At 43.1% G+C, this 243712-nt stretch overlaps 1 protein-coding gene across 3 annotated transcripts; it reads left to right on the forward strand.

Moving 5' to 3' along the window:
* Window positions 1-29074: 29074 nt before the first annotated feature.
* Window positions 29075-237335, forward strand: Rtn1 (reticulon 1). 3 transcript variants are annotated; one of them, XM_038337286.1, is made up of 9 exons: window positions 29075-29309; window positions 134293-135066; window positions 142473-143231; window positions 224324-224531; window positions 227717-227855; window positions 229445-229514; window positions 230151-230197; window positions 230283-230341; window positions 236569-237335. In XM_038337286.1, the coding sequence occupies exons 1-9, from the start codon at window positions 29075-29077 to the stop codon at window positions 236609-236611; spliced, it is 2334 nt and encodes a 777-aa protein (XP_038193214.1). In that variant the 3' UTR covers window positions 236612-237335. The 3 variants fall into 3 exon arrangements, with proteins under 3 accessions (XP_038193214.1, XP_038193215.1, XP_038193216.1); XM_038337287.1 differs by lacking the exons at window positions 134293-135066; window positions 142473-143231; XM_038337288.1 differs by lacking the exons at window positions 29075-29309; window positions 134293-135066; window positions 142473-143231 and adding an exon at window positions 208808-208868.
* The last annotated feature ends 6377 nt before the right edge of the window (window positions 237336-243712 follow it).

A 243712-nucleotide genomic window follows, 5' to 3' on the forward strand; every position in this document is an offset into this window, starting at 1 on the left:
TGGTATTAGTTCTTCTTTGAGAATATTGTAGAATTGTGAGCTAGAACCATCTAGTCCTGGGCTTTTTGTTTTTTGGTTGGGAGACTTTTGATGACTGTTTCTATTTTTTTTAACTCTTATATGTGTTTTTAATTTGATAATCTGGTCTTGATTTAATTTTGGTAAGTTATATTTATCCAGAAAATTTTCCATTTCCTTTAAGTTTTCCAATTTTGTGGAGTATAGGTTTTTGAAATATGACCTGATGGTTCTCTGGATTTCCTCCGAGTCTGTTATTATGACCCTCTTTTCATTTCTGATTTTGTTAATTTGGATATTCTTTCTCTACCTTTTGCTTAGTTTGGATAAAGGTTTGTCTATTTTGTTGATTTTCTAGAAAAACCAACTCTTTTTCTCATTGATTCTTTGTATTGTTTTTTTTTGGTTTCTATTTTGTTGATTTCAGCTATCAATTTTATTATTTCCGGCCTTTTAGTCCTCCTGGGTGAGTTTGCTTCTTTTTGTTCCAGAGTTTTTTAGGTGTTATGTTAACTCACTGGTGTGGGATTTTTTTCAGCTTCTTTATATAAGCATTTTTGCTAGGAACTTTCCTCTTAACACTGCTTTCATTGTGTCATAAATTTGGGTATGTTGTGTGGTCATTTTAATTAAATTTTAGAAAGTCTTTAATTTCTTTATTTATTCCTAGACTCATTGATGATTCAGGTGAGCATTGTTTAATTTCCATGTGTTTGTGGGCTTTCTGAAATTGGTGTTGCTGTTGAATCCTAATTTTAAACCGTGGTGATCTGATAAGATACATGAGTTTATTCCAATATTTTTGTGTCTGTTGAGGTTTGTTTTGTTTCCTAGTATGTGGTCATTTTTTGAGAAGATACCATGAGGTTCTGAGAAGAAATTATATTCTTTTCTGTTTGGGTGGAATGTTCTATAGATGTCTGTTAAGTCCATTTGAGTCATAAAATCATTTAGTTCCCTTATTTCTCTGTTAATTTTCTGTCTGGCAGACCTGCCCACTGGTAAGAAGAGGTTGTTGAAGTACTGTAAGGGATTTTCTTACCTAATTATTTGAAGGAGGAAGAACCATGCTAAATGTGAGCAGCACCTTCTGGTGGCAACCAAGACAAAAGGAAGAAGGCTGCTTTGTGCCTGCTTGTCTTCACTTTTTAAAAATACTTTTTAAAACATAATTTCTTTATTGGCTCTCTGGGCATTTCATATCCTGCTCTCTAATTCTGCTCACCCGCTCTCCTCTCAGTCCCTCTATATTCTCTCCTCACCTCTACAGCACCCCCTAAAGAAAATTTTAAAAAATCAAAACAAAACAAAGCAAGCAAGCAAACAAAAATAAGAAAGCAAAATAAAAACAAACAAACAACCCCCTTTTCTTTCCATTTTTCAGCCTCTCCAATCAACTTACTAGCAAATGTTCATTGCAATGAGTCATTGGTCTGGTTCAAGGTCTCAGGTTTCTGGTACACCATCTTCTCTGGATCCTCACTGGAACTTCTCTGGGATATCCCATGGCTGCCCCCAGTCATGGAGATCCTGCTTGGTTCATCTTCACTCATGCTGGCAATTTTATCCCTTTGCTGTGCCATTCCTCCACCAATATTAGAAGCAACATCTCTGAACTTCCAACAAGGATTGAAGACCAGAAGCTCTCCTGGAACCCTCTAGTCTAATGGTTCTCAACCTGTGGGTCTCGACTCCTTTGGGGGGGGTTGCCTATCAGATATCCTGCAAATCAGATACTTACATTGTGATTGATAAAAGAAGTCAAATTACAGTTATGAAGTAGCAATGTGTAGTAGGAGGCTGTTTGTTCACTTCTGGCTTCCCAGACTCCCAAAATAACCGCACAGAAATTTTATTAAATCACGGATGGGCCTATTAGCTTTAGCTTTTTATTGGCTAGCTCTTACATCTTAATATAACCCATTTCTATTAATCTGTGTATTGCCACGTGGCTGTAGTTTACCAGCAAGGTTCTGTCTAGCGTCTGTCTGTCATGGCAGGGCTACATGACTTCTTACAACTCAGCCTCCTTTCTCCCAGCAGTCAGTTTAGTTTTCTCCGCCTAGCTCTCCTCTGCCCTATCACAGGCCACGGCAGCTTCTTTATTCATTAACCAATAAAAGCAACACACACACAGAAAGACTTTACATACCAGCAATGGAATAATTTTATGGTGGAGGGGGGTCACCACAACATGAGGAACTGTATTAAAGGGTCATAGCACTAGGAAGCTTGAGAATCTTCAGTACCAAGTTGGCACTGCTGAGCCAATCAGCTCTGGGGACTGAACAACTACCAGGCTCTTGGCCTGTCCAGCATGGGGCAACCATTGTTCGACTACCCAGACCACACCGTGCAAGCGAATCTACTAAATAGGGTATTCCGTCAGTTCTGTTCCTTTAGAAAACCCTGACTAAAATGCTGGTTGGGAAAGAAAGACCTAGTGGCATGACTGTAGCAGGGGAAGATGATAACGGCAGGGTGGCAATGGCTTCCTAAGGGTCATTGTTCTCTGTTTTGGGTTAAATAGCGTCTCCTCCAAAATTCAAAATGAAACCTCAGAATATAACCTTACATTGGTTTTTTTTTTTTTTTTTTTTTTAAGACAAATTCTTCCTATGTAAACCTAGCTGGTTTAAGACTTACTATGAAGACCAATCTGGCCTTGAACTTGTGGCAGTCTTCCCGTCTCTGCTCCCCAAGTTCCAGGCATGCACCACCATGGAAATAAAATGATTAAACATGAACTAGCTGGTAACAAGATAATATCACATTAGGGTGAGCCCTACCTAAACCCAATGACTGGCATCTAGAAGAAGGCCTGGAGTGATCAGACATGACCGAAGGAAGAAAGGTCACGAGAAGACAAATCAGGGATTGGAGATGCAGTCACATGCATCACCAGATGGCCTTCTTCCTCCAGAAGGCAGGGAAAAGTGAATAAAGTCACCAAGAGCCACTAGAGGGAGCATGATACTGCTAACACTTTGATGTGGGACTTCTGGATTCTAGAAGAGGAGAAAATAAACTTCTGCTGTTAGTAATGGTTTGTTGCAGCAACCCTAGAGGATTATTGCAGGGACTCTCAGGAGGGGGACCTTGTCCACAGTAATCATAGAGATCCTTTTTGAGAACAGAAAAGGCTATCCTTCTGGGAAGACACAATTTAGGGCTAGCACCTCTGAACAAAGAAAAAGAAGGCCCTTCTTTCTGGAAAAGGTCATGGTGCATGGAATGCAGCTCCGACTGCGGTCCCTCTGCCAGCACCCCTGTGTGCCCTCTGCCAGTACCCCTGCGTGCAGTCTGCCAGCACCTCTGCATGCCCTCTACTGGCACTCCTGTATGCCCTCTGCCAGCACCCCTGCATGGTAGTTAGACTGCCTCCCATGGGCCACGTCCCTGTCCAAAGTAAATAGGAGGTACCTACTGCTAACCTCACTGTCAACTTGACTGGGTTTCAAATCACTATGGAAACACTTCTGGGCATGTCTATGTAATGGTGTCCAAAAAGGTTTAGCTGGGGAGGGAAAACACTCCCTGAATATGAAAAATATCATTTCTTAGACTGAGGGGTCCCAGACTAAATTAGATGGAGAAAGCTTTCTGTTTGACTGTGGATGTAATTTGACCAACTAGCTTATCCTAATAAACAGTTTTTTTCCTCTCCTCTCCTCTCCTCTCCTCTCCTCTCCTCTCCTCTCCTCTCCTCTCCTCTCCTCTCCTCCCCTCCCCTCCCCTCCCCTCCCCTCTCCTCCCCTCCCCTCCCTTCTCTTCTTTTCTTCTCTTCTCTTTCCAAGACAGGGTTTCTCTGTGTAGCACTGGCTGTCCCAGAATTCACTTTGTAAACCAGACTGGTCTCAAAGTTTTAGAGATCATCTGCCTCTGCCTTCTGAGTGCTGGGATTAAAGGCATGCACCACAATCACCCAGTTAAATGTCTTCTTTTCTAATGGCTTCTTGTTCTGTATGTTGAAAAATAACTAATAAAGGGCCCATCTGGGTTCCTACCAACCTAAGATCTTACATGGAAGAGGCTTGGAGCGATACAGTTGAGGCCAGAGCTAAGCCCAGAAATCACAAGGTTTACCACACTAGGCTCTTTGGATGGGATTTAAGAATGAAAGAGGCAGTGAAGTTCTAGAAGGCCAGCATCCATGGCAACAAAACAGATGGCTGATAGACTCTCATGTGGGCTCCAACTGTGTCTTTCACAGTTTCTCTTTCCACAAATCCAATATTTTCATTAAGTATTTGTATATATATGTGCTTTGATATGTGTGCTGTTCTTAACCGAAATAGGCAAAGGGAATTAGAACTTCCTTTTACGTTAGTCTAGACTGATTTTATCTAACTTTCCATGTCTGACAATTAAATGTCTCCCACTATATCACAGTTGTGATCAGCAGTAGAAGGGTGAGTTTTCCACAACTGCAGTCAGAACAGCTAAGAGGACAGCTTAAAGGGGGGGGGGTTACTTATTTTGGTTTTAGAGGTTCAGAGGTTTCCATCCATAGTCCTTGGTTCTGTTGATACCAAGCCACTCGTGAAGCAGAAGAGCATCATGCAGTAGGAGGATGTGGCCTGTGCTACTCACTTTAAGTAGACAGGAAAGGATGGTGCTAATAATTTAGCAGTAATATGTTCTAATGGACAATATGGTATTTCTAGTGGAAGATTCCTCTTATGGTATAATTGTAGGCTATGTGGCAAATATCTGTTATTTGTTTTGTTGTTGTTGTTGTTGTTTTGTATGTGTGTCAGAAAGTTTTTAAATAAAGAATCACTTTGATGTTGAATAAACAAAATTGTTCAAAAGACTTTAAAGAAAATTCTAAAGGGATTTCATAAGCACTAGGTGGACGCCCAGGCCAGTGGCTGACACTAAGCCAATCGTACACACATCAACTCAAACAAAGCACAAGCACGCAGAATGTCTCAGTGACACTCATCTGTTTTCACAGCCTCTGGGTCTGAAGAGGGCCGTCTCCAGGGTGCTCAGCCTGGCATCTGTCAGCTGATGGACCCCAAGAGCGGAAAAGCCCTTTCTCTAGTCCTTTTTTAAAAATTTATTTATTATGTATACAAGATTCTGTCTGTGTGTATGCCTGATGGCCAGAAGAGGGCACCAGACCCCATTACAGATGGCTGTGAGCCACCATGTGTTTGCTGGGAACTGAACTCAGGACCTTTGGAAGAGCAGGCAACCTCTTAACCTCTGTGCCATCTCTCCAGCCCCCTTCTCTAGTCCTTTTAACACAGGTTCTGGAACTTGGTGATGTAACAGGGGTTCAGGCTCAGCAGGAAGCTCTGACTGGCCTGGGTGGAGCTCAGATTTCAGGATCACTCGTACCACACAAGGAGGGGAGATCCCCAAGGGAAACCTGAGGGGTTCTTGCTAAGAATGCTGAATACTGGGAAAGCAGACAGACCCCCCCACACACCACATTGACGTTAATGTCACATGTATGTCACACTAGCCTTCAGGTCCCCAAAACCTCTGCTCTGTACTATCCTTTGTCATTTATCCCCCATCTTAACACCGTACAATAAATAACGGAAAACCAAACTGCTAAACTGGATCCCATTTCTTCAGTTGGTGAATGTCATTTACTACAGAACCCCACATGCTGGAGCTTTGTTTTTATCAGGGTACCAGACTTGTGGGAGGCGGTGACCCTGTTTGGGTGAATCTGAATCTCTGATGTGGACCTAGACTTTCCCTCCTGTGGGCTGCTACAAGGCCCAGCAGGAGCGATGCCTACTGGAGCCATTTCTTCCCAGATTTATTCTCATATTTTCCCAGTGAAATTTTTACGTTAGGACCAATAGCTAAACTTCTTTATAAAAATTTCTATGTCTCCGTCCTGGTTGTCTCCAAAAGTGGAAGCTAAGAAAAGGTTTATTATTTGCTTTTGAAAACCTGATGATATAGTTTGGGTTAAGTGTAATTTTATATAAGCCAGATGTTAAAATTTAAAAATCACTTTGGCAATCAGAAGTTCACAATATTCCATCAACCAGAATAAGGAACTCTCCATTTTCAGAAAGTAAAATTTTCTGGACTGTTAAAACATTCCTTCCTCTTAGTCAAACCAAGATGACAGTATCTGTACAAATTAGAGCCAGCCTACATAGACTCACATGATTTACATGCCATGAGTAATGTGAATATCTGTGCACTTGATAAGATGCCGTAGGATGTAGTGAGAGGCGAGCGGGCAGGCCTGCTTTTCGTCCCGCCCAGCTCCTGCATGGTTAGCTTTACACCCGAAATAACAACACACAAACTGTATTCATTTAAATACTGCCTGGGCCATTAGTTTCAGCCTCTTACTCTATCTTGACTAACTCATATCTAATAATGTATGTAACACCACGAATGGTGTCTTACCCGGAAAGATTCAGCACGTCTGACCTGGTGGCTGGCTTCATCACATCTCTCTCTCTGAGGAGAGGCACGGCAGTCTGGCTCAGAGAGCAGAGGCATGGCCATTTATTAACTTCCCTTCCCAGCATTCTGTTCTGTCTACTCCGCCCACCTAAGGGCTGGCCAATCAAATGAGCCAGGCCATTTCTGTATTAACCAATGAAATCAACTCAAACAGAAGACCCTCCCACATCAGTAGGTAATATATTTAGAATTATTACTAAACACAGGGAGTGCAGAGACAAAAATCAAGTTCACCCCCATGCGCTAGCTTTCCTGAGTGATCACCTCGTGAGCCAACCTGCTAACCTAGCAAGACAGAAGTAGCAGAGATGAACATGTGCAAATACAGGACAAAGGTCAGCACTAGACTGTAACCAACTTTAGACCCAAGACATCAAACATAAGAAAACCACTTACGTCCCTGAAAACATCAGCACCATGCGATAAATATGTACTGTGTGTGTGTAATGTAAAGTGGATGCTTCATGTATGTTTGCATTTGTATATGCACTCAGAGAGGATTTTAGTTAAATCTGTGTGTTTTCTTTCATAGGGATGCTTTAAAATTATTATGCTTCAGAGACTCTGACTTTTTGTCTTAAATCATTACAACATTTAAACTCATCAGAGATTCTTTGTAAGGCACAGTCACAATCTCCCACTCTTATGTAGAAAATCTGTCCTGGCAGGACAGTCACCCTTTGGCTGACCTACATTTGAGATGATAATGTCTTTGCTTTCTTTATTTTTTTTAACTGTCAATGAGGATATTTATTGGTCTCCTTGTTCTAGATCACTGTTGTTCAATAGATACACAATGTGAGCCATGCATATAACTTTAAGTGTGATGTTCATGCAAAGGAAAAAGAAACAAGTAAAATTGATTTGAATATTTTTACCCAACACTACAGTGCATAATCAAAACAAAGGGTTCTCTTTTTAAAAACATTTGCTTATGATTTATTTATTTATTTTTGATTCTGTGGATGTGTTTTTCCCGCCTATATCTCTGTGCATAGCCTTCATGCCTGGTGCTCTCAGAGTTCAGAAGAGGGAGTCAGGTCCTCTGGAACTGGAGTTATACAGCTGTGTGCCATCATATGGGTGCTGGAAATTGAACCTGAGTCATTTGGAAGAATGGCCAGTGCTCTTAACCACTGAGCCATCTCTCCAGTACCAAATAAAGGGCTCTTAACGACCTTGTTTACTTGTTGTTTTGAGACAAGGGCTCTTTGTAGCCGCCAATGGTCTTGAACACACACTTTTCTTACAGTGGCAGGCAGGTGGCAGCCCCTCAGATCTTGGTATAACAGGAATCATTGTTAAAATTAATTATTTTATTGTCTTAGTTTTGTGAGTGAAAGGATCTGTGACTGGGCTCTTTCATTTGGTCAAGGAAGGGGAGGAGATATAAAGTGGATGTATTATATCCTCAGATGCTCTTCTGTGGGAGTGTTGTCCCTGCTGCTCGTCCCATTGGCAGATGAGTGTGCTAAGCTCAAATGAATCATAGCCGAATGAACTACTAGGAAATGGGACTCAAGTTGAGGAGAGGATACTGGGAGTTCACCTTTGAAGGGCACGTCTTGGGGAGCCTCTTGCGTTATGCTCCTTGGCTTCCATGTGCTAAGTGGCTTCCTTGGTCTTGTGCTACAATTATCAAGGTTCTGCCTCTGCTCAAGCCAATCTTGGACTGAAGCTTCTGGAATCATGAGAAGTCTTTCTTCTTGTAAGTTGATTTTCTCATTCACCCCTCCCCACATCAGTGGAAACCTGCCATATAGAACCAGTGAGGGGAACTAATATATCATGTAATCAAGTCAGTGGGGAAGTCACCATGTATACTTGAACCTCAAGTCATTGTCCTCTCTGGTGAGCAGAACAACTCCTGGTGACACACAACCTCTCAGTCTGCCCTCAGGTCTCAAGAATGTTCATGGTTATGAAGCAGCAAGTGTACGTATGGCAAAATGACAGTAGTTATGAGTCTTCTTCATGAGACAGATCCAGGAATAACCTGGAGGTACTCGCTGTTTCTGTCTATGAACAAAAGACAATTAAATTAAGATGATACCTGAATAGAAATTATTTTAAAGAAATTACTATCGTCCATCCCATCTCCAGCTCTTTTAAAGGGTTTAAATATAATTGTGGCTTTGGTTAGCCCCACTGCTGCCATCCATTGATTGGGTTCAAAGTGGAAAGAGAATAGAAAAAAGCAGAGATACCAGATGATTGTACATCACATTCTTTATTTTTAGACGGTTCCTTCCTTGGATACTTTCTTTCCCTAATTCTCACTACTTTTTCTTTTTCTTAAATCAGGAATAATGGTCATTTAACTTGTCTTCAGTCTTTGTTTTGAATGCTTCTGTGTTCTAGATTGGCACCAGGAATGCACATGATGCAATTCATATATGTAAGCAAAAATTCAATAACTATAAAAATGCCCTTAACAAATTTTTCTTTGTTTAAGTAGAGATTAATTTTTAAAATTTTGAAAAGAACCTTTGTATATGTTTGATCTTACTAAGTGCTAGTAACAAAGGTAATCTTTGGAACTTGTCAGTTGGAAGTTTACTGTGATCCCAAAACACTATTAGTTGATAGAATCAGCAACGTTTAGTAGGAAGAGCTCGCCATTTTGAGTTCTATTCAATTTTAGAATTGACTCATTTTGTAAGTCTGGGGAAATTACTTCACCCCTCTGAGCTGCCCCTCTGTGTGTGAGTGTACTAATAGTGATGACTAGGCATTGGGCCCCGCTCACATTCTGCTCCAATACCGAAGGCTAGTTAATTCCACCTGGGAACAGGTGGGGGCAGTGGTGAGCTGAGTGAGAGGGTTCTCATGTCTGCTTTAGGAGGCTGCTCTGAAGACCAGGAAACGTGAAATCAGAGGCCTGGAAGACTGGGGCAAACAAAGGATTAGGAGACAAAAAAAAGCAGAACCCAGGGTGAACACGGAAATGAAAGCCAAACAGTGAGGTGGCAGATGACAGAAAGGAGTCAGGCTAAGGCCTGCATAGTGTGTAGAAGATCCTGTTTCTCTAAACCCAGGCTCTCTGGTTGAACTCAATGAGATTGAAACACTCAAAAGCGATGGCATGAGTTTTAGTAATATGGGTTTAGCCTTAAAACACAATCAGCACAGTGAGATGGGGATTTCATTAATGTTGTGTGCATCCCCCTCCTTCAGCTCCTTCTTACTGCTCCATCTATGGCAGAAGTGTTTCTTGTTTGTTGGTTTGCTTGCTTGCTTGTTTTTTTTTTTTGTTTTTCTGCTGTTAATCTCACCGGTGGTGACCAACTTCCTTGTCTTTTCTGGAACTTGGGGCTTGGGTGGGGGATTCCCCGGCACTTGGCACTCTGTTTTAAAGCTGAACAAATTCCATGCGAACTAGAACAAGCTGGTCACTCTGCCCCACGTGAAGATGGTTCTAAGCTGGACCGAGTCAGTGGGATGGATGTTGTGAGCAGCCAATGGCCGTTGTCTTACTGTAGTTGTATCTGAAGACAGAGTGAATCCCAAACCCCACTGCACACCTCCATCCAGCTGTGCCCCAGGTAAGCACACTGCACACCTCCATCCAGCTGTGCCCCAGGTAAGCACACTGCACACCTCCATCCAGCTGTGCCCCAGGCAAGCACACTGCACACCTCCATCCAGCTGTGCCCCACGCAAGCACATTGAACACCTCCATCCAGCTGTGCCCCAGGCAAGCACATTGAACAAAACCAGCTATGTTCCAGGCAAGCACTACAGGACACTTACTGTGGCGTGAGTTAAAAATCCCATTTTCTTCATAAGTTAGGGTTTAGTGGTCCCAATTGGAAAGGAGTAGGGAAAAAAAAAAAACTAATCTTGGTTGATGCTGAGGTCCCTGGAGATGGATGAGCATGAGCAGTGAGGACCTACTCTAATATAAGACTAGTTTTGAAGTTACCTGAGTCTGTCATCCCATAAAGCTGTGACAATCCAAAAAGCGAGGGAACTATGAGCTTGAGCAGGTGACATGTAATCACTTCTCTTTCTGCGTGTTTCACTCAGTGTTTGCCCAAGGGAAAAAAATATTCCATGCCCACCCTGTTCTGTGTGAACATCTCTGCAGGTCAAAGACTTCAGCAAATGAGGCTCCCTCACTGACATGGAAAGCACTGTGGTCATCTTTAAAACTAACTAGGGCCGTAAATACTTTCACTGAATTCTGTCTTCCTGGGGACAGCATGTATTCTTTTTTTTTTTTTTTTTTTTTTGAGACAGGGTTTCTCTGTAGCTTTTTTAGAGCCTGTCCTGGAACTAGCTCTTGTAGACCAGGCTGGCCTCGAACTCACAGAGATCCGCCTGCCTCTGCCTCCCAAGTGCTGGGATTAAAGGCGTGCGCCACCACCGCCCAGCTGACAGCATGTATTCTATAATTTATTCCACACTATATTTCTCAGAGTTTAGAGTCTGCCTCACATTTGACATTTATTCCTCTAGAAAGGCTTGTAGGTTTCCTAGATGCTGTCTAGAATCTAACCACCAAGGTTTCCAGTGCTTGGGTTCTGTGGGTGTTACAGTGGATGAGCTCATCCTACCTGGACAGATCCAGCTATCTGCAACTTCCTGCTTCTAATCTGTGACAGTGTCATGACCGAAGATGATTAGTGTTAATTGTCAATCTGACAAATCTAGATTCACCTCTGGGCATGTCTGTAGGAGGGGGTTATCTTGATTGCATTAAGAGATGAGAAGGTCTGCCCACTGCTGGCATCTGCGTTCCCTGGCTGGGATCCTGGATTATCTGCTATAAGTGGAGAAAAGGAGCTGAGCCACGGTGATCAACCATCCTTCTCTGCTTCCTGATGTGTATGCCGTACGACCAGCCGCTTCAAACTCCTGATGTCTGGGTTTCTCTGCCATGATAGACTGTACCCACAGACTGTCGGCTGGAAGAAATCTTTTGTCTTCTAAGTTGCTTTTGTTAAGTTTGTTTTTTTTTAAATCACAGAAACAAGGGCTAGTAAGATACTGAGTAACACTGCCTTTTGGTGGCCAGCATGCCTGACTGACAACACGGATCAGTGAGGCCTGTCTCAGAGACTCTAGGTACCACCCTGTGTAAGAGCTCCTGTCTCGTGGAGATGGACATAAAGAGACAGCGGCCAGAATGGGGTTAAAAAGTGGCTCAGCTATCTGAGAAGTGTGAGGAAGGCTTACAGGCACAAGGAGACTGAACTGGAACAGGGCATGATCACGACATAAGCAATGATACCACATTTGAGAAAGAAACAGGGTGAGGGGGGCTGGAGAGATGGCTCAGAGGTTAAGAACACTGACTGTTCTTCCAGAGGTTCCTGAGTTCAATTCCCAGCAACCACATAGTGGCTTACAGCTAGCTATAATGAGGTCTGATGCCCTCTTCTGGCATGTAGGCAGACATGGAAACTAACACTGCATGCTATATATATATATATATATATATATATATATATATATATATATATATATATGAGAGAAACAGGGTGAGGGAGGACAGAAAGCTGCATCCGAGCTACTTTATAGGAGAAAAAAAATATGGTTCTAACCAGGACCAAAAATGTCATAAAACTCAGAGGTTTCTGGAGAAACCCTGACTTGATGTTTCAGAACACCCTTTGAAGGAGGTAGGCTGAGGATTCTGATTGACAGCTTAGTCTAAAGTATCTTCTTCTGGCAGGGGTGGTGGTAGGAGGGGCCTCCTCATACTTCATTCATTATTTCAGTTTTCATATATTAAGTATCTGCTGTATACCAGCCACCTCTGTAAAATATGCATGTTATAATTAATGAGACAAAAAGTGTGATTTGAACCCGAGTTTGAATCCCCAGGATACATGTGGTGTGTTCCCTATAAGCTCTTGTGTTTGAACACTCAGTTCCAGCTGGTGGCACTGCTCTGGAAGGTTGTGAGACCTTCAGGAGGCTGAACTTTGATGGAAGAAGTGGGTCACTGGGCATGGTATTTTATGTCCCTCCCACCCTCCCATTTCCTTCATTTCCAGACCACAGGTACAATGTGACCAGCCAGCCTTGTGCCTCCCAAGCCACGATGGAAAACGTCCCTCTTCAACTGTAAGCCAGAGCAAACCCTTTCTTCCAGGAGCTGCTTCTTGTTAGGTGTTTTGTCAGCAGTGAAAGAAGCAGCTACTTCAAAAGACAGGTCAATGTCAGAGCTAACGTGCACCAGTCTGCACGGTATTCTTTGCGTAGCAATGCTCTTTACATCAGGGCCTGCTCCTCTCCCTAATGCTATGTTCTTAGCAAGTTGTAAGCCACTCAGGGCATTCACTCTCTGTGGGTCCACGTGCATTGGTTAGTTTGGCATTTGTTTAGCTTGCAGTTATTTTGCGTTTTTGCTCATGTCAGAGTTCCTCACGGAATCTTACAGCTGTCCATCTTTGTCTGTCTGTCCTACTCAGTTGCATTCACTCCTAAGATGATGTAGCCCATGGTGGATCAGCTTTCCACAACTGAATGAAAATGCCTTCCATCAACAGTAGTTGGAATTGCCAATTCAAACTTAAATAAGCAAATAAGTAAATTTTGTGTGTGTGTGAGAGCATGTGTATGTATGCCTGCACACATTTGTATATGTGTGCGCAAACTCGTGATGTGTGTGCATGCTGTGTGTATGTGTGAGTATGTATTCATATGTATGCGTGTGGCTGTCCATATGCCACGGTAGATAAACGGAGGCCAAGGTGTGAGCCCTCACCTTTCACCCCTGTGGAGGTAGGATCTCTTTCTTTGTCATTTGCCAGTGTGAACAATCGTTACCCAGTCTGTAAGCCTTCAGAGATTCTCTAGTCTCCCTTTCCATTTTGCCCTAGGACTTCTGGGATTACAGATGCATGCTGCACATCTGGCTTTACATGAGTCCTGGGGATTCAAACTCAGGTCCTCACGCTTGTGTGGCAAGAGTTTTATCCGCTATGCCACCTGCCCAACTTTAAACCAACATTTAATACTGGATTAAAATAATTGTGAAGAGATACTGTTAATTTTACCCTTAGAATGTAGACTGTTTGACAGGCATTGGGTTAATACTTTACATAATGTCAGTAATATTTGCTTGTAATTGATTTTTTTTAACTCTTTGGGGGTCTGCCACCCAGCTATCTTCTCTAGATACCTCTTCCTATTTATTCTTTCTGCATGCCAGTCCCACCCATTTCTCTCCCCTGCCTATCTATTGGCCATTCATCTCTTTATTAGACCAATTAGGTGTTTTAAACAGACAAACTAACACAGCTTCACAGAGTTAAGCAATGTAACATAAAAGAATGAACCACATATTTGCATCATTAAACTAATTTTCCACAATATTTTCCCCATTTTGTCTAAATAAAAATGAAAGGTTTTAACTTTAACATAGTAAAACTATATACAGCAAAACAGATACCAAGTAAGAATTATAATTACAATATTCAGCCAATTTGTATTTAGCAAATTCAGAGAAAATGCTCCATTATCTATCTTATCTTAGTGATTCCAAAGTTTTATACCTAATTTACTTTCTATCTTAACTAAGGAAAACTATAACTCTAACTATTTAGTCTTTAACACCATCAAAGACCCCAGAAGGATGTAATATTACCTAACAACAAAGACATCTGGCTGCCTAGAGGAACCCAAAGTTCCTCTACAATGTTGGGGCATCCATCTTTGGCCTACAGGCCTAGAATATTTGGCAGACTTTTCAGTGAAGCAGGAAATTTGAAGGACTTTCCTGCATTGTAATGGCAAAGTTCATCAGTTGCTTGCTTCTATGTCCTGCAGAATGTCTGACAGAGTCTTCTGTGAAGCAGGAATCTCAAAGGACTTTCCTGCTTTGTTTTGGCAAAGTTCAAGGGTCTTTTTCCTGTGTCCTTACTTGTCCAGTCTGAACAGCAAACTGTCATCAGTCACGGGAAGAGCAGTTTCTTGCCCAAATGTAGCCACATGAAAGCAAACTCCATATGGAGTTTTTTTGATGCCCATCATCCTTTTAGAAGTTAGATTGGTGCTGTCAGGAGCAGATGTGTCTCATGGTCATAAAAAGCCTTAGGTTATTAAATGTTTTAGATGCAATATTCTATAGGTCTTTGGCATGTTTGAAAATTATCTACCTGTCTAAAATATACCTGTTTTACCCTGAAAACATGCATAATGTGACTACAAGCTTGATTATTATAGATTAACTGCTAACCTCATTTCTAAATTATACATTGACTTTTTAAATAAGCTGCATAAGGACAATACCCCAAACAAAAGTAGAAACATATATAAAGTATAGTAAAATAACTTTAAATTTGTATCAATATACCAAAACCTATGCCAATGCAAAATATCTCAGATTAATAGTTGTCTTTTCATCATATATTCTTATATTCCCATAAATGATAACAAATATCTATAACCCACCAAATATCCAACAACCATCCAACCCACCTCTAGCTTGGTTTTGTTCTCTATACTGCTTCCTGTTGTCTGTGGGTGAAGGCATCTTTAGGGGTCCCTGAAAGAATGAGATAATGGCCAAGTCCTAGGATGACCAGCTGTGACCTTTGTTGATAGATAGCACCTGTCAAGATTCAGGAGCTCCAGCCATATTAACCCTGAAGGAATCAATCCACAGCCTCCTGCTTCCTGTGGAAGCAGAAACAAAACCTCTTCCCCAAAGCATTTTTGACTTCCAGTTTGTAAACACATTTTTTTACTTCTTTTTTAAAGTTAAGATAGCCCAAAGTGTCTAGGTTGGTTCAGTTTAGCAGTCCTGTTCACAGTCTCGTGTCTCTTAGCAACTGTCGTTTGCTTCTCAGCAATCAAAATTCAAAATCAACAATACTTCACAGGATCCAGACTCCCTGGGTATTTTCCATCATTATGTGTTTTCTCTTTTATATTACCTTTACTCTCTCTTTATAAAGACTTTACTATCTTTAAACGATTCTTTCTATGCCTATCTATATTATATATATATATATATATATATATATATATATATATATATATATATTAAGCCTATGCACGTTTTAAACATGCTGGTACCTGTTTAGAGGATTTTCCCAGTGGACCTCTTTTGCTGTGTATCTCTAGTCTTTTTTGACCATACAAGCCTTTAAACCACTCAGTGGCACAACTAGGACCTCCACCATGGCTTCGGTGGATGAATACATCCACTTCTCAGGTCTTTGAGAGCAAAGCCTAAGCTCTCAGCCCTGTGGGAGGTAGGAGACCTAGAACTGCATTCAACCTTCCCAGCTGTAGAAAGATGGTGGTGCACTGCCACAAGCCTTGTTTTTTTCTTAGCTTGATGTTTCCATTTAGGGCTCCCACCTGAACAGCAGTGCCTATTTTAGGAGCTGTGTCCTTTTCCTTTTCCTTTCTTCTCCCTCTTTTTCCTTCCTTTCTGTTCCTTTCCTTTCCTTTCCTTTCCTTTCCTTTCCTTTCCTTTCCTTTCAGCTTTTTCAGGCCCTATATGCTAATTCAAGTCTCAGATTGGTACATCAAAATATACATTGTTTTTTTACACTTTAGGGGCCCACCACCCAGCTCCCAAATAAATACACAGAGACTTATTCTTACTTATGAATGCCAGGCCATAGCTTGGCTTGTTTCCAGATTGTCTAACTTCACCAAAATTATCCTGCTTCCCTTTAAGTACACTTTTCCTCTGGGATTTTTATCTCTCTTTATTTGATATATCTCACTTTTTTTCTTACTCCATGGCTGGCTGTGTGGCTGGGTGACTGGTCCCTGGTGTCCTTCTCACCTCCTTTTTTCACCCCTCACTCTGTTCTCTAGATTTCTCCTATTCGTTCTGTCTGTACGCTACACTTATTTCTCTCTCCTGCCTAGCTATTGGCCATTCATCTCTTTATTAGACCAATCAGATGTTTTAGACAGGCAAAATAACACAGTTTCACAGAGATAAACAAATGCAACATAAAAGAATGCAACACGTCTTTGCATCATTAAACTAATATTCCACAACATTTGCTAAATACTGTTAGACACTAGATCATAGACTTTGTCTTTTTACCTGATTCAATCCTCACAACAGTCCTGTAAAGAATATATTATTCTGATTTTGAAATGAGACATTGAGGCACAAACATAGCTAGTGCCTAAATTCAGAGTTAGCACCTCAATTCAAGCATCCTTATGACTCACCTTGTGTGACCATCATATTAGTCCTAAGAGGTCTACATTACAATCTTTAACAGATTGCTATTATTGTAGATAGTATTAAAATCTAAGACTTTGAGAGAGCTGTCACTGACTTTTACCTATAACCAGATAAGGCCACTCCAAGATATATGTTTATGCTAGTTTCTTTTCTATCACTATATAAACAGAATGACCAAAAGCAACTTGAGAAATAAAGGGTTTGGTTCATCTTATAGCTATAGTGCATCATGAAGGGAAGCCACAGTAGGGACTCAAGGTAGGAATTTGGAGGCAGAAACTGAAGTAGAGGTCAGAGAAGAATACAACATTCTGACTTGCTGCTCATAATTGACTTGTGAAGATTGTAGAATCTTATTTTCTTCTATGATAAAGGTTCACCTACCCAGGTGTGACACCACCTGCAGTGTTCAGGGTCCTACCACATCACTCGGTAATAACGAAAATGCCTGACACACTTGCCTATAGGCCAATATGATGGAGGCATTTTCTCAGCTGAGTTTCCCTCTTCCCAGTAACTTTAGCTTATGTCAGGATAAAAAAACAAAACAAAATAGCAGCAACAACAAAACAAACTAACCAACCAGCATGACAGACAACTTCTTATTGAAGTTTGTGACGTCTGCAGTTCACAGGTTTTTGTGTGGTCCTATGTTACCTCTTAGACCAGTCATCAACTTTAATACATTCCATTTTTGTTATGAGGCATATGAAATTATAAACACAGCCTACCTCCGAGCCCTATATCAGCATGCTCACCAACTCCCATTGACACCGTGTTTTTAGGCTTCCTCTTAGGCATCATGTCAGTCCCTGGTTTACAGTCCAGCTGTGCCTACTGGCTAAATTCAGATGGAAAGAGGAGAAAGGAAGAAATTCCTTTTTAGATTAGCCTGCTTCCAAAAAGCTCCAGGAACACAGAATTTCCTAACATACTTGAAAAACAAACTGAAAAACAAACCCTATAACTTAAAGAATACAGGCTCTTGGAAGATGGTATGCTATGCTTTCCTAGGGGAGGTTGGGTTCATATGAAAGAAAAAACACAGGTGTTCTTTTCATTGATATTCATCCTACGAAGTCCAAGGTTTTAACCAGGCATCTACATCTTCGGTAATCAGTTTGAAGCTAAAAGGAAAGGCGTACTCTGGGGACTGGGAGCTGTCCAGCGTTCTGACCTCCACACTGTAGTCTTTCCTCTCCTTGGTCTTCAGGGTAACCTATTGCACTAGATGCTAAATTCTTTGGATATAGTTTATGACTACTGATCCCGGAAGACATTTGTAGCTGACATTCATCTTTATTGAGCTATGCTACTGTCAATGGTATTTTACAGAAAATTAATTCTACGGTTTCAAGACTTACATTGGGGCTCATAAAGCATAGAGTCAGGTAGATGACTTAGCCCTTGGTAACACCTGCCTTAGGCAAGTGACTTTGAAGAAGCCTTTGAATTTTTCAGAACTTTGGTTTTTCTCACCCACCTTGGGCAATAAGATATGAAAATGATGGAAACAGAACACAAAGAAGATTTTGAAATATATAAAGGAAAATGCCCAATTTAAAAAGTAAGTACAGAACGCAAAGGCAATCAGAACAAGAAAGAAAAATTCTGTACATCACATATGCAAATAGACTAAAATAGGGTAAAATACCTAAGTGTGAGATCTTAAACTGTGAAAATATTATAAAGAAATGTAAGTGCATATCTTTGTGTCCTAGAATTATGCAGCAATTGCTTAGATATGGCTCCAAACCATTTAAGCAAAAGGGAAAAGGGAATGGAACATTTATCTCCAAAACAGTAACCACTTTTGTGCTACAAAGTACACCATTGAGAAAGTTTTTAAAATCCAGAAAATAGGAGATAAAATGGCAAATCATGAGACTTATATTAAAAATGTACAAGGGACTTACATAAAAAATACATATAATTTCTTATAATTCAATAATAAAAAAGACCAACCAGTTTAACAATAGGCAGAGAATCTGCACAGTCATTTTGCCAAAGAAAATATGCAAATGGCTAATGAACATACAAAAAGATGCTGAACATCAGCTGCCAGGGAGAGACAAGTCAGCATCACAATACGATACAACCCTGTGTTCATTATTTGTCTCATCCCTGTGCCAAGACGTCTGATGCAAGCAAGTCAAGACAGGAGATTTGCTCTTACTTATAATTCTAGGGGTTACTGTCCATCATGGAAGGGAAGGTGTGACAGCAGGGCAAGGGGTCACACTGTGTCCAGAGTGGGAGGCAGAGAGAGATGAATGCATGCCTAGCCTTCCTCCTCCTTCTTACACAGTCCAAGATCTCAGCATGGGGAAATGCATCACCCACAGTCATGCCCAGAGATGTGTTTCCCTGATAATTCTAAATACCATGAAGTTGACAATCAAGAAGATTTTTTCTTTGTTTATACAGTGGCTTACATGTATCAATTTACATATGTTGAACCATCCTTTTATCTCTGGGATGAACCTTGATCATGGTGGATGATCTTCTTGATGGGTTCTTAGATTTGGTTTGCAAGAATTTTATTATTGAGAATTTTTGCATCTATGTTCATAAGGGAAATTGGTCTATAGTTCTCTTTCTTTTTTGGGGTCTTTATATCATTTGAGTATCAGGATAACTGTGGCCTCCTGAAATGAACTGATCAAGGAATTTCCTTCTGCTTCTATTTTGTGCAATAATTTGATAAATGTTAATATTGATTCCTCTTTGAAAGTTTGGCAGAATTTTGTGCACTTAAACCATCTGGCCTTGCAGGTTTTTTGTTTGTTTGTTTGTTTGTTTGTTTGTTTTATTCAGTCTTTTGAGGGGAGGTTGTGAGACTTCTTAATAACTGTTTCTATTTCACTAAGGGTTATAAGTTTGTTTACATTTAATATCTGATCTTGAGTTAACTTTGAAAGTGGTATGTATTGAGAAAATTATCTATTTCTTTTAGATTTTCCAATAGAGGGAGTACAGGTTTTCAAGGTATGTCATTATTCTTTCTGTATTTCCTCTGTGTCTTTTATTTCCTTCTTTTTGTTTCTAATTTTGTTAATCTTGATACTTTTTCTGACTTTCCATTAATTTGGATAAGGGTTTGTCAATCTTAATGACTTTCTTCAAAGAACCAACTCCTTGTTTCACTGATTCTTTGTATTGTATTGTTCTCTTTGTTTATGTTTTATTGATTTCAGCCCAGATTCTGATTATTTCTTGTTGTCTAATTCGGGGTGTGATTTTTTTTCTTTTTGTTCCAGAATTTTCAAATGTGTTGTTAAGTTAATGGTATGAGCTCTTTCTACTTTTTCCCTCTTCTTCCTCCTCCTCCTTCTTTTTAAATATAGGCATTGAGTGCTATGAGGGTGCCTCTGAGAAGCACCCTCTTTGTGTCCCATAAGTTTGAGTATGTTGATTTTTCACTTCCATTCAATGATGAAAAGTTTTAAATTTCCTTCTTGTCTTCATTTTGCATTCAGTAGTGAGCTGCTAGTATCCATGAATTTGTAAGCTTTCAGTTGCTGTTGATATCCAGTTTTAATCTGTGGCTGCTAGAAAGGATGCAGGGTGTTATTTCAATCTTCTTGGCATTTGTTGAAACCTGCTTTGTTTCCAAGTATGTGGTCAGTTCTGGAGAGCATTCTGTGAAGTGCTGAGAAGAAGAAGTGCTGAGTATTTGGGGGAAATGTTCTATAGATATCTGTTAGGTCCATTGGGTTACAATGTCTGTTAGCTCCAGCGTTTTTCTGTTTAGCTTTTGTCTGGATGATCTGTCTATTGGTGAGAGTGGGGTACTGAAGTGTCCCACTGTCGATGTATGAGGGTCAATATGTATCTTAAGCTGTGTTTGAACTTGAGTGACCTTGTGCTTGGTGTATAGATGGTGGACTTTTTTCTTTGATGAATAAGTAGTGCCCTTGTCAATCTCTTCTGATTTGATTTGAAGTCTGTTTTATCAGATATTAAAATGGCTGCACTAGTTTGCTTCTTCAGTTCGTTTGCTTGAAATACCTTCTTCATCTTTTTTACCCAGAAGTGATGTCTATCATTGATGCTAAGGTATGTTCCTTGTATGCAACAGAAAAATGGACTCTGTTTTCAAATATGTTGTGTTAGTCTGTGTCTTTTTATTGAGACTCTTGGTATTGAGAGATATCAAAGAGCACTGTTGATTCCTGCTATTTTTTGTTGTAGAAGTGTGTGTGGTTTCTCATCTTATTCCTTGTGTTTTCTGTGGGTGTGTCTAACCTTTCTGTGTTGGAGTTTTCCTTCTAGAGCCTTCTGTAGGGCTGGGTCTTTAGATAGATATTGCTAAAATTTGGTTTGTTATGGAATATCTTAATTTTTCCATCTATTGTGATTGAAAGTGTTGCTGGGTTTAGTAGTCTGGGCTGGCATCTGTGGTCTTTTAAAGTCTACAGAACATTTGTCCAAGCCCTTCTGGCTTTTAAAGTCTCCACTGAGAAGTTAGGTGTTGCAATAGGTCTGCCTTTATATGTTACTTTGTCTTTTTCCATTGAAGTTTTTCATAGTCTTAATTTATTCTGTATGGTTATTGTGTGCAAAGGAAAATGTTTTTTCTAGTCCAGTCTATTTGGTGTTCTCTATGCTTCTTGTGCTTTGACAACACATGATTTCAGTTTGGGAAATTTTCTTCTATGATTTTGTTAAAAATATTTTCTGTGCCTTTGTCCCAGTTTCTTCTTCTTCTATTCTAATCTGGATTCAAATCATTCTTAGATTTGGTCTTTCCATGGTGTCCCAGATTTCCTGGATGCTTTGTGCCAGGACTTCTAAAAACTTTAACATTTTCTATGACATTTTCTTAGATTTCTTAGACAAGATATCTAAGTCTTCTACCATGCCTTCAAGGCCTAAGATTCTCCCTTTTATCTCTTATATTTGTTGGTATGGCTTGCCTCTGAGGTTCCTATTTGAAGTCCAAAATTTTCATTTCTAGATTTCCCTTTATTTGGATTGTTATGATTCTATTTCCACTTTCAGGTCTTGAACTGTTTTCTTCATTTCCTTTTTCCCTGTTTGTTTGTGTTTTCATTGGCTCCTTTAAGGGATTTATTCATTTCCTCTTTAAGGACCTCTATCATATTCACAAAGGCTCCTTAAGATCTTTTTCTTGTGCTTCAGCTATGGTCCAATAACCAGGGCCCACTGTGGTAGGATTGCTGGGCTCTAGTGCAGACATATCGTCCTGCCTGTTATTGATTGGATTTTCACACCGGCATCTAGGCATCAGGGTTTGGGAAGATTGTAATTATAGATGCTGCTATCTGCCCCTGTCTTTGTTGGGCAGTTGTTTTGTTCTTTGCTTTCTATTGCTCTTTCTGATGCTGAGGAGAGTGTGGTGGCTGTGTGTTGTCTGCTAGGAAATTCTTTAGGGATCTTGACAGGTGTGACCATTGGGGGTTCCAGGTAAAATGTGTTTTCTAGGTATTGGGTGATGACTCTTAGGAATGCAGATGGGCTAGGAAGGGGCTCTGAGGGGGCCCATAGGAAGGAAGAAAACAGAATGTTCCACCGCGATCTGTTCAGTCCCCTGGGAATGGAGCAGAGATGAGGAAAGGCCATGGCAGGTGGTCTGCTACAGAGCTGGGGATGACAGGGAGACTTTGGGTTGGAGAAGAGCAGGGAGAATGAAGATCTGAAGCCTGCCTACCTGCTTTGCTGGCTGACTTGCTTGGCTGGCAGGCTTGGCGGATGGATTCCCAGATAAAACCCTTAGTGCTGGCGGCTGTGCTGACAGCATGAGTAGGGAGGAAGGTTGGAGGAGACCTGTGTGATCCGTGGGAGGTGGGGGCAGGAGGAACAGGAGGCCAAAGTTGTGGTCTGCTACAGGTGTGGGGCCGCGATTGAGGGACTGGGTTTGGGGCAGTGGAGGGAGAGGTGAAGATCTGCATAGCCTCCCTACCTCCCTGGCCAGAGTGGCCTCCAGCACTGGTTTTTTTTAAAATGGTACTGTTGGCTCAGAAAATAGTCTGGCAGTTTTCCCATAAGATTAAACACAGAGTCACTTTCTGTCTCAACCATTCTAATCACTATTCTGCGTCCAAAGGAAATTAAAATATGTAGACAAACCTTTGCACACAAACCTTTCTAAAGAAATGTTATTTGCAATGCTCCAAAGTGGAAACAATCTAAGCTATGTGAGCAATGGTTGAGAAAACAGAGGAACAGCCACACTCAGGACTGTACTCATCAATAAAAAGGGATTAAAATGTGGACATGACACAACATAAGTAAACACTGAAAATGCTATGAAAAGCAGAAAAAAATCAGATGCAAAATCCCACAAGTTGTCTGATTCCATTTATTTTCTCAGAATAAGTGAATTTACAAAACGGAGAACATAACTGACAGTTTCCTGGGATTGATCCTGGTGTTGGGTGGGGTGGGGAATGACAGCTAATGCATATGGAACTTCTAGATGGCCTGATGAAATGTTCTGAATTCCTTGTCATGGTGGCTGTAAAATTCTAGAAATCACTGAACTATTATATACTAAAGTGTTTGTTTTAGTGAGTTAAATCTCCATATAACTAAACATAGTTACCAAGAGACTCATAGAAAACCTAATTCACAAGTCATCAAAGAAGTTAAGAAGTAAAACCAGTGTGGGAAACTATGTATTTTTCACCAAACTAGAAATAGAAAGCATGTGTGTAAGTAATAAGTGAGATTATATGAGCACATATGTCATAAAGAGCAAAGACTCGGTCAAAGGCCATTTACCTCTGTCAGGTGCACTCTGACTGCTTCTCAAGCACAGAATGTCTTCAGAATCCTTTTATTCTCTCCAGGGCATGGGAAATTCAGGTGATTCTTTCTCAAAAGTCTGTTTTACAACAAAGATAAATGAAAAGAGAGCAAAAATGTGTACACAAGTATTCTTAGAAGCATTATTTGTAATAAGTCAAAACTAAGCCGGGCGGTGGTGGCGCAAGCCTTTAATCCCAGCACTCGGGAGGCAGAGGCAGGCGGATCTCTGTGAGTTCGAGACCAGCCTGGTCTACAAGAGCTAGTTCCAGGACAGGCTCCAAAGTTACAGGGAAACCCTGTCTCGAAAAACCAAAAAAAAAAAAAAAAAAAAAAAGTCAAAACTAGAAAGAGCCTGGGTCTATATCATCTGATGAGCGGGTGGGTAAGTTAAGGTATATCCATATAATGAACTAATAGTCACCAATAAAAATGGCCATCTAACTAATAGAAATGGAATATTGATGCCATACTTCGAAAAAGGCCCCTGAACATGTTATAAGTGAAAGAAACTTTGTTTTGCTTACGTGTGCAAATTAAGAGAAAAATCTGGAATTGACGGAAAGCAGTAAGTTCCTCTCCTCCTTTCCTTCTGAGGTCATGAGAACATTCTCCATCTCACCCCTTTGGGTGTCAGATGGAATCCTAGTGGCCACTCTCCAATGACAGGAGAGCCTGGTGTGTTTGTTACATACTGAGAGTGGGGTGTCTCTTGGGCGCCTTTATAGTGTCAGCCTAAATATGGTTTCTCTACAGCAAAACATGGAGCGTATTTTCCACGTCAAGTTCAGGAGCTTCCACACATTATCTAAAAGGAGAAAGTAGGCTGCAGATTAATCTGGGGTTACCTAGAGAACTTATGTCCCAAATCAACACGATAAATAACGATTCTGGAGATGTGAGGCAGTGGACTGTCTTCTTGTGCGACTTCTGCCTCGCTGCACCGGTGACAGTGACTCTGCCATTACACTCTTCTCTAAGAGGTCTTTAAAGAGGGTCTGCGGCTTAGGTGATGCTGAGCTGAAATATAAACAGAGAAGGAAACAAGGCCTTCCCTCTTCCTTGCCTAGCTGCACCTATTGCTCATTCTTCCTCATTCTTCTAGAACCTCTCTCCTATAGAATATGATTATGGCCCATAATACTTTCTCTACACAGCACTCCAAACATTTATCACCCATCAGCCAGTGGATCCTGCTGTCCACTTCTGAAACAAGCTATTCCATGTTGAAGTGTGTTTGTCTGTTTGACCTAACTCCTTTTTAAAATTTTTAACTATTTTTTAAGAAATTATTTTTCTTCCAACATAATATTTTTATTAATTATTTGAGAATTCCATACAATGCACCCCAATCATACTTGCTTCCCATTCCTCCCAGGTCCACACTATTACTCTTGTCCCCCTCAAAAAAATACACCAAGTCCAAATTGTGTTGCCCATGTACTCATTGGTGCATGTTGCTCTAACTCCTTAAAGAACCTGTGAGAATATGTTTAGAATACAAGAATTATTATTGGGATGTGTCTTCTCGGCAGAATGCTTATCTACCATGCGAAAAGTTGTAGGTTCAATTCCATGCTAAAAACAGAAAACAAAACAGAACAAAAACCACCAACCAACCAAACAACAAATTCAAAAACAAAATGAAAACAGATCCACAGGTTACAAGTAGCCAACAACATATTCCCTCACTATCTTGACTTCAACAGTCACTGAACAAGCTTCACCTGATTTGCTAAAAATACCTAAAATTATGACCAGCTTTAGTCTTGGAAGTCATTCCTCAGAAATAATTTAGTATGTACTATTATTATTCTGAAAATATACAATTGCTAAGTTGACCCTAAACCCTACACAGAGGCATTACAGGATATTTGATCATACTGTGAACCCCAGGATGGCATTATTTACTAGAAAAACCTGTTTTTAGCAGTGGTGTGGCTCAGCCCTAGGGCACACCTTTAACCAATTGTAAAGAGGATTAAATAAAATTAATCACAGGTTAAAAGGTCAAGCAAGCAACCAGTTGACAGGAAAAAAACCATAGAGTGTTAAGAGAGAGTCAGGAGGGTGAGTAGAAAGACTCACAGGAAGTAGAAGGGAGGGACATTCAGTCTGAAGAGTTTCGTTTGAGATAGTAGGAGAAAGCTCTCTTTCTTGGATGTCAATGGAGGAGGAAGGTCAGCTGGCGCTTCCTCTGCCTCTCTCAGCTATCAGGCTTGTACCCCAGCATCTGACTCCTGGGTCTTTATTGGTGAAACTGAATGACTGAGACTTAGTCAAAAAACATCACAGAGGCACTTCTAGAATCTCCAGTCTTTGGCCAAGCAAACTGGGATGCAGGGAGAGCAGACATGGAAAAGGTTTCACATTGGTTAAGGTTGTGACATTTTCTCCATATGCCCCCATATCCTCCACAGTATGAGGTTTGGCTGAAGTTAAGAAGTAAAGCTAAATGTTCTTCACCTTATTCCTTTTTTGGAGACCCAAAACAAACCACATGACAGGAAGAAGAAGAAGGAGAAGGAGAAGGAAGAAGGAGAAAAGGAGAAGGAGAAGGCGAAAGAAAAAGAAGGAGAAAAGAAGGAGAAGGAAGAAGGAGAAAGAAAAAGGAGAAAAGAAGAAGGAGAAGGAGGAGGAGGAGGAAAAGGAGGAAGAGGAGGAGGAGGAGGAGGAGGAGGAGGAGGAGGAGGAGGAGAAGAAGAAGAAGAAGAAGAAGAAGAAGAAGAAGAAGAAGAAGAAAAAGAAGAAGAAGAAGAAGAAGAAGCAAAGACTCAACTCTTCCAAGTTGTCTTAAAATGCTGAGAAAGCCTTAAAAGTTCTAGCCCTATTTTCTTTGCCTCAAAAGCATTTCAGAGCAATTTGTAACTTGCAGTGGCTATATGAGTCCTGGAATTCTGTCACTCACTGCATTATGTCCACAAATCTTCAAATCAATGAAGTTTCATCAGCTCCAAGGCAAGCACATGTGATGTGATAGCAATATGCATCTTCTTAGATCACAACAGAAACCTGAATATTTCTCTCCCCATAGATAACCTGTGTCAGTTCACCTGTTGAGCCTCCTAAGTAAAGATATTTGGGAAGACTGCGCAGTTGAAGCATGATGCATACCTTTTTAAATACTCCGTTTCTCTCTGTCTGTGTCTCCCTGCCTCACCTTGCAGGGCACCAAACCCAGAGTCCCACACATCCTAGACAAGTGTTATGCTACTGAGACACACCGTCAGCAAACCATGTATTCTTTTTTCAGAATAATCTACCGAAATGGAATTATCCGGTTCCTATAATGAATAAAGCATAATAGGTTAATTGTCTATTTTCCTCCATATATCCTCAGACAAGAATGGCGATTAATGGCTGACGAAATGTGGAAAATAATTACAATTATATATCTATTTAATCATAAGGATACAAAGAGGTTTATGCAGTTTGTCAAGTTTCTGATTGGTGCCTTTCTTCACTGTTTCTCAGAGAACCAAAATTATCTGTCTCCCTCACCACATTGCCACAATTCAGTACTCCTTAATAGCCACGTAAATGTGTCGTTTGAGCTTTCCATGCTCTCGACATGTTAATAATGAGACTGCGAAGAAATTCCTACCTGTAATTCTTGATACTTGAAGGCAATCTAAGCAAGAGATTGGAACGACACATCCAAGTGCCTCCCCAGTTGTGGGACTACATTAAATTCCCTGGAACACAGCAGTAAAACAAGCCTTTTCAACGTAATATCTTGAGAAGGTGCTGATTTCTCACAGATTAAAGAAAACTGTGATGATTCTGGATAAGCAAGAGTTGGTTATTGTAGGAAGGGATAATGTTTATAGCTTTATTAGGATAACTGACTAATATACATTGAGTCACACATAGACACATGACAACGTGGTTTTTAACCAACACAAATGCCATGAAGCCACCATCACAATAAAGATAATGGACATATTCCATAGAACCTAATTTTTTCAAAGATTGTGTGTGTGTGTGTGTGTGTGTGAGAGAGACAGAGAGAGAGAGAGAGAGAGAGAGAGAGAGAGAGAGAGAGAGAGAGAGAGAGAGAGAGAGAGAGAGAGAGGAGAGAGGAGTGATGGTGAGCTGTCAGATGTGGTTGCTGGGAACCAAACTCTGGTCCTCTGGAAAAGCAGCAAGACTCTTGACCATCGAGTCATCTCTCCAGGCTCAATAATTAATCTCCAATATATCAATAATGTAAAATTTTGGCGACTGCCAGACACCCACCACATTTTCTCTAATTTATTGCTGTCCTTCGAACATTGCTGTACCTAGTACCACGAAAGATTAGTCTGCATTAGAAATCTATATCTCCATCATTTTTAGGAGCACCCAAAGGTGCTGACTCTGCCCTTTAAACCCACAGACAGGTGTGAAGAGAATGGTAGCTAAGAATCCTGCACAACCTCGGTGCATGCTGCAGCACAGGGGCCGACCGTTTTTAGAGCGGGGCGGCAGATAACTGTACCCCTTTATTCTGATGCTGAACTTAGCCGAAGACTTAAAAGGCACGCAGCACGTTATCGTTTAGAAACCAGTAAAACATGTCAAGTTTGAAAAGACAGGTCTAAACATGGGAATGACACACGTGGGCGAGTCACCTCCCCCTTCATTAAGTGTCTCCCATTGTGTCAGAGAGTAGTAACGGGGGAAAGAGCAGCAGTTTCTAGGAATGTCCATGTCTTCGGTAAAGTAGACTGCCTGAGACAGTCTGACGTTTGTACAGCTTTCAGCTGAACGCTTCCAAAGGGAAGCACAGCCGCTTCTGTATGCCTTTCTGTGGCGTCCTGTTTGCTTTTGGTGCAACTCTTGGGGCAGGTCTGCGAAGTTGGGTTTTTTGTTTGTTTGTTTGTTTTGTTTTGTTTTGTTTTTTGTAGTGTGTCTCCTGATGGTTCATTCCTGAACTCTGTTTTGTTATTGTTATTGTTTGTTTGTGTGTTTGGATCTGCTCTGGGAACTGCCAAGGATGAAGGATTTAACTTCCAGGTTGCAGATGCCTGTCTTCACTTGCCACGAACACCTGTCTTTACCAGGTCACCACTCAGATCAGTGTCCCTTCTGCACCAGGCTCTGGTCACCCTCAGAACGGTGGTCCTGAGATTCCCCAGCCTTCCTTGCTCTCCTAGAGTCCCAGGACTCCAGTCTGGCTTTAACTTCTTGCCTAATCAGTCAACCTGCAGTCAGTACCTGCTGGTCCTCTCCTTGTATTTTTCCCCAGATGAAAGGCAGAGTCAAGTGGGTTTGGCACATCCCTTAATCAGAGCCTGCCATTAGCAGGCCTGGGGCTGACGTGCACTGGGGAGGTCTCGGACCGAGCAGGCCATTTTCACCTGCGTAATAACAGGCTTGGGAGTAGCGAAGCGGCGCTGGCACAGCAAGCAGCCTCTGGAGCAGGGGAGGAGCGCAGGCGGGCGGCCGCCCCGGGGCCCCGGAGGAAGAGGAGGGGGAGAAGGAGGAGCCGAAGCGCCCAGAGCAGCAGCCGCGGCTCGGCCCGAGTTGCAGCAGAGGCAGCGACGGCGGCGCGGAGACTCTGCAGCCTCCCTGAGCCCGGAGTCCCGGTAGGGACAGCAGCAGGGAGCTCCCGCGCCCCTAGCCACCGCATCCCAGCCTTGACAAGCCTCCGTTGTCCAGTCGGGGGCACCGCCAGCCATGGCTGCACCTCCGGATCTGCAAGATGAGCCTTTGGCTAGCCCCGGGTCCCAGTGGTTCGGGGGCCGGGGGGAGGGGGAGGACGAAGCAGCGCCGCCGAAAGGGGCCAGGCCAGCGCGGCAGGATGGGGAGCCTGCCTGGGGGTCGGAAGCCGGAACCGGGGTAGTGCCGCCTGGGGAACTGTGCTCCGGCCCCGCCCGGTCGCCGCCCGTCGCCATGGAAACTGCATCCACAGGTAAGCCCGGAGGGCACCACGACCCTGCAAATGGAGGCCGGGCCCCTGGTTTCTTGAGGGTCCTCTAGTCCACAGATCTCCTCTGCGTATTTCTGGTTTCCCTGCCTGGGGCACTAACCCCAGCAGGGTTCCGCCTGCTGCGGCCGTAAATGTTAGCGGACTGGTAGAAAACAGCAGTGTGCTGCTAGCGGGTAGGAGGAAGAAGGCTGTCAGTCCTGTTATTTCATTATTACTCTTGTTTCAGCCTCAGATATTGTTCCTTTTGGCAAGCTTGGCTACTGCTGCGCCCCGGAACAAGTTTCTCCTTCTTGTCAGAGGCCTCCGGGCATCAGGGCGGGCGTGACAGGTTGTGATGGTTTTCTGGGGCGTGTTTGCGCGCAGCGTGCTTCGAGGGGCGACCGCAGTCGTTGACAACCAAGCAGCAGGCGGGCCTACTACTTCAGGACCCTCCCGCTGGGTTTAGGGCAGCGAAGTGCTTCAGTGGCTTTAAGTCTCCCTTTCTCTTCCCTCAAGGAATCACCACACCCTACTCCTTTCCAGTTCCTACTCCAGCTCTGCTCCCCTTCTCCCGCGCAGAAAACAAACCCCAAGGAGTCCTGCCCTCAATTCCGGAGGGACAGCACTGTGGGAGGTTTGGAAGCCTTCCTTCTTTATTTGCTAGTTGCTCTTTATCTGAATCTATCAGCGAGAATTAAAACTTGGAACCCCCAAATGTGAAGGTCTTTGGCTGCGGATTGGAGTGCTGGGGTTGTGGCCAGAGGTCCAGGCACAGTTTACCAAGCAGAAGGAACTGGCCTTCTACATTTGAGAAAAAAAAAAAAAAAAAAAAAAAAAAAAAAAAAAAAAAAAAAAAAAAAAAAAAAAAAAAAACAGCCAGGGGCAAAAACTCTTCCCCTGACTCATCCTTCGCAGTCAGACAAAATCCTTGCCTGGTGGGACCAACCTGAGGGCCACGGCTTGTCCTTAGAGGCTAGAGAAGCTAGGCGCGTCGTGGGGAGGGGTGGCTGCCTGGTTAGCGCTGTTTCCAGAAGAAATTCTGTAGGGGGTGGTGTGTTGTGCTGTAGTCTGCGAGGCTCTGCTGTTCTGAAGTGGGAGTTGTGTAGTTTTGGTAATGTAGCGTGAGGCCTGGGTGGTGGGTGTTCCCGGAGGAGGGGACGTGGGTTGGACTGGCATATGTGCTCCTGGCAGCTGATTTAGGGAAAACCCCTTTCTTAAGCCACCCCCTCTCGAGGGTTATGTGGAGTGTCTTAGGTTGTCTTAACTCTGCTCTAGAGCAAGCAAGATCTCAGCCAGGAAAGGAGATTTGGAGAATGCGTTGAATAATGGAAAGGAAAAGGTTAGGGCCCAGGAGATTTTAAAAAAAAAAGAGAAGGAAGTGAAAGAAGGTAAGGGAAGGTGGAAGGAGTGGGGGAAAGAGGAGACAGGGAGGTGGTGGGGATGGGATGGGGGAGGGGAAAGGAGGACCGATGTGAAAAGCCCCAGCAGTTGACAACCTCGTTTGTCACATATTAATTACTATGGGATCTAAATCTAAGAACAGTTTCCCGGTCTCTTGCAAGTTCTTGTCTTCAAATGAAGAGAAATGAAAACGCGTATCGAACTGAAAGAACAAAAGGCAAACGATAACAACCTAGAGCCGCTCCTGCCTGTAGTCTTCTTGCTGAGGGCGGCTTACCGTTCAGAAGCTTTGTCTACTATATTCCAAGTAAATTCTTTGTTTCTAAGCTTTACCTGGCTCCCATTAGTGTCTCTAAGGGCAAGTGAGTAAGAAAGAAAAAGTCTTGGATTAGGTGACAAGCACAAAAATGCTTCAAATGGATGTACGTATATGGATACACACATGTATATAATACAATAGAATGTTTTGATATAGTATACATTGTGGAATTATTAAACAAGCTGGTTGACACAACGGTGATCAGTTTTAATGATGAAAACACTTAAAATCTACCTAGGAATTAAACATCTAGATGAGACAGTCACCATCTTCCACAGTTAGCATCTTCAGGATGAAGATGTTTTGTTTTGTCAGGTAATTTAGGGGTTTCCTCTCCTAAGCAGCAAATCAAGTAAGGTTCTAAGTTTGGGTACGAGGAAGTTAAAGGCTGTAGACATGCTATTTGTATAGAAATGTTTGGGCTGATTGTTACTGCATGAAGGGATGTCTCATAAGATTGTTGTCTGGTTAATGTTTTAAATCTTCAAGCTCCCTACTTCATAGGCAGGATATGATGCTGGAAATGGCAGCCAAATAAGTAGCCATATGTTGAAAACTCCAAATAAAAGCAGGGCCAGCCTCCTTATGTGCGATATTTGCAGGTAGTTGTTGTTGTTTTCCTTTTGCAGTGTAAGGAAAAAAAATCAGCGAAACACCGACAAGCCTAGGGGACACCATGGCGCACCTTGCTTGACTTTGCAGTTCTGTATTTTGCTTTATAAATAGAAACCAGCTATTGTGAGGTTCTGAAGACTAGGAAGCCAGAGCTCAAGGTGCCCAGAAGTCTGTGTCTGCTGTGGTTCTGCCTCCTGGCCCCAGGGGTTCTGTCGTTGTGCCCTCCAGGGGAAGAAGGCAACGTTTTTCCCCCCCCTTTGAAAGAATGCTTTCGGCTCAGTGTCAGTGGAGATGGAATTACTTAAAGTGTGAGGCACTGTAAACAGACATCTTCGTTTTTCACACGCAGTATTCCCATGTAAGACAGATACGGGGTGTTTTCGAAACGGCTTTTCTGAAAAAGAACCACCAATCATGCCATCTGGCCAGAAATTCTGTTATTTATTTTTATACATTGATGGTAATTAAAGTCCCCCAAGAAATAGTCCCAAAAACTACTTCTGTGTAAACTCCCAGGATAAGTGTGTCTATAGCTCGACACCGGCAAAGCGGGCTATAAAGGCCCAGTACACTGGATGAATTTCCAGATATCCTCACTCTGCTTCTGTCACTTCTCAAGCACGGAAAAATTCCCAGCAATAACAAGAAAATAACACTTTCTTGCTGCGCTTTAATTTTTCACATCTGAAATGCTTGTGGGCACGTGCAATGATGTATTTGGCCAAGGAGCATTCCAAGTGCCATGTGGAGGCTACCGTGCTAGGGTCTCTAACTGTGGAACATTGCCAGTCTCTTAGAGTTTTATACAAAAGGTGCTGAGAGCAACTGAGATACACACACACACACACACACACACACACACACACATTCCTGGGAACTAAGAGCACACAAAAAAGGAGGGAAGAATGGCCTTTTGTTTACAGAAAGATTTTTTTTTTTTTTAAAAAAAAAAAAGAGCATTTGAACAAATTGGAATGGTAAGAAGTGGACCTATCGACTGCTTTGGGAATGAACTTGTTGGCCACATGGAAATCGATGTGGAGGACAGGTTAGAGAATGGTCAGGAGAAGCCAGTTCCACGTGGCTTGCCTCAGCTGTACCATTCTGTGGATAAATCTGACATAATTCTGTGGATAATTGTAAGAAGAAAAGGAAGAGTACTTTTTCAACACACGTTACTGGGGCCGTGAAGTTCATAGGTAAATTTTTAAAAAACCAGATGTGATACTCTGTTTTCCATCTACCGTGATTTACATTATGGCGAGCATATTTTATACATCCCATCCAGAAAACTACAATGTTTTACCAGCCGTTGCTTCTGGAAGCTGGGGACTGTATTCACTTTCATATGTGTTTGGTGTTTGGTAGGCGTGTTTTTTTGTTTTTAATTTGGAATACTTTCTGGCCATCCCCTTTAGACGGTATAAATACTAGTCTTTTCTCTTTCATATTTTGAGAAAGCTCAGCAACACTGAAGCAAGAAGCAAGTCTCCATCTTGCTTTTACAGTCTATAGAAAGTAAAACGGTCTGGAAACATAGTGCAATTTATTTCTCTAGATGCAGCCTTTGGACAGGTAACTTTTTTGAGTATGGTACACATTGCTGAACATAGAGATGCAAGGGTTAACATCTAGAAGTACTTCCACACTTTCCAAATGCATCGAAATGGGTAGCATCAGGACATTAAGACTCCCTTGATGTGTTTGAAGTCACCATTCTGTAAACTCTGCCTATCCCTCCACAGAGACCTGTTTCTGTTACTTTCTAGATTGACTATGAACTTCTAACACTGAGGTTTGGGAGGCGAGTTATGGACCAGCGTCCATTTAACTGTCCATCCTAGGAAGCATGGATTAATTGTAAAGCGAGAAATTGCTGGGGTTCAGTTCACCCTGGTAAATGGGCAGTTACCGAACGTCTCGGCTGAACACAGGCCAAGGGTTCCTAGAACACGGGCCGCTTTCTTTTTACATCCATGTTTAGTTTAGCCAAACACTTCCTTTTGTGTCAACTTTCATTTTCCTCATTCTCAAATCTTTGCTGGGAGCTTGACTGGCAGGTCTTGCCATTGTCCCACTTCACAGGGACGTGAGCCTGAGCTAGTTTTCTGAGGTCAACACAAGATACACAAATGCGAGTACCGCTTGCTCTGACTATATATATATATAAAAATCTATTCCTCTTTCTTTCTCTTTGTCTTATTTTGCTTTTCTTCAAAGAAATAACTATGTTAAGTATTACTCCAAGATCTTCAACTTTATTCATTTTGATTTAAGCATACATATTATCTATACACATATAATATATATATACACATAAATTATATATATATTGAGATTATAATTTAATTGGAACATTTATCCCTTCCCTCTCCTCCTCCCAAGCCTTCTCATATATCCTTCCCCACTCTCCTTCAAATTTGTGGCCACCTTTTCCACTATTTGTTACTTCATGTAAATGCACACATATGTGTTTGTGAAAATATATATTTATTTCAAATACAACCTTTTCAGGCCATATAATTATACTTGTATGTATGTTTTTCAGGGCTGACCATTTGGCACTGGACAACCTATTGATGTGTTCTTTCTGGAGAATGATACTTCTCCTGTTCCCAGCTTTCCTTAGTGGCCTATAATTCTTTGTTAATAGATAAGGCCCTATGGGCTTTTTTTCTATTCAGTTTGGCATGTTCATTGGGGTCATCATTGTTCATCTCACATTTGAGTGGTCATGTTGATGATAATTTATGTGTGTAGTCTCTGATATTGCTAGGACACAATCTTATGGGAAACTCTCTGGTCCTCTAGCCCTTGCAACCTTTCCACTCCGTCTGCAGTGTTCGCTGAGCCCTAGGTATGGGAGTGCTTTGTGAGTGTATCCATTGGGCCTGGGCTCCACGGCTCTGCATTTTGATTAGTTGTGGTTTTCTGTAGTGGTCTCTGACTGTTGCAAAGAGAAATTTCCTTGATGGAGTGTGAAGGCGATACATACCTGTGAACATAAGGATAAATGTTTATAGATAGATTCTTGTTAAGGATAACGATGTTGAAGCCCATGTTGCTCCAACACAGATAATTATCTTCCCTAACTGAACTGGTACGGAGACGCAAGAAATAATCAGACACAACTTACACGGTCATCATTGCAGGGCATCTCAGGGTCTTTTCTCCTGACGATTTCCTCGCGTTTATTCTCCAAACAACTTCTATACCAACACATAAACTGAGCGGGGTGGGGGGGTGGACACATTAGGCTGTCTCCTAGGTAACCAGGTGAATGGTCTTTTGTCACGAGAGTAGGCTAGCTGTCCCGTAGGCCTAAATTAGCATCTCTATAAGATATCCTTCAAATTACAAAGGAAGGAGCACCAAACATTTTGACCATTGTTAGGCAGAGACAGCTGGTCTGCAGAGCTATGTGACCACCTCAGATCGGGTGGGCCTATGGCTTTTGTGCCTGGTAGCCACACCATACAGAAATATGGGCCTACAGTGGTGGTCCATTCTCCAGCAACCATGACTTCACGCGCACTGAGTAGTTAGGTAGGTTTCCAGGACTGGGCATGGTCTCCCTCTTGTTGAGTGGGTTTTAAGTCCGATTAAAGAGTCGTTGGGTACTGCTAAGACAGCTGTGCCACTACTGCAGCCCTAACCCTAACACACCTGCTGCCTGATGTGGCTCACAGGCGGTATAGCTGGGTAGGGCTGTTTGGTGCCTCCCTTCTCTGTAAGCTTGCACAGTTCCTAATGGTTTGATAATGAAATTATTTCCATAGTGAACTTTGGAAAATGTACTGGAGAACTTAGAGGGGAAAGAAAACAGAAGGTGTATTTTCAAGATACCAATATATCAACACATGAACGCTTGGCACTGAAGTCATCAAAAAGAACATAGTTTTTTAAAAAAGAGGAAAACAAACTGGGTTTTTGTTTCTTTAAATACTGTTTGAGATCAAAGAGAGCACTGAGAAGATCATGAAGTACAGAGCCTACTGTTTGTGGGGGATGCTGTGGTAATAATGTGTGAGAAAATGGGAAAGAGCTTCCCACTTCATGTTTGCCATGTGTGATATAAATGGACAAACAGGAAAAGCTCAAACACTCAGGCTGCTTGGACAGGCATAATAAGTAAAAGTCTTTGTAGTTGCTGTGATGGGACCAGTTCCTTGGGTGCAACCACTTTATATCTCACGACACTGAGTGGGCAGCTTTAACATTCCAAGTGTCTTTTGAGACGACAGCTAAGGCCTGAAAGTTAAAATAGATACTTTCTCAAAGACATAAAAACAATTGATTCTTAAAATCTGTAAAGCAAAAATCTTTAAGTCTGGTCACGAGTATAAGCTAATAATGTGTTTTATAGAAAACACAAATTCTTTTGAAAGAAGGAGTATATTAATCTCCAGAAATTTGTGGTTCACTAAACTATAGCCCATGCAACATAGTTGTTTTCTTTTCAGATTCAGAATTACCATCATATACACAACACTGATTGCGGCTAAGAACTCAGCTTGTAAATGGTGTAGAAAGTTTGTTCTTTAATTGCACAAATATTATTATATTTCAAAGGATGGCTGATATGCCACAGGGTAGCATTAATAGGAAAAAAACTATTGTTTGCCCAGAAATGTAAGATGAACTCTTCTCAAAAATATCTTTGGTCTTAATTTAAAATTTTGTTTTTGGAGAAGGAAGAGTATGTCAGATAGTCTTATAATTTAAAAAGCACAAAAGAATATATAGATAAACAGAAATTGTCTTCATAGTTTAGTTTTGAATAAGATAGTATTTGTTTCAGTCATAATTCTATTATTGTTTTGTGAACCCCTGGTATATACCAGATGTTGTTGTAAGCACTGGGAAAAAAAAATCTGTTTCCCCAAAAGTGTATTTTTGGGGTTGGTGTTGGGGAGAGGACAGACAAGACAGCAATCAAAGAGGACATCTGAAGGGATATAAGGCACCATGGACAGAGTCCAAGCAGAGATGTGGGAGCTGAGGGCTAGTCAGAAAGACTCCTTTGATAAGGTGGTGCCGAATCGAATGTTTTAGTAACACTCACAGTAGACTTGTGCCAATGTCCCATTCAAGAAGGAAAGAAAGGGCAATGAAATGAGCTTGAGAAGAGTGGTAGGTGAGTAAAAGCTGAAAGGTAAGACCGCCCATTAGGCCCTTGCCACCACTTCGGCTATTAGACCGAGTGAAAATGTAAGCGGTCTTTATCCCTAGCAGGCGGCCTATTTTAAGCAGCTGACTTTGCTCATCATGTCAAGAATCTAAGATGGTAGAAGGTGGTAGATTTGGAGGAGGAATTATCAGTCAGTAGATCACACTGGACTGAACTAGAATGGTAACATTAGAGGAGATGAAAAGTGGCCGGATTCCACATACAGAATATATGTACATATATTCTGAAACTAACACTACATTTCAGTGGACTGTGGATGGGATATGAGAGGGAAAAAAAAACTCATTCAGATCGTGCAATGAGCAAATATAAAAATAGAGTTGCTACTAACTCTGCTTAGGAAGGTTTTAAAGAGGGCAGGATTTAAGAAGCAAACAAGAGATTGGGTTTCAGAATTGTTGATTTTGAGATATCAGATACCCAGGTGTCAAGTTTTCGTTGTTCAGTGGGGTTGGAACACGGCATGGAAGAGGAAATACACATTTGGTAGTTGTTGATAGAGCGGTAAGATCACAAAAGAAGTCAGTTTTCACAGCGAATGGGTCAAGGGTTTCTGAGACACTTGAGTATCCAGATGTCTTCGCTGAAATTTAAGGGACCATTTCAACAGCTGCCGGAATATTGAGAGGGGAGTGAGGATATTATGGTCTAGGTGAATTCTGATAGGCTTTTGGGATTCCCTTGGAATTTGTGGTCATGAGTATATGTGAGAAAAACCATCCCATATACTATAACTCTCTCCTCCTCCTCCGCTTTCTCTTCCTCCTCTTTTTTTTTAATCTTTCTCCAGGCACATTCAGCCCAAGTTTGGTTTAGAGTAGTAAGCGAATGTTTATGTGAATTCTGTTTTTATTTCATAGTAATCCCTACTGCAGATTTGCGGCCAATGCAAATTAGTGAGTACACAATGCATCATGGGATCTGGTGGGAAGCATGAAGGGCAAAGGTGATAAACAAGGCATTGTGCTCTGCTGGAGAGAGGGTTCCAGAGTGAGAGCCGAAAGAACAAGTGGCGTCAAGTGGAGAGTTAAGGTGTCTGAGATAGAGATTAGGAGGGGAGTGGGGATTCTAGAGGAGCAGAAGACAAGCTTATTGAGGAGCTGAGTCCAGGATGGGGAGGATGGCAGTGAAGTGAGCACCTAGATGCTTTCTGACAAAACAGAACCATGACAGATGCAGGAGAATGGCAGTGAATGACACACTAGTTGATATGGTTAGGAAAGAATATAGTATCCTGGGAGCCAATCTATGGCATTTGAAAGGGAGATACGAGTGGTGATCCATGAAACCATAAATATAAAACCCCAAGTATAGGTTCAGGAAAATCTGTTTAATATGTGCAGAATGTAGGAAGGAAAACTTAAAATAGTTCATGATTGGGTTTGGGAACATTGAGGGCTGTAATATGAACTAGTGGTATGGGAAAGTTATGGAAATATTCTCTGCAATCCCAAGTAGTATTACTAGAAAGTCTCTGATGCACACAGTATGCGGTAATGGCTCCCTGCCTGTTGTAGGTGCCATCTTCTGAGGCATTGGTGAGCTATGTAAGGTAAGGAAGGACAGCTGTGGATGAATAAGAAACAGACCATCTAGGAAATCGCTGGAAGACGGCAAACATTGGTAACAAGAAGAAAAGCATTCCACGAGATGCTTGAAGTCAATTTTATGAAGCAGAAGGAGACAAGAGGCAGCTGGCTTCCCAGGGCAGAACAGAGATGAGGGATTTGGAGACATAGATTCCTGCGGAGTGAAGAAGAGTGATGTCTGGTAGTTAGACAAGGCCGGGCAGAGACTGTCTCCCAGCGTTCAAGCAAAAAATGAGGCTGTTGACTTGGTAGGGAATTTTGGGAAGGAAGATATGCTTAATGCTCAGATTTCATGCTTTCCCGGAAGAGGGTTGCCTCCTATCCTCAACATTGGGTTTTTACATAGATCTCAAAAGCAAACTCAGAAGTCACCTAGTAAAACTTAGAATAGTATCCGTCATTAAAAACCACAGTTAACCTCAAAATAATAACCTATCACACACTCTTCATAAAAGTGTAGCTTTTTAGAACCCGTCTTGATTTCTCTACTGTTAAGAAATTTCCCTAGCACAACACTTAAGAACTTTGACATTGTGTCCAATCTTGGGTCAGCAGCCTACATATGAAACTTGTGATCTGCAAACATTTTCAATTTTATTTTTGAGCTCTCTTCCCTCTTTTTCTTTTGCTACCAGATCTAGCTCCATAAATACTCAAAATAAAATTCCTAAAGTATTTTGGGAATTCATTAACCAGTTCTGTTATGCTAAAAGCCCCATATGATTTGTTCTTCATCCTCCTGCCTCACTATCTCTATTTATTCACATAAGGCTATGTTTGTGCATTGCCTTCTGATGTATGTTTTCATCTAGAACAGTCTATCTAACTTCCTGACATGAATTTTCTAATTCATTTACTGAATCAGATTATTACAAAATCAGTTAAAGACCAAAATCGTTATCATCAGCGTAGGGAATTTTTGAATATTGTATATATTGGAACTTTGTTTTGCTCATTCATTAAAGATCGATTCTTACACAAGAGGAAGTTGTATTTGGTTATTGTCTATCTAGTTCATAAAAATAAAAAAAAAAACAGAAGCCAAGGTTGCTTTGGTCTGTGACCTGGACTTTTCAACTCTGAAAAGTTAGTACTTCACAAGATGAGGTCTGTAGACTTCTTGCTCACATGTAGCTACACACGGACCTTCAAACAGGGAAGCAAGCTCACCAAGTGCAAGGTAAAGCTATAAGAAGCACCAGTTCTCTTAGCTGCTGTCCTGTTGCCGTGATGAAACATCATGACCAAAGCAGCTTAGAAAAGGAAACACTCAATCGAGGGCTTGTTTGCAGTTTCAGGGGTTCGTCAATGATCATTATAACGAGGAGCATGGCAGCAGGGAGGCAGGCATGGCTCTGGAGCAGTAGCTAAGAACTTACATCCTGATCTGCAGGCAGCAGGCAAAGAGAGAGTGAGCCTGTGCTTGGCATGGGTTTTTTTGAAATCTCAAAACCCATTCCCAGTAACACATCTCCTCTACCAAGACCACACTTCCGAATCCTTCCTAAACAGTTCCACTTATTGGGGGCCAAGCATTCAAACATATGAACCATTCTCATTCAAACTCACACCAGCTTACAGAGCTACTCCATTATTCTTGGTATTGTGCTAGAATCTGGGGGAAGAGAGGGCCATGGATTATACTTTTACCCACATTTCCTCCAGAATGTGTTATACTCATTGGGAAGAATGACCAACGCATACAAAAGGGAAAGCTCAGGGCAGGGTACAGCAGGTACTTAAATGAATGGTACAAACTTTATGTCTGTCAGTTATTGTTTGACCTGTCCCATGAAAGTGTGGAGTGTCACAGCCAAAGGACAGAAAGGACAGGAACAGACAGAAGCAGTCTCAGGGATGTACAGGGGTTGGTTGGAAGAGGCCACTTGTGCAATAGGGGATGTGCAATGAAGCCCACAATTGGTCAACCCATGACCTTATGGGATCTGCCACTTGGATTTGGGTCTCATCAGGATAAAGTCTTGTATAACTAATATTCTGGAAAGATGGAGAGCCCAGACTTCCCTTATCCTTCCTACTTAAAGGAAAACTAAGAAGCCCCATGTGTTATATATGAAATAGATATAAACAGACTGAAATATGGAGAGAAGTCAGGCTTTCTCAGAACCTTGTGATGTGATGTTGGACATAGCAATGAACTCTGTAGGTTTCCTTCTTCTTAATAGATCTCAGACTAGATCCCGGGGAAGCTAGCCACAGGACGACACCAAAGGCCATAAGCAAAAACATCCACCCAAAGCCAGCTCTTCCCCTCAGTAAAGAAGTGCTTGACATTTCCAGGCAATAAACCGTTCTGTCTGGAGATCAGCACAAAATAAATTGAGACCCAATTCCCACTGAGAAACTCAACCTTTTGCCCCTTAAGCTGTTGAGAGGCTCCTAAGGGAACAAGCTTAACCCAATGACTAGCCAGTGCCATATTATAGGAAGCCAAGGGAGAATGAGGGGTCTCATCACTGCTCAGGAGCAAGGATACTAAGTAGTGAAGCTTACCCCACCTCTGTCTTTCAGCCTGAAGGCAGAAATCTTTTTCATCCCGGCTGTCAGAGCATTTCAGGATGACCTCATTGGTCCAGGTTACAATCGGAAACAATTGTTATGGAGCAAGAAAGACATAAGCATATGGTGGCTTATAACTCTCAGTAGTTCCAGTTCCAGGGTTCTAATGTCCTCTTCTGGCCTCATTACACACCAGACATATTCATACACTCATGAACATAAAAATGACCATATCTCTGAAAAAGCAACCCAACTCTTATTCCAAGAACCAACATAAACCAGAATGACAAATGGTATTCCAACATTAAAATTAGAAATTACCTGTCAATGATTTTAAAGGAACTGTCACAAAAATAATTTAATAAGTAATTACAAATACGTGTAGAGCAATAGAATAGAAATAGAAAAACTCAAAAGAAGTAACAGCCATAATGACCCAGACATGGCAGCACAAACCTGTCATGGTAGCCCTGGGGATGTGGAGACAGTGGAATTAGCTTGGTGTACACAAGACGACCCTGTTTCAATCAAATCAAATGAAGGGAAACACAACAACAACCCTGTAAGGAAGAGCAAGTTTCATCTGACAAGTGCAGTATCTGAAAGAACTGACCGGCACATCGCAGTGGGTGGGCTCATCGAGAAAGTAGTCAGACTAGAGTAAAGGTAAGTGGTGCGCTTGAAGATGAACGGCCCAGCTTGGGCCGGAGAGAGAAAACGGACTGAAAACAGAAGTGGGTAAATCACAAAAGCCAATGACCCGCATCACAGGACTTGCTTTCCTGGCAGTTCTCGCTTCAGCCGTGGTCTTCAGACGGAAGTGGCCAGTTACCCTTAGGCCTTGAGATGTTTCTCACGAGCATAAGACTCCCAGTTCCAGCCTTGTGTGGACACTAAACAGGAGCACCTGCAAGCCAAGTTCTTCATACAGAATTTGCACTTAATACAGAATTTACTGGGCTTTGCCAGACTCTCTGCGTTTAATTCTTATCACCAAAATGCAGAAGGTAGAGTTAGTTCTGCATCCAAGGAAACTGAAGTTAGAGATTATGCAACATGTCTGAAGTCACACAGCTAGCAAGTGGAAGCTCCAGGCCTCAGACCTTAGACTGTGGCTCCTTCTCAACGACTTGACTCCTCCCCCTGTGCCTCTACTGGGCTTTTCTTGTGTAACATACATTTTATAATCCTGACAGTAAAAGTTGCACATTAAGTACAGTGTTAATCTGTATGAAATCTAAACTAGAGCCATCATGAAATGTTAGGGAGGAGGGGAGTGGCTAAAAGCCAGGTAGATAGAACCTAGCGGTCCTTACCCATGAGGCCCAGCCAAAAGCAATGATTAGCTGCATCTTAAAAGGAGTTAGAATGCTCAGACTAACTGTTGAGTAATGTCAGAGGACTGTGGGTACAGAACTGAGTCACTTATCCAGACAAAAAGCAAGGATTTTTGTTAACTGCTGATTCTAAGTCAGTGGGACAACATAGCCATCCCTAAAACAGTGAACATTTAGATTCAGCTCACCCCAAACATAGATATGCAGGGCCCAGCAGAGTACTTGATGAATTGTCAGGGCAAGAATAGAAGGAGAAACCTTGACTGCAGAGGAAAGAGCTGAAGATGGACAGCCTGAATATACGGAGATAGAATAAGTTATGACAGCTGTCAGAAAACACACAAAGTATGGCCAGGTGGCTTAGGAACTCACTCAGAGGCCAAGGACTTGGGCTTCAGTGTCAACAGAGCTATAAAATGTGGGGGTAGTCCACACTACGCTGCATGGGAAGCAGACACCTGTCACGGGAGGCGTGTAATCACAGTGGTGCTGGTTGGTTCTATGACAAAGGACTTAGGAGAGGGGAGATATGTTAGATCAGTAATTTTTAAAAAGTCTTTCCAGGATTGTGGATGCTCGTTGAGAGTCTGATGAAGCTTTGCAATCTTTTCCCAGGGAACTATACTAACACCATCTTGTACACAGATTTGTGCCCCCCCCTTCCAGGCCTTCCCAGGTTATAAATGTCTTTAACTCTTTAGAATTCAATGACCCAGAGACTTTCAAATAGATCACTGTTTCCTTAGCAGCTGCAGTTTCAGAGTTCAGTGAAACTTTACTGAACCACACATTTGTTTGCCCAATGAATATTTAGCTAAGCACTTACTACAGACACACAGGGTATGAAGATGAACGGATGATGTAAAGATAGGGTCAGCAAAGCAGGAATATGGACAGGCTATAAGGGAGAGCCGAGGGGGGGAGATCTCAGCTGCGTGAGTGATGTCATATCCCTTGGAAAGCTATATTTTAACTGTAGCATGAGATGCTTCCTGTGCCCATCCTGCTTGAGAGTAAGTTAACTAACCTTGCCTCCAGCCAGACAGTACCTTCTAAGTACTCTTTTTAGAGACAATTAATGGTGCGTATCACACACCATTAATATGTTTAACAAAGCTTTTTATTCTACACAATTGAAGAAAAAATTGCAACTCAGCATGTTTGAATTATCAGGATTGAATTTACATGAGTTTATTTTTTATTTTTTAAATACATTTTTATTTTTTTAAAAAATAATTTATTTTTAAATTGGATTCATGGTGCTAGAATAGTGATTCTATTTCATTTTACCAGAAATGGGAAAAAGAACTGATGTGGGATTTCCCTCGGTATGCTGTGATTACTATTGATTAATAAAGAAACTGCTTTGGCCCTATAGCAAGGCAAAACTTAGCTAGGTGGGAAAAACTAAACTGAATGCTGGGAGGAAGAAGGCAGAGTCAGGAGAAGCCATGGAGCCACCACCAGAGACAGACATGCTAGAACCTTGCCAGTAGGCCACGAGCCTCATAGTAATAATAAAATACTGGAAATGGGTTAATTCTAGATGTGAGAGCTAGCTAGCAATACGCTTAAGTGATTGGCCAAGCAGTGATCTAAATAATACAGTTTTCTGTGTGGTTACTTTGGGAGTCTGGGCAGGTGGGAAACGAACAAGCTGCCTTCTTACAACAAAGAACAAACCCTCATTATTGTACTATGTTTTGTTTCTATTTTGTTCATGTCCATTTTGCTTTCTCTGCCATGCTCTGACGTATCTAGGGAGTGCTCACCTGAGGAGCACCATACTGTTTGGGCTTCCCATTCACCAGGCTTGTGAGCCAAATGATATCTTTCCTCTTTATATCTTACCCAGTCTCAACTATCTTACTAGGCTATCATAAATTGGATGAAGATATATTTCCTAGAAACTATACAGTTTTAAGCCAAGCATGTCTTGTTGGAAATTGGATGTTTGCATATCCAGAGTCTTAAAAAGAAGAGTTGATTTATGTATTTCTGTAAGTAATGGGAAGGAATTAAAATGTGTTTTAAGAGGGGAGATATTATACTTTTAAAATAAATAAGCCCCAGAAGTAATCCATCTTGAATGTGTTATGCATTAGGTGTAGGGCCACAAGGCCATTTGTGTTAGTCATTTATTGTTTTAAGGACAGTGATTCACTCTGCTCAGTTTTTAATTAAATCACAACAATGCCCAGGAACATTGATTCCTGTCTTAGTTAGGGTTTCTATTGCTGTGAAGAGACATGATCACCACAGCAACTCTTATAAAAGAAAACATTTAATTGGGGCTGACTTAACAGTTCACAGGTTTAGTCCATTATTGTCATGGTGGGAAGCGTGGTGGCCCACAGGCAGACATGGTGCTGGAGAAGTAACTGAGAGTTCTACATCCGGATCAGCAGACAGCAGGAAGAAGGAGTGATGTCGGGGCCTGGCTTAAGCATTTGAAACCTCAAAGCTCACACCCAGCAACACATCCTCCAACAAGGTTACACCTCCTAATAGTGTCACTTCCTATGAGCTTATGGGGGTCATTTTCATTCAAATCACCACAATTTCTAAAAGGAATTTCATTATATTTTATTGAAAATGAAAGACTCCATTCTTCTTCTCAACAGGGGAACCTAACTCAGCTTCCAAGGGCCTGTAGACTGAGTAAGGGCAAAGACACATCTTTAGTTCCCAAGTCTTGGGCATGCTCCATTGCACCTGCTACCCTTCCACCTTTGAAACACGGCCTAAGAGCAAACAAAGCTGTGTCTGAGGACAGCAAAGCCAGGTTATGGGGTTCAACTTCATTTTGCAAAGAAAGAAAGAAGCCATGGGAGTAGTCTCGGAGGTAGAGTTGCTAGGAAAGAAAGGGAAGAATGGGAAACCCAGGCAGAGCTGGGGCAACTGAAGCAGGGGAGGGTGCGTTGGTTTAATCCTCAGATGGACTTAGACAGAAAGGGAGAGGGGGTGGAAGGAAAAAAGAAAGTTCCAGAGGAGAGGTGTGCATTGTGGGAGGGAAGGTGGTTGAGGATGCACATTATTAGGGGGAGTGGGATTCTAAAGGGAAGGGAGAGAGAGGTAGGAAGAATGTTCTAGGATCCAGATTGAAAGGGAGCTTTTTCCTTTAATTTTTTCAGAAATTAGACTTCACTTTTAAAGCCACTTAGGTCCTTAAACTATCCTAATTGGGGTGACCCTAGCAGCCTCGGGGTTACCTGGGAAGAAGATGCTGGGGTTCCAGAGAGGGCTGCTCCGAGCTTCCTCAGCCCCAGGCTCAATGAAATCAAGCAGGGAGCTGAGTCAGGTCTGTGGGCTGAAATGTTCTTTCTTGGCCCTGGGGATTTTCCAGAGAATTCACTTTAACTTTATCTAAATGAAGAAGAATTTAACTCAGGATTTTCCCTCAGATATGCAGGACTATTTATATACTTCCCCCTTCTGCATAACCAGTCCCAAGAATTGCAATGCAGTGTTTGGGTAGTAAAAGCAAGGACTTAATTGGATATTTTCTTTTATCATGCTTAAATTAAAAAAAAAAAAGTCTTCTTTACTTTGAGAAAACAAAGAGCAGCCAAGGAAAAGAGAAGAGAAAGAAGGCAGTGGAAGGAACGAGAATTTATTTGGTACCTGATGCTAGGCGGGTGGTAATGAGGAATGCTTCACAAACCTTCATATGTTAGCCCTCTGGGTTGGTGGTCCACAGAGATTCATAGAGGCTGGAGTACCATCTGGTTCATCTGACTAAGAGTCACAGTGATTTGTACAACTTGCCTTGCTTCCAGCCAGATGTGCTCATGCTCCCTGGGGCCCAGACCTTCATAATCTGATGACTTCTTTTGTCTTTTTCTTTGGCTACATTAAATGGTGCTAATACTATATTTGGATCATATTGCATTTTAAAAAGCCTTCAGAGGTCCATAGGATCCATGACTGTTGACAGAGCTTGGGAGATGAATTTCCTTCCTTTCCATAAAATTCATGTGACAAGTCTTAAATCAAGCACAATGTAAGTTTATACTCGCATTTATAATATAACAACAATGAGCAGGTATTTCCACGCATCAGACCACTTTGCATTTCTTTAAGAACGGCAGACTGCCAGGCAACATGATCTTGGCAGCTACAGGGTAAGCCACTTGATAACAAACGAGTTTTTGCTGTTAGTTTTAAAACTAATTGGATGGATCCTTGATCGTAGCACTTTTTTTTTTTTAACTGAGATGACCTCGATGTTGTTGCCGTTAACAGCCCCTCCTCCACAGCACCTGCCATTCACCTGGCAGCTCTGCCCTCAGAACGGTGAGGGGCCCATACAAGTTAGGCTGCCTTTAATATCAATTCTAGAACTAATACTGGGAGTTAACAGTTTAAGAAGGACGGAAAGGGAGCTCTTACCCATCGCTGCACAGGTCTAAAGCTTTCCCCCCATCCCCAAGAGAACACAGGGTTGCCTAGCAGGAGCCTTTCAAAGCAGGCTCATTTGTAAAGTGGGAGGTTGAACTTCTGACCTCAAATCGGTTTTGTCTTGAGATTGCAGTTTCACGTAGCCCAGGCTGCCCTTGAATTGGTTTTGTGGCTGAGGGTGACTTTGAACTCCTCATCCTCCTGCTATTACCTCCCATCCCAAAGGATGAAATTACAGGCACAAGCTACCATGCCCAGATCAGATAGCCTTTGCATTCCCTTGTTGGATCTCATGGTTTTAAGTCATGGGATTTCTGCTCACTCTGTCCTAGCCACTGCCTTTGAGATCCTTTTCCACGCTGGTCAAGGGTCTCTTCTCCAAAACACTTAGGAACAGGAGTGCTCTGGACTTGGGTTTTGTTTTTTTTTTTTGTTTTTTTTGTTTTTTTTTTTTTGTGACTTGGAAAATTGGCATACACATGGGATACTTGGGGGATGGCATCCCAGTATAAGCACAAAATTAACTTACGTTTCACAGACATCCTAGGCACAAAGCCTGAAGTAATTTTATGCGGTACTGTAAAGATTTTGAGTGTGAAATGAAGGCTCATGACGAGGGATTTTCCACTTGGGGGTATGTCCTGTTGATAGTGTTTCAGACTTGGGATTTTTTTTTCGGAAGCTGAACCTACACTGAGGTTTAATATCTCTAGCTGTAAAACCATAGGATCCATACGACCAAAATAGCAACAGTCTGAATTAATAAGTAATTCAAACACTTGTAATCACTTTTTTTTTCTCTTTGCTATATTTATGGACATGCTACCATAAAACATGTTTGATTAATAACATGAACATGTAATGAATAATTATACATTTTAGATTGATATTTAGAAACAAAATAGTTCATAAAGTAGGCTAACAGGAGGTAGTAAAGGCAGGGGCAAGTTATTATTAACGTGAAGAAATCTAATAGATATTTCCATGGGGTGTTCTGACAGAAGGAGAAGTGAGAGCAGCTTTGACAGGAAGGGGTTGCTGAGCTGAGTTTGGGGGATGAGAATTAGCACAACAAGGCCTGGAGCCTACTTGAGATAGAGCCACTGTGCGGAGAACCATGATTTCCCATCTTACCAGCTTTTCCTGGTTTGTTTGCTGGTTGCTTTTGCCTTTGTTTGACTCCCAAGCTCCTTTGGTTTCTAGAATGGCGATGATGGAACTCAGAGCTCTCTTTGTTCCGTTTGTCTTTGGGCTTCTAAACTATTCCTGTGTGGGAAAGTCAGTCTCCTCTAAGTGGCTGCTTCCCTGGCAGTCAATATGACTTGAGAACTGGGCAGATTGTATACCTCAAACAGGTTTGCCGACACCGGGCCAAGAGCCAAGGGCACCAGAACCAGGCAAGAAAAAAGGCAATTATCTCCAGCAGTGAGCTGTTCAAAACTCTATTTTTAGGACAAGTAGATGAATTAAGGAATGAAGTCATGTGCGGTTTTTAAATGTAAGATGTTAATAAACTCCCTGCTTCATGGGCCCTGGTTACCTTCCTATAGCTCTTGAAATGCCTATCTCTTCTTTGTCCTTTATGTGACAAACTGCTAAAAAACCCTGGATAGAAGAGTGTCTAGGCACTCCGGGCTGAGTTCTCAGGAACAAATCGATTGATGAATGTGCATGCACGTGTGTGTGTGTGTGTGTGTGTGCGCGCATGTGTGTGTAGCACAAAGCACAAAGGTGTGTTTGTACATACACATCCATACACCAACTCCGAACTGTGGATATAACCACAGAAAGGCATTCTGGGATGACAAGAATGCTTAGAACAGAGTTCTGGAGCCTGTGACAGAAATCTATTGTGAGAGAGAAATGAGGATAAGCTGTTCTTGGTCTGGAACTTTCCTGAAAAAGCAACGAAACAGTAACCAACCAACCAAACAGCCAACCAAAGAACCAACCAAACAAACAACCCCAAAAGCAGAAGTGCCCGTGATCTTGTAGCAAGCAGTCAGCAAGGACGACGCCTTCATTGTGAGCAGTGGTCTCTTCTGACATCATCCTTACCTTGTAAAATCATTGACCTCAGACATCCTAACCTTGTTCATATCTCACAATGCCTCACTCTTGTGTGGCTGCTTATAGACATCGGGGTGGTAGCTATAGAAAATTCTGTTTTTCTGTAATTATTTCAAGTTCATAATCTTAAAATATGGAACCTTGGTCAATTGTGTTCATAGTTCCAGCCACCTCTAGTCCCCTCTACTCTAGTACAGGTGTGTGTGTGTGTGATATTGGAGTTGGAGAGGTTTCCCTTTGCCATCTGGCATGTCCCCTGGGGAACTGTCTGTAGCAGTGGCCTGAAATAGCTTCCCCCTCCTCCAGGCCTTGAATCCTCCCCCAATTCCTGCACTGTAAAATTGTGGTAGTAGTGAGAACTTATTTTATTTTTATGAAGATGACCTTGAGCTTCCGATCTTCCTGCCTCTACCTCCCCCATGCTGGGATTATAGTGTGCCACCAGCTGCTAGTTTTATATATTCTGGACTTCATGCTTGCTTGGCCACCCCTCTTCCCTTTGAGCTCTGTCCTCAGTCTGCAGTGGTGGGACCTTACGGGGAGGAGCACTTAGGAATATACATGAGCAGAGCTATTGTTGAGAAGGAATTCTACATGTACCCAGATCCTCTGAGAGAAGGGGATGGGAAGGAGATGAAAGGCCTCCTGTCCTGAGAACCCTAGAGTTTTTCTTTGTTTACAGTAAAGAGTCATTTGAGATGTTCTCCACTCAGGAGCCTTCTTGAAATCTCCTTGAAGTGTGGAGGCAGGATGGCTCATGGCGCTGTCTAGTACCTTCCTGGCAGTCCAAACAAGAGAGTGAGAACAAACAAGAGGGGTCGAGACTGTTATGAAATATAGTTTCTAGAACATAGAGATGAAGAGAAGAATTATTTAAGTTTCTGGCTCAGCCTTGTGGGCGGATGCTGCTGCTGTTAAGTGAGATGCGGATATAGGAAGAGAAAAAAATCGATGGAAAAACACTCTCAAAGATGATAGCACTCTACTGCAAACACAATCTATTAATATTGAACCCATGTCTCGCTGCACCTTAAGATAATGGCCATCAATAGTGTTGGCATATATAGATGCAGAGAAACTATTAGAAGTGCAAAGCCATGCTTTCTACAGCATCCTTGTACTAAAGATGCTGAATGAGAATCTCTTCAGCTTTAAAGTTTTAAATGATGCAGAGAATGTATCATGCCAAATTCACTTGCAAGGTGGTGGATGATATAACTTTAATCTTAGATTTTCTTTTCACTTTACTATTGCTTTCTGATATAGGGAAATCTTGATGAATTCTGCCAGTTTATTTAAGTAGGTTCCATCCTGAGAATCCATTAAAGATCACAAGTATTAAGTGAAAATTTTCTCTTCAGTAGAGAGAAAAGTAAGGCTTGTCAGGACAAGAGGATGTATCAGAAAGAGTCCTGATTGTGTATGTATTCATTTGATAACTTACTGACTAAAACAACAGGGAGACTTTCCCAGCCAGTCATCTTCTTAAAATACGTTTTATAATTATGGCAAAATACACTTAATATTTCCCATCTCGACTGTGAGTAGGTAGTCTAGAGTTCATGTGCAGCGTTGTGCAAACATTGCCCTTATCCGTCCTCAGAAACCCACCCTGCACCATCTGACATCCACTGCCTATTTCCTTTTCCCGTGGCAAGCTAACCACCATTCTGCTTCTTGTTTCTCTGAACTTGACTACTCCAGAAGAGCTCATTATTTTTTTTCAATTGAAAAAGAGAAAGCGTTATAGAAAATGAAAAGGAAACCTTTATGGCTCTCCACGTTGGCTGATGGGTAGCCCATCACATTGTTAGGATACCTATCCAGAGGTTTTTATCACACTGGATGTGATGAGAAGGCAGCACACTGGTGCCTTGGGCTAGCCCCTCTCATGCTGTCCTCCCTGTTCAGAGCTGGAGATGCATCCGCTGTTTCCAGACAGGTGACGAGGAGCGGCAAAGGCAGGGTTAGTTAGTGTGACATCTGGAGCAGCCCTGTTCAAATCTGAATTCTAGCCCTGCTTCCTTCCTAGCTGTGTAAGCTTGGGCAGGCAGGGGAGTCTGAGTTCCCGCATCTGTAAATCAGTAGGAGCCACCCGACAGCAGAGCTGCAAAGGTCCCCTGAGTCCCTAAATGGAAAAGCACTTACACTGGAGCCTGGTCTGCCCTCTCTGCTTGGACATTAGCTGTTGTTATTTCTCAGGTGTGTTGTGGGTCCTGAGACCTCATCCTGCCAGTCTGAAGTGATCAGCGCATGCTCGGATCTTGATTATGGAGTACTTTAAGACCCTCCATGGTGGTTTTAAAAATTAGGTGAAACCAGGATGTAAAATGTACTCGTGGTTCTACTCTGGGCCCAATGTGCTTCCTTTGTTTGATGATAAAAATACTAAATGTGAACATGTCTGTGGCTTCAGCAGGGTGTCTCACAACCCTGAACACACTTGGGCCGTGTAAGGGAGCATGAGGCACGCCTCTATACACATTGTCCAGCTTCTTCCCTAGAACCACAGAATCTGGGGATGCAGTAGACTGGGATTCCCTAAGAGGATCCCCTCTTTCCATTAGGCAGAGTCCTGCAGCCCTTATCCTCTTCAGAAACTGGCAGCTCTTCTTAAAATGGTCCGCCCAGTCCTGTCACACTCTGTTGCAATCCCGTCTTGTTGAATGTTCTCAGACTAGATTTTGAGGGTTTTTTTCCCTCTCTCTGAGGACAGGAGTTTTACCTTCACTACTTCTGGTCTTTTCTGATTGATATAGTAAGGTAAGGAGGAATAATAGAAGCAACTCTAGATTCAGAAACCTGAGCCAACAGCTCATCTATGAAGAACTGATCCTTTTTCTCTAATGTTTAGAGTTATGTTTATGGGTCTCACTCTTGGTACCACTAGTGCCAGAGAACGACTCCTGGCATAAAAGGGTGCTCAGAACACACTACTGAGCGAGTGGATGGGTGAATAAATGCCTAGTTTTCTTTAACAGAATACTGGGGAGATGTCAAGGAAACATTTAACACAGAAAAGTCTGGGCTCAGGGAGTTATGCAAGCCTGACTACCCCGTGTTCGATTCTCAGAACCCATATAAAAAGCAGTCTGTGGTGGTCCATACTTGTGATCCCCGTATTCCTACAGAGGGATTGGGGGAAGGGGTGAAGACAGAATCGCCTTGAAGCTGCTGGGCTGACTAGGTAAAGCATGCAAGCATAAACAAGAGGTTTTGCCTCAACAAGGTGGAAGGTGAGAACCGATTGCCAAAGTTGTCCTCTGGTGCCAGAGAATTGTCTGTATTCTGTCAATCATGTTTTAAGTAAATGATGATTGGCCGATAACCAGGCAGGAAGTATAGGTGGGAAAACCAGACAGGAAGTAGAGGTAGGGCAATGAGAACAGAGGTATTCTGGGAAGAAGGAAGCTCTTCCCAGTCCTGTCCAGACCATGGAGGAAGCAGGATGTGACCTGCCCTGCTGAAAAAGGTATAGAGCCATGTGGCTAATATAGATAAGAATAATGGGTTAATATAAGTTATAAGAGCTAATACATATCCTGAGCTAATGGGCCAATTAGTTTATATCTAATATAGACTCTGTGTGGTTTTCTTTGGGGCTTACCGGCTGTGGGAACTGGGCAGGACATAAACTCCAACAAGTAGGCCCTCATGTTACAGTCCTCTGACCTCCAGATTTGGGTTGTGGTGTGCATGTACCCACATGTACATGTGTACACACACACACACAAAGTTTTCAGATCTTAAAAATGTGCTCTTTCCTGGGTCCTCTTCAGTTTTGTTATTTTCTATTTCAAAACTGTTCTTGCATAATTACCATGTATAGTCGTCTCCTTCATGAACCCTAAGGCAATGGTGACAATCTTGTTTGGTCATCTTGCCTCCCAAAGTTTGTTTATAAGACTGTATACCTGCCTGCACCAGCACCCACTAGTTTCCCTTCTTTAACCCAGGCCTGGCTCTACGGCTCAGGCAGCCTGTCTTCGTGTGGAGAGCCAGCAAGGCCCCAGGAGGGTACTGAGATTCTCAAAGCAGCCTTCTTCTTGGAGCAAATTAAGGACAAACAAATCATTTTGGGATTTTTGACCTAAATCTTAACCCATTTATTTTCTTAAAATAAGTCTCTTTTTTTCCCCAATGCCTTTCTAAGTGTTTATACAAAAGCGGAGTGGTGTAATCATTGCTTCCTGAGGTGAAAGGCTGCCTGTGGAGGATCCTAGTGACGGGGCTCCAGCTCTCTGTGATCTGTGGTCGCTTGTGCATCTAGCCATGTGTGCCACACAGACTCAGTCTGTTTCTCCAGGGTCTCTGCACTTTCTCCTCCACTCGCTTTGCAGTCAGGTGACTTTGCCAATCACACGCATCCTGCCTGGGTTGCTATGTTTGTAGAAGTCGTTTAATATGTGTAGCTGTGACAGTTTTAATCACTCAAAATTCATCTACCTGTCAGGCAAATTCTGTGATTTGACTTACAGATATACAGCTTAATCCTTTTCTGTTGCTGTTTATTTTTGCAATTATAATTTAATTTCAATATTCACCCCTTCTCTTTCCTCCCTTGGACCCCTCCCATGTGCCCCTCCCGCTCTCCTTCAAATTCTTGGTCTCTCTTCACTATTTGCTATCGAATGTATCTATGTATTTGTATATACACATATATTCCTAAGCATAACCTGTTCGGTCTGTATAATGCTGCCTGTATATGTGTTTTAGGAGCTGACAGTTTGGCGCTGGACAGGCAGTTGGTGTGCTCTTCCCTGGGGAGGAAACAAAGAGGAAAGGTTAAGTTTACAAGGCTCTTAGTGAGCCCTGACCATCAACTCAAAAGATGGCGTCTCGTGTCTGGTACTGGGGCTTTTGTTAGTTGGTCTTTGGCTCTTGGAGAGACTCTTATATTTTAGTTTTTTTTCTTTTTCCTATTTGGCATGGGTATCCACTGTTGTGATCATTCACCTCTGTTAGCTTTTCTTTTCCCCTCCCCACTCCTGATGATCCCCCTTCTGCAACTATCCCCCCCCCCCCCCTGTTTTCATGCCTCTCTCTGTGTACAGGCCTCGGGCAAATGCTGGGCACTCATGATTGCAGAGGCCTCTGCACACCTAGAAACCTCCCTCCACCACCTTGTCTTCATCCTCCAGTTCTTCCGGTCTCTCTGCTCATTATTCTGTATTCTCTGGGCCTTGGAGGGGATGACAGAGATGTCTCCTCTGTGGCTGGTTACTCAACAGATTTGTTATGACAGGAGAGTGGGGACAGTGGTTAGTTAAGTTCACGTGCTTCCAGGGCTGCTGCCAGTAAAAGCCCTCAGATCTCCTGTTCCCTCCAGTGAGTGGAAGAGGCCCATCCTGGAGTGGAACAGAACCAAACGAGGTACAAGGAATAAGTGCAGGGCAGATACTGAGGTGCAAAGGCTGAGCATAGAAGAGTTCGGAATATTTCTGGAAACCTATTAGACATTTAGAACCAGAAAGAAAGTAGGCAACATTAGAAAAAAATTATTGTAGTACATCAAGAATGTCAATAATCTTAAAGAGAAAAGGTTAAGTTTACAAGGCAGAAAAGAGACAATACAAATGTCTTTCATTTTACAGTTTATTGCCAAAACCAGATTCTTAATTACTTATTATATGAATGATAATTACACAAAGGATTTCATTGCCAAGATTGAATTAAATATGAGGAAAGATAGATAGATAGATAGATAGATAGATAGATAGATAGATAGAGAATCATGTTTCCCCTTGTATCTTTTGAGTTTGCTTATTTTTTATCTTAATTTTTAGAAAGATTTCTATTTCTGAATTGGGGTCAGAAGGCAACTTGCAGGAGTTGGTTCTCTCACCTGGGTATCAAACTTAGCTAGCCCAGCTTTGTCTATATAACGAGTGCTGGGATAACCAGGGCTACATAAGAAGATTCTGTCTCAAAAAAAAAAAAAATCAGTCAGTGCTTTCTCTCCTCTTACTCCCACCAATAAAAACCAAACAAAACTAATTAACCAATCAAACAACAAATAAGGTAGAGAGGGATTTAGGAAGATAACCCAATGTAGACCTCTGGTCTCGACACATATGAACATGTATGTATATATCACCACCCCAACCTTAAAACAAACACGCAACAACAACAACCAAAATCTCGTAGAGCAGTGGTTTTGAACCTGTGGCTTTGATCCCTTTGGGAACTGAACAATTCTTTCATAGGGGTCTCCTAAGACTATCCATAAAAAAACATGGATATTTAGATTATGATTCATTACATCATAAAATTATAGTTATGAAGTATCAATGAAAATAATTTTATGGTTGGGGTCACCACAATGTGCAGGATGGTACTAAAGGGTTGCAGCATTAGGAAGGTTGAGAACCACTGCCGTAGAGGATGGGGAAATGACCAACTCTGTCCCAGGCACCAGATCCCAAATGGATGTGTTCCTGTACTCAGCTCTGCTCAGGAAGTATAGTTTCTGGGATACCTGGATGCTGTGACTCTGAGGCTACCAGCTGCTGTGGCACAATGCTCTTGTACACTATAAAGATTTATCACATGTATTAGTTTAATAAAATGATGACTGGCCAGCAGCCAGGCAGGAAGTATAGATGGGGCAACCAGAATAAGAGAATTCTGGGAAGAAGAAAGGCAGAGACGAAGTCACCAGCCAGATGCAGAAGAAGCAAAATGAGAATGCCTCACTGAAAAAAGGTACCAAACCACATGGCTAAACATAGACAAGAATTATGAGTTAATTTATATAGCAAGAGCTAGTTAATAATAAACCTGAGCTATTATTTTGTAATACATATAATAATATGCTATATTATTATAATAAATAGGCCAAACAGTTTATAATTAATATAAGCGTTTGTGTGTTTCTTTGGGACAAAACAGCTGCAGGACCAGGTGAGATGGAAGCTTCTGTCTACAACCAGCTACCTTCACCTCAGTATTTTCACGTATCCCTTCAGCACACTCATGATGGGTCGGCCTGGAAAATCCAGTTTCTTAGCCCCTGTTTGGAAAGCCTGGGTCTGAGTTTGGTCACTTTCATGTACCAGGTGTTCCCTATGGGACTTTATTTCTCCTCTTGCCTTATGTGTCCTTCAATAGAGACGGACCCGTTTTTGACACTATCATTTCCGATTGTTTTGTTCTGGTTTTAAGCAAGTGGCTTTATATGTTAAAACGGACACAGTGCTTTTATTTGGAGGAGACTACAGAAGAAGCTTTGTCTGGCTTGGTCATTGTTGGATCCTAGAGCCATAATGGTGCCTGGATGGAGTACATGCTCTATAAAGTTTTGTTGAATAAATTAATAAAATGATAATTTTAATGAATACTTTTCATTAAGGCATACTTGGCATACAAAGAAACACACATATTTGCAGTGCAGTGATCTTTGTCCTGTGTAGAATTGTGAGATCACTGCTATAGTTAAAGAATAAACTTATCTATCAGTAAGTGAAGTTTTTCATAAGGACCATGTTGAAATTTGTTCCATGTTGAAATTTGACCAATTCCCAAATAACCACTCAGTGACTTAATATTAATTATAAATGCTCAGCCAATAGCTCAGGCATATTAATAACTAGCTCTTATAACTTAACTATTTAAATTAAATCATATAAATTAACCCATTTATATTAATCTACATTCTGCCATGTGGCATTAGGTGGCATTACCTCTCTTTCATCTTGTACCTCCTGTTTCCTCTCTGTACCTACCTTTCTATCTCTGATTTTATCCTTCTTCCCAGTGTCTTTAGGTTCTCCCACCTAACCTTATCCTGTCCAGCTATTGGACAGTCAGCTTCTTTATTAAACCAATCACAGTGACATATATTTTTGCAGTGTAAAGGAATGTTTCACACCCACCACTCCCACAGCTTCTTGACCCATCCTGGTCCTGTTCCTCTCTATCCTGTCACTATTCATTAGTTCCTATTTCCTCAACTTTTAAATGAATGGAGTCATAGAATATGTGCACTTTTTTTTTGGTCTAGCTTCTATTACTCCATATTATTATTATTTTCTTAGCTATCCATGTTGTTATTGTATACCACACTTTCACTACTGTTTATTAGTGATGAGTACTCCATTGTGTGGATACATCACCCCACATTTATCCCCTCTTGCGATAACTGTTACGCCCATCACTTTGTGGACATATGCATTTGTTTTTTTTTTTTCTTGGATTCACACTTGAGAAAAGAATAGCTGGTGCATGACAGAGTTGTACATTTAGCCTTTTAAGAAACTGCCTGTTTTCCGAAGGGATGGTGCTATTTTACATCCACATCTGTACAGGAGGGTGTAATTCTTCCATGCCCTAAGTGCTGCTGTTGTCAGTCTTTGTAGCTTCAGCCTCTCTAAAAGGTAGATATTGATGTCTCATCGGAGAGCTTTGCTTTATTCTGCTGCTTATTTTTCTGTGCTGGGATCAAACACAAATCCGTTTGCATGCTAGGCAAGCACTCTCTCCCAGGGAGCTGTATCCTCAAGTCCCACTGTGGAGTCCCTGAAGGGCTCATGACGTTGAGTTGCTTCTGTGCTTATGCGTGGGTCAGATACTTTCTTTCATGAAGTATGTGCTCAAGCGTGTTGCCTCTGTCATGTGCAGGTCTTACGTATTCTTCCCACTGAATTTTGAGAGCACTTTACATAATATCCAAATCGGCCTTCATTAGATTCATCTTTTCTAGTCTATGGCTCATGTATTTGTTCCCCTTTAAAGAGCAATGGTTTTTAATTTTGATTGAGTCTGATTCATTTGCAGATGGTGCCTGGGGTGTCATATCTAAGAAATCTTCACCTAACCCAAGTCAACAAGAGTTTCTTCTTTTACTTTTAGAAATTTTATGGTTTCTGATATTATAAAAATCTGTTTTCAGTTAATTTTAGTATGTGATTTAAAATATTGGATAGAAATTTGTCTCTCTCTCTTTTTTTTTTTTTTTTGCTAGTCAATCCACTTCAGCACAGTATGAGGAAAAGACTATGTTTTCTTCACTTGAGTTACCTTGGCTAAAAATCAGTCATCCACTTGTATGTGAATTCCATTGTGGACTCTCTCTGACCCATTGATCTGCCCGGACATCTCTATGCTCGACAACTGCAATCTTGTACACTTTGAAATCTGATAGTGAGGTTCTCCAATAGGGTTCTTCACAAAGAAAGGAGTTTCATGTCAACAGGAAATTCTGAATTGCTGATTATTTTTTAAGACTTTCAAAGTATGTCAGAGAGATCACTAGTAACACATCTATCTCTGGAAACTTCCTTATTTGTGAGCTGAATAAATAAAAATTTTCATATTATATACTAAAAGATGCATATTCTCCAAAATTTGTATATAAGTCATTAACATCTTAAGTATCACTTAATGTTTTCCTATAATTGAATATTTTTACATTAGTACTTTGGCTATTTGTCAGTTACCAGGAGACAGTTATTGACTGTATTGTTTTTCATTCTTTCTAGCCTTCTTAGACTTATATCACCCACATGACTCTATAAATGTAAGTGTCTCATTCTCAGGTAAATCTGAGCTATGCTCAATTCAGTGCTCAGTTTCTTTAGGTCTTGGGAAATATTTCTTCAGGCTTTGTTTGGAAAGTTATCTAGATGTGCTTTTTCATTTTTTTTCCTGAGGCCCCTTGTCACATTCTCTTATGCAAACATGCTGAAAACCAAAATTATAAAGATGTTTGCTGGTTTATTCTGCATGGTGCTTTCTCTAACCTCCTGCAGGGCAAGGGAATCAGATGTGTGGCTGTGAAATCAATGGCCAGTTATTGGCTGGGAATTTATAAATAACGTGCACAGTTATACTCAGACACGCACATTTGTGTGCGTAGGGAAAGAGGGGGCAGGGAGAAGCGGGTATTTGTTTCACAGTGTTGGATTGCATCAAGTCCCACAATTTTCAGAGAAAGATAGCTGGCAACCCAGGGCAGTGGATGATTTGAGTCCAGTCTCAAGCCTGGTAGGCCAGAGACCCTAGAGGAACTTCTGTTCCAGCTGAAGTCTACAGTCCAGAAAAAAAATTAGTGTCCTGGACCAAAAGAAGTTTGGCAAGTAGAATTCTTTCTTCTCTAAGGAACAGATGACTTTTTGGTTTTGTTCAAGCCATCAATCAAGTAGACAAGCCATATGCATTAAAGATGGCAATCTGTTTAATTTTTGGTCTCTGGGACCCCAAAACAACTGTACAGAAACACCTAGGACAATGTTTGAGCAAACACCTGGGCACCCTGGACTAGAAGCCCAGTCAAGTTAGGTATTATGGCTCCCTTCAAACGGAGACAAAGGGAGTGGTTTTTGATGCCCAGAGGCAGAGTAGTAGTTTAGTAATTGTGCTTTTGATTTGTAATGGGCAACTTTAACATTTACCTTTAAATTTATACTTGGGAAATTGATCTAAAACAGACCTATATTTTTTTGTGAACTGCTATAGGATTTAGGACTAAGAATCCTGAGCTTGTTTCTGTGCCTCCTAATATGATAGCAGCAAAAGCAAAATTAATTGTCAATAATTATGTAGCCTTTACCATGTTCCAGCGTTGCTCTAAGAGGTATATGTATGTTACATATGTTACCTCCTTTATTCATCGTCATTACTGCATCAGCTAGGCTACTGCTACTCTCATCATAGAGATTAGGAAATGGAGGCATGGTGATGTTAAGTACTTCTTGCTGAAGGTCATATTGCTTCCTGAGAAGAGAATTGCTGTCCAACATATAACTGTAATATGAACTTATTAGGAAGGGGTGCAGAGATAATCCGGCGGTGTTCTCTGCTCTTGAAAACAGAACAAAGGAGAGTAGGGAGGGGTGAGCCCTCTAGAAGGCAGAGCTAGGATTTGTTCTCGGGTACCTGCCACCTATCAGGGCTTCTTCCCTCTACAGCTGTCCTGGCTTACTTACCTCTTCCTGGGACCCTAGGTCCTCCTTTAGTTACTTTCCTTTGTTGCATTTCGGGCTGGAAAACTCCCTAAGCTTCCTGCCTCCCATGAAAGGATGCTAATGCGACAGACATGGTGAGGTCCGTGCAGAGCGGGTCCATTGTGGCTCGCTCTGATAATCCTGTCGCAGTGTGTGCTTGAAGAGTCAGCACAGACCATCTTCCGCGGTGGCACAAAAGGTATGTGGCCACTTTAAAAATTCAGACTCACATCCGATGTAGCTGGGGTGTCCTCACACTCAGAGTTATTCACAGTGAGCCTGTGTGTAGCATCCCAGGTAATACTTTCCTGAAAGCGTTGTAGCTGCGCTCTGATGTGGGTGGGCAGAGCGCTAAGCAATGCAGAGAAGGCCCTGCAGTTACAGCTCACCTGTGTGACTGGGCTCTAGGCAACATCTTTTCAGAGTCGTTACTGATAGCACAAGGAAATCCCACAAGATGAAAGCTATGCCAAGAGTACCTGGAATTACCTCTTCGTGGCAAAATTTTCAAAAACCACTAGTCGCGAATGTGTTTAATGCCCTTGGGCAAAGTAGTCGTTTGTGGATGCCAGGCCTCTGAAAAGGAACTGTGGCGTATGATTCGGATTGGCTACTAAAACGTAAAGGTGAATTTCACAGTGGAAGAGGGAGCTTCAGCATGGGTCTCTCTTGCTCTGTGGAGCCAGGGGAGGGCCTTCCTGTGTGAGATAGGATGGAGCTCCTCAGCCATAGGCGCTGGACAAGAAGCATGAGCAAGAAATGCAGTGTATTTGGTCCCTCCTCTTCTGTCCACCAACCTATTACTTAGACTTTTCACATTGCAAGTAACTACCAGTTACTACCTGCCATCAATCCATCTTCCACACTTTTTAATGTTAATATAACTATTGACTTATAAGACATCTCAAAAGTAACAACAATCTTAAGTATTCCCTTTCAATATTTTCCCCATGGGTAGAACTTATAAAAACATAACGTTTCCTGAAGTCATTGACATTTTGAGTTACCTTAACATTAACTATTTGATTTTGGTTAATAAGGGAAGGTTTTCTTTTTAAATTTACCTTCTTAATTATAGAGACATAAAACCCATCACATTTGAATTGCCACCTCCCTTTTGGCCAATAGAATACCATGTCCTGTATTTTACCTTTTGGGATGTGTATTTATTTTCCCTCTACCAGGCCCCAAGCTCACTGGGAGAGGTTAATAGTGATCTCTAACTCTCCCCCAACATGTTGTTGTAGAAGACACTCTGGACAATGCACCAAGGGAATGAGTGTTAGAAAGCTGTGTTAGCCACTGGCCTTAGGTAAGGAAACAAAGCACACATTTAGGGGTCGTGTGTCTTGCAATTTGTCTTTATCCAACTGTTCCAGTGCTGAGCTCTGAAACCGCTGGGGACGCGGTGAAAGCTCGGGAGGCTGAACAATAAAATAATTGGCAGAAACGAAGCAGATATCAGACATCGAGTTTTACTCCTTCAGGCATAAAATCTCACATTGCTCCTTGTGCCATGGAACACCTTGCTTCCCAATTTGCCACTTAGAAGTATAGATGTTTAGTGTCTTAAGAAAAGTGACCGGAGGGTAAGTGTCCGCAGCATCAATACATTCATTCTGAAACCATAACACACCCCAGTCCCCATTAGCCTTATAAAGAGATACCTTTATGTTCCAGGGGAGAAAAAGCACACTGTAAGCCGTACTCTGCAGGGCATTTCCCCCGTGACCTAGCAGTGAGATGCTGGCTAGATGGTTTACAATGGAGACCTTTGTGTAGCTGCATCAATAGTGAGCTATTGCCCGAGAAAGAACTGGAAAGTCGCTGGACTGCAGCATCTGGTTTTAAGGCTACTTGCTATTCCTGTGGGGCTGATAGGCAACATTTTATACTACTCCTTCCAGCCTACAGAACACCAGGCCCTGCTCATAGGTCTTTACAGGGTACTGCCATTGTCCTTCCTCTATGCTCTTGCCGGTGTCTGCCACAGTCCTTTTAAGGTAGACGTTGCCAGGCTAGAAGTAAGCATAGCACTCTTGGGAGAGACGGAGGAGTCTAAGCACGTTTCCCAGCTTCTGCCCAAGGCACTATGGCCAGTCTTCATCTCTGTCCTCCATCCATTCTAATAACATACTTAACCCGGCACTTGAGCAGTAGAAGGATGATTAGATTACGGGGCAAGAGTGGTCGTATCTATTTCATTCTCTAGCTCTCCTTTGAGAGTAGAGACACAAGACAAATATTGGAAGGCCTTCAGGAAACTATGTTAAAGATACACAGACTCTCCATGGAGAGAGAGGTGATTCTGAATCTCTCTTTAAGATGTGAGGTGGTATCTCTTAAGTTAGGTGAGCAAAAGTAAGTGAGCCGCCCCGAACTCATTTACCAGGCGGTAAATAAAGTGACAAGTTATTTCGAAATCAAAGGATGTGCCCCAAAGATAGATGCGTTCATCACGCAAACAGAACAGCTAGACTAGAGGGAGAGAGGACATGAGGTCTCAGGCAGGGTTGTGACGGATCACTTTGGTTAGCTGCCCGGTGCCTTTTGTTGAAAGCAAAATGGGAAGGGCCTTGCGAAGACCGAGCTGCTATCTGTGAAGGGCAGAGGGTACCTGTTGTTCCCTCCTGGGGCAGGGCTGCCTGATTGGTTTTCATTTATAGCTCGGTAGTCCTTGGATGCTGCAAAGACTCCAGCAGCCTATTGTTTTCTGGTGAGGTTCCCATGACTGGTTGCTAGGGTTGGGAGCATGCTGAGTGTGGGCTGATGAGTGACTGGGTGGACAAAATAAAATGGTCTACCCAGGTTGCTATGGCAGCCAGCAGGAGGGCAAGTCCAGTGAGCAGCTGAAACAGAGTATATTAGTCATGGTTCTCTAGAGGAACAGAAATTATATATATAATGTATATATATATATACATTCACACATATGTATATGCTCTATGAGATGGCATTTATTAAGCTAGGTAAATATGTGTGTTTCTCTCGTGTATGTTTGTGTATGTGCACATATGTATGTAGATAAAGGGGAATTTTTAGCTTGGCTTATATGCTGTGTCTGGCCTATCCAACAATGATTGTCTACCAATGGCAGGTCCAAAAATTGCCCAGGCTGGATGTCTCAGCTGGTCTTCAGTCTACACCAGAATGAGGCTCTAATGCCAGTGGAGGAGCCAGGGAGAGTGAGGGCAAGCAGGCAGAGAGAGCATGCTTCCTTCTTCCGTGTTTCTAGTTAGGCTATCAGCAGAAGGAGTGACCCAGGTTAAAGGTGGATCTTTCCACTCAAAAGATCGGGGTTAAAAGTGGGTCTGCCCACTTCAAACGGTTTAATTAAAACAAAAAAAATCCCTCACAGTTGTGCCCAGCTGCTTGGGTTTCAATTAATTTCAGATGTAGTCAAGTTGTCAACCAAGAAGAGCTATCATACCCAGTGATGCAAAGAAGTCGATTGCCGGGAATGGGGTATCCAGACAGCTGTTAGTGATAGACTCAGCTGGCGTCACCGCGGCTTCCTCTGCTCAGCATGGCTTCTTATCCATACAAGGCTGATGTCCCCTCTTCAGAACGACTCTCCTTAACTACCCACTCCAGATGCCTCGCTCCTGTTCCCGTCTCCCTTTATCAGTCACTATTTTCTTTGTCCTCACTGCTCGTGCTTCCGTGTTGTAGTTTACACTTTTTATTTCCTTTCCTCCTAGGATATAGTCATCATGGAGACAGAAGCCTGTTTCCTTCTCCCATGGTGCACCTGGTGCCTGGTATAGAACCTAGCACAAAATGGGTGCCCACTAAACACGGGCTGGGTGAAACTTGGATACTGCTGGGTTGAACATCATTATTTATTGATCTTGGAATTTTGAATTTCTGGCTTAAAAACACTTATTGACTGCAAGTGTGGGGGTGGAGTGGGACAGAGATAAAGCAGGGAGGCTGTCCCTGCAAACCGTCTTTCTCACAGCCGGTCTGTTCACAGAAGCACACAATTATGGTAGGGAAGTTTGGTACCTGCAGCCCAATGCCCCTAGAGGATGCTCATAGCCAGGCTGGGGTTGGAAATACGGCGGCCGGGGCAGGGAGGGGAAATAGCTGCAGATGACCAGATTCAAGGGCAGTGTCGCTGTGAGTTACGAAGAGCTTTCTAGGTTGAGGACGTCTATGTTCTGTGCCTTTAACGCCCTCAGCGACATTATCATGGAAGTCCTGTTGTAGCTGTCATTTCACATGGTGAAACTGAGGCACGAAGCAAGTAAGACTCTCACTATCGGTTGCCTTCATGGTGGAAACAATATGCCGGTGCTCTTAATAGGGCATTTGAGAACTGAGCCAATTAACAGCATTTGGTTTGTGTTTAGTAAGTTTCCTCTTATTTCTATCTCCCCCCTCCCTCTCCCTCCCCCCCCCCCGTCTCCTCCTCTTCCTCTCCCTCCCTCCCTCCCCCTCTCTCTCTCTCTCCCTCCCTCCCTCCCTCCCTCCCTCCTTCCCTCCCTCTCTCCTTCTCTCTTCCTCCCTTCTTTCCTCCCCACCAGCTCCCTCCTTGTTCTGGCTGATGTTTTTCTGGGGTTTTGGCATTTTTATTTCCTGTTTTCTCATGTACTGTTCCTTTTTCAAAGGTTACCTGTTGAGAAAATACAAATAATCTATGGTATAGTTAGAAATACCAAACTCAGAAGTACAAAGAAACAAGAGACAATGCTAAGACCAGAAGCATGAGAACTAGTGAACCAGGCTCCTGGGGATAGTAACCCTGGACCTCTAGGCTCTTGTTTTCAGCTTGCCTGGCCTGGAACTAGTGGCCTGTGATGAGGTTAATACATCTTTTAAAAAGTCAGGAGACCCATCCATTGGCCTGCAAAGTTCAAGGTGCCATTTTTTTTTCTGCTGTGTAGTACTCCATTGTGTAAATGTACCACATTTTCCTTATCCATTCTTCAGTCGAGGGGCATTTAGGTTGTTTCCAGGTTCTGGCTATGACAAACAAATCTGCTATGAACATTGTTGAGCACATGTCCTTGTGGCACAATTGAGCATCCTTTGGATATATACCCCAAAGTGGTATTACTGGGTTTTGAGGAAGGTTGTTTCCCAATTTTCTGAAAAATTGCCATACAGATTTCCATAGCAGCTATACCAGCTTGCACTCCCACCAGCAATAGAGGAATGTTCCCTTTACCCAACATCCTCTCCAGCATAAGCTGTCACCACTGTTTTTGATCTTGGCCATTCTGACAGATGTAAGATGGAATTTCAGAGTTGTCTTGATTTGCATTTCTCTGATAGCTAAGGATGTTGAGCATTTCCTTAAGTGTCTTTCAGCCATTTTAGATTTGTCTGCTGAGAATTCTCTGTTTAGGTCTATAGCCCATTTTTTTTTTTTTTTTTTTTTTTTTGGTTTTTCGAGACAGGGTTTCTCTGTAGCTTTGAAGCCTATCCTGGAACTAGCTCTTGTAGACCAGGCTGGTCTCGAACTCACAGAGATCCGCCTGCCTCTGCCTCCCGAGTGCTGGGATTAAAGGCGTGCGCCACCACCGCCCGGCTTATAGCCCATTTTTTAAATTGGATTATTGCAGGCAAATGGATGGATTTAGGAAACATAACATTGAGTGAGGTAATCCAGACCCAGAAAGACAAATATAATATGTATTCACTCATAAGTGGCTTTTGGACATAAAGCAAAGGAAAACCAGCCTACAATTCACAACCCTGGAGAACCTAGACTACAAAGAGAACCCTAAGAGAAACATACATGGATCTAATCCACATAAGAAGTAGAAAAAGACAAGATCTCTGGAGTAGATTGTGAGCATCGGGATCATAGAAGAGGGTAGAAGGGGAGGGGAAAGGAAGGAAGGGAAGTGGATAAAAACATATAGCTAAAAAAAATTAAAAAATTAGGAGACATACCTGACTATGTGTTACTTTTCTAGCAACTTCTCTGAGTGAGAGTATTGTCTCATGCACTTCACCTTTGAGCAGTAACACTATAATCTGGACTCCAAGCAAGGTCCATAGTTCCAGATAGCTCAGAAATCAGATTTAAGGACTAGCCAAGGTTCTCAGCTGGGAATGTGGGGGCACTTTGTCTCCCAGGAAATACTTGATAGTGTCTAGAGACAGTTTTGATTGAGAGGACCCAGGCACTAAGGCATCCAGAAAGTTGAGTCTACATCCCTTACAATACACACGATGCCCCTCAACAACAAACTGCCTTCTCCAAACACTGATGATGCCAAGACTGAGACACTCTGTGGCAGAGGAAAGCAACAAGCAGAGCAAGCTGGAGAGCAGCTATGAGGTGCTGGAGGTGCAAGTGTGCTCAGCAATCAAGGAGTTCCCTGGAGGAAAGGCAGACTACCGACTATCAACCTGCAGGAAGTCAAAGCATAGGATTTAGGCCAGCCATTTGGACACAGTCCTGATGTACCATCTGCTTTCTGAGATGGAAGCCTCTGTGAATCTCCAAAAAAGCATCCTTGGGCTGGCTTTTTGGTTGGGTTCAAGCTGAAATGAAGAAATGAGGTGAGTGTTTGAGATGGGGAGTAAAGGTCTTTGCCTTGTAAGCCTTATGACCTGAGCTTGATACCCAGAACCCATGCTGGGAAGGGAGCATTGACTCCTGAAAGTTGTTCTGTGACTTCCATATGTAAACTGTGGCAAATGCATGCTTTCACACACACACACACACACACACACACACACACACACACACACACCACGACATGATAATATTGATAATAATAAAATAAAATAGTTTAAAAAGAAATTGGCTTATTTCTAGCAGCTGATCCTGACTACCGCTGGTTGAAATGAGCATAGCTAATGTTATTTCTTCCATCTTGTAGCTGGGACCTCTGCAGGATGCCAAGCATTTTAGTGACGGTTACTCTTGCTTTGATGAAACACCATGACCATGAAACCTGTGGAGGAAAGGACTTATTTGGCTTAAGCTCCCACATTACAGTTTACCATCAAAAGAAGTCAGGACAGGAACTCAAACAGGGAAGGATCCTGGAAGTAGGAGCTGATGCAGAGGCCATGGAAGAGTGCTGCTTACTGGCTTGCTCCCCATGACTTTCTCAGTTTGCTTTCTTAAAAAACTCAGGACCACCTGCCCAGGGTGAGCCCAGTCACAATGGGCTGGGCCTTCCCACATCAATTACTAATTAAGAAAATTCCCTAATTGTCTTTCAGTAATTTGAGCTTCTTCTGTTGAGAAGTCTCTGTTTAATCAAAAGAAAGACATTTAAGGAATTGCTCAACATCCTTAATCATCAGGGAAATGCAAATTAAAACAACCCTGAGATGCCAGAACCTGGAAACAACCTAGATGCCCCTCACCTGAAGAATGGATTTTAAAAAAGTGGTATATTTACACAATGGAGTATTACTCAGCTGTAAAAAAACAAGGGCAAAGCCGGGCGGTGGTGGCGCATGCCTTTAATCCCAGCACTCGGGAGGCAGAGGCAGGCAGATCTCTGTGAGTTCGAGGCCAGCCTGGTCTACAAGAGCTAGTTCCAGGACAGGCTTTAAAAAAGCTACAGAGAAACCCTGTCTCGAAAACCCAAAAAAAAAAAAAAAAAAAAAAAAAAAAAAAAAAAAAAAAAAAAAAAAAACCAAGGGCAAACGGATGGAACTTGAAAAAATCATCCTGAGTGAGGTAACCCAGACTCAGAATGACAAACACAGGTATGTACTCATAAGTGGATAGAAGATATAAAGCAAAGCAAAGGATAACCAGGCTACAATTCACAGCTCCAGAGAATTGGGAGCTTGAGAGGGCACAGGGGGGTAAGTGGAGGAGGAGAAGGGAGGAAGGAAGGGGAGTGGAAAAAATATATAGCTCAAAAACATATTGTTTTTATTAAACAATAAAAAAAGGAGGGATGCATGGGAGAGATACACACGGGAAAGCATGGGGAGGCCTGTGGTGTTGGTAAGACTTTTCCTCCAAGGGCAAGTCTTGAGCATTCTGGAACAGGGCGACCGGGACCGAGAAAAAACAAAACAAAACAAAACAACAACAACAAAAAAACCTGTCTCCCGAGAGCCAGGCCTCTCTAGTACTTGCTGGTTGGCAAGGGTCAGGCGCCTTAACAGACTACCTTTAAGATAAAAAGCAAAAGCTGCTGCACCTGATCGACACCACCCAATGCACAGAGCCTATGGGAGAAGGCAGTGTGCATGGTGGGCACTCACCCAAAGCAAAGCGGCGCTGCCTCACAGCCTCTTTTACCACTTCGCTCTACTCCGCTTCAGAAAAAGTTCTACAAGCCTGCTTACAGCCTGATCTTATTGAGACTTTTTTTTTTGTCCCAGCTGAGGCTCTAATAACCCAGCTTGTATCAAGCTGACATAAAACTAGCAAGCACATGAAAGGTTAAACGGTGCCACATATACAGAAAACAGCCATAGTCTCATAGTCTTCAGACTCTAGCACCCGTGCTCTGACTAAGGGAGTCAGAGTCCAGTCACGTGGCCTGAGCATTACAGGGAGGTAGGCCCCCAGTTCCCCATCCTCCCCAGCAAGGTCAGAAGAATTCGTCAGGCACATAGTATGGTTTGTGCTTAGAGTTCATCATGTAGGGATTTGGAAGAATTTTGCCAACTTTTATGGAACAAACCTCATCAACAAAAAACAGAAATTTCATGCACTATGAGGATAACAGCTCATTTTTAATGACACATTTTATTTTCCCAGATATAGGTTTGCTACACTGGTATATGGCTAAATAATCACCCAGTCAGGTCAGTGAGCATATCTGCCATTTGCATAGCTGCCACTTGCATTTATTTGATTGCAGTGTGGTGAGAACCTCTAAGATTTAGCTGCTCAGAAAAATTCAAGTGTATATTATTATTAACCACGGTCACTACAGTATATCATTATAGTATAGTTTATATCAAATAAGTTCATATAATATATAGTCTATACCATAATATAGTATATTAAATCTTCAGAACTTATTTATCACAGCTGAAGATTTGCGTTCTTTCATCAACATCTCCCCTCCCCTCCCATCCTGGTAACCAGACTCAGAACCCAGCTTTGGAGTCCAGCTTTTCTAGACTCTACATCTAAGTGAAATCACTCTCAGGAGAGGGCTTTCACCTCTAAAAGAATACTAACCTGGGGAAGGATTAGTGGACACAGTGGTCCAGTCCGTAGGTAGGATGAAACAGAATGAAACAAAAGCCAATCTAGGAGGCTAAACGTGTTTTGCCATTCAGCATCACATTGGTTGTCTCCTCCTGAAGACAGCCTTGTGCCCCGTGATGCTTCTTCAGTGCATTTCTCAGAGCTCTCCACTCTCCCCACTAGTACTTAAGGTCTTCTCTTCAGCACTGAACTCCGAGAGGCCCTGTGAGAACGGGGACCAGCACCCTTCTAGCTTCCATGCTTAGCCCACTGTCCTCGCATTGGGGCACTTAGTGGAAATTTCCTGAGGAAGTGGGTGCATTTATCTCAGCACTTGAGGTCTATGCTTGACTGCTGCTCACAAAACAGACGTATCTCTTAGATGCCTGGTCCTGTCCTCTTAAGTTCCCCATGGACTCTTCCTCAAGCCAAGGGTTGCATTTAGACGCATATAAAGCAGCTCATTTGCATACTGGGTGTTTTATACTTCGATCTTATCCCTGCTTTTTTTTTTTTTTTTTTTTTTAGTTCTGTTAATTATATTCTATTAATTATAGCCTGGTTTATTGGATTGGGTCCCCCATCTCAAAACAAATTTCCAAGAGAAAGAAATTGATTAAGGTCTCTATGCCTGGTACCACGTGAGTTGCTGGAGACAGAGAGGAAAGCTTGGTTCCTTTATTATTTTCCAGGAGCTCCCTGGAGACTGGAGAGGCAGACAGTGAAGCTGTACTACCATGAGGTCAGATCTATTGCATCCAAGAACGGAACAAGGCGCTAGTGGCATGGATGAGTGCAGACAGTGGTTGTCCAGGAAGGGGTTATTTTGTTCACTATAAAGAAAGGTCCACACTGGCAGTGATTAACCCCTGTGTGTGGTGGGGGGCGGTGTTTGCACACCTTTCCCCTCCACTTGGGCACAGAGCATGAGAAGAAATCATTAAGGAAAGGAGAGACAAGAATCCTGACACTGGGGGTGTCAGGTAGAAATCGCCTCTGTGTTCTTCAGGATGCTGGGATGCTGAGCACCCTAAATGGAGTGTGAATTAATCAGGGAAGACTGCAGAGAAGTACATCTGAGTGAGTGGTACAGCGGTAGGGACAGGAGGTGCCTCTAACAGGAGTGGTGTGCTGAGCAACGGCAGGAAGGATGGAGACGGCAAAGTACACGTGAAATAATAGGTTCCAGGACCTAGGTCTTCTTCAAGTGCTGGGATTTGGTGCCGTGGGAATGATGAGGAAAGGGGGACTCTAGGAAGGGAGAAAGGGTGTTCAGAAGGCTGAGCACAAGCTGAACTGGAGAGTCGAGCAGTGTGAACTCTGTAAGGGACGAGAGGAAAGCAAAAGACAGAGGACTGCAATGAGAAAGGATCTTCTATGGGCCAGCTTCATGCATCTTCTAGGCCTCAGGGGAGGCAGGTTTCCATGGAGACCATCTGCAGATATGCCTGCCATCAGGTGATGGGCAGGGAGCAGTTGAGGAGGTGACAGTGTAAACAAACTTCCATCTAAGAATCTTGGCAGGGAGAGAAGGTGATGCTGAGAGCGCAGCATTAAAACGGAAAAGATGCATGATGGGAGTATCTCTCCAAGGAAGAGACAGTGGCAGGGTCTCTCACAGCTGTAAGGAGATTCGAACTCTGAACCGTGCGCTTCGAATACTAGATCTTCTGGGACTACCACCTCCAAAGTGTTAAATCCAAAAGAGGATTTTGTGTTTGAAGTTGCAGAACCAAGTTGTCCTCAGTGCCATGTGCAGGAAGGTAGAAGATAAACATGGAGGGCCGCTAGGGCCCAAGATAGTGGCCTTAAAGAGAAAGTTCTCAGAATAAATGGCTTTTTAGAGTAAATAAGAGCTGTCTCCTTCCAAGAGATTGCATCTCAGCAGTGATTTATTACAGGCCCTGCTTGGAGTCCATGAATAATGCACAAGGCAGAGTCTTGAGCAATATAAAGTAGCTTGAACGCACACGCTGCTGCGAGGAATACATAATCTTAGAGTCTAGTTTTGCTATTTTCACCAAGTTGCTGATTCTTATAATCACAGAGCTGAAGCCCCGAAATACCATGTCTGAGGAAATCAGACTGAGCATAAACAGGGCTAGCTTTTCCTTATCAGAGTAAAATTACCCGAGAGGGAACCCGGCAGTTCTTCGAGCTGTGAACATTCTCTTTCTTTGTTTGGCTTGCCTATAGTAGCCTAAAATCATTCAAGCTGGTTTACTCTCAGGGTGAATGAGATCATTTGGAGATTAATTTTCAGCTTTCTTAATCAGGGTTTACCCAATGGATAGTGTGGAGTCGTCACCACACTGGCCTGTTAAAACTGCGGATGGTCAGACCCACCGGCATTTGCAAGAATGAGTAAAGGGATTGAAATAGGTGAGGGCCAATTGAGATTTTCCTCCTCCTTAGCTTCCTGCTGGGGAAGGCTCTGACTTCTTCAGAGCCTGTGTTCCCAGCTGTAGAGCAGTATTCGGTCACAGAATGGGACCCTGGGACTTGTCCTGACATCTGTGTGGGCCCTTCACTGGCAACATGCAGCTACCTAGATCCAGTTCTCTGGGTATTTCACAACAGTAACTTTTTTTTAAAAAGTTTTATTTATTTATTTTATGTATATGAGTGCTCTGTCTTCCATGCACACCGGAAGAGGCAGTATTACAGAGGGTTATGAGCCACCATGTGGTTGCTGGGAATTGAACTCAGGACTCTGGAGGAGCAGCCAGTGTTCTTAACTGCTGAGCCATCTCTCCAGTCCCATAACAGCAACTCTTAATGTCCACTATGGAGCTTGGCCTTTGTTTTCTACCTTGATATATCAAGGGTTTTATTTATCTCCCTGAATGTGCCTGGATGCCTAGCACGAGGATAGCTGTGCAACCCTTTAAGTAATGTTTGTGCTGGAGATGATGTCTAAGGTGCAGCAGGCATCCTGTGTGCATGAGGATGATTGAAGGGGGAAACATGAACAGAGCTGGACCACGTACAAGTCCCAGCACATCTAGGTCTTTTCTTTTGGTTTGCAGGTGTTCTAGTTTGCTTTTGTAAAAATTCTTTTCTCATGCAATACTTCCTGACCACAGCATCCTCTTCCTCCACTCCTCCCAGTTCCTCCCAATCTTCCCTCTCTCCCAGATCCACTACTTTTCCATTTCCCTTCAGAAAAGTGCAGGCCTCCTAGGGATACTAATGGAACACAGCATAATAAGATACAATAAGACTAGGTGTAAACCCTCATATTAAGCCTGGATGAGGCAACCCAGTAGGAGGAAAAGAGTCCTGAGAGCAGGCAAAAGAGTCCTAGACTCCTCCACTCCTACTGTTAGGAGTCCCACAGAAACCTGAAGCTAAACAACCACAGCATATATGCAGAGGACCTAGTGCAGGCTCCATGACTACAGCTTCAGTCTCTGTGATCTGGGACTGGGACACCAACCTAACCACAAAGCCTTCAGCCCACAACCTGTTCTGCCTTCAAGATGAGCTGGGGAAATGGTGGCTCAGAACTTGTGGGAGTGGCCAACCAATGACTGTTTTTGTTTTTTCTCGCTGTGATAAACACCATGACCAAAAGCAGCTTGGGGTGGGACAGGTTTATTTGGCTTATACATCCAGATCATGGTTCATCATTGAGTGAAGCCAGGGCAGGAGCTCCAGGCAGGAACAAAGAGATAAGAGCTGAAGCAGAAACAGGAGGAATGTGACTTGTGGATTTCTTGCCCTGAAGTACTCAGTTTGCTTTCTCACATTACCCATGGCCACCTGTCCAGAGGCAGCACTGCTCACAGTCAGCTGGGCCCTACTACATCAATCGAAAATCAAGAAGATGCCCCTCAGATTTGCCTACACGTCAATCTGATGAAGGCGTTTTTCTCAATTGAGGCTCCCTCTTCTCAGATGACTGCAGCTTGTGTTGACCAAAACACCATCACCAACAAAGCCCAGAACACTTTAGAACACTTGCTTTTGCTTATTTGTAACGGAGTCTCACTCTGCAGTCCTTGCTGGCCTCAAACTTGGGAGTCTCCTGCCTCAGTCTACTGTGTGTTGGGATTGCAAGCATGTGCCACCGCATCTGGCCAGGTTTATTTTCAAGGAGAAAAATGAAACCCTCTGTGCAATTTTAAATATAAGGGACACTAAACGAGTCTGAGTATGGAAAATCTGAACCAAATTTAACACGCACATACACACACATGCACACACACACAAACACACACACAAACACACACATGCACGCACACATGCATGCATGCACACACTCACACGCCCCTCAAACATCCACCAGCTACTCCAGTTCACCACATTATCCTTGTGTGCCACTCTTGTTCACACCGGCTGAACGTTCCATTGAATTTCAGGTAACATTTCCTTCCTACTCTATATCCATTTACAAACCAGCACCCTCTCAACACCCATCTCTTTAACCCTTCAGGATGCTTCCTGGGTACATTGCGACAGCATCACATATTGTATATGATAAATCATTTAGCACATGAAAAGTTGTGTTTGGTTCCATTCTAGCTATCATTTAAAAAAAAATCTGTCCCCCTTTTTTTGAATGTTGTTATTCTTAAGCCTTGTCTTTTGCCACAATTTTAACCTAGTTCAGTGTGGAAACGTTTAGGAATGGGTGCGACACATTATAACAGCACAGGCTGCCCATGGCTGAGCTGTGGGAGCAGTTTGCTCTCGGGGGCTAACTTTGCAGTGGTCATTTCCCAGTGTGTCATGGCCACAGTGCTGCTGTCCCCTCCTTCCCATTTCTCCTGTCTACTAGAAGTAACATTTATACTAGTCCTAGCTGGACTAGTCTGGGAAGGAACCCATGGCAAGCCTTGACTAAATCTACTCTGTTGATTCTACTGAGCAGCCAAGGTTCAGGATCACAGCCTCCCTCACTCACCAAAAGCAGCTTTTTGCATATTAATTGCTGGAACAATTGCTGGCAAATAGCACCAGCTGAGACATGTTGAAACTCAAACCTGGCGTGTAACTGGCAACCAAGGCCAGCCTTTGCAGAGGGCACAGTGACATCCTTAACTCCCAGAAGTGCTGGCTGTCCCCATGCACACACAACTTTAAACAACACTGAAAAACTGTAGTGGCTGACTCGTTTCTGATATTCAACTTTTAAAAAAGATTTTATTTTTATTTTTAATTATGTGTCTCTGTGTGGGAATGTGCATGTGAGTACAGTGCCCATGGAGGCTGGAAGAGGGCATTGGATCCCACTGGAGCCAGGTTTACAGCCTGACATGGGAGCTAGGGATTCCAGCAACAGTAGCACATGATGCTGACCACTGGGCCATCTCTCCAGCCTTGATGTTCAGTTTTTAACTGTCTTACCGATCATGAATACTCCACACCAAAATCAACGAATCATTCATCTTTATCAATGGTAGGTATAGATTCATGTTTTAATAGACAAAAGAAACTACCCTAATTCTTGTGATCATATCTGATGAAATTACTTGCCTTTAGCTTTAGTTTAGCTCACGAAGAGATCAGATGTAAAGTGTCAACCCATTTCCCCACAATTTGCTTGTGTTTGTCTTACAATAACTATTGTCCATCTGTGGTTTCTTTCCCGTAAACTTTTAAAGCCGTATGCCTACAGCGTGAGCGTTAGATAAATAAATCTGGATAATTTGTCTGCCCATACCTTAACCACACACACACACACAGAGAGAGAGAGACAGAGAGAGAGAGAGAGAGAGAGAGAGAGAGAGAGAGAGAGAGAGAGAGAGAGAGAGACTGCGATGCCATACTGAAGGCTCACAGTAACTAAGGAGCTTCATTCTGCTTCCCCACAAACACCCCTACATTGTATGACAGATAACCACCAAAAATATTGACCAAATGAGGCAGTTGGGGCCAAGCCACATATCAGATCTTGTTGTCCTCTGAGACTTAGAGCCATCACTATCTTCATCAAGCAGCTGTGGCTGCCTGTGAGCGACCCTCAAGACTGAGCTTCCCTCATAGAAGAAGGCATAGGGAGGTTCATTAGTCTCACTGGGTAGTGCGGCCACTCCTTTTCACAGCTGCTTCCCAGCTGTATGTAATTCTGCCCATGTTGCATGTGTGTGTTCTCCTGATCTAGAAGTGTATGAAGAGGATAAGATAAAGTAGAATATAGGAGGCTGACTAAAGGGGGTGGGGTCCCCATCTATGCAGCTATGCTCGGAGGAGACATGGTGGTGTGGATGACTTGGGATCATCCACGCTTTCGTAACTCACACTCTGTGGGTAAACTCAATTAACTCATTGGTCAGCTAGGTTAGACTTGGGTGGAATCATACTTTAGTCTGTCGTTGGTGTCCTGTCTTGGGCAAGTAGGCATTCGTTGGTGGCTCCCCACAAATTAACAAAACAGATGTTAATAAAGTTCATTTATTTTTCAACAAAGTCTCGCCATGCCATTCTATGGTGCTTCCTCCAGCACTGTGGTGATTGTCTTGTGCGTTCTTTCTGGAGGAGGCTGGGCTACAGCTGAAATCCCAGGCTCCTGTTGTGAGAGAAGGGTTTGGATTTGGACTCCACCTGATCTTTCAGCCATACTTGGGGTCAGTCTGCGAGCGCACCACCCGTGACCCACCCATTTCCCTACACTATCACATTTCTCTGCTGTCACGACTGCATGTGCTTGCCCTATTCTTCACCTGACTGACAGAAGATTCTTCTCTGTATCTATCACTCTTGTTTGGGAATCTTTCTTGAGTGTCCCTCCTCAGTTATCGCACGATGCTCCTGTATACCTTAAGCATATTTTTATTGTTTCGGATGCCACATCTTTTTATATTTGTGTTTGTTTTGACTTCCCTAAAGGACGATGAAAAGGAATGCCAAGTGTTGGGAAGTCTGAGATTTTTTTTCCTGCTTGCCAGCTAACACATTAACCTGCGTGCAGGCAGAAGACAGGAGACTTCTGGGCCAGAGGCAGAGATTCACAGAACTGGCAGCATGAACTTGCTCTTCTATGGGTTCCCTGTGTATATATCTAGTGTTATAATCTAAGCTGAGTGGAGGATGTGCCATGCAGCTCAGGTGGATGCTGTACTCAGGATGGTTTTGAATCACAGCTAGGGAACAATAAGCTTCGGAAACCTCCCATCCTGTAAAGGGCTCCTAGCAGACCTGACCAGACTTTGCCGCAGAGGGACACATTATCCCTATCACCATCGGGAAGCAAACCTGCCTTTTGCCTGTTTGCTATATGAATATTCTTGCAAACAAAGGCATCAGTGGCTCAGAAGACCTGGGAAAATGCAGGAGGCACATGGGGAATCTTTTCCTGCTTTGGCAACCAACTCAAGGAATGCAGTGGGTATTCTGTATTTCTTGAAAAGTGATCGAAAACGGCTGGGAATATTTTAAAACTAATCTTTGAGAGGAAATTTAAGTGTGCTTATTTCAGAAATTTTCCCTTCAAAGTAATCAAGCGGAGACTACTTTCTCTTAATATATATTAAAAAAACAACCAAACCAAAAAAAAAAAAAAAAACAAAAAAGCAAAAAAAAAAAACTGCATCCCCTTGAAATGTGGTTACAACCCTATTGGCCCACAATTGAAGGCACTGACTCCTTCCCCAGAATCCACCTGCCATAAAATAGTCTGACAAAAATGGGTAAGGCCCCATGAGCCCCTCTCCCATAGGCAGCTGTGATTGGCTATTGACAAGTCCAGTCTTGTGCAGGCCCAGTGTCAGCGACAGCTGCAGGAAGTCCTGTTTGTAATGACTGTCAGGCCCCGGAGACAGCATTTCTGCCCCTTCTCCTACCTTACAGATTTCATGCTAAACACTGAAAACGAGTCTTTACCAGGAAGGACAATTAACAGATTCGCTAATTAAGTGTCTGTTTATCCCTACATCCCCGCAAGCCATTCATTTGTATAATTATGGCCTGTGCTTTGGCACAGCATACAACTTTAAGACATTTTTTTTTTTTTTTTAGTTTTCCCTGAACCTAACTCCCTGGTGTAAAATGCTTAGAAATTCCAGCATATATCTAGTGATGGAAACTCTTTTGTATTACAAATAAACCTAACCAATGTACCTTAGACTAAACCCCCCAGTTCAGGCAGAAACCCTTTAATTGTAATCCCCACTCCCTACCCCTCACCTGCCTCATGGGACCCGGTCCTCATTCTCTATGGACAAACGGCAGAGTGGCTGCTCCACTTGTCTCGGGAAACAACACATCCTTTTGTAACTGTAGCGATACACAGTTACAGCTCACAGGTCAAATGTCCCGCGCCCTCTAAACTCCATCCGGTCTCATCTAATGTCAAAGCTGGCCCACAAATCAGGGCTACTCCGCAAGACAGTGACGTGGAGAGAAGAGACCAGGTGGCTTTCATGTTGGCTCTGCTGTGGTGGCTTGTGTCTTTCCAAGAATTAAGGAGGGGGCGTGAGCAGGCAGAGGGCCCCAGTGGTTCTCTTAGGTGAGGGCATTAGATGTGAAAGCCTGTGGCTTTCCTGCAGGGCAGTGGTTGAAAGCTTTACAGCCGTGTTGGGACTTGTTGTCTGCCCCTCTCTCCAGGCCTCCAGTCAGGGGTTCGTCTGCTTCTCTAGAAGACATCACATCCACACCCTGCAGATCAACATTCCTTTAATGTTACTAAAATCTCCAGGCTCTTTAGGGCGACCTTCACCTTCAGGGCTGGATCCAAGGGGACCCTGGGTCCACTTTTCCCTGGCTATAAGAGAAGGTACTTCCCCCAAAACTTAGCTCTCCATTTGGTAGACACAAGTCACCGCACTGGCCACCTGCCCACATGCTGCCATACAATAGAATTTATACCTAGCTTGCCCAAGCTCTCCCAGAAGGCCCTCTGGTTGCCGTGACGTCATCCTGGCACCTTCCTGCACTGTTCAAGCCTCTTCAGCTTGAACACTTCTCTCACACTGAATGAGTGAGGGACAGAATGACAAACTCTTTTGCTTCGTTTTTGCCATTTCCTTTGGAATTTGGAATTATTCTATATTCTTTCGTTTTCAGCCTTTTGGAACCTCAGCCAGATCTGAAATAAAGAATCTCATTTTAAAAAAAAAAAATCAGCACCAAAAGGTAAAATGAAAAATATATCCCAATCTGTGATTCACATTTTCTTCCTGCTAGCTTATGATCATCAAACAATGATATCTTCCCTGATCAAGGCTAAGGAGAAAGATGCATAGGAATGAGAAGAGAAAGAAATATAATTTTATGGCCCATGTTTTACAACGTTATTAAACCAAATGTGTAATTATCTATGTCTATAATCCTTATCACCCATTGTGCACACTTCTGGCCCTACCTATGAAACCCCCACAAGTAGCACTGAATTCAATAGACAAAATGAAAGCCATTGTTCACCGTTCTCTTTCCTTTCTGAGTCTCCTTTGATTTAATTTGGGAAAGTCCCTAATTTTGTGGAAGCCGCAGTGTCTCCCTCAACGATAAAAAACTGGGAGCTTTCTGTCCTAGAAAATGTAATCAGTGATGAATAAAGACTTTTGTGGAAGAAAAAAAAATGAGAAGGCTCTTTGGTCTAATCTCTGTGGAGCAGTCGGGGGTTATGAGATGATGTAGATCTCCCCAGGAAGGTGGCACTGAGGTTCAACGTTAGTGAGCTCACTGCTGGTTTCAGTTCTAAGCTTGACTGTCCCTAATGCCTCCCTCTTAGGGCCTTGCGGGAGAGAGGTGGGCTGCAGGACCCATGTTGAGACCCAATGGGATGTTCAGAGGAAGGGACCTAGCCATACTGAACCAGGATCTCACCTGCTCTCTGGCTGGGAAGACTTTCACTTCCCCAATGTGCTTATTCCTAGGAACCCCATTTCTCTGGTAAAATCCACCAGGGAATGGATGTAAAGAAGAGAGAAGGCGGGAAGGTCTGTGGTTCTAGAGGTTTCACTGCGGAGATGAGGGGTACCATAAACAGACAGGGAGTCCAAGCGTCCCAGAGAAAAGTGACCCGCACGAGATGACAGCAGAGATGGTTTAGCAAGATCTTCCTGTGGAAGGGCCCTTGAAAGATATTTAACTATATCATCAGGTTGTTAAAGAACATCCCAGACACGGCAGAACAGCACAGAGCTTGTAAGATAAAACTGTGTTTAGCATATTTGAAAATCACCCCACAGAGATACTTCCTGTGGCCTCCCTGTTGCTTAGGATCTGGACCTGTTTGGGGCACGGATGTGTCCACAGTGCCAGCTGCAGCAGTCTGAGAAATCCACTCAGAAAACCCAGGCTTCGATGGCTTCGCCGCAGAAAAGAAGTGGAGCGGAGTTTTATCGAAAGGCGTCTTAAAATATACATTTCGAGCACTAAGGCTCCGAGAAAGAGAGATGCTCAGGAAAAAAGAATACTGGCTGGAGCGCACAGGCTCGGGCTCCTCTGAGAGAACAGTTCTTCGCTTTCATCATGCCACGAGGTTTAGGTAAAACATCTGGCTTTTATCTTCAAAGAATTGCTGAGAATCCTAAATGAGATGACAGGGTGGTTCTGAGAGGCACCTGGCAGAATGGTAATTAATATAAATCAGTAAATCATAAGGATTCAGGAAGGAAGTGTTAATTCCACCAACTGAGAAAAAGACCACAATCAGCGTTTAAAGCCAAATTTGAAGGAAGCTTTAATTAAATGCTGGCCAGGTGGATGAGCTCTGACAAGGTCTATACCCAGGTACCCAGGAAATGGCCCAGAACCAAGCATGGCAAGGGTTTAAGAAGGAAAATCCATAATTCATTGCATTTCCCACCAGGTCTAATCAGGGGCAAGTATACATCCTGACGTAGTTCCTGCCCACATAACTACTGCCCATGCGTGAACAAGAACATCCGGTGCAGACTGGTCAGACAAGCTTAGTTAGGGAAGTGAAAACACGTGACTTGTTATCTCCCATAAACAACAGCCTCCAGCACTTCAGAACCTCTCTGTTCTTAGGCTAGGGGCTAGCAAGCAGAGGCATTTTTGTTTCACGGATATCTTAGGCACAGAAATTAAAACTTAAAATGCCACTTTGGCTCTCACGGAAGGAGACCTCCACTGTGAACCAAGGTAACAGCTCTGTCTTTGAGTCCCAGGAAATGTCCACGGGAGGAATGGGGGCCAACTGCTACATTAACACAAAATATGTTAGGTGAGAGGAATATTGTCTTTATCTTGGCAACCTTCATAACAATTGCTCTTAATTGTGTGTGAATTCTTACATCTCAGCTTCTGAGAGACTTGAGCTGAACTCTATATTTGTTAACTGAACTCTTGCCGTTAATGGTCTCAGGCTCTAGATCTGAATTGTGGGCATTTCATCCTTGGGATCAGGTGTGCCTAGTAAATCTAACTTTCCTGTTCTTGGCATAATTAGAAGGGTACAGTGGGATTCCTGGTTCCATAGTGGTGGGGATTTTTTTCCAATGAATTATTTTATTCAAAGAGGCTATCATTGTACACATTTTTAATTTTTACCAAAACCCCTACAAAATTTCCCAAAGGGAAAGATATTAGTATTGGGAATAATTAAAAATGAAAGTAAAAAGTGTTTGGTTGAAAGCATCCCCTCAGTTCCCTAACACCCCTTTATACAAAAAGTCTGGATTGTTTGCCTGGGGGCTTCACCTCAACTCCTGGCATAAGCCCCCTCCCCTGAGAAGTTGCCTTAGTCAAAACTCCACCTCTGAGAAAGTCCGCCCAAATGGTGACCCCTCCCCAGGAAGGATCAAGACCACTCCCACAGGCTATTTAAACTGCCCCCCATAGAATGAACATGTGGTCTCCGGATTTTGTGTGGTTTCCCTTTCTCTCTCTTTTCCTCTTCATATTTTCCTGGGGTCTCCCAGGAGTATTGCATTAAACATGGGCATCTTTAATTCAGTTTGATTCGGTCTGATTGGAATTATTTGCATCAGCAGGGAGGTTTGGCACCTAAGAGAAAATACCTAGCATTTGGAGGTCCCAAGTGCTGGAGAAGTGTGGTCCACAATGTCAAAATGCTAGAACTTTATCGAGGAGCAGTGACCACCATGTGATCCACGCTAATTAAACTTTACATAGATTACATTGGTGGCTAGAAATTTGAATCTAGATCCATCAATATGGCCTTAAGGATTTCTACCAGTGTCTTTGCATTGGAAGGATCTAGGCAACCTTGCCTCCGATGGTAACCCATGGCAGTATTGTGATTCTGAGAAGGACTATGAGCATGGCATTGACTCCATGGCATCCATCCCACATCTGTAACCCCAGGCCAATCAAGAGAGAGACATGAGACAGACACTAATTGAGGGACATTGTCCATTGACTGGGGTATCATGAAACTGTGAAGCTTTTAAGAATAAAGAGAGTCTGAAGAAGCTATCATAGCCGATAGTTTGGACCTCCAGAACTCCCATGAAAATGCCAAGCGCGGTTGCAGTTGTGTGAGTCTGTAAAGGAGGGGGAGGCTGAGATGCAGGATTCCTGGAGCCCACTGGCCGAGTCTAGTCATTTGGTGAGACCAGGTTCAGTGGAAGAGTCTGCCTCAAAGGACAAGACAGAAAGTGACTGAGGAAGACATTGGACATCAATCTCTGAGCTCTACACGTACAGACACACGGGTGTGCACATATACCCCCCCCACACACATACATACACACACACCACTAAGTAAATGAAAAGTTATGGGTGTTAGTTCATAATATCGTGTCAATATTGATTCATTAATTGTAGAAAATTTGGCATAATGCAAGCTGTTAACATCAGGAAAAACCAGTCAGTTGTGTAGCTGTTTGATTGTTTTTTACAACTCAACAAACCAAAAACTGTTCTAAAGAGTTTGGGTAGAAGTTTATAAATAAAGCCCCTCGATTTAAAAGAAGAGCCTTAATCATACACAGACAGTTAAGCCTCGGACACCAGGGCCTCAGATTTCTGAATCTACAAGTAACAGGTAAAACTCCCCACTGCTCCTGACCTGGCTTCCTTAAGTGACAGGTAAGGCAGCTTAGGAAGAACAGAGCTAGTCAGAACCTAAAGCAATGGCTAAGGAATCCAAGCAGAAAGGATGTAAGTAGGTCATATTAATTCTTTTTTCTTAAATTTTAAAATTCACTTTACATGCCAACCACAATTCTCCCTCCCTCCCTTCCTCTCACTCCCCCACCTGCCTCCTCCCAACCCCCCCCCTGCCCCCATGCACTCCTCAGAAAGGGTAAGGCCTCCCATGGGAAGTCAACAAAGCCTGGTATTCACTGCTTGGTTTGTCTGAGTTTGTACTGAGTCCCAAGTTAGGGAGTGCCAGGTACCTCAGCCCCACTGAAGCATACAGGGATCAGACTCTCCAAAAAATGTTTCTTCTTAACTCGAATAATTCAGGCCATTGTGGATTTTGGTGGCCTGAATTATCTGTATCATTGCCCTAATTCTTCTCTTTGACTGTGAGAAACTGGCTTTTGAGGGAAGTAGGCCATTCATTCCCTGAGATACTAGCTCCCTTCTCAAGGGATGAAAATTTCCTTAACACTTTGGGAACCCTTTTACATGTGGATTGGATTATTGGCTAGAAAAGGCGTCTTCACGGAGCCCTCCCGGGGATAACTGCAAGGCACACAGCCCACTGTCTTGTGCAGGAGAGACAACCACTGTCTCTTTAACAGACAGCTCAGAGAGCTGGCCCAGCAGCTCCAGGGACTCTGGTTACAGGTGTTCCGGCTCCAACTGTGTTTAGTCACAGGGGAGGAAGCGACATCCTGTCTTCCTGATTTCATTTAGATAGCTGGCTATTTTCTGCTGGGTTTGTGCTTTTCTCTGAGAGCAAATGACATGTTTTGTTCATTGTTTTCACCGGGGGCATGGGGGATGGTTGCCTGGGCTCTTTTTGTTGAACAGTGAAAGCTGAGAAGTAAATGTCTCCTGTAAGTTACTACCCATTTCCCCTCTGTGTGTGAACTCGTTCTTTGTTAATGAGCTATTTATTACTTTTAGACAGGCAAAAAAGTGGTACCCAACCTGCCTCTGGCTTCGTAAGATTATCATGGAATTTTGGTTAGGGAGAAACAAAAACTTGTTACGGTAATCAGATTTTCTGCTACTACTAGCAGGCTTGATTTTGCTTTGGTTTTAAAGCAGGTACTGGGAAGTTAAGGCCCAAGAATCTCCCCTGGAAGTAGAATTCTTGCCCAACACAGAGGATTTCTCTGTAACTGTAGCCACTAGGGTGTTGAGAACTAAGGAAAATCTTTAACATGACATCTATGAGTATTAAATGCATCACTAGATACTCAATGCTGATCTACATCCAATAAAATATAAGCATCAGGTCCAAATAGAGCGTGTTAACAGCCAAAGCTTGGCTTAAAGTTTTTCATCAATCACGGAAACCAATGCAAATCCAGATAATCTCATAGCTGAGATCAGATCAAGGTGCAGATTTAGAGAAATCAAAATCACCTCCGAACAAAACCAAAGTTGTGTTCCTCTCTGCCAAAGCCTCATACAGTGGAGCGAAGGTTTGGGAGTGTTCAACATCAAACAAGGTTCTAGGTAATATAGCTGCTACTGACTATGCACCCTCTGCCCCCGCCAACAGCAGTGTCCTAGGTTCTGCCTCTGAAAAAGCCATACTTCTGTTCATAAAACCCATCTCAAAGTTTTGTTCCTTTACTTTGACCAATAAGTAACTGGAGTTGAAGGGGAAAAGTGAGCTCATTTTATAGGATAGCTGCGCCGGTTGCTTCACCAACTTCAAGTTGTCTGTAGCGTGTCCAGGCATCAGTGTGCAGACTGGAATGTGGGAACCTGGGTGGGTTGTGAGATCGTCCCTTGCAGAAGTACACTTGGGAAGTGGCTGTCAATGGGTCCGAGGGGTTTGCTAAGTTCTGTTTGACCACTAGTGCATTTGGTTTGGGAAGGCTTCCATTCATACATTCCCCACCAATTGCTATTTTCTCATGGAACAATATGAGAAAGACTGAAAACTATGTCACTTTCTCTAATATCAGCACAGACAATTTAATTTCATCATAGCCTACCCTGTAATAACATTGGATCTCTTCAGACCTAATATGTCATAAACTGGTTAAGATTATATTTCTAGGGAGGTGGCACAAACAAAAGAGTACTTGCCAGGCAAGCACAAGAACCCAGGCTTGGCTCTTCAGCTCCCACCCATGGCATGGGAGAATCCCAAGACCTCACTGTAGCCAACCTTGCTGATCTGGTAAGCTCAGGTTCAGTGAGAGACCCTGCCTCAAAAAATAAAGCAAGGAGTGATGGAGGAAGACATCTGTCATCGCCCTCCGGCCTCCACATACAAATGCACAGGCTCCTGCAGCAACAAGCACCACCCCTTGAAACATTCACATGCATGAATACATATGATGTTCCACTCCCACGCAAAATAAAGTATTCCCACTGCTCTGATACATCTATTGTGCCTTTGAAGGGTAAGAGCCCCATTCTTCTTCCTATTTGAGATAATTATTCTTTAGAATTCCTATTTGAGATAATTCTTATTTGAGATATTCTTTAGAATCTCTAAATCCCTTTAGATCTCTCTATCTCTCTCTCTATCATCTATCTATCTATCTATCTATCTATCTATCTATCTATCTATCTATCTATCTATCTATCTATCTATCTAAGTTGTTTTTTCGAGACAGGGTTTCTCTGTGTAGCTTTGGAGCCTGTACTGGAACTTACTCTGTAGACCAAGCTGGCCTCAAACTCACAGAGTGGCCTCTGCCTCTGGAGTGCTGGGATTAAAGGCCACCACCTGGCTTAAGATCTTTTATAATTAACCTCATTTTTGGCCATTTCTAGTGATCTTTCTTGGGTATATATGAATTTGTATTCTGAATTTCCATACTTTATCCGCCTCCTGGAAAACTCTGTAACTTCCATTACTCATAGGTGTAGGTTGCCACGGCCAGGATGGGCAGACAGGAGGCTTCTTTTGCCTCTATTTGTGCTGGATTTATACGTTTGGATTTTTTTTTTTTTTTTTTTTTTTTTTTTGGTTTTTCGAGACAGGGTTTCGTTTGGATTTTTTTTTTTTTTTACTTCTTTTTGGACTGAAAGATGGTGTTCCCTTGTCTGCTATGTAAGCCACCATGCTTCTTAGTTTTGCTCATGGAATTCAGTGACTCATTATCTGTTCTAAAGATGTTAGCCTTATCTTAATTCTCAACAATTTGATTGACGTATGGCTGAGTGAGTTCTTTGCTTTGTGTTTTTATTTGCTTTGGATACTTTCAAGCTACTGTCTTTTAAAGCACACTTCTTCTTTATTCTTGCTTTCTATTCTGTGTATCCACGTTGTTACGCTGTCCCATAGGATGGGATGTCATATTTGTTTGTCCCACCAGTGTTTGTCAGCATGGACAACTTCTGCTTCATTCACTGAATTCAATGAAGTTCACTGCTTCATTTTTCCATTGTGTCTCATAAGCTGATGAACTTGTTGAAGGGTTTTTGTTTTTAGTTATATGTATATGTGGATATATGTGTTAGGTATTTGGGTTCCCCAAGAAGGTTTGTCTGATCCTTGGGAGCTGGAGTTACAGGAGGTGGTAATCCACCTACTCCAGGGTTAGAAACTAAACTCAGGTCCTCTGCAAGAACAATACCTGCTCTTAGCTGCCTGGCTAGCTCTGCAGCCTTTTAAGCATCTTTGATTCCCATCATCTCCACTGAAGTGCCCTTAATGTTTTTCATCCTTCCGCTTAAACTTCCTGCTCAGCCTTTCCCACTAGATCGTTTGTCATGTTAATCATGATTCTTTTACTCTGACATCCCTGTTGCACTGAGTCTGTTTCTAACGGGAGCTTTAATCTCTTCTGCTTTATTTGCAACTACTTACAGTTGTGTTTTTCTTTTCTTTAAGTTTTAAATTAAGGTCAAACCTCATCTAGAGAAGAAATACAGAGAAAGAAGGAAATAGGAGTTCTGCCCAGAAATGAGTATGCTTCTTCTTCCAGTGTGAAGGGTTGAGCCAATCTTAGAGCTTGGGCTAAGTTTGGGTTCTGTTGTTTCTATGGTTACTGATTCACAAGCTGGCTTCGTGTTCTAAGAGTGGGTTGTTGTTGCCCTCTGACCTGTCGTCTTCTACCGGATAAAAGGTTTTTCTATCATTCCTGCCTTACTGTCAGCCTCCAGCAGGCTTTGCGTGTCTGTCCCATATCCCTCAGCTCTCTCTACCAGCAGAATTTCTCTTGCTTTTTACTTGGTACCGATTTGTGGGGGTGGATGTAAGATTCTTCTGTTCCAGCTTTAGCTGTAGTCAAGTCCTCCGTGCTTAGAATCTGAAGGGAACTCCTTTTTAATGTTCCTTCCTCTCTACCAAACTCTGCCTGGTGTTTCTGGCAGCCTAGGAGAAGTTAAGGACCCTCTCCTGCGAGCCCTCGGCACTGCCCTAGAGAGCAGAGCTGTGTTTGGATGCAGGATACTGATCCGGAATGCGCTTCCTCTCCCTGATTTCTGTATTTCCCACTCTATAGATTTTTCCTCTGACCAGGGGGAAGGAAGTGGGCTGCATTTCACACTGGTCACTCCCCATGCACCCCGGGAGTTCATTACTGGGCCACGAAAAGGCTTCCTCCACTCTTCTGTCTTTTTTCTAGGTCTTCCTTGTGAGCTCCCAGTAGGGGATCAGAATGTGAGCTTCCAGGATGCGAGCCAGCTTGTATTCACATTTGTTAAACCTCCAGACTTACCTGTTTGTGGTGGCTATCTCTTCCCCCATGCTCCGTCACAGATGAGCAGGCTCTTGTATATCTCACTCTCTTTGTGGGCTTTGGCTTTGAAATTCAATTTCCTTGGTTGCCTTATAACCTGGACTATCTCATGGTCTTGAGGAAATTTATGATTTTGTAGATGACCCAAATCTGTTTCGCTTAAATAGAAGCCATGTTCTCTCGATGATTCCACACCTTAAGAATTTTTCCTAGCAGGATTATTATGTATGAGTGAAATTTGATGAGTGTGGCTCATTTCAGAAAACGTGGTTTAATTCAGAATAACCATACCATGCTTGGCTTCTTTTCTAAATTCATTTGGAAAGAGTTTTATATTCTTTGCTTTCATCTGAAAGCCATGAAAAGATACTCGACTGTCTATTGAAAACACTCGCACGGTTAGGGTTGCATATGCATGCAGTCAAGACATAATTCACTTGCTTATAGTAGAGAGAAATTAATTCATACATTTTTAGAAAATCAAGTGTCCAATTGCTTGACAAATTTGAGAACTGTGAATGAGCTCAGCAGATATCTATCACCGGGGATAGAGGAGTAGTTCTATGGCATTATACCACAGCATTTTAATAGCTTCCCAGACTTTTCAAGTCCTCAGTAATTGAAATGTTTTCTCTGTGAATTTATCAACTTCACCGTTGTGGTAGATGGCACAGTACCATCCCCCAAAGAAATTTAAATCCTAATCCACGAAATCCATGAAACACATGGCAAAAAAGACTGTAGTTAGTATTAAATTAAAGCCACTAAAATATGGAGATCACCTGGGAAGGTCCAACATAATCACAAGAGTTCTTAAGAGAGGGAGGTAGGAGGATCAGTAGGGAAAGAGATGTGAGGACAGGGGAAAGAGATGGAAACAGAGACCTTGGTTAGAGAGATTAGAAAAGTCTGTAGTGTTAGCTTTGAAGACAGTGTATGAGATCAGGAGTAGGCAACCAGCTTCAGAGGCAGAAAAGAGGGAAACTGAGTCTGTCTCCACACTGCTAGGAAGATGCCATTCTTGCCTACACCTTGATTTTAGGGCTTCTGAGTTTATGTCAATTAAGCTACCAAATTTTTGCTTTTTTGTCACAAAGGCAATATGAAATTCATATAAGCCCTGAAGAGCTGAAACCCCCATGTGCCCACGTAGCGTAAGAAAGGTTGTTTCCCACCAAATGCGGCCACTGGAAAGCCTTTCATTCATGTGAGCTTCAGCTGTGGTCCTGACACTGGTCCTCTAGGATCTGAGCTGCCTAGTGGATGTCATGCTGTGATTTATTTTTGGTTTTGTTTTTATCAGCATCGTATACATTTAGTAGGAGAAAACATCATGATTCTTGGCCTTGGGTTAGGCAAATAGATGTAGCACCCTTTATCCTAGAGGTATGTTATAGTGTGTTGTTTTATCATAAATAATATGATAACATCTAATCCTTATGTGAGGAATGTATTTCCTGTTTTTATGGCTTAGTGTTTAGTGTCTTTATTATAGGTCATAGCACAGACATGAGTGCCTTTCTCAAAGTTAAGCCCTTATTTAGTCATAACAATAATATCTATAACCAGTCATTTTCCACTTACTATGAGCCATGTATGTTAAAGGCTTATGTTTATCTTATATAATCCTTATAATTTTAGAAGCCTTCTTCTTACTCCTATTTCACAGGGAATGGAAGCTCAGAAACCCAGCTGCCCAAATCCACGCAGCTGGTCAGTGAGGTTTCCTCTGAACTCAAGGACACATGCCTCCAAGTCTTTGTTCCTTGTTGCTCTGAGCACATCTCCTCACTCACAACAAAGGATGGCCTTGAGCAAAATAAGTAAACTGGAAGAGTTTTATTTTTGATACCATTTTATACTTCTACTTCTCTCTGAAGAACGAATAAACACAATGTCTCCAGCCAGATAAATGATTCTAATAATAAGCTTTCAGCGCCAGAGTCAGGAACTGAGTCAGGCCAGGTAATTACTGCATTCAGACATTCTGGTATCTCGCCAGTGTCCTGCCACATCGGTATCTGCCCCTTTGCCCATGCCGAGGAGCACCCCTGAGTACTAAAGCCAGTCCTGGTTACTGGACTTTTGCACTCCCTACAGAGAAAGGACTCTCCCTCGCTTCCCAAGACAGAAGTTTCTCAGATTCATGCTGCTTTTTCTCAGTCAGAATCCACAGGTTCCCCATTTGGGAATCAGTGTTGCTTTTCAAATGACACAGAAAGGTTATGTTGCCAATGCAATCGGGAGCCCACGATGGTTGCTAAGGGATTTTCTCTGTCTGTTATGGTCTAGAAGCCGCTCATAAAACAGTGGCAAAGAGCAGTGAAGAAGATTTGTTTTGTATACTGCGGTCATTTGTTACACGGAATAAGAAGTTCAGACAGTTTCATGGACAGTAAATCATAAAGATTTCAAGAGAATCCTCAGTGGAAGTTAAAACTGCACATTAATTCAACACCGGGGAAATGGTTCACAGAATCCGAGATGTTATTCTTTGGTGATAGCATCTACACCAAGTTCATGGATAAACTTAAGACAACTGATCACTCATTAATTCAACAAACCTTTATTGAGCTAATTTGTTCAAAGCACTATGCTAGACACTAGCCAGTCGGACAAAATAAAATGCCAGCCTTCAGGGTCCCAAAGCCCAGTGGGCTCTAAGGGTAGAGATTGGGCAATAAATGCAACCAGGCAAGTTGTTGTGGGGAGAACTGTAAGAGATATTTAACCCTGTTCACAGAGGTGGGGAAAACGCTCTTTACAAAGGATATGAAAACTGAGCTGAATGTTGAAGCATGAATATGAGTTTATTAGACCAGGAGACAATTTCAGGCCAAGATAGGATTTTATGAAATGGCATGAAGGTGTGAGACAACATAGAAGGCCCCTGTAAGGAGTGTGATAGGGTGTGATATGTTATAGGAAAAGCCAATAAGAGCTTGTATAGAACTGAAGTAAATGCTATATATCCTGCTAAGAAGTAGGGCACTTTCTTGTTCACAAGGGGGGCACTGAATGTTTTGAATAAACCAAAATGCTATGGACGAGGCTGGAGAGATGTCTTGGTTAAGAGTACTTGCCTCTCTTCCCGAGGACCAGAGTTTGGTTTTGATCACTCAGGTTAGGTAGCTCACCCTACCTATAGTACCAGCTTTAGGGGATCTGATGCCCTCTTCTGGCCTTGTGAGCACCTGCACTCATGCGGCACACACACACACATGCACGCACAAATAAAAATAAAATGCTGTGGAAGATGCCACGCTGTCTATAGTATCAGATTGCCTAGCATGGGGGGAGGGACCTTATCTCATCACACTTATCTGCCTCTGCACTTAGAATATATATATTTAATACAGTTATTGGATTCCTATATTATTTAGTGGCTTGTTGTTAACCCAACTCTGATATCTTTCTCATCCCTAAAATGTATTGCATTCATGAGCAGATCCCATATTGGGAACAGAGACTAGAACAGCTTGGTTCTTTGGTATTCATCAGCAATAGTTACTACCGTGTGCATGGACATCTGTCAGCCCAGATGCTTGTAAGTTATCCACAACAAGTGTCAGTGCCAAGGTTGACCCATTATCTTTAACTGAACATCGTCGTTGGTTGTCCATACAGTTAATATTAGCTTAGTTCTCTGAAATGGCCAAACACCAAAGCACCTGCTGTATGTAGCCTTGGGAGAGGGGATGCCCTATGGGTTATATTACTATTCTTTCTCGGCATTTGATCTTTATCGTAGATGCACACCAGCATATACACAACGTGGAATTATATGTACGTAGAACTCAGCAGGTGGAACTGAGATTCTGCTCAGTTGAGGCAGGTATTAAGTAGTTTAAAGGAACACACAAACAATTTGGTAGGACATAAGAGGTGGCTTACTTATTGCCCTAGGATGGAGCACTCTGAATAAGAGACTCCCAACAACCCTTCTTCTTTCACAGAAGAATTTTGAAGCTGGACACACATGGCTGCCCAGACAATGACAGTATATCGTAATGAAGTCGAGTAAGGTAGACAAGACCATTCGATGAGATATTAGATGCTGACTTAGTGACTTGTTTAGTGAGTTCCTCACAGCACTGCCTGTACTTCCTGTTTGCCAAGGACGACTTCACTTGCTACCTGGAACAGAATGACCTGGAGAGATAAACAGCTGAAGCAGGGGGCCGTTGCCTTTAACAACCTGCTGACTGCCACTTAAGCTTCTGTAAAACTCTCATTTGCTTGCCTGCCCCACCTTGTGGTTTCAGAGAATACAAACTGGCCCTGGCCTTGAAGTCTTTTGGGAGCTGTCCTGGCTTTGGTCCATGGGTGGCATCTCTTCTTTTCCACTCTGATGGGTGTCAGGGTGCTTAGTCCGGAAATATCTACAACAGGAGCTTTCCTGGCAGCTAAATGTAGTCAAGCAACAATCCACTGGCCAACAGAACATGACTCTGGGTGACCTCTGAAGGTGCCTTTAAAAAAAATGGGATGCCCTCCTTTTTTCCTTTCTTTATCCTTTGGCAAGAACAAAGCCTTAATCATTAGCTACCTCAGTTATCTAGATGACAACGCATGCTACCTTAGGTGTAAGGACATACTAGAAAAACCTGGTCCTAACACCATGAAACTGACACACTAACCCTGAAAGAAGTCATTGTTGTTTTGGATCTTTGTTACAGGGACTAAAGCTCTACTCTAGTACAACTGGGAGGCAGAAGGAAGACGTGCCAATCAAGCGTCTTTGTGTTGCAAACAACAGAAACTCAATCCAGAATGGTCAAACCAAAAAGGAAGCTTATGACTGCTGAAACTAGGAAGTCTAGATTGGGCAGGCTGCAGGGGGGACAATGTCTGTGGCGCAGGCTGTCTTCGGAACTGCTGTGACCCCTGTCTTAATTCCTTCATCTGTCTAGTCAGCAAATAAAAGAACAGAAGGAATAATTATTGTGTTTGCCTAGTCAGTAAGACACTGCTATCAGCTCCTGACGAGTCTTTCTTAGCACCGGGGGAGACAGAAAACTTGTTCATTGACTATTGAGCAAGGAAATTGAGTTCCTCTTTGACTGGAACAATCTTAGATCAGGCTCATTTGTACCTGAATTAATTATCGGTACTCAAAGCACACACTGTACTTATCACCTTGCCATTGTGAAAGGGATGACGTCACCCTGAGTAGCTTTAGCCAATCAACATCTGTGGGACTAGTGGCAATAATTGGGCTAGCTCAAGGCTAGCTCAAGGCTAGCTCAAGGTTCCTGGCTGTCCTCAGTGGGCAAAAAGTGCTAGGAAGCATCAAGACTATGTCCTCTACTAAAGCGAGCAGCCCTGAGAAAATGGGAGCTTCCCAGGCTCAGGGGCGTGGCACAAGCTTTGTACTTTGGCAAGTGTGTGCACAGCGTTGAAAGGATCTATTACTAGGGTAATAATTGGAAAGTCATGGTTAAGACTTTGCACATACGATCTGGGAATTTGGGCTGAGCAAGCAGGCTTTGTGAAGTAGAACTATTGGCTGGGGTAAAACAGCAGGAATAAGTTAGCATCATGATCTTGGAAGAATCCAAATGAACACATTGTCTGGGTAAATTTTCTTCTCATTATTCTTTGTGTGTGTCCTAAGACAGTAACAGAATTCTAGTAAGTGGTCTAGTAAAAAAGCTTTGGGTGCAGGAGCTGAAAAACCATGTAATTAAAGCCATCTGCTTCCCTGAAATACCTACAGTGGTTAGCCATTACTAGTAGGTTTCTGCATTGTGTTCTTTGTTGCCTTTGTTGTTGTTGCTTGGATTTTGCCTTGGGTTGAACCTGAACATCAGAAAATGCTTTGCATTGAATCTGGCCCCACCTTTCATTGCAAGGACTGTGAGAACCCTGGTGGAAACTGTATTTACTTATGCTGTGCCTGGCTGAGGACAGAAGGCGAATGCTGTGTACTTTCTTCGCGGACGAAATGAACACTGAGCTTCCGACACTGTGCTCTCGGTCATTCAGGAAAAGCTGCTATGTTACCACTGTGGTCTTTTCTCAGGATGCCTGCAGGGTCTGTTCTTTATATTTTACTAGTTTCAGTCATTTGTTCCTTGCATTGTTATAGTTTGACCTCAAGGCTAAGATAGGTCAGTTGTTTAAAAGTGGTATTTTCATTGCCTTAAAAATCATCAGGCTAAGTTTGTTAGATAGTTTCAGGAAGTTCTCATCATTTTATCACTTTGCTGTCGACACATCCTTCCACCCAGCAATATTCAGAATGAAAAATAACCTGTGTTCTTTCTAGGGACTGCAGAAGCGAGTCCCCTTTTAAAGGTTTCTTGAGGTGATAAAAAACCATTTCTTGGAACTCCCAGGAAATCTGGAAAGGAAGCATTTCCTGCTTCCCACTGGGGTTTTCTGGGAAGCTTCTGAAGAAGCATTTTGCCTCTAAAGTTTGCTTTTAAAGTTTTGAGAATGTGACAGTTGCCATTACTTGTGATTGTGTTAAAAACATATTGATAGCCGAGCATGGCGGTGCACACCTTTGATTCCGGCACTCAGGAGGAACTCGGTGTTCAAGGCCAGCCTGGTCTGGAGAGTGAGTTCCAAGACAGCCAAGCCTGGTACAAAGGGGAACCCTGTCTCAAAAAGCAAATGTGTGTATGTGTGTGGTGTGTGCTTGTGTGCATGCATGTGTGCATGTGTGCATGTGTAGGCATGTGCACATGTGCGTGCATGTGTGCAGACTAGTTTTTCTGATGGAACCAGATAGGAAATACAAAGGAAGGTCAGTATGGAGGATTTTGAAAACATTTTAGGATTGAGCTGGATGGAGACAGGAGACAAACAAAGGTGAGCGCCTGATGAAAGGGCTCCATGGGTGGTCCATATGTTAGATCACATTAGGGGGTTAATGAGGCTAGGCTATCATCTTATTGTACCAGATTACATTTGGCCTCCTGGGAGGAAGAGAGTGGGACAGACTCTGGTAGACAAGAAGGCAAAATATTAAAAGATAAAATTTAAAAAAGCAATACTTGGAATCTTCTTAATGATGTTTTCTTGATTCTGTCCAGAATTGGCATAATGAGCCTAAAGCCCCTTGGCACAAATAACTTAGATGGTGTACACTCCAATGCACAATCTGTATTTTTCAGGAACCCACACGGGAATGTAGGGGACAGTTCCAGTCGCTGTGACTGCCCACACTGTTAGCTGAACTGTCCCAAGATAGATTCTGAAAGTCTCAGCCCTCAGGCTGGAAATAAAACCACAACCCTGGCCTTAAAGGCGGAGGCAAGAAGAGTCCTGGGAATCAGAAGCCAGACTATGCTACACAGTATCAGATTAACTGAAGTTATAGTGAGACCCTGCTTCAAATAAACCAACATAACAGAAAACAAGCAAAAATAAACAGAAGACGAGGAGAACCAAGACAATTCCTGTCTTGGAAGATCTGTGCAGGCAGAAGAAAGCACATGGCAACTAGGAAGGTTTTAAAAATCAAGAGAAGCAGAAGGATGCCAAGGAGAGATGCAGACTGCATGCTTTGAAGGTAGAGAACTGGTTCTTCAGGTCTCTGTCATGCAGAGATCACCTACACCCACCGCAGCATTTTCCAAGGCATCGATTAAAACCAAAAGTCAGTCACGACATGAAAGTGTATTACCTCGATGGTTGCTTTTAGCTATACATAACTTTAAAAGAACATGGAAAATGGGAAGCATACATAAATCTACGTATTAGGGAGGAAATAAGAAATTGCAATGGGAAGACTTGGGGTCTCTGATGAAGCTCTGGAGGTAAAGAGTGAGACCCTCGGGCATCATTTACAGGACAAGTTTCCTGCACAGAAGGAAAAAAATCTACCTTACCACATCAGAACTATCCAAGTCATCAGTTAAAGGCAGAGATGAATAGAACAGAGTATTTTTTTTTTTAAAAAAAGCCTAAGAAAAAAACTGAAAAAGCCAAAAAGAACATAACCGTTTGTTGATCTCACTGTTGGGGCTGGAGTGAATGGCTTAACATTCAAGAGAACTGGCTGTTCTTCTGGAGGACCTGAATTTGATTCCCAGTACTCACGCGTTGGCTCACAGCCATCTGTAACCGCACTTCCAGGAGATCTGATATCCTCTCCTAGCCTCCAGGGACACCAGGCAAGCAAGTTGCGCACAGAAAGATATGCAGGCAAAGAACCGATGAACATAAAAGAGCAAAAAAAAAAATACTATTAATGTCTTACCACATTTTCCAGGGCCTTTTTTTCTAGGTACGTGTTTTAGTTTGATTGTGAAATATCTCGCACAGGTCTGTGAATTGAATACATGATCCCTAACTGGGGGCATTGTTTTGTAGGGGTGAAGAGCATTGAGAAGGTATGTCCTGGATGGTAGAAGTTGGGCACTAAGTTCGGGCTGTTGAGGGCTCTAACCTGACCTTAGTTCCTATCACTCTCTCAGTCCCCCGTCCATCACAATGTAAACAGCTACCACATCATACTTCTGTCACCGCATACTGACCCACTCCTCCATGTCTTCCCCATTATGATCAACAGCAACCTGTCAGAGCCAAAATAACAAAAAATGAATATTATCTACTATGAGTTATTTCTGTTGAGTCATGATGAAGAAGTAATGGGTATGGAAAATGGGTGTCAGCGTGACAGGGCTGTTGCTGTGATAAACACGACTTGGTTCTCAAACATTTGAGCTGGTTGACAGGAGGAATGTGGAACAGTTTGGAGGTCCGGGCTAGAGCATTGTAATCCCTAGGTAGCAGAGGAATCTTGTGGGACTTTGGAAGAGTAGTAGGTGGTAGAAATGTGGACAGTAAAGATTATGCATAATGGCGTTTTAAGAACACGGGGGTCTATTGAGAATCGGACCAGGACTATCTATCTGCATTATATTTTGGCAAAGAGCTTGTCTACGTTTTGCCCGTGTTCTGGAATTCCAAGTGAGAGTGAATTCGGTGTAATAATTTATTCAAGCACAGGAAATGAAAGTCACGACAATACAGCGCTCAGGCTGCAGCATGGTCATTGCTGATTGTTCTCGGTCAGGTTTACGGTAAGAACTAAGAGCAAATATGACACAGAAGGATTGGCATCATACAGCTTGGCGAGGAAACAGCACAAACTAGCTGGAATTGTTAAAACAGACTGGCACTGTGAAAGAGAAACCACACACTCTCTACTAGAACCATAGACACACCGAGGGTAGGCCAAGGCTCTTCTCATTGAAAGGCTCCAGCGTGTCAAGACGCAAGCTCATTTGAGTTTTCTTTGAAGAAGGACGGCCCGAGAGAGCGTCTCAGGAACATTACCAAAAAAGGCCTGCTTGGAAGAGTGTTTTCCCACATTTCCCTGGGCAGGCACTCAGAGGCTGCTACAGGCTTGGTCTGGGGGGGGGGGGGGGGGGCTGGCTGTACCCTAAGTAGGCAACAGAACTCAGCATCATCCATGGTCTTGGTTTTGCTGTCATACAGAATGGAGGAGTTACACGGAGGCTGAACCAAAGCTTCAGACGAAAGCCCAGGGATGTGTAGCAGTGCCAGGATCTTTACAAAGCGTCTGTGAGTCGGGTTTGAATGAAGCTATGAGAGGGAAGCTTATTTCTCGATGAGGACCCTAAGATGTAGGAAATTCTAGAAACAGGAGGTGTCTGCCTAGGAAAGCTGTAGGCATGAAAGTCAGTCAACTCAAGAGAAAGGCAGAATGTGCTTCTGAGGCCATAGAGCCAGGGTGCCCAAGCCCTTTGGAGTTTACGTCATGTCATCACGGTCAGCAGATGCCAAATGTTGAGGTATAGTTAAATTTTACTTTGGTGAGTTTTGATCTTGCGTTGGCCCAGTGTTTCCTTCCTGTCCTCCTCTATCTCCCTTTTGGATTGGGGATGTTCAGTCAGTGTTGTGGTTTTCCCTTTTATTAAATAGCAACTTACGGTTAAGAGATTGCTTTGACTATAAGTCCGGTGACTTTTGAGTATTGTTGGGACCATAAGCCTATGAAGATTCTTGACATTATACTGAGTGTTATGAAATGACCAAGAGCCTTTGGGGACCAGGAGTGAAACAGTATGGTTTGAATCTGGAACATTTCTTTTAGGCTTATGTCCTGGATACTTCTTCTCTGATGGGTGGAAATATTTTCAAAACTATAGAATACTTAAGAGGCCTGTCCAAGTAGGTGGAATTAGGTCACTAGGATAAGTCAAGTTACTAACATGAATTTGGGACCTGGACTCTCTCTGCTTCCTGCTCTACTGCTACATGAGTAAGCCCTTGTGCTCCTACCCCATGTAGACCACTACCATGCTTTCCATACCATGATTCACTGAGGTCTTCTGAAATAATGGCCCAAATGAACTTTTTCTCCTTTAATTTGGTCCATCTTATATTATTGCCTACAGTGATATGACAGAAGCTAGTGCAGTATACATGGAGAGAACAATTAGGGCTCATACATACTTAGGGACAGGGGTGAGAGGAGGTAGAAACACTTCTTCTATGCTTTGGTCTTACTCTCGTTTTAAATCTTGCACAAGTGCAAGGATTAACAAATCATTCAGTCTATAGAAACCCCAGGCTCTCACCAGCCTGCCACTGGTTCCTTCCTTGTCTCCCAATACTGTAGTTCTGGCTGCCTATCCCACAAAGTCTCCACCTATTTCCCTTCATCCAGAGAGGACAATTATACCACACCCATGGCCTTTTCTTCAGTTCTTACTTCACACTGACGGGAAAAACTGCTAGTAGCTGTTTTTGTTGCAGAATATTTAACTATACAACGGTGTGTTGCATTTGTTTAACTATGCAAAGATATGCTACATTTGTTTAATTATGTAAAGATGTGTGCTGGTTTTACCTTGTCTTCCTAAGGCTCCTGATTGGTCTAAAAAACATGAACAGCCAATAGCAAAGGAGGAGGTACAAGTAGAATTTCTAGGCAGGGAGAGTAAGCAGGAGGAGGAAATTAGGCTGAAGAAAGAAGAAAGACCCCACAATTTGTCCCAGCCACACAACTGTTACTCACAGTCAGAGAGCCTAGTTTGATCCTGTGCTGGTTCCCTCACTGTCTGGCTGGAGTTGGTGGGCTCCCCTTAGCTCAGGTAAACTGTTTCAATGGGTAGCCCCATCATGATCTTGACTTCTTTGCTCATATTTTCACTCCTCTCACTCTTCAACTGGACTTTGGGGGCTCAGACCAGTGCCTTGCTGTGGATCTCTGCCTCTGCTTCCATCAGTTGCTGGATGAAGGTTCTATGGTGACATCTAAGATAGTCATCAATATGACTATAGGGCAAGGCCAGTTCAGTTTCCCTTTTCCCCTCCTCCTCCCCTTCTGCTCTCTCTTCTTACCCCACTCCCATGCTTCCAATTTTCTCAGGAGATCTTGTCTATTTCCCCATTCTAGGGGCATCTATATATGTTTCTTAAGTCTCTAAGTGCTAGGAATCTACCTTTTAAGCGGTAAGGTGGGAAGCTATTTACTACACCATCTTGCTTGATAATTGGATGGCATTGAGGAGTTCTCTGTGTCTTTCTGATCAAAAAGGTGGCAAGTACAAAAGGCTTTTTAGAAGCAAATATGCTGTGCCTGTGGGTAGCTGATTGTCTCCCTTGCCAAGGGAGTATGGGGGCTGTCAAATTAGTCGGAGATATGTCACCTAGTACAGAACACCAAGGGCCCTGATCCTGGGATCAGAGTCAAGTAGCAGTATCATTTTGACCTTTATGGGCGAATGGAAGGGGAAGTGGTGCTTTGGAAAGAGCAGGGATAGACAACTAGACAAACAGCATGCCTGCCTTGCCTCTGGGGAAATGTAACTAACTCTAGCCACATCACAGATGAGCTAAATGCATGGTTTTAAGCAAGTTAACTCTGTCTTCTGAGCGGCTTCTTTATTTTTAAAATAAATTTTATTATAAAAATATCTGCAAATAAATAGAAGGTACTTTATCTACATGCTGGGAATAACAATGGTTTTGGCATAGAGGTGCAAGTCACAAAGAAGACAAAGTTTCTTCAAATAAAAATATTTGCCATTTGATATGCAAGCCGGATTAATCCTAAGAGAAATGTTAATTTGCTTAAATAAGTTTCCAAACAGATGGGAAAGAAACAAATGTATTTAGGTAGAGACAGAATACCAGATGACAACATTTATCTTGGCATCCAGATCTGAAGAGTTTCTCTTTTGTTATAATTTTTCTTATGGGTGTTAGCAATGAGCTTCTATGATTAGGCACTAAAATTAACTCACATAATGCAAAATGAAACGGGAGAAAGAACTGAAAGCCAGTGTTGCTGGAAGAAACCAAATGAAGCAGTTTAAGAGTGGTGGTCTTCATGGACTAGGTTAAGATAATAGGATAGACAATACATCATTTTGTGAATGACAAAAGCTGCAGATGGTGTGAGCTGTGGCCACTTGGAACATAAATCACAGAATCTTTGCCTGAAGCCTTTGCTGTAGGTTTCATCCAGTGAGTTGAACCTCTGTAATAGTGTATCATCTGCAACAACGTATCCTCTGCAACAATGTATTCTCTGAAACAATGTATCCTCTGCAGCAGTGTGTCCTCTGCAACATTGTATCCTCTGAACCCTCTGCAACAGTTTGTCCTCTGCAACAATGTATCCTCTGCAACAATGTATCCTCTGAACCCTCTGCGACAATGTATCCTCTGCTACTGTTTATCCTCTGCTACAATGTATTCTCTGAACCCTCGGCAGCAGTGTACCCTCTGCAATAGTATAGCCTCTGCAACGGATGTATCCTTTGCAACAATGTATCTTCTAAACCCTTTGCAATAGTTTACCTTCTGCAATAGTATAGTCTTTGCAACAATGTATCCTCTGCTACTGTCTATTTTCTGCTACAATGTACACTGTGCTGAACAGCAATGAAAACCCATCACATTGGAAATGTAAAGCTGATGCACAGAAATAGATCTAGAACAACAGAGATTCAGGGAGCCTTCCTGTTAGCAATATCAATTCTAAAGTGGAACTATGTGGCTTGACAAATATGTCTAAGAAATTCACTAGTTTCTACTTTTGTTTTTCCACTAATCATCTTTGTTGCAGATGTCCTGGTGACTTCAGGACAGAATTGCTGCTAATTACTCCTTGGTCTCCAGGAATCGCAGAAACAAATACAGATTCATATGAGGCATACAGTTTTCTTCCACTCAAATCTTCAAATGAAGAGAGAATAACATGTTCATAGAGTTAATCTTTAATCCAAAAAGAAATACCATTTAATTGCTCTCCCACACTGCTGAGTACTATTTTCCCCATAATGCCCCAGCCCCCAAACAACCATCAGAGATCTAGTGATTTCATCACATATAACTCAAAATTCTAAACTATAGCTCAAGAAACTACAACTAAAGTTGAAAAAGTAGCAATGGAGAAGAATTCAAAAGTATAAAAAGATAAAACTAAAAATCATAATGTATAATGAGTTCTAACAGAATAGCCTAAAAAACTGAACCTACAGAAAATGGCTAGTTGATAGAGCGAGTCAATGCAGAGTAGAAGTGACAGATAGCCGATGAGGTTTGTGAGGATTTGTGATCCTGTATTGAATGCTGCAAGACACAGTCAATCCATGACTCCCCACTCCCAGATGGGATGTGATTTTATTACCCTTTATTCCTTGTCTGTCTCATACAGTCTCTCTTTAGAGCATTTTATGGGGTTGGTGAGGAATATCCACCTCCACATTTCTACATGTGTGCAGTTTTTAAAGATAGGAATAGTGCCCTCAATGCCCTTTGGATGACCACATATACACTATTGTTCAAACCTCCCAGTCCCCCTCATCCCTTTTTCTATAGGGAAGGAAAATGATTTCATCTCACTGGCTCTATTCACCTCTGATGTCTGGATTCCGACATCCAAATCTCAGGAAAACCCTAGCACTTTCTACAAGAATCTTACACAGAGTGCCATGAATTCAGTCTCAAGAATCAGAGGGACCATGGGGGAGGCAATCACATCCCACATCACAACTTTGACCACCTCTTCCCTCCTTCCCACATTCCCAACCATTCCATCCTGCACCCCTTCCAAACCCAGGTGATGATATCCTTCATGCATCCATCTTCCTGGATGGTATAATCCATACCCCATTTCAGCCATGTCTATGGAGCATGCCCCAGTAGGGTAGCTTTCTTTTCTAATATTTTCTCTGTTCCTCACCTTGCCTCAAATGTTGCTGTGTACAGTTTTCTCCATCTGTACACACATAGTGGAAATTTAAAGATATTAATGATTGACAGAAAATCCATAGCCATAATTTGGAGGGTGAGGGCACAGCACAGGGATAAGAACTATAACTGGGCTGGAGAAGCAATTCAGCTACTATGAGTCCCTGGTCAACTTTCTCACCTCTCTTTTTGCCTTGCTTTAGCTATGAAATCAGATTGATGGGGCTTTTCTGAGGCATTTATAAGGCATGAGTAGGTTAAATGCATAAATTGTACTCAGAGCAGCCAGGGCTCCCAAAGTCCTCCAGGGAGCAGTCATTTCACAAAGGTGACATGCAGATTGCACACTCCTCTGCCCCATGGTTCAAGTGATACATCACTTTAAACAGTTATTCTTCCCAAGACAGAATTAACACACTCCTGGGACAGGAAAAAAAAGTTAGACCGGCGTGGAACTGATACTACTGGGGCACCCTTCTACAGCAGCTTCCTGAAGGTATGTGTCTTTTCCTTCAGGAAGCAGCAATTAGAATTCAGAACCGAGAAAATCCAAGTATATAGTGTTGTAGAAAATCATCCTTCCATATTCTACTTAAGCCTTTTGACTATGTTTGGGTTCTTTTCTTTTTTTTTTTTTGGACTCTCAATAATTTAAGAAAGAGATATAAAATTAAAAAGCTGACATCTTCCTATCCTTGAAACCATGTGCACTTCTGAGGAAAAATAAGAAAATAAAATATTTTTTAAAAACCCCAAAACTAATACCTTAGAATTGGACAAAACGAATGAATGAAAGGAAAAGAGCCCAAGAGAAGGCACAAGAAACAGAGACCTACTCATTCCCACACTCTAGAATCCTACAAAAACACTAAACTGGAAGCAATAATATACATGCAAAGGACCTGCTGCATACCTGTGCAGACACTGAGCATGCTGCAGTAGTCTCTATGAGGTCACGGGAGCATTGGTCATGTTGACTGAGAGGACCCAGTTTTGTTGGTGTCCTCCATCCCCCTCTGACTCTTACACTCTTTCTGCTTCTTCTTCCCTGAACCCTAAGGGTAGGGATTTGATGGAGGTATCCCATGTAGAACTGAGTGTTTAAAGGTCTCTCATTCTCTGAATTTCTGGCTGTGGGTCTCTGTGGTTGTTCCCATCTGTCGCAGAAGGGAGCTTCTCTCATGATGGCTGAGCAAGGCACTGATCTATGCGTAGAGCAGAATGTCACTAGAAGTCATTTTATTGTTACCTTTTTTTCTTAGAATAGTAGCATAGTGATTTCAATAGAATGACTCCCATAGACTCACGTGTTTGAATGCTTGACCCATAGGGAGTTGCACTGTTGGGAGATGTGGCCTTGTTGGGGGAAGCATGTTACCGTGGAGACAGACTTTGAGGTCTTATATGCTCAAGCTAGACCTAGTGACACAGTCTCCTTCTGCTGCCTCCCAATCAAGATGTCAAACTTCCATGCCCTTCTCTAGCATCCTGTCTCCCTGAATGCCACCATGTTTTCTACTATGACAATAACAGACTAAACATCTGAAACTATAAGCTAGCCCAATTAAATGTTTTCCTTTATAAGGGTTGTTGTGGTCATGGTTTCTCTTCACACAATAAAACCCTAACAAAGACAAGCAGCATTTGGTTTTATCCTATGTTCCAGAGATATCCTGTCTCAGGTTCTAAGTCACCTAAGCAGTGTTAGTTATAGGTTTCATCTTGTCTCCTAACTGGCTGCCAGTCTAGCCTCCCACAAGCTAGAACAAGGGTCATGTCTTCCATCTTTTATACTCAGGCCAACGCAGTGACTGTCATGGAGTAGTGAATGAAAGACTAAGGCCAGAATGGACATGAGATACCAATTAGGAAAGAGCTATAGCTCGATGTTTTTTAAGTCCTAGAGGAGCTTAAGAGTAGGAAAGGCAATTTAATGAGTCTGCTATGCTATTGACTCATGATGTAATCTTTGCTAAATCATTTAGTATCTGTGCCTTAATGTTCTCCCATGGTACTGCAGATGGAGGTAAGTGGAGGAAGGAAGGCAGCGGGGAAGTCATGAGCAGTCGTGGAAGAGCATAGCAACTTGCGGACAATTTATGTCCTATGTATGGAATCAAAGTCAGTTCTCTTAAGAGATCAGGAGAAGTCTCATAATCATTGATTGGGCTACCTTCTTATGATGTGAAAAATGCCATGAACATCACAAAAAAATGTAATTTACTGGGAGCGGGGTGAATTTCCTTTCAGGTTAGACATTGTGTTCCATGCCTTACTGCTTACAAGAAAAATCCTGGGAAACCCTGTCTCCTTGGCTGGCTCTTGCTTCTCAGTCTAACACGTGCTTTACCTAAAATGTAGGTTTGGCTCCTTGGGGATTCCTTCTCCACCCCCTCCTGCTGTGTCTCCTCTTGATCTGATTTACCACTTGAGCCCCACCCACAAACACTTGACTAGCCCAATGGGCAACTCCACTGTTAGGATTCTCAAGCACTCTGAACCCTATGAATCCCCAGCGCAGTGTCTCTTCTGTCTTCCCCAAACTTTCTGCCCTTCAATGAGAGTCAGCTGCATTGCCGTTTTCCTAGTTGGCCATGCTAGGAACTTGGAGGTCACCCAGAGTCTTTGCTTGCTGGCAGCTTTACCACCTAATTGCTGTGAATTCCATTAATTTCTCTTCCTCTTGCAACATCAGTGTTCACTCCTCCCTATCCCCATACCTGAGGCCCTCCTTCTAGTTCTCATTGTTGCTCTTCTGGGACCACTGCTATGCCTGCTGTTCTTGCTGTTGGTCTACTTTGTAGACTGTCCATAATCTGTTTGCTGCTTTCTAGTTCCAGAGTAACTGTTCTGAAATCTAGACAGACCTTGAGTAAGCCCTTTTGGTGAGTCCCATAATGTCTGTGTTTCTTATGTGGTACGTGAGGGCCTCTGCTCTCTGACCCAGCTCACTTCCTCCCCATCTCTTTACCTCTGTTCTCATGCTTCTGAGCTGTCTGCGCTATCACAGGGACCCCATTTCCCTGCCCTTCAGGCCTTTCCTTTGCAGGCTCCTTAATCACTGTTTGATGAGTTCATGCTTATTATCAGGATCCACTGCCCTTTAGTAGAAATGGCCGCCTTCTTCTCCATACATCTGTTGAATGCTAGACAAACATCCTAACCTGTGAAATAGTCAGCTCAACATATTTGTTTACCCATCTCTCCACTGGAAGGTTCCAGAAGGAACTGTGTCTTATTTCTGTGCAGTTTTATTCTCATATCTTGCATAGGATAAAAGTGTGTTCTATGCTCAGTAAATACCAAAGGAATGCAGGATAAATATGCTCTCAGGCTCTATCACTTACCATGTGTTTTAATCACTTTCCTCCTTGCTATGGGACAATAAAACCCGACAGGAGATACTTAAGGGAGGGATGGGCTTGTTTTGGTTCATGGACGGAAGGTCCAGTGCATCACAGCTAGGAGTGGGTACATGGCAACGGAAGTAGCTGCCAGCTGTGGAAGCAGGAACATGGGGCTGCTCACTCACATCTGGGCACATCAGGAAGGAATGCTGACATGCAGTTTGTATTTTCCTTCTCCACAGGAGTGCTTCATTAATGCCCTTCTTGTTAATTAGTCTAGTTAAATAGCTTAGACGAATCATTTATCACACCATAACATGTAGTGCCACATCTTTAAAAAACTGAGCTTAAAAAAAAAAAAAAAACCTAGACCATGGGACTTTCTGGAAATTAAAGAATGTTATTTGTTAGCATAAAATATCTTGGAGTAACCCTAACCAAACAATTGGAAGACTTGTATGATAAGAACTTTAAATCTTTAAAGAAAGAAATTGAAGAAGACACCAGAAAATGGAAAGATATCCCATGCTCTTGGGTAGGTAGAATTAACATAGTAAAAATGGCAATCTTACCAAAAGCAAACTACAGATTCAATGCAATGCCCATCAAAATCTCAGCAAAATCTTCACAGACCTCAAAAGAATGATACTCAACTTCATATGGAAAAAAATACTCAGGATAGTCAAAATAATCCTGTACAATAAAAGAACTTCTGGAGGCACCACAATCCCTGACTTCAAACTCTGCTACAGAGCTACAGTATTGAAAACAGCCTGGTATTGGCATACGAACAGACAGGAGGACCGATGGAATCAAATCAAGGACCTGGGTATTAATTTACACACCTTTGAACACACGATTTTTGACCAAGAAGCAAAAATATCAAATGGAAAAAAGAAGGCATATTTAACAAATGGTGCCGGCATAACTGTATGTCAATGTGTAGAAAAATGAAAATAGACCCATATCTATCACCATGCAAAAAATTCAAGTCCAAATGGATCAAAAATCTCAACATAAACCAGCCACACAAAACTCACAGAAGAGAAAGTGGGAAGTACACTTGAATGCATTGGCACAGGAGACCTCTTCCTAAATATAACCCCAGCAGCACAGACACTGAGAGAAACAATTAATAAATGGGACCTCCTGAAACTGAAAAGCTTCTGTAAAGCAAAGGACACGGTCAACAAGACAAAACGACAGCCTACAGAATGGGAAAAGTTCTTCACCAACCCCACATCAGATAGAGGTCTGATCTCCAAAATATACAAAGAACTCAAAAGAACTTGATCATCAAAACAACAAATAATCCAATAAAAAAAATGGAGTACAGAGCTCAGCAGAGAACTCTCAACAGTGGAATCTAAAATGGCCGCAAGACACTTAGGGAAATGCTCAACATCCTTAGTCATCAGAGAAATGCAAATCAAAACAACTCTGAGATTCCATCTTACACCTGTAAGAATGGCCAAGATCAAAAACAACGATGATAACTTATGCTGGAGAGGTTGTGGGGTAAAGGGAACACTCCTGCATTGCTGGTGGGAGTGCAAGCTGGTACAGCCAGCCCCTTTGGATATCAGAATGGCAATTTTTCAAAAAATTAAGGAACAACCTTCTGCAAGACCCAGCAATACCACTTTTGGGTATATACCCAAAGGATGCTCAATCATGCCACAAGGACATGTGCTCAACTATGTTCATAGCAGATTTGTTTGTCATAGCCAGAACCTAGAAACAATCTAAATGCCCCTCTACTTAAGAATGGATAAGGAAAATGTGGTACATTTACACAATGGAGTACTACACAGCAGATAAAAATGACATTTTGAAATTTGCAGGCAAATGGAGGGATCTAGAAAACATCATATTGAGTGAGGTAACTAGACCCATATAGACAATTATAATATGTACTCACTCATAAGTTTTTTTAAAACATAAAGCAAAGAAAACCAGCCTATAATCCACAATCCCAGAGAACTTAGACAACAATGAGGACACTAAGAGAGACTTACACAGATCTAATCTACATGGGAAGTAGAAAAAGACAAGATCTCCTGAGTAAATTGGGAGCATGGGGACCATGGGAGAGGGTTGAAAGGGAAGGGAGAGGCAAAGAGGGGAGCAGAGAAAAAAATGTAGAGTCAATAAAATCAATTTAAAAAAAAAGAAAAAAAATGTTATTTGTGAATTCAACACATGGTTTACAAATGCCATGGTGAGCACAACCATACATGATTTGATATCAGGTACTATGCAGTCTACTTAAAGAAAGTGGAAATACTCACCAAACAATAGAATGACAGCTGTGGTTACTTCAAAGCAGAGCCTCAAGGAGGCTAGGGAATCTTCATTAGAAACACTGACTCAGCCTGAGAGATGGCTCAGTGGTTAAGAGCACTGGCTGCACTTCCAGAGGCACTGAGTTCAATTCCCAGCACCCATTTATGATGGGATCTGAAGCCCTCTTCTGGCATGCAGGTGTACATGCAAATAGAGCCCTCATACATAAAAATATACAAATAAAATACTTTGTATATTTTTTATATAAAATTTTATAAAAAATATACAAATAAAATACTTTGGGGGCTGGAGAGATGGCTCAGTGGTTAAGAGCACTGATTGCTCTTCCAGAGGACCTGGGTTCAATTCCCAGCACCCACATGGCAGCTCACAACTGTCTGAAGATCCAGTTCCAGGGGATCTGACACCTTCACACCAATACACATTCCTGGGACTCCCATGCCTAAAGACTCTATGTGATGGTGTTGACATGTCCGGTCTTCCTAGATGGGGAGCATGCCACCTCATGATAAACATTCACTTACTAAATATAGCCTGTCAACAATGGCAGCTGTACTGCCTGTAGTGTAGGGGCTATAACTCTATTGAGTTATTAACGCTATTGAGTTGGCCCACCTCTTCTGGGTAAGTGGAAAGGAGACTGCAGAAGGAATTTGCTCCCCAGTCCTCCAGGAGACAGAGTGGTTTTATTTTATTTATGGACCTTGTCAAAACTGAGGAAGCAAGAAAATGTTTGCTTGCAACATCCTGACCTGCCTTACCATGTGGAAGGGTGTGAGGAGGTGGACCGCTAGCCATCTCTCTTGCCTCAAGGGAGGGTTTTCATTTACTTTTGTAGCATGTTACCTTTGAGATGTACAGTCTAAGCAATGTAGAAGTTGAATGCCGTCTTTGCCCTTTCGCTAAGTAAGAAAAAGATGGTGCTTTGATTAGCAAGAAATGTTTTCAGGGGCGGCTTCCACTCATGCAGTCTACGTGTGGCGAGGTCTGTGCACATCTCGTGAGCTGCTCTTGGCTGATGTTGCCATGGTGCTCTCCTCAGGTCTCAAAATGGTGATAGTGAGCTGTGGTGACCAGATTTATCCAGCCTGATCAGTTTATTCTGAAGAGAGCATTAAAAGCTCACATATAAAGTTCTGAGTAGAAGACAATTTGTGTTTCATTGTGTTACTTGTTTTGATTTGAGGCCTTTAGGGAGAAAAAAACAGTAACAACGCCAACAAAAGAACTGGGCAATGATGAGCTGGAGTTAATAGTGTAGAGTAAAGCCAAATGGCTTCTTTCTCAGTCATACTCTTTTGGCTTGAATTATTTTCTTAATTACTTGGACTCTCAATTTTGCCCGTGTCGACACAGCTAAAACAGCAGGGCAGGAACGAAAACTGCAGAGGTTGAAAGAAACCAGCTCTTCGGAGCCAACTATAATAATCTATGTGTCATCGTATGTACTTTTTTAAATTCAAAATTCATTCCACGTTCTTTAAAGGGAGACACAGACGGAATTTTGCTTTGAGGTGGGGGAATCCAGCAGTTTTAAAAGTCCCCTCACTAAGAAACACACTTCAAAAAATAGCAAAATAGATCCCTGTCTCCACTAACTCGGCAGTCTCTTTCTGTTTTAACTCTCCTGTCTAGGGCATCCACCGCTTATGTAAGTGGAACTTTACCAGAGTATGTCTGCTTACCCCCAGAGTTGGACATGGGGCTCGTTGTGTAGCAAGCACTATGCAGGTTTGTCTTAATCATGCAGTCGTGGGGGAGGGGGTTAGCAGTAACTCTTCATCGCCACAAAGAGGAGGAAGAAAGGCAGATCCGAACACAGCACTCAGACCACCTGAAATCACTCCGTTCCTGCGCCCATCGAGCCGCATTGTATTTTTCTGAAAACGAGCGCCAGAGGGTGGGCAGAATGTTTCTTCCCTTGTATCCTTTTCTCCCATTTCCTCTTGGGTAAGACAGTTACTAAGGATGTTGGACGCAGGCTAGAGTGAAGAAGCCAGGAGAAAATGCCCTTAAATAACCGAGAAGCAGCCGTGTTTGCCAAGGCTCTGTGCCTTGTCGTCTCAGCCCTCCTTGGGTCTGAGACACAGAAAGAGGAGCTGGTTACTCAGGTGGACTACTGTCTTCTAGGGAGTCTCAACGGATGGAAAAGCAACATCTGCTGTTGTTGTTGGAAAAACGAGATTTTTGCGTGACAGTGGAAGGCCTAATTATATATTTGTCATCTGTAGACGAACGTTGCTACGGCTTTCAGACGAAGCCTCTCTTTCATGTGCTGGCTGATTGATTATCGGACAATAGCTCTTAAAAGTAGAGGGCACACAACAGACGGGCAACACTTGCTCTTAGCTGTGGAGCCGTAACCAGGGACTACATGACATGAGACCATCTTTAGTTTTTGCCTTTAATAGTCTTGATAAGATAGTGTTTTCACAACAAAAGAAATAGATGGGAAGTTGCTTTTCTCTGCAGCCAACTAGAAATGGCCATAGTTCAGCGGTCATAAGAGTACTCTGGCCATGTCTCAGAGATTTGGAAGCTTGTATGGGTGGCTTCTTTAAACAAAACACTCGAGGAACTGATAATATAGCCAAGGACCGGTTTATAGATGATTTTAAGGGAAAGAATGGTATCCTTAGGTAAAAATTTCACCATCGTATTTATTAATTTACAGTAAATTCCTGAAAATCCTTGGCTCTGCTGTTTTGTAGCCGTGTTATTCACTTGACAGATGCTGTATAAAATGGGCACATCTCGTGCCTTGTCTAAAGAAAGGCTATAGAAAAGCACTTCAAGGACAGCTTGGGCCTGTTCTGTTCACCTGTGTTCACACAGAAGTCCCAGGAGAATAGTTTCCAGGTCTTGTAAGTGTTACATCATTGCCTTCTTTGAGAACTTCAATTTTTCCACCTCTAAAATGGCAAAGCAGGGTCCTTTGTTGACTGAGAAGGTTGTTAATGTGGCCCACCAGTCTGAGAACCGGAGATGCTAAATAACACCACCTACTTTTCTTCTATCTCCCTGTCACTCTCAGTCCCTCAATGAGGCACCAGGCACATTAAAGGCAGTCACATGTTTATGAGGATAAGCTGATCAATGGAATTGGCAAGCCGTATGTAAAAATAACTAAAGGGTCAAAATTCCGGAGAGATGACATAACTCATTCATATTTAAATCAGCCCAGGATCTTCCTTCCAAAAAAATTGACTCACACAGTTAATCTTTTATAAGTGAGCTGCACAGCCTAAACCCAACAGATTTTTCTGCTGTGCTGTAGACAAAACACCGGTTGATGGAGGAACGATTTTATTTCTCGCCCATGCGTACTTTCAGCCTCTAGCTATAAAAAGTAATTTCGGGGCTATTGTTTTCAAATGTTCAGTTTGTTCAGCCTTTATGAATTCTTTTAGTGCCCGTATCCTCACAGGTAATTATAAAATGCAGTAGCAATAAATATTTAATAGTGTGGTAGAGTCTAAAATGAAGCGGTGCATTGATAACGGACAGGGAGAGGTTGTTTCTGATGCTGTGACTAATTGTCTCATAATTTTCAAAAGCACAGCCTAAAATGCCATGGATCAGCACATGGGTGCTTCTTCTGGGAATGTCTTGTCATATCCAGGAGAAGCATAGCCGGAATTATATATAAGCCTTTTATTTACCGATACGAGCAACTGAACATGGAGTACTTTAGCACAGACTTCACCATATGGAGGATGCTGCTCCCTGCCATGGCTTGCTGGAAACTTATGGGGGTTATATTTACAGTGAAGATGATCTTCATGCCCTCCAGCAGCTGCTTGGTATTTTATTATGAAGTAGTTCTGCAGCTGATGACTCTGTCTTCTGCTGCTCCCGCACCTCGCACACTGCCATGTATATGCGGAACGTGGGTGTTTAATAAATACTACTTGATAAGACTTAATTTAGGCATGACATTTTCTCAATGCTTATGATTCACATATCTCAAGTGGTGCTCAGAGACGCGTTTGGGTTTCGGTTTTGTAGAAGGTAAGGAGCCAGCTTGGCACCTTACAAAGCAATGTTGAATTCCTTCCACAAAGTTCAGCTCCGGCTTCTTTTTTTTTTTCTCATTTTTTTTATTAAAAATTTCCATCTCCTCCCCTCTTCCTCCCCCTTCCCTCCCCTCCCTTCCACCCATACCCCCATTCCCTCCCTCTCCAAGCCAAAGAGCCATCAGGGTTCCCTTCACTATGTTAAGTCCAAGGTCCTCCCAACTTCCCCTAAGTCCAGGAAGGTGAGCAACCAAACTGACAAGGCTCACAGTGAGCCCGTCCATGCTGTAGAGTTCAAGCTCATCGCCGTTGTCCTTGGTTTCTCAGTCCTCCTCCACCGTCAGCCACATTCAGAGAATCCGGTTTGGTCCCCTGTTCCATCAGTCCCATTCCAACTGGACTTGGTGGTCTCCCGTTAGATCTGTCCCACCGTCTCAATGGGTAAACGCACCCCTCACGGTCCTAACCTGTTCAGAGCTGCGGGTGGCTCCCTGCTCTTACCCAACCACTTGGTGAGTATAGAACCAGAGTGTGCCAGCTGTGGGGTGAGATGTGCATAAGTCATCACACAGCCAGCAGAGCCATGAGGGAGATAATTAAAAATACACATCAGGCTGATGATGGATAATAGCTAGGAAAGAGAGTTCGATTACTACCATACTTTTAAACACCCAAAGTTGGAAAGTCCTCAAGAAAATGAACCTGGCTGGAAAATATAATTTCCTTTGTAAATACTACATTGAATGCATTGCTCTGATCAATATTAATTTTAATGAGCTCCTGAGTTACAAAAGCAAGCCACACAGAGATACATATTCACAGAAGAGCTTACCATATATTAAGATTCTCCATGATATGTGCAAATTCTGAACCATGGAAATAAGAGAGATCAAGAATATTGAATTAACCTATTGCAAATAAAATAACTTTCCAAAGCCTAAACTTCTAAAATGGACTCGCCCATAAATCTTGGGTATTTGGTTTGTTATTTTGGGGGTGTGGGGTTCCTTCATGTAATGTCAAATTCTTTGGCCAAACTTCTTAAGACACGGAATTTCCTGTGGCTTCGCTGATACCTGACTCTCTGCCTGGGGAAGGTGGGGCTTAATCTGCTCTGGCTTTCTAGGCATACATTGAAGTCCCAACTCTGGGAAACCACTCACAATCAGGCACTCCCTCCCTACCTCTTGTTCCCACTGAGCTCAGCTCTCTCCATCCTGCGCCTCCCTTCGTTGCCTTTCGCAGCAGCTGGTACCAGTGAGCTGCGCATGCTTGGAGGCCCGGAGGACTGCCTGGCTCCCTTAGTCACTGTGGAGTCATGACAAGTGCTGGCCTAGCCGGTGTCCACACATGGGCTCTCGGTGACCTTGTAAGGAATCTAAGCAGCTTTGTCCCCTGAATCGCCTGACAAGTACCTGTGCTGTTTGGATGTTGTCAAGGAAGGTAGATGTTTGCCCAATGAAAGGAACAAGAAAAGTGACCCTCGCACCTTTATTCTGTACCCTGTTAATGCTAAGCAAAAATCTTCCAGGCATCTTACGAGAATGTGTGTCAGTATTGTAACTTTCTGTCTGTCCCTTGTCTCATGGGAGGATCCTGCAAGGGATAGGAGGTGCCTCTTGGAGAATCCAGCAGGTTTGTTTTTTTTTTTTTCTTTTAAAAAAATCAACTGTGTTTTCAGAGGCCAAGCAATACATTGCTGAGGTTAGCACCCATAAAAAAGTCTTTCATTTTTAACAAGGCTTAGTGGATTTCTCCATATTCATCTTCCTGTTATACAGCCAGTGTTTTAGAGCCTCAGAAATGCTTGCTGTGCATCAATCTTGGCTTCATCCAGACAGCACAGCAAAAAGCATTTCTCAATGTGCATCTGCTGATAGTGTTTCTCAAAACACTCCAAAAGACTGCAGTGTGCAGTGGGCATGGCCTCACGTTAAAAGACTTTCTGGCTGGTACTATTTTCATTTAATACCCAAGAGAGGAGACTTTCTTTCTTTTACTAATAAAAGTGTAGGGGGGGGGAAACTCAAGTCATATAACAGAATGTAGTTATACACACAATAGTTGGGAACAAGTGTTTAAAAACCCAACAGCTCTCAAATTCTTACTTAGCTGCTTACAGGGTGATTAACTCATTCCCATGTACCCACAAGCTCCCACTTTTAACTCAGAAAATCCCACATCCTGGGAATTCCTTCATCACATGCAATCCCACACTCCCGTCACTGTCTAGCTCACACAGGTGTCTCAGAACGTAAGTGGATTACTGCATGTAGGGCTCTTGAAAGAGTTCTTGACACATAGAAAAACAAGTCTAGTAACACCAAAACTATTATTGGATAATATTTTTTAAATGCCTGTGCACAAGCATGTTCATGTGTGTATGTGTGCATAGGATGTGTGGACAGCCACATGGACAGTTTAGGTGTCATCTTCAGGAACACTGTCTCTTCTCTAAAGCAGGATCTCTCTCTGGCTTGGAGCTCACCACCTAGACTGGTTGGTTGGCCAGCAATTCACAACGGTTCTCTTTTGTCTCTACACTTTCTTACAAGAACACACCACCACACTTAGCTTGTTTGAATGAGACTGTCTCCTAGAAGCTCAGTCACTTGACCTAAAGTTGGTGGTGGTTTAGGAGGTGTGGCTTGCTGGAGGAAGTACGTCACTGAAGGAGGTTTTTGAGGGCTTTAAAACTCACACCATTCCAGTTTGCTCTCTTTGCTTGATGGTCATGGTTCAGTTATGAGCTCACAGCCTTACCTGCCACTCGCCGCCATGATTCTCTGCCACAGTGGACTCTTACCCCACTGGTCACTGTGTTTTATCCTAGCAACAGAACAGTCACTGATATGTCTGGAACCAGACAGAGGTCGTCCCCATGCTTGTCAGGCAAATACTTTGAGGATGTGAGGACTCAGCCATCTATCTCCAGGCCATAACTATTTTGGTTTTTTTTTTAAACAATAAGACACATAGAATGAAATAAAAGAAATGGAGCCACAATTTTCTTAAAACTCTCCTAATTACCACACAGCTAAAACCCTCTCTTCTGCCCCTAAATCACTGATGGGGGACAAGATAGGTAGCAAAGGATTCAGGCTAGCCCTCTCACAGCTCTGGGGTAGCAAGAAACAAAATCCAAAGCTATGACACATCCAACATTTCTGTAGTGAGGGGAGCTGCGGGCCGGCTTCCCGCCGCCCTGCTCCCAGCCACCGGCTAGCTTTATCCAAAATAATTACATGGAAACTGTATTCTTTTAAATACTGCCTGGCCCATTAATTCCAGCCTCTTACTCACGTCTTGACTAACCCATATCTAATAATCTGTGTAGCACCACAAAGTGGTGCCTTACCAGGAAGTTTCTAGCGTACATCCATCTTGGGCTGGAGCTTCATTGCGTCTGGCCTCTCTCTCAGGAGAGGCACAGTGGTCTGTCTCACTTAGGAGAGGTGTGGCATCTTACTGATCCTTCTACCTCACTTCCTCTTCCTGTTCTGTCTACTCCACCCACCTAAGGGGCGGTCTATCAAATGGGCCAGGCAGTTTCTTTATTAGCCAATGAAATCAACTCAAACAGAAGACTCTCCCACATCATTTCCCCTTTTTCTGTTTAAACAATAAAAGAAAAGCTTTAACTTTAACATAGTAAAATTACATATAACAAAATAGTTATCAAGTAAGAATTAGTTACAATACTTATATCCATTTTATCTTTATCATAACAAAGGAAAACTTTAACTATCTATCCATTCTTCAACTCCATCAAAGACTCCATAAGGATATAATATTACCTAAGTAAATAAGAAGTAAGCAACTTACAAAACTCTAGAAATGACAGAGACATCTCGCTGCCTGGACAGTCACCCAAAGTTCCTCTGTACCGTTGGAGCATCCATCTTCAGCCTTCAGGCCCATAGTTTCCAGCAGACATTTCCATAAAGCAAGAAATTTCAAAGACAGTTCAGTCACTTTCTGCTGTGTCCTGCAGAATGTCTTGCAGACTCTTTCATGAATCAGGAATCCCGAAAGATCATCTCACTTTTAGACAAGTTCAGCAGTCCTCTCTCTGAGGGTTCTCTATGTCCAGTTTATGCAATAGTCCAGGCAAAAGCAGTTTCTTGCCCAAATGGCTATCAAACTCAATAAGGATCCTCTTCGATGCCCATCATCTTCTTGAAGTAGATTGGTGCTGCCAGGAGCAGACATGTCTCATTGTCATGAACAGTCCTAAGTTATTAAAACATCTAAAATGCGATATTCTGTAGTCTTTGAAAGATATGAAGAATGCCTATGTAACTTAAAATATCTCTATATAGCTAGAAAATCTAACTAACATAACTACAAGTTTTAATATTATTGATAACTATCCATTAACAACCTATATACATTACATTTTTAAATGAACTACACAATCACAATACATTAATCAGTATCAGAAATACACATACATATAACAAAATTTACCTTAAATTAAATCACTAAAGCAAAATCCATATCAATGCAAATTATTCATCTCCATATCATATCCCCCTTTAAATGTAAAAAAACATTTATAAACAATATTTGGGAACATGGGCGCAGTTATTTCTCTCCAAACTGCTTCCTGCTGAATGGGGGCGCTGTTAATCAGATCTTCATGGTGTAACGTGTGCCAGGTTCATCTCAGTCATCAGTTCGGTGAAGTAATTTTCTGAAGGTGTTCACTGCAACCTTTCAGGAGGGCGTGGTCTATCATACCATATTGGGATAGATGCAATCCATAGGGTCTTATTTTCTGTAAAAACAAAAGAAGAATCTCTTTTCCAAAGTATTATATCCTTAGATCCAAATTCTAAAGTCAAGGTATTTTCAAAATACCTATGTTGGATTAGTTCAGCAGCATTTACAAACAAATATCTTTTAGCAGCTATTGCTTCTTCCTCAGCATTCAAACAATTCAAAGAGAGCATAATAGTATACAGCATCAAGATTCTCTGTGTATTTTCCATCTTATACGACTTTATTTTAACCTCTATTTCTTTTATTTTTACTTTTATTTTTTGAGACAGGTTCTCTGTATATCTTTGTCCTGGAATAACTCTTTGGACCAGGCTGTCCTTGAACTCACAGAGATCCACTGTCTCTGCTTCCCAAGTGCTGGGATTAAAAGTGTGTGCTACAACACCTTGAACTCACAGAGATCTGTCTGTCTCTGCCTCCCAGGCATTCGGATTAAAGGCGTGTGCTACCACACCTTGAAGTCACAGAGATCAATCCACCTCTGCCCCTTGAAGTCACAGAGGTCAATATACCTTGCCTCCTAAGTGTTGGGATTAAAGGTGTGTACCACCACAACAAACTACTTCCTTTTTTTTTTCTTTTTTACTTTTAAGAACTTTAACCTTTAGTCTGCATATATTTTAACACACTGTAAACCATTTAGAGGTTTTCTTTGTCTTTGAATCTCTCTTTACTGTATATCTCTCTTTTTCTGACCACACGAGTCTTTAATTTACCAACCAATATAGGTAGGATTAAAGCCATGACTTTGGCGGCTGGATCCAGCCCATTCCTTAGCTTTCCAGCCTCATGGGAGAGGCACCGGCTGTAGCCACGTTTATCACCACAACTCTGTGGCGGTTCAAGGTCCCTGCCAGCAAGCAAGCCACAACAGTATTAAACAACAATCAAAAGCTCCATAGTCAGGACCGCCTGCTTGAAAGAGTCAGAGTTTGCCCTGGCAGTACAGCCCAGAAAGCCGGCATTTTAGAACAGCACAGCTTTTTTCCTGCTACGGCTGAAAACCGAAAAGCATGCATTCAGCTTTTCATCAACATCATTTAAGTGTTTTGTGGCAGGACCTCTTAAAAGAGCTGCAGGGTTTCACAGCTAAAGCTGAGTCAGGAAGCCTCTCTTAGATGAGAGCACTTGCTCAGATCTGAGAAATTGCTGCTATCAAGAAAACATGCTTTACTCTATTCTTTCTCAAGCTTTCTCAAGCTTTCTGTGGATTCAGTTATCCACGTGGGCGCCATTCTGTAGTGAGGGGAGCTGCGGGCCGGCTTCCCGCCGCCCTGCTCCCAGCCACCGGCTAGCTTTATCCAAAATAATTACATGGAAACTGTATTCTTTTAAATACTGCCTGGCCCATTAATTCCAGCCTCTTACTCACGTCTTGACTAACCCATATCTAATAATCTGTGTAGCACCACAAAGTGGTGCCTTACCAGGAAGTTTCTAGCGTACATCCATCTTGGGCTGGAGCTTCATTGCGTCTGGCCTCTCTCTCAGGAGAGGCACAGTGGTCTGTCTCACTTAGGAGAGGTGTGGCATCTTACTGATCCTTCTACCTCACTTCCTCTTCCTGTTCTGTCTACTCCACCCACCTAAGGGGCGGTCTATCAAATGGGCCAGGCAGTTTCTTTATTAGCCAATGAAATCAACTCAAACAGAAGACTCTCCCACATCACAACATGGTAGGAATAGAGGACTCTTCTGTTAGCTTTGGTCACTGGGTCCGAGGGAGGGCAGGACAAAGGGCCTAATTCTTGATTTCAGTCACAAGATCGTTACCATATTTGGGGGAGATGATCTTAAAATACATAGCTACTATTGGGCCCTGTCCCTATATTTCCAAAAGAAAAGCCAATAGTAAGACAAAGTCATCCAGGGGAGACATTTTTAAAATATTGACTGAATCCTCCTTTGTCAACACAGTCATTCAATCAAGTATTCTGCGCTGTTGTTGAAAGCTAAGCGCTGTGACGTCGAGTGATTCCTAGCAGGTATGACTATTACACAGACAATTAACTGCTCGGTAGGGGTTATCCCTGGTTGATAGATTGATGCTCGTAACTTTTCACTGCCACGGGAGAGGTGAAGTGTGGCATGAATGGGGGTATCCCGGTATTTCATGCAGTTGTCTATATTACACCCCATTCCATAGTAAGGGTCAGAATAAACCCATCAAAACACACAGAACAGAACTAAATTACCACTAGGAGGTCAAAAAGTTGCTGTGAGCTGTGCATTGCCATATCTATCCCTTAGGTCTGATTGGGGTTTTGCTTTTGAGAAAGGGCCGCTAAGTAGCCCTGGCTGGACTGTAACTTGTTATGGAGATCGAGCCAGCTTTGAACTCTCAGAGTTCAAGTACTTGGATTAAAGACACACATATACCTAGCCCCTAGGTTTTATCTTAAATGTCACCTCCTTAGAGAAGGACTGGCATCTTTCTTTTATTTTTAGATTTATTTATTTTATGTTATGTGTGTTGTCTGCACGTATGTGTGTGAATATGTGTTGTATGTAGCTGGTGACAATGGGGGGAGGTCACAAGAGGGTGTCAGATTCCCCCCATAACTGAAGTTATAGGGTTTGTGAGTAGTGGGACCCAAACCCTGATCCTCTGTAGATCAACAGGTGCTCACTGTCTCACCTACCTCAAGGACTTTTTATCTGATGTAACCCACCCTCCTGACTGATAATCTCTCAGTCCTTCCCTCATCTCCTGGCTTGCTTCCTTCAGCACACTTATTATTATTATTATTATTATTATTATTTGTTCTTAAGTGCCTTAGGATATTGACTAAAATCAGTCCAGAGATGAGCTGTGTGTGTGTATGTGTGTGTGTGTGTGTAGTACACATACATGCTTGTGTATAAGTATGTTGCCTGAGTTTATCCAGGGCTCCGTTTTCTTTTCTGCCTGGTTGCTCATCACCGCATGAGGTACCCTCTTTAACTGTGCTGTCAGAGTTAGCTCAGCAGGACCATAGGCACAGTCTAACGCTTAGACTCTAGCTGGTGGGTAATACCGCCACTTTCTTCCTTAATGATTCGATTCAAAAGCAATGCACTCCACTGCTGTGCACATCTGCCATGTGCACACACGGGGAAAAGTTGAGGCAGTTCTGGTTTCACTTCTGTTGCTGTAGTAAAAAACCCTGAGGAAGAGCAGCCCAGAGGACAGAGGGGTCTATTCCACCTCATAATTGCAGGTTAAAGTCCATCATTGCGGGATGTCAAGGGAGGAGCTTCAGAAGTTAGATACATTATATCTACAAGTCGGAAGCAGAGAGAAATGAATGCACACCTGCTCATGGGCTTGTTTGCTTGTGCTGAGGTCAGTGTCTCACTCTAATACAGTTCAAGGCCCCTCCTTCTGGAATGATGCTGGCTCTTCCCACATCAATTAACTTAATTATGACAATCACCCCCCCCCACACACACACACACAGGACAACCCAATCCTGACAACCCTTCATGGAGTCTTCCCACCTGAATCTAGGTTGTGTCAAATTGACAACTTCTCTTCAGGGAGCATTTAATTTGACAAGTCTGTGTTGATGAACAGAACATTTGAACTAATGGTTAACAGAACTAAAAAAAAAATACTGAAGTGGAATTGATTTTTGTGTGACCTAATCTGTCTATTCCATTGACCAGGACAACACGCCATCATTAGAAGTCATGAGCAGAGGGGTCCCAAGCCAGATATAGGAGATATATATGACCGAGATTTTTAAGGATTTTAAAGAAAAACCCATGAGAATGTAATGCTTGTTTTTTTATTACTGACATAGTAATATGTCAATCACTGGTTCCTTTCCAGAACACGCTTGTTTTTGGTTTTCTGCTTCTGTTTCATGAGATTTTTACAGGATAAAGAGCAATAATATTCTTTCCTTAATATTACTCATAGTTTTAACCAGGTCATTGGAATCCTTCACAAACTAGCTTGTCTAAAACTTTCAGTTTGCTCTCAGACATGAGAGATCCACTTTAGACTTCTCGGAAGGGACAGCTGTGAGTTTGGTACCCAGCGGAGCTGTAAAGTCCTGAAGTCCAGATGGTCGCCCGGATGCCTTTGCTCTCCTAACCCTACTTTTACTTTGAGCGTATATGAGAGAGTGCGTGTGTGTTCCCAGGAGGAAAAGGTTTGCCTCTGAAACAAGAGGTGTGTATCCTGAGTTCCAGGTTTATGCAAATTTGTCCCAAGATGTCATTCACCCATTTCTATTTTTATAACCTGCATTCCAACACGGGGTTATGTTTGAAATGAGGAATGCTCAAAGCCCCAAATTAAAATTTCAGGCACCTCATGCCTAGCAGGGTGTGTGAGCTGGAGTCTGCAGACTAGGGGAAGAAGGCATTCGCTGTACCAGGGCAGAGTGGTGGAGCTGAGGATAATTGCATTTAAAAATAGGAGCAGTCTTCTTGCAGAGGTATCTCGAAAAGGTGTTCAACCTACGTAAATGTACTCTCGGACAAGCGCAAATCCTGCCGTACACTTCCTTGTTAGAATAACAGCCCTCTTCTTGGGCAATGGACATTGATTGACAGAGACGGATTCCTGCTACTCTACTGTCATCATTAGTTGGGATGTGATTCTAAATCTAGGGCCACTTAGCTTTGTTTATGAAGCCTGCCACTCGTGATCCTCTCTCCTCCAGTCCTCTCAACAATCTCAAGAACAGTGCTGTTAGCATCAGCCCTGAGGCCATGTGGCCTAGAGCCTTGAGTTCTGGTTCTGCACGTTGGTCTATGTTCCTAAAGCAGGTTCTGTAACAGCTCCAAGCTCCAGTAGTTTTGTGAATGGAACAGACCTGACTTTTTCAGGATGTATCCCCCTGCATGGTGGCACAGTCTGTAATCCTTGCAGATTGTCAGGGTTGGGATGAGATAATCCATTTAAGTGTCTCATTTAAACCGTAGCAAGCTTAAGGTTATTTATTGCACTCTTCCATTACATGTGTGCAACAGGGCTTTCCTGAGGACTGAATGACTCATTGAAGTTCAGTAATTTGACGAGGACCAGTCTCCCACCAAATTTTCTGTCACCCGTGACATTTTAGCAGCAGGTTATCACAACCTGCAGCACATAGCTGCACCTCTCACTATGTCCTGTCACATCAGACTGCATGTCCTGCATGTCACACTAGTGTGTTTTAAATTCAAATAGGATTGCATCACATTTCCTCTTCCCATTCCTTCAACCTCTCCCATCTACCCTCCTTCAAACCCCTCCAATGCCCCCACCCACTCCCAAGTTGATAGTGTGTGTGTGTGTGTGTGTGTGTGTGTGTGTGTGTGGTATGCACAAATCTATAAAAAACACAACCTGATGGATCTGCTGTTATTGTTTGTGTGTACATGGTTCCATTGTGCATTGGATAACCAATAACATAGGGTTTCATCCCTTGGAGAGGCTAATTCTTCTTCTCCCATCAGTCATTCATTGCTCATGAATTGTTTTATCTAGGAGTGGAACCCTGTAAAAATCTCCCCGCTTGTCTGATCCTGTTTATGGAGCCCCTTCTAGGAGAGACGTTCATAGCAGACTTCTTGGTATCCTGGCTCTTGCAATCTTTTTGTCCCCTCTTCTGCCATATTCCCTGAGCCATGGATACAGGAGCTGTGATGTAGGTGTGTCTGCTGAGGCTAGCCTCCCCCACGATCTGTTGATCTCTGCATTGTGTCCAGTTGTGGTTTCTGCGATGGTCTCTTTTGCTGTAAAGAGAGGCTTCTCTGATGAAGGCTGGTGGGTACACTTAGCTGTGGTCTAAGGGTCAGATTTAGAATAAAGCAAGAAATTGTGTTGGTCTGGCAATGTAGGGGTAGTGGATTCTTTTCTATGATCCATGACCTCACTAGCCCTGGGAAGCTGGGTAGGTCTCCAGCACCAGGCATGATTTCCTTCCTGTTGAATCTTAAGTCCATTTAGATGGTTGTTAATAGCCCCAAAGGCGATAGGTAGACAGCTCTTTATGGTCGAGAGAACTTAGTACTTACTCTACGTCGAAAACACAGAGAGCAGGATGCATCTGTGACAGTGGGCAAATTAGAAGGCAGTAGAATGGTTGTGTAACTCTGAACACATAAAACTGCTGAACTCATGCTATGAACGCGTGGATGTGTCCTGTGAACATTGCGTTACACCATGATGCTTGACAAAGATCAACTGGTCTATGGGGAGTTTCAGGGAGCTTTTTAAGAACTAAATGAATCATATATATTGACTTCGACCACCACCTCCAAAATGATCATCTTCCATAGAAGTCACAGGATCACATTTCCATGTTGAAACAACAGGCAAAAAAAAAAAAAAAAAAAAAAAAAGAATGAATAAAAAGAAGCCCTAAAATAAACACATGCCCTGCCCATCCAGACCCTCCAGGGCCTCCAGGGCCTCTCTTCCCAGCCTTCTGCTTCTTTAACTTTGCTGAGAACCCTGAAACATGCAGTGTGGTCAGACTGTAGGCTGGGTGTTTCCTCAGACAGAATTATTGTTTGCTTAACTGAAAACTCCTCAGCAAAGCAAACCCTGGCACTTGGCGGAAATAAAGAGAGATCTTTCAAGTCAGTTTTTATTAAACATGAATTCTCCAATTCCCAGAGCTAAACCTATGACTCTAACAGATAAGCTTTAAATAAAGCCGTGAGCTGTGGGATAAAGAATAGATGCTCGTGCTTAAACCACAGGGAATGTTGTCAGCCTTGGCTTAGGGTCTTAGGCAGGCTTGGTAAAAATACTTATCCCATGGGTACAGCTGGCAAAGAAAGGGCGTGCCTGGTTATCTCAGCACCTGCTTGTCAGGTTAAAATACAAGATACTTAATTCCAGGGGAATGTCGTCTAGATGACATAAAGGCCCCTGGGCTTCTCTGGCAGACCCATCCTTCACAGACGGCTCTGCTAACATCGGCATCGCAACATCCTTAGTCCCAGTACTGCTGACTGGGTAGCACCTAGGAAAGATGAGCGGAGTGTTCAGTGCCAGGGCCTTTGCCTGACTCCCCTCCCCGCGAAGGCCACATGCATCCATCCCCTGGCAGCCTAAGAAGCTGAGTCTGGGGAATGCATGCACGCTCATCTCAATCACACATTCTGACCCTGTGTCCATCGTAAGTTTTAACTTCTCTGTCTACCGTCTTTACTGTTTGTTAGTTTGTGCCTGCTCATAGTGGTTCCATTCAAACACTTCTTGGTGGTTTTGGTTGTTTATTTTTCTAACTTTGGGGAGAGGGGTAAAACAAATGCTTCTCCAGTACACCCCTAGTTTTGTGATTAAAAAAAAATTTTGTTATCATCAGTCTTTCTTTGATAGTGTTTTCCACGTCTCTATTTCAGAACAGTAAGATAGGGCTGTATAGAGTTACCAAATCATCGTAAGCCGCAGGCCCACGTCTCAGCTTCTATGGGTAGAATGGACTCTGTCCACAGAGGAAAAAGCTCACCCATAGGTTTAGAATACCCACACCTCTTTCCTGTGCAAAGTTTTGGTAAATATCAAGTTTTCATGTTCAACATAGTCATCTGTATGTTGGTAGCAGGACCATTGTCCCTGTCATCACTAGCTCAGGGAGTCGTGTAGAACAGTGTGACTTTGTCTTTTGGGGACTTCAGCATCTAAGGCAGATCCCAGAGAGCAACAAACTGGGAATCATCTACATGTACCTTCTGATACAAACTACCCCTATAGCATGTCAATAGAGATAAAGAAACCATCCAAAGGGTGGTAGCTATGTCCTTTCCCAAAAACTGAGATAATCAAATCAACACTTCTGGTTTACTGAGTGAAACTATGGGTCAGAAAGAACTAGATGTTCTCATTTAATTCTCATAGTAGCTCAGAATGGTGGGCGCTGTTACTGCTCTCCCCATTCTAAAGATCGAGTAATTGAAGCTCTAAGATGTTAAGTTGCCCTGAGTCTCACAACTGCTGGCATTGTAGCAGAGCTAGAATCCAAACTGCCGAAGCAGCAGCAACAGCAGGCTGCCCCTTGGAATGAACTCCATGCTATGAGCAGGAGTTAGTGTGGAGCTAGGGGATTAGGACCTAAACCTTCCTCTGGAAAAAGGCGGTCACTTTCCAGGAAGTCTTCTTTGTCCTCACATTTTTCTGCCACCAGAGAATTAAAAACAAAATAGTGTAAAAATCAAATATCTGCCCTTTGCCCTTGCTTGTATGCACACTTCTATGACCTTCAGCTGCATGTGTGCATGTATATGTGCATGTGTGTGTGTGTGTGTGTACGTGTGTGTGTGTGATTTGATGGCACTGTTTTTGTTCTTTGACTAAACTGTGACGTGTGGATCCTTCCGTGTTTGTTATAAGCACTTTCCTAAAATTTTCTTATAGAATGAAAGTTTGGAGACATCATTTCAAATGCCTTCAGGTCACAGAATTTCCTCCGCCCTCCCTGCCTGGCTCCCACCTGCGGGACATCTGTGGATTCACTGGCTCATTCCTGGTGTGAAGTGGCCTCTCATAAACCAGGCTTCTAGGTTCTGCAAAGGAACTGCTGAACTCAGATGTTTTTGGAGGGATCTCTGTACACTCTGAAAAACTTCAGTCTTTAAAAGGACAAAGAATTATGGGAATTATTCAGAATTTGGGGGTGGGGAGCAAAGACAAAAGAACCATTAAGAGGCAAGCAAATTTGTAATTGTAATACAAAAGCCTTAAAGAGCAGAAGAAAATTCAACATAGAAAAAAGTGGTTACAGGATAGATACAGACAGACTCACACCGCAGCCACTAACTATTGTGACATCTTGCATCTCAGAGCCACAGCCCGACCCCCCATGCCCCATCAGTGTGTAGTATCCTCACACAATATGTTTACATTCATTTCCATAGCTAGAACTTCCCCATCTGGTCCTCTGAGGCTCACACACACTAATCTTTCCTGGAAGCTCCCTCAGAATATAAGTATGCATGTGCACATGCAATAGTGATGCATGCATACGTAGGAGGCTAGACAAGAAAGGCACTTTTGTTGAACAACGTTACAGGACAGGTTCTACCGAGGCAGCTTCTCGAGCTGGATACCTCAGTACCCACATCTGCCAGCTCTGCAGGAAGAGCTGACAAGAATTAATTGGCTTTCCTGAGCTCCAAGGCTCAGTTCTGCTGCTCGCTTCCAACAATTCCTGCAGGGCTCTGCTGTCTCATAATTTACTGTCCAGAGGGCTTTCTGTTTGCAAGAGTCCCACCTAATAGGCACTGCACAATGCTTAGAATATCTCAAACTCAGGGATCTTGGGAAATTTTCAGGGTGTTTCACTCAAAGGAAAGGGGATATGGCTACATCCAAAGCACCAGGTCACTCAGTGTTCTCGAGACTCTAGCCTGGTCCCTTGTGAAATGCATGAGAAAACTGAAAGAACAAGCTGTGATTTACACAAGTTTGGTCAATATTTCTAAATAACAGTTCTGAATGCCATGATCCAGAGTGTTGAAAAAAAAATCTTGAAGAATGAAACACCGAAAGATAAAAATCTTCCAGCTATCATTCTAAAAATGTAATTTAATTTTGGGGGGGGGTATCTAGACAACTTTTTAAATTTGAAATATGAAGTTCATTTGTATATTAGATACAACAGATGATGTTTGTTTTAGTTCATTAGATTTACAAAAATTTGCTTACAGACATAGAGGTGATTTGTTTGGCTTTTGGGGAAGAGGTACATTTTCAAACAAAAATTTCCCTTTGTGATTATCTTTCTTCTTCACACTCATATCACACTTGCAAGGCTAAACACATTAGATTTTGCTAATTATATATTATATTCACTTAACTGCACTAGAATTATATATTTTAAATTTTTACCTTTACAAATTATCCAAAAAAGAATTATATCAAATTACATTTCACATAGAAAAATATTATTACAATCTATTCTTTTCCTTTACCAAAACAGAGAACTTTTTATTTATAATTTTACTTTCTATTGAAATAGGTTTTTTTCCATGCAAAATATTCTGATAATGGTTTCTCTTCCTCCAGCTCCTCCCAGACCTTTCCCACCCTTCCACCCATCGATATCCACACACTTTCTTATGGGGATCATGGGAGAGGGTAGAGGAAGGGAGAGGAGAAGAAGGGAGGGGAGCAGAGAAAAAATGTATAGCTCAATAAAATCAGTAAAATAAAGAAAGAAAACAGACAACTGAAACAAACAGAAGAGACAAAGGAAAAAAAACACAGGAAAACACAGATGCAGACAGATATAGAAATTCCATAAAAACATAACACTGGAAACCATAATATATGAGAAAAAGCCCTATATGGCAAAAATATCTGCCCCCTCAAAAACGCTTACCCAAACCCCTCCAAAAATACCATTGAGTTCATTCTGTGTTGACCGTCTCATGCTGGGCCTGGGGCCTGCACTTAAGTGTGCTTTGGTTTTTTTTCGAAGAAAACTAATTCCTCTTTGCGAGCAGTTGTCCATTGGAGACAACTTCTTGGTTAGGGATGGGTCCTTGTATCCACCCTCTGCACCTGGTGTAGACCCATGCAGGCCCTGGGCATGCTGCAACAGTCTCCATGAGTTCATAGATGCATCTGTTGTGTCTGGAAAGGCCTTGTTGTCTTGGTGTCTTCCATCCATGCTGGCTCCTCTTCCACGTAGTTCCCTGAGCCGTGAGGGGAGGGGTGTGTAGATGTCCCATCGAGGACTGAGCGTTCCGAGGTCCCTCACTCACTCTCTGCACATCGTTCAGTTGTGGCTCTCTGTACCTGTTTCCATCTTCTGCAGAAGGATGCTCAGCTGATGATGGCTGAGTGAGACATGGACCCTGGGCATAGCAGAATGCCGTTAGGAGTCCTTTTATTACTATGTTCCCTTAGCAGAATAGTAGTGTTTGGTTTCCCCTGGGTCCATGATCTATTGAGTCTCAGGTTCTTGGCCACCTGAGCAGTGTCGGGCATGGATTCCATCTTGTAGTGTGGACTTAAATCCAATCAGATAGTGGTTGGTGACTCCCGTAACTTTTGTGGCACTACTGCACCAGTGTATCTTGCAGGCGGGTCACCATTGCAGACTGAATGGTTTGTGGCTGGGTTGGTGTTTATCAGTCTCCTCTTGCAGTGTGCACTGTACCTTCCAGTACTAGGAACACTCGTGTCTGTAGGGATGAAGACTCTAGGTAGGCACCAGCTCTACTCCTCTGTGTTCAATGAGTTGCGCAGATGTTGCCTTCAGCAATAGGGTTTTACTATCAATTTGGAGAGAGTAAACACTAGCTTTGGCAATAACCTGTATTGGTTTATTTGGGGGGGAGAGGGGGTTTCCACAGGACACCTTTGGCCAAAATTCAATTATATGTAACCCATTCCTAACACTGAAGGTTTCATTTGGTGGTGAGGGAGAAACTGGTTGGGGCTCCATCTCTCCTGTTATTTGTCAGTTTCATTTCGATCCCATTCACACATATATATTTAGGAAGATGGAGTCATGATCTGCTGATCTCTGCATTGTGTTCAGCTGTAAATTTCTGTGGTGGTCTCCATTTGCTGTAAGGAGAGTTCTTTTTGAGGGACAGTTCACCTTTATTCATTTTTTTCGTCTTGACATCTTTCAGCAAAGTTCATTGCCACCCTACTTACAACAGTCAGGAACTGGAAACAACCTAGCTGTCCTTCAACAGACGAATGGAAAATGTGGTATGCCTAAACAGTGGAATTCTATTCGTCTGTAAAGAAAAATGAAATAATGACATTTGCAGGTAAATGGACAGGCACAGAAAAGATCATATTGAGTGAGGAAACCCAGACCCAGAAAGATGAATGATGAACTGTTCTCTCATCAGCGCGTCCTAGTTCCCATTGTGCACATACAATATGAAATAACTACGGAAATTAGGAAGGTATAGAAAGAACCCTAGGTGTGGGGAACAGGGGTTTGTGTGAGGAGAGAAGAAGCAAGATAGTAGTGATACGAAGTGGGGAGCGGGATAATGGAGGAGGGGCCACACTTGGGGAGGAGGGAGGGAGATCAAGGAGAAGAAGGGACTAGGCACAAATAACACCAAGGTTGTTTGATAAACCCACAAGTATACATAGTAGTTTATGTGTACCTAAAATTATAAGGAAGTGAAGCCAGTGCTATCTACACGAACCACAGACTAACAGAATTCCCAATGCCATGAGAAACATGCACTTTCCAATGGTTGATCACAGTTGACCAAGGGACAGCCCAAACAATATAGATTATAGATACAGCCCTTGGTTGCCTTCCAGGGGTTGAAGGTGGGTTCTCATTGCTGAAGACACTGTACACAGGTTCCAACACAGGACTTAGATGGTTTGAGCTGGCTCTGACCTGAAAGCCTCTTTGCTGGAGTCCAGAAAATATTGTGCAAGCTGCTAAGGAAGGGAAACAATAAAGCAGTCTTGCTTGGCTGCAGTGCCTGTGGACCACAACGATGACCTATGCGATGAGATACGCAGAACAGTGCAGTAAGTACCACTCAAATATCAATGGCAACAAACAACTGTCCAATTAGACTTAAACCTCACCTAGCAGGAGGGAAGCCATGCCTGGTATTGGAAACCTAGTCAGCTTCTTGGGGCCAGTGAGGTCATGGACTTGGAAAAGAATCTACTACCACTACTCTGCTAGAATAGCATAATTCTTTACTACATTCGAAGAATTCTTTAAAAATGGCATTTATGCAGAGGACTGTGCCGCCATCAGACATTTTTAAGAGAGTTGTATTTGTGAGAGGTGTAAACACATGACAGAACCCTTCCTAGCCCACTTTACACAGGAAGACAGATGACAGCAGCCCACACTGATACAAACATATACACTCGAGCATAGCAGTAAGAGCAGTAGGGAAACAGGTTGTATCCATGAAGAAACAGGGCAGAAAGCATGATACAGAAATATATATCACTTTGTTGGTAGATGTATGTGCCCAGCTTCCTGGTGGTGGCCATCTGAAACACTGCGACAGGAGAGCTGTCTTTTGACACTACTGCCTCAAAGGGCCATGGGTATCATTTTCTGCACAGGTACCCAAAGTACAGCAATCTCAAGAAATTTTATTTTTTGCAAATGCAGATTGCAGAAAGGACCTCTCTTCGATTATAAGGAAGTTTTAAGATGTTAGTGTACTAGCCAACCCAGATAATGAATGTTTGAGGAGTCAGGCTGAACAAACAGAAAAAATAAGCATAAATTGAATTAAAATTCTGTACTAGTTTTCTGTTGCTACGAAAAAAACACCATGACCAAGGCAACTTACAGAAGAAATGGTTCATTTAGGCTTACGGTTCCAGAGGTTTAGAGCCCATGATGTATAGAAAAGGCATGGTGGCAGGAGCCAGCAGGTAAGGGCTCACATCTTGAACTCCGTATAAGGAACAGAGAGAGTGAACTCAAAATGACTGGAGTCTTTAAACCCTCAATCCCACCTCCAGTGACTCACTCCTGCAAGGCCACACCTCCTGTTCCTCTCCAAACAGCTAACGGGGACCAGTACAGACAGGAAACACTGTGAAATATAAATCCATTAAATACAAATGACTGTGGTATCTAGCCTCCTATATGCATATATATATTACTGTTATGTATGTGCACACATACAATGCACACATTTATATGAATATATTATGATAGATTGTGTTAGTGTTAATGGTCTGGGTCGGAAGATCTACCATATAGATCATTTAAATGCTTAAGACTGAGGCTGACTCAGTGGTTGAGAGACTTGTTGCTCTTCCAGAAGATCTGGGTTCAATTCTCAGCACTCACATTGTGGCTCACAGCCATCTGTAAATTCACTTTCAGGGATCTTACGTTCTCTTCTGGCTTTTATGAACACATCATGCATATGCTACACAGACATACATACAGAGAAAACATCCATACACATAAAATTTAAAAAGAAATAGTGCCTGGAAAGATGGCTCAGTGGTTAAGAGCACTGGCTGCTCTTCCAGAGGACCTGGGTTCAATTTCCAGCACTAGCAGCTCACAATGACCTGTAACTTCAATTCCGGGAAACCAATACAGATATATGTGCAAGCAAACCACCAATGTACACAAAATTTTTTAATTATTAAAAAAAATAAAAATAAAGCAATCAAATGCCCCAGACTAAGGAATCTGTTTCGTTTAAACCACCACCAACTCTTTATACAGCTCGGTCTGCTTTTAGCATTTTGAAAATTCTCTACGCCACTTTCGTGTTTGCAACCCCACAATACTGAGTCTGAGTTCCTGTACCCTCCCCGCATCCTCATCAGCTCTAGTCTTCATTATTGTAGCCATTCTGAATGGGGGAAATCCTAGAGAAGTTCTGATTTGTGCTGCCCTCCCGTACCACTTCTTGGCCTTGCCCAGAGGACTTGCCACCCTGCTCCACTAATACTCGCTCAGCCACGTTCACTGCTGCCGTATTTACAATAGCTACAAAACAGAAACAACTGAAATTCCCTTTGACCGATGGATGGATAATAAAAATGTGCTACATGCATACCATGGAATTATTTCCAGCTGCATGGAAAAATGGAAGTGTGAATTTTTCTGGTAAATGGATAGATCAAGAAAACAATACACTACCACTAAAGGACAAACACTGGATGTTCTCTCTTATTTGTGATTCTTAGCTATGAATCTTTAGGTCTTGAGTGTAGACCCTGGGGTGGTGGCAGAAACAAGGAAAGTCAAAAGGGATCATGGGATTGGGGATCCCTAGAGAAGGTAATGGTAAGGCACAGGAGCTATGAAGGGGACCCAGGAAAGCGGTGGGGAAATTTGGGCTGGGACAATACAGAGGAAGAGGCATGAAATAGGATAGGCTACTGCTTAATTGCTTCCCAGAACTTGAAGACCCCAAGACTGAAGACAGCATACACTTTGGACACGGGCCTAGAGAAATCAAACTGGAACAGACCTGAAAGCCTCCCCCCTGAGGACTAGCTCTCCTAGTTTCTTCAGATTCTATGCAAGCTGCCTCGGGGAAAAGAACAATCAATAGTTCTCCCCAGCTGTAAAGCCTACAACTGTAATAATGACAGGAATAGGAAGATATTCCCACGGGTGCAATAGTGCTATTTATATCACGTGTGGGGGGGGTAGGTAGCCAACAGCCATCTAATTGGACTTAAGACTTGTTCAACAGGAAAGAGCTCACGTCTGGTACTGTAAATGCAGCCAATTACTCCTGGCTGGAGAGTCATGGACCCTAAAGGAAGACTGAACTAGATAATTCCCACCTGCATTCTAAATGCTTACCTTTATAGCCGCGGATGAGTGTAGCTCTCACCCTGAGCCAAAGACGATCCTTTTTGTAGCAGATGGAAACTGTAACAGAAATCCACAAGCAGCCAACATGCAGAGAATAATTGACCATGGAGTGTCCAACTCCAATTAACACATCTACCCACAACCCCTACAGGTGAGGCTCGGGGACTAGCGTGGAAGAGGGGGGCAGAAAGACTGTCAGAATAGAGGACCAGGATGCCTGCCGTGAGATAGTGGCTTCTATGTACTAATGGCAAGCTACACCCGTGAAATCTTAGCCATGTGGTTGTCTAAGCAGGACCTACACAATGACAAGGCATGTTAATATGGATGGGGTGAATCTTACAGGGCCCCACCCCTAAATAAGCATCTACATGCTGATGAGAGAGAATCAATTTCTCCAGGGACAAGTCGCATTATAGGTAATCCCAAACAGTCATTCCTACCTACATGTACATAGTGTGAGTGTGTGTGTGTGTGTGTGTGTGTGTGTGTATAAGGTAGGTAGATGTATGTGTGTTACATAATATATTATATAACACATATTATATAACATACACATATATTTATAATAATAAAGAAGAAGAGGTCATGAATTTGAGAGGCAGTGGGAGGACACAGACGGAGTAGGGAGGGGAGAAGTACAGGTGTCACATATGAAATTCTCAAACGCTGGAAAATAAAAAAGGAACTCACAATACATTATTTATATGAGTAATTCTGGAATTGATGTGAAGAAGAAATATGAGGTATAACAAATTATAACATGCATGCTGACAATTTGAAATACCAGAAAAATCACAAATTCAGCACATGAAAAAGTATATTACAGAGATTGATTATAGGCTATTACACAGTAGTGATCTCTTCAGCAGGCTTACATAACAACCTTTTACAATATTTTGATACCTTACATCACAATGAATCTCTATTGTTGGATTTCTTGTGGGGGGCATGTCTCTCCACAGAGAAGATGTTCACACTTATTTTCTGTGGGATAGAGCCATTCCATTGAGACACCCACATGGGCTTTCCTGGAAATTCCCTCAGTTAAAAAAAAATAAAAAATAAAATGGATTAGCAAGTAGTCATGCACTCAAGCATCTTGTGTATGACTGAAAACACTCTGCTTGTTCCCCAACCGTTCAGCTCTCAGCCCTGAGCAGAACCAGTTCTGCTGAGTGGGAATTGTGACTTAGGGAATTTGTCTAGGGTTTCAGCATTTGGCTTTGTAACTCCTTAGGCCTGATTCTGGATATTTTTTCTTTCTTTTTTAAATTTCAGACTTTTAGAAGTTTTGTTTTGAGGAATTTTAAACCGTTGGTTTGTTGGTATTTGGAACTAAAACCTTCATAATTGTTGTGAGTGCTGGGGTTCTCACGCTGCCTATTCCACTTCCTGCTCCCACTTGCTGGCAGTATTCGCAGTAGGGTAGCAATCCTTCTAAATAAGATTAAGAACCTTTGAGTAAGACCAAGCAGGCTGGGTCAGGATTTCAGGGCAGAGAGTCCTCTTTATTGTTGGTTCTAGTTATACGCGCTCTCAAACACTACTAATGTGATCTGGACTCTGTCCCTTCTTTCAGGGTGTATCTGTGAGCCTCCGATCTCTGAGGCATTGCCTCCAGGATGATTGCATCGATTCTGTTTTATAGGAAAGGATGAAGTAAGGACATTGGGTGTCAGAGCGCGGTGATCTGTGACTGTCATTCAATTCAAACACCACGAGAAGCCAGAGTGGCTCCCTGTGGTTGCGCCACCCAGCCTTTCACAAAGTCGAGGTTCCGCTCTTTGTCAGACTATCTAGTGGGGGGGGTCACACGTGCTCCATTGCCAGATAACTCACATTTGTTCACTGTTTCCCAAGTGCAAGGCTAAAATGTGCTCCTTGTAGCTTGCTTCCATTCATTTTACTTTGGTCTTAGTGTTTCATTCCACGAGTCTAGTCATTGATTGACTGATTGACCTACCCATCCATCCATCCATCCATTCATTCATCTGCATAGAATGCCGGCTGCACAGTATAATGTGCCAGCCATGAGCCTCAAACTCCATAAAGCAGGTAATCATTATCAACCTCATGCTATAAGAACCAGGAGGAGAACAACAGGAGGGTGTGGTTGTGCAGGCACCCTCAGAGCCGTGGTCTGAATGTCATACCCTACAACATTTATATGTTGCATCTATAACCAATGTGATGATATTTGAAGAGGACTTGGTCATGATGGTTAGTACCCCTCACTAGTCTAGGCTGGTGGCCCAAGAGCATTTGGGATCCACCTATTCCCCCCTTTCCACCACACTGGGATTCCAGGCGCATGCCGCTGGCAAGGTGCCCCTGCTCTTGTAAACAACTTCTTTCCCGTGCTCCCATAAGCAACTCTAACGAAACTCATTGGGATGTTAAAAGTATGAAAATGGAGAGCAGGTTTGCTGGGAAGAGGAAGGGAATCTGTACGAGGGGGATGGGGAAAAGAGAGAGTAACAGGGACAAGAGAGGTAGTATAGCTGGAATATTATTTACCTGTGTGGATAAGAGTAGGGTCTGATCAAAGGCGGCACACTTGGATCTTCCTGAGAAGGGGAAATAGAATAGATTCCGCTGGTGGACTGGGGGCTGGTGAGAATGGGAACAGGAGGGATCACGTTGGGAGAGGGGAATGGAGGAGGAGAACTGGAAGAGACGACTGGAAAAGGGGGCATTTGGGATGAGGTAGAAACCCAGTGCAATGGAAACTCCCAGGAACCTGTAAGGAACCCTAGCTAAGATTCTTAGCAAGAGGGGTTATTCAGCTTGAACTGGCCATCTCCTGTGACCAGGCAAAACTTCAAGTTGGGGGAGTTAAAAACCAACCCAAGCATATAACCTTTGGCCTACCTTTTGTCCTGCCTACAAAATGTGCTGGGGTAAAGGTGACTCAGAAATCGTGGGAGTGGTCAACCACTGACGAGTCCAACCTGAAACCCATACCATGAGAGGGAGCCCTTCCCTGACTGTCTGCAGGGTCAGGACCGATAGCCCAAGAGACCTGGGTTAGAACAAACATGACTGGCAAAAAAAAAAAGTCAATGAAATGATTCCTAATAATGTTCTGCTATACTCATAGAGTGGAGCTTAGCATAATCATCATCAGAGAAGTTTCACCCAGCCACTGATGGAAACCGTTGCAGAGACCCACAGCCAAACATTAGGCGAAACCTCAGGAAATTCTGCAGAAGGTGGAGGAAAGATTGTAGGAGCCAGAGGAGTCACGGGCTTGCAATTTGGAAAGCAAATGAGTTCAATGGAAGCAAACATGCAGAGGAGCAGCAAGGGGAAACTAGAGAACTATAGACACATACTACTGAGCTAATGACACTCTGGGATGAGACTCCAAACTAGAGTGTGTTTTCCCATAGACAACGGATGATGGGCTTAATCTGAAAGCAGCAGGAGCCCTGGAGGAGAAGGACAGGCTCTAGAGTCCTTTGAAGCACAGATCTATGAGCCTCCAGGAGCAAGCCCTTCCCTGCTGTCTATGCCATGGACTGCTCACACACTGGAGTCTCTTCCATTCCCACCCTACTTCAAGGGCTGTTATTAAGAATATAGAATGTGATGAGGGTTTCTTTCCTAACAAACTGAGTCAATGAAGTCAGAGTTTATTAAGGTAGTTAGTAGATGCTGAAGTCAGTGAACTGCTGGGGTGGATTGCCTGGAAAGTAGCAGAGTTGTATACTATCAGGTAGACAAGGAAGATTAGCATGCTGGGGCTCCAAGGTCTTGAGAAAGGACACTGTACTTTCTCAGTGAGGGCCAGCTGGTAGATTAGGCAGGAGAGAAACCTCCAGCCAAGCAGCCTACTCATGATCTGGTGCTATTTTGATTGACAGGTGTGGCAGCTGTTCCTGATGCCCTGGACCACTCTTCCTCCTCAATACCAAAAGATGGGGAAGGGGCATGTTACACATCACTGATTTCTGACATCTGTTATCCATCTCGGGAGGACCCTGCATACTTTACAGGAATTCTTCAGAAGGAAAATGGCCACATAACCACTTCAGAGAGCCCTGAGGGACTGGGGACCCCTGGACCCTCCTTACCAGAAGTGCCTGGGATGGAGTCTCATGGCTTATTGAGTTCTGATTCTGGAATAGAGATGACTCCTGCTGAGTCCACCGAAGTGGACAAGACCCTAGCTGACCCCCTGGACCAGATGAAAGCAGAAGCCTATAAATACATTGACATAACCAGGCCGCAGGAGACAAAAGGCCAGGAGCAGCCTCACCTGGGGCTAGAAGATAAAGACTTGGACTTAAAAGACAAGAGCACCGAAATCTCTGCAAAACCGGAAGGGGTTAGTACACTTGACCAACCAGTTCCTGTGGAGGGGAAGATCATCAAGGACCACTTATTTGAAGAATCTACCTTTGCTCCTTACATAGATGATCTCTCTGATGAGCAGCACAGAGTACCTCTGGTCTCTGCTCCTGTCAAGATTACCCTGACGGAGATCGAACCTTCTGGCATGACTTCCACACAGGAGACGACCCCTGAGAAGCAAGACCTGTGTCTGAAGCCAAGTCCTGATACAGTCCCCACTGTCACCGTCTCAGAGCCCGAAGATGACAGTCCGGAATCTGTCACTCCTCCATCTTCTGGAACAGGTAAAGACATTGGTAATTCTCCACTTTGGGAAACCCCAGGCTATGGAGGGTTGAAGTCCCAGAACATGAAGGAACAAAGACTTACATCCAAAATACTTGCTTTTGCAGTCCCTTTAAATCACATTTCCTTAACTGACTTAATTAACAGACAGCCTTTTCAGGTCTACACCCATTGTATATAAGTTTCAGTCTGGGGTTCCTCATAAAGTCTTGTTGCGTTTTCTTTGTAAAGTGTTTCTGTCACTATTTGATGGGGGGGGGGAAGGACGACATAATAGAAACATCAGCAGTGTCCCATGGCCCTGAAGCTCAGAGCACAGAAGTGCCACTGCTTGGAGGTTAGCTTTTCTCCCATGATACACTGGGTGCTTGGAGGTTAGCTTTTCTCCCATGATCCACTGGGTCTTTTGGAGGCATTATGGGGAAAGGATGGTGTCTGGGTGACCTTGTGCAGGATATGCAACATGCCTAATACAGGTTTTGCACCTGTGACACAGAAAAGGTTGGTGTAGGAGGGGCTTAGGGTCCTTTAGGGGTGGTAGAGGCTGGAGAAGGAAATCTCAAGACGGATGACCCTCCCTGCTCCCTTCAATCCCGGCACTGTGGCTTTGCCCTCTTTCATTCCTTAGAAGTCTACCTGCAATTGCATATTTGAGACTGAAAAAAAGTGTTTTGATTAAAACAGGAATTTCTAGAGTCTGGGGAGAGAGTTTAGTAAGTAAAGGTACCTGAATATTGGCGTGAGGACCCGAACCCAATCCCTAGAACACAGGGAGATAGAGATAGGTGTGATGGCACGTACTTGGAACCCTAGCACCAGAGAAGCTGAGACAGGAGGATTTCTGGAGCTTCTGCTCAGCCAGCACTACTGAACTGGGAACCTGAGGTCTCAGTGAGAAGCTTATCTCAGGAAAAAATTAAAAAATAAAATCAACAATAACAAAAAAAAAACCCAAGGTGGATGGATGGCTTCTGAGGAACACCTTAGGTTGTCCCTTGGCCTCTACACAGTGCACATATATGCACTCTTACAGAACCTGTATGCACGCGCGCATGCACACACACACACACACACACAGGAGGGAGAGGGGAGGAAGAGAGGGAAGGAAAAACAGAGAGGGAGACAGAGAGAGCTTAGCTAATGGGTCTGGCCCAGCTCTTGCTTGTCTAGTGTTCCTAGAAAACCACACTGTGCTGGCTGTTTGTAGCTCTTCATCTAGGGGTGAAACCTTTTGAATGCCTTCTATCCTTGTTGGCTTGTAGACTGGTGGTGCCATTCCACAGGTCTTGTTTAGGTACCCATGTAGCTAAGTTTTCCTGGGTACAGCCTCCCTGTCACATCTAGAAGATAGTATCTAACAGTAGGCATCCTGGTCCTCTGCCGGTTCCAATATTTCTACTGAATCATCCATGATATTCCCTGAACCTTGTATAGGGGTTGAATTGCAGACATACTAACTGGGACTTGGACCTCCATGGCAATTTATTCTCTGTATTTTGGACCAGTTGTGGAGCTCTGTACAAGCCTCCATCTGCTTCTTTGGTGAGGGGTGAGAGCTACACTTGAATAAGTTTTTAGGATACAGTTAGAACTGTATTAGTAGAAGGTATCAGTGACAGACGTCTAAGTAGAATTTATTCAAGAAAGAAACTTTGATCTCTAGGGTCTAGGACTTTTCTAGCCATGAGCTAAAGTTAGCTGGATTTACAGGCATATATTCCCTCCTATTAAGCAGGCCTTAAGTTCAACTGGAGAGCTTTTGGTTGCCTCCAAGATGTGCATCACTACTGCACAGTGCTTAGAGAATGGAGAGAGGAAATTACCAGAATATACTATCTAGACTAGATGAATTGGCAAACTCTGGTTTCCAGTGAGAAGCCCTGCATCATCATACATAGAGACTGATGACCAACATCAATCTCTGACCTCTATATGCACACACATGCTAACATGTATGAACATAACACAATGATGATGATAATGATGATGATGATGATGCACCATTGTCCTGACATTTTGAAGTAGTTCTCATGTGACTGTTCTTTCAACCTCCTGTGTACCAGGCACTGAAAAAGTTGCCGGGGTAGAGAGAGTGAATATGTATTCTTTGGCTCTCCTTTCTTTCTGTGGACTGAAGTCCATGGTCACTGAGAGCGAGACGGAGGATAGTGAAGACATAGACTCGCCACACCATCCCCTAGGCTGCAGCTCTGCAGAATGAGCCGACACCCACCCATCTCCTGCAGGATGCAGGAGCAGGCCAGCTGGCACAGTCTGGGCTCCAAGAATGCTAGACAAGAGCTGAGCCAGTCCCACTAGCTCAAGTGATCAGGAGCTTTCACCAGAAGAAAGCAGAGAGAGAGGTGTCATAGAAAGACACATCCCACGTAAGGTCGCCCCCTCCATCGTCCCTTGGATTAGCTTATTGTCTGACTGCCATGCTTCTGTGCTGTGGAGTCCTTGCCCATGTACTCTCCCAGCCCCAACTCTTCTGAGTGGCTGTTGACATCTTTCCCTCACTCACATAAATTAGACCTTGTGACTCCTTGTTCCCCTCTCCTCAGTGTTGCGAGTCCTTCTGTGTCCTGCCAGCCAGCTCCCAAATAGTGATACAGAGACTTATTACTAGTTTTAAAAGCTTGGCCTTTAGCTGAGGTTTGCTTTTAACTAGCTAGTATAACTTAAATTAACCCATGTCTATTAATCTACATTCTGTCACATATTGCTCATCCTGCTTTTTCTGTGTCCCCTGGCATCTCTCAAGTTCCTAGATTCATCTCTCTCCCTTGAAATCCCGCCTATACCTCCTGCTATTGGCCGTTCAGCTTTTTACTACACCAGTCACAGCAAATACATCTTCATGCAGTGTGCAAATATCCCACAACACCTCAGTGTTCCTTGAAAATTTTCCATGCTGTGGTCCTCTAAACTCAAGTTGTCATAAGGTTTACCCTTAGTTACTATACTGTCTGTCCTCTTAGCAGTTCGTTCAGCTTTCACTCTTGGTCTTACTACAGCATCCACAATACCATAATAAGATAATGACTCTAATAGCTTTCTGGGGCCAGTGGCCTGTCTACCTTTCCAGACATACCCCCAGATCTTTCCCTGCAGTACTTTAACTGAAGTTTTGATGCAACCACTTCTGCTAGATATGCATATCTTTGCTATGATTAGACTTACTTTGTTCATGGTCTAGTTCACTGTGACTTGAGGTAGTTCCATTAGTGGCAATCAAGTTCAAGCCTCTTTGCATCTCATCTTGCCTTTAAAAAATAACATTATTCCTCAGCCACGGAGACCGTGCACTGGAATACTTTTTGCGTGTACTCAGAGTCGTGATCTATCACCTCATTTTAGAGTTAGTTTCGTTAACCCCAAAGAAATCCTGGACCTTGTTTGGTTACCTTCGAATTTTCCCATTCCCTGAAACCACCAACCTACATTCTATTCCTATGGATTTGCTTATTCTAAACATTCTATTTAAATGGAATGCTATAATAATGCAGTTCGTCCTGAGTTATTTCATTTGGCACACTAATGATGCTTGTTTTTATTATGTACCTGTACTCCCACCCTTTTTAAGGCCAAAGAATATCCCGCTGAAAGGGCCTATCACATTAAAGTTATTCACTCATTAGCTGAGGAATATTGGGTTGTAACTACCTCTTACTCAAGCTGTTCCATCTGAAATAAAGTTTTCACATAGAACGAGGCAGGGGTTTTGCTGCCTGTGACAATCATATTCTTTTGCACGTGACTATCAAACAACATTTCCTCTCTTGATTTCCAAACAGTGACTGCTCCCATCTCAGGCTCTGCGTCCTTTGGAAACAGGGATATCATGGGGAACATGGAATAAAGAAATCATTTGAAACAGAGAGACACAAGTTAAGATTCAAACCAAGTCATTTCTGCCAGGATACCCATAACACACTCAGAGGTTGTACCTGAAGAGGGAGACAGTGATGTTTACATGGGTGTAGAGATGTTAAGAGAACAAATAGACAACAATGAAACTTTAATGCTAGGGGGCCTCACTATCCCTGGACCTAGCAGAGCGGGAAGAGGGGGCTCTAGAAACCCACTAAGAACTAGAGCTTCAGAAGACACAGTGAGTTAGGAACACTGCAACATATCCATCTTTTTCTTCAGCCTTTTCTATTGGCTGTAATAACCAGAAACCAGCATGGGAGGGATCCTGGACAATGTACGGGTGATAGGCCTGGACTAAAGCAGGTAGAGTGAGACACACGAGTGTAGCAATGTTAGACAGTTGTTTAAGCGATTGCCACAAGGTTGTAAGCTCCATGTGCAAAGGTCCTGTCACCCAGTCCATGCTCACAGGTGGAGCTGTGCTGATGTCACCACTGTGCTCTGGAGGCACAGACCATGTCTTCATTGACACCCTTGATCCTGCCCTCCTGCCTTCTCATTCTTAGCCCACCATGAAGCAGTTACTCAGTGCTACTTTTATACTGCTATTTTGTTTGAAATGATAGAAAAGAACTAATCATATGCTTACTAAAGAAAACTAGCCATTATGAAAGTAGTCTGAGATAATACAATAAGAGTTGTCAAAAAAAAGACTTGAGAGAATGAGTCAGTTGTTTTGCTTTTAAATTTCGTTTTCGGGATTATATACTACAGGTATATATTATCCCAAGAACCCACATACATTCATACCCAGGCTTTTTGTCGTAGATTAACCGTGTGGACAAGCAAGGTGTTCTCTCCTGGCAGGCTGCAGTTTGCAGTTACAAAGAAAGGGCCCATTACTTTATTACTTATCTTGAAAGGTAATATTATAAGGAGTCTTAAAGGAATCACAAGCCTAAACTTTTATATATGAAAAAGAATCAGTCAGCTCTACTTTAAATCTTGAGGGTACATAGCCACTCATCAACAGCTTTTATATCGGGAGGTTGAGGGCAGAAATGGGTATGGAATTAATCACCACCACCTTTTGTCGCCAACCAACCCTAGCAAGGAGAGCTAGCAACGATCATGCCATTTTGTATTATCAAGCCTCGCCTAATGAGTCAGACAGCTCAGCTATGTGTTCTTGTGAACTTCAGCTTGTTTTCTGGGGTTATTCATCTTCAAACTATAAACAAGGCATCTGGTCTAACCTGACGCTAATTTGAAGCTTTGTTTTAGCTAATGGTACATGACTGCCTCTTTTCACCAGTAAGAGAATTAGAGCCAGCCTGGCTCCTGGACTCAGGTGCTTTCCTTTTAATCACTAACCTGAGCAGCTCCCAACATGGAATTCATAGGCCTTAGCTATGGGGCATATCCTTGTGTTTATTTTTATTCATCAGAACTCTGAATAGGCAATCATTATTATTAATTAGACCATACAGCTTATGGAGGGGTCATCTTCTTGACAATCTTCAGGTAAAAATGCCCAGTAGAACAGGATGTTTCTAAGAGATAAACACACTATATTACAGGCAGTGAAGATCTCCCCACATCCACTCACACCATGCCAGAAAGCAGAGAAAGGGAGCCACAGCAAACATGTAAAGGCACAGCAGAAGCAAAAAACATTCTGGGGTCTGCAGTCCTGTGGCCTTGCCTAAAGAAGATTGGTCCACCAGAGAGTTTCCTTCTGGTGGGCTGACTCATGGAACTTTAATTGCCAGCCGCTGGTCCTCTGGCATGGCCAACGGCATAATATAATTACATTTCTCCTTTCTCCTTCCTCCCTACAAACTCTCCCATATATTGCTTCCCACTCTCCTTCAAATTCCTGACCTTTTTATGAATTCTTATCACAGGCATATACATCTATCCATATATATTCCTAAGTATAACCTAGTCAGACCATGTAATGTTAGTTGCATGCTTTCGGGAGAAGCAGTTGTTTTAAGACACTTAAAACACAGAGTACAACATTTCTCTACTCTGATGATTGCTCTCTAATCAGGGTTAAAAACCTTATGAGCTCTGACACATCCCTGTCTCCACCTCTTCTACCACACTCTCTTTATTTGCTAGTCCTTCCAGACATCATGGTATCTCGAGATTGTTGCAGCTCCCACCACTAGGACTTTTCATGGTGTGGCACACTATTCCTTTGGAAATTAAGTGTCCGCCTCTCCTAGAGGCCTCATCTGACCTCCCTATTTAAAGCTGAACCCTCATCCCAGGCTGTCCAGAATGTCTTGAGAATGTCTGACTCCCTTACCTGGCTCTGCGTTTCCTTCACAGCACTTGCTACCATATAGCATGCTATGCACTTCACTGATTTTTACACATAGTCTTTGTTGAGTCTTGATCCCTTACCATTTGGTTGTAAGCAAGGCAAAAGTCCCTGCTTAATAGATCAATGATGCCTAAGGTAAAGTTAATGCCGCTTCACTAAAAACTCTAAAATATCTTATCAGATTCTCACAGAACCCTAGAGCCACAGATGATACAATCATAGCTAATGTGCTTCTCTTGCCTCCCTAGAACCCCACAGTAACCCCAATGTTTTGCAGGAAGCTTTGGACAGTTAGTTCTTGCCGCCAGGTAGGGTCCGGAGATAGCCATCTAAGATACCCGGAAGAGAGGCCCTTGCCATAGCAAGACAGTAGCCAGCTCCTGAACATGGTTGTCATGGTGATCCCAGCAGCCAAGCTCAGCAGGGTTGACAGTGTGGCCTCCAGGCCATCTGGAGGCGCTTCAGGCAGAAAGCAGACTCTTGCCCCAGGGACTGTGGTGACTCTAGGTTGCTGTCTTCTCAAGAGGCGGCGGGGAAAACATGGCAGTGAATTGCCACAGTTGGCAGCCCTGTGGGATGGCAGAGCTGATAAACCTCACAATCTGCTGGGGAGAAAATGCAAAACCTTTGAGTTTTATGCTTTAAAAGTAAAAACATTCTTATGGAAAATGTAAATCTCAGAAGTCTATTCAAACCTGTCTTATTAACAGAGAAGGCATGAGTAGCCATGGGCACAGAGGGAACTTTCTTATCTCTTGATGTTGGTAGACTCAATTAGGGATATGTGGCCATTTGATTATCTGATCAAATGTGCGAAACTGAGAAACTCCCCCCCCCCCAGGGGAATCAGAAATTAAAACTTCTAGAATCTTTGTTGCATTCAAACCGACAAAAGAGCCAAGACTCTGTTGCTAAGAAATGGCAGGGTCATTTTATAAAGCAGCTGATTATGATGGATAGGTATGTAAAACACTGATTAATTGGGCTGCAACAATAATTAGCTGTAGTTTAGGTGGCCTGTCTCTCCAGCAAAGCCCTGGAAACAGACTATTTCTGTACTAATGAGATGTGTGTTTCTCAAGCAACGACTAAACATCCCCCCTAATGGAATTCTGTTTTATTTCTTTTCTCTCTGTCCATCTGTCTGTCCGTGTGTGTGCTTCTCTGGCTCTCCTTCACTCTGTGGGACGACAGAACCATCTGCTGCAGAGTCCCAGGGGAAAGGCAGTGTCTCTGAGGATGAGTTGATCGCTGCCATTAAAGAAGCAAAGGGGTTGTCGTATGAGACCACCGAGAGTTCAAGGCCAGTGGGCCAGGTGACCGACAGACCCAAAGCCAAGGCCAGGTCTGGGCTGCCCACCATCCCCAACCCTCTGGACCACGAGGCCAGCAGTGCGGAGTCTGGAGACTCGGAAATTGAGCTGGTGTCAGAGGACCCCATGGCCTCAGAGGATGCGCTACCCTCAGGCTATGTGAGCTTCGGCCACGTGTCGGGCCCGCCCCCTTCTCCAGCCTCGCCATCGATCCAGTACAGCATCCTGCGGGAAGAGCGTGAGGCCGAACTGGACAGCGAGCTCATCATTGAGTCCTGCGATGCCTCCTCGGCCTCAGAGGAGAGCCCCAAGCGCGAGCAGGACTCGCCCCCGATGAAGCCAGGCGCCTTGGATGCCATCCGCGAGGAGACCAGCACTCGGGCTGCAGAAGAGCGGGCGCCCAGCATCCAGGGTCCTGCGGAACCCAGCCCAGTGCTCAGCTTCACTCCCGCTGCCCTCCAATCCCGCCCGGAGCCTTCTTCCGGCGACGGAGCCTCGGCCCCCGAGCCACCCACGTCACAGCAGCCAAAGTCTAAGGAGGAAGCTGAGAGTTCCAGCCAAAGCCCCACGGCAACCGAGGGTCCCGAATGGCTTGGTCCCAGCCTCGTGCCCCCTCTGCCCTTCTTCAACAAGGAAAAAGGTAAAGGGGCAGCTTTTTCCAACCAGGGTTGTCCCTCCAGAGTCCTCCTGCAGTGCACTGAGGTATCCGCAGGGAAGTTGAAACTGTCACCATGTTGGGGACACACCTGGCAGAATAGTGGGCATGGGAGGGAAAAAGAGGCTTGACTTACAAGGGGGACAGATGGCAGTGGCACTGTACCACAAGGCCCAATCACTTAGTGGGACCTGGACTGGTGATCCCACTCTTCCAGGCTGGGCTTCCTCTGTGGAAAAGTAAAGTTTTGCTTGGAATCTTCCAGGCTTGTCTCCTATTTCTATTTAAAGACAGGGCATGACTGGATTCCCTCACTCCTAAACCTGCCTTTAGCTCAGTTTTGCCTAAATGGGCCGTGGGGAGCTCAGCTCCGTTCTTTCTTACACCCCAGCAGTGAGAGGTTTGTTTTCTGAGTTCTAGATAATCAGAAAAGACAGGAACCAAAATTGCTTCCACCGTTTCTCTGTCCCCTAGCAGCACCTAACACGACTCAATAATTTTTAAAGTTGCTTAGAATATAGTTTAGAATTCTATTACTCTAGTCATTAGGGTCTCCCTCCGAGAAAGTCTTCAAATGAAATAAGTCAGTATTTTATCATCCTGACTCTGTGGGTACAAAGGAGATTCCTCCATCCGAACCTGACTGAGATTCATCATGCATTTCAGGGCTAAAAGAACCAGATGAATAGATGAGACACTGTTTACTCTCAAGGGACACCTTCACTCCAGAGCCACTCTTATTATCTTCTCTGCTTTCTGTTTCTTTACAAGTTTCTTGCCCTCTGAAGACAAATGATTTGAAAGGTATACCCCTTTTGGCCATGCCTTTGCTAATCTGAAGTGTTACATATAAAAACAGAGGACAAAATATATCTCAGTATTGACTGGAAGCCAACACATGAAACAGAAATATCACATTAGGATGGGAGGATCTGGAGGGATGTAATAAAAGGATAACTTTATTATGTGATTGCAGAGGCCAAGATAAATGATTTTTGTTATTATTGTTGCAGTTTTGGGAATCAACCCAGGGCCACTGAGTAATAACCCCAGCCTGCTGACTATCCAAATAACTATCACCAGAATTTATGTATATTATTGTGTGCAATAGGAGGCTATTTGAAGTCAAATGTAAGTAAGAGTGTGCATTTGTCTGGTGACTGTTGATGCTAATTTAAAGACCCATTTAGAGGTCTTTTATGTCTCAGTCTGTCTGTCCTTTTTCTGAACCTGTAAACCTTTTCTGACCAGAACGGCTTCTTAAAATGCTAAGCACTTTTTAAACACTTAAGCTGCGGCATTACTAGGGTATGTATATATGGCACTTCCTGACTGCTCTGCATAGTCCAACATGGTGGAAGTCTGTTCATGACCTCTGCAAGCCGCACACATCGCCCCAGTTCCAATTATGCAGTGGGTCTATGTCGAGCCATTTAGCAGTTTGTAGCAGGCTGCTTACAAGCCCCATTTAAATGTTGGGCCTCCTGAAAGAGCCAGAAGTCATGCTGGCATCACAGTCCAGAAAGCCAGCATTTTAAAATCACTTGGCCTACCACCGAGTCAGGAAAACCTCTCTTAAAGAAGCTGGCGCACGCTGCCAGCAAACAGCGAGAAGTTAAACTCTGTATTTTTGTGTCTAGAATTATTCTCTCTCAGGTTTTAAGTGGATTTTAGTTGGCCACGTGGGTGTCAATTTGTTGTGGGAGGGGGCTGCTCGTTTGTTTCCTGGTTGTTCAACCCCAAAATAACCACACAGAAACCATATTATTTAAAACGCTGCTTGGCCCATTAGCTCTAGCTTTTGATTTGCCAACGCTTACATCTTAATTTAACCCATCTCCTTTAATCTGTGTATCTCCACATGGCTGTGGCTTACAAGGTAAAGTTCCGGTGTCTGGCTCCAGCGGGGCTACATGGCTTCTCCCTGTCCTGCCTCCGTTCTCCCAGCATTCAGTTGAGTTTTCCCCACCTACCTCTGTTCTACCCTATCAGGCCAAACCAGTTTTTTTATTCATTAGTGGTAATCACAGCATACAGAGGGGAATCTCAGATCAGGGCTGCCTTCCAGACATCTGCTGAAGACCTGTAAAGCTGCAGTTCTGGATGCAAGGCTTCAGTGCCCTTTTGTGACCAGTCCAGGGTCATTCAGATCTCTATGCAAGCTCCCCATACAGCTCAGACCTTCTGCTGCCAAGTTTAGAGACTAAAGAAAAGAGAGTGGCAGTCTTTTCAAAAGAGCAAGGGGTACCAGGGTGAAAAACCTCTGCTCTCTTCTGCACTGAGGAGTCCTTTGAAATCTAGTCTCCCACTGTAATTCACTGCTCAGCTGCACTATATGAAAAGGCCACTCTGGAGAGGCCAAGCCCTGGAGGCCTGGGTGGATGAGTCAGCACCACCAGAAGGTGATTTGGGCTTTGAGGTTCCCTCTGGTCTTAGCAGCTCCGTTTCAGCAGCAGGCGAGAAAGCAGAGATGCTGCCAAGCTTCCCCCAGGCTGTTCTTAATCACTGTTGCTAGCCAGGAGGTTGGTGCTTAAGCCAATCATGACTGCCCTGAACTGTGGGGTCACCAGCTTTGTGGTTTCCTGCTCAAGTCCAGTGAAATACTGGTAGCATAAGTATTTGGGTTTGTGCCTCGCAGGTAGGCTTTCTCATCCTCCAACTTTAGAGTCTTCCGACTGACGCTACTCTACATTTCAGGACTTGGAAACATTTAGAACAAGACTCAGCTATCGGGTGGAGTCATGGTGCGTGACCCAGGGGTAGCAGGCATAGTAGCCCCAGGACTGTGCTTTGGAACTGCCTCGCCTTTCAGAGCCCTCTACAGCTGCGGAGCTAGAGATAAAATATTATTCTTTATGTCTTATTTTCCCTCCTGTGCAGGCCTGCCCTCTGGTGCTCCGTGTTCTCCCCCTCCACGCCTCAAGAACAGGCTGTTAGTGCCTTCAGACTAAAGGGGGAGGAGGCCAGGTTACCGCAAATCTTGGGAATGTGCAAATGAAAGACTAATTTTAAAAATCCTCAATAAAACATTTAACACCCAAAGTGACTCATCAGGATAGGTGAGTTCTGGGCTATGGCAGTTGGCTGTCACAGTCCCACCTAAGTCTGTTCTGAAAATAGTGACTCCCTGCTTGCCAAACATAGAGCCTCCTTTTTGTCTGATTTTTTTTCTTGTCCTCTCTGCTAATTTAATGGTGTAGTCCTGATCAATCTTTAAAATATTGTACGGACAACAACAAAAAAAGTATTTTCAATTAAAAGAAGGAAATAAATCAGAAACAAAACAAAAGCTTGTTATAGGAAGATGGCTGGGCGGTTAAGAGCACTAATCGTTCAGTTCCCAGCACCTAGGTTAGATGACTTATAAGCTCCTCTAACTCCAGCTCCAGGGGTCCTCACTCTCTCTTCTGACCTCCAAAGGCATTGTAACCACATGCACATGTCCACATATGTACATGTAATTTAAAAAATAAAGTTATAAAAAGTAAAATGTTGGTTAAGGAAGTAATGAGTAATTTTATATGAATTTTTATCATATGAATGATGCAATATTGTGCATATTGTTAAGTTGAATTAATTACTTTTATTTCTTTCTGAGGCAAGGTATCACAAATTACCTAGGTTGGGCTTTTTGGCAGTCTGACTCTGTAATCTAGGTAGACTTTGATCTCGCAATCCTCCTGCCTCATACTTCCAAACCTCTGAGGGTACAGGTCTGCCCTCCTAGGCCCCATTTTCTAGCATTTTCTGGGGCAGTAAACCACAGGGGCACTACCAGCTCATCTGGAGGCCCTTCACTTCTTCTCAAAGCATTACTTCTCTTATTCCTCTGAAGTTTCTCCCTCCTGGTTCTCATCTTACTTGTCAACCTCTTTTCCAATCTGTCACTGCCCCTTTACTATTGCTGAGGTGTTCCGGAGTCCTTGCTTTTTTTCTCTCCTTCAGGTCCTCAATCCCAGGGCTAATCCGCCCCCCCCCCACACACACACACCGTGGCCTTTCAGCTAATTGGTTTTCTGTGGTAACTGCCCAGTCTCTTGCTTTGGAGACCTCCTCACTTTTGAGCTCCAGGTTCATTTCCTCACTGTGGTTGGACAACTCGCAGACTTCCTGAATTCAAGACATCCGTGCCATCGGTCAGAATCTTCCCTTTCCGTCTTCTTTCACTTCCAAAGCAAAAGGAAGTGACGCTATTTCTGTCCACTCGTCTTCCATGATTATAGCTCTCATATTCGAAACTTGCTTGGGGCTGGGGCTGTAACACAGTGTGGTAGAGAGCTTGTCAAACACTCGTAAGGCCCTGGGCTCTATCCAGCCCTGCCAAAACAAGATTTTAGGAGGATATTCTGATAAAAGCTGTTGAGGTCTTAAATACCAATACCCTTTGATACTGCAAAGACTTCACCACCCTGATGTCCTACAACAGTCAGGTGCATGTGTTATAAAATAATTATTAGATGCACGTGAAAGTATATTTTATTTATCAGGCTACACATGTGAGTCTCCCTCACATATCACTGTTGATCATAGTAAACATCTTGAGAGGAACCTTCCATGGACAGGATGAACATGCAGTGCCATCAAGGGATTCATGTAAAGGCACTGAGTCTGGATATGGGTAGCGACCCATCCTGAGGTAGAGCTGAAAGCACTCAGCACTGACCCGATTGTAACGATTTTGGTGTCTGCCGCCATGTTTGTCTGGAAGACTATTCCCAAAATAACCCAGAGTGCCCTTAGTATCTGAAAACACCACTAAATGAGCAGACACAGGTAATAATCACCATCTTGTAACCCTCAAGAGCCCACCCGCTAACCCAGTTGGAGAAACACTGCTCTGGCTAGTTGTTCCTTCACTGTTGCCTGAACACCGGCGGTACTGTTAGAAGTTTCTGTCCATGCCCCACCTCTACCCTGAAATTCGAGAGTGAGAATGAGTCAAGACCTACATAGGAATGTAAACCAGTACACCGAAGCTTGAGAATTGCTTCAGCTCTTGGGTGAGCTAAGCAGAGGGCAGCACGTCTCAATGAGGGTGCCTTGGCACGTCGTGTTTTAGAGAAAAGGAACGGGAGCTACCTTTGGTTTGACTAGCGCCTGTCCTGCCCCCTGGGGGCAGGCCTCTGCAGCCCCTCTCGCCATGGGACCAGCTGCATAGCCAGAGTTTGAGAGGAAACTGTGGCAGAAAACGTTTGTCTCTTCCTTAGGGCGGTGTTTCCAGGAAGGCTACAGATGGGGGTCTCGACACACAGACTAGGTTTTCACCTGCCGGATACTGCGGGGCAGATTGTTTCTGTCTCAGTATCTGAGGGAGGACCAAAAACAGTAGGATCCACTTACTTTTCTTCTTCTAATTCTGAAGCTAACAGTCATTACATGTGTCTGCTTCTGTGAGACTGTACTAATAAATCAGGCCCTAAAGAATCTTGGGAAGGCTTTTCCTCTCACAGTAGAAATGTCAGCATCCTCAACCAGAGGCCTGACACTCATCCACATCAGCAGCTGCTCCGCTTCAGTTTTTATCAAGATGGACCTGATGCAGTCCGACTCTTGTGTCAGTGTGGGCCATCATATCAGGCAGGGTGCTCCCGAGAGGAAGAACTGAGTATGTATTACACAAGGGGACTTAGCGGAGCCGCTTATACCCTTGGCACTGAGCTGTCTAGCAAGGGCTGCCGGCACTCTGAGGAGGCTGAGACCTAAAGCTGCGCAGGTCAAGAGCCTGCAGCATGCCTCAGCAGTCCTGATCTGGCATGAAGGCGGGGATGGTCCCTGGAGAGCTGCTACTCCTCAGTCTACATGGGAAGGCTGAAGAAGCTGGGTTCTGATGCTAGCGGTGTCAACAGGATAGACGCACTAAACATCAAGAAACACAAGCACGTCTTTAATCCCAGCACTCAGGAGGCAGAGGCAGGCGGATCTCTGAGTTCGAGGCCAGCCTGGTCTACAAGAGCTAGTTCCAGGACAGGCTCTAGAAACTACAGGGAAACCCTGTCTTGGAAAAAAAAAACACACAAGCAGGCAAGCAAGGAGTCCTGCTTTTCCTTGGACTTCTTCATAACTAGGCTTCCACTGGAAGATGCTTTCTCTGATAGAGGGTCATCCTAACTCAGTTCATGTTTCCCAGGAATGTCTTTACAAACCCACCCAGAGGAGTGCCTCTTGGTTTATTCCAGATCTAGTTAAGTTGACAATCATGATGCCCATCACAACCACCCAGATACTTAGAGACATCAAGCTTCCCACCGAAGATAATTCTGAGCACCTAAGTTAATTTCATGAGGTTTTTTTCCCAGTGACAAAAGATGCTCTCTTCTGCTCATCCCAGGAATGAGATTGCCAGCAGTCATTCCCGTCTGTTGGCTTCCATTTGTTGGCTTTCCCTTATGAAGCATACACAAGGTTAACATTGCTCAAATTGCATGTGGATCAATACTTTTAAAACACTGGCTTTGGGGGACTGGAGATGTTCTTCAAAGTCATGGATAAAATTGCCCCAAATTGTGGTAGCCTCTAACATTTATTATTTATAGGACAGTCTGGAAACTTCTCCAGGGAATGATTCTTGTACTGTTACAATATTTCACTGTCAAATCTTGAGTATAATAAGCCCCAACTCATTAGTAAATTTGGCCTGGACTTGGAAGGGATGAGGACTAGCCACTAAGATAGATACAAGTCTGGAATTTGTCCATAGAAAGAGTTCACAGATAGCTAAGATTTCGGGTCTTCTAATAAATAATAACTCTATCCAGGCCCTTTGTCCCGCATAGAAACCATCTTCCCATACAGGGCTTAGGGGACATAAGTCACACACTTCTAATTTTCAGAGTCAAATGAGGCCCCAGAGGATTCCCTTCCCCTTTGGAAGGCTTGCCCCCCTTTCCACTAGTGTTGAGATACCCATAGACAGCTGTCTATACTTCTAGAGTTTTTCTTTGTGATCACACAAAACACTCTTGAAATTCAGGCAGCGTAAATTTCACTCCAAGATATCCAGCCATTCTGAAGCAAGACCTTTGTCTTTGATTCAATCAATATGGCACACATGTGTTACACAAACATTGTAGTTATAACCATGGCAGATATGAATTCATCCTCTTTGGGAGTTGAAGCGGGGTCTGAGAAGGGCTGACTTTGAAAAGGAAAGAAAGATGTGAGAGAGCACCTGGCCAGGGTGGCACTGATTGACAGATATGAAAGTCAGAGAAGCTCTTGTAAAAGACAGGAGACAATTACAGCAAGAGCTGATTAAAGAAAGTTCTAGGTAGCAGAAAAAGCAAATGCCTAGTGGCAGGCAAGTCCTAGGCATATTCTAGTGATGGAGAAGAAACGATGGCCAAGGTGGTGTCCAGAAAGGGGTTGGTGGGCTGGCGATGCCCTTTCTTCCTCACACCATGGGCTGAGTTAGATCTTTCCCAAGCATTCTTAGCAGACACGAGAGAGCTTCAAATTAGGAAAAGACGCTGCTTTCTTTACATTTTACATCTTGGTGATATAGGGAGGAAGGTCAGGGGGAAAGACAAGTGGGAAAACAGAAGATAGTTGGGAAGTTACCACAGGAGTGAGATGGTGGGGTGATGGAGAAATGGCAGTGGAGAGGAGAGCAGTGGGTGGACTGGAGCTATTTGGGAGGTTGATGTATTGGACTTCCTTTGCATCAAAGGGAAATATTTGTTCTCCAAGGCCTTCTAAATGTTATTTCAGTGTTTGCTAGCATGATAATTACAAACAGATGCAAGCATATTTGTATAGGAAAGTAAATTCATATAAAGTTAGATGGTACTACTTCAGCCATTAGACTCCCCCTTGTCTTGTGTGTGTGTGTGTGTGTGCGCGCGCGCGCGCGCTATTGGAAAACTACCTATGGGTGTTACTAACATCTTTAATGGCAAAGATCTAGGGGATTATTGCATTTAGGTGACCATAATGTTAGGTGACTGACACTGGAGCTAGAATAAGGGTCAGATTTAGCCCTTTGGGGATTAAATGTGGCACATCACTAAGGAGACAAGAATTATGGTCTGCCAAGTCGTCTCTTTAAATAGAGTCGTATTAAAGCTTGGGTAGGGCCAGGAAATTACAAGACTCCAGAACAGTTTAGAAATAAATAAAAATTATATTAACAGTGTCTCACAGTGTCTACTGCTGTGATAAAACACCAGGACCAAGGCAACTTGTAGAGGAAGGGGTTTGTTTCAGCTCACAACTCTCAGGTAACACTTCGTTGTTGAGGGAAGTGCCAAGGCAGGAACTCAAGACAGAAACCTGGAGGCAGGACCTGAGGCACAGGCCGTGGAGAAATGCTGCTCATTGACTTGCTCTTCATGGCTTGGTCAGCCCGCTGTCTTATATCACTCAGGACCACCTGCCCAGGGTTGGCACTGCCCACAATACACTGGGCCCTTCTACACAATATTAATCAAGAAAAAATCCCTCACAGACTTGCCTATAGACCAATCTTATAGTGACATTTCTTGATAAAGATGCCCTTTTCCCAGATATGCCTAGGTTTGGGTCAAGTTGCACCATGGACCCCTTGTCAACTTGATTCACCAACACATTGCTTATTAACCTATAACCTTTTCTTTCTTGCTAAATCACAAGATCTCATATTAATATCAGTATTATCAAAACACTCCATTTTTTAAAAGTCCCATAGTCTTTAGACTTTAAAAGTGCAGTCTCCCTAAAACATCCAAACCCTTTTTCAAAGTTAAAGCCTCTACAATAGCCATAGCCTAAAACTCTAAACTTCTAAGTCTCCACATTCAAAACCATCTGGACTGTGGGCTCCTGTAAAATCAAAAATAAGTTTAACACTTTCTTACTCCAAGAAGGATGATCCAGGGTCTAGTTACATACAAATCACAGAAAACGGAAGTCCAACAATGTGTCAGATTTCTGGGCCTCACCATTGTCTAGGCTCCAAAAGGCTTGCCACAAAACACAGCCTGTGCCACAGGCTCAGGCCAGCTCCACCCCATAGCTGAGGCTGCCCTTGGTGATCTTCCCGTGGTCCTGGCTTCTCCAAGTTGCTGGGGTCTCTGGTGCAGATGAGCAGCACTTTCTTCAATAGCCTCTCCTGGGCTCTCTTCAGGGACTCTTCCCCTACATGGCACCAAGCCTTGATTTCTCTCCATGACCCTTTCAGTCCTGGAACTTTTACTTCCGTTTAGGCAGTACACACACCAAACGGCCTCTCCTGGCTTCCCATGGTGCTAATCCTCAGCTGCTGTCCATGGCCCTATCATGCTTTCAAACCTCAGAACCACCTCAGAGACTCAGATATTACCACCCTCAGCTGTCCTCATGAGGCACAGTCTTGGCTCCCTCTGCACCGCAGTTACCGAATGCTGACCTCAAGGAAATATTTCTAGGAGATTTTGCCTCGATAATGCTGGTCTCTTCTTAATCACAGCTAATGCTTGAGGGCAGGGTTCTGCCGAGGGCCTAAATGGTCAGCAGAAGAAATGATTTTATTATCAAGCGAAGATTGCACTACCACTGATAAATAATTCAGTTCTGAACTGCATATTCTAGTAAACACAGCTTTCTGCCTTAATGCTTCCCTTCTGGTAGGCACTTCTGGTTCTTACAACTCTTGAGTGAGTACTGAAATCCTGCAGGACTTCCTTGAATACAAAACATTTGGAAAAACAAAATATATGTTTCAAAACCAAATTTGTTGACGTTCAAACCCAGTGTTATTTACCTTCCTCTGGCAGCTCTAGGAGATTTGGCTCTTCATCAAAAATTCCAGAGGAAATCGGGCTAAGCAGAAGTGTTTCTGTATTGATTAGTGGATTGCTAATGTCTGTTGCCATCCAGTGGTTGCAACGGAAATATCCACCATCTCACTTTAACCTGATCAAAACCTTCCATGACTTAAGCTTTGTAGTTCATTCTCTTGGCTTGTGAGGTAAGAGGAGGTCTTTGAATGGATTTTGCAATGTCCATGCGGCAGGGCTGTGTATATGGTGATTGGTCACCCAATTCACCATCCGTTTGCAATGTCCACATGGCGGGGCTGTTTATGTGGTGGCTGGTCACTCAATTCACCATTCGTGTACTTCTTGGAATCCACACAAGGACAGAGTTTCCAGAGTATTTTTAAGTGAGCAATTTAGCTTTCCAGCAGAATTAATTTTAAGCCGCACCATTGTGGCTTCTATGCAAACCACATATTGTGCTGTGGGTTTTCTGAACCTGACTTCCTACTGATTAGAGGTTTTGAATTAAGGCTCTTATGTCAGGTTCAAGACAAAAGTTGAGGTTCAAGTCAGTGTTCTGGTGATATTGTAACATTAGAAAATCCCAGATTCAAAAATACAAGCTCTCAATTGCCATTCGGTTCCCTTTTCTAACTAAGGTAATTTCCTGATAGTTGACCCGTCTTTAAGTGAATAACCACAGGTGAGAAGCTAGTTCTTTCTGGAGAGCAGAAACACAAAAAGCTTCTGAGAGAGACTTGAGGAGGACTGGAAAGTCCCCCTGTCTAAAACTAGTCCCAGAAAGATTAAGAAATGCACACTGTTTCATGAGGTGCATGCCTCCCACCAGCCTTCACCCTGTCCCTCAGCTGCTCAGAGCCCGCATCCTGGAGTATAATATCCCTGAGCTCTGCCTGTTTCCCTTCCAAATACCATATTCCATACATGCTGTTTCCCTTGCAGCCTTTCATGAACTCCGTTTTTCACTGGGAACTCTGCAGGTTACACTTGATAAACCAGCCCTTTGCCTTGGTTGCTGGTGTGTCCAAGTGCTTGGGTCTCCAGAAGGCTTCCGAGGAGTGAATCACCTGGGAATAAGGCTGACCGACCACTGTTCCTAGTGTGCCTTCACCCTTACACCTCCTGCAGCGAGTGTCCTGACACTCAACATGGTCTGACCCCGAATGCCCAGATATAGGTTTGTACTGGAGATGGAGCAGCAGCCTTTATCTCAGTGGGGGAATGAGCCCACTGTTGCCTGCTGGGCAGGGAATTGTTCTCAGGGGAAATTTCTGTCATTCTTTGGTGGCCTTTAACGGGTCTGTCCTCAAAGGTGTGGGTTCCACGGATGAGAGTGGGAAAACTGCCCCCGAGCTGGAATCATGGGCTTGTCAAATCCCCTTGTAGACTCTAACCATGCAGTTGTTCCTCCCATTGGTCACCTGGACTTAGCGCTTCCTTTACCCACTGATTACCAGTTCTGTGAGTTTGGACCAGGAAGCCTGCCTGCACTTTTTCGTCTGTTAAAAGGGAAATAGTGCCTATATTGCTTGCATCTTGTAAGGATTAATTGAGATAATTTAGATTATGTGTTTACTATCTCATTTTGCTGCTATTCAAATATTCATGTTATCCATAATGGTACAATAAATTGGGACTGTGGGAGAATCTAGTCCAGTTACTCATTTAATGCAGTTTCTGTCACAAGGTTTTTTTTTTAATTCATAAAATTTCAAATAAGTTGATAGGTTTCCTTCATTTCTCACAGTTTTATTGGCTGACTTCCAGTGATTTAAAGGAAGTTGGATTGCTTTCACTAATAATCTCTTCCCATAAAGTGAGGCAAGTCACCTTGGGGGGGTGTCCTAAAGCCAAGTGACTCAATTTATTATGCTCTATTGAGCATTGTTTTCAGTGTACTCTAAATATTCCCAAATATTATCTACAGATCAGTATTTCTCTAGTTGGAGTTCCCAACTACCATATTAATCTTATCTACCCTGTGAAGATTCTTGTTATCTTCAGTTTTTTTGCTCCTCACCTTGATGTAGGAAGACGCTGCTCTTTGTGGTCAACACCATTTCATAGGCTGGGTCCTGGACCACATATGCTTCTTCTCTTTTCTCTGATTGGGTTCCTACCATGATGCCCATGAACAATGGGCCAGAACCTAGAACTGTAACCCAAGCAGAGCTTCCCTCCCCCAAGTTTCTGGTTGCTAGGATATTTGATCACAGCAACAGAAATGGAACTAGAGCATCGTCTGCTGGCCAGAAGCAATAACAGCCCTCCTGTCCTGACACATGAGCGCACACTGGAGAGCAGCCATTTGGCTGGTCTCTTGCTTGAGCTTTGCCCAGCAGTTTTCTTCCAATATTTTGTATATCTACTTGTTGCTTATGTCTTTAAGCTCTTGAGATCTGCTTTTTGTTCACTGTGATGCCTTGAATGTCTTTAATGATGCCTTAAGCAGCCACTCGGTAAACATTTGAGAAACAAATCAATCTCAAATCGTGACTCCAGGTAGGTGCAGTTGCTGATGTATTCTACTGTAGTCTTTTATTGAATGTCAGTATGTTTGGTAGCTTATGCTCTTCCCACAAAACCCATCTAAATGTTATTTAAACGTTATTGCTTCTAGTGAATAATGGACCAATTAACATTGTGTGCTGGTCGTCTGCTGTTACTCTTGAAGAACTTTGCCTCTTGGCTATGCTCCCTGGGGTGATCAGCTCTGGAAAGGGCAGTCAGCAGGGAAAGATGCTTTCTAAGGTCAACTGATGCAGTCAGTAATAGGCTTGAGTTGACAAGGCATAAGATGGCATCACTGTGGGCCAACATTTAACCTCTTCTTTGCTGCACTGAACCCACAAGGCCAATCTACTGAAATTTTATAACCTCTATATAATGGGAAATGTTCTAAATGATTTTTTGTCATTCTGAATACAGAAGAACCCTATAAAAAACCAAGTTTATTACTGAGGTGATTAGGGAATTTGGGTGTATGATGTAGTGACTCCAGAATAAGAAGAATTTGAGTTTGAATTCACATCTACCACTTGCTGACCCAAAACGTCCCACGCCTTATTTATATATAAAAGAAGGCAATTAGTCTGTCCCTTCTGAAATCGTAATGAGATTTAAATTAAGTGATGCTTTTGAAGTAGTCTGATTGATAGAACGGGAACATCATAAACCACAGCAATTAAACTCACATTTTAAAATCGGGCTGTGTTTTCTGTAGTAGCTAAAATGCTCCACTAGGTCACAGTCAGCAATGGGGTTAGGACTCAGAAGACTATGAGGCTGCTAGAGAGCTGTCCTTGGTAGACGAGCCCTCTGGCTAGGTGTTCCTAAGGCTGCAGGATAATAGACCTGTGGAACACTGCCTTTGTAGCTATGCCCACATCTGCCAGTCAGCAGCAGGCCAGCAGGATAAAATTCTCTCAAGCTAGAAGGCCCTAGAAACTTAAGAGAAAGGACACTATTGGGACCGAATTGAATCAAGCGTGATATGTGGCAGATTGCATCAATCCCCACCCACCCTCAAATAAGCAGCTTCACAAAGGTTTGTCTGAATCATTTTTCAGGAATGCTGAAAAATGGAGTTTTCGGGTAAAGAGGTTCTTCAGAGGCATTTAAAAGAATATTGTGGGGCTGAAGAGATGGCTTAGAAGTTAAGAGCACTGGCTGCTCTTCCAGAGGGGCCTGAGTTCAAGTCCCAGCAACCACATGGTGGCTCACAGCCATCCGTAATGAGGTCTAATGTCCTCTTCTGGCCTGCAGGGATACATGGAAGCAGAACACTGTATACATGATAAATAAATAAACCCTAAAAAAAGAATATTGTGGCAGGGTTTGCCATTCTCATAATAATAAATATAGAATTATCTCTTTAGACTAGAGAAGCAAGGGTTTGAGAGTTTGTCACATAAAATGCCATTCCATTCATTAAAAAATTCTGCATAAATACCCTTTCAGTTATCTTAAATAGAAAATGAACTTTTTCTGCACCTCCAATTCAAGGCATTCTTTGGAAGATGCCATGCATCAGATAGGAAGTAGGCTTCATAGAGAACTACCACTCCATGGGAGGTGTGGCTGTTGTAAGAACTTGCTCGTTTGAGGCTTCTTCTCTACCCACTTCACACCTCTTGAAAATCCACAGACAGGACGTCAGAAGCACTGGCAAGGCATTGCCATACACAATATATACTATGGCAACAGGTAAAGACTGACCCTTCAAATACTTGACTCTAACTTATGACTTGAATAGCGTCTCCATGATCTATATGTTGATGTACTTGAAATAGATTGTCAAGCAAAATTTCATTCACAGATTAGAACAGGAGAATGAATTTCCATTCATAGGTCAGCAAAATTTTAACAATAGAATTCTGTCATGTTGATACTTCCAGTTTTGGTGGAAGTACTTCAAAATGAAGTTACTGTCATCAAGATATTCCACCTCCAAATGTTTCAATTTGCATAGCCAAAACAGAACTTTACTTGCATAAACTCAGGACTACTTATACATTGAATAAAAGTCATATTTCTCTAATATTCTTCTAGTTTTCCTCTTTCAGCAATCTATTTTAATTAGCCTGAAAGCAAATGTCTCTTAATTTCTGTTTTTCTGCTACTTGATTATTAGATAGGTTTCCTTTTTTTTTTTTGGTTGCTTACATAGTTGGTGACTTTCTTGGTAGTTCTCTTCTTGACTTCTTAGTGACTAAGATTTTATAGTCTCTACACTTCTGATTTAATGAGAAACTAAAAGAACATTCTATGACTCCTTTTGGGGGTAAGAAGCCTTAAATAACATATGCAGAGAGTAGATGGCCAATATGCTAATGACTTTGCCCCTGTTTATAAATCTTGAGAGTTTCTTCCCCTCTGACTGCAGCTTATAAATATTACTGAGTTTAATTTTCAGCTGACAACAGTTTCTGGGATATCCCCCAGAGTTAGGTGCTTTGAAATTACCCACAAGTCATCATTGGGTTAAGTGAGAAAATGACAAATTATCTATCTATCTATCTATCTATCTATCTATCTATCTATCTATCTATCTAAAACTGAAGCATTTGGAACAGGCAGTGTGTTTACGTCTTACACAATGTCAGTTGTATTTCAACATTATCCAACAATACCATGCAAAGGTATTTAGACGGGAGAAAAACAAATCTGATTTGTCAAGTGTTTGAGAACTGCAGCTGTTGCCATGGGATTCACGGGAGCAGCTTTTCACGGTTTCGTCAGACCGAGCCTGTTTTTGAACAGATTCTGGAGAGAGTGGGCCCCACCTGCCATGTTCTGGGCGGTTTTATTAGACTTAATCTAGCCTGCATAATAACATTCCATTGTAGAGAAAGAAGCACACCGGGTGATAATGCTTAGGTTTGTTTTTAGCAGGAAACCTTAGCAGTACTGGATTCACTTTTCTTATCCATGTGTTTCTAAATAGACATCGTGTATCCAGCCTTCACACAGCTCAACTTGGAGCATAAGCAAACGTTAGCTTAATATCTGAGTGCCATCTGCTGTACGCTTCGTGGCATTCAAGCCCATCTGGCTTCTTTGCAGCAATTCCCTTTTCTTGTTTTAATCTTAGCAGAGTGCAGCACATCTCTTTTCAAACTTTTTTTCTGATGGTGCTGTTTTTTCCTGCTGATCATCACATGGGGCTGTTGTCCAAGGAGTATGTTCTCTTGGCTCTCAGTGTACATTTCCTGAAGACTTCTGCTTCAATTGAAGGAAGGGTGTGTGTGTGTGTGTGTGTGTGTGTGTGTGTGTGTGTGTGTGTGTGCATGTGACTTAACTAAGCAGTCAGTTCATTCCTAAGAATTTTTGCTTTATATGAGATAACAGCCTAACTCCAATGAGTGAACAGTTGCCAGTTCAGTAATGTTACTGAATGAGAGATTATTAAGAACCGAGTACATGCCAGGCTTTTTTCCTAGACATGGGGATGGAGGGAGTGGAGAGCAGACAGACTCACAGAGGCCCTGATATTTCATCCATGAAGGAGAGAACTCCACACAAATGAACCCATACAACTCACTTCAAGGTAGCACTGTGTGACATGAATTAGGATAAGTTCATGGATGCTGGTCCATTACCTGTAGCCCTAACACATGCAGAATGAGATAGGAGAGGCACATGCTAGAGGCCAGTTTCAAAGACATAGTGGGATTCTGTTTTTTTAAAAGCGAATAGGTCAAAGGGAACTGTTTAAAATAGGAGAGATTTATGAAAATCCAATAGATCCTAAAATTAAAATTAGAATATGCATCTCAATGTGTAAAAATTGTTTATAAGGACAACAGACACATTGTACAACAGGTCCGTCTCGAGGTTCTTGGTAGATATAGACACATCTTATTGTGAGTTATGTAACTATATTTTGGCATCATCCAGGAATACCACACAGATAGGAAACAAGCCTTATCATTAAAATCCTTAAGTTTCTATTGAATTCTCTCAGCATTATACACAGTCAGAGAACACAAGTCTGTCTAACCCTTTGCTGCATCCACTTCGGAGCACCTAAGAACCTGTTCCACAGGAGCTGCTGTTAACAGAATATTTCACTAACCCTCAGCCCATCCCAGGATACTCATAATTATGTCATATGCCATTGTGATTGATTCTTTGTGGGGGAGGCAGGTTTCAAGAGAGAGAGTCTCTGTGTAGCAGCCCTAGCTGTCCTGGACTTGCCCTGTAAACCAGACTGGCCTTGAACTAACACCACCTACCTCTGCCTCCCTCCCAAGTGCTGGGATTAAAGGTGTGTGCCACTCACTACACCTGGCCATGATTGATTCTTATTACAAGTGTCTTCATTCTTAATGGTGATTGGATTTCAGAGGTAAGTGTAAGTTCTCCAGTTCATTCCTCTTGACCTAATAGTTTTGGTAGTAAGTTTGAGCGGAACACTGAACATCAGGGAAAGACTAATATCTCTATCGTGAAGTATGGCAGGAGGTTCTAGAATCAGACGATCAGAATCATGAGCAAGCCATGCGGGGTAATTTGCATTTATGTGTCTGCATGTTTCTGCCTGTATGTGTGCATGTTCATGGATTCAAGAATCAAGTATATAGGAATCACTGGATGGGAGCTGAGGAAGGTAAGATGAGCAAGTCACGTCCTTGCAACAAGACATGGATAGAGACATGCAGCTAAAAAAATGATGTAACAAAGTATCACAGGCACAGCGAAGGCCACGCTTACCCTGGCCCTGTCTGTGTTACTGACATATGCATATCATCATCTTTCTGTACCTACTTAGCAACGTCTCCCAAAAATTCTGGGGCAGGAAGGACTATTAGCAGAATAACGATTCCATCCTTCTTCCCTTTCTTTTTATTTCAAGGGAAGAAGTTAGGTTGTCTTGAAGTAACACCAGTTTTTGTTTGGCTCACTGGCTGGGGGAAGTGGGGAGGCAAATACAAAAGGAATCATTGCTTTAACAGCTTGAGTACCAGTTTCAGATGCTGTAATGATAACACACCATTGGGAGGAAAGGAAATGTGTTTTCTCCCTGGTTTCTCTCCACTGTGTGGTATGTTTGGAGTTACTGCATCACTTGAGAAGCTCAATAGACCTTTGTACAGTTGGATTTAAATGCTTCCCTCCAGAGAGGCCATAACAGGACAGGTGCCAAGCGGGATCAGAGAAGAGGGCTGGGAATGCAGGAAGCTCTGCCTTCTCACTGATTAGCACAGACTCCCCAGCCCTGAACCTGGGAACCTGTGGTAGCCTGCATGGATGCAGAGGTTAAATTGAGTCTGGGAATTGGGGGAAGGTGTTGAATGTCCTGTTTATCACCTTTTGCTCTTAGAAGTGTCTTTAATAAAATAACTTTGGTTACAAAGGGAAGATTTAAACCAGTCCTAATCCTTTGACTGCACAGAGCATTTTCCGTCAGTTGTATACTACTTTTTAGAACAAGAAAATATCTGTTTAGCTAATAAAAGCTGCAAAAACCGCACTCCACTGAGCACTTATAATACAGGCTGAGTTTTCTGATTGGCCACCTCTCTCTACCCCAAGCCTAGTGTGCAGGGTTGGCATCAAATGCTGTGCTTGTTCAGAGGTACAGCCTTCCAGAGAGGTAGATTTTCCTACTGACCTTGGTGTTGGGGAAAATCAGCAGTGGACTCCAGGGTCAGTGCTGTATCTTTCTGGCTGCTCCCTTGGCATACTCACGAGTTCTCTCCTCTCGGTGGCTAACAGATTGTATCTCCACTATCCATCACATCTCTACTGTCTGCTCAGGCAACACAGAATTGAAAGCAGGAAGCCAACTTCCAGTTCACTACATAGACACAGTCTGTTAATTGGGGATGGTTGATGGTGGTTGATGGTGTTCAGGTTCTAGTCACTCTGGGCTTCTAAAGCCTCGGGAACTTACTCCTTTTGGTGTCGGCAAGTTTCAGACTCTGAACATGCCTGCTTCTCCTCCTGATGACAGAACCTACGTGTTCCGTGTTCATTCATTTCACCCTCACAAAGACAGAAGGAGGAGTTTGTCTATGCTGAACACTGTTACACATATCATGGGATTTTTTTAAAAATAGTTTTCAGTATATCTTTTGAACCTGGTAGAGATCTGATCATTATTTGGGGCAGAGATCTCTAAAGTGAAAATTTATGTTCTTATGGTGGGACCACACATCTCTGAAGGACTTGCAGCTGTAGATTTTGTGGGATCATTTTTTTCTGGGCACTCTGGGCACTGTGCAGCAAACAGACTATGAAGGGATAATGGCGGAACCAAGAAGATGCTCAATAGGTTCTTCTCAAAACCCTTGTGGGAGCCAATAGTGGGACGGTGGCAGCAGTGGAAGGGGCTGGCGTGTAGGTGGGAGGGGCTGGTGGGTCAGTGGCAGCTGTGGGAGTGGATATGTAATCAGAGACTGCTCTTTTGTTTCCCAACCACTCAAACCCGAATAATCACCCAGAAACTGTATTAATTACAACACCGCTTGACCAATAGCTTAGGTGTTTACCTGGCTAACTCTCATATCTTAACCCATTTCTATTATTCTCTGTATTGTCACGAGGCTGTGGCCTACCAGTGAGGTTTTCTGGTGTCTTTCTCCTTCAGCAGCTACATGGTGTTTCTTTGACTCTGCCTACTCTCTATATATCTCTGTTATCTCTGTTTGGATTTCCCACCTGATTTTACTCTGCTAAGTCATTAGCAGAAACAGGTTTATTCATCAACCAATAAAAGCAACACATGTACAGAAGGACCTCCCACATCAGGGATGGTGGATGGTGGGTCAGCAAAGCAGCAGTAGAGAAGGTGAAAAAACAGTCTAATCTTGGAAATGTGATGAAAGTAGAATTGGTAACATTGCTTGATGGCGGGAAAGAGCAAGTAATGACTCCTTGGTATTTTTACTTGAACCGTCTCAGAAAAGGTTATCCAAAACTCTGAGACTGAATAAAGTCACCACAAGAAGTAGGGCCAAAGACTTTTGCAGAATAAAACATGTTGACCTAAGCTTTACAAGTTTGAGTTAAGTAATTAAACCTCAGCCACTCAAGCGAACATTATCTACAATAAATAGAGATAATTGAGTAACTTTAAAGGAAAAACAACCTCATTTCAGTAAGACTGACTGACATGGGTCTCTTCTCTAGCACAGGCTTTCTGGGACAGTGCAGTGCCCAGGAGAAGGAAGGCTCCAGCTTTCTCTTTATTCATAAATACCTTTCCAAAAGAATTATTGATAACTTCCATGATTGACTGTTTCATGAGGTAGTCACCAGAGAAGACTACCTGGACAAGAGGTCAAGCCAATAGGAAGTCTTTACTGGCCATCCAGTAACCACACTAGATGCTTGGGATCCCAGTGCAATCCCTTTCTCAGAGATTATTAAACATGAAAACCACATCCTGACATACTTCAGTTAACAAGAACAGTTAGCCAGAAGCGGAACTGCAGAAACCCAAAGCAAGGTTAGTACGTTTGGAGACCTTTCCAGAACAATGGACTTTGATGGATTAGGCCTTTGTTTTCGTCTTGACAGGTGATGCTGCCTGCGTGCTGGCTTCTCAGGTCTGGATGGCACTTCCATCATGACGTCAGCTGTGCTGAGGTCTGGGGGTCTATTACAATTTTGTAAAATTCATTAGTATTCTTACCTAAACAAGTGTTGAAATGAATTGTCTGGCTTTTAGCTCACACTTCCCCTTCCTCCTCTCTCATAGACCCTGCCAACTACTAATCTATTTTCTGCTTCTTAAGAGTCGCCTATTATCATGTATTTCAGGTAAATGGAGTCAAGCAATGTGTGGTCATGTGTGTTTGATATTTTTCTCTTAGCATAATATTTCCATGACCATCGTTACATAGCAGGTATCAATATGTCACTCTTACGGCTGACTAATACCCTTTATGCAGATATAGCACATCTTATTTGCCCTATCACCATTTGAATGGGTTGGCTCCACTTTTCTACTATTTTGAGTAACTCCGAACTGTGACGCTTCTTCATGTGAAGGTTTTGTGAGGATACATGCTTTCATGAGCTTTACCGTGGACGGGGCCTGCAGGCTCGTGAGGAAACTTTATTAAACAAAACATAGATGTAAGGCTTTTACTGTTTGGTTTTGTTCTTTTGATTTATATGTCTGGCCTTACTTACTATCATTTATTGCAGCTTTTCAGGAAATGAAATTTGGAAGGATAAACAAGGAGTTATGCTATTTTACAGTGTGTCAGGATTCTAGTTTCCCTGCATACTCACAGACAGGTTTCTTTTTGATTGTTTTTTTATTTTTATATTGCTTATCGAAGAGATTTTGATTTGCATTTTGCTCATGACTAATGGTGTCTGAACATTTTCTCATGTGCTTTTCAACTGCTTGTGTTTCTTTTCTGTGGAATTCATGCGGGTCTTTGTCCATTTGAAAATCAGTTGATTTCTTCTTGCTGTCGAGCTATATAAACTCTTTATATAATCTGGGCCAATTTCTTTATCAGATTCGTGCTTTACCACTGTTTTCTCTTATTCTGTGAATCATGGTTTCTTGGTAAACAAATGTTCTTAATTTTTATGACATTCAGTTGATCTGTTGTCTGTTTGTTGCTTGTTTTTGAAGTTAAAGCTAAGAAATTGTTATCTAATCCAAGTTAACAAAGATTCATTTCTGTTTTTTTGTCTTCTGAAGGTTTTATAATTTTATTTCTGACAGTAGGTTTTTAATTCAATTTGAGATAATCTTGTATAGAGTGTGGACTGGGAGGTCGATGTTCCTTTCTGTGTAGATAGCCAGTTGGCCCAGCACTGTTTCTTAAATGTGACAGAACCGATCTTTTGGCAATGAGTTGTCTCAATCGACCATACATGTAAGGGTGTTGGGCTCTTGGTTCATTCTGTCGATTTATATGCCTGTGCTTAGTGCCATATTATCTCAATTACTGGAGTTTTACTAGCAGTTTGAAAGCGTGAGTCTCAACATTGTCTTGGATTCTCTGAGTCCTATTGACAGGCTATCCAGCCACTAACATGTGCTTGTCTCAAAGGTTACGCCATGCATGTCTAGCCCAGCTAGCTCAGTCAGTAGAGCATGAGACTCTTATCCTCAGGGTTGTGGGTTTGGGCCCCACTTGGGTGCCAGATACGGCAAGAACCACAAAGATATATATGTATGTATGTATATATAGATATATAGATATATATCAATTTATTGAGGGGTGCTGGGGAGAACGGACTCATGGGATTGAGGGAGCTGGGAACTGCCACCTGACTCTAGTCTTCGCAACCCAAGAGAGTGTGCATGACTTCTCTCTACCCTTTTAAGAGATCACAACCACAGGCAAAAAGCCACGCCTTAAGGCTGGTACCTCCAAAGCTACTGGTGGAATGAATTCCCCCAATAAAGTCCCTTATATTTCATGTGGAATTGATAATCAGCTTATCAGGAAACCTTTATAAGAAATAGTTGAAGTAGGTAATTCAAGATTAGGACTTCTACTGTGGACATGTAGACATACCACCTGTTTGTCCTCAACATCACAGCAGTGATATGTGTTAAGCTTAGGCCATGCTTGCGCCATTTAGTGCCTGCTAGCCTGTATTTACATGTGTTATAATAAGGCACATTTCTTCTATCTCATGTTATTATGGCTAGCATTTTGGGTGAGCTAGACCTGGTGATGCGTGTCTGCAATCACAGCTACTTGGAAAGTTTACTTAAGATTGCAAGTTCAAGGCCAGCCTGTCAACTTAGTGAGCCTCTGTCAGGAAAAAAAAATTAATAAAATATTGAGTTGAGATTATAGCTTGCTCAATACATTTGCTGTCCTTCTACCTCTATAAACTTTTTAAATCTATGAATTCAAATCCAGGCTGGAAATATGCCTCAGCTGGTAAAAAAGCCTAGTTCAATCCTCAGAACCCCTCTTTTGTTTTTGTTCTGTTTTTTTTTTTTTAACGAAGAAAACAATAAAACAGATGGCAGACCCATGCTTGTAATCCCAGCACTGCGGAATCAGAGAGAGAGATGATCATGGAGGTTCACTGGACAGCCAGCCTTAGCCTACTCGGTGAGCTCTAGGCCTGCAGAAGACTCTACCTCAAAAGACAGGAGCTTCTGAAGAACTCCCTTTCAGATTGCTCTCTGCTCACTACAAGCATGTGCATGATATACACACGCACCCCACATATACATGCGTAGTCATACACACATGAGCACATCACATACACATAAAATAAAACTGACATCCCACTATGGCTATTAGAAACTTCTTCCCAAATTTAAAAGCAATTCTGTAAATGTATTCAGCACATACTGTGATGGACAACACTCAGAGTTAGGATCCAGTGATGAACAAGATAGGGTGGTACGTCATCACACTACAAAGGACGCAAGATGCCCATCGAACGGTATAAGTATCATAGCACAGGTGTGGACAGGGAACACAGAGAGGTGAGCAATTACCTGGGGTGCTCAGTGATGCACACCAGCTGAGATGATATGTGCGGTAACTCTTAAAAGAAGAGTAGGTATGTTTAACAAGAGTGGAAGATAATTATAATTTGAGCATCTGAAACCTCAAAGCTCACCCCCAGTGGCACACTTCCTCCAACAAGACCACATCTACTCTAACAAGGCCACACCTCCTAATAGTGCCACTCCCTACAAGCCTACAGGGGCCATTTTTATTCAAACCACCACAACACCTATAAGTATACGGAAGACTATGTTTTAAGAAATGGATTTGAATGCCTGATGTGATGGCACATGCCTGTAATCCACTTGGGTGCTGGAGGAGAGATCGGAAGTTCAAGGTCAACCTGTTACATGATAAGATGCTGCTTCGGCAAAAGGAAGTAGAGAAGCAATAGGTTACATCTTTGATTATAAAGAAGATAAATGTTTTAATCTAGAACCCTCCCTTTTTGCTTGAGTACATAAGCACTTGCTTCACCATAGTTATTTGCTTTCTTGCTTTTATTCGTTTGCGGTGTGATGTATAGAAGGAAGACCTCCCACAAAACCAGTTAGTTGTCCGTGTTGTGAGAATTGTGTGCATCGTCATCAGCCAGTGCAAGGCTTCTCCCGGTTTTATTTTACTCTTTCTTGACATGCTCATCCCTCTCTCCCTCAGTGGCCCACTCTAACAGGATTCCTGTGCCTTTAGATACATCTGTAAGACCCATGTCTAGTGTGCCTTTAGTTTTAAAAGATGACACTCTGCTTTAATTCTCATTCCTTCTTCTGTATCTTCCACTCAAGTGTTACTGAGACAGCACGCATGTGCATGGAACTCATTGCTTCTTGTCACTGCATGAGATCCCCGTGTGCATCCATTGGATTTTACCACAGAGTCCCAGGTGGCTTCCAGCTGCTCAGTGCCACCCACACAACAGGGTTATAAATATCTACACAAACCAGGCAAAATCCTAGCTCTGAGAGATGGAAATGGACACCAAGTCCCACCCCTAACCAAGAAGCTTTTTGTAATTGATACCTGCAAGGAAAGGGAAAATCAGTTTTCTCCAGTGAGTACTAGGTATATCTAGAAAATTTCAGGGCAGGCTCCACGCCCAGGAGTAACTGGCCAACATAAAATGGACTCCATCATTTTTCTGTGTGTGCACTTTTTAGGTTTTTTTTTTAATTTTTTTATTGTTTTTGTTTGGTTGGTTTTTTATAGCTTGTTTATTTTTGATTTGGGTTTTTTTGTTTGTTTGCTTTTTCTTTCTTTTTTTTTTTTGAAGAAAAAGCATGAAGTTGGGACCTGGGAAGAGATGAAGGAGGGGAAAGAATATAACCAAAATATATTACATAAAATTTTTTAATAAAAAACAAAATTTAAAACTATCTTACACAAACTCCATATAAACCTGCAGAAGAATTATTGTGAGCCACACCACACACGATGAATTGCTACCTCATCATAGACTTGTACACATAATTTACCCAAAACCTGACAGATCGGCCTTATCAAATTGTCAGAACCCATTTACATCCCCACCAGCGAGGCAAACATCCTTGGCAACACTTGGTATGTGAATGTCCGACTTCTGTTGTCTTACCTCTCTCTCCTCCCTCCCTGGTACCTCTTCCTCCTTTCTCCCTTCCCCTGCCTCCTTAACTGCTAAAGAGGATGAACATCTTTAGCATCACAGATTTGCCCATTCCCTGGGTTCTTTTACACAGTAGTAGGCTGATTACACTTAGGTTTTCCACTTTCCTTTCCTGTCAGCCCCAGGTTCCTGCTAATTCTCAGCGTTGGTTTATTATTATTATTATTATTATCATCATCATCATCATCATCATCATTATTATTGATATAATCCTTCTAGTTTGGCAGCTGCTCATTAACTCAGGTAAGCCGTTTGCTGACCAGAACTCTTACTTCACTCTCTGCTTTGTTCGTGTTGGTTTGTGCTTTAGAGAAAATGCCAAACCCCACACTTATTTCCCTTTCTTTTTACAACTCCTCTCGCCGTCTAGACTTTGGGGATGTCTGTGCACTTTAACATTTGAGCACCGCAGGAGGTAAATCCTACCGTCTTTTCTTTATGTGCTGAATGGGTTTTCTCAGCAGCACTCTTGGACAGCCCAGCGTTTCCACACTGAACTGTGCTGACACCTTTATCAACTCTCAGACATCTATCCCCATGATTCCACTGGCGAGCGCCAGCATGTAGTTGCTTATAATATGACTTGTGGTCTCTACTGTATGCACAACTCTTTTCTGGTTTCCATGCTGAATTTGTTGCTTTGCTTCTTTTCCCTTTTCTTGACCAAATACTTTAACCTTTAAGCAACAGAAAACAGCTTAGTTTCCAGTTTTCCTATTTTTCCGTTGCTGTCCACTCTATGCTATCAGTTTCTCCTCGAACTGGCATCACTGCTGACCTTGGAGCGCGTGAGTTTATTGGGTTTTCCTATTTTATCACAGATGTACTTAAAACTCAAGATGTTTGACATGTGTTTTCACCATCATTCAGACTCAAGTGTTGATTGTTTCCCCCTGAGCTTTAATTTCATTACTCTCTGATGAGCTGAGCAGTGTTGGTTCACAGTGGGAAGTAGTAAGTTTTAATTGTGCTCTAGCAAGTATTGACTTGGGGGGATGTCTCACGCATGCTTGAAGAAAATGAAGGGTTTGTTTTCTATTGGTTATAAAGTTCTTCATTAGTTTAAATACATTATGATATTTAAATTGTACATATCTTCAGCAATTTTCTGTGCTTGATCTGTGAGTTTCAGTGTAGGCTTTAGGCTTTGTTTAACTTTCCAATCTCAATTTCCTTTTTGTATATTTTTTATTTTATTGATTTTTATTGAGCTCTATATTTTTCTCTGCTCTCCTCTCCCCTTCAACTCTCCCCCAAAGTCCCCATCTCAATTTATGATTGATCTCTTTCCTCCCATAGTTTTTTATCAGTTGGTTCCTTATCAATTTTGAGAGTCTAACTTGCATCCCCATGTGGTAAACCTACTATTCAGTAGTTTTCATATATTTCATATATATATATATTTCATATATATATATTTCATATCATATATATATATTTCATAGTTTACTACTATTCAGTAGTTTTCATATATTCATTTCATATATGAAAAAATGTTCTCCCCAAAGGCAAGTTTCTGGTGTTATGGGGCTAAACTTGACCTTCCAACCTTCGTGTGACTTCACACCCTTCACCCTCACTGCTATCCGGTCCACTGAGTGTCTCTGCCTCTCTGGGAACTTCTCTGTATCTTCCTTGAACAAAGAGGAAACACTCTGGTGTTGCCCTGGGAGAATGGCGCTGATGTTTTTCTGGCTCTGCCATGCTCTCCCAGGGGAATAAGGAGGCCAAGGCAGGTGTGAAGTGGGGGAAGAGAGTTGCATGGCAGTCCTTCCTCCATCCCTCAGATCTAGACCAATGTTTGCAGTGCACACTGGACTCCAGCCACTCTCCTGAAGGCTTCCCTAGTTTACAGATGAGTTTCTGAGATTGCTCGGCCTCCTTTGCCTTTCAAGGCATCCCCTGGGTTGGTTTAGGGGAGGGACCTAGCAGCTGGTACAAGTTTACAGGGTTGTTAAGCTCTGTTGAGCTAAGTAACCAGTAATTTGTACAACCTAAATATAAATTGATCCATCACTTCCAAAACTTAGCAATCAACTAAGGTGGCAGAGAAGGTTTAAGGAAACCACAGGCATTTTATTTTCTTTTTTTTTTCTCATGGTTTATTTTTTTTATATTTAAAAATTTCCATCTCCTTCCCTCCTCCTCCCCCCTCCCTCTCCTCCTCCTCCCTCTTCCCTCCCCTCCTTCTCCCCCTTCCCTCCCCTCCCCTCCACCCATACCTCCCCTCCCTCCCTCTCAAGGCCAAGGAGCCATCAGGGTTCCCCACTCTATGCTAAGACCACGGTCCTCCCAACTCCCCCCAGGTCCAGGAAGGTGATCGACCAAGCTGAGAAGGCTCCCACAGAGCCCGTCCATGCAGAAGAATCAGAGCCCAGAGCCATTGTCCTTTGCTTCTCAGTCAGCCCCCGCTGTTGGCCACATTCAGAGAGACGGGTTTGGTCGCATGATCCATCAGTCCCATTCCAACTGGAGTTGGTGATCTCCCATTAGTTCTGTCCCACCGTCTCCATGAGTGAACGCACCCCTCTCGTTCCTGACTTTCTCCCTCATGTTCTCGCTCCTTCTGCTCCTCATCAGGACCTTGGGAGCTCAGTCCAGTGCTCCAATGTGGGGCTCAGTCACCTTCCCCATCTGTCGCCAGCTGGAGGTTCCCTCACGGTCCTGACTTTCTTTCTCATGTTCTCTCTCCTTCTGCTCCTCATCAGGACCTTGGGAGCTCAGTCCGGTGCTCCAATGTGGGGCTCTGTCATTTTCTTCATCTATCGTCAGGTGGAGGTTCTATGGTGATATGCAAGAAATTCATCAGTATGGCTATAGGAACTGGCCTTTTCAGGCTCCAGCTCCTCAGCTGCCCAAGGAACTAACTGGGGGCGTCTCCCTGGAAACCTGGGAACCCCTCTAGGGTCAAGTCTCTTGACAACCCTCAGGTAGCTCCTTACATTAAGATATATGCTTCCCTGCTCCCATATCCACCCTTCCTATATCCCAAGCACCCCATTCCTCCGAGCTCCCCCCGTTCTCCCCTTCACACTTTTCTCTCCCCATCTTCCTTTGGCCCAGTCTTGCCCAACCCTCAAGTTCCCAATTTTGCCTGGCGATCGTGTCTACTTCCAATATCCAGGAGGATTACTATATCTTTTTTTGGGAGTTCACCTTCTTATTATCTTCTCAAGGATCCCAAATTTATAGGCTCGATGTCCTTTAATTATGGCTAGAAACCGATTATGAGTGAGTACATCCCATGTTCATCTTTTTGGGTCTGTGTTACCTCACTCAGAATAGTGTTTTCTATTTCCATCCATTTGCCTGCAAAATTCAAGATGTCATTGTTTTTTACCGCTGAGTAGTATTCTAGCATGTATATATTCCACAGTTTCTTCATCCATTCTTCCACTGAAGGGCATCTAGGTTGTTTCCAGGATCTGGCTATTACAAATAATGCTGCTATGAACATCAACCTGAAGCTTTGAGGTTGTTAAGATACCATATGACATTTCCTTAGGTGATGCATTTTAATGTCTTTGCATCCTGCAAATCTCCAGAAATATTCTAAGAAGCCTGCAATTAGTATTTCTTGAAAAGATATTTAATTGCCCTTTGTTGTGCGAAGTACATTGTGATGAGAGCCTGACTTTCAAATAAGGAGCGTTGTGTGTATAAACCCATTCTGGCTGTTTCTTCTTCCCATTCCTATGGTGTTTGCTAATCTTTTACACCTATGGCAATAATTTGCCCTTTCCTCTCACCTGTCATGAACGATGAATGGTATTGTTTCCAGATAAGTAACCTCCTGCTGTGTGTGTGTGTGGAGGGGTGTGTGTCTGTTCGTATGTGTATAGGTGCACACTTGTCAGGGAGTGTGTGTGCACATGTATTCATGTGGAAGCCAGAGGACAACCTTGGGTGTTGGGTGTCATTCCTCAGTGGCTAGCCAACATTCTTTTGAATTCAAAGAGCTCCATCTCTGCTGGGATTAAAGGTGTGCTCCACCACACCCATCCCCCCAACTCCCATCCTGGATACAGAATATTTGAATGACCTGGAACTATATGCCAAGGCAAGTTTTATTATAGTAAGCCATAAACATTCACCTTTCTTCTTCCCCCTTCCTAGCTCTGGGATTGCATGTGGGTACTGCCATGGCCAGTTGCCTGGCTTTTTCTTTATTGTGGGCTCTAAAAATGAAACTCAGCTCCTAGTGTTTATACAGAGAGCTTTTTACTGGATGAGCCATCTCTTCAGCCCCTAACCTCCTGTTTTTAATCGGCCTACTAGAATTGCTTTCCCTAAGAACTTACTATAATAAAAACAAAACAAAGCAAAAATATATTTATTTTTTTAGAAGAAAATGGTGAATATCTGAGGAAGGAGAGCTGAGTCATAAAGTGCCTGGCTAAAGAGGGAGAAGACAGTAGGGATGCCATACTGAGAAATGATTTAGAATAAATTTCCAGTCTTACTGGTCTTTTGCTTATATATTATGGTTTCTAATTTTGTGATTTTTATGGGTTTTGTTTTTGTGTGTGTTTCTTGTGCTTTCTCTTTGCTATTTTTCATTATTATTATTATTATTATTATTATTATTATTATTATGATAGCTTTTTGCTTTTTTCATTTGCCTGTTTGTTGTCTAATGAGAGACAGAAAGAAGTCATGAAGTTGCATGGGTAGGGAGGATCTGGTAGAAGTTAAGGAAGAAAAAATAAATTCTCAATTAAAAAAAGAATTCACAGTGTCAGGACTCCAGTGGACCATTTTCTTTCAGACACATCCTCTGTAAACGAAATCCCAATGTGCACAAACTGAAAGGGAACTGAAGAAGTCAGCCTGTCCCCGAGCAGATTCCAATGGAACAAAGACATCGCTGGCTGCATTGTCGTGGTATATTGCACTTCCTGTTTGACTGACCTCACTTACCTACTGTGCCGGAGATGTTCAGGATGTCTTTCATTGTGTGCAGTTTTCTGTAGTAGCATTGTCTGGAGCATCACGGGGGAATGTCGGTCATAGGGAATATCAGCTTTGGATGGCAGCACTCATACTGAATAGAGCCTGGAGTCCACAGTCACTGCTTTACACTAAGAAGTGAAAGCCCGGGGTCAGATCAATTAAGTGAACCCAGAACTGCTCACGCTCATTCCAGCAGATGCTGAAAAGGTGGGTGGTGCAAACACTTTTGCTTTGAACAATACTGTCTTGGTCATTTCAGACTCCAGTGACAAAGTACACGGCTGAGTGCCGTGAGCCACAGTGGTTTGTTTCTCACGGATCTGGAAGCTAGGAAGGTCAAAACCAAAGTGGCATCAGAACTGGTGCATGTGAGCACTACTTATCGGTTTGCAGGGCCGTCTTGTACATCTTCGCATGTTAGAGCAGAGGAAGTCCTCACATTGTGTTTATAAAAGCACTGAGCCCACTCATAGCCCTGTACCCTTAGGACCCAATTCTATGCCAAGGCTTCCCCTTTTAATATCATCATATCATCTCTACCACCTTCACCTGCTCTGCCCTATGGGTCTCTAGTACACTGTTATCCCTGGGGGGCACTTTTTGCACTGAGAGCAGTGGGGGTAGAGGGGAAGGCTCTTCTCTGTCCATTTTCCTAACAGCTTCTGCCCTTTCCTCTTCTTTCTTGCCTCGCCCACTCCTCCATCCTCCTGCCTTCACATCCCGAGTGCTAGAACCACATCCTGTGCCTGAGCCAGGCAAGTGCTCAACTAAGCTATGTCACAACGCTGCTTCCCATCTTTTGATGGCTTTGACTCGTTATGTGATTCTCAGATTGTACATCATCTAACAGAGGACTTGTGGGACCACTAAATCCAGTGTTATCTGATTCTCAGATTGTACATCATCTAACAGAGGACTTGTGGGACCACTGAATCCAGTGTTATCTGATTCTCAGATTGTACATCATCTAACAGAGGACTTGTGGGACCACTGAATCCAGTGTTATCTGATTCTCAGATTGTACATCATCTAACAGAGGACTTGTGGGACCACTGAATCCAGCGTTGTCACTGCTTCACCGGGATTATCACCTGGATGTTAATGTCTCTCACTTATTTCTCTAAAACAATTTCACTGTGTTTATTGACTGACTTTTCCTACCAGGCCTTGGCCTCACTTACAGTAGGGGCTGTTTATTGATAAGTGGGAATCTGTGGCTGGGCAGTGGTGATGCACATCTTTAATTCCAGTACTCAGGAGGCAAGCGGATTTCTGTGAGTTCAGGGTCAGCCTGGTCTATAGAGCTAGTTCTAGGACAGCTAGGGCTGTTACACGGAGAAACCCTGTCTTGGAAAAACAAAAACAACAAACAAACAAACCTGTTGTGGCCCTCACCTTGCCCATGCTTAGGCAAAAAGACAGAGAGTCATTAGGCTTTTAATTGGGTGATGTAATGGTGATGCTGCTTTTCTGTAGTAAAGAGATATTTGGACATTTTATGAAGGACCGCTATTTCCAAATAAGGATGGAATCTTATAACACTAAAGAGAGTGGTAGAATCCTTAAATAGTAGTTCAAAAATTCCACTAACATTTTTGCTTCAAAAATTAAAGTTAACACAAATATGTTAAAAAGGCTTGGCTGACATTACAGTTAATTTGTAGACAAGCAGGAGCAGATATGTATTAAGATCTCTGTGTAGTTTTATTAATATATATCTGCTCTTGCTTGCCTTCTATCTATACTAGATAGAGGGTATTTATTATATACCATTATTGAATCTTATTTGTCATGCAGCGTTATATAAATAATATAACTCCTCAAGATATTATTTAGATTTTCTATAATCCTGTAAGTATCACAAACTTAAGAATCACTCAGATAAAATAGAAATGTATTAATTGTGGCTCCTGAAAATAATGTAAATTTTATGACTCTGGACCACTAAAAATAATGTATAATATATAAAACCAGTACCTAGAAGGAAGATGAGTGCTGGCGAAAGTGCTTTACTATTTTAAACTTTATTTTACAGATGTTGGTGACTTTAGGCTCAGTTGACAGTTACTTGGCTTAGCAGAGCTGCAGAAACACTCAGCAGCAACCGAACTTCATCTTTCTATTAGAACTTTTTATTTTTTTGAACATTTCATATAGGAGTACTGTGTTCACATCGCTTCTATCCCTTCCTGTCTTCTCTCCAACTCCTCTGTTGTCCCCTCCCACTCTCTCAAGTTCATGCCTTAGTTTTACACTTTTTATGTAACATGTACTAACCAAAGTTAACAAAGTGGAGATAGCTGTGAAACAGATCATTTATGTGAATACTAAATACAACCAGAAGTGAAGAATAGAAAGTAAATAGGGAGAGGGGAAGACCATGGTGATAATGATAGTAATGGTGACAGTGATGATGATGGTGGTGATGGTGGTGATGATGATGACAACGATGGTGGTGATGATGATGATGGGATGGGGATGAGAATGGCAAAGATGATGATGATGGTGATGATAACAATGATGGTGATGATGATGATGATGATGATGATGACAATGATGATGATGGTAATGACGATGATGGTGTGGGGATGATGATGGCAATGATACTGATAATGGTAATTATGGTGATAATGACGCTGATGATGATGGTGGTGATGATAGAGATGATGGTGATGATGGTGATGATGATGGTGGTGGTGGTAATGATGGTGATGATGATGATGGTGATGATAGCAATGATGATGGCAATGATACTGATGATGGTGATGATGATGATGGTGATGATAGCAATGATGATGGCAATGATGCTGATGATGGTGATGATGATGATGGTGATGATGGTGATGGTGGTGGTAATGATGGTGATGATGATGATGGTGATGATAGCAATGATGATGGCCATGATGCTGATGATGGTGATGATGACGATGATGGTGATGATGATGATGATGGTGATGATGATGGTGGTGGTGATGATGATGGTGGTGGTGATGATGATGGTGGTGATGGTGGAGATGGTGATGATGGTGATGATAGCAATGATGATGGTGATGATGTGATCATGGTGATAATGGTTATGATGGTGAATATGGTGATGGTGATGATGATGGCAATCCAGACTCATGCTCTCTTCCTCTGATGCATGACTATACCTTTACAAAGCTGATGTGCATTGTGTATTTTGCTTGTTCCCACAAAACTTGAGATAAAGGAGTTTACAAAGAGCACTCAGAAAGTCAGCTACCCAAAATATTAGCAACTAACTCAAAACAATCCTGACAATAAGAACTGCATAGAGATTACCAAAAACACACGGATAGTCTTCCTAAAGACAGGAACAGGAAAACCCAAGAAGAGGAAATTAGATAGGTCATCACTCTCCTTAACTGCCCACAAAAAGCTAAAAGTACTTTTAATAAGAGCCACTACCTGAAACCAGGGAGGTCAGGGAATAAGAGAAGAAAGGAGCCCTTCAGATAGGCAGCCACAGTGTTGGGCACCTAACCTGGCAGGAAGTGGGCCTGAACAAACAGATCTGTAACTGACCTCACCTGGCTGGGGAACAAAGAACGTTTTCAGCAGTTGTGGCTAAAAACTAACATTGTGGCTTTAATCCCACAGCAGATGGATCTTAGGAAAGTGTACCATAGAGTGTTTTAGAACTGGCCAGAAAACATATCCTAAATAAAAACCTTTCAAATATATATACATTTTAAAGTTAAAAAAAAGTCAAAAGAGAAAAAGAAATTCTAGTACTGAATGCTTAATAAACTGACATTTATGGTGACATTATCATTTCAAATCTGCAATCTATGTTTTCCATGTCACTCAGACTACAAATGTTCCATTTCCGTCCCCTATCTAAGGTTGAGTTGGGAATAAATAGGGCAAAAAAATAAAAAGCTGTGGCAGTTAACTTATGAAAAATCATGCCACCTTTGTACATATTTAAAGAGATAAATGTATTTATTCAGTGACAGAAAGAGAGAGATCAATACCAAGTAGCAGTTGCCCACTGAAAGAATGTGAGATTAAATTTGGAAGCCATCTCAGTATAAACCAAGGGATGCCTTGAGAAGGGAGTGTGTAGTAGCCGGTTTATATTTCAACCAACATGTATTACACGTATTTTATGTCACTGGACTTTTTGTGTTGTTTACAGAAACAAAGCCTACCAGACTTTGAACCAAAGTCTCTTTGCTCTGCTCCTTCTCTCCTTTGCCTGTATCCCTAAAGGCTGAATAGCCCCACAATGACAGTTTCTATTAGATAAAAGGTGCAGTGGGGATTGCTGATGGAATGGACTATAACCCCTGTGGTCTACCACTTTAACCTCAGGACCCTCAGGGAACTGAGACACTATCCAGAACCCTCCCCCCAATTTCAACATATTTTCAGTACTTCTGTCTATTTTTGTTTATTATTTTATGTGTATGGGTGTTTTGCCTGCATGTATGTCTATGCATAACATGTATTCAGGGTTCCAGGAGGCTAGAAAGGGGCATTGGATCTCCTGGAACTGGAGTTGTAGATTATGTGAGCCACCATGCGGGTTCTGGGACCCGGACAGGTCCTCTGCAAGAGCAGCCAGTGCTCTTAACCACTGAGCCACCTCTCCACCCTGTTCACCCCGTCTGTATTTTCAGTACCAAGCAGGAAGTATATCTTTTATGAGGACTGCTGACTTATGGGTTCTAGAAGAACATTGTTCCATAGAAACAAACTACTGCTTTCTTCTCTCATGACAAACCAAACTCCTCAATCTTGAGGGACAATAAATCACAAAGGAAAACAAAAGTCATTCTAAAAGCAAACAGTAGGAGCCAGGCATGGTGACACATTCCTGTAACCCCAGCACTTGGGAGAAAGAGGCAGAGGGAATAGGAGTTCAAGGCCTGCCTAGGTTACAAAGATCCTGTTGCAAAACAACAAAACAATAAAAGAAGGGAGGTAGGGAAAAAATGAAAAGCTAACGACTTGATCTCTTGTTGGAGAACATATCTATTCATAGGTCCAAGTTAAAACTTGTCCTAATGTCTGATATGATGTCTGTCTGCATGTAAAGGTCTAGATTATAAGCAGAGGTACAGAGATTAACACTGACTTTACCTTTAGTTATGGGTGCTTAGGATAAAAAGAGAGGCAGAGGAAATGAAAAGATATTATTAGACACACATACCATGCATGCAGAAATAGACAGAATAATTGTCATCTACAATGCAGTCACTTGGAGCAACCATTACTAACAATTCACTCCCAGTACTGTTTCTGCCTCTACTTTTAACACTAAATATAATGCATATTCTAAACCCTGTTTTCAGGGTCATTGAGGATTGGAACTAACCCTGTATTGTATTGTGTAAGGAGTATACTGGTCATTTTAAATCTAAGAGTAGCCTTCCTATAAATGGTAACTACTGTCTCTGTGCACATTCAACCATTGTGTGAAGAACCTTAGAGTGGGTTTATATGAGTTACTGCGGAATTGTTCCTCTGAAAGGAAGTGAGAGAGCCAGTCAGATAACACTTGCCATGAAAGTCTGGCTATATAAGTTTGATTCCTGGAACCCACATAAAGATAGAAGGAGAGAAATGACTTTACGAAATTGTCGTTTGACCTCCATATAATATACTCAATAAAAGGCACACTCCTGTGCTCATACATACACTCCATTCACACACACATTTATACACACATGTGCATGCGTGCACACAGGTGCACACGCATAATTGTATTAAGACTTCTTTAATTGGTATTTTAAAAGGGATTCGTTATTTAGATTTTGCACAATGTCAATTAAGCAATATTTAGCAGCGGTCATCTTTGGAAGATGTTTATGACTTCTTCCAAAGACAAAGAACAGAAAGCATTTCATTTATCCAAGAAAAAAGCTGCTAGGAGGCATAGCCAAGAGCTTTCTTGGTGATTTGATTGTCTCATCAGGAGTGCTCTCAGCTTCCATGGCAACAGGTACCATGGAGACAGTCACACATTGTCAGATGATTTGGGGTATGCAGCAGTTGGGGGAGAGCTTCACCGTTGCTACATTGTAAAGATTGTACAATATGCAAGCCTTATTTTAGACTCTGGGGATCTAGGGCTTGTTTAAATATTTACTTGTTTATTGGGGTGGCAGTATCTGCATGCATGAGCTACAGCATTCCCGTGACAGTCAGAGGACAGCTTGTAGCTTGTCGGAGTAATTTTTCTTCTCTTACCATATGAGTTCCGGGGATTGAACTCAGGTTGTCAGACTTGGTGGCAATGGCCTTCACCCACCAGCTCTGTTTTCTTTCTCCTTCCTTCCTTATTACACATATGCAACAAACAAACAAAAAACCTGACATAATAGACCCAAGATAAAAATGAGAAAAGGTTACAATATTCAAAGATCTGTATGGAATCTACAGGAAACTGTATCATATTCAGGATACCTAGAATTTTCAGATGTCTTTGGCGATTGATGACAAACACAGTGTGAATCACTCGAATCCCTAGGCAAGACCTATATGACCGAGGCAGTTCAGGTCTCATTGGTTAGGCCAATGTTAATTATTGCCAAATTAATGTTTACCTTGGGCCCTATTTTTCATTTATCCCTAAAAGTTACATAAGGCTGGTGTTTTATAAGCATATTTTGTTTTCAATAGAGAATCTGGAGTTATAGAGCAGAAACTGAGACTTCATGATCTCAGGGGATGTGCTGAAGTTACCAAGGTTACAGCTGGAGTCCAACTTCCAACATTTTTGAACACTAACACAGTAGCAAAGATAAAGCCCAAATCAGAAGCCTGCGGTTCTCATCTGCGGCTCTGGGCAATGGACAACAGGGACAGAAAGAGGCTCCAACACTTGTCATGTTCACATGGATAATCTAGCACCCGACAATTTCACTAAACGACTGTGCTCTCCACAAAACATCAAGATACCGCTCCTGTTAGCTCTTTCTCTCTGCTCCATCTTTTCCAAACACTGTTCTGCCTTGCAATCCGACCTCTGCCTTTCCAAAGTCCAGGAGCCAACATAATTCTGATGCTTCTTAGAATTCACTGTTGGACTCAAGGACTGAGAGAGACTTAGATACAGAATCCTTGTGCCTATGTGTGTGTGATCTTTTAAGTTATATGTGCAAAGGAGGACCGGGGAGCCTGTGAGTGGCAGATTCCCAGTCCCTACTTCTGACTCAGTAAGCTGCCAGTAATTCAGTCACTTTAACAAGGTCCTCCACTGCTTCTGCAGGCTGAGAAACTAAAAAAAAAAAAAAAAACAGTACCCCAGCCTTTCCCACGCCTGGGTTCCCAAACATAGTGGAGACAATGGGACTCCTGCCTCTGTGCCTGGTTGACCAACCCAAGGCCTTCCTCTCTGAGACCTCAGCATGGGAAAAGCAACAAGCCTTCAGCATTCATTGCGGGAAGGGTGGGGGGGGAGCAAGTCCTATACAGGGGTACAGGAGTTCCTTGAATGAGTCAGCCTCTGAGGCAGTGTGTGTTGTCTGCAATGATCCCAGTGCTTAAATCTTCTTTTCTTTTTCCATATTTGTGGAACTAAGACATACATTGAACAGAGAACAGCCCCAAGCTCTTACAACAAGGGAAAGTTTGGGCTCTGTATTTGCTATGCGAAGGTCAGGAAGGAGTCACTAAAATAATCGCACCAAGAGGCTTTATCAGTAGCATTTAATCTTTAAATAAAACTTCAGGAAAAGAAAAGACCCCTTTTCATACTTCCTTTACACTCCCCTCCTCTGCTAGGCATTGGCTGCCTTCCACATCTTCCGAGGCTGGACTTGCCCCCTCGGCTGGCTTTCCAGCGTTTGTACGGCACCCTTGTTCTCTTCTTGGCAATCCGAAGGAAGCTATCACGGCCCACAGCATGGCAGTCATTGTCGTAAATAGCATTGACTAATTTATCCTTCCAAAATGCTTAGAATAGCATTTAGATGCCAAGATACTTGGAGTGGGGAAAGAGTGTTACTTTTGTAAGAAATACTATTTTAGGGGACCCTGAACACCAAGAGACAGAAATGGGCCATTATGTTTGGCTAGGAAATTTCCGAGCCACAGCTAAAACCAATGCTCCTGCCTTTCCAAGTCCCATAGTTGGCCATTTTCCCCTTCTGCTGGAATGCGGTCACGCTTTCTGAACTTCAATAATGTCCTGAAGCCAGGGGGTAGGTGAGCTATGAGCAGGTGTTTAGCTGACTCAAGAGAAAGACAAAATAAGTTTCCCTCCCCAACCCTCATTGTCCCGTAGCATCCAGGGCCACAGCTTCCCACAGTAACTGTGCCTGATCCTTCTACTCTTTTCCTCCTTAGGGTCCGGTTTCTGTTTATTTATTGGCTTTATTTCATGATTAGCAATCTCTCGTATTAGGCTGCGGATGCAGCGCAGTTGGAAGAGTACTTATCCAACATTCATGACGTTCTGGGATTGCTCTCCAGTACCACATAAGCTGGGCATAATGGTGCGTACATAATCTCAGCATTTAGGAAACAGACAGAGGAGGATCAGAAGTTCAAGACCACCTTTGGCTATTCGATAGTGAGTTCAAGGCCAGCCTGGATACAGCAGACTCTCCGCTCCCCCCAATAAAAAAGTATTGTCGATCTTTTTCTTTTATTTTCTTTTGCTTCTTTTCACTGCTTACTCTTATCTACTTAATGCACTATTTGTCTTCTTGTGCTATGTTTTCAAATCTTAAATCTCTCTCATGTCTTCTGGGAAATAAACTTGAATGTTTCGTGTGTCTTTATTTGTTGCTTTTATCTCCAAAGGATAGCCACTGTCTGGAGTTGTCATAAATGACCTAAGGCACCTACAACAAAAGCCAAACAGAGTCACCCCCTGCTGGGACAAACTCCAAATCCAAAAAAAAAATCAAACTGATGTTGCTTTGTAAATTCAAAGATGCAGCAACTGTGAAGGTACAGAATCAAAGTAGCGGAAGCATCAGCACCTGAGGACAGAGAAATACTCAGGCACTGGGGTGCTGACGGCAGAAACAGCAAGCCCCACAGACAGCTCCGAGGTGAGATCTAGGCTGCCTCACTTGGGCAGAGGGGACTGGGGCAGAACAAGAAGCAAGGTCTCACACACAAGTATTCTTAGCTCTTTCCTCCCAGCGGAGGGCCATTACTGTGAAGGTCACCTCCTCCATCCTCTCTAGGTACCATTTTTAACCCCGTGAGAGCATTTCTGAGCAATGTGCATACTTGCTGGTTTAAAAGCTAGCAATTCACTTTTTTTTGGTTAATGTTATAATAACCAAAGGAGATCATTATTATGTAGATTCCAAGGTTTAGTGCCACCAATTATGATGCTGTCGGCAGTTATTTTTAACTGAGTGGTCTGGAGGCAGGCAGTGAGGAGCTGCATTGCCCCACACTGTGGGCTTCCATTCACGGGTGCTTTTCCCATGGCCTGCTTCCCCTTCGACATTCTCCCAATAGCACCCCATCTTTGCATGTGCTCTTTGACTTGTTTCTAAGGCTCAGTTGCATAGCTGTCACACTTTGGTTCCTCTCTTGAGGTTCTCTTAGGGTCCATCTGCTTCTCTGCTTCAAACTCGGGTCACGGGTTACTTACTGATAAATAACTGAACTTGTTCCCTAAATGCTGGGGCTGCAGCTACAAATAGGAAAACAATGTTCTCACTTATATACCACAAAAAAATAAGTAGTAGCATCGGATGTGTACACAGAACTTAGACTGTGCAAGATTCTGACTTCAATCCCTACTGCTATTCTATAAGAAAACAAAATTCCAGCCACCATCAGATTTTATTTTCTTTTGATTTGCATCTTAATTATAAAATCAGAATATAAAGTAGTCCAAGGGGCTCAGGAGATAGTTGAGCACTTGCTAGCAAGTAAGAGGGCCAGAGTTCAGATCCTTAGCACCCTGTAAATGATGTGTATGTCTGGCGACCTGCCTGTAATTTAAACCTGGGAAGGCAGACAGACACAGAGGATCCTGGGAGCAAGCTGACTCTCAAGATTAGCTCCATAAAGAGCTGTGAGTTTGATTGACAGACCCTATCTCAAAAGAATAAGATGGAGCCTAGAGAGGTGGGTTGCCTACTAAATGATTGCTATACAAGGGCAAGCATGATGGTGTTGCCATGTGGATTTCCAGGAATCTATGCAAACGCTGAGTACATGTGGTGTCAATGCCTCCAATTTTGGCCTTGGGAGGTGGTGACAAGGGATCCCCAAAGCAAGCTGGCTAACATGACTACCATAGGCAACACTGGGATTCACAAGAGACCCTGCCTCAATCAATAAAGTGAAAGAGCAATGGAAGATGATTCCTGACAACCCCGGACCTCCAAGTGCACAGACACATGCATGCATGCACACACACATATGTGCACCTATGCACATGCAAAAGTCTGTCTATACATACACAAAGTTAAGAAAGAAGGTAGAAGAGAGATCAATAAAAGATTCCAGGCATCAACCTTAGGCCTCAACAGGCACAAGCACACATGTGCGCGTGCGCACACACACACACACACACACACACACACACACACATACACACAGAGAGAGAGAGAGAAAGAGACTCACACATGCATGTCTATATGCACACTGTACAGACACAAAGGAAAGAAAAGCATAAGAGATGTGATGATCCATGGTCCTTACATGGCACTCCTCCAAGTTTAAATCCAGGGCCCATCACATATACGGCATGACTTTGGGAAGTTATCTAACATCTCCAAATTGTGGGCTCCTCGTTTGTGAAACACAGTTATAATATTTAAATCACAAGATTTTTGTTAAAAATTAATGGAAAAGTAGACGGCATCTAGTTTACTCTCTGAAATATAACAAACACTACAGCCTCTTCCTCTGGTAGTTCTCAAAAGATCACATTTTACCTTAAAGTTCTTACCTCCAAATAGTCTCCTGTCTCCCGGATGAGCTCACACAGTGACTTGTCTCCAAACTGGCCTCAAAGGCTTTCCACACAGGGCCAAATTCTCCCCCCGCTTCTCTTTCCTACCCACCACTCGACACCATTTGTGTGGCTTAGCTTGCTATCTGCCATAGCTCAGCATAGATACTGCATTTTCCAACAAGCCTTCCTCAGTTCTTCCCACAGTATGTTGGTGTGTGTGTGCGCGCGCATGTGTGTGTGTGTGTGTGTGTTTCTGTCTGTCTCTGTTTTGTGTTATCTATCTCTCCCTCTCTCTGTCTCTCTCTGTCTCTGTATCTCTCTCATTCCTCTCCATCTCTGTCTCTGTCTCTAGGTGTAGAGGAGAGGTACTGGAAATTGAACCTATGGTCTCACACATATTGAGCACGGGCTCTACCCCCCAGTTACAGACCAGTCCCTGCACCTGTCAATTCACAAGCACTCATGCCATGGGTAGTACCTTCTTTTTAATGGGCTCTCTGAACATCTAACTGAGCATTTGGGGGGAGAGAGAGAGAGACAGAGAGAGAGAGACAGAGAGAGAGAGACAGAGAGAGAGAGAGAGAGAGAGAGAGAGAGAGAGAGGAGAGAGAGATCTTTATGTTTTTATGTTTGGTTTTCTTGGTGGTTTGTTTGTTTGTTTGGTTGGTTGGCTGGTTTGGTTTGGTTTGGTTTATCTTGTTATCTTGATATAGTTCCACCTGACTTAGCTAAAGCCCTTTGCTCAAGACATTTTAGAGACTAGCCACTTTTCACTACCTTTAAAACCCTCTTCCGGCTGTGTCCTTTAATATCAACTAGAATCCAAACATTTGAAATAACCCGATGTATGCCAATCGTTCCTTTACATTTCTGTCTCCCAATTGTTGAGCACCTGTCTTTCCGCATCCCTATGTCTTCTGAACCTAGCCCACGACAAGAACGTGAGGCACACGACATCTCCTGGCTCTACCAAAACTTGGAAGCGGGCAGAGTGCAAATATGCTTTGGGCTGCTTGGAAAGCCTCCTCATGCAGGCAGATCTCTGGCCAGGATAACTGGCATGGCCAGAAAATGTAATGACGTTATAAGTGTATCTCTAAAACATACGTGTATTATGTTAATCCCTTGTGAACTTCCAACATGTGTAGAAAACACGGCCTGTGAAATGGAGACCTGTGTCGGAGGATGGAAACAAAATAGGTGTGCTCCACAGAGGCAGCCATTTGTGGTATTGGAACAATTCTTCGCTTACACGGTGAGACCAGTACAGATCATAGCTCTGTAGAACTTAATACACACACACACACACACACACACACACACACACACACAATGTGAGTAAAAGGCTAGGAAAACTTAAGCAATACTGGGAATTGACTCAATACCCGTGCTCTGATTGTGAGAGTATTGTACTATTATGGCTTGAATCTGAAGTTTTCTCCCATGGGCTCATGTTTTGAATATTGTACCCCATTTTGGTGCTATTTTGGGAGTTTTTGGAGACCTTGAATGGTGAGGAATATCTGAAGGAAGTAGGTCTCCTGGGGTGTGTTCCAGGTAGAATCCTATCCCTAACTACTTCCTGGCACTCTGCTTCCTGGTCTGCCATGATGCAAATAGCTGTCTACTCCCCCATCTTCCACTGCCCCATCATCTCCCACTGCCCCATCATCTCCTGCTGCCCCATGTCCCACTGCCCCATCTCCCTCTGTGCCCTCCTCCTACTGCCCCATCTCCCGCTGCCCCATCTCCTGCTGCATGGTGTTCAGCTCAAGGGTGTAAATCCAATCAACTATGCCAGAAACTTCTGAAACCAGAAGCCAAACTTTCTGAGGCATTTAGTCCTAATAAGACAAAGGTAGTTGATACAATTTTGCAAAATGTCAGCACTGGCTGGAAGAAACAGTACAAAATCTGCAATGGGTATCTTTGTATTGTTTCTTACAGCTACAAGTTTCTCAATAGAAGTTCCAATTTAAAAAGTGAAAATTAAGAACAGAGAGAGGAAAACAGATCATAAAAGAAGAGGAGGCCCAGTCGGATTATACTCTCTAATTTTAATTCTGTACTACTCTCGAAGTTAAATTTTACTTTGAGCTTCCTGATTAAGCAAAAAAAAAAAAAAAAAAAAAAAAGTTCTGACAAAAAGAAATGGTCTGTATTATTTGTTTAATGAATTATTTATTCACTCAATAAATAGTGGATATAGTAAACATCTTAGCTGATAAAACACATAATTTAAGAGAGCCAACACTTTCCCTGAATATTAATTGTAAATTTATTTTCCACATGGTGTGTTTATGTGGATGATATAAAGCAACAACATACAGTACTTCCCCTTAGAACTGTGTGTGTATTTTTGCATGCATGTGAGTGTTCATGCATGTGCTGGTGTGTAGGTAAACATGCACTTGTGCATATGTGGAGGCCAAGTGACAATTTCAGTTGTTCTTCAGATGCTCACACATGTGCTGGTATGCAGGTGTGCAAACACTTGTGCATACCTGGCAGCCAGGTGACAAGCTCAGTTGTTCTTTAGATGCAACACATTTTTTAAATTAGTCTTTCACTGGTCTAGAGTTCACACAGAGAGAACCTAGAGAGGGTCAGAGGAGATGAGGTTGTGTAAACAGTGAAGTTGGTAAGTAGCTGCAGGCTGCTTTTACCGGATTACAAAGCCAGGAGAGACTGAAGGCAGACTTGAGAGACTCCCAACATTTGGGCTTCTGGGGATTGCTTTGTCATCCCTGTGGTGATAGGGTGCACTTGCATCATGTCTCTTTCTAAAGATGGAAACCCAGGAATCAGATGCTAGAAGCACAGCGTGCAAGGTCCCTCCCTAGTCCCTGTGTAGGGAGCAGATGAAGATGGAAAGCACAAAGCATCACCACACATCAGTTGTTAAACTCTGAGCCCAGCCTCAGAAGTTGCATGTCAGGCTGACCTGGGCCTTCCCAGGTTCAAGACTGTAGACCCTTGTGTCCATGATGGTGATGGTTAGGAATGTCAGTAGATGGAGAGCCAGTCTGGAACAATAGGAGGAGCTCTGAAGCAGACAAACTCAGATCTGAAATCTGCCTCTACCAAGGGGGACTTAGGAAGTGAGTCAAGTTACCTAGCCCAAGCCTCAGTTTCTCCCAAGGTGACATGGGAGTATGACTATGCCTTCCTTGTGAAATGATCCACGTGATCAACTTAAGCCAGTATCTGTGACTTGATATGTGTTACCAGCCATGTTCAGCTGATGGTGTTACACATGTGGAACGCTTTCTCTAATCTTCCATTTATGTTTAAGTTACAAATAATCATCACCCCCAGTGATCAGGCAGGTTTAAGGCTAGAACAGAGGGAGACTCACCATACAGGCTCCTGATGGCTGATCTTTAATTGAAGTTAAACTAGAAAGCAAGAAGGATCTTCATCCACAAATACAGTGAAACTGGAAAGAAGAAGCTTTGACTCTTGGCATTTTCTCCTTTCCCTTTCAGAAGTGTGGCTTTTTCATATGTTTGCAAGGCAAATGCCTTCTAAAACCTCAGCTAGCAACCCTTTCTCCTCCCTGAGTAAGCCTTTCTGGTCCCTGTACACTGACCAGAATAGCGAGTCTTTCTGTAGATGCTGCATCAGCTTAATGTGAGGAGATGGAGCAATGGATGCTCTCAGTGTCAGTAAGGACTCTGCCTCTAGGTTTGTGAGGTAGCTTAGAAGAGAAAGTCCTTAAAGGAATATCATGTATGTATAAACTTTCCAAATTCATCAGCATTTTAATAAGAGTTGCTTCAAAAGCATTTCAAGGAAGCCATTTCTCTCTCTCTCTCTCTCTCTCTCTCTCTATATATATATATATATATATATATATATGATTAAAATTTTCCACCTCCTTCCCTCCTCTCACTTCCCTCCCCTCCCCTCAAGGAAGCCATTTCTTATTAAACCCATTCTGAAATGACTCAGAAAACACCTGCAAAAAGTTACTACAAATTACTTATTACATTTGGATGTCCCTATCCTTGAGAGAAATACACTAGTGTAGCAGACTAAGTTAGCCTATGTCAACACATAGCTGTCATCTTTAGGCAAATGAAATGTATCCTGCAGAGGCGATGAGCCTGTAGTTGAAGAAGATTGATCCAAAGATGTGTCAGAGTGTTTTTGATTTCAGGGATAATATGTGAATTTTACTGAATAGAATCAGGTCACTGTTCTTTACTTTCAAGATTTAACCATGATTATAAGCATCTTTGACTCACTCAAGATGAGCTGGGACTTGCCATTTCCATGATCTTGAAAAAGGGGATACTTTTCTTTTTCATGAAACTTCTTGATCACTCTACCTCCTGAAAACCGCGGCTGAGATACTCATCTTCAGGAGGCAAACCCATTCAGTCATGCTGCTTCTGTTCCTTTTGAGCTCATGGGGTTGTGTGCGGCTGAGTTTCAGAGTGAGTTTGCCCATAGCACTTTGGCAGTAATCCTCCATTCTTGCCTTTTTCACTTTTTTCCCTAACACAAACACACACCTCAAGTTTTGTGCCTTAAATAATGAGGTTGCCTTTGTGGATTCATGTTGCCTTTGGGTGTGTGTGTGGGGGGGGAGGGGATCACTGTTCCTTAGGTAGTTCCCCAAACTTTAAGATTGGTACTTTAAAAAAGAATACAAGTTCCTCCTTAGATATCTCAGGGGGAAGTCTGCAAAATTGCAAGTGTTTGCAAAACTTTACCACTGAGCTGTTAATGTTTAATGAGATTATTATTTTCAATCTGGTTTCTGGTCTTTGTTCACCAATGCATGCTCAGCAAAAGAGACTTTTCTGTGACTTTATGCAGTGAGACACTGCTTGGAAAGCAATCTCTCCCTTCCATGAAGATTTATTGAAAATATTTACACCAGTGTATAAGGCAAATTTGTGCAATAACTATCCATTTAGATATTCTAGTTGCTGCTTCATTCTCTCAAAATGGTCAATGATGACTTTCAAAGAAAATATCTAACTCATCCATGGCTAGAAGAATAGGCAGGAAATAGAAGGCGGCGTTGTTCCTCAGTGTACCAAGGAGACAAGGGAAAATGTTTACCAGTACCAACCCTGATGCTGACCCTCAGCCTGAAGTTAATGAGGAGGAATGTTCGAGGTGGTAGGCGAGAGAAAAAGCCTATCAATATCAGTGTGAACCACAAACTCAGCATGGAGCAGTCCTGCCCAGAACCCAGACACGGAATATACCACTCCAAAACTGTCAGCATAAGAATTGTCACATCGAACTTTTTCTTATAAATATTAAAACTCGATGATTTGAAAAAAGTTCAAGAATGAATCTGGTGCCGGGCGGTGGTGGCGCACGCCTTTAATCCCAGCACTCGGGAGGCAGAGGCAGGCAGATCTCTGTGAGTTCGAGGCCAGCCTGGTCTACAAGAGCTAGTTCCAGGACAGGCTCTAAAAAAGTTGCAGAGAAACCCTGTCTCGAAAAACCAAAAAAAAAAAAAAAAAAAAAAAAAAAAAGAATGAATCTGGTAAAGTCTTTTTCTAATCTCCGCGACTGAATCTAGTTTATAGTGTGTTGGCAGATACTTTTCACTGTGGCAGAGATACTTGGCAGAGCAACTAAGGACAGTGGTTGGTTCTAGCTCAGGGTTTCAGATGCTACAGTTCATCAGGGCATAGCAGGGCAGGTACAACCCGTGGGTGAGGTCTTCTCATGGCAGCCAGACTGGCAAGCAGAGAGAACAAGCTGACACCAGAAGCAGAGTAACCTTTATCCTCCTGCCCCTATTGTTTCAATTCTGCCAACCTGGCCTCACCTCCTAAGGTCTCCACGGCTTCACCCTTTACATCATCCAGGAACCAAGTATCTGAAGAGTGAGCCTCTGGGGGACATTTCAGACTCAAAGCATAACAGACAGGGTTGACCAGAAAATGTTTTAATCACACGGTGGTCTCAGAAACACTGAGATGCGAGCTGCATTTGTGAGTCAGAGTTAAATGCATAGAGGGGACTAGCTAATAACAGAGATCAGTGTCATTAGCAGAAGAATTCTATTACTTACATGTCCAGGGAAAGGGACATGCCTCCTCACATAGGGCCATAGGGAAAGTATTTAAGATTTTGATCAAGAGGCAGAACCAACAAAGAAAAAGCATTGACCGTATTCTTTCTTGAGTCTCTGCAGGGAGGGGTAAGCAGGACAGAGTGAATGGCTTAGAACTAGCTATTCTAAAATATTCTAGGGGGCTGTGGACAAAGGTGATCTCTACTGCAGCATGCCCAGCCATGGGGCAATTCAGGGAGAAGAAATATTGTCTGGGTGTGTGAGAAATATCTAACAAGATTAACTTGTATGAATGAGTTCTGTTGCAAGAAAAATAGTTTCCTGCCTTAAGGAATTAGCCAGCCATTGGGAAGACCATTCTCTTCTCAGGTTGTAATCATCTCGTGCTAGTTAGAGTGGCTGTTATAAATAAAAATAAATGAAGGCTGGGGAGGAAGCTGAGCAGAAGCAGTTATGTCCTGGTGGTGGGAAAGCAGATTAGTGCAGCCATTGTGGAGAACTCATTTTGTAAGTCTCTAAAACGCCACAGTCAGATCTAGCATAGAGGGCAAGGACACCAGCTCTGAGTGTATGTCCGATGAGAACGAAACCAATAGAGCCAGGAGATTCAGGACGGCCACATCTGCTGCACAGTCACAGTGACGAAGACTGAACTAAGCCAGACACAGGAAAATGAGTATGGCATGTCTTCTCCTGGAACAGTTTGCCCCAGCTGAGAAAGCCCCCGTTCCTGCCTCCCCAGACCCTGCCCTCTCAGAGAAATTGCCCAGTTCTCTGATGGTAGCAGCACAAGACCCTGCCCAAAAGCTTACCATAGCACGAGCCCACCTTGGGACACATCATCACCCCGCACTCCTACAGGGCATTTAAACCACTCCCTTGAGGACAGCCATGTGATTTCTCTCCTGGTCCCTTTTCCGAGAGTCATCCAGGAGTGCTTTGCTCAGATTAAACCTGGTCCTTAACTTTTTGTTGTTGTTTGGTTGTTTTTATTTTGGTTTGGTTTGGGTTTTTTGGGGGGGTTTTGTTTTGTTTTGTTTTGTTGTTTTGTTTTTTGAGACAGGGTTTCTCTGTGTAACAATCCTAGCTATCCTGGAACTCACTCTGTAGACCAGACTGGCCTACAGATCTCCAGAACTCACGGAGATCCGCCTGTCTCTGCCTCCTGGGTACTGTAATTACAGGTGTGCACCACCACTGCCCGGATTACTTTTTAATTCTGGTCGATTTGGCATACTGCATTAGCAGAGAAGCCTACTACTGGGGATAAAAAAAAAAATTGACCTGAATATAGAATGGGGATAACTAAGGGAAGGAGAGAGAAGAGGGTACGGTTTAAACAGTGCCTGTTGTATGCTTGTAACCAAGAATATGAGCCACTAAGATGTTCATGTAATCAGGCATTTCCATTTAAAAAGCACGCGGTTAAATAAAGACAATTAAAAAGAAATGTGAATACCTCCTACACAAAGGAGGTTTATACTAAAAATAGCAAAATATATGATAAAGAAAATAAGAAACACAGTTAACATTCATATATATACACAATAAGGTTTTCATAGTCTACCATATTAATTCGGTCTATCAGATTGCTATTTGTCAAGCCCCCATCAACCAAACTTGTTTTCCACCCAATTCAGATGCTGCCCCTTGAGCAACTGCCTTCCCAATCAGCAACTGCAACTCAGCTGCTACTAGCGGTTCAGCCGCAAGGATCACAGTCGGCAGGAATTCTGTTCCCTCACGCACCAGCTTTCCCAAAGCCACTAAGGGAAATTTATCTAGATCTCTACCCCTCTATAGAACTCGGGATTGAAAGGTTGGGGTGAAATCCTCCTAGCTCAGAGGGGCTGAATGGCAAATATCTACCCCTCTCTCCTTGCTGGCATCTCCTAAAAAGCCCTGGAGCCCTTCTGCTCAACCCCGCTAAAGAACCCGAGCTAGTTAGCTACACCAGGCTCCTCCCTACCACTTCCTGCCAACTAGATGCTGACTCAGCCTCCTGACCCACAGGTGAATTTTATTTAGTCAAACAAATGGAACGTGTTTTCACATTGTACTAGGAAGAAATGTAACCCACTTTATCGACCCACACACTTGACTGCCGCTAGCCTCCTTGGATGCTCTTTGCCTTACTGTACTATGGCTGGTCTGTGAAATTTCTCATTGCTTCTCACCATTTTCAGCTATAGGCCATGAAACGTTTCGTTTGTGTTTGAAAGAAAAAGAAAACGACACAAAAACAAAAAGATTGTGCTCTTTCATGTAAATCAACCTGCGTCTGTCTGGTAAAAGGCAAGGATTTCCCCTGGGCAGAGGGCAGGGATGGGCTATGAATAAATGAGCAAAGAACAAAATAACCAGTAAGAAAAAAAAAATAAACCCGACAAATGATTGGCTGAAACTGCAGACCTTAGGCCCAGTTATGAGCCCAGTGGGGGTGGAGGAGGGAGGGTTCTGAGAGGAGTGTCTGGAAGGAGGCCCAGGAAAGGGCAGGCAAACTGGAAGCTCGGGTGGCCCAGGCGCTCAGTCGAGGCAGCCCAGCCTGTACAGGATGCTGTGCTGTCCTTAGGGGCTGAGTTGGAGAACAAGGCTAGTCTGAGGGTGAGCTAAGCAGCAAACCAGCCTGCTTCTTAATGTTGCCAGGCTGCCCCTTGTAAGTGCATCCTGCCGGTTTGGCAGATGAAGGAGGATTGCAGCAGGTACTGTCCAAGGCTCGTGACAGAAGCCTCCTAGAGAGGGATCTAACTTAATTTTCCCCTCCGTGTTTCTGATATTTTTTATTTTTTGAGAACTATTTCACAGACCCCCATATTTTTTTCAGATTTCAATTCTTTATTCATTGTGAGCAGTCAGAACTAACAAAATCATGTAAATTAGTGTCTTTAAGAAAGAATGTAGAGGTAATGTTTTCTCTTTTTTAACATAATATTTTTACTGATTATTTGAGAATTTCATGCAATGAACCCTGATCACACTTGCTTCCCATTTCTCCCAGCTCTATCTACCCTACTACCCTTGTGCCCTCCCCTCACACCAGAAAAGAAAAGAAATTATATATGTTAAGTCTACAATCAGAGGTTTCCATCTAGCCTGCCAGTTCCCAAATAACCGCTCAGAGGCTTCATATTAATTACAAACTGTTTGGCCTATTAGCTTAGACTTATTATTAAGTAGCTCTTATAACTAAATTAATCCATTTCTATTAGTTAGTATTTTACCATAAGGCTCCTGGCCTGTTACTTTACATCTTGCTTCCCCTGTGGCTGCTGGCATCTGACTCTGCCCTTCTCCCTGTATCTTTGCTTGGATTTCCCACCGGGCTCTATTCTGCCTGGCTACTGGCCAAATAAGTTTCTTTATTAACCAATGATAATAAAACATAGTCACAGCATACAGAGGGGTATCCCACATCCCAAGTCCAATTTGTGTTGCCAATATACTCATTGGAGCATGGTCAAACTCCAGTGACCAAACCCTTAAAGAAAACTGATTCCCTCTTCAACCCCCAACCCCTGCTAGATGCCTTCAACTATGAAGAACTAAATGCATTTTTTTTTGAGACAGGGTTTCTCTGTAGCTTTGGAGCCTGTCCTGGAACTAACTCTTGTAGACCAGGCTGGCCTCGAACTCAGAGAGATCCGCCTGCCTCAGCCTCCCACATGTGTGCCACCACCACTCAGCTGCATTTTTTGACAGTATGTGAATGATTTGTCTTTAATCTAGTCACCACGTAGCACAAATTTCATTTTCCTCCAAAGAAACACTGCCCAGCAGTCATAGCGTTCCATTCCTCCTCCCTGACCTGGTCCCTCTAGCCTGTCTGCCTCATCTGAAGATTTCCTGTAGGCAGAATCGCAGACGACAGCCTTTACAAGCCCCCAAGCTTACGTTCTCAAGGCTTCTTCATCTTGTAGCTCCTATCAGTGCCTCCTTCCTCATAAGACAGTCAAGCCTGCAATCGTAGGAGGCCGTCACAAAGAACCTCAGCCCCACCACAGGCAGAGTAGGGTTTGTAAAGCCCAAACCCACAATTAGGTCACACCAGGAGCAGAAGTTTCAAAACTGTTCAGCTCATTCAACAAAATTTGTTTTCCGTTGTAAAACAAGGAGCCTCCCAAGCCGCAGGTGCATTTCGTGAGTGTACTGTTCTCAGCCCAGGCTGGAATTGAGTGAAGTTAGCTAGAGCTACGACAAAATGGAGTTCCTTTGGGCAGTTAATGACTGAGAAGCGTTCCATGTTCTGAATACGCTGATTGGTCCAGCCCTTGACCGACGATGGGTACACAGTTTAGTTGCTATTGACTGTGGTAAATAGAACCGCTGTGACTAATTACGGGCCCTCTTCAGGCGTGCATATTTTCAGCGTCATTGAATATAAATGTACAAGTGGAAATGCTGGGTCACACTGTAACCGAGGACCAGCCAGAGCGTTTTCCTAAGTGGCTGTACAGCTCCCCAATCCGGCCATCAGGCGCAAGCGTTCCAGTTCCTCCACATCCTAGCCAACACTTGGCACTCTCCCTCTCTTTGCAAACACTAGGATGGGTGCAGAGCGCTGGCTCAGAGTGTGACCCTGGTCGGTGACACATCTTGTCAGGTGCTGCTGAGTCATCTCCCTTGGAGAAGTGTCATTGTCCATTGGAACTGAACTGCCTAATTGACAAAGTGTCAAAGTTATTTGTATATTCTCAATAAAGGCCCCTTATCACACAATGAACTATATCACACATGGCATCAGGAATTGTATCTACTGAGCCCTCTCCTCAACCCAGGACATAGATTAAAAGAAGAATAATAATAACATTGACTTTTTAGTTAGATACCCATAGTTCTTCTTGATTATGTTTTGGTAAGTTAAATGTTTTTGTGAAACATATGTCTAAATTCTCTACTTTATTGTTAAATGTATAATCATATTTTCCTATAGTTTAAAAATTATATGCAAATACATAATCCTTTCCATCCTAAAACTGTGTCTTTTCCCGTGGCCAGTAATGCTGAAGATCTTTGTATTTTATTGTCAGGACCCAGCAATTGGTTTAGTGTATTTCGCTGATTTTATTATTAGACTTTGTGTGTGTTCACGTGTGTGTATAGTCACTTGTGTGCACATGTGTGCTGTGCCTGTGGAGGCCAGAAGACCATCTCAGGTGCTGCTCCTCAGGAGTAGATGCCAGCACCCCCCTTATTTTTCCAATCAGAACAGTTTTTATTTTATTTAAAAAAGAAAACTGTCTCTTTTTTTTCATTTTACATACCAATCCCAATTCCCACTCCCTTCCCTCCTCCCATTCCCTCCACTTACCCACCCCGCCCATCCACTCCATAGAGATGGTAAAAGGCACATTGCCTTGGGGAAGGTTCAAGGCCCTCACTACTATATCTAGGCTGAGCAGGATATCTATCCAAAGAGAATGGGTTCAAAAAAGTCAGTACATGCAGTAGGGATAAATCCTGGTCCCACTGCCAGTGGCCCTGCAGTCTACGCCAGCCATGCAACTGTCACTCACGTTCAGAGGGACTAGTTTGGACCTATGCTGGTTCCTTCCCTGACAGACTAGAGTTAGTGAGCTCCCATTAGCTCAGGTAAACTGTTTCATGGGGTCATGGTCTTGACCTCTTTGCTTGTATTCTCACTCCTCCCACTCTTCAACTCAGTACAGTTTTTTTTTTTACTCAGCCCTCTCTCACCAAGTGCCAATGAGCCCCAGGAATCCGTCATTCTCTGCCTTGCCAGTGCTGAATTTACACACATATCTCACTATGCCTGGCTGGTTTCTGGGGCTCAAACTTGGATCTTAATGTTTTCAAGGCAAGCACTTTTGCAGCTGAGCGATCTCCCCAGTCCTAGACTTTATTTCTTAAAGCAGTTTTAAGTTCTCTCCCAATACACACACAAAAGTAAAATGCAGGATGTCCCTCTCTGCCCCCTGCAGGGAGCAGATATAATCTTCCTGTTTGCAGCAGCCCCTGCCTAGGTACAATTGTTATGTCGACGAACCCGTGCTAGCTCGTCATTATCACCCCGAGTCCCCAGCTCACACAGGGAATCACTCTTGTGCTGTATGTACATTCTGTGGTTTGGGACAAAGTCATATTGTATATGACATCATAGCCCTATCATACAGAGTAATTTCATTGTCCTTCAAGTACTGAGCGTACCGTCTACTCATTCTTCCTGCCTCAGATCTCTGGCAGCCACTGATGGTTGACTCTTTCACTGTATTTTGATGTTGAGAATGCCATGTGGTTGGAATCCTACACTAGAAAAGATGGACCTCTTTCACTTATTAATATAAAATTAACCTCCATGTCTTTTAATGACTTAAGAGGTCCTCTCTTTTTAGCATTGAAGAATGCTCCATTGCTTAGACAGACCAGCTCATCCTTCTAGTGAATAACTCACTAGGTTCTAAGTGTGAGCAGCTGAAAATAACTACTCTAAATACCCGCATGCAGGGTTTGGAGTGCACACCGTTTTCATCCCTTGGGCCAATGTCAGAGATCACAACTGCTGACTCTATGGAAAGCTGCTCTGACGGGCGGGGAGTTGCCCAGTTGTCTCCCAAGTCAATGTTCTGTTTTGTATTTTCATCAGAAAATGAGAGTCCCTGTTGACACACACCTTTGCCAGCATGTATTTGATGATGTCATTCTAGTTGTGTTTGGCCATCCTGATAGGTCTGGATTAACATTGCTTTCTATTTTAAAATGTCCTTCCATGAGGACTCAGAGGAGATTTTTTTTTTCATGTATTTATCTATCATCTACATTGTCTTTGGGGTTTGGGGCTTATTTTGAAGAATTTGATTTATGGTTTTTTTTTTTTTTACTTATTTTTGGATTTTAAGATTTGCCATCAACCTCTCTAATCTGAGAGCAACCTTTGCTGGAGTTTGATTACAGACCTAAGAAGAATGCTGGGCTTCCATTTGTTCAGCATTTTACAGGACACTAGGCAGATTTGCTCTCCAAGCTTCTAGCCCTGTTCTATTACTTTGTATTTCATTGAGCTCCTGCCATTATTATTGTTCTGATTTTTTTCTGCATCCTTTGTGTACATTTACTTTATCTACTGCTAATGTTTTCCATCTAGCTTATTAATTTCCTACTTGTCTTGTCCGACACATAAGTTTAATGACATCATCCCTAACTAAATACTGCTTTAGTTGTACACCACATGACATTTCAATGTTTTCTTAAAAAATTAAATTTCCAATTAGATTTTCCTTAATCAAGCAATTACTTTGAATGCTTATTATTTGGTGTTTTAAAATGCAGACCTCATCTCTAGGTGGGGAAACTAGCAGTGTGTCATATATTCCTTCTATAACAACTAGGGACGTGAGCAAATGAAGGACATGGTAGCTTTTGTAAAGACACTAGGCAACTTGAGAGCTAATGAGACCAACTACAGTTCAATACGTAAGAGAGATGCTCCCAGGTGAAGAGGTGTCCTTGATCACTTTCTTCTGTGGGAACAAATATCAAATGCAGGTACCGACTAAATATTAGATTGTAGTGGCTTGAATGAGAAATGTCCCCCATAGCCCCAGGCATTTGAACGTTTGGTCTCCAGCAGATGGCGCTATTTGGGGAGGGTTCATTGGTGTGACTTTGCTGAAGGAATGTTACTGGAAACAGGCTTTGAGAGTAAAATCCTCAAGCCACTTCCAGCTTGTTCTTTCTGCTTTGTGCTTGCCATTGAGGAAGTGGGCACTCAGCTTCCTGCTTATGCCTGCCACCTACCGATGTACTTCCTGCCGTGATGAACTCCTATCCTTCTCTCACCATAAGCCCAAATACACCCTTCTATAAGTTGCCTTGGTCATGGTGTTTTATCTCAGTCACAGAAAAGTAACTAATATAAATGACTGTTCAGAGTGAGAGAGCCCTTGTGAAGATTCTGTATGGTGTTGATACAACTCAGGAATCTTGAGGAGCTCTGAATGGCACGTGATATGTACTGGAGTAGCGTATAAGACTGGGAGCTCGTGTTTACTATAGATTGGAAACAAATGTTTGTGTGTTACTAGAATGATGACCTAAAAGAATCATATCATAAATTCATCCACAAGGCAACAGAAACCAGAGATGGGTAGCATCCAATTAAAACTGAAACCCCAGGAGACAGGAGAATCAGAAGTTTCAAGCCATCTTTGGTGTAGCGGTTTGAATGAGATTGGTCCTCATGGGCTCATATGTTTGAATGCTTGACTCCCATTTGGTGAACTGTTTAAGATTGATTAGGAGGTGTGGCCTTGTTGGGGGAGGTATATCACTGGGAGTAAGCTTTGAGATTTCAAAAGCCTATACTAGACCTAGTCTCTCTCTTTCTCTCTCTCTCTCTCTCTCTCTCTCTCTCTCTCTCTCTCTCTCTCTCTCTCTCTCTCCCTCCCTCCCTCACTCCCTCCACCTCCCTCTCTGTCTGCACTCATGGATCAGGATGTAAAGCTTTTAGTTATTGCTCCAGCACCATGCCTACTTGTCTGCCTCTGTACTCCTGGCCATAGTGATAATGAACTCATTTCTGAATCTGTAAGCAAGCCCCAGTCAAATGTTTTCCTTTATAAGAGGTGCTTTGGTTGTGGTTTTTCTTCACAGCAATAGAAACCCCAACTAAGACACTTGGCTACTTAGTGACATGGAAATTTGGAGGCCAGTCTGGGATACCTGAGACCCTATCTCAAAACAAACAAAAACCCTGAGACTCACAATGATTCAGTTCAGTTTCTGAACTTGATCAACAACTTATCCAATTGACTAATAGAGAAAGATAACTTTTTTTCTGAAGGCTAATATCATCATTTCTCTTTATGACTGTTTATACACATAGTGTTCATCATACTATAAAGTATATGTAGACATGCAAGAGGCAAAAACATAGGACAATGATCAAGCAAAGAGAGAGATTACATAAGCAGACACAGATGAGCCACATATTATAGACAACAAATAGAAGATTTTTTAAAACTATAATAGATAGGTGAAAGAAAATAGATTTTAAAAGGTGAAAATTTTTGTTTGCAAAGCTTAAATTTCTAGTAGTAATAAAATTTCTGAAATCACAACTAAACATTTAACAAAATATTCAACAATAGGGTACAGAGACAGTGAACCCAGGCACAGAAATTGCCTAAAGGAGTGACTAAAAAGAACAAAGACATGAAAATATAAACGAAGTAGATGATATGCTCGAAACAGTTTCGGGAGGTCTAACATCAACCATTGGGTTTGCAGAAGAGAAGAGAGCAAACAAGTCAGAAGGAATGAAGAAAGACATGTGCATGTGTTGCCTGTTCCATTGCTAACTGACTAAAGCAACTTACAGGAGAGGGGTGTACTGTGGCTCACAGTCGTGGGGCTCAGTCCATTACAGCAGGGTACATTTTGTCACCGCAACAGAAATATTCTACATTTGCAGTGTCCAGCCATCCCCAACTAACCTAATGAAAAAAAACCTCACAGATATGCCTAGAGATCGTTTTCATAGTGATGTTCAATCCTGTCACGTAAACAAGATTGACCCTTCCAACACTGAGAATGTTTCCTTCAAAACTGGTTAAAAGTCACTTATCTGCATATTTAAGGCTCAGTAGAACCCAAAGAAATCATAAAATTTCATAAACAAGTAGAAAAAAAGCTGAAAATAAAATCGTTTTGAAGGTCAGAACTAGTCCACATGAAGCAACAAGAAATCGCACTTGACTTTTCAACTGCAAGTACACAGACCAATTGCCATCGGAATGAAATTTTAAACTTTTTTTTTAAATTTTAAACTTTTTAAATTAGATTTATTTATCTGGAAATATTTTGCCTGCATATATGTGTGTGTGCCATGTGCATATATGTGTACACGTATACCATGTGCGTGCTGGGCAGAGATCAGATGAAGGTAGTAGATCCCCGAGAAGTGGAGTTATGGGTGGTTATGAACCAGCATGTAGGTGATGGGAATCAAATGCAGGTTCTCCTCATCTAAGACTGAAAGTTTGAAGCTGCCTGAAGGAAACTGTGCTGCTTAAAACATCTTTGCCCAATAAAACAGCAACCATAAATGGGAGTTAAATAAAGATATCGGACCGAAATCTGAGATAATTGATTGTCGTGACCTCAATTAAAAGAAATTGAAAAGAAAGTTCTTTGGACTGAAATAAAGGCTCCCAGATGGAGATCTGATAGTGTAGATGGAAGAAATACTGTTAAATTTTTATTGATTGATTTTTATGTAATTTGTTGATCGTTATATGCATAACAGCTGAAGGCAGGAAATACTTGTGGTTCCTGCCATGAGAGTTTCGTATTATACAGAAAAATGAAAAGTTTCATTTGTTCAAAATAGACTGGAATAAACTAGGAAAGAACATCACGGTTTCTACGATGATCACTAAAATGTTCCAAAAGGTATCACTATAATGGAGAATGAGAAATGGTTCATCAGTTAAGAGTACTTGCTGCTCTTGCAGAAGACCTGAATTCAAATTCCAGCACCCTCATCCAGCATCTCACAGCTGTCTCTAACTTCAGCTCCAGAGGATCCAACACATATTTCTGTGAGCACTGCGCACACATGTGCACACACACATACTCATAAATAATAATCTTTTTGAAAAGATTTATTTATGAAATAAAATAATCTATAATATAGTAAATATATATTATAACAAAATAAATATATACTATAATAAATATAATCTTATGAAACTATTAGAGGAATGAAGGAATGAACAAAAATACATTTGATACTATTTAAAGATGATAAAGGAAGAAGTGAATTAAATGGGTGTAAATGAACAAGAAGGAAGTAGGGAGATGAAGGTTCAGAAGTATTAATGATTTAACACACAAAATCTTTACAAAGTTAACTAGCCTAGATTAAAATAATGACTCAAGACTATGCTGTTTATGATAATATACAGAGCTACAGGTTCGGAAGCAAAGGATGGAATAAGTTTTTCCACACAGACCAAGAGAAAAATATTGTGTATGTCACTACCAACTATAAGAGACTTTTGGTCAAAGATTATTGCTAGGGACATAAAAAATAAATTAATCAGTAAGACATGATAGGCTTGAATTGATAAATTCTCAACAACATGGTTCAAAATATATAAAGCACAGGTTATAGATTTTAAAAATCTAAAAATAAAACATCAAAATTAGTTGTAACACTTCTTTTAATGTCTTACTGAAAAAAATTGAGTAGGATAGATTATGTAATTCTGTGATTAACTAATGTAAGTTGACTGCCATTTGTAGAGCCTAAATACACAGTCTTTCAAGTTGGTTTGACGTTTATGTTAAAATTGAGCATATTTCAAGATATAAGGAAAGTTGTAAAATGTTTCAGTGTGTTATAGTTGTACAGAATTTGTTTATTAATTGCAAAGCAAACAGTACAAATTTATTTAGTTAGAAAAATCCCCAATTGTTTATAATATTACTTCATTGATGGACCAAAAAAATGAATACTAGAAAATGTTCTGAACTACTAGTAACATTACTATAACGTACTGAAATTTATAGAGGTATCTAAAATAGTGCTTGAAGGCAAATTTGTAGTTTTAAATTTTATGGGTTCTTTTTAAACATTTTTTTTTACTATGTGTTTTTGTGTGAGTGTATGGGGGGTTGTGAACATAGAGTGCAGTGCCCATGGAGGCCAGAGGAGGCCATCAGATCTCCCGGAGTTATAGGCAGTGCCGTTTTTTGCCACACAGTGTGGTTGCTGGGAACAGAATTCCTTCCTCTCGAAGAGAAGCAAGTGTTCTAAATTGCTGGGCCATCTCTCTTGCCCAAACTGCATGGATTTAAATGAACATACCAGATTTTTGTTTATAGCTTAAAACACTAATATGCTTTCATTTGAAAGGGTTGGTAAAACGGAGGCGTTAAAATAAAAGTAACTTATTTATTACTTTTAATTAATAAAAGAAACTAGTTTATTCCAGTCTATTGTGAACATGTAACTTTGTATTTTCCTGTATAATACAAAACTCTTACGGCACAAACCACAAGCAGTTCCTGCTTTCCTTAGAATTAGAATAAAAATAATAAGATAAAATATAAACCAAATATATAAAGAAAGAACAACAAATAAGAATTTAGTTATTTAAAATAAATTTGTAATACTGAAAAACTCCCAACCCATCGATCAAGAGGCAAGCAGAGGAAACGTGACGATGTCACAAACGAGGGACCGACACAGTGGCTTTTCTAGGTTACCGGAAACGTTAAAGGGCAGGGATGAGTGATTTACACCAACAAACTTGACGTTCTTCTTTTGCAGTGCTGGGACTTGAATTTGTGAGTTCACACACACTAGGCCGACCCCCATCACTGTGCTATATTCTCAGTTCAACAAAAAAAAAAATTTAATAGACAAATTTACTTGGATAAAGCTAACCAAAACTACCATAAGCAGAAACTAAAAAGCGGGATCCTATCATACCTGATTGAAGACTTGTATGTGTCAACTGGGCCCCCTGGGGGGGGGACTAAGTGGTGAATTCTTACAAATATTACAATAAGAATCCCATCTTATAGGAACGCTTCCAGAAAAGTAACATTTTCAAACTTGATTGCTGAGGCTGGTATGACCATAATGCAAAATAAAAGGAAAGGTATTTCCAAAAGAAGACTAGGACAAGGATGAGGTAGAGGATATGGTGGTGGTGGTGGTGGTGATGATGGCAGAGGATAGTATGTTTCTTACAACTGTACAAGAAAGTTTAGGAAACTGAACCTTTCTGAGCAGTGCATTAAAAGCCATCACATTAAAGAATCGATGAGATTTAGTCCAGGAATAAAAGTTTTACTGAAGATTTACAGCTCACTGCTTGTAATTTCTACATCACAGAATAACCAGAGAAGTGCATAGACTCATTTCAGTAGCTTTAGAAAAGGCGCTTGCTAAAATTTAATATGTGTTCAGAAAACTAGCGCTAGAGTAGCATTTTCTTAATCCAGCGAATACCAGAGAAAAATTTAATGCCAGCGTTGTCACGCTCAGTAGTAAAAATGTTGAACGTTTCTCCTTCGCAATTCAGGAGAAAGACGGAGTTGTTCTTCTCCAGCTTAGTCATTGTTTTCCTGCAGGCTTTAGCCAGTTTAGTGTGACAGGGTATGGGCTGGTACGATGGCGGTGAATGAGGCCCAAAGTTCAGAAGAACCTACAAACCACATTAGTAAGAGAATTTGGGAAAATGGCTGGTGAAGATTCACTGACTTGCTGGCCTCTTTTCCATCTCTACTTTTGGCTTTTCTATTTGAATAATGCACTAGACTTTTCTTCATTAAGCTTCCTTCACATCATTTTGTTTAATCGACTTGATAGCTCTGGGTTTTTTAGGTAGCCTGTTCCGACATGTTTCAGTACATTCTTAACATTCCCACTTGTGCTTTCCATCCTGGAAGACCCTTTCCTAGTCTCTCTTTGTCTGATTGGCTTGATTCTGTTACTCATCTATCTCATTCATTTGAAGTTATAGCTTATGGTAGTTTCCTTATAGGGTTGGTTCAGAGATACTTAATAGTCAAATTTGACTTGTTAGAGTCTGGAGTTAGTACTCCCCCGACCCCCAGCAAGTCAAGGACTGTAGATGCTCTCCTTGATCTCTTCCCTGCCTTTGTTCTACTGCACTGTTTTAGCTTTGTCTCTCTTTTAAAACCTCCTCTAAACTGATTATCAACAGTTTGTCAAAATATTTTATGTGTATGACTGTTCATCTGCATGTATGTGTGTATACCATGTATAAGTAATGCTGTAGTGCCCCACAGAGGCCAAAAGAGGACATCAGAACCCCTGGACAGTTGCGAGCCATCATGTTGGAGAATGGGAACCTAGGACCTCTGCAAGAGCAGCAAGTTCTCCTAAGCACGGAGCCATCGTCTCCCCATAACTAAGTTTTGGTTTTAAATTAATTCTTTGAGAATTTGTACCATATTCGCCTCCTCCCAAGCTTCTCCCAGGCCTATCCCCTTCCCTCGACCCCCATCTTTCTGTCCTCTTTTTCACTCTACAAGTCTGTGATGAGCATATGTTCAGCTTGCGTGGCCTCCTGATGGAGTGCAATTTACCTGCTGGTGGCAGCGCTCGCTCCTCATGAGAACCAACTCTCCCTTACCCAGCAGCCACCAATTGTTGACAGACTCCAGGGGGTGACGCCTCATGACTGTTACCCTCTCCTTCTGGATTTGTTCTGGCTTGAACTTTCACAGTGCCTGTGTATGCTGCTGTTACTACTGTGAGTTCACATTGCAGCTGCCCTGTTGTGTACTGAGGACCAGGACCCTGCTTCCTTGTGTTTATATACCTCTGGCCTGTGTAGTCTTACCACTTCTTGCACAATGACCGCTGAGCCCTGGTGTGTGTGTGTGTGTGTGTGTGTGTGTGTGTGTGCCCATGCGCATGCACACGCACACACATGCAGTACAGGCATTCCCTGTAGGCATGAGCATTCCATAGGCTCTTATTCTCTGTACCTTTGCCGATTGTGGGTCTCTATGTTATTTACTGCGAATAGAAGCTTCTCTGATGAAGGCTGAGAGTACATACATTAATCTGTATGCAAAACAATTGTTATATCACCTAGAACTTGATGGTAAGACCCTATTGCTAAAGGCACCACACCCCTGCGGCATGAAACATGGAGAGATCAAGCTAATGCTAACGTGGAAGCTTCATCCCAACAGTGCTAGAAGGCGCTGTGTCGGCTACTGGAGGGGGGAAGAGACCACCGGTCTCATCCAGCTGTGAGCCCTGTGAGCTATAGCAATGACTGGCCTGACGAGATAGCATCAATGGTGCCACAGACCTGAGATGCTAACCCAATCACCCCTGCTGAGTGCCCTTTTCTCTCCCATCTCCTTGCCTTGATGTTTTCCATTCCCGAATGATAGAGATCATGGTACTGATGATTATTTGTACTGCTGGGGAGTTGATTGATCTCCATATGTGCTAGAAATGAAGTCCTCTATCTGTAAAATCCTCAGTGTGGGGCCATGATTCGCCTTCTTCAGTGGGTTTGCCAGCTGAACTTCTTCAATCTCTCCCTCCTTTACTGACAACACTATTTCTCAGGCTTGTCATAAAGTGACCCCTGCATGTGCCTGTAATTAAGATTCACATTTCCTATTTGTCTGCCTGGAAACTTCCCATCATTCAAAGCGGTGGCGCTGTTTCTTCTTGGACCTCGGCTCAGTTGTCACCTACACTAGGATGCCTGTTCCGAAAGCTCCGATCTTTTTTGCCTGGTGTGTATCCACGCCTCCTACTCAGACAGCTTTCTGATTGCTTCCATCTATTTATAGTTTCCCATGAATAGCTCCTTTGTAGTTAGAGACATGCGCTTATGATGGCCTCTATAAATATTTGTAGATCAAATGAATGGATGGGTAAATGAACGAATTAATCCAGAAATCAAAGTAATGAGCTCTATTTCCCAGAGATTCTATATAGCCCAGAACACATGAAGATGCACTTCCTGGATTATGAGCTAATCTACTATCTCAGTCTCCACAATTACAATCCATGCATTACCTTGTTAGAGCAGTTAAGGGCCAAACTAGCTGTCTCTTTAAAATTTCTTATCCCATATAGCATAGAGCCAAACCCGTAATGTTCTTTGATCACAATGAAGTCTATTTTTATGTCTGTGCCTTTACTTCCTATTACAACACTTTGCAGAACACTAAAAAAAAAACCCAAGATGTTCTAGGAGAATGCTTGAGATGGCTTGACAGTTAGTTACCACATCCTGGCATAAAACCTGAACGTGCGTCTGACTATTCCTTCCCCCCTACATCTTCATCTTCTCGTCTCTTCTTTTTCTTCCTTTTCTTCCCTCTCTTCCCACCTCCCTCCCTACCCTTTGCCCCTCCCCCTCCTTCTTTTCTTTTGTTTGTCCTCCCCTACCCCCCCCCCAAACCAGGTCTTGCTACGTAGCCCCAGCTGGCCTTCCGTTCGCTATCCTGCTGAGCTTGCTGAGTGCTGGAATGAGACAGCGAAGGGCCTTTTGCTACCCTCTGAGGTCTGCTCCGACTTCCCCTCATGAGCTCGGTCCTTGCCGACCCTCCTTATAAAACAGCAGACAGCCGCAGTCCCCAGTCTCCCTCCCCGTCATGCCTGCTTCGTTTTCCTGGCACACTCGTCCACAGGAGAATATTGTATATTTAACATTTCCATCATTCTCTGTCCTCTCCCACACTCTAGGTCAGGATCTTCTGGAAATTCGTGGTGACCATGGAGTGTGTGCTCAACAAATATTTGTTGAACTAACCTATCCGTGTAGGTGGTTGGTACTCTTTTTCCACGGGGAGACAGACACCACGCAGTCAACGTGGGCGTACCAGCCCCCAGCTTTTATCTGAATCTGGATGAAATTACAGAATTTGGTTATTTTGCTCCTCTTCAAAACAGACTGCGTAATGCATGATTTCATCTTGAAAGCTAAAGCAATCGCTTCCTCTCCTGGCAAGCACCTAACCCGAGAGTTCTGAGCAGGCTGTAGAAAAAGCCCTTCTGTTCCCCACTGGCTTATAGGCTGTGGCAGTTCCTGCCACCTCTTAGCAAACTTTTTTTTTTTTGACTTTCCAGTTTCTTTCACCTCTTAAGGAAATTTACATATCTTTTGTACCCTTTTTTTTTTTCATTTTGAACTTGAACTTGGCAAGAGCTGTCAATCAATTCTATGTAGATGCAAGGAAAGAAAGTATCCATTTGCCAGGTCTGTGGGAAGTAAAGTCTTATTTCGTAGCGGCAAGCTTGTAAAGCTAGAACTTTTTGTGTATTGTGAGAGCCCAGGGATGCCCATTGCTGATGGCCAGGCAACTGCTGCAGTACATGTGGGTCTCGTGAATGCAGGAGTCTGAGACTCCCAGGCCAGTGATCTCCCTCCTCTACTGCTCCATCAATCTATTTCTGTTTCCCTTGTTTCCTGCGCATTAATCTCAAGCCTCTCCATTCTCATGTCACGAGTAGCAATGCAATCCTACCCCATCTTTGGCAGGCTCCTTCCCCAACCTTCAACTATCCGATGACCCTACTGGCTTCTCGTGTTCCATCAGACTGCTTTCTTCAAAATTTGAAATGATTCAGAAAAATGTTATTTTCAGCTAAACTGGCATTCCCGAGTCAGGTTGGTGGTCAGCAAAAATGTGCAGCCCAAGACTTTTGTCATTGATTTATCCTCTGGTTGAGAAAGAGCTTGCTTCTGACCACTGGTCTTTGCGGAGGTACTCTAGGTAGGTAGAGGGGAGAGAAGGGGATGTTTTCTTGTTGAGATTAGCGAGGTATGCTATTCATTCTGATTAGCAGGATATGGAGAGGCTGGGGGGAGGTGGCAGAACACTTGAAACTTGGCTATTTCTCAATTGTCCCTCTACTGAACAGAATGTACCTGCTGGCATCATCACCTAGAAGCCTGAGGCTTTTGTTGGACTGGCAGTGCCTCCTAGTGGCCCAGGCTCCAAAGACTGAGAGGTGCCTGGGGGCAGTAACAGACTCCAGGCAACTCCTGTCCATCCCTCTCCTTTCTGAGTCTACCTCAGACAGGGAGATTTTGGTGCTGGTGAGCTCATGGGCATTTACCAGATCACCTGCTGACTTAATTCCCAACAATGACAGGCTGTGAAATGAAGAAAAAAATGGGAGGGGGGTTAGGAGATACAAACAGAACAAGGAACAAGGCCGCTTCCCTCTAGAGGTGAGTTTGGAAAGTGCTTGGTCATAATGTGCTCCCCATCAGCTTTGAAGAGAATCCATACTCTTCCTGTGTAGGGGGGGTCAGCTGCCCAGAAAGGCCGAATCATTCCCTGCAGCCATAATTACTTCGGTTTCTCAGGTGTAACTTCAGAGACTACAATCAGAGCCAGGGGGGCCCAACTGGTCACGTTGGAGCCCTGTATTCTGAAAAGAATATGCATAAGCCTAAAGATCCCATTTTAAAGACTATATTCTCTTAAAAATGAAGAAGAAATCATGCTTACAAGCACAACCTGCCAAACTGGGGAAGAATCTAGAAGGCTGCACTCCTCCAGGAGGGGAAGAGAAGTACTCTACGTCACAGGAAAACAAAGCAGGAAATGTGGCTTTGGTGTCCAGAAATCTTCCTTCGCAATCCTTCCGGGACCCCCAAGACAGAACATCTCCTATCTTCACTCTTGTCTTGTCTCCTCATGGACCCCATTCCAAACAACGCCTCCATTCCATTCTTACCTCTTTCCTATCTTACCTTATTCTCATCAAAACACATCTATGGCCTATCCAGTTGGCCAAGGGCTTTGTGTACATTCCAATAGAGTGTTTACTGCTGAGACAGTAACCACCCGTTCCTTCTACATTTACGTTTGGTCTGGGACTCCTGAAATCTCAGTCAAATCAAACACGACTCCAGTCCTCTTCCTCCACTGTGCCCCAGTCCCAAAGGTGACATTTTTGACAGCATGCCCCTTGTTTCTCTGAGTTCTGTTTGAATGTCCCCCAAACTGATCACCCCTGTCAATGACCAATGACCCCATCTGATGTGCCAACACTTAAGGGCTTCCAAGTTCCATATTCTAATATGTATTCATTCAATAAGCGCTGGAGAAATTACAGTTCTTTGAGACTACAGTAAGATTCTAGCCAGTAATTGTTGCTCAGATAATTGCAAAATGGTAGCCACAATTTTATTCACAAGGTTTGAGGTAATTGTGGAATATTCCAGACAAGGGACAGAATTTGGCATTCCTATGGAAAGATCCTGAGCAGCAATCTGTGTCCAACATTTTTAGAACTGGGGACAGGAGAGGCCAGCAAAAGTGAGGACTAGTGGGCATTATGCTGTAAGCTTGACATCTGTACTGCCACATGTCTTGGCCAACAGGTTTCTCGTTTCTAAGAAATTGCTAGAATATGCAACACGCTGGTCAGGAATAGCTCTGGTCTCCTTAGCTGCCATCTCCACACGGGTGTTCCTTTCCTTCCTCTCTTCTCCCCTTCTTCCGCACTCCCGCACCCGTATCTAGCTTGCGTGCGCGCCCCATCAACGCTCCACAGTCTCGGAGGCAGCACCCCTAAGCTGCCCAACCCAAGCCGCGGGCCCGTTGAGCCGCCGCATCCGCGCGCGTGCGCGCGCTTAAGCTGCTCCGGCATCGCACTGATTCGCTACCGGGCTCTGCGGCGCTCGCACGCTCCCACCCGCCCCTTGCGCGCGCGCCCGGTGCGGCTTCACACTGCAGCCGCGCGGCCACCGGAGCCCACCGCCGCAGCCGGGCAGCGACACGGAGTGCAAGCTCAGCGCCTGGAGGAGAGCCACAGCGAGCCCGCCAAGCCCGCACCATGCAGGCCACTGCCGATTCCACCAAGATGGACTGTGTGTGGAGCAACTGGAAAAGTCAGGGTATTCTCTTTATTTCGGTAGTGCATGCCTGCGGCGCACGCGGAACCGCGATCCGGACTCGGCCATTGTGCATCATTTCACCTGTGGGACCTATGCATGCTTTACACCCAGGAGCTTTCTGCCGGGGGGGGGGGAGGGGGGGGAGTAAACCTGTTCTTGTAAAAATCGACACGGATGATATCTGTCTCCCCCCACCCTACCCCGCCGCCTTTGTCCCCTCCCATTCACCCCTTTGTTTTCTTGTGTATTGTGGTATTGTAAATAATGCATCATTTGCCTCCTCCGGGAGTTTATTTTTTTGGCCTGATCATTCAGGACTTGTTTAATCTCTCAGCCGCGGAGTTAAAGTGCTTCCTTATCGTTCCTGCTTCCCAGTGCATCTGTTTCTGCCCAAAGGTTGAGATCAGAGCCATTAACTGAGAGGGCATTCTTAGGAGGGAGGGACACACCCATTCCAGGCTTGTTATTTGTGGTCACACAAAGGAGACAGGAAAAGCAGACCAGCTCTCCAAATCCTGAAAATATGATGGCGTAGCCACTTATTAGGGTGGTTCACTATGAAATATTTCGGTCTTTGTGACTGTCATTGGAATAATCCATGCCGTTTTTTATTAACAATGGGTTTCAGTGAAATAAATGGAGGGAAATAACAAAGCAGTAGCAGCTGCCCTCTGGTCTAACAGAGTTATTTAGAAGCGGTCCATATTAGCACTGGGTGTGGCCGCCCTCCAGCCTGGCTGGCTTTTCAGCCATTTTTATTCAGCCTCATATTTCACACATCCATCTCTCCTTTGTTACGTTAAGATTTTCTCCCTCACCTTGCATAAGGAGGAGGAAGGGAGAATGTGCAAGAATGGTTGGTGGGAGCTAAAGTTGGGATGGTGGTCAGATGCGGTGTCTTTTGATATTTAACAAATATGGTTCTGAAGAAGGTGCATTCGGTGGAACCTGCAGGGGTTTGCAGCATCCTCGGGGACCAAGAACACTCGGAGTGGTAGCTCTTTTTACCTCTTAACCTAATATCTTCTCCTTATAATACATCGTGGGGGGAGGGGGGGACAGGGGAGTGTTCTTTTCATCTTTAATGCGTGAATTTCCTTTTATTTTTTTAAGGAACAACAAAAACACAAATCTCAGAATTAAAAGCACTCTGGCTTTGGTTCTTGTTTGTTGGTTTGGGTGGCAATGGCAAGAAATACAGTCATCTGCTTCGAGTCCTGTGGGCCTATTAGAAATATGATTGTCAAAAGCAAATAGGTGGGCCATAAATTTAATGTCCAGCCAAGGGGGTACAATTTTAGAAAACGGTGACAGCTACATGAAATGGCATACGTTGAACAGAGAAGGTGGCTATGAAAATGCTTTGTCGCGTTTCTTCTGGGTCCATGTGCTGAGCTCCATCAGTTGGATGCTCACGCTCTACAGCTGTATCTTCACAGCAAGTGTGGATGGACAAGAGGACCTGTGGTTAGGCTTTGATTCTGGGTATCTTCTACTCTTAGCAGAGTAGATATGGAAAGATGGCAGGTTTTGTGTTTTATTTATGTAGCTACTGAACATTATAGCCTCCCAGGGCCAAGGGTTTTGCATTGGTTTATTTCAGACTTTAAAGTAGATATTTTTATGATCAGGAATTAGCATGAAACGCAATCATGTGCCCACTGAATTGTGTCCCTCCCCAATCACACAGCTACTTGAGAAGATTAATTCAGGATTGCCGAAGAGCCTGTACACCCGGTGACCTTTGATTGTCATTAGAGTCATTGATTTCTTTTTCTCAAACAGAACAAAGCCGTTATCTTGAAAATTGACTAATAGCCCACTAGGTAGTTCAGTGACACCACAGGGCCGAGGTAAGAATGAATTACTGCTTTGTTGGCTTCTCCTCCCTGTGAGACCTTGCTTCATAAACTGAGGCTGGAGTAGATTCGAAATACAGACCCGCTTCAGTTCCCTTACCGTTTAAAGCAAATTGTTCTAATCCCAGGGTGCAGCTTAGAATCACCTGCAATGCTTTAAGAAGCACAAAGGATGTGGGCTCCACCCCTAGAGATGAGCATCATGATAAAAAAAAAAAACACTCATTGAATGACTATAATATGTATACAGGGGGGAAGCCGCTAATGTATAGTAACTCTTAGTGTGCCCAGCTCTTAGGCCGGCAGAGGCCCAGCACACAGACGGCATGGGTGTGTCCTAGGAGCAGCTCCAGTGCGGTTAGAAGTCGGTAGAACACTGCTGAAAATGTCCTCTGGAAGTATAGAGCTGCTTTCCCTAGAGAGGAAATACATGAACTTTAGGCTGCCTCCGCAGTTAAATTTTTTAGCTACAAATTACATCAGTGTATTTCATGGAAATGTATCATAGAACTGAAGTGCATGGGTTGGATCGGTGTGTGTGTGTGTGTGTATCGTATGTGATTTCAGCCAAAGACAACAATTAATGGCAGTTCGTGCCTATACTACCAGCACTGAAGATACTGAGATGGAAAACTAGTACAAAGCTATCTGGGACTGTAGAGCAACGCTGTATCACAAACAAAAGAACCTAAACTAGAGAGAGAGAGAGAGAGAGAGAGAGAGAGAGAGAGAGAGGGAGGGAGGGAGGGAGGGAGGGAGGGAGGGAGGGAGGGAGGGGGGAGGGAGGGAGGGGGGCTAAGAGAGACTGAATGTGGCTTAGTGGTGAACACCTGTAATCCCAGAGCTGGATAATCAGAGGTTCAAGGATGCCTTGCTCACACAGTGAGTTAGGCCAGCCTATGAGACCCTGTCTCAAAATGCAAAACAAAACCTCTAAGTGTTGCAGGATATAGGTTCAGCTAATGGACCTATTTTTTTTTCTTTTTTTGGTTTTTCGAGACAGGGTTTCTCTGCAGCTTTTTTAGAGCCTGGCCTGGAACTAGCTCTTGTAGACCAGGCTGGCCTCGAACTCACAGAGATCCGCCTGCCTCTGCCTCCCGAGTGCTGGGATTAAAGGCGTGCGCCACCACTGCCCGGCTTGGACCTAATTTTATCATTTACAACCATCTTAATTTTTCAGAGGCCTTTTTAATGGTCCTTTTCAGCCCTCTCAAGTCCTCTGCGTGGACGTTTGTCTCACATTTTCATTTAGCAGGCGATGGCTGTTGCTTCTGCCAGGTGCACAGCTAGTGACAACCCGTGCCCTGCATCCCACTGTTCTGCCATCTGCCTCCGAGGTTGATGGTGCTTTCCTCCGTGATTTCTCAAGATGAGCTATCTGAACGATGGTGAATAGCTCTTATATTTGCAAGTTGATATTTTGCCGAGTATCTTCTTTCAAATTCCCAGTTGATTCTTGGATGGTGGGAGACCCAAAGAAGAGAAGTGAGGCTTGCCCAAGATCTTGTGAGAGGTGGTAAATTTCATAGTCAAAGGTGACTTCCAGTGTGACACCCGGGGCTCTTCCTCTCCCAGCACTCACCGCCTCCCTTACTAATGCAGAGTGACAGAACATGAACTCCCATCGACCTCTCTGAGATGTTTTCATATAGGTTCTTCTTTATAGAAAAAGCAAAGTCTAGTAGTAATGAAGATGTCCCACTTATGCTATCGTTGTCCTGGTCACCGCCATCACTGATTGGTCATTCTAAATTCTTCTAAATGTTAGCAACTTGTCAGTAGCTGTCCTAAACTCCGGTGATGTGCTTGGTCCCAAGTTCCCATGACATCCCTCTCATTGTATAGGGCAGGGAATTCAGAGTCTAAGGATGAGAGGATTAGTAATTTGCCCTATATTGGTATTCAACCACACCACTTAAATCCAATGATCCCATGCCAGAGAGACAAAGAATAATGAGCAGCATCCACCCATAGGATCGGTTTGTGCTCTAAAGACCCCCACCACCTTTTTATGGATTCCCCTGTGCTCAACAAATTCCATGGGCAGCATCCATAGCAGTGTGGTGGTTTGGCACAGCTGCTATGTGCTTGATGCTGAGGCTCAACTCCTACTTTATTGCATTATGACTGCACCAGAATGCAAAATTTTGATAAGCTTTTATTTATTCTTTCAAAATGAAGTAGTTTGGAAATTCTGCGGTAGCCTTCAATGTTCTATGGAACTTCTTCACAATTTTCTGATCTGAATGATACTAGCCAAAATACTTATTAAAGACCCAAGCATAACACATGGCAAACATATGTGTTTTAGTCACAGTAACTGAAAGAAATGGTCAGGGTTTTTTTTATTGCATTTGAGGGCTGGAGGAATATTCCAATCGATCGAGTACCTGCTGTGTAAGCATGAGGTCCTGAACAGATCCCCAGAATTTATGTTAAAAAGCACAGCGTCAGCTTGTAGTCCTGGTACTGGGAGGTGGAGACAGGCAGGTCCCTGGAGGTTAGTGGCCAGCCAGTCTAACCTACTCCTTGAGCCTCCCTTCCCAATGAAAGCCCTTGTTTCAGAAAATGAGAGGCATGGCTCTGAGGAGTGAGACCAGAGGTTGACCTTCAACCTCCACACAAGTACACACAAGCATGCTCACCTGTGCATGTGTGTGCACCCACCTCTGCCTACAAACATAGGTGAGTAAATAAAGGAGTTTGGTAGAGACAGTGACATGTTTGCACAAATGTAGACCAGTCTTGCCTTCTACCAAAGCCAGCATTTTATTTAGGCTCATTATTAGAATATGCCAGTTATCACAGAATAACATGATATAGCAAACTCCTCCCCAATACGGATGTTAATGAGATCCTGTGGGACTTCTGCTTGGCTGGGGAGCTGGGACTTTGCTTGGTAAAGGAAACCTCCCCGTACACAGGTAACATTTCAAATGCGTTCTGTCCAGGCAGTCAGAGCCACTGATGGGGGGGATGTTTTCATTTTCACGGTGTCTCCATCACTGTCAAGAGAAACTTTATAAGGGTCTATATTTCAGAGTCTGAGGTAGAAATTACTTTTTTTCTGCTTATCTATCAGTGATACATGCACACTATGAATTTTTACAAAGGAAAGTTCAGTAAGAGACACAAATCATCCCAATTTCTACCATTCGGAGTTGATCAGTGTGCATAGTTGCTGGGTATTGTCTAATAAGTCCTGTCTGCCTCTGTATATACTTACAGGTATGCATGTCATAAAAATGAAGCTAAAGGCTGGGCATGCAAGGAAAAGGAGTTTTTATAAAATGAGATGTGAAGATCTCAAAAATAATTTTTTGGTTTGTTTTGTTTTTTAAGACAGGGTTTCTCTGTGTAACTCTGGCTGTCCTGAAACTCACTACATAGATGAGGCTGGCCTTGAACTCACAGACATTCTCATGCTTCTGACTCCCAAGTGCTGGGATTAAAGGTATGCACCACCATACCCAGCTCAAAAACAATTTAAAATGATTTAACATAAGAACCTGACATAGGACTGAAAGAACTAGAAACTAGAGACATATATCTCTACCACATGAGCTAATCATAAAATTAGAAATAATGCCATGATAAATATTACTGAGTTAGAATCATTTTAATTATGCATTTCAGTTTGATCTAGAAAGCTGCACTTCCCACAATTTCCATCTTAAATAATTTGTTTATTTTTATTTTATATACATTGGTGTTTTGCCTGCAAGTATATCTGTATTCAGGAATCAGATCCCCTGGAACTGGAGTTACAGACAGCTGTGAGCTGCTGTGTGGGCACTGGAAATTGAACCTGGGTCCTCTGGAAAAGCACTCAGTGCTCTTAACTGCTTGAACCATCTCTCCAGACCCAACAATATCTATTTTTAAAAATAAACATTTTTAAATGAATAAGAAGAATTGGCAAAGATGCTGATCAATATCCACATCTTCGAATTTGTTCTAGTTCCTAGATTTTCATGAGTTAATACTTATTTCATTAAAAACTGCAGCTCTGTTCTATGTTTGAAGCACTGTGAGGAGTATACATAATAGAGCGTGTGGGTGAAATCGTCACCGCAGCTAGCTGCCCTTCTTCATTTCTAGGTCTCTCCTCCTCTCTCTTCCCCTCCCTTGTCCTCTGCTAGACCGTCTCACTCTACCTACGTTGTGTTCGAAATGATAATCCGCTTTCGGTTCATCTGCGTCTTTGGACGAGCTAACACATTCTGGAGCATAAATATGGAGCAATGCTTTAAATTAGTTTAGAATATCATTAAATTTTAAAATCCACTGAACCCAGCAGGAAAAAATTAATTTTGGTCTTAAGTGTGTGGTTTTCCGAATATCATATCCCTGTTAAGAAAGGAGAATACACGCACATGTGCACGCACACAGGCACGTGCACGCACACGCCAATATTCCCATCCCCCCCCCCTGGCCTCTAGCGCACACCTGTGCACTCCTTGCATATCACTGCTCTTCCTGTTCTTTTGAAACTACTGCAGCCATTTGGAAAAATATGGCTTCCTTATAATTAAGCTCACATTTTAAAAGCTAAAATCTTGATGTTAATGATTCTGTAAAATGCATATTTTGGGCCCAACATGGTGGCTTATACCTATAATCCTAGCACTCAGAAGATGAGGCAGGAGAATTTGCATGACTTTGAGGTTATCCAGGGCTCCAGAAGGAATTCTAGGCCAGCCCAAAGCGATAATATCTGATATTATCTGACTAGGTGACAACTTATATTATATATTATATTTTATATGGTTTTATAACTTAATTACAATTGTGTTCTAAATTTATAGAATTTATTTCAGATAAGAAAATTGTAAATTTTGGAAAATTACAATTGGAAAACAGAGATCTGTTTTCCTAACATATGTTTGAGCTGTATATCCACATTAACTCAGAACAAAGCTGTTTTATTGCTTCATTGAATAAAATTTTTAAATTCTTCCTCATTTCTGTATGCTACCAAATGGAACAGGGGAAAGAATTCGGTTGTCACTCACAAGTTCATCATCCCCCCGGGTGTGAATTTTGAACAAGTGAAAAATAGAAATATGAGAAGGTTTAACTGTAAAATGCATTGCAGTGCTCCCCAGGCCACAACAGCCAGGTGCCAAATGGGATCGTATTTTACCTCTGCCCTTCATCTGTTCATACTGCAGTCTGGCAAACCTCAGATCTAGTGATAGGTAACATTTGCAAAAGCACAGTAATTTAACAAAGGGGACCAGATATGATGAGAAATCATTCCTCTTCATACATCTTTTTAGTTCAAGACATATTTCTTTGCTGTTGTATTTTGGTCAAAATACATCAAGAATACACTCTAGAAATCAGAACAGAAACACCAAGTGTCTGCCTCCGCCGTTCTTTCCAGTGCCACTGCCACAATGGATTTTAAGCTCATGTAGAACTTACTTAGGACCTTGTGGCTAATTATGGTTGATGACCAAAATGCCAGATGAACAGTTTTATATTTTGATCTAGTAAAAAAGCTGGACGAGAAGTACATGAAGACGCTGAGTGCTTACGTCCCAGAGTGAACTCCTAAGGCCGCAGCCGCCATCTATCCCTTCATGCGGCCATTTTTCTTGCATCACAGTTTGTGGGGAGACTCTTGCCCATGAAGCCATGACTTAACTCAAAGTTTAGAAGAAAGTGATTTGTCTTAAATGTGTGTCCTGCTGGGCTTCACTTTCTGGACAGGCCTTATGCTGGTGACCCTGGACCTAGTTGTCACCAAGGTTGCTTCACAGGAAGGAGGGATCAGGGATGCTCTCAGCACTGCTGATCAGAGCTTGAAGATAGGAACCGGAATCACTCCACCAGCTCAGGGGGAAAGGCGAGGCTTGCCTAAGCCTCCAGTGCTTCTCCAACACGAGAAGCAGCCATCTTCATCCATGAAGAGAGGTTTCAGCCATTGCTGTGGCTTTGACAATCAAATCCTTTGTTTTCCTTTGTTCCTCCAAAGCTCATTTAGAGAGTGGATTAAATGCTGGACCCTGTTACTGTGTCTAGGAAATGCTGGGCTTCTCGCACCTTCCGTTTTCAAACATCCACAGGGTTACTGAAACAGCTAGAAAAGGTGCTGGCACTTCTCCTGACAGCCAGATTGGCTGTGTTGGGGCGATATGAAGGAAGGACTTGGGAAATGGCATCGGTAATTCTGCCAGCAGCTTCTCAGTTGGGCTCAGGACTACTGGGCTGCCATTTGAAGTCCCACTGTGTGGGAGACTCTATCTTAGTAAATGAAATTCAGGGTTTATTCCACTAAAAGGCATCGTCTCTGAAGGTCTCGGAGCTTGAGTGTTAAAGTATCCCACTGCGCTTGCTGTCTAGTGTAGAATGGAGATTAAGCAGAGCAAGTCATTTCGATGTCTTCATGTCAGCGTTCAGTGGTGATACCTTGTGGGCCTCGTGAAAATCAATCAGAAACTGGTTTTCCTATCATCTCTTTGGACACTAGATTGGAGAGAATTTGAGCTCGTGTAGCCTTCTATGAGTTCTCATGAGGTAGCAGGTCACTGCCATCAAAGCACTGAAGGTGGGCTGAAAAGTTTGTAACCATCAATATACTATTATTTGTCAGTGATTTTCTGTTTGAAATGGTGATGTTTCTACCAACAGGACTTTTTTTCTTACATTTTCCCACTTGGTCTTATTTAATGTAGCATGAACTTGTGATACAATAGTGTCTGTAATCTTTTCTGGACTAAGGTGGTAGCTAAGTATGATAGTGCTTGCCTTTAATCCCAGCTTTGGGAGGCAACGGTAGAAGGTACAGGTATGCAAGACCAGCCTAGCCTACACAGTAAGTTCAAGACCAGTCTAGCCTACATGATGAGTTCAAGACCAGCCTAGCCTACATGATGAGTTCAAGACCAGCCTAGCCTACATGATGAGTTCAAGACCAGCCTAGCCTACATAATGAGTTCAAGACCAGCCTAGCCTACATAATGAGTTCAAGACCAGCCTAGCCTACATCATGAGTTCAAGACCAGCCTAGCCTACATGATGAGTTCAAGACCAGCCTAACCTACATGATGAGTTCAAGACCAGCCTAGCCTATATGATGAGTTCAAGACCAGCCTAGCCTACATAGTGAGTTTATGATCAGCCTTGGCTCAAGAGACCTTGCCTCAGAAAAACAAAAATGAAAGACAGATGGATCGATGATGCAGACAATTGTTTAATTTATTGCCATTTTATATTTATGTGTGCCACATTTTGTTTTATAAATAAAATATGGATCGCTGTACTACTGTCTTCCACTTATACATTTTTAATAAGCTTTCTAAATACCACAGCAACTATTGGGTCATATAACGGAATGCATCTAAGAGTTTCCAAACCAAAAGCGTTGGATCACAGTGAAGGGCTTTCTTTCTAGAAAATTGGCATAGAGTTTACATTTCAGTGGTTCTAACATAGATCACTATTCTCATTGCCTTTTCTGGTTTTAGTGAGATGCTGGAGGAGACTGGCACACTGGTTTGGTGTTCGATCCTGAGATTCTTCAGATCCCTTAGTTCATCTTTGACTGCATTAGTTTTTAGTTCCAGGCAGCTGTGCACTCATACCTGCGGCTTGAGAACTAAGCTGAGATCATCAAGCCTCGCCCATTTATCAAACTGATAGGACCCGCTTATGCGTCCTTTTAAATCCAATGTGTTGTCCCCCAGGCTTTTCAGCAAAGTAGCCTCAATTGTTGGAATTGTCAACGTGATGCAGTGAGGTACCTGTCCTCCTGAGCACACTCAGTGCGCTACTGTTTAACTTCACGGTTTTTCTGCAGGAATATTAAAAGAGGAGAACTGTCTCTGCTTTGCTGTCCCCGAGGCACTTGAGGTCATTTGCTGCCGTTGTAGGGTTATGAATGAAACGTTATTCAAGGCCTCCTATTCTGGTTCCACTTCGGGTCGTTACAACACTGTAGCCCAGTCTAGGTAACTTGTAAAGGAACTCTGATTTTGGTATACAGTTCTGCAGGTCCACGGTTGAGGTCCTGCACCCAGTGATGGCCTCCTTGCAGGCAGAGCCTTGAGGTGCTACAGGGCATCTGGTGACGAGAGACAGGGATCACACTTGTGTGTCCATGTCCAGATCTTTCTCTTCTCAGCGCTTAATCGTAGGGGCTCCACTGTGAGGACTTTACTCGAGTTAATCCTAATCCATTCTCTATGCCTCCACTTCCAAATCCCTTAGTTGGATTAGGTTTTCCACCCTCTTGAACTTCACAGTGGGGATTCAATTCTAAAGTGAATTTCGGAGGGGAGCAAGCTATATTCAAACCCTAGTGGGCACTATAAAGCTTACTAAGACATCCCCATCATTGCCATCCGATTCAAATGGGAGAAGTCAGCATTTGGAATGTGGAACACATAGGCTGGCTTCTGAAATCACAACTTGATTGTCTCCCACCCATCCCACTGCATCCTAGGGGCACTGAACCATCTGCCTGCACTGTGACCGCACATGGCTATGGCCGCTCTCCCAGTCTGTCTGTCTCCCACTATAAGCCTGGGTCCCGGGCACTGTCATTTTCATATCTGACCCCTTGGATGTGAGTCTCTTCTTGCTGTGTGCTGTGTGTCAGTTCACGACCCCAGGTCAGCCCAGTATCCACGGATCATAGCACCCAAAATGGAACCATGTCTCTGAATCAACCTGGGTCCTTGACTTTAATCAAAGCCCCTCTGTCTTTTGGTGATCCTTTTATTCATCCCTTTTGGAATCTTCATTGTATAGCAGAACCACCCAACAGAAATATCATGTAAGCTGCATGTAAATATTTAAGTTTTCTAGTAGTAACAATAAAATGTAAAACTAGGCAATATTAATTTTGATAATACCTTTCACTTAACCCAACATATCCAAAGCCACTAGCTTTACAACATATCATCAATATGAAAATCATTAACAAGATATTTTACATCCTTCTTTTTTATTTGTTTGTTTTTTGTTTTTTCGAGACAGGGTTTCTCTGTGGCTTTGGAGCCTGCCCTGGAACTAGCTCTTGTAGACCAGTCTGGCCTCGAACTCACAGAGATCCGCCTGCCTCTGCCTCCCGAGTGCTGGGATTAAAGGCGTGCGCCACCGCCGCCTGGCTCATCCTTCTTTTTTAAAAACGAAGCCTAAATCCCTGTATTTTCGTTCACGCTTGCAGAGCATCTGCCCCACTTGGAATCAGCCACATCCAAGTGCTCCATAGCCATGTGTAGCCTGTCACATTTGTACTGCATTAGACGTGCTTCAGCCTTTCCTGCTGCCAGCCAACCATTCTCTAACCTCCTGAGACTCAAGAAGACCCACTAACCATTCTCCATGTAGAATCTGAGTTCATTTGCAAGGCCCTTTGCATTACTTCAACATACCTACCTGTATCTGTTTCTTTTCTAAAAGTCTCTCTCCTCTCTTTCTTATTTTCTTGAGGAGAGAAGCTAGGACTGATATTCTCCATCCATTTTTCACTGCACTCCCAGCTTCTTCTCAGCCTGAAGGCTGAGCAGTGCACTACTCCATAGGTGGTATTTTCCTTGTTTCCCTGAACTTCCGTTTTTCTAGCCCCTACTTGACCCCACTCCTCCCAGCATGGCCCCGTGCACAGAACCGCACCACCTTCCAGTCTGCAGGCCCAGTGGTTCTTTCCCGGGCCTCACTTCCTCTGGTGTATCTGCAGCACTCTCCTTGGAATGCTGGGAAGCTTCCATCTTCACAGTTACTGAAATCTACACTGCTGTGTCTACCTCTTCCCGTCCTCAGGACTCTTTATCACTCCACTTCTAACTATGGCTTCACCCTAAGCTGTGTCCCTTCGTCTCCCACTTCTCACAGATTTCCTCCACTCCCAGGGCTTCAACCGTTTTGTTCTGTTCCGGATGTACTCAAGTGTCAATATTCTAGCCGGTCTATCAGATTTCAGTGCTGCATGTTTATCAGGTTTCCCACTGCCTACCATGCGCAGACCCTGAATAGCTCTGCATATACAATATCAAATGCCATTTTGATTGGAGGTCACAGTGATGGAACCTAAAAAAGCATTTAACTTGTAAGCTTTTTTTTTTAAAAAAAAAAAAAAAAACAGCTTTGTGTATAATTGTCATACTTTTCTATGATTCCTGCCCCACATCATGACCCAGGCTGTGGCTCTGCCTCTAGGTCTTGTGTCAGAATCTAGGTGTCACCCAATTATTTCTCTTTATCAGTGATACGCTACTTTCTCATTATCTGTAACTCCTCCCTTCTACATAGAGTAACCACTCTTGTTAGCTAATCCCCCATAATGTTTCTCTTTATCCACCCCTTGCCCTTAACAGACTGTGCCCCAAGTTTACAAAGCACCCCCACCTCTTCCTTCATCCATTCTAAGACTACTACAATCTCAGACTCAGCTCGTATCTCCTCCTGCAATACAGATAGACCGGCACTGAGTTGGGGTTTGTTCAGATGATTGTGCAGTCATCCCAGCTAGACCTTCCCATCCTTAAAAATATAGAAAGAACATTTCACAATCATTTGATTCTCATGCTTATTGGAAGTGATCAACAGAATATTGGTCAGGACTTCATTTTACTGAAATAAAAACAATCCATTTAAATAGCTAGTTGTGAGATCACTTTAAGATATGATCATGTGGCCCAAAATTGATTTTGCATCCATTGAGAGGTCATTTAAGAGAAAATGGGAAAAGGCAACTATTTTGTTTGGGAGAAAGCATCAAATTTAGGGGTTGCGTCTAATTTGTCACAGTGAGAAAACACGTTCAACTTTTAGCTTCCTCGCTTCGTATACTGCCTGTCTAATGGGGTTTATTGTAAGACTCAAATGAAATAATACATGAAAATTCTCTTAACATTTTAGTGTCCACAAGGATAATAGTGACACACAAGTACCCAGCATCCACTGCCCACCCTTTACCAGACTTCTTCTGTTGATATCCTAAATGGAAATGTCTCATCAGCTTAAGTTGATGGGCACACCTGATGGCTGATGGCTGCATTCCATACATGGAATCAGCGAGCCTCTCTGCCCACAGATTCTTCCAAGATTGCCCCAGACTGGGTACCAGTTGCTCTCAGCTTTGTGAGCAGGTGACCAGAGATATAGAAGCCTTTCTAGGAGGAACCTGTATTGAAGGTATTTAGCGACTCATTCAGTAGGGAATCGGTGGAAGTGGCAAATCCTATCTCTGGTCTGGAAATAACTTGCAGAGTGGCCCATATTCCTTTATAAGTCGCAGGTTTGGGTGTAAACCACCTTTCCCAGGACTCAGAGTATTCCAGGAAAACTCAGGCTTCCTTACAAGGTGTTTGTATCCTCATGTGCCCATCCATGAGGTGGTGCTGCCCTTAAACAAGTGACAGTTACTCGTTTGTAATGGTAAAATCTCTCCCTATTGTCACTTCTCAGGTAGTATTATGGCCCCATCCCCAGCACAAAGCCTAGTGTTCAGCTCTTCCTCGGTGGGGACTAACTCCATGAAGAGAGCTGTTGGAGGCCCACACACCCTAAGACCTGCAGCCTGATGGTCTAGACCCCAGCCAAAGCCCACTTGGACTTATTGCCTCTGAGCTTGCCAAGAGGAGTCAGCCATGTGGAATTCTTGCCTTCGTCCCCTTCTGTCACCTGTTCTCAGGGCTGTAGGAGCTCATAGGTCATTTCTTCCTAAGGGTCTTCTGCACCCAAAAATGTTATACTTTGGCAATCTTCTAAAGGGAAAATTATTTGGTCAGATCGTGTGAATTGCATTGCTGAGGAAGAGTTAATCTTTTCATGCAGTGCCCAGTCCTGGCATCTTGACATTTAAAAAAAAAATGAAGACAATGATGGTGTAGACTTTGGGCACAAAAAACCAATGTTATCTAAAGAACTTAATTGCAAATGGTCAATCAGTGTGACAGGTGATAGAGCAGAAAGGCTTTAGCCCAATAGTGACTTTTGGACCTGTGGCCCTGGCCCTCTCTTTAAAAAGGGAAATAAAAACTCTTGTTTCATGCATGTGAGCTTTCTCTTTCTCTACTTCCTGTATCAGAGGAGGGTTGCAAGAAAAAGGGACTCATGTTTTTTTTCCAAACCACTGGCTGTCCGCTGGTAACTTTGAGCTGAAGCCATTGAGGAGCCATAGAGATGGCGCAAGGCAATTGGTAGGAAGGATGTTTTCTCCAGTTTCACGCTGCTAGGAGTCCTTGAGGCCCTAACAATGAGCCTCTTGCCTTGCAACCCCCTGAGACAAATCTGCTGGGAGGAGGGTTTTGCACATTGCTGCACGCTGTTCCCATGTCTCTTCGTTAGCCTCTGATCGTCAGTAGGCATGGCATGCTACTCCTTCAGTACAGACTGATCATCTCCAACATACACACAATTCTGGATGCCGATATGCCACCACAAATGGCAAATTCCACACCATGAATCTCTGTAGCCTGCATGGGAATGCTTTAAAATATTGTCTAAAATGACCACACTGTGTGTGCGTATCATATATGAAACATAAATGGGTTTTATGTTTAGACATGAGGGTCAAGGTTCCAGAGGGTTAGAGTCTTGTGGCCATCATGGTGGGGAGCATGGCAGCAGGCAGGCATGGTGCTGGCGCCGTAGCTGAGAGCTTACATTTTTGTCTACAAGCAGGAGGTAGAGAGAGGAAGACAATGAGGCATGGGTTTTTGAACCTCAAAACCTGCCCCCGGTGACACACTTCCTCCAACAAGGTTACAGCTCTTCATCCTCCCCAAAGAGTCCACCAGCTGGAAACATATGAAACAAATACATGAACATACAATGGTCTTCTCACTCAAACCACAACATGGAGTATCCAAGAGTTTCATTCAAGTGTCAGCTGGGGCTGTGGGCACAGTCCCATAATAATAATTGTAGTAAAACATGTAAAGAGGTTTAAGAGATAGCTCAGTGGTTATGTTAAATACCTCTCTCACGTGCAAGAGGCCCTGGGTGCAATCCCCAACACCTTGGATGCCAAACTTCTGGGTTTGTTACATAGCCACATGCCTCACTTTCTCCTGGAGTTTGGGAGAAAACTGCTTTTGTCCAGGTGCATGTGGTGTTGGCTGAGGTCACGCTGACCTTTCCTCCCAAACTCCCATTTCCTTGCTGCCTGTTCTCATGGACAGAGCACTTACACAAACTAGCTGTATACTAGCCTGTGCATCGTAGGCCACTGTTGAGACCAAATGTTGACAGCAGGGCGTCCAGTTACCCACATAATCAGTGTGATCAAAGGGGAGAACAGGCCCTCCTGAGGGTCCTTGTTTGTGCCTTCAAGTCTGCTTCAAAGGTCACGTAATCCCAGCCACTGTGTGGGTAGCGTGGCCCACAGGACACACCCATCATGATATGCTTGCTTACTAGAGCCACAGCTGTAAATCTGTGAACTATCCTTAGCATTTGGGGACTTTCCAAATCAAATTGGAGTATCAGTCAGTGTCCCTGATGCTGCCATCTCTACCCACTGCCCTCTAGAAGTCTAGGTGCCAGGTGGGAGCCTGTAGCCCCAGCAGCAGCAGCCTAGCCCTCAGCTTGCCCGGGCCCTGCCAGAGTTGAGCGCTATGTGTCTGTTCCCTTCTGCAGCTATTGACCTTCTGTACTGGCGGGACATCAAGCAGACGGGGATCGTGTTCGGGAGCTTCCTGCTGCTGCTCTTCTCCCTGACCCAGTTCAGCGTTGTGAGTGTCGTCGCCTACCTGGCCCTGGCTGCCCTCTCTGCCACCATCAGCTTCCGCATCTACAAGTCTGTTCTACAAGCTGTGCAGAAAACAGATGAGGGTCACCCTTTCAAGTGAGTCCTCCCCACCCCCGGTTGACTGGCCCTCACCCTGCCTCTCTGGGCTCTCCCTCTGCCTCGTTGCTGCTCTCAGGTGTCCTGGAGCACGTTTCCCCACTACTCCAGGGAACTTTGAGAGTTTCCCACAACCCCTGTCCCTTGGTACCTTAGGTTGTTAGTAGGTGTCTGTAGCAAACTGATTCTTCTAATAACACTACTGGGTTGCATAAGTAATCACAACCCATTATCTATGTGTAATGTTTTAAAACCAATTTTTAGATTTACTTTATTTTGTGTGTAAAATGTTTTGCCTGCATGTGTGTGTCTCTCATGAGTGCCCGTTGGGTCCTCTGGAAGTAGGGTTATGGAAGATAACCTTGGTTATTATTAGATATTATCTAATATATAATATTAGAAGATAATAGTAACCACCATGTGGATGCTGGGAATTGAACCTAGGTCCTCTGAAAGAACAAGGGCTCTTAACCTCTGAGCCATCTCTCTGGTTCCATATTTATATTTTTTTTATTTTTTTCATTTAAAGAGAATTCCAACAATTACTTAATCCAGCCACCTCCATAAGGAAAGGGGGCAGGCACTGAAATCCCCATTTACAGATGGAAATACTGAGATTCTAACGAATAAAGTGACACATTCAAGGTCAGGTGACCAGCTAATACTGTAGAATGAGGACGGGGTGTTGGGATTTTTATTTAAAGGCCCAACCTTCTGAGTGGTTTAAGGTTCATGAACGCTCTTACCTCATACCCTTCCCTGCATCTGCATCTGTATGCAGGGAAAATTGGGTAAGAATGAATATTGAAAAAAATGTTCAGCTTTTTCTGTTTAAAATATTTTATTTTTAATTGTGTGTGTGTGTCTGTGTGTGTGTGTGTGTGTGTGTGTGTGTGTGTGTGTGTGTGTATACGTATGTACCATGCATGCAGGTACCAAAGAGACCAGAGGCATGGGTGCCCTGGAACTGGAGTTCCAGGTGGTTGTGGGTGCTGGAACTGACCTCTGATTCTCTGGAACAGCAGTTAAGTACTCTTAACTGCTGAGGCGTCACTTCAGCCACCCCTCCCCACTTTTTGTAGAGCAATCTATGAACTGTGTAGGTGTACAAAGTATGGCAGAGAACAATGATAGCCCAGTCAGTGGTATCCAGCCAACTCCATTATAGCAAACTACTCTATCCCAACTTCAGATGGTGAGCCTGGTTGCCCACAGAACTCAGTGTGAGAGTCACACACCCCTTCTCGCTGGCCCTGGACTCCACTGTTCACATCCTCATTTCACGCAATTGAGGGACAGTGCTGAGGCCTGGATGAGAGAGGAAGAGGATGCTGCAGTGTGGCTCTGGACCAATCTCCAGAGTTCACCAGTGCCGCCTCTGCATGCACCCTTACTGGGCCTCACTGTCAACTAGATCAAAACCTCAGCAAAGAAAATGATGCCCAGTTTAGGGGCTGGGAGCCTGAAGGTAGAGGCCGCCTGTCAAAACTTCATTCTCAGCATCTTGGTCCTGACCTCAATGCAAACACCGTGGCAGTATGCACACTTGTGGTACCTCGTGGCTTTCTAACGCTGAATCCCTGTAGCTTGCTTCTAATGCTCCCATACCCACAGGTGCAGGGGTGTAGAAATGGCTTGTCTTTGTTTCTAGCAGGACACACACAGCCCAGATTTCAGTGGCCCTGGCATGTGGCCAAAGTCCTCATCTTTATCCTTCTCCTCTGTCCCAGCCTCTGTCCTTAGCCATCCAGGAGTCTTCCCTATCCACTGTTCTAAAACTTTGTTGTTTCTAGAGCTGCCATGCTCACTCACGAGGCTGAAATACGGGGACCTAGGTCCCATTTGGCTTCTTTCTTCTGATACCCAGTTATAGGAGCAATAGCCTAACTCCGCATAGCCTGACTACTCTATTGTCCTTATGGAGGCGAATTTAAAGTTTAAAACTCCTTCAGTCTGGTCACTTGCATCAGTAAAGGGAACGCCTGACTCGGTGTATTTTAATCATAGCACACTGGACAAATCAGTACTTTTGTATTTTCTCCAAGGGGAGAAAAGCCATAACATTTAAATAAAACCTGAAAAAGTCAGTTAAGGTTGCATAAACTTGTTGGAGTAAATAATAAAAGATGCATTTCTCCCAGTTGTGTAAAATCTGTCACCAAAGTGCCCTGTGGTTGATTATAGACTGGCATCTTTTCGTTGGATCCTCACAAGGCATCAAGAGAATGAAGAGTTCTATGGGGCTCCAATAAAGAGGATTTAAGGATTCTTAAAGGCACCAATATTACTCATAAGGGCTCCGCCCTCTTGAATAATCACCTTCCAAAGTACCTGACTAATAGTGCCAACATTAAGAGTGGGGATTTCAATATGGCACTCTAGAGGAGTACAGTCTTTAGTCCATAACACTTCCTACAACTCATGACAAAGCCTGCTTAGCTCTCCATCTCTGTTCATCTCATGCCTTTAAGAACTCTAGGCTAGGCAAACAGTCCACAGCTGTCTTCAGACAGAGGAAGTTGAAGAAGGGAGGGGGAGCCAGAGATCAGTGGGGAGTGCGATCAAGCAGAGGAAGCTTATGTATATTATATGAACATATTCTATATTTTATTTTGTTTACCATCCCTGAGTTAAGTCTAATCACCTCAACAAATGGGGAAAAAAATCTCATTACTAAGAACATCATTCACTGGGACTAGTGAGCATTTAATATGGTCCAGGCTACTGAAGTTACTATTGCTCTCTAGAGAAACCTGGAAGTCAGTTTCAGAATTAAAACAGGAATTCTTAGAAGTTTGTCAAGGAACAGTTCGGGAACTAGGGTTTTCAGATAGCTCCAGAATCTAAGAAAGATGCTCATCCCTTTGTCGTCATGTGTGGAGAAACCAGTAAAGGAGTGGACGGCTCCTCAGTCTTCCTTGGTTCTTCCTGGTTTCTCTGAGTTATGAGCTCAGTCTTTAATGCTGTGTTTTGTGGATAGAGTCACAATGGCCCCGGAGAGTCAGAAATTCTGCACTCCCTGTGTTTGGGACTCCAGTGTGCGTGGTGTCCCACAGCCAGCAGCAGCCTTGTGGATGTGACCCAGCCATAAGCCTTCCTGTGTGACGAGCACTTTCTCGGCCCTGGGGTGCAGCAGCCAGTGTTGAACCCTCTAATGGTGTTCCCCTGGGATGGTCTGTTGACAGGGCCTACCTGGAGCTGGAGATCACCCTGTCCCAGGAGCAGATCCAGAAGTACACGGACTGCCTGCAGCTGTATGTGAACAGCACGCTCAAGGAGTTACGGAGGCTTTTCCTCGTCCAGGACCTGGTGGATTCCTTAAAAGTATGACTGCTTCTGCTCCTTGCTTTACAGTCTGAAGTTTCTCTCCCCAAAGGAAGAATACATCAGGCAGCTATAATTCAGAGCCCACCAAACAAGCACTAATTACTCTAGAATCTGAAAGCCTCCAGTTGTGTGGTGCCACGAAACTCACCCAACCTGGTCCCCTCATTTCACAGATGACCAAACTGTGGCTTGGAGACATTTTGATACGTACCGGGGTTACCCAGTAGTATTCTGAAGCACTAGGATCAACCCCAGGTCACACAATTCTAGACATTTTATGAGGGAGGATGTAGATTCTTAAACCAAGATCTCAGCCCATCTCCTGATTAGCCACTTTTAGGTGTGTGGAGAACATGCGTGCTCTGGAGGATGCTTATAGTAAGTCCTCAGGAGCTCCTCAGGTTGAGCATCTGAAGGGAAGACCCATGCCCAGCACAGAGCATGGGGAGGATCTGCAACACCACACACATGGGGGTGGGGGAGGGGCTTTATTTTAGGTGGTTTCACTCTTACCTAGTCCAGTGGTTCTCAATCTTCCTAAGGCTGCGATGTGACCCTTTAATACAGTTCCTTATGCTGTGGTGATCCCAACCATATATTTATTTCCCTTTCTACTTGATAACTGTAATTTCCCTGCTGTTATGGGTCGTAAATATCTGTGTTTACGGATGGTCTTTGGGGGTGCAACCCATAGGTTAAGAACAACTAATCTTGGATCTCCCCGTGACTTCCTGATAAAACCCAAATCATTGAAACAAGACTCAGCAAACCCATGAGCAGAGTAGGGAGCAGAAGGGGAGGTGGTCGTGAGTGTTCTGTCTGTAAAGAGTGCTTTTACACACTGTCGTTGGGGTCTTGGGCCAGGGCTTGCTAGTGATTGTTCAATGAGTCAAAGGGAGCAGTGAGAGATGAGGGCTTGACCTTCCAGGTGCATCCCCGGAGCAGGAACTGACGTGTCAGGTGATGACAGTTGCTGACTATAATTTAAAAATAGTGGGCCAGAGCAGAAGTCAGCAAACCTCCTCTGTAAAGGTCAAAAAGTATCTGGTGCTTCAGGCCCTATTATCCCTACCAAACTTTAGCATTGCAGCACAAAAGCTGCAAAAGACAATCCATCAATGAAGGGCTGTGACTGTGCACCAATAAAACTTTATTGATGGACACTGAAACATTAAATTTCATATAAATTCACAGATCATTGAATACTTTTACTATTTAAACTGACTATTTAAAAATGAAAAAAAAAAAAAAACCCTTCTTAACTCCTGGAGCCTTATAAATACAGGCCAAGAGCTACAGTGTGCCAAATGCTTAGCTTAGCCTATGATTTCATTGGGTCCCTGGAATCTTACAACAGCATGGTCCAAGGTCTCCTAGAGACCAGGATGGTGAGCTTTGAACACCTCACTATGCTTTATTTCCTGCCAAAATCGTGTCCCAGAAATCCCTTTCCTGTTGCCCTCTCATCCTAGTCATTAGGGAGAAAACCTGAAATGCTCACTAACAGTTAAGATCCCAACTCAGGAAAGCTGTGGATTCCACCTGGGAGGGATGGTGGTGGGCTCTGACAAGCCTTTATTCTTAAGTTTGCAGTCCTCATGTGGCTCCTGACTTACGTTGGCGCGCTCTTCAATGGCCTGACCCTGCTGCTTATGGGTAAGTGCGTCCTGAGCCCCCCCCCCCCCCACCCTGCAGACACACTGCTCCCCTGGCTGTCAGCTTTCGGCTTCTTGGTAGATTTCTAGGAATGAACATCGGACACCCCCCAAATGGAGAGCATCTCCCTTTGAACTGTAGTTCAGTCAACGATGGGATTTTGTTGTTTTGTTTTTCCAGACAGGGTTTCTCTGAGTAGCCCCAGCTGTCCTAAAATTCACTGTATAGACCAGGCTGGTCTTGAACTCAGTGATTCTCCTGCCTCTGCCTCCCAAGTGCTGGGATTAAAGGGGTGTGCCACCATCATCAAGCTAATAATGGGTTTTTAATTGTGCTTCCCCCCCCCAGCCATATCACTAAATTGCCTTCTAGTATATATACATCTACAGTGGCAACTATGGGTGAATCAGTTGTCATCTTGAGAGGGCACGTTGCGCCCTTGTTCTAGGAATAATATCTACAGAGGGCTCTGCCGTTTATTTTTCTTACGCATTGCTCTGCCATCTTTTATCTACGGTGCCCTTTTTTTTCCCCAAGAATGCAACAGTTTCATGAGTATGAAAAATGTGTCTATAAGCTTGTTCCTGTTGCTGGTTTCAGAGTTCTAATGGTGTCTTTGTTTTGTTTCTACCCCAGCTGTGGTTTCGATGTTTACTCTACCCGTGGTGTATGTTAAGCACCAGGTGAGTTGTACGCGGAGTCAGACATTCGTGTGACATTTTGACCTCACCGTCTTCGGGTGTGCTCACGACTTTCTTCTCTCTATAGGCACAGATTGACCAATATCTGGGACTTGTGAGGACCCACATAAACACCGTCGTGGCAAAGTAAGTTCCATGGTGGAGTCTGCAAAAAAGGAATCACGGTCTGAAGCAGACACGGGAGTGGATTCGTTAGATGTAATTTAGAGAAACCTAAATAATAGGTTGTTATATTTTATTCCTTTGAGTCGTACATTCATTCTCATCTCAGTTATATTATTTCAGAAATGAGTATAATTTTCAAGCCCTCAATTAAATAGAACTGTCAGTGATTTAATTCAGGTACCATACATAATGAGAATATTTTAACAAGTTAGTAATACTAAGCTCTCCCCAAGGTCTGGCCCATGTTCAAGAACAAGATGGCGGGGAGAAGGAGGGAAGTCTGATTCAGAGAAGGTTAAATGAACGGTCACACTGAACACACTTAATGAACACTTCAGTCTCCTGAACGGTGCACACTACTAATTTTAAACCAGTAAATTACTTTTAAAACTTTAGAATCCATGAATAATTTCTTTCCTAAATATTTTTGTTATAGTTTTTGAGCACCACAAGCTTGTATTTGGGTCACACCACTGCTCTTGAGCCTTCTGCCTCCAACAGACCCTGCTTTATGGAGCCGCCTCTAAGACATTTTAGAGATAAAGATACCAGGCTTACGCGTCCACAGCTAACATGGTCAGTTGACTTAGTGATTTCCCAAGCTCTCACCGTTGTGATTTTAGGTTTATTGTCACCTAGAGTGATAATTGTGTTTCATTGTTAGTCAAAAAAAAATAAGTAGAAGTTGAACTCCCCTTCAGCTACAGATTCGTGTCATAAAGGACTGGAATTTGTCAGTATCAACTCCATTTAGTAATCAAATTATGTGTCTGGTTTTAGGCAATGGCTGGACTTAGGCTATATGTAATTTCCTTCTACATCCTCCTGCCCTATATCTCAGGCCGGCAGCTGCCATTTTCTCTTTGACTTTCACTGTGCCCTGTTTCTACTCTTCCCCTTAAAGCCATGCAGATCTCTGCCGGGTTCCATGCCCAGTTTGTAGGTGTAGCAATTCTCAGCACGTTGCACAATGCCTGAAAACATGGCCTGGAACCCACATAAGCTGCATTAGCCAACTCAGTGAAAATCAACAGATAAAGAAGGAAGCCCCCGTTGCTTTATGTGAAGAAATGACAGAATGTCATAGTATGGAAAGTGGTGGCTCTTAATCTAGGATCAGTTCAGAGGTGGAGACTCTGAAGCCTATAGCATTAAAATTTCTGGACTTGATGACCTGTAATTTACATTTTAGTGAAGTTCCCTGGCAACGCTTGGAAGCTAGGACTATGCTAGAACATCTAGCACCAGAAAGCCAGAGTAGGAATTTGGAAACTGGAACTAGAAGTTCTGAGCCAAAATTGTACACTCTTGAGGCAATCACATCTATTTCTTTTGTTGGTGGGGGTGGGGGTTGGAGACTTAGTTCTAAAGAGAGTGTTACTTGTTTTGCTGAGGTGACATAGAAAGCGTGAAAATGATTGATTTCAATTGGACAGAAGTTCTCGGGCTCTTGGTACAAATGAAATTATAAAGAAATAATTATGAGATACCTAAGCACTACAAGAGAACTGTGTGAAATTCTAATGTCAGAACAGTGAGGAATGGTAGTTCTTCCTGAGAATGGGTAACAGATGTCATTCAGCCCGGACCGTGGAGTGTGGCTAAGCGTTCATCCAGAGGGCGATAGGGAGACAGACACTGCGCTCTGATCTCAACCCAACACAAAACGACCTTCGGTGCTTCTAAGTAGTGGGCTGATGTCTCGGAATTGCCATGTGTGGAAATCACAATCTAGAAAGAGAATTGGAGTGGGGAGACTAGAAATGTGGCTGTCAATCCAGAGGCTTTCACAGTTCGCACAGATTGATTGGACACTGGAGAGCTAAAATAAGGGAAAGTAAAATGACAGGAAATTAAATATAATGCATATGCAAACATATAGTATAATTGTTAAATTATAGTTGAAATCAAAGCTATGAAAACAACACGTCTCCCAAGATAATGGATAAGGTGTTGTCATCTTTACTATATATATATATATCCATTTTCTTTTATATAAGGACACAAGAAAACTGACTTCACAAAATCGGAACAACCACGGTTAGAAGAATCCATAGCCTTTCTCCATTTAGTGGCAACATTCTGAGTTCCCACATTTTCCTTGAAAATGGACATTTGTTCTCAGTCGAAAACTAGGACACCTCATGCTCAGTTTCAGCACGCAGGGCGTTCCAGTCATGGGTTTATTAGATAACACCCGGATATCTTGGCCATAAACCTGCGGGCATTTATAGCCACCTAGACTGTAACCCACCTGACCCCATAGGGGCTGTGACCTGCCTGACCTATAGGGCCTGTAACCCACCTGACTCTATAGGGGCTGTAACCCACCTGACCTATAAAAGCTGTAACCCACCTGACCCTATAGGGCCTGTAACCCAACTGACCCTATAGTGGCTGTAACCCACCTGACTCTCTATAGGGCCTGTAACCCACCTGACCCTAGTGGCTGTAACCCACCTGACCCTAGTGGCTGTAACCCTCCTGATCCTATAGGGGTTGTAACCCACCTGGCCCTATAGAGGCTGTAATCCACCTTACTCTATAGGGGCTGTAACCCACCTGACCCTATAGGGACTGTAACCCACCTGACCCTATAAGGGCTGTAAATCATAGTGGCAAAGGAGTTCACTAATCTATCACATATCTGCCTGGGATAAAATAATGTGATATGGGATTCTATCACCTTCAGTCTTATTACTTCTCATGGCTGTGGAGAGATAAACCAAAGATGTATGCCAACACTCTGGGTGGCATGAAGCTTGGAGTAAAAGCAAATTCGGAAGAGGGCTAGCTCAAGATTCAAAATAAACCCGGAGATCTTGACTAAGTTTCAGTGCTAAACTAAGTGAGAAAAATAAACAAGCAAGAGAAGTAAAGTCCCATGTTTGGATTTCCCCAAAGCCTCCTTTACAAATAGAGAACAGGGTGGGTGCCGGTACAGAAATGGGGTGTGGGGATTGATTCCTCATCCTAGTCAAGCCTGGGTCAGAGCTGTGCTGAGGCATCTCTTTTAAAAAATGGGTGCAAGTTTAGATGCTACTGGTGCAAGACTGAACCCCACGTCTAAAGAGAATATGGGCACTATTGTTATCTATTACTTATTCTGTGTCTGAGCTCACACATTTCAGGACTGGCCTCTTGTTTCCATACTGAGGCTGGACCCCAGGCCTCACTCCTGTCAGCTCTATCTCAGTGCTCCCGCCCCACTCCTCTTTCTACTTTTGATTTTGAGACAGACTCTGTCTAAATTGCAAGGGCTGGACTTGAACATACAACCCTCTGCCTCTGCCCCAGCCTCTTGAGTAGCCACACCGCTACGTATGTGGTGAATTGGCCATTTTTAAAAGATGCACTGACACACTGGAGTAGTGCCACAAAAATGAGCCGGGTATCAAGGTATTGGCAATCTGGCAAGGATGACCAGTGGAGACCAACATCACTCATTAATGTGATTACCCTTGAAAGGATACAATAGCCATTTTCAAGAATCTGGAGGTCTGGCTCTGTGAAGGAATTGGTTGGGTTTCTCCCTCCCTCCTTTCTTTCCTTCTTCTTCCCTCCCTCCCTCCCTCCCTCCCTCCCTCCCTCCCTCCCTCCCTCCCTCCCTCCTTCCCTCCCTCCCTTCCTTCTTTCCTAAAAATGAGTGGAAATTCCAGCTCTTTGGATTCCTGTGAAACAGGAGGAGAGAGAGTAGCAATAATTAAAGCTGTTTAGCAAAGACATCAGTGCGTTATGGAGCACTGACTTCCCTGGGAGTCATTTACATATCCAAGCAGAAATCAGTTGACCACCTGTCGCTTAAGCTTTCCTCAGCTCCTCCTCTTCCCACCCACCGCTCATCTGGTCCTATAGCTTCAAAAGCTATCTCCAGATCTAGGGCTCTGTCTTTGTTAGGGTTTCTATTGCTGTGATAAAACACCATGACTAAAAAGCAAGTTGGGGAGGAAAGGGTTTATTCAGCTTACACGTCAGCATTGCTGGTCATCACCAAAGGAAGTCAGGATAGGAACTCAAACCGGGCAGGACCTGGGGGCAGGAACTGATGCTGAGGCCATGGAGGGGTGATGTTTACTGACTTGGTGAGTCTGCTTTCTTATAGAACCCAGGACCATCAGCCCAGAGATGGTACCACCTACAGTGAGCTGGGCCTTCCCTCATTGATCACTAATTTAAAAAAAAAAATACTTTTTAGCTGAATCTCATGGAGGCTTTTTCTCAACTGAGGCTCCTTCTTCCCTGAGGATTCTGGCTTGTGTCAGCTTGACACAAAACCAACCGGTACAGGCTCTGGACTTGTGTCTGCATCCTAGACCTCCTGTGCCGAGACTCACTTCTGTCTGTCTGCTATTAGATGTTTTCCTCTCATAGCCATTTAAGACACACATGGCCAAATGTTTTGAGCTGGACCTCAGACTCTGGTTGGCTTCTGTCCTCGGCATCTTGATAGATGCCATTTTCATGGTCATCATTGTTCATACCATAAGCCAAGCAATATTCCTTATTCTCCCTTTGTGCTCTGCCCACACAGCATTCAGTCTGTCCACAGATCCTTGCAGTGCCATCTCCAAATTAAACCTCAGCCTGTCGACCTGCCTGATGTCTACCGCTTGACCCTGGCCGTTACTCCCCGGCACCTGTACCTCTGCAGCTTTCTCCGTCTCCATTATTGCTTCCATCCTCATCTGCCCTTTTATTTTTCACACGGTGACCATCAGGACTCTTTTAAAAATATGAATCAGTGGCATCATCCCCCTGCCATTCATGACTTCCCATTATCTAGAATAGAATCTAGATAACGTCCTAGCTCCTAAATACTAACACCATTACTGCCTGCTTTTTGGACCTGCCACCTCCACATCTAAGCTCCTTCTGGGCCTCTGTACTTGCTGCATTTTCTGCCTGAAACCACCAGCTCTCGGCCTGTTGGCTCCTGCCTGGGTTTTGGGCATCTGTTTCTCAGCTCAGTACTTCTAACGTGGGCTCCACCCACTTCCCCATAGCTCCCCCCTCATTTCCTACCACATTGTCTTGCATTGTTTTATAACATTTATCACCATCTGAACTTCTTGTCTCCTTGCCTATTTCACCCTTTTCCACACTGATGAGAAGGAAAATGCCACAAAATTACCTTGTTCCTCTGTAGAACACTAAATCCCAGAGTGTTGAAGGCCGCCTAGTGCAGAGAAGATGACAGTTCTAGTCTGCATGCTGACCTCATAAGACTAATAAACAAACTCATAAGGTTAATAAACAAAAACCTTCCAGAGCGATGCCATCCTAAAATGCTAGCAGATACCATGGCTGCCTTACAGAGTTTTATTGCCTTGGCAATATCTGATAATGTGCATGTTAAAGATAATTTTCAAGGGAAATAGCTCAGTCAGTTAATTATTTGCTACTCAAGAGTAAAAACCTACATTTAAGAAATCAGGCATGGTAGTGAGCATTTCTAATCCAGCGCTAGTGATGCAGAAGCCAGGCAGAACCCTGGGACTCACCACCCAGTCCAGCTTAATCTGCAGGCCTCGGGCCAGTGACAGATCCTGTCTCACAAGGCAAAGAATGTCACCAGAAATTGGGCCCTTGTCTCCACATACATATGTATGCACTGCAGACAGACAAATAGACACACACACACACACACACAAAGATGGCTCTCTGAATTGTGAAGAAGGTTCATTTGATGAATGAGCAGCAATAGTTAGGACAAAGACCCAGGCTTGACTCCACTTCTGAGTATTTGAGAATATGTGGGTGAAGAGAATCCATTGCCAGAAACCACCTCAGTTCGCGCTCGTCTTCCTGGTATAGTCCTTACATCCTCCTCTTCCAGAAGTGCCCACAACTGAGTGACCCGTGGTGACTCTATCACAGCTTCTCGTGACTATCACAGCTTCTGTCTCTACACAAGACTATCGCAACTTCTCGTGAATGAAGTTACCTTGGCCATCCCATCTACTAAAAAGTTGTGCTAAAGAATGCAGCTCTGTGGTCTGGGCACCATCCAATTTTTACTTCCTTTTTATTGTTTCATAAGTATACCTAGAGACCCGCATGTAACACTATGTTTTTCTAGAATAACCTTACTATTTGATGACTCAGCTAGTAAAGCCACAATAATGAATACATAAAATGATTTCGTGTATACCGTTTGCAATGTAACCCTTTGGTTTTTACCTTTTTAGGATCCAGGCTAAAATCCCTGGCGCCAAGAGGCACACCGAGTAGACGGCTATCCCAGGAGAAGCTGGACACAAAAGGGGGTGTCTGAAGTGGTAACAGCTCTCTTCTTACTCGTGACTGCAGATTGATTGTTTCCCCTTTCCCAGCATCCTAATCTTAGCGGCAACCTTTCCGACAGGCGTTTGCAGGCTCTTCCTGCACTCTTAGGAGATTTGAATCCCTTGTGTTGAGCACTGAAGTATAGAGAAAAGTGTGTTAGATGTGGTTTTTAATTTTGTGTTGCTAAAAAAAGAAAAGTGCATGATGCTGCGAGCCCACGTCCTTCCTTCCTTCCTTGATGTTCTCTCTGCAATGCTTCCGTAGCTTCTGCCGTCCCCGTGGCTAGGCCTTTCTTGCCAAGTGCGCTGATACAATAGTGGCAATCTCTTATCATGTCCTTGGGTTGCTGGTTGGATTCATCTTTAATAACACTATATTGAACCGTAGGCCAATGTTTTAGCATTTTTCCAACACACACAACATAAAAACGTAATATAAAGCAGTTGACCGTACATATGGTAATCAGTTTTGTATCACGTTAAAATGGTTAAATTAAGAATAAATCCAAAATGAACACACAGTACTCTTCTTGTATGGGATGGCTGTGTTGTGCTGATTTACATGGATGGTAACTGACAGGTGCCAGCATGTCGACTTTATTACGATTTGTATTAATTTCTCTGTAGTTCCTAGTGGACTTCGTCATGGACTCTGGATATTTGCACTTATGTACTTGATACTGAATGCATCAATAAATGTGACTAAATGTAGACATTTCTCCCTGTCTTGTGGTGATCTTGCTGGAAAATGCAAAAGCCCGAAAAGACATAAAGATGACGTTACTTGAGGATGAGCCGGGAGGGGTGAGGTCAACTGTTGAACTCGCTCCCTTCTCCAGAACTACAGGGTCCAAGCCCCAGCTGGGGCTACAGCTTTGTTGTGCTAGTTCTAGCAATCACCGTGAGACCCTGCTGTGTACACAGCACAATGTCAAAGGCCACAGTCACCTTCCCATTGTGCTAAGTTTTCCAAACTCAGCGTCTTGTAGAGATTCATTGGCACTTTTGGGGGAGAGGGGACAGGGTTTCATGTAGCCCAGGTTGGTCTCAATTTATTATAAGAAGACCTCTTGATCCTCTGTTCATAAATAAAAGGATTGAGTCTTTCTGTAGGCTTCCAATCTTAAGGCTTTGAGAACATGGTTTCTTAGAGGTGTTTTTCTTAGGCAGAACTGGTCATCAGGATCACCTGTTTTGTTTCTCCAGTTGGTCTAGAATTCCTTCCCACCTAATGGGAGGATCTAATTAGGAATCCCATTTGGTGGCAGAGGTAGAGAAGGTGCCTGAGGGGAAAGACAGGCTCAGAGAAGAGACTTAAGATTAGGTGGGACTTCGGGCACTCCACATGGTGTCATATTAAGGAAACATTAGCCAAGATGATGCTGGAGGGGGTAGAAATACTGTGGAGAGCCAGCAGACAGGTAAGAAGATGACGGAAAGGAGACCCACCAGGGAACCCAGAGTAAATGAGACAGTTCTGTGAACGAGACAATTCTCCATGCTGGCTGTGAACCATAGAAAACCTTGACAGCCTCTGGAGGAACTAAGTGGGTGGGCGTGGCCTGCTTCATGGATCATCCCAACAATAAAGGTGGTGGGATACGATACAATTCGTATTTAAATGGGGAGGGCAGACTATTCAATCACACCCACATCCCATCTGTAAGCTGTAATGCAACTGAGAAACACATTATTTGAATAAAGATCACTTGGTCATTTTTATTACTGATGCTCTTCCTTGACCACAGCTAGAGTAAAGCTGGCTATGATTTCAGCCCACCCACTGCCAAACGGTGCTCCTCTTCAGAGGAGGGAGCAGGAAGCTCTCACGGCAGGTTAGGGAGAAAGCCCAGCAATGTGTACCTTTGCCCATTTTCTGAACTGTCATGAGAATCTTTTGGGGCACTATACTCAAGGGATTACTTAGAAAATTCAAGTTTAGATGGCTCAGCTGAATTTGGTGATGTTTCCTTCCCTCCTCTCCTGGGTGCACCCTTGTCAGGGCTTCTAGTTTACCGTTCTCTTGTTTTTGAAACACATCAAAGGCAAACACGAAACCTTGGCATGCGGATTCCCCGAAGGACAAATTACCACAGCACATGAAACCTCCAGAGGGAAGCCACTGTGAGGTAGGCATTTTCTCATGTGGCATTCATCAGATGTCCCAGAAATTCTACAATGAACATTCTGTTCAATGTCTACGCCCAAGTGCCCTAAAGTTACAGGAAAATTTGCCACCAGATAATATCCCCAGGACAAATTTATCTTGTCTGACTTTCTGTTCTTTATAATACAGCTTGTGTTCTTCATGCTTCTCCGGGTAGGAAAGGACAGCCATTGTATGTAATGGCATGGAACATGCCCCCAACAAAACATGCTGCTCTCCATGATGACAACGTGTACATTCTGGTATATGTACAGTATATACACATTATGGTAGGCTATTCAAGCTAGCCCATCTGACTTCCCAACTTAAGCAGGACCTTTGCCAGTCACTGGGAAGAATGTCCCTGAACAAGTATTTCCTCCTGGTCTGTCTTACAGTTTTTCTTGATCAAAATGTCTCTACCTTTTTTCTCTTCTTTCTCTCTTTCTCTCTCTCTTTCTCCCTCTTTCTCTCTCAGAGATATTTTAATTTTATTCCTTAATCTATAATTTGGGTTTCTACAGGGTACATCTAAATTATTATCCAAGCTGCATGCCTCGTTCGTGAGTCAGGAAGGTGATTTTGAGGCTATTGAGATGAAAATTCTTAGGACAGTGTCTTCCAGCCAGGCACTGTGTAGAGTGCACTCTTTATAAACATCTCTAACTAAAATTTCAAAATCCTGCAAGATTCCTGGGCCTATTTTACTTTCATGATATGGGGAAAATGAAGCACAGTGTTTGCACAGCTGGTCAAAGCTAAAGCAAGTCCTCAGAGGGCTGTCCTGATTTGTAGGGTTCTTCCCTCCCCTCCCCTGCAGTTTCTTCAGGTGAGGGACCATGTTTCCTCAGCATAACTCAGACTGCTGCAGGAGAAACCCACTAGCAAATATGAACATTCGGTGGGCATTTATTGGAAGAGCACCAGAGAGCCTGAGGGTTTCACTGCAGGGTTTTTTCCAAGCAGTTTCTCCATTTGGACCTTCCCAGCCAAAGAGGGTTGAATGTGGCTCTTATATAACAATCCTGCTGTGAACAGAGACGGGAAAAGTGCAAATCTTAAGGAGCTTTATGTAATGGCTTAATTTTATATGCACAGTCCCCCTGGTCTAGAGCACACATCCACACAGCAACAGAAAAAAGAAACCAGAGCAGGGAAATCATGGTGACATCATTCATTAATTCTAGATGCCCATTATCCCACAGAGCGGAGAATTCATCCTCATATCCTGAAATCAGGCTAAGAGTTCCAAATGCTCATGAAGTAATAATTTTGGTGTAACCATTAACTCACACTCTCAAATTTTATCTACAGTTTAAGATGATTCAGAGAAGTCCATTGGGTCTTTAGAATGCCAGCTTTTAACTACCTGCTTAGTATTTTTTTTTAAACTAATGGTTATAGTGATGTTTTTGGAGACTGGGCTTTACTCTGCTAGCCCAAGATGGCCTCAAATTCACAGTCTTCTTGCCTCAGCCTCCCAAGGGCTGATTGCAATTGTGACCCACACTTTTCACCACCATGTTTTCTGTGCTGCATAGTATCACCTTGACACAAGCTAAAGTCATCTGAGATCAGGGATCCTCAGTTGAGAAAATATCTCCTTAAGATGTAGTTGTAGGGCATTTTCTTAGTTATGGATTTATGAGGGAGGACCCAGCCCACTGTAGGTGCTGCTAGTGGTCCTGGGTTCTATAGGAAAAGCCGGCTGAGCAAGCCTTGGGAATCAAGCCAGTAACAGTCCCCCTCCATGGCCTCTGCATCACCTCCTGCCTCCTGATTCCAGCCCCATTTGAGTTCTTGTCCTGAATTCCTTCAGTACTGAACTATGACGTGGAACTATAAGCCTAATAAACCCTTCCTCCCCAAATAGTTTTTGGTCATGGAGTTTCATCATGGAGTTAGGCATAGGAACCCTAACTGGGACATTGGCTTCGATATGAAATTAGTGTGGTAGATCCTGAAGAGATAGCTTTTTTATGTGTTTTCCCCTTTCTAATAAACCAAAACTGCAGGTTTTGAACTCTGTGTCTTAAATAATTACACATATATGAAATTTTCTATCATCTCTTCAACAATATGTTAAGCGTTGTGATGACTAGTTTCGCATCAGCTTGCCACAAATTAGAGTCACCCAACCAGGAAGCCTCCACTGTGGAGCTATTGTGATTGCCATAAATAATTGGGGAAGGCCCACTCCAGGTGTGGACAGCACCTTCTGGCTGCAGTCCAAAGAGAAAAGAACTGGGCAGAAGGAAGGTTACATACCTCCTGTCTGGACTCCCTGTCTCAGCTGATTTACCACTGCTGCTACTACTGCTACTACCACTGATGGTGGAGGTGGTGGTGGTGGAGGTGATTGTGGTGGTGGTGGTGATGGTGGCAATGATGGTGGTGGTGGTAAAGGTGGTGATGATGGCGGTGCTGGTTATGGTGGTGGTGGTGGTGGTGGTGGTGATGGTTATGCTATTGTTGCAGCTTCCCTAAAACCAGCATTTCTGGGTTTCCATCATCGACCGAGGATTGGTGGCTCTCTTGGAAACCTCCAGGTTTTCTGCACCAGACTGGGACTGTGGCAGAACCTAACCTCCTAAACTGAGCAGCTACGGGTTTCTCAAACTCTTCAGTGTGATCCAACTGCTGTTACTATTTCCACATAAACGGATGTAATAAATTCTATACACACATATGTATATATTCATTTTACTGGTTCTTTCCCTCTAGAGAACCCTAACCAATACGAGTACCTATTACATCAAGTTTGATCCTGGTCACCTGTGTGGAAAAGCCAGGCTAATGACACACACTTGTAATTGCAGTCAGGGGAGACAGGCAGGAGGTTCCCTGAGGCTTGCTGGCCAACCAAGTCTAGATGAACTCACAAGCTCCAGGTTCAGTGAGAACCCTGTCTTAAAAAATAAAGACAAAAGCAAATGGGAAGATGCCCAGTGTTAACCATTGACCTCTGTACCCGTGAGTACACCTACACTATGAAGGTCAAGAGGAGGCAGTTTAGGTTCAAGGTGAAGGGACGCACCCTAGCCACGTTGTAGACCATGCTTTTTAAAGATGTCTGTGCTTGCCTACTTTTCATTGCTAGAATGAAATACCCAAGGCTGGGTATTCACGACGACAGAGGTCTGTCTTGCCAATAGTTTTGGAGGCCCAGAGTCCACACAGCACAGCGTTAGTCACGTTGAGGGCAGGTGTTCTTGACTATCACATCATGGCACATGTCCCTACCATGGCAGAAACACAAGAGGGGAACATCTCATCTCCAGGAAGGAGGGGAGGACCTGTCTTGCCACCTTGCCAAGGGCCCCTCTTACTAAAAGACTGGCCACTTCATTTCCACCACACAGAAGCCAAACCTCTGTTGGGGAAATCCCTGGAGGTCAAGCCGTATCCAAACCACAGCATGTGGTAAGGAAGGGAAGGTGAGGCACAGATATAAGCAGAGCAAACAGAGGAGACCATGGCTGACATTGTGCACAGGGAGCTAACTGAGGAAGAAGGCTCCTGGGGGTGGGAAGGAGTGGGAGCCAGGGCTGTTTGTGTTCCCACTCTCCCAAGGGAGCTCCAGAAACAGTCAATTGCATTCACATATGGAGGTCATCCTGTGTTTCCTGGCATTTTGTAAATTTTAAGAAGAGATTTTTAAAGTCAAGTGGGAAGTTTATTCTTTGCTGAGTCACCTTCGTATGAAAAATCTAATCTGGTACCCATTTTAAGAATAAGCATTAAGAGGAAATAGGAAATAAAGAAAATGGAGAATCCTTTATACTTAAAGAATCTGAGTGTTGAAAATGTGAGGCTGGTAAGAGACTATAAAATACCATTGCTTGCCTCTCTCAGCTAGGATGCCGCCTGGCTCAGGAGCAGCTTTAGAGAGCTGAAAGGTGAGGGATAGTTGCTCACTGGAGCACTGGCTGCTTCTGGCCCAGTTTAATTTCTGGTTACTGGGTAAGTGTACCAAAGTCCTAATCCCTGTAACTGACGCTTTATTCGACCATGAAATTGTTACCTCTGCCATAGCTGCTGGTGGGGAGTGGCTTCCACTTTCCCTATGGAGGCAGCCACCTCTGACTGCAGCAGGAAACACACCCTCTTGGTTTGAACTCAAGGAAGGCCCTTCCCAGTGAGTGTATAGTGAGCCTCAAGCAGCTCTGGCTGGGAATCCCACTTCCTCTCTCATTAGCCACATGCTAATTTTAATGCAATTTTCTTTTTCAAAAAAGGATGGTAATAAGTACCCCACAGAGCTCTGATGCAGCCTTGGAAGTGGCTGTTTTGGGAGGAGGTGAAGCACTCTGCAGGCAGGAGCAGCAGGTGTGGCTCCACCCTTCCGGCAGGGAGGACAGGTGGGCAAAAAGGAGTGCTCCTCTCCCCACCTCAGGGCCGCTTTCTCAAGAACAGGAACCAAATCTACTCATGCGTCTACTCAAAAGGCCGGTTAGGATATTTCATATACAGTAAACCCACTGCTTGTGGACGTGTGTGTCAGAACTGAACTTTTAAGGAAAGCCGAATTGATCACTTCTCAGTCTCTAGAATTAGGGAAGGCTCTAGAGAAGAGGGACCCCAGGGGCGACAGTTGACATCCCCAGGTGCCCGCCTTTTCTTTCTCCTCTTTCTCATATTTTAATTCTTCCTGACTCCTCTAGGGTTCCTCTGACCTCCTTCAAGTTCCCGTCCCCGGTCTTTCTTGGCATACAAATGCTCTATGCTGGACATACTGCCCAGTCTTGCAGACACCCAGCGAGTGTGGGAACCAATGAGCCCGGTGTCCTGTGCTGATAGCACAGGCCATGCCTGTGTCTGATAGCAGAAGACCTATATTATCTTCCTGCGCTGAGATTCACTCTCAACCTTGCAGGCCGTCACCCGCACCCAGGAGAAACG

The sequence above is a fragment of the Arvicola amphibius genome, chromosome 7, assembly GCF_903992535.2.
Source record: "Arvicola amphibius chromosome 7, mArvAmp1.2, whole genome shotgun sequence".
Lineage (NCBI taxonomy): Eukaryota > Metazoa > Chordata > Mammalia > Rodentia > Cricetidae > Arvicola > Arvicola amphibius.

Bases quoted from the DNA above. Each gene is read 5' to 3' on its own strand.
- Rtn1 (XM_038337286.1), top strand. From the start codon at position 29,075: ATGGCTGCACCTCCGGATCTGCAAGATGAGCCTTTGGCTAGCCCCGGG. The intron at 29,310-134,292 runs GTAAGCCCGGAG...TTTGATTGACAG, and splicing joins CATGGAAACTGCATCCACAG to GTGTGGCAGCTGTTCCTGAT. The intron at 143,232-224,323 runs GTAAAGGGGCAG...TCCCTTCTGCAG, and splicing joins CTTCTTCAACAAGGAAAAAG to CTATTGACCTTCTGTACTGG.